We start from the raw sequence: 256,547 nt of genomic DNA, 5'->3' as shown, positions 1-256,547 counted from the left end.
TTGCCTCAAAGGGACTTCCCCTCAGCTAAATGGGTTTGTGTAGCAGAAGCTTTCCTGAGTATCTCTTGGCTTGGAGGCTGGACAGTTTACTGAGGCTACTATGTACCCACATTGCCAAGACATTGCCTGCGCAGGCCCAAAGGAAAAGGAATGCAGCACTGTGCTGCTTCTGTTGTGGTTTTCTGGAACCAAGAATTCAGCAGATGGGAAACAGGGAGGTTTAGCAATTTGTTTATATGGAAAAAAAACGCTTTTACACTGGGACAAGTGATAAAATGCTGAGTCAGAGATTGGGAAGCTGTGGAGAAGTCAGAGTATCTGTCCTGCATAGGGGTTAAATTGTTGCCCCAAATTATTGGAGAGGTTTATCTACTCCCCTTTAAAAAGACTACAGATTTTTATGGCAAAACCCTTGAGAAAAATGTGGAAGTTTACACAGGGAAGGGTCTGAGTCCTTTCTTAGTTAACCTGTGTCAAAGGCGAATTACTGTGGCACACACCCAGCTTTGCAAGGGGCCAGAATTGTTCTGGCCAAGTTGTCCCACGTGGTGCTACCTGCACCCACCAGCAGTGAGACGTGGCTCTTGATGTAACCAAGAAGAGGCAGAGGCAGGACCTGGTCTTACCTGAAAATCCAGTCTCTCAGAAGCAATGAAGAAGAGCTGTACCACATTAAGAAAAAAAAATCATTTAGTAATTTGCATCCTGATTTTATAGTCCCATTGGAAAGTTGTCTGCAAATAATTTGAGAGCTGTGGGTTGTTCAGCAATGGAAAGGAAACAAAAAAAAATCTTGAAGGCACTGCATCCAGAGCAGAGGAAGAAGTTCCCAGGAGTACTTGATGAATATTCCTGTTCAGTCCTTTCCCTCAAGGGAAACAAATGAGAAACAGTGGAAAATGTTTATAAGCATGTTGCATGCCCCTCTGTGTCAGATCTGGGTTGTTAGAAAAAACAATCAAGAAAGACAACAACCACATTCAGTTTAACTCAGCATGAACAGATGAGCCTTTACTGCCTTAGATGTCTGCCAATACTGGGGGCGGGGGGAGGGAGAGAGTGAGAAAGAAAGGAAAAAAAGAAGGAAGAAAGAAAGAAAACATTGCTTAAGAAAGGAAGAATCTTGTATGACAAAACAAGGGTGATCAGCATATGTAGGCAATTTGACAGACTTGAAAAATACACAGAAAAGGGCAAAGCATTAGTGCTGTTTCCACACTTAGAATGAAGCCCCGTCCTGATGGAGAATCCTCTAGCTAATGCAGTTCTTAAACAACAGCTGACATCAGCTGGACTACAGAGACATCCTATGCTGGAGAATTGTAACTTGGGGCTTCATTCTGGGCCAGGGAGCTGCTCTTTCTCTAACAAGTGTAGGCAGGAGCGTGTTTCTAGTGGCATCAACTAGAGCTCTGCTTTGACCAGAAAAATAGACTATAGTAACATATCTTTTGCAGATTGTAGCCAGAGGAAAATACACGCAGCTGACAAATAAACAGTTCATTCTCTTTTCTGTCGTAAGTATTTATTAGAGAGACAAAGCATTGTGTACACGCAACACGGTCAGTCAGTTTTGAGAAATGCTATTTTTCTTACAAGCCCGAAAGTGTTCAGAGAACTGTGTTAGTACTCTTACACCCTTTGTACACACGTGACATTTCCTGCTGTTGCAATGTAACAGCAGTATCAGGAAATATTGAGAACACTGAGAAAGGTGGTCTCCTACATTACCTCAAAACTCATGAGAATTTCTATGCTAAAAAGGTGAGAAGGCAAAAAGTTGATAAACTTGAAAATTGTGATGACAGAACAAGTTATTTTTCCAAAGAAAGTGTTACCAATAATTTAGACACAGAATGTATTGAAAGATACATGGCTACCCGCCTCCTTCTCACTCCCTGCTCCCTCTCCAGCCACCAAACAGCTAGGGCTGCATCCTAGGACTCAACCAGGAACTCAGAGAAGGGTCACGCACAGCACCACACTAGACAGGATATTTCTTTAGTTTCCTTGTCTCCAGACTCTCTTATTCCCCTACTGATCAGCAATGTGGGAAGTGGGAGGGGAGAAGTCAGTATTGCAGCAATAAAAATACATCAGGCATCAACTAACCACTGATCATGGTATAAAGCCAGTAACAAGAGAGGTACTTAATGCAATAGACTGGCAAGTGCTTTTACCAAGAACCACGCTAGGTATCTGAGAAGGAAGCTAAAAATGATGAAGATCTGTTTGATGGCACATGTGGAAGGATGCTCTTTCCTCTTATAGTGCAGCACTGCACTAGAGAACTGTCCACCCTGCAGGGAGCTGCTGCTCTGGTGCACAGGAGAATTCCAAGAACACCATCTGAAGGGCAGTTCTTATTAACACAGCAGAGCCCACAAAATCAGACTTCTGTGCTTTTTTCCCTTGCATTATTTTGATGTGCAGCCACACACAAAACTACTCAATTTAAAACTAAAATAGATTATCTCCTTTATGTTAACCATACAAGTTTTAAGAGTGAGAGTTTTTCCTTATGCTTGCTTGTAAAACTAACCCTTCAATTTTCAGGGTTTGTTTCCTCTACCAGCTTGATGCCTTTTCTTCAAGTTAAAGGGAATCACTGGGACCTTTGAAATATTTTCTCCATTAGGAGGAAGAGAGTCTTTACCCAAAACAAGTGTTTTTATAGATTTCCAGTCTTAACAAGGGTACTACTCTGAAAGCTAATTTTTAAATCAGCACCTTTAATTTTTTTGCTGCCTCCAGGTATCTCAGCAAACATTATGTGCTAGAAACAGAGGCATGTGGTCCAAGAGCATGAGAGCCTCTGCCTCAGTTAGCCCATGGGGAGGACAAGGAACAAAGCCATTTACATAACCAGTTCAACTCAGAGAAAACAGAAGGAACCCAGATTTTCCCCTCTTCATGCAATAAGTCCTATACTGTTTGAAAACAATGAATCAACTAAGTTACCTTAAGTTACCTAAGTTAACTCATAATGTTCTCTCTCAAAATATGGATTTTAATACATCATTGACCTGTGGTGTGCTGGATGTTACATGTTAAAGTCATTCATAGCTTAATGGGCACAGACAGCTGTGTACAGAACACAGTAGAAACACCACCAGTGGTGCTACTTTTTGTTCATATCAGTAATGTGCTCTTACATGGAACTACTGTTACTGTTTCCAGACACCTTTCTCTCTGTCAGGATGTAGCAGGAGTTGGAGACATCCTAAGATGTTCCTTACAGATCATCACAAGGTTTGAAAAGTTCTTAGTTTCCAGCCATGCAGAAAACACAGGGAATATTTACTCTATCAAAAGATAAATTAGACATATAACTGAAATAAAGTAAGTGATTCAGGTACTTCTGCCAAATAACGTATCTACTTTGTCTTGTACACTTGGTGATTTGAATGGAATGATCGTCCAGAAAACGTCATAGATTCAGTGGATTTTATGCATTTATATGAATCATCCACAGCTGCAGATTAGTTAGTATTAAAAATATAACGTAAGAATTGTTATGGTTTGGGAGGACAGGTCAGATTGCTGAATAAGGTGATTTATAATAGGCTGTTCCAAAAATATCCATTCCAGTATGTCCCTTTGAGATATCTGAAGCATTTCTTGGTCAGAGTGGAAACAGTGATCTGATCCAACACAGTACATTCTGTGACCCTAGATTTTTATTCATACTGCCAAACAATTGCATTGTTTGTATTTGCTCAAAAAAATCAATCATAATGTAAAGCTACTCCATAAAAACCCGTCCTTCATATATTGTCTTGAAAACATCTTTTGCCTCAGATAATACAGTATTTGGCAAATAAAGTAATATTGGAAATACTTTTTTTTTTAATTTATACCTCACATTTATCTTAACAAGTCTAGGTAATTTGTGCTTTAAATTACCTGATCTGAAGTTTTCTTTATCTGAGCCATACTTAGGGCTTATAGAACATTCAAGGTTTCTTTTAATCCAGTCTCATTTACAACCATAATATTAGCATTTCTCAATTCCTGTATTCACTTAACAGTCAGCCGCATTTTTTATTTAGACCAAATAATGTATAAAATAATTTTGTTACAAGCACAAAATACATTTTCCTCCTGAGTTCAAGGCTGGTTGTAATAGACCAGTTTTGACAGATGTGAAATTAAGAATGAATGTAACATTGCAGGTGGGGGGAGAAGGTCTTTTCTAGAAATATCTCCATGTAAATATATTTCTTGCCTCAGCAGGGAATTTACTTTAAAACCAATAACGACTGGAAAAGTAATTAATACAAACTCCTGATGCTGATTATGCTAATATCACACCTTTTTAAAAAACTTTTTCCCCTGTAGAAATAGCCTTTTGGAGGCCTGATGGGAAAAAGCCCTCAACTGTGTATCTTAATAGACAAGATTTGGGCATCAGGCACAGCTTTGCTTTCACTAAGTAAAGAGCTGTTCACCTGCTGTACTTGTTTGGCACCTCCACGGCTAGGGTAGTTAACACCTGGCAAGATTAGCAGTGCTGTAAAATATGATGTCTTTCTCCCCAGGCCAACAGAGGTGTATTTAATGAAGGCTTGCTGGTCACTGGTGAACTATCTCAAGGAAGCTAACCTAAACCCACTGAAAGAGGCTCAGAATTGCTGAGCTAATAATTTTGGTAGCAAATTTTAAAAGCACATCCAACTTTGATTTGCATACATGATTCTTGCACTCTGTAGTCATAATAAATTCCTGTGTTAGACAAATGACACTTTTTTCCCCTCTTTACTAGCTTCTTTTTATTACTACCTTTTGTTGAGGTGTCATTGAACTACTGTTTTTAAAAACAGCTTTTTGGAAAGATGTGTTTAAACCCAGTAGGTCCTAGGAACTAAGTTTCTGTAGAAGCAAGATGTGGACAGTCAGCTGAGGACTGGCTGCTTTTGCCTGTGACAAACAATACCACTGGTGAGTTCTCCCATGTTAGTCATCATTTTCCCTCTGAACACCAGGAAAAAGTTTTTCACTGTAAGGGTGACTAAGAACTGGCACAGGTTGATCAGGGAGGCTAGGGAGTCTCCATCCTTCGAGATATTCAAAAGCTATCTGGACATGGACCTCAGCAACTGTCCCCTGGTGGCCCTCCTTGGGCAGAGAGATTGGCCAGATGACCTCCAAAGATTCCTTTCAGCATCAACCAGGCTGTGATTCTGTGAAATACAATGCATAGGTTTGAATCTTCTCCCAACCTATTTAAATGTTTTTGGTTACAAGACCAAAATAGGACTCAGCTGTCTCATGAGACCATGCTTCCCATCCAGCCTGGAAAGGCAGAAAGGACTTTTCTCAGGCTCTGTTGGTACTTTTGCTTCTCAGTTAAAACAAGAAAGTACATGACTGATAATAAAAAATCAAAATGAAAAATAAAGATAAACATTAGTGCATCAATGCTAATATATACAGATTTGTGTCTTAACAAAGCAGGCCTTTCTTTCCAGTTCTGAACTGCCTGAGCTGTGAAGACACAGTGCTTTCCTTGAGAAAAGCAATGAAGCAGATGGCATCATGTGTAGGTTTTTGAGGGTCTTATGAGGTCTATGATTTGCACTCAACAAAGTAGAATACATTTGTATATTACCACGGGATTTGTAAATGTAACCTGTATACAGGAATAAACAATCAAATAAGAAAAACTGTTGAGCTGATGAAGGTTAATAACAGAATAAAATCTCTTACATTAATTTCATAACAATTGTAAACTTTAAGAATAGTTTGAACATTTTACAGTAGAAAGACTGATTACTTTAGCACATGAGTATGTTAAAAATAGTGCCAAACAAGGGGGGATTTAATTCATAAGCAGTAAATAGGATGACCATCTTTTCATGTACAGATTTGTTTGGGAAAAAACTACTTGTTTTCCTTATTCTATATATACAGCTTTCATGAAGCAAAATTTTAATTGGAATTTATGACCTAACATTTCCTTATTTTTCTTTATTTTGCTTAATCAGATTATGATGTGAGCAAGTATAAAATTCTTCCCTGGATAAGATATCACAGAAGTCATAAAGATATTTTCTGGCTCCATTAATATTCTAGAGTGAAGTGACGTCAACTAAATTCCATTTTTATTTGGGCTGTGTGATAAACTATGAGATAAGGTCTCAGTAGGAAACATGGAAAAACTTTATATTCACCTCCACGTACAGACTTTTACTCATTGATTAACCAGTCAGCACTGGTTGCTGTTTCTGTAAAACCCAGTAGCAGCATGAATGTTATTTAAACATGTTGGGTTTTGAGAAAATGGCTGAGATACTCAGCCATAGCTTTTTCAATAGATCATGTTTGTGATTCACAACTGTCCTTTTGAAAAAGGCAATGCAAAATCCTCCACAAACTAAACAGAAGAAATCTTATCCCATGTCTCCTCTGTGTTCTCCCCTCCCCAGATATCAACTACAGGTTACATACAGAAGCAACATCACATTGTGCAGGGAATTGTTTCCCAGGGAACCCCTCTTTCCATAGGCAGTAAGTGTACCTACTAAAGTAACATATTAGGAAAGTGCTGTATTTTCAATTATGAAGCACACAGTTATTCTTTGTGGCATTTTAATAGATACTAGTGATATGCTGTGCTTGCTTCATACTGGTGATATTTTAGATGCAACACCTAAGAAAAAGAGCAATAGAAATACTTATCACGCTTCCTAAACCATGTATCGTGGTCTTTGCTCAAAGACCTCAAGCTGCGATGAAGCAGAAAGGCACACAGGTAGCAAATGGACTAATTTCCTGAAATTGCCACAATACCCAAAGAAAGAAGAGCATGGGCTGTTCGTCCTAAACCACCCATGCCACAGGCATGCCTGCACTGCAGCCCCTGTAGTAGGCAGGCAGGCAACTGTCCCAGCTCATCTTCAATGCTCCTCAGATACCTCTGGCCATCCAGCCCAGTTAAATGCTCATTGGCTGTGAATTGCCCACACTCCCCCTTTTCTCTGAGAAATTATTTGCTCAATATGACTGAGCTGAATGTGTTGTTTTCACAACTCTGTGAGAATCAGTATTTGACTAGGAGGATGAAAGGGGGAAGTAACCTTTTCTGACCCATTGGTGGTTAGAAGTACCCCTGAACCTCAATCAGTGATTGTTAGAGAAGCCTATCTACAGGAAGCCAAAACAGGTTTGATTTTGTTCACTCTTAAGCCAGTGAAATAGTTTGTTTTTCCCATCAATTTCAGAATTTGAGAGCAGTTTAGGAGACTGCTGAATAAACTGGCAAGCGTGGGAGCCAGAGCCACTGCTGAAGTTTAATCATATTCACATGAGAATTCACTGGAACCTGGTGACTTGCCACCATACATCTGCTTGTTTATTTTATTTATCTTTTTCCAGATTCAGAGGTTTGTCATAGATTAATAAAAGTTACATAGTTCCTACTTTGTACTCTAACTCAGTTCATAAATTACTGTATATGCCAATAAAAAAGCTTATGCCTATTTCCTTTCCTTCCTTGAGATGGTCCTGAAAACCCATCTGTTCTGGGAAGTACTCCACCTGTGAGCAGATGCCTCCCTGGCTTGTGCTTTATTTGCTTGTGTGGCTTAAATTGGAAATTCTTTGGGCAGCAGGTCTGCTAACCACTTAGTATGATTCCTTTATTGGAGATGTCTGTGTTAACACTAACAGCACTACTAGTACTGTCTTGTTCTGTGTCAGAGAGAAGATAGCCATACGCTGTAAAACTGCCAAATAGCCTGCTCCATCACGCTTCTTGTAATGTGACTATCCAGAAATCAAATGACAGCAATCATGCTCCTGTAATGACAGTGGTGAACAGCAGTCATGACACCAGTGGTGGTAATGACAGTATCTGAGATTATTTTTTTTTCTGCAACAGAAAGCAGTAGCAATTAATTTGGCAGTTTCTTATTGAGCAGTTTCTGTTTAAGTTATCCCAACAGCTTACTTAAGCAGAGTAATGGTGTGATTGCACTGCTTTGCTTAACATATGAGGTAGCTTAGTAATTAGAAATCAGGGAAAAAAGTCACAAGGGAGTAAGTCCTGTGCTTGTTGAAGTGAAAGAAATAACCCTGCCAGTTTTAATGGAGGCAGATAAAGCCTGTGGAATGCAACCTCCAACTTTGAAACAAATTAATTAATAATAGGCATTCAACTGTTCCTTCTCAGACCTGCATACTTTTTATACATCAGAAATATTTTCAGCAACATGACAGGGAAAAATGTCAAGCCTTTTACTTTGATTGTAATGTAATTTTTTGGACATCGATAGCATTTGTTATCAAAATCTGTATGATTTTCCAGTGGTTTGGTTCTGGCTTTGATCATGGCATCATCTAATAAAACATTGTACCTTCTTTGACTGGGTTTCCTATAGCACATAGGAAAAGGAACAGCCAACCAGAGATGGCCAGAGAGTCTTAATGGAGAAAATATCCAAAGTTTAAATCAAATAATGGATTAAATGTAACATATTAAACAATGGAGAAATACTGTATCAAAGTGTGAAGCAGATTCCTGTGGGACTTATCCAAAGCATATATTCTGTTTGTAGAAGTGGGTAAAGAACATAGCTGTTTACAAGACAGATCAGCAGTATTACTCCAGTGATCTAATCAGATTTCCCATTAGATAAGGCAAACAATTTCACTCTGTGATAACTACATTAAATCCTTAATTACAGAGTGACACTGCAGACAATTCAATGTAATTGAAAAACACCTTGCAGCAGCAAGACACTTCACTGTTGACAGCAACTGAAGAAGCTGTAACAGTCACTTACTGTTGTATAAACCTGCTAAGAATATTACTTGATTCCCAACAAGCTATTTGACATTTGGATGGTAACAGTCTGCTTTGGACAACAGGTCATTTCCTCTGCAAGGGAAAGGGACAGTTATGCATCACATTCTTGTAATAAGTTGTAAACTGGAAGGGTTATAACTGCTTTACAGATTGCAGACTAACTAGAATATCTTTTGATTAATCCTGACATGTTCCATCCATGGATCATGTTGCTGACAGTATAGCGGTACTACTTGAGAAACACACTTTGCTACAACAATACACATGTTCTTCTGTCTTAGTCAAGGCTTGTCTGGGGAAGGTACAAGCTTATTCCCCTTGTGCTACTTGTAGACATAAACTTTCTCTGCTTATCTTTTTAACCATGAAAACCTAGTGTCTTCAGAAGCAGTAGCAGACCAGGCTCAGTGTCATGTTGATCTCCCCCTTTCAAGACTTCCTGGAGTGCTGCCCACTAGAACTGGGGTTTGGGCTGCCAAGCAGCCCCTCTTGCAGCCTCCAGCCCAGACTACTATCTGTGTTCCCCAGTAGGTAGGTGCTGTTTTAGAAATATTGGGTATACATAGTCACAGCTTCACACACTTCCCTGTCAGCCTTCTTGATCCCAGCAAGAACAATCTTCTGAGCATGCATATTGTGTGGCATCCTAATTTCTCCCACACCTCATTTCTTCTGCACACATCTCCCCCACCTCTTTCTACAGTGCCACATAAGACAAAAGTGCTGTGGGGATTTTGCATAGGCTATGCATCCCATGGGAGCACCTGCTGTTCTGCTTGTGGAGCTTCAGTGCACACCATGCAGAAATTCCTGTGCAGATTATTCCTATAATTTATGGTACAAATATCATTCTTACACACTCAGGAACCCATGGGGGGAAAAATAATCTCACCTCAGGCACCCAAGCACTGCAGAATGAAATTAATCACTGCTTTGAAAATTTCCATCCTTCTCTCTTGTAAAGAGCTGCACCACCAACATGACTAAAAGATTCACTCCCTGTAACACAACAGGCAGTTTCGGTGAGCTAAAGGGAGAGCTGCCACAAGAGCAGTGGTGAAGCAGATGGAAGTCTGCCACCTCCTATAAAGACAGGAGCTGGGACAGAGAAGGAGGCAGCCATGCCGGGACTCTGCAGAGGACCAGGAGGACCAGCAGCACCTGGGAACATCTGTGCATGGCCATGGTGCTTGCAGCCACCTATCTAATGTTCCAGAGGTCTCTGCATTAGATAAAACTACAGAATCACTACCTTTATAAAGCAGCTGTTTTTTCAGGGACCGTGGTAGCTAATTATGCTGTGCTTTGACTTTGAACTGGATTTTTAAGGAGCACATTTAGAAACACAGAAGTTCATACCTTACCACAAACCAGAGGTGTCCCTCAATTTAGCTTGAAGTCCCTCTGTGTTCAGGTAACCAGACTACATGAGTACTATTCCAGAAATGTTGTCTCCAAATGGATTAATACTTTCAATTTATCTAAAACTATGTTACTCTAACAGTAGCGCAGCCCTTGCTGATAAGTAGCATCTGATGATTGGGAAAATAGTCTATTGCTTTTCCAGAGGACATTAAATTATGCTTATATTGAGAGTAAAAGTGGATTTTTCTTCCACTTATTTCCCAGCTATGTTTACTTTCTGTGTTAGGAAAATGATGCTCTCCTCTCTGCCAAAGCTTTGCTCTGCCAGCAAAGCTGCTGCTCTCCTTTGTGACATTCAGTATCCTTCATATTAATATCTGACAATCATGACATTTATTGGAAAATGTGTTAGACAAAATATTTCAGGAACACTATGCTCTGTATCAACCAGTAAACTTACTCTTTACCCATTATACTTGCTAAGCATTTGGGAAATGTAATATGGCATTGGATACTTTTGAAATTTTTATTCAAGACTGGGGAAGGGAAGAAATATAAGCTCTGAGTATCTTAAAGCTGCCTTTATTTTCATAAATATTTTCTGTTTTTCCAAGGTGGGTAAGTTTCTTCTGATAGGCCAGATTGCCTTCTAGGTAATCCCATGCACCTGTGTAAAGAAGGCTGTAAAGGCCATCTCATTCAAACATGTACTCTTCATAGTCATCTTGCATGCAGCTTAGGACCCCACAAGAATAAATGAAGAAGAAAAACAGCCCAGAGTTGTTTCCTTGGACACCAAAATACTGTGATTTATAAGCTGTATCATTAAAAGTATGGTAATTTTAGCCTCTTTCCACCCCTTTCACATGCTTCTCCAAATTACAAGCCTGAGATTATTTGTTTATCTCCATGAGTAGGAGTGAAATGCCACTCTAATTGAAAAAGCATCAGTCTGAGATGAGTTCATTTTGTTTATACTGGTAAGCAGAGGGAAAAAGACATTTATTGAAGGTTCTGTCCTCTGATGTAACGTATAACTTCCCTTTACTTCACTGGGAGTGCCATGAGCATATCAAACAGGAAAATCTGACCTTTGCTTTTTTGAAGAATCAGTCTCAAAATTCTTTGGTTTTCCTTGTATACACGTCATCCCCTGGACAGTCTGTGCAATACTGTAAAATGATAGAGTTTTACACATCTGAAAACAGGATTTAAGGCTGCACATGCACATCATTATGAGAACCTCCCACCTAATAACAACTAATTTTGTATCTGGAAAAAGAAAATGCATGAAAATACAGAGAAACATTTCCCACATCCTTCAAACAGTTTAGCAGAGAAATAGGTTTTTAAACTTGATTTGAACTTTGCCTGGGTTTTGAAGAGAGCAGCTCTTTGCCTGCAAGGTCTGAGTTGGGGAATCTCTTGCTGACAAAATGCATCTGGAATAAAACTCTCTCTGTACTAGGGAGGACATAGCATGGCTACCATTAAGATTCTGGCTAATTATACAATCATATATCTCTTAGATGCAGGCAACTCTCATACTGAGGCAAGGTACAAGTATACAAGTACAAGATGGGTCCAAGCCTTTAATCAGATCACTGGCAGCAATCACTCCAGCCTGTCTAGTGCCTTTTCAATTTTCTTAATTTATTTGCATCTGTCTAGCTACTGTATTTGTCCTATGTGAGGCCTAGGCATTCAGAAATAAAGGGTTTTTTCCCTTGTCATGTTAATTTGAACTTAATAATACCTGCCAAGTGGTGGAGGTGTGAAACAGTAGGCTGAAATCATCCTGGCTTCTCTGCAGTTGAGGCGTTGTGGGATGGATGCACTATGCCATCGATAGCAAGGACAAAGATGCACTGCCTCTGCTTTTATTTTTCCCTACCTATAGGTACCTATACTTCTTTTTCTTTCTGTTTCCCAGTCTCTTCTTCCACCTCCATTTTCACTTTCTCTAATACTATTTTATCTCTTATTTATTTGCCTAACATTCCCTGTCAATTTCCCTTTTGTTTATAACACATTTCTGTCTAATATTTTGGCCAGTACTATAAAATGTGGGTTCATAATGCAATAGGATAAAACTGACACCCAGACAAATGGCTACTTTCATTCTATTTTAAGTAACAACTCAAGAAAAACTCTTCCATTTTCAAATTCTTTCTTTGAGAAAATAAAGCAGCAATAAAAGATAAAACGTGTACACATTTTAAAAAATGTTTAAGAGAGTTGCTTGTTAAAAGATTTGTTGTATGTGGAGTGAGCTTTTAAGATGGTCTTAGGGCTGGATTTCCTTGAGTCTTTCAAGTATGACTAGCAGATAGGTGATGGGAGCATATGACAGAGAATTGGGCTTCTTATGGAATTGAATAGGAAGGTGGTCTGAGCTCACTTCTTGAGGCACTTTGAAGGGTCAGAGGACTTGAATGGCTGCCTTAAGTTAGACTATTAATGAACAGAGGATGTGTCCTATCTTGCTTCCCAAAAGATTATCCAGACAATTTGTGCAGATGAGGACTTGGCAAAAGTAAGCTTGCTAGGAAGAAGACTGTTGAGAAGGTTCGGCTAAGAGTCTTTTTTGGTGGTTCTGACACTGCATGTAGCTACACCGCAAAAGTGCTGATTTGTTCTTTAGTATTTCCTTTAAAAAGTGACAGTGTATTTAGCCTGAAGAGAAACTGAAGTTCTGCAAGAACAGCTGATGCATCTAGTAAGTTCTTGACATGTTTCCTGATTGCAATGTATGCTCTGTCACTTTTGCATTCTGATAGAGACAATATGGGGATGATGCTGTTTCTGACCTTTCTAACTATACGCACATGACATTTGTATACTCTGAGTGCTCACACAAAGGCTGCTTCTTGAAAACTTGGCTACTGATGTAAAATTGTTTAGAAAGAACAGTTGTAAGGATTATTCTTCTTCCTTAGTTGTGCAGCCTAAGACTTAGTAGCTATGATTCAATTTTAAAAATTTTGCCCAAAGCTAAAGACTGTAGCACTGTTTGCATACCTTCTTAGGGCTTTCTCAATGCTAAATCCATACGTATGTACCACTTCAGGTTTGTGTATATGGTCTTTTCCTAACCTAACTGTAAAAAGAGTCTCAACATACACACGTCCCTTCTCATGTGGAATTCTCTTGACCTCTTTCTTCTTAATTCCAATGATCAGAAATCTTGGGAATTAATGAGGACACGGGTTTAGTAATGGGATATAATTTCTTTCTAGCTCAGTAGTTCAAATCCATTCCTAAATAAGTAATAGCTTTTGATTACTACATGAATGGATGTTAGTTGTACTTACTCTGATCCTTCCTGTAAAGATGCTATATGACAGACTCCTACTCCTAAACTTGTTCAGTTTAAATGATCAATTCATTACTCACAATACTTTTATCCCCCAGGGTGATATCACTGAGGCAGAGGCATAGTGGTACACGGTGGTCTGACTCTCTCTTTAACACATCATTTTTTCCTGAATAAATAAAAAGTTGTACTTCTGACTGTGTAAAGCGAGCAGGTACATTCAGTTCTATACATCAAATAATAACAATTTTGGCCCATCATTTTTCTGAAATTGTATCAAATGGAAACTTACTGAGTGCTTAAATTGCAATCTTGTAACCTTCAAAGATTTATTTGATGACTAAATATGTCTCACAGAAGAGGATTGTGAAATGGAAGAAAATGCATTTATAGATCATAATAATCAGTGCTCTTATTTCTGTATTCAAAACTTACAGCTGTGATAAATTCCTTAATAAGGCTTTATGTTGGATTTTGCATTTGAGTCTCTGGTTTGCCAAAGATACATAAAAACTCGTGCAAGGTGCTCGGCTACTAATCAAAAAAAAAATCTAGGTCAAATTGATCCTAGCTTATATTTGCTACATTTATATTATGGTTTTGGTAGCTTCACAGAACTCCATTTCCTTGTGGGTCTGATCCTACCAAAATGATTAACGATTTTTCCCTCAGTTTCAACAGTAGCAGGACCAAATCCTTAGTGGCCTGAAAAAGTCCACCAGGAGAATAATAAACTCTTCAATCTTCCCAAATCTTTCTTTCTTTAAAAAAAAAAAAAAATTCTTTTTGTTTTGCCATAAATGCTGTGGCACATAACATTGATCCAGTTCCACTCCCTTAGACATTTGCTGAAAAACTTGGAAGATACTGTTTTCGTTGGGCCAGACTCTCCAAGAATTTGTCAGTGTGCCAAATGCGAACTGTCACCAAAACATTCTATCCACCAAACAAATTGTTGACTCAAAACATGTCAGATTGCACTGTGAGCATAATAAAGTAATGTTTTTATTTGACATGGTGATGCAATTCGAACACAGTTAAGAGAAGTTTACAAATTATAATAGTAATTTCACAATCACTGTGAAAGTGAAATCACAGAATCACAGAATCATTCAGGTTGGAAAAGACCCTTGGGATCATTGAGTCCAACCATCAGCCCTACTCTACAAAGTTCTCCCCTACACCATATCCCCCAGCATCTCATCTAAACGACCCTTAAACACACCCAGGGATGGTGACTCCACCCCCTCCCTGGGCAGCCTGTTCCACTGTCTGACCATAAATAACTAATAACAAGGTCAAAGAAACAAGGCAAAGCACTTAAGCCATTGCTTACTTCAGCAATTGCTTTTGAAAAAACAAAATGCTCATAAATAAAAGTTTATGACAATGTTCTGACTCTGGGTATTTTTTTTACCTTCAGTTGAGTGTTTAGAGTAAGGTTTTATTGACTTCCTGTGCTAAAGGACTATCATAAAAATATTTAAGGAATGACTATATTTAATCAGATAAACTTCCTAAGCATGTTTTTTGGGGGGGATACTAACAGATTAAATATTTACCACTTATATCCACAGTGGGAAGAATTGCAGGTACTTCATGATAACAAATATGGTTCATATAACTTCTTTTTGACATTTTCATTTGTCATGGGAATGCATATCATCTTATTGACTGCCAGACATGAAACCATCATAGCAACAGGGGCATTGCTATCTTAAGAAACATAAATTGAAATGATAATTTGGAATAGTCTGAAAATACATTAAAAGAAATTGATGCTCTGAAATACACTGAAGCAAATTTGTAGATGACAAACAACACTAAATTCCTGTTGCATTTGTCACTACAGAACTGAGAGTAAAATGTCTCATCCCTTCCCTGAAAAGGTCAGACTTAGTATTAAATGGCTAGTAACTTAAAGGTAAGTAAATGTGAAATTTCAGTCTATGGGAACACTGATGGAAAAGAAGTACACTAACTTATAACTTCATAAAAAAACCCCACCAACTCCATGTCCTGTTTTTCATTGCCTGGCAAGCAGCTTTCAGCTATCACACTGATTTTCGTTTATAGACTTAAAGATTGGGTTTAAATAATCATTTTTCCTGTAGATTTCACATGGGACACTTGAGTATACAATTCATCGATTAGATCCACACAATAGGAAAGCATCTGTTATTAAACATGTTAACTGCTCTGTCTAATGTTTTTAATTATTTCGAGGTTAAGCAAGTCAAAATTTCTCTACAGCTCTGGGAACACAATCAACAATGCTGAAGAACCTAACATAGTGTTAAGTACATCCCAAAAGGCTAAATGATCAGTTTGGATGCATTGTCCCATTGGAATGAACACCAAAACCCCCTCCAAAAAATTGTGAGATCTTTTTATATATATATAATACTACAGATTTAGCAACCCTATGTATGGAAAGCTGCACACTGTTGAACTTCAGGTCATGATGTTTCAAGTAATAAAGCACTGCAGTTTCTCTTTGCCTTTGGGAAGAACAGGTGTGCTGCGTCATTGCAACTTGACTTTGCATTTGTCCAGGCAAGGAAGTTCTCTGTTTGCATGAATTCCAGCTCTTATGCGGTGCCTGACATTTAGCAGCAGGAACTTTAAGATAAATTTTGTCAGTCTTTTCTTAAGTGGAAGCTGGCAAACTTTTTTTTAATAGTAAAAGTAATAAGCATTTTGTCTTCTGATTATTAATATCACTTTAAGTGAGAAAGTGAAATACTGACAGGAAGTGTTTCTAAGTGCAACATTCAAAGAAGGGAGTCACCTTAAAAAGTCCCTGGCTAGTTCCCATTTTGCTGTTGATCGCTGCTCCACCCAGAAAATCAACATGGTTTATGAAGTTTAAATAAAACAAATAAACTTGGCACACCTTTAACCTACTGGAGAATAGAACATGTGTGTTTCATAGAAGAACAGGCAAACATTGTAGGAATCCATAACACGTAGCTTTGAGAGACTGTATTTCTACAAAACAAAACCTAAATATCTGGTAACTATTTACAGTTAAAAATAGCATGCAAGGAATAACTGAGGAGCACATACGAATCAACTGAAAAAAATATCAAACATTAAGGATAGAAAAAAGAATGAAAACGGGAATAATTTCAAAAACTGAAATATTGATGATAAATACAGAAAAACCCAGAGATGTAAATTTTTCAAGGTTTTATGTACACCTTTGAAGTCTTCCTACTGAGAATTAATTCCTCACTGCTCTGTATGTGGGAGTGGGAGTGTGGTTTTGTTTCAAAGACTTGACTTCTGTTTGCAACAACTATGAAGATTAATCCATTTTCTGTTTCATAAAAGCAGTTGCAATTCAAGAGAGAAACTTCAAGACTCTATAGGCACCTGTGATGAGAAACTCAACATTATTTCAGACTCACTGAACACAGGTAATATATTCTCTGTGGTTTATCCAAGCAAGTGATATAGCTATGAAATCTGTACTGAGATATCAGCTAGAATTCAAGTGTGCTTCTTCCCCGCCTTGTCCACTGCAGGAATCTGATTTCACCCCACTGGAAAAAGAATATCTTTGGGACTACTCATGTACAAAAGCTCTTGCAAATTCAGGTTTTAGCAATGTACTAGCAGCTCAGTAGCAAAGTTTGCATTGATCTTGATTGTGCAAGATTACTATAATTAACAATATTGGCTACTGGACCATAATGACAATTGTATTCCTCCTGGACTATTGTAAATATTGTTTGAAATATTCCTGCAGTCTCATGAATGGTGTTAGAGCCTACCTCTCTGTGAGAAGCCCACAGCAAGTTAGTGGGGCTGTATAAACATGGGAAATCAATCGTACAGATGAGGATCGAAGGTCATCATATGTTTGTATGAAGCAGAAAACAGCTCTTTTATTGCTAACAGAACTCAGTAACAGTCACTTTGATAGGAAAGAATTTCTGGAGCAAAATAACCTTGTCCTGAGGTATGTATGGACACCTCAGTTCTCATTTGGCTGAGTCTATGCATGTACTTACAGGAAATACTGAATAGAAAGGCAAAAACCTTACCAAAAAGGCATTAACTACTATAACCAAGCCAGTAATAAGTGAGAGAGCTCTGTTATTTTAGTTCTGTGTAGCATAAGAAAGTCAGATACCCCAAACTTTTATAGGTGAAAGAAACAGAGTTTTTGTTCCTTACAGATTTTCTTAAAAATTTTTTGTCTCCTACAGCCATGGCAGCTCTTTTCTCCTGATAGTATAATTCACGTCAATTTATTCATTTTAATGCATGAAGAAAAACTCAAATGAAGTTTGGAAAGCAAGAGCACTAAAAGAATGTGATCCTATCATATTTTTTTTCTCCCATCTCTGCAATAAATGGAGCATGTACTGGTTCCTTAACAGTCAGGTGTTTTAGGTGAAGCGCATCCAGCTTTTACAGACATGCAGACCTATTCTCCATCAAATTTTCTTGGTGTCTTCTTCAAATTCATCTTCAGTTTTAGGCTACAAACCAATGAATTGCAGTCGTTAGTGCAATAAATACCCACAAAGGTAAATAAATTGGAACCCTTCTCCACATTTCAATGCAATCAAAAAACAGCTACCTGTTTTTTCTCTTAAATTTGTTCCTAAATAGCATTTGAATCCCAATATACAGTGATAACACAGGGAAGGTCAGTAGAAATGTTGAGTCAGAAATGACACCATTATCTACAGCAAAACTAGTGGGTTAAAGAAAAAATTTTCTTCTAACATAATCCTATATAGCAGTGTTTTCAGCAGATACCCCAATCAGAAGTACAATAAACACTAGCAAATATGTCATATCTGCAATTCAGGAATGTAGAGTCAAAACTTTATAGTTCTTTCATGACCTCTGCATAGGGACACCTCTTCATCAGCACAGTGTCTCATTACCTTTGACAGTCTCCTGTTCAGACATCAAGATCTGAATGCAGAGAGCTCACTGAGGGACAGCACATTTGCAAAAACTTCTGAAGCATCATAATAGATGTGTTGCTTCTCTGTTATTAAAGGTTTTCCAGATACACATTGTCACTGGATGGAGTCACAAGAAGATTCTGACAGTCCAAAAGAAATTCTCATGAATATGTTGGATTTTGAAGGTGAGGAGGAAAAGGAATTCTGAATGTCTTACAAATTTCTGTTCTGTGCACTCCTGCTTTTGTTTGTCCTCTGGTATGCTTATTATTTTGTTCTTTCTTTCGTGACTGGAAACAATTGCTAACATTTTTTTAGCATTTTCCACTAATAGAAAATTCACAGTAGTGTATGCTTACTTATGCCAGACTCAGAAGCAGCAGTTTGTTAACTACAGAATGTTTGCTTAACTGGTCATACAGCCTAATGCAGCATCTCATGCAGCATTAGAAAGTCACAGTCTGCCTAATTATCACCATTTAGAGATAGTGCTGAAAGACATTGCTTTTGGAGCCCTAGCTGTGCAACTATGTTAGTATCACCCTTTGCCTGGGCTAATTAAGTTGCTAATGCAACTCTACTGTATCTGGTACCAGAGTTCTGTTCAGTATATTTGGCACTGTGACGTACAGACAGGCCATAGGATCTAGCCTTAGCACAAGAATAGTACGTACCAGCATTTGCTTTTCAATGGGATGATTTGATACTATAGCAAAAAGAGAAATACGTTGGAACTTTGCTCCTGTGCAGTTATAAGGGAATGTGTATGGAAAAAATCCCACAAAGGAGGTTTCCCAGTGTTTAGAGCTTCTGTTTAGCTAGGGAATAAAACCATGTTTTCTTGACCTGTTACTAACTACTCATGACCCACACTTTGAAAAGATTTCTGAAGTGAGTGCAATAAAACTTGCATGTAACTGTCTGCACATGCAAAAATCAGATGCAACTTCTTGTTTTGAGATACTAAGATATCACACTGATACATGAACAGTGCACTTCTGGATACTCTTAGAAACCCAATTTTCTCCTCCCCAGTGATGTATGTGAGCATATCTACACACCCATGTGCAAAGCACTTCAAAAGCAGGATTTTATCAGTAATGGCACCAAACCCCATTGAAAATGCACAGCACCTCATGGTTATATTCCCTGATATGAATCCTGAATACGTGTTTCTCTAAAGATGAGATACTGTTCAAAAGGAAAACCATAAAACAGCACTATAACAGAATAAATCATTCATTATCAGAGGGGACTGAATCCCAAGCAGGGGAAAAGGCATTCCTCTATATGGAAGGTGTTGCACTGGCATTAGATTTCCCTGAAAGATAATCTTGCTCTGCCAGACAATGAACTGGGAGTTTTATACTCTATTATCAAAGAAACCTGAGGCATGCACTCAGATCAGAATGTACTTTCATACACTGTCTCAAAGAGAAGGCATAGCTTTGAGAAGGAGAAAGCCATAAAAGCCAGCAGAAGTCTGCAGCGTGCATGCTAAGGCTAGTACCTGCATTTTCATTTGTTTTATGTAATTATTGCTTTTGTAGAATTTAAAGATATATTTGTGTTCAAATGGAATTTTAATTTTCCAGGTTGCTTCAGATATGAAGCAGAATTCTTATACTCAATAACACAATTTATTGTAAATTAATGAGTGTATCATGAACAGTGAACATGTAAAATATTTATAAATGCAATCTCACTTTAAATCTGATGCTTCTTTAAAAGGATTAGTTCAAATCATCCTTTTATCTAAAATGACAAGTCTATGGTCATTGCAATGTTATTTTTAAAAGCATGAAATGAAGTCTAGTCAATAAAAAAGTTCAGACAACATTTACTCTAACATTTTACTAATTTCTTCCCCTCCTCTGAAGATTTTGCATCAGTTAGCATCTATATCCTCTCAGCAGTAAAATCCATAGGAAAAGAAAATTGTTTTAGAATTACTCCATGACTGTTCTTCCTAGGGATTAGATCACTTCAGATACATGTCCTAAACTGGGAAACAGAGTCAACGTCATCTAGTTTTTGATAGCTAGGAGAGCTCAACACTGCTCGATTTTCAGTTGAATGTGTGGCAAAACTTAATCTCATTTAGTAACTGCCAGAACTTTGTATGCTTTCTGGTTGTCAGTGCTGGCATTTTAACTCACCCAGGTGCTTTCTCCTTCTCACTTTTAGAAATTTTTTTGCAAGTTTTTACAACCTCTTTTCTCTTACATGCAATTTCCCCTGTGGACCTGGCTTAGTCTATGTAATCGTCTTCAAAAAAACAGGAAATAGTGGCAACACTCAGACTGGAAATCCTGTCTACACATTGTCAGCACCATATACGCATGCTCTGCAGCCTCACAGTTACAACACCAACCAAAGAAACCCAGCTTATCATAGAACTGTTATTAACTAGGACAAATGCAAGGATGTGTGGGTGGCTAAGAGGATGCAGTAATGGATGAGGAATCCAGAAAGACGGAGTTTATTTGTAAACTTGGCTGGACTGCAGAAGTGATTCAGAGAGGAGACAGTTCCCCATATTTCATTGGTTTCAGAAGAGTGCACCTGTTCTGTTCAGAATAATATCAACAGTACAAAGACTGTTGTTTTGTTGTAAGGAAGGGATCAAGATGACTGATTTGCCAATTTGTAGACAAATGTCATCTGAATTACTGTGGCTCATGTCAGTAACAGTATGAAGAGCTCTCTGATTTCTAGAGCATAGCTGAGAGACTAGTTCTGCTCAGTTATCTCCATTGCTGGTGGAGCAACAAAAAAAAAAAAAAAAAAAAAAAGGAGGGAAATGAGCAAGCAGTTCTTAGATACCAAAGACTTAACGCTCTTCTGAAAGCAGTCATCAGAAATCCAGGTAATCCCTATTGAAAAAGATCTGGATTCTTAAAAGCATTCAGGGCCCTTTTATAAGGCCCTCTCTCCTGCCCTTGTTTTCAGCAAACAAGGTTCAGACTTAGTGCTGACATGCTGATATGCCATAGCTCACATTAGCTTGACAGTATGTAAGAATATAAGAAGTTTATGATATCTGCCATTACTAGACAGAAAGGAGAAATGTCCCTTGAATATTCAGACAAATATATGAGAGCAATATATATGAGAGCAATATATTTTAATTTCCTATAAAGTGTATCTTTAATGAGCATGCTTAATAATATTTTAAGATATATCCTTTTTTTTTATTTTCATAAGCTGATCAAATCAGTATAACTGGAAAACAGGTAGGTTTTTTTTAATATAACCTTGCATGGTTGGAATCATGGTGGGAGAGGAACATAGGAGAGGAAAGAAAATTGCTTACTTTAATTAAGAGAATAGAACTCTTTGTAGTTCTATACATTTCTAGAAAAAAAAAATCTTCAGATTAACATATCACAGAGTTATCAGTCTTGAAATGGCATGCTGAGTTTTAACTCCTGCATAAGTCATGATCTAGAGGAAGGCTCTTGACGCAAAAGGCTTTGTTACCCATTGCTAATCAGAAGACTCTAAGTTGCTCCTTACTGCATTTTCAGATTTCTAGAAATCCTTTCTTAGTTTTTTTCTTTTCTTATTTTTTTCCTTGAATGCTGAGGAAAGTAAATCTTCCTGTGTGTAACTTTCCTTCAAAAACTGATCCATGGTTACTAGATGTGTAAAATCAAATGTACAGGTGAAATTACTAATGTAGGCCTAAAATACTATCTGTGCATGATGTTGGACTGTACCCTGAACTTACACAGTTAGTAGCTCAGATCAGCACTGGCTCATGGATTTCTAGACAAAAAAAAAATTACTTTGATCATCTGATCTCACTCATCTGATCTCACTCCTCTGTTAGAGACAACTGGAACTCATATAAGTATTCTGCAGTGACTGGGCACTCTATATTGCCATCTTTATGCAAATGTTTTGGCAATGTGAAGATGCAATAAAAACGTTGTGGTTTGAGCCCAGAGTGCAACTGAGCACCACGCAGCCGCTCACTCGCTCCTTCCTTCTCAGGACTGGGAAGGAAAAAATAAAGCAAAAGGCTCAGGGAATCAAGATAAAGACAGGGAGGGGTGTCTCACTCACTATGGTCATGGGCAAAAGACAGACTTGTTAGGGGAAGAAAAAGAACATCACTTTAATTCAAACACCAACAAAACAACACTTAACAGACAGAGTGGGACAGTGAGAAGCATTACCACATCTTAAAAACACCTTCTCCCCACCTCTGCCCTCTTCCTTGGGCTCAGCTGTGATCCCGTTATCTCTACCTCGTGCCCCAAGCAGTGCAGGGGCAACGAATGGCAGGTTTTTGGTCAGTCCAATGCTCTTTCCTCCTGGTGTGGTGGGGCAGAAGCACTCCTCTGCATTTTCTTCTCCTGCTCCATGAGACCCCTTTCACAGAAGACAGTCCTCCATGAACTTTCTCTGATGTGAACCCTTCCCATGGGCTGCGGTGTTTCCCAAGCTGCTGTGTCATGGGTCCCCCCCGCATGTTGCAGTCCTCCCAGCACCAGACTACAACAGCGGGTGCTTCTTCTTCCCTCAGAGTCCCGGTCTTCTTCAGGTACAGCCACCTGCTCTGGTGTGGGGTTCTCCACAGGCCACAGGTGGGCATCTGCTCCACTGGTGACCTCCATAGTGCCAGAGGAGAGAGCCTTGCTGTCTCACCATGGCATACAGGAGGATTTCTGCTTCAGCGCATCTCCCCCACTTCCTTCCACTGACCTCAGTATTTGTATAGGTGTCCTTCTCATAACTCTTCCTCACAGTCCCCACCCCCTCTCAGGTTCCCCTTCTTAAATACGCTATCACAGAGGCATAGCCACCATCAGTAATTGGCTCGGCCTTGGCCAGAGGTGGGTGTGACTGGGAGCCGGGGGAGTTTTGAGAAGCTTCTCACAGGGGACCACCACTGCAGTCCCCTCCCCTGCTACCAAAAACCCCCACCACACAAACTCAGCATGCTGCAACTACTGATGGTTCCAGCAAAATTCATCCTGGACGTGTGCATCACTGGCTCTCCCAGTAGCATAAACTTGTTCTGGCACATAATTATGCTTCTCCCCACACAGTCAAGAATGTAAGCTGCTGAGGAAGGAAAGGTAAAATATTCATCACTGTAAAGCTAATTCATATAAACAATCTGAAGGAGTCTGAACCAGCGAGGTGAGCTTATACCAGATCATCACTCTGCCACAGTGCTTTTAATCTAAAACTATGAGTCTTGAAACTGACTTTAGTGTATTGTCGATACATGTTTTCAGTCACCCATTTATAAAACTAAATAATAGTACTTCTCTCATCTCAGATATTTTGTGGAAGAAATACATGGGCTGTAAGATGTTTTAATATTCTGAAGCCATGAACATAAATATCTTCTACATAAACAGCACCATCAATCCCATCAAAGTGTGATTATATGAGTAAGAAAAATGTTTGGACTACCACTTATGGCTCCAGATTTTCTGCAGTTATCTCATATGATGTAAGCAGCATAAAGTGTTAGCATGGAATTCAGTGCAGGGCAGTCTACCAAAATGATAGACAATTGCAGAAAATTAGATTGTAAGGAGCAATCTACTACCACAGCTAGTGGCGACTCTTATCAGGCTGGTTGTCACATATCTGCGCAGGATGATGCTGTCAGACCCCAGAGCACTTAGCTACCACCCTGGCAGTGTGAGGAGAAGAAAATGGTCCTTGAGATTCATAACTTGTCATTTACTGACAGTTTTCTTGCATCATATAGCACTGTTACTGAGTGCACGTGTGAGTGGAAAAAAACATTCAGGTCCCTGTTTGGTTCAACAGAAAGAAGAAAGAAGGAAGAAACTCTCTCCTACTTTAGGATGCTTTTTTTTCAGGAAGAGGAATCAGAGTTCTGTCTGCTCTTCTTCTTGAGCCTGGGACTTGGCATTGCCTGTTTGCTGCATATAACCAGTGTCAGTGACACTGCAGTTCTTAAAACCAGTATCTGCAGTTCTTAAAGCTTCCTTTTCAAGAGTTCTGTAAGACAGTTCAGTCTTGCTGTTTGAGGTGAAACTTAACGTGCAGTCCACATTAAAGATCTGAGAGGAAATTCTGAGAAGCCCTGATGGTATTAGATTATTCTCCGTCATCTTCCAAATACTAATATCACCATGAGCTAGTTAATGCTGCAGATTTTGAATACATTATAAGAAAGTGTCATCCACTCTAAGGCTTCAGAGCTGAGTCAGATGGCACATCTGACTGTGGTGTATATGAGCCTCTGCACTACTGGTGTGAAAAACAGAAATTGAAGCATCAGGGAGTGAGACCAGAATCTCCCTTGCAGCTCTGACCTGAGGGAAGCCATCGTCATTTAAGTGGTGTGACTATTGCAGATCGATCTGAGAAAACACTATGTAGTCACTCTGCTATCATTTGTTATAAATACCATTGCAGATAAGAAACTGCATGAAGTAAGGACCTTGAATAAAATGGAACAAAATGGAAGTAGCACATTGAAATGCTATGTGATTTCTTTTCTTTAACATGTACCCACATACAATAGTTTCTTCTGCACTTGGAATTCAACGTGCATGAGTCAGTGCATCTGATATCAGTAATTACAGCTATAAATGCACAGCTATTACGCACTCATCTTGTGTAGCATGGGAGTAGTCTATTCTACCAGGAATAAAAAGGTCCTGAGCAGATGCTAAAGGTTTGTAGCCATTCTCAAGGAGTGAGCAGGCATGGCCACCTGTGCAGCCCTGGGCCGCTGTGGTGGTGCAATTCTCACCCCTCCCCGCCCCTCCTTGTTGGGTTGCTTGGTGCTAGGTGTGATTCCACCCACATCCCCCGAGCTATCCGATTGCTCTGAAACAGTTAAAATGGCCCATCATCTCCTAAAGGCCTGGCACACCTGTGCCTGGGATGTGGTCAAATGGGAACAATAACAGAGCTGCACATTCATCAAGTTCTTGTGCAACTGCTGGAAGGCACCAGAAGGTATCTGACAAAAGTCAGTTATCTTGGACCCCATAAATGGCGACCACCAGGGAGACCCTTTGAGCTCTCCTGGATCGCAGCGGGCCTGTGACCAGCACCTCCCCTGAGCTGGGACGCCTCTCAGGTACCAAACCCTTCAGGTGTCGTCTGCTGCCAGAGCTGACGGAAGGCCAGGGCGAAGTCCACCCGCTCGAGTCTCAATTATCGCCCGTTGAGGAATGCCAAGGCATTGTGAGTATTTGCTCTAAACTCGAGAGGGAAATTTTTCTTTGAGGTAGCTTCTCTTTCACCCATTCTTTCTCTGTTTATTGGTGTGTGGGTACGTATACTTCATTCTACTGCATCCAGATACTTTTGTTTCTGCGTGTTTTGTGTATGCGCATGCATATAAATATAAATTAAGGTACCATTAAGTTAGTGTGAATCTTGTCATTTTAGAATCTGTAAATAAGTCGCTTTTCTTTCTTTCAACATTTCTGAATTATTTTGTAATGATAAATTGCTGTTAGTTATTAATAAATCTAGATTTCCTGCTAAACCATCACCATGTTAATACTTTCATCCGTGACAGCTGCACAGCAGGGGTACAGCCGCAGCACTCCACTCCATGAGAGCTCAGGCCGCTGCAAAAGAGACCTTCCCTTGAACGCAACAGTGTTGCAGGCGAGGTCCTCCCAATCCCTTATTTTCTTCAGTGGCAAATTTTTGCGCATTTGTTCTCCCAGGTTCCTTTCCTTATCCATTCATCTACGCCGATTTATAGCCTTCCTCACTGCCCTCCTCCTCAATACCTCCCTGAGGCCTGCAAAACTTAAACATGGAAAGCACGTGACCTTGGGGGAAGTAACAACATGGGATTTTTGGCCTTCTCAGCATGGATGGGGGCCCAGGCGGATGCTGCAGTGACAGTTCTTGTGTGGTCCCACTCAGGGTGTACGTGTCTCCTGCTGCCCAGACCAAAAGCAGTTTTATGTGAGAAGCAGTACTCGGAGCCCACACGTGATGAATGAGTGCAATCCTGGAGAAACCAAACGAGAGGCAAGGAAGCATGTGTGCACCAGACATTGACCCTTCGGTCCAGGCCGAGGGGCTCGGTCCCGAACGGCTGTCTGGCTGCGGAGGCCGAGTGCCTCCTGTCAAAACCGCGTCCAAGGTGCTGTCACGCCTCTGTGCGACACCTCGGCCTCGCACATCACACAAAGCAGCACGCAGCCCTTCATGACCCCTTGCGGCCGTGTCTCCCGGGAACCCGGGACCTCCAGCCACCAGGCGCGCACCCTCCCTGGGTCGCCGCGGCGCCCCAAAAAACCTCCTGTGCCCAGAGTGCCCACAAGCACAGCGCAAGAGCCGGCAAACGACGAGGGGAGGTGGCCGGGGCCACGGGGGCGACGTCCCGCGGGCGGGGCAGACAGGAGGCGCCGGGCGCACGCCGGGCGGCCCCCGCCGCCTCGGCCCGCGGGGCGGGCGGGAGGAGTCGGCCCGCGGGCGGGGCCTGGGCCGCGGCCCGCCGCGCCGCGCCGCGCCGCCTCACGCCGCCACACACCGGCGCTGGAGGTGAGGGAGCCGAGGCGCTGTCGTCCGGGCGGGGTGGGGGCAGCAGCCTGATCCCCCACTCCGGCCTCGGGGGGTTCGGCAGGGCGCGGGAGCGGGGGGAGGCCTCGCTGGAGGCCGTCGCGGGCTGGCCGCGGGCACCCGCCGGGCGCGGCGCGTCCATCCGTACGTGCAGCGCCTCCGTTCTTTCTTGCCTTGTTTTTTCCCCGCTGTGGGGTGGGCGGTCTCGCCGCGGGGCGTGAGGGGGCTTCGGCGCGCGCTGTCCGGTTTTTTTCTTTTATGGTTTTATTTTTAGGTCTGTTTAGTCCTCCGCAGGGAGCAGGTCTGTGGGGGAGGGCGGGCGATGGGCGCGCCGGGCCGGGCCCGGCTGGTCCCTGTCCCCGCTGGGGAGCCCCACCTGCACCCGAGGCCGTGCCGGCTGCAGCTTGAAGGACTGGCGGAAAACGGGTCTCATTTCTGGGCTTTTTGTGTGTGTTTGGGTTTGGGGGTTTTGGGGTTTTTTGGGGGGGAGGTGGGGGGGGTGGGCGGTGTCGGTGAACTTCCACGGACTTTTAAGTCTCTTGACTGTGGGATTGTAGCTTTTTAAGGAAAAAAAAACCCCAAAACCCACAAAACCCAACAGCGTCTGAGGGAGTTGTGAGGGGTAGGTTCCTGCGTGCGTTCGGCGCTGGCTATTCCAGGATTAAACTCTGCTGTGACTGAACGAGTTTACTGAGGTGCGCTGAGCACATCCCCGTGGAGGTCCGGCGGGGCGCCCCAGGGCCGCTCCGCAACGCCGCTCAGCGAGCAGGGGCGGGCAGAGACCGTTCTGACCCAGATTGCTGGTTTTACTGAATAGCGGCCGGCAGCAGGAAACTCTTTAAATAGTAAACTTTCTTCTTAGTACCATAAAGTGGCTTTCCTAAATGAGCAATGTTTCCAATACACTGCTTAGGTGATCAGAGGTTGGTTGTTTTGGGGGCTTTTTCCCCTCCTTTTCTTTTTAATGCTACTTCTTTAAAATGGAGCTTTAAGAAGACTTTGTGCGGATGCTATGTTAATTCTCACAAAGGGAATGTAAATATACTTGTTTCATGTTGCCTCTGAAAGGATACTGCTTGAGGTGAAGAAACAGTGGTTTTGTTCCATCTATTTTGTTAGAGTTACGTATTTATGTAAATGTTTTGAGCTAACATTTGGATGATGTAAGTTGGAGGAGGGCTCAGATCAAAATTAAAACCACAGAAGCTCTTAAGATGAACCGAACGTAAGGAGCATTGACTGTTTGGAAATTAGTGAATGTATATTGTAGCACCCACTGGGTTTTTTATGTCTCAAATTTATAGGATGTTTATCCCTTAGTTTATTAGAGATGCTTTTTAATGAAGTTCATTAAGTGGTCTCTCAAAATTCTTTGATCTTTAAAGCAGAGAATACGTAGGTGAATTGCTAATGTAGTTGTTACTATGAATCTTCCAGAACCTAAAAAAATGAAGTAATTCTTAATTTGTCACATCTCTTCCTCCACCCAGCTACTGTCTCCCATCCTTAATGTACTTTTTTGCCTTGTAGCCATTTCAAAATTGATTCATGAAAACCAAAACTGAACACCAGTATTTAAGTCTTGTTTTTTAAAAGTTTGTTTCTGTTAATTAATAGAGAGAAAAATAAAACATGATTGTAAAAATGTTCCTCTTCAGTTTTTTTATTTTATTGTATTCATCTCTTTCCTGGATTCTTCCACTCCCCCGGTTAGATAAAACAGGGAGTGGAAAATCATATTCTAAGTTTAGGCATCGATCCTTAAACAATTAAAAACAGCAGGAGGTTTCTTTCATTGAGTTCAGCTGGTGCTAGTTTAGGGCTGTTTATAATCTTCTGTTAGGTATTTAGGTCTTCTTGATATCAGGAGAATTGAAACACGTGCCTAAAAATAAGCATAAGCTTAGATGGTTTGCTGTAATAGTGTGTGTTTGTGGAATGGTGGGGTTTTTTTTTTTTCACTTTTGTTTCTTATCTAGACTGTAGGTAGCTAAGGTATTTCTTTCTTGCTTTTGACACCAGCAGAATGGGTTAGAAACTATAAAAAGTGCTTTCACTGTGGCTTTCATAACGTTGGCCATATAGTGTTGAAAAGGTACTTGCTAATTCTTGGAGCTGCATGTGTACAGTGTCTGCTCTGTGTGTTTATGGTCCCTGTAACCAAGACACATTAAGTGTGTTGGTGTTCTCAGCTACTTTAGGCTAGGAGCTGGCAACAGCCTTTCCTTAGGACCTCGGCAGCTCTTTGTCAGGTGCTCCCTCCCTTTCTCCCCTCAGCTCCCCTTTGGTTTTAAGCTGGTGCAGCTTCTGTGCAAATTTTCAGCACCCTGCAGGATACGGTGCTGTGCTAACAGTTGCTGAAAGCCTGCCTAAATGGTTGTCTTACACAATGCTTGCAGAATGTATACTTGTTGGTGTTGCAGTGTGGTTACTTTGGTTCCTGCTGGTAATTACATGGTGCTATAGTTGAGATTTATGTACTGTGGAAGCTAGGAACCAAAGTTCATTCATCAGGTGAAATAAAATGTGTACTTAGAAGCATATGAATGCGTAGTTTGGTATGTGTTGTAATGTTCAAAACCCCGTGTTGCTTAGAACTGAATAGAAAACTCTGCACAAGTTAAATGCAATTAAATGCTTTTCTAAATGAAGTCTTACTGATAGTCCTAGGCAAGAATTGGGAAGATGGTCCTCATGTCTTCCTTGCCATGCAGTGTTAGGTACAGCTTGGATCATTCTTCATCTTTTAGGTGTAATTTGTGTTTGAATCCATTTTGTACTCTACCTGCATGTTGTGGGCCCACACCACTGATACTCTGAATTTTATTTTCCCTAAATAGATCAAGCATCTGACTTGTCGTCGCAGATTCCTGCTGTGGTTAGGAGGTCATGCACCTTGTCTTATTCTTCATGTTTGTACAGTCCAGAAAGAGCCTTTTCTCCTTCTGTGTGGGGAAGAAACTTCAAGCCCTCCCTCAGTAAGCTGAAAATCCATCTTCTACTTTCCCTCTTCATTCTTCAGTTGTGAACTAGAAAGCCATACCAACCTGTTGCAAGGTACAATATCTACCATTTTACTGTTATTTCCTCCTGGCTGTGAAACTAGCTGTTTTGTGATCAGCAGAGTAGGGGGGAAGTTGTAGGTGTTGCAGGTGCCTTACATATTTTTGCCATTGTCCAGATATGCTTGTGTTTTGTATTTTGAAATATGGGATTTTTAAAAACTAAAAGTAATAGTAAGCTAGCATTAGTTTCTTCAGTATGTCACAGCTATGATCTGTGTCATAGTCAAGAAGTTAATTGTAAAATTTTGTCTGGTGCTGTGTACATGCATAGCTATAGGATACTTCTGTCTAGTAAAGCAGGTGCTAGATGATGGCCATTTTATTAACTGTGTTAATTTTTATTGGTAGCTCTTTTAGATCGAGGTTCATGTCTTGTGTGACTGCATGTCACCCAGCCAGCCCCCTGTGTTTGGTACCCTTTGTTTTTTTATGTGATCCTGCTTAGAGCAGCATTTAAAATTCTATAGCTAGTGATACACCTTTTAAAATGTCTCTTTGAGGCCAGGGAATGCCCGTGTTACTCTGGAGCTGAGACAGAGACTGAAAGAGTCATCCAGTGCTGTGTAAGAAGTGCATGTCTGCAGGTCATGGTCCAGTGTTAGTAAGATGATTTTTATCCTCTTATTGAAGACCAGTTCAGTGTGAATCATAAAACTGGTACAAAAAGTACCAAAAATGTGGAATCAGGTTCTGCTTGGTTCATTTTTGTCTCTGTACAAACTTACTGAGTTGGCAATTTTCTGGCACATGAAGATGTAAATTGGAAAGCCTACCTTGGTGTCCTTTGACTAGAGCTGCTAATTTATGATCAGAATTATATTAAGTATAATGAACACAAATACAAAGATGGTTTGATTACACAAATACTTAAAAAATTGAATACCATTCAGTAGTAGAAATATGGGTGTAATTTACAAATGCAGTTATTAAATCTTGTTCACAACTCCAGAAACCTAGCTGTGCCATTTGAACTGAAGCAAACTGCTAGCAGGTGAATAGGATGTTGCCTTCAGCACCAAAGCTGACTTTAAAATGCTACAACTGTTATGGCAGTTTGCCACTTTTTTGACTCTGGTTGCACAACTGTTGGTGAGGTTTTGTGATAATATCAGATCACTGAACTGATCTGGGTTAAAAATATCTTTGCAAGAGCAAAAGAAATTGGTGTGGAGGGCAGCTATTTTTCAACTGGTATCTTTAACTGGTACAATTTGCTGGTACAATTTGCTTTGGGGGTGTGTAAACAGCAGTGGAGAGGTGGAAGAGAAGTGGAATTAGTAGAGTGAGACCTGTTAGCTTCTTTTGCTCTTGAGAAAGTGGTATGTGAGATTGTTGTCAGTGTTCATGTCATCTAGGCAAGAGAGAGAAACTTGTTGCTTGGTTGCAACAGCTGCTGCCCCCACCATGTCCCCAGTCTGCATCATGGTCTAAATCTCACTTTCTGTCCCCATCAGGGCTTTTCCTGGTGTTGCCGCGACCTGCAGCGTAGCAAAGCCTGTGGTCTCGGTCTGTTTTGTACCCAGAACTTCCCGTTCCTTTCTATCTGGGAAAGTAATTTGCTTTTTTCTCCTGCTGAGTTTGTTTTCATGAGAAGTTCTTGGCCTGGGTACTAGTGTGAGTCAGCTAAATGTGAGAGGATATATCCGTGCAGCTAAATGATAGCTTAATTGTAGGAGGGGTATGGCTGGCACACTGCAGGTCTCAACATAGCTAGCCCCAGCAGCAGCAGCTGGGGGAGCAGGGAGGTAGCAAGGGTGGCAAGCTGATGGGAGCCCCAGGTCTATACTGGGGGTGATAGCCTGTGCTGGCCTCTGACCTGTTGTAGATTGCTGCTCTTGCTGACTGGTGTGTGTAGAAAGGTTTCCCAGTGCTGGAATGGCTCTCCTATTTACTTACACAAACTTCTATGAAGTCTCCTGCCATTAGTCACAAGATCATGAGAGCCAATAAGTGTTTCCTCTTGGATTTGTTACAAACTTGTTTCTTCCCCAAATCTCTGGTTGAGTTTTTTTCAGTTCATGAAGAGGATTAACTGCATGAGATAGCATGTCTCAGACTGTGGCTTGCTCATTACTGATGATTTTTGAGGCAACAGTAGAGTCACAGACTGTGTGTCAAATGGTCTTAATTTTTTTTTTTAGCTTACTGAAGGTTTCTGCTGTTCTCTGAGTGATTTGGAGTTTGTAATCTGTTGGTTTACCAACTTTGGGAAGTGTGTTTATTTGCTTTTTTGCCCCAGCAAACTCAGCTGTTGGTAAACCATCCTAAGCACTCAAGATCCAGAGAAATGGAGAGCAGCCAAGTTGTTATTTGGGTAATGTCAAAATCCATTGCAGCCACCTCTGCTGCCTATCTCAAATTAGAAGATTAATTAAAGTGTTTCTTTTCGATCAAGGTAGTAGCCTTCATGGTTATGTACCTTCCCTAACCTGAGATATAAAGTTGTAGGTTTATTAAAAAGGAGTTTAAACATTCATGGACTTCCTGTTATGACTCTATATGAAAATCTTCCAAGGACGATTGAACTAAATGAAAAGATTCTGGGATTCCCTGGATACTGCTAAAATAACTTTCTGCCTTGAAAGGTTCTGCACCTGTTCTTTCCCTTGGTACCTAATTAAAGTCTTAGTTTTAATGTGTCATGAGTCAAGGCTTTTTTGCCTGAGAGTAATGCAGTATTTGTATGAGACCATGTCCAGGTTTAAAGTGTGACAGGTAGCACTACACAACTTGACGGTGTTTCCTCCTCAGTAACAAGATGTGCGTGTGCAGTGGTATGTGCTTGGCTTGTCTGACAATTGTTGATAACAGTAGGACAGGGACTTTTTTTTAACCTCCGGACAAGAACCAAAACCACCTCAAGTAAGAACACTGAACTTTATTTTCAATTGTGCTGAGTAAAGTTTTTTGGATCACTTCATTATTCAAAGTTACTTTAGTGTCAAGTTTGACATGCTCCAGTAAGGGATGTGTCAGATGTGACCTTTGACTAAAGACCTTTGTCTTTAGTGTGTGCTTCTCTTGTTCTGATGTCTTACAGATTTGAGAGGGCTTGTGTGCTAATTTGTTTGAATATACTAATGTTTTTGTATGCATAATTCTAAAAAAACTATTGCTAAGGCAATAAATAATCCTGTTCAGACCTTTTTCTTCAGTGTGTCTACTGACCATGTTAGGAGAGGTTTATCTGAGGATAGAGGGGTGAAAATTTACTTTCTTGACTGATGGAGAGGTTGCCATGCAAGTGTAGACTTTTTGCTTATGAGTCCACGTAAAGATATCTGCACTTTTACCCTCTTTATAGTGCAAAGCATGATCAGCAGATCCACACCTGCAGGCGCTGATTAGGATCTCCTCAGTTTTTCTTTGTGGTATGTTTATGTCAGTCTATTCAGAGAGCAGAGGGGGTGGTCCTGATTTGTGGGGTGTGGAGACTGCCCTTTACCCAGCCCACCCAGCTCCTGGACACCAGGCTGCAGAGAGATAAAGCAGTATTTCTGTGGCTCTGAGTGGTCTTGTGTAAGACCCCTCAGAGCTCTGGGTAAGTACTCTGGAAAGAAAAAGGCACGTGTGACTTACCTTGCACAGAGGAGCACACCCATAAGGCAAGCTTGCGTACCTAGGTTCTGCCAAAACTGGTGTCTGCTTGATTTTGATTGATGTGGAAGTCAGTATGGATAGTTGTATAAGGTATATTGTAGTGCATGAAGGCAGGCACACACAGAAGCCTTTGAGGCACTGATACTTTAGTCCTTTATTCCCCACTCAACATTGCACATGCTTTAAGGAAAAGAAACTCTCACATTCAGAGTGGTAGTGGAAGGTCCTAGGAGAGAAGAGAGATGTCTCACCAAGTTCAGTCACTTTGTTCACCATGGAAACAAAGGAAGTATTATGAAGAGGGTTTTGGCTAGGAAACAGAAAACCTTTTGATGGGAGTCCACAGCTTCTGGTTTTGTTTTTAATACAAACATGATGATGTAACAAGTCATCTTGTTAAATAATGATACTTGTATGTTTCATGTTATCAGGTTTGGATTACACTGTAAACCTTTTGCCAGCTATTCACAGTTCACTATAGTAGGACACTAAAGCATTGCAAATGGAAAGAACATTATAATGTATTTCTGAGTGGTAATAGAAATCTAAATTGGAACCTTTGCTTTGAGGCTTTGCCAGTCTTTACAGTAGAAATAGTTTGAAAGTACTGGGAATGTGGATGAGTAAGGATCATAGTCTTTCATGATCACCTTTTTCCTCTGATTGTTAGAATTCTGATGAAATGTGTGGTGGTGATCCCATACAGAGATGTGGTACTGCTGGGGCTACTTTAATTTTCAGTCATGGCAATATGGTGACTGTTAGCATATGCAGAAGGCAGAGTTAACATTTTCAAAGAGGCAATTTGACATCTGATTTCTAGCCAGAAAAACATGTAGAATATTATTGCTTGGTGTGCAAATAATGGAATTCAAGTATGAGATACTAAAAGTACCTACAACTAAAACGCCTGTGTAATTTTAAGATACCTTTTAAAATTCTGTTGTAACTTGATGAAACAATGAATTTAGGAAAAGTTTTAGTGGTACTGATTCTGAGAAGGAAGAGTTTCAGACCCCTTCAATAATCCATAGTAATTCAGAAGAACTTCTTAAATGGCAATGTGAATGGCAAATTTCTTGTTTCATTTAGGAATGAATGAAGGTAGGAATTTAGGTAGGAATATCTGCTAAATGTTCGCTGTTAACATTTCATTTGTTTGGGTTTGTTTTAAATACAGTTTTTCAGAGCCAGGACTAAAGAATGAGTAACTTATAACTACAAATACTTAGGTTAAGATGGTTCCTGTACTGCTTCACATCTGAAATGCATTCTTAAGGGTGTTTTATTCAAAATCTTATGCTTCAGCATTTGAAAAAAGAAACTCCAGCAGTAGGAGGAGCATCCTACCTGTTAGCCCTCAAAACTTCAATTAATTCTTGAAGTATTGTAAACTGTCATCTTTGCTCTGTCCCAAGCGCTCTGCCTGGAATTACGTAGAACATGGGCAACTAATTTTGACCTGTCTGTGGAGAAGTATCTTAAGTGTCTGCATATGTTAAACAGCAGACTAACAACAGTACTGTAGTGTTAATGCAAAATAGCCAAGAAATATACCAGTGCCTAGCTAGACGGGGTATTTTGTAAGGCTGTCCCATGCCTTTGTTTAGTGTTTACAAGGTTGCGTATCTTTCTTTAGGTTACTGTCATGCTAGAGAACATACCAGTTTTTGTTGTGTGTTGGTGTGACTTTTGTCATGTGCTTTGCATATGCTTACACTGGAGTCTGAAGTATTAATGCCAACAGACAGAGACCCCACCTAGGACTGTATATTATTTGACTAGCTGTTTGTAGCAGAATAGCAAAACCAGAGGTTCTGAGAAGTGAATTTTGACAAGTCTTTTAAATGTTTGAACCTACCCAGCTTCTTTCTGGTTCATGTGCGTTGTCACACAGGTGACAGGAGCTCTACAGGGTGGAAGATGCATCTTAAGATTGACGTGTCAAGTGGACTGTCAGAGAGCAGTACCCTCTTTACCTTAGTTTCTCCAGAGGAGAAGTTGTGTAAGGATCCTTACAGTAGTTGTGTACTGCAGAACTCATTTTTGAACCTGCTCAAGAAATATCACTGTAGTTTAAGTGCATTTGTGATCAGACTGTGACTTTGTTGCAGCCCTAAAGCAGTTGTGCTGCATCATAGGAGTATCCTGTATACCTCATATTTTTGGTGTTTGAATTTATTTACCTGTGATGTAAGAATGATAATTTTTTAACAGCTGTTTTACTTTATGTGGAGGTCAATCGTTAACTAGTAAGCAGCTATGAACATCTGCACAATTACTGAGTGAAGTTACCTTTAGCACTCGCCTTGACTCCTCCCAGTTTGTGCATACACATTGCAGAAACTACCTGTCATTCAGAATTGCCCTTCGCATCATATCACTTGAATCGTAGTTCCAGGTTTGGTATGAAGTGACGATCTGTAGCCACAGACTATTGAAACCTAATCAAGACCCTTTCGTGTGGTCCCACTGTTCGTGTTCCCTTTGTTAGTTTGCTACACAGGCTTCTCACCCACAGTATCTCCCTCTGACACATGTAGGAGCTAAAGTGGTGTGATCTGAGTCTGGGTATTCTTTGGGTGAGCATGGGAAGCCTGTGCTAGGGATAGGTCTATGCCCTGATGCGGATTGAAAGGGGGATTCTACTTGGCCACAGCTTCTCCATACTTGCTCACATTTCTTTTATGTGGGCAAAGACTGCTCTGGCCCTTACTAGCAGTATTCCCAGCAGCAGCCTTGCTGGTGCCCTAATTCAGCCCTGTGGCACAGTGGTCTGTGCCAGATGTGCCCCAGGACACAGCTGGCAGTGGGGTGACATCAATGCAGTGTTGATGCAGATGACTGGTAGTGAGGAGATGTGCATCTGGGTGTATTAGCATAAAGAACTGATGCACGTACATAATCTCTGGGCTGGTTTGGGTCTATGTTTAACCTATAAACAAACTGTGAAAATCACCTGTATTTGAAGGACTTCCCTGATCTCTTTGGTCGAGATGTGATATTACACAACAAAGTGTAGCTTTGCATGTGTCATTCTTCTCGCATCAGGTTGTGTTTGAGTAATTAAAAGTTCTGTCTGGAAAAAAAAAAAAGGCTAATGAACAAACATTTTTATTAAATTAAGGAATTTAGTGAGAATTGTAGTAATAAAAAAAAGCATCTAATTGTGTATAAAAAAATACACTAATTGTGTATGGGAAGTTAAGTAACTTCATTATTTTCAGTAAAAACACATATTGCCAGGTCATAATGTAACTTTGGTTGCACATTTGCCTTTTAAAAGGGAGATAGTGTAGACTGATGTTTTGGGGTTTTTTTTGACTTGCCCTGAGGCAGACTACCAAAACACTGGAGTGGTTTATTTCAGAAGTATACACCACAGCAATTATGATAAAATCTCTTTTAAATTTTTTCCATGTATGGCATTGTCACATCTCTTACTTGAGCTGCATCTTACCTGTTTATGACTGCATCCCTATGTGAGGCTGACTTTGTGATCAGAGAGGCCTTGGAAGTCAGTGGAAGACAGTAGTGTTCATAGCTCTTTGCAAAACTCAGGCAGTTTTAAAAGATGCTGTGCTTGCTTGATTTCCACTTGCTTGGGAGGGGCTCAAGGAAGAGCTTAAATCTAAAATCATCACATTCAGTTTATTTTAATCTGAAATGTTCTGGTCTATTAATATGTTGTTCTTACAGATGACATAGAACTTTGAGTTGAATTTGTGCAGCTAACAAATGCAATCTGAAATTCCCTCAATCTTCTAACCTATTTGCCCGTACAAGTGATCTATCTTTTCAGTGTCCGGTATATGTCTGATTCAATGTGCAATATCAGGATATCATCATTAGTGACAGCATCATTATCTATAGCAAATGTGAAAGCCCACAAGTACGTTGTTTGTTTGGAAAGGTTAAACTGGAGGTTAAAATGCCAGTGGCAATTTCAGCTGGAGCTACATGTGTAATTGTGGTAGGAAGTAATTTATAAGTTGCTTCAGGTTTTGGGTTTTTTTTTTGGTCACAGCATGACATTAGTAGAAGAATTTAGTTTTGCTTTGCTATACCTGCAAATGATGATAAAGTGCATGATGAGAAGTGTGGCTCATAAAATTTGAGTTAAAAACAAAAAATGCCTTAGGATATTTTTGCTGGGTGCTATTGAGCAATGTCTTGATTTCTACATAGACCTTCAAAGCAGAAAGAATTTAACTTGAAACTTCAGGTCTAATTACAGGCACGATAAGTTTCCTTCAGGATTTTAACTTGTTGACATGTAAACATTTTTCTCAGTGTTTGCAACACTAATACTGTGCTAAAACATCACAAATTATATGAAAGTTGCTAGAAATATATCGTTTTTTATCAAGGAGTCTGAGGGGGTAAGTAAGTAGGCATAGTGAAAAATGAGTGTGGTGGTTTGACCTTGGCTAAGTGCCAGGTACCCACCAAGTTGCTCTATCACTTCCCCCCCCTTCCCCTTTTTTGTCTCAACAGGGCAAAGAAGGGAAAGAAAATAAGATAAGGAAAAAAAAAAAAACCCTTGTGGGTAAAACAACAGCAGTTTTAATATAAGCAAAGAGAAGCAAAGGTCCACGTGCGGAAGCAAAAAAAAGAAAACAGATTTATTCTCTACTTCCCACTAACAGGCAATGTCGGGCCTTCTCAGGAAGCAGGGCTCCAATACGCGTAGTGGTTGCCTCGGAGGACCAAGGGTGACCCACCCCCTTCCTCCTTTCTCCCAGCTTTATACTGAGCAGATGTCATATGGTCTGGAATATCCCTTTGGTCAGTTCGGGTCAGCTGTCCTGGTTGTGTCCCCTCCCAAGATCTTGCCCACCCCGTCCCACTGTGGGGGGGGAAATGTCAGAAAGAGCCTTGGTGCTGTGTAAGCACTACTCAGCAGTAGCCACAACACCAGTGTGCTATCAACACCCTGCCAGCTCCCAACATAAAACACAGCACCATGAGGGCTGCTACAGGCAAAACCAATTCTGGCTCAGCCAGACCCGGTACAATGAGACTTAATTTTTCCATTTGCAGTAATCTCTAGGGATCTTAGTGATGAACATCTGACTGGAATTTAGTACCTGCTTGGGTTAAAATTTTGTTGCAGTAACAACCACATTAAATACTTTGGTGTTTGCTTGCAGTGCTCATTTAGTGTTGTTTATCTTATGTTTTTATGCAGAATACATTTGAAACAGTGGGGACTATTACATTTAGAGGCAGCAAAGCTGAGACTGAAAATGTTGGGAGCAAACAATTTTTGACTTAGGTATTTTGGTGATTTCTGCTAATTGAAGAGAGGCAGCTGTTGACGCAGGGAGATGGAGGATCAGAGTCTTTCTGTGGGACGTCAGAAATACTCGGTATAAATATCAATTCTGTGAATTTGTTGGTTCTGTCTATCAGTTGTAAATGATATTTAGAAAGTGCTTTGCAAACTCTGAGAAATACTATATAGTATGTATCTACAAAGTGAGAATGGTAGTAAGTCAGTAATATACTGGAGGGTGGGATTTGTGGGAGCACCTCCAAACTTGGAAGGGGGAGAAATAAAATTCTTTGTTTTTCTTAATTTCTATGAGACTTGCTGGATACTGTGTCTCCACCATTAAAACTAAATGTAAAGTTACAAATGCAAATTTTGTAGAGCACACCTGATGCAACTTTGCATTTTATTGAAGAGTTAAAGCTAGCTGGTATGTGGAACTGAGTAGTTCAGCAAGCTGGAGCTGATTCTTGTAACCTCAGTTCTGGTAGTGTGTATTTGTTGTATGAGGCACTGAAGGTGAAGGCATTTCCTGAAGTTCAGTATATAAGGCCTGGACTAAATAAGTTTTTACTTATTAAAAACTTGCACTTTTTGGCAAGTTCAACTCAATACTCTACAATAAACTGTCACTTAAAGCATGGGGTATAAAGCGAAAATCAGGGCTCACCCCATGAGAGCTGTTGAATCCCTGCAGTTTCTTCTGGCAGAAGTGAGGGATGCAAAGGTTCAGCCATTTATGTGAGAGACTCTTAAGCACTAAGCAAAAAAGTTGTGACACTTAAGCACTAGGCAAAAAAGTTGTAAGAGCTGTACCTTTAAGGACTAACTGAAAAAAGAAGTAATACAGTGTTCTGGGAAGGGGTAACATCTTCTGATGAGGGCTGCTGTCTACGTTGTGTGTTTCCTGTGGTTTGTCACTGTATCGCAGTAGAGTGGTGCGCTCTGCCTGTTACCTCTCTGTACACGTGGTGAGCAAATGCAGACTGTGAACCTCCTTGTGATGTACAGGGTTTCTAAGAAGGTCCAGCAGCACATGGAATTGGATTTGACACTGTGAAGCACCTGTGTTTAATGGAACTTGACAATTTGTTTCATATCATATATTCTATTAGATGACGTTTTATTTGTGTCTATAAAGTATTGGAATATATTCCACTCTACCATACATGTTCTCTTGACCCATGGCATTGTATGCATGTAACTGAGAATGAGACCTGGCATTCACTGAATAATTAGCAAAGCCAGCAGTGATGTTGGGAAGTTATAAGGTCATTCTTGATGCTTCCATCTGTTCATTTACATTATCTTCAAGAGAATAGGGCTCTCTGCAGCGATAGCAAACATTTCAGTGAACTAAACCCTCAGACAGTTAACTAGCGTTTCAGGTGTGTGCAATGGCTTATAAATGTAGAGAGAGAAAAATAATACCATTTGCTCCAGTTTTAACTTGGAGCTGATAGCAGATAAGAGGTGGGTGACAACAGTAACAGAGCCAATTTGCAAGTAATATTACTTGGCTAGATAGCCTGGAAATGGTATGTGTGAGATTATTTTGTCTCCACTATGTTGCATTCTGCTGAGTTAGCACCAAAGGTGGTTAATAAGGTCGGCTTTAAAAATCTGTGTACAAGAGCAAAATGTATCCCCAGCTATCTGGGTTTCACTGGGAAGGAAAATTCCTATTCCTGCTCAGCCAGGCTTTGATTGACTTAGACGTGGTCCGGTCCATGACACGTGGTTGGCACTGCAGCTCCTGTACCTCCTATTGACAAGGAATTTTTTCTTTCTGTGTAGCAATACAGCCTAAGAATGCCAGTAATTGACAGCAAGTTCAGCTGAACAAGGGCTTAAGCAAATACAACACAAAGTAATTTGTCTGTGTAGCTGCTGTAATAAAGATACAGGGATTTGAGAGCCAGGAGTCTCTCAGATCTGATACTGTGTGCAGTGCCACACAATAAAATTGTAAATGATTTTGAATACAGTGGAAAACTGAGTTAAAACCAATTCCTTTTTATGAAAATCCTGTTGACATGCATCCATAGGTCCTGAGGGAACTGACAGATGAAGTGGTTAAGGCACTATCCATGATATTTGAGAAGTTGTGGCATCTGGTGAAGTTCCCGCTGACTGGAAAAGGGGAAACATAACCCCCATTTTTAAAAAAGGAAAAAAAGAAGACCCAGGGAACTATGGGCCAGTCAGTCTCACCTCTGTGCTGAGCAAGACACATGGAGCAGATCCTTCTTGAAACTATGCTAGGGCACATGGAAAAAAAAGAGGTGATTGGTGACAGTCAGTGTGGTTTCACTGAGGGCAAATAGTGCCTGACAGGTTTGGTGGCCTTCTATGATGGGGTTACAGTGTTGGTGGATAAGGGAAGAGCAACTGATGTAATCTACCTGGACTTGTGCAAAGCATTTCACACTGTCTCACATGACATCCTCGTCTCTAAGTTGGAGAGACATGGATTTGATGGATGAACCAGAAAGCCAACCGTATGCTGGGCTGCATCAAGAGAAGCATGACCAGCAGGTCGATGGAGGTGATTCTGCCCCTCTACTCCGCTCTTGTGAGACCCCACCTGGAGTAGTGTGTCCCGCTGTGGGGCCCCCAATGTAAGAAGGACATGGACCTGCTCGAACAGGGACTCTTTATCCTGTGTAGGAGATATATCCTGTATAGGGAGTATAGTGATAGGACAAGGGGTGATGGCTTTAAACTGAAAGAGGGTAGATTTAGGTTAGATGTAAGGAAGAAATTCCTCTGTGTGAGCGTGGTGAGACACTGGCACAGGTTGCCCAGACAAGCTGTGGCTGCCCCCTCCCTGGAAGGGTTCAAGGGCAGGTTGGACGGGGCTTTGAGCAACCTGGTCTAGTGGAAGGTGTCCCTGCCCATGGCAGGGGGTTTTGCAGCGAGATGGTCTTTGAAGTCCTTTCCAACGCAAACCATTATATGAAAAGTTATAGCCTTTCACCATCAGCTATAGTATTGGAGAGGTGACCTGTTATTCACCGATTCATAGTTCATATTATGTAATAATTTTAATATATAGTCATATTTGCTTTGATATTCTTTATATTTCAGATATTGTAAGAACATATCTTCTCATATGTAAGAATATATCTTCATTAGTAGTAAAAAAAGTTAGTTTCCTAACATTTGAGATACTACTTTCCGGTAAAAATCTTTTTAGTATAAAAGTGTTATATGGGAACAAATTACTTTTCCATTTCACAGTTGTGGTGTTATGTCCTGTTGAGAATATTTTGCAATTTGTCACTGTACAAATTATTTGTATTTTATAACCCTTTATCTGTGTGTGTATATATATGTACAGTATACATATGTATAACATCTTCATAATACAGCAAAATTCTATATGTAATATAGAATGTATATAGTACATATACATATATAAATTGTATATGCATGTATAAAAACATTCTTCACCTTACTTCTGAAGGGCCTTTCTGGACTCAAGTAGTGTTTACACTTTGTGTATATCCTTTCACCCTGATAGGCCTACCTGTGGCTTAAATATGTTCTTTTACAGATACAAAAAAAATATGCTCTTTTCCCCTGTTTTCCAAAGTCTGCTCTAAATAGCGGCATTCTTACATTCACGCTTGTTTCTAGTAAAATGGAAGTGATGACAGTAAGTTTGTGAATACCTACGGTGTATTTTTTTCTGTCTTGAATTACACTATAGAGGGGGGAAAAGGGCTGCTAAGGAGGTAATTTCAAGCCACATTTCCTTTGAAAATGTAGGAATGATTAAGGAGGCTTTTTTTTCCCCAGTCCCTGTAAGAACTTGAACACATCTTTTATGATTTCATAGTTTTGAATGTAGAAACTTCACAGTTTGCTTAGGCTATAGGTGTCTGTACTGTCATCCACATGGGTGACTGTCTCTTGCTACTTGTCACGCTGCTAGAAGGAAATCTAGAAGATGTTTTATAAGGTGCATAGGGCCTCAAAGTTTTAGCTGAAGAGAGCTTCTTTTAAGCAAGTTAAAATTCTTACATACTTCTTGTGCAACTCAGATACTGGAATTGAAAAATACTGTTTCAGGTCACACTGTTGAAGCATTGATAGAGCTCTGCTGTGCAGGCATGAAACTGATAAGCATTCTCAGGTGTTTTTAGCTATCAAGCAAAGTGGGCAAAGCTGTACCGCAGGTGCTTGCAAACTCTGATGTTTAAGCTTGTTGTTGCTTGGCCAAAAGTGTTTATTAGCGGAAAAAAGAATTAAGATGGAAAGTGTTTCCTAGGTCTCTTGCTAGTGAAGTGTGAGAAAGTGTAGCGTACCCCTTTATAACATTTGAAAAGGTGCAGAATTATGCTTCCTGCTACCTTTAGTCAGTGGGCAGGAGAATAGCTAGCAACTTGTTTCCTCCTGATGTTTGGTGAAAATTTGTTTTTCACAACAGAAAGGAAAGCTACAGCCTGTCAGGAAGTTCAGTCTGGTTTCCTTTTTGGATGGTGAAAATTTACAAGGCATTTATGTCCTGCATCAAATCCAGCTTGCTTTACAATCTGTGACTTTCTGAAGTGGTACACTTCTAGTTCATGAGTTGAATGGATATTTGGGGGTGGGTGGGTGTGGGGGTGTTTATAGGGTCTTCTTGCCCCTCTCTGTCCTTCTGTCAAGGAAGCTGAACAGGTGATATGCTTGCCTGATGTTCTGCTGGCTGGTCTGCAAATTCTATTTGGAGAAGACTTACAGCTTATCCTTGCCATCTACCTGTGAAGTTAGACAATGTATCAGTTTAATGAAAAACTGAAGCAAACTTTAAGGATGGGGAGAATGGTGACCTGGAATAACAAACTGGTTTATTTTCAGTAAAGCCTTCTTTGATCTCACTTGTCTTCAACCCTTCCCCTCCTCTTCTAACCCCCAGTGCAGACAGACTGCAGATACTTACCTGGTAATAACATGTAGGATTCTGGCAGTGAGCAGTGACCAACAAAATCAGGAAAGGATTCTCGTTCCTTTATGGTGTTTCAGGAAGCATGTTCAGCTCCTGAAATCATTGAAAAAAATGCAGTTAAAGCTTCAAAATATGCTGTTTTCATACAGGATTGTAAGAAACTGAGCTGCTTTTGACAGTTTAAATATGCCTTCTATGTGCTTATTGCTGGCCTCTCTTGTAAAAAGTGATGCAGGTTAGTCCTGTCTGGACCTACAGCATATTGCAAATGCAGCCTCCAGGACCTTGTATTTTTTCAGCTGTTCGGAACAGTATTTCTTAAATCAAGGACTTTGTTTTGAGTCTGTGCTACAAGCAGATTCAAAAACTGTTTCAACGAAAAATAATGTTAAAAATTTTTTTCATCTGAGGTAGCTCCTGCTTTCTTTCTCAAGGCACTTCCTTAAATACCATTCATCAGAGATGAAGTGCCTGTTGTAGTGTTGTGTGCAGTTGGTAACTCATGTAAATCATTTGACAACAAAGAGTTTTAGCAGTGGAACATCTTAGAGAAGAGAGACTGTCAGGCTGAGGATGGTGGATGAAAAGAGCTTCATTTTCTAGTATGTTGCTGGACCACATTTTTTTCTCTGGCTCTTCTGCACTGTAACAGGATGCATCCACAAGTCCCCTGCCTGCTTTTTATCTAGCAAGGTGATCTTCTGGAGTGATGGACCTGCCTCTCCAGTCTTGTGTTTTTCTTCATATTTTCCTTAGTTTCTTGAGATTTGCATGACATACTTGTTTGGGATGACATTTACAGAGATCTCTGTAGCCCGGCTCCTGTGTTAGATGTAAAATAGATTAGGCTTTCACTATTTATGCTCTAAACTGGGGAAGAAGAGGGGCACTCTATATATGAGAATAAATGCTAGTTTTATTTATATATACATAAATATATAGTAAAAGTAACTTTTACAAAGAATAATGAGGTCTGAATTTTGGCAGCCTAGAAGATACTGAATTGATATTACTTTATTGTGTTCTTAATAACTAATGAAACAAATCTGCGATGTGCATTTACCAACAAAGTGATATATTATGGAGTGAAAAATAACAGAAGCCTATGGAAGGTTCACAACTTCAGACTTGACATCTTTCTTTTCTTTCAATGGGCATCTTGATGAAATGTAAATATTCTACTGTTGTTCTAGGCAGCCTATAACTAGCCACTACATGGTACTGTAACGGTGCTTTTTTTTTGTAAAGGAAACTCAAGGACTACTTTTATGTTTAGGCCTGATTCTCCCAGAACACCTCTGTTAGTGTCCCTCTTACCCCTTTCTGTGAATGTAAACATTTTTTTGCCATAAACTTGCTGTAACCATCCCTTCTTCTGGACTGGAACAAAATTTTCAGGTGAATGTTTTCAGGTGAATGGATTACAGCTCATTCCAAGTTCTAAATGAATCTTAATGTATCTAAATCTAAAGGAATCTTAAAATTACCCTTTTAAGGGTGACTGACCTGTTCCTGATCATAGGCAGTTACTTTGATATAAGTATGTTCAAATAAAATCAGATTGAATATACATGTTTAGCAATATGTGTTCTGAAGTACAACCTAAGTGGATTGATCTCTCTGGAGACTACAGGGACATAGCAGCATCTCCTAAAATTTTAGTTGCTGATGGTTATGCCCCATCAAATAGATGTTAGAAACAAGGACAACAATTGAACAGTGAAGCAATCTTCAACTACCTGGCTCACTTTTGATTGATTTTAAGTTCATGACTGTTACAAAATCCCCTTGAAATGGGAAAGCAGATAAATTGAACCCTGTATATGCTGCAAGATTTTTCCACTAATCAAAAGATAATATATTAACATGCATTAGATCTTTTATGGACCATTAGCACTTAATATAAATAGACAAATAAAACTTCTCTGCAGCATTTATCTCAGACTTTGTAACTTGAAAGGTAGTGTGCTACCCTCTTCATTGCTGCTCTTGTCTATGGCATGAGAAGTGGTAACCCAGCTGAAACTTGTATCATAAGAATTGTTGAAGCAGAAATGGAAATCTGAAAAATCAGAATAAGAAGGGAAAACTGATAAGGCAATTGTTCTCAAACATACCAATAGAGTCAACAAATACACATACAGTAGGGGGAAAAAAAAGGTTTCTGATAATTTTTGAAGACATTCCATATTATACAAATGTTTACAAGAGTCTGAGGGACTGAAATGACAATTTTTCTGAAGTCCCACTGCAGAACAGGGTGATTAAATCAGCTGCCCTCCATGAATTCAATGATTTTGGGTTGTTCAGAATGCACTCTAATTTTGGCAGTCCAGTTTCTTCCAAAGCAAAGTCAAAACAGGCAACAGCAACAATAATGGCACTTACAAAATAACAGCTGATCCTTGCAGTAATGTGGCTTGTATATAATTTCCGTTTTTTGGAGGTGAGGAATAAGGAAAGTGACAGGAATGTTATGATGGGCTTCTGCAAAGGAAATAAGGATGTCAGAGACTCTGTACTTCCATGATTAGACATATCTTTTTGTCCTGCGGGCTCCAGGTTCTTGGCTATCCAACTGAAATACAAACTCTCTTCCCGTAAGAGATGGACCCATTTCTTATCTGAAGATGCAATTGTTGATGGTGTAATATGTGAAAATTTTTCATTAAAGGGAAGTTTCACCTGTAAGCCTGTCTTTATACTACAAGTAATAAAAGCATTGAAGTAGACCTTTTAGACCAGTCTGGACTGTGTAATTTCAGGAGTGGGTGGTTTCCTTTTCATTGTTTCCTTAGGATTAGTTTTGCTGTTCCTGTTCTATGTGGATACTTCTGCAGCTATTGCAGTAAAGGTGAGGTTTTCGTTCAGTTTGTCATAGGTACTTCTACTTTCCTTTTTTTAAACAGGGCCTGGTTCTGCAAGCAGCTAGCATTGGAGTAATTTTACTAAGGCCATAGTGATGCAGGAAGTAAAGAAGACACATTTCTTCAGAAACAATATTGCTGCTTTCATTTTTGAGCCACCTCTTGTGATATTTAGACTTGTTCCTAATTATTTTATAAAATACACCTCAAGGGAGTGGATGTTGACTGTTCATCATTCACTTAGTCAGTCTTGGCGTTATCATTGCATTTTTGCAAATATTACAGGCCCATGGAAACAATGATGCATGTTGCCAAGTGCTAGGAGGAAACTATATTAGGAAAAGTGTGCAGTGACAAAGTTAGTGTGTAAGAATGTAGTGGTGAAGCTTGTTCGTACAGGATCACACATACTGCAGCATATGGTCAAAATGACATTGATTTAATGAGCTGCAAAGGCAGTTCTTGGACTCATATCTCAAATTTAACATTGATAAAATGGTGTGTTCTGCAAAAAGCTTACTCGGAGTGTATTTGTGGATGACTTCATCTTCAAAAATATTAACGAATTTAATTTAACACAGTGTTGGAAGAAAAATCATGATGTATTTTTTTCCCTTGTTATCAAATACGTGTTTTCCTGGTAAGAAATATATAACATCAGACTGCAAAATGGGCAAGGCAGATGTGTTTCAAGTTATCCTGAGAACATTAGTATAGTTCAGTGGTGAAATTTGGAGATTCTGTGGTAAAGCCTCTCTGTTACCAAAAAACATACTACAGAAGTAACTTCACTCATTTGAGCCTTTTCTGATTTATTGTGACTGCGCTTCTCATCCCTGTGAGGCTAATTTTGGCCTCATAACAGAGGTAGGACAGGAGCTAAACAGTTTGCAAGAACAGTGTAACACAGAACTTTTGCAAAATAAGTACAGGTTCACATCTTCCTCCTTTGACTGCTTCCATTAGCTCAGAGGTTCCTTTTGTAACCATCAAATCATCCCACACAGAGAATATGCAAGGAAAAACTCTTTTCTGCATTGAATGTTACTTTCTGCTACAGAATATTGTGCACCTAGACTTCCAATTCTGTTTGCATGGCAAAACACCATTTGGAGAGTCATCACCCATGTGGATAGTAATGCAACCTTGGAGCTTGACAAGGTTTTAAAATACACTTTACCAGCATCTCCTACTAAAGATCAGTGTATTTGAAATAGCTGTGCAGGAGGATGTTTCCCAATATCGGCAGCAGGTACTGCAAGAAATAGAAGTAGTGTTTAATATCTTGCTGAATTCTTCAGTATATTTGTTTGCTTTTGTAAAGATTTCATCTGGTTATTAAGCTATAGAACTGAAGTGTTATCTTCTTTTGCTCTGATTATCTGGTACCAGAATTATTTTATACCATTGCTTTTGTTTTAGCCAAAATTACGCACATGGGTAATAGTTTAGATTGATCCATGTGCAAGTATTGCTGTACTTTATGTATTCCTGTCAGAGATGCATCAAAATATGCAGTGGCTGAAAGATATGTATATATGGTGACTGTTTGTTTGCTTTTTCCTTAATTAAAGAAGTGACAGCAGAAAAGGATATAAAGTGATTGTCTTCAAGCTAGTGATATTCCACTGCCTACTGAAAGAAGATCAGGAGTCTTGATAGTTAGTAGAGGTGAAGAGTTAACAAAGACTCCAGACTTTTCGAGAGAGGTGTGTAGAACTCTGATTTTTCTTTGTTTTGGCTGTCTAAAACTGCAACTGTTTTTCATAACAGCACTGTGTCCATCATGTGGTGTAACTAAAAATCCTGTTTAAGAGTTTGGGATCACAATGTTATGCACTGATGTGCACTGTTAAGAGTAATAAAAATCACACTTTACACAGGTACACCAGCTGCAGGTTGGTACCAAGTAGAGGAAAAATGAAAAAAAGTACGCATGTTATGTGTGTATATGTGTGTGTATATATATATAATTTTTCACAGAATGTGAAGGCTAAATTTCTGTCTGTGGTTTGTGATCCATCTAATAATAGTTCATGATAAATATCTGACAGTGATGAAGCCATGGCAGGACAATCCTTTTTTTTCACAGTAGCTTGATATAAGCAACTGTGATTTACTGTAGCAAGCTGCTGACCTGTAACAGGCTTCTGCACGAGCCAGTTTTGGTTTGTTTGCACAGGCCCCCCTACTGTGGTCCTTTGCAGATACATCCCTTCAAGATTTTCTGTAGCACAGGAGCCAGTTAACAATGGTTGCCTCTGCAGCTAAGCTCTGATGCACTTTTGGTTTGGCTGGTTGGTTGGTTTTCATCTGTCTCCTTGATCTTGACCATGGATTGATGCCATTTTGCATAGGTAGTAGTCACCTGTCAACAGCCAAATGTGACAGGACTGAATATCTCAAACCCTTTCTGTGAGATAATGTATATATCTGTGCTTTGCAGTGAACTGACCTTTCTGTATGTTGGCACAAAAATACCTGTATTGTCCTAGGAATAAAAATCAGATTTGTTTTCTTTGCTTTCTTCCCTACAACGTAACTTTATACTACCAGCTGTTTAACTTCTTAAAATGGTTTTTTTCCCCCCTCCCCTGAGTATCCTTTTGACTATTCAAAGTTAATGGCACTGAATGCCTCTTTGTAACAGACCAAAGCAGAAAGCCTTTCCTATCCATGTATTTCCTATTAACATGTATTTCCCTTCTACTTTGGCTCCCTTGCTCTTCATCCACTATTGCTTTCTATTCCTCCTTTCCTCCTAGTTCAACTGTGCACAATCTCAAACTGAGTCTCTCCTTTCCCTTCTTGCCTGTTTTTCTCTTTTTCCTTTGTTCCCCCACACAAATTGTACCTTTGCTGTCTGTCTACGTGTGAAAGTCTTCAAAGTCAATGTGATGTCTGTAGGAAATTTTCTACTTGCTAATTCTAAACTTGTAAATAGAACAATGACAGGGTAGGTCATTGATTTAAAAGCCTTGTGATCAAAAGAAGGAACCTGGAGAAAAGGGAGTGAGTTACTCCAACTTTATATAAACAATGCACGTCTGTTTAATGTTAAAAAGACTGATAGGAGGGGATCATCCTACCCCAAGAGGCACCACAAGATGGATGATTGAGAAGAAAATTGCAGTAATGGAGGAAAAGATAAAGGCAGCAGGGAGGGGGGAGACTGTGACCAGTGGCTCAATTTAAGACCAAGACGTGCCCCCCCCCGCCCTTCTGAGTGTTCAGAAGAATTAAAAGACACTGTAACTTTAAATCGAGACGAGGACATGTTGTTAACCGATGAGGTACAAAGTGATAAGAAACTAACCAGTTGTTGAAAATATGTATTCATGTAATCTGAAGTGTATAACTACATGGAAGTTCTTTTGTGTGGTGTGCTAGCTTTGTGGAATTACAACCTAGCAGCCCACTCTGTACAAACATGGATTAAATAAATACCTCTGCTCTGTGTCTGTAATGCTGTATTGCACACCGGGTAAACAATCCCACTTGAGGGAAAGTATGCTTTCAGCTAGTTTTCTTCCTGGTGTGAGGACATAAACACAGCAAAGGAAAAGAGCAGGGTAAAGGCTAGCCCAGACAGATGGAGTTGCAATAGCCTTGGCTGCTTTCTGAGCAAAGGGTGCAGTCATACAGCTGTGAAATACCCCTACAGCTTCCTCTTCCATCTGCCCACCCTGGTACCTGTCAGCTCTTGGAAGCTGTATTTGTTATGCAGAGTACCCATGCTACCTTAAACTTCGTTGTATGGAAGGAGATCCTTCCAAACCTGTGCAGAGCTCTGGCTGAGTTTGAGACCTGCTGAGCCCATTGATGCAAGAGGTTGTTCAGAAACAGTTGTGCCAGCACAGGCAAATTGTTTGGTAGAGCCAGCAATCAACGGTTATTTAATTAGAAAACATCATTATTACTTTCATGATTGGGAAAAACTCCCAAGTGAAGCATCTTCCAAAAAGCATTGCAGGACTTCTGCTTTACCCCTGTGAGGGGAGAGTGGTTTGTCATCATCTCCTGGGTTAAGGCTGTGTGTGTTTGTCTGTCATGGCTTCACTTAACGTCACCCTAGCAACTCCTTCATCCTTCTGAGTGAAAATGCATGCTCAGATCTGTATGTCCAAACCAGTGCTTTGTGCTGAAAGCCATTTGCTTTGAAGGCAGATGTGAATAGTGTCCAGTTTTTCTGGCTTTTATGCCAGACCAGTGTTAGTCACTGCTAGTTAACAGCAACTTTCTTTAATGTGGTACAGGACCTTCAGTTCGGCCTTGTGAGGCATCTTACAGTGTCTAGCCTTCCTCTCTGTTGCTCTTGCATGTACATACACTAACTTGCACACACACACCAACACACCAGTCAGAGCAGTTCAGTAAAGATTTCTAGCTGATCTCCTAATCCACTACATTAATGGCCTTCTCTTACAAGCATTTGGATGATAGGGTGCTCTGCAAGAAAATCATTCACACCACCACCATCACAATTTTTGTGACCTTCTGCTGCACCTGCTCCTCAATGAAGGGGCCATCTCTCTGTCCTGTGGCCATCATTGCTGCTAGGATGGTGAGGCACTGAAGGTAGTCTGGCTGACTCCTGTTTGTCTATTTTCTTACCCTTTATTTGCCAGTCCTTAGTAACTAGTGCAGGGCTGCAGTTCAGTGCTTTTATAATAGAATTGTATTGCAAGCAAAACTGAAGACCAGTCTCTTTATTTGCTATAAAGTAAAAGCATAGCTAACTAGTCCAAAATATTAATGAGTATCCTTTTCTCTTACCTAGCTAAATGTTAGGCTGCTTATTCCTGGGAGCAACACACAAAACTGAGCGTTTCAGGGGATAGTGAGTGCACACTGCTAACAGCAACTGTTGAAAGGCAATTTTCTATTTTAAACATTATGTGCCATTCAGCCTGCTGGCTTATGTCACCTTGGACTAAAAAAATAGCAACCCAGTAACCAGTAAAATCATAGGCTGAAAGAGGTGCTTAATTTATTTATTCAGACATTCCAGCTAATTAATGCTGGGTAAGGTATATCAGAAAGTGGAGTATCGCATCATACACTTTAAATCATAAGAACACTCTGTTTCCTTGAGAACATATTGACAGAATTGGTTTTTTTTTCACTTTAGTTTATGGAAACTATATAGTGTTCGTAGCCAGTGACTGTATTTTATCTTGTTGGAATTCTGTTCTCTTTCTAGTTAATGATTCATAAAACAGTATGCATTAGGCAAAAAGTGTGATTAATGTGTTGGGTTTTTTTTTTTTTTTCCTGAGAGCTATATTTTTACCTTTTGAAAACCACAGTGTGAGCCATTTACTGACTTTGATAATACTGCGTGCCTTTTCTGAGTTGTAATGATGCTTCTAATCCAGTTATAATGATGCATTGAGAGGTTTAGATAGTGTTTCAGAGGGCTTCTGTATGAAGGAAGGAGACTCTTGCTCAGCCCTCTCAAGAATTCAGAGATGTCTTTCATTTGTGGGAAAACTCACACTCATTTTCCTTGGAAGAGTTAACAGGTTCTGGTCTGTTCTCTTTAAAATTCAGTGGTGTCAGGCTCTGTATGGTTCTGCTACAGAGTGCTCACCCACTGCTTACCCTTGTTGCTGATGGAGAACTGTCTCCTTTTTGTTTCAAGTCCCATTCTTATTGTGTTCACTATCTTTTTTTTTTCAATCGAAAGGGCTAATTTATGTGCAGATGTATCCTTTGCTTATAGTGATATCTTAAGATTTTGAGTTTTCCTGTAATATTTCCGGCTAGGTTACTTTAAAAAAAAAAAAAAAAGCTAGCCAGAGAACTTCCTGGGGAGGAAGACTGTGGTGGTGCTTAAATATTGTTTATGAACTCGCATTTTTATATAGAAATGTTCATATTGGTGCAATTAATGTCGAGTATAAACCACATCTAAAAAATAATGGGAGTGTTTCGGAACTGACAAAAATATTTAATAATGACTTCATTTTACTTTCTTGCTGCTAAAAATGTTCAGGGATAGGTTTTTCAGTTTGGTTTGGCAAGTGAAAGACTGTTGGAAAACAGTTCGCTTATATCATTTGGCTGTAAATAACTGCTTGAAAGTGTTTATTTGAAAAGCTTTGTATCACCATTTAAAAGTTCTGTGGCTAGGTTTCCATACCTTAAAACAGCTGTACTTATTTCTTCCCAAGATATAACTCATGTTCCTTCATGTCAGTAGGATAGGTATGTATGCTGATACGGTTTTGTTTCTTAAAGTGCACTACAAGTATATTCATGATTTCAAATGAGTGCCAAGTTCAGCATCCTGTCAGGCTGCTGTCAGGCAAAATAGTAGTTGATTGCTCATTTTGGTCTGCCCATTGAAGATTGACTTGCAGAACAGAAGTATAAGGGGCAGTAGCAACCTTTGCATTTAAGCAGCCACATGTTCAGTGAATGGAGTAACTTTTTAAAAATACTAGCAGTTGTTTTGGAGCACTTAGTGGTGCAGTTCTACTCTAGGGGCTGTAAAATGGCTGTCCCAGTTTGATGACAACTAGACAGCAACTATGACAAATAGCAGCTATTTCCTTACATGCAGTTCTTTCATTAACTGGTTTCAGAATTCCATTTCATTGTATTACTCTTGCTTTTTGAACTACTCTTGTCTGATGCTGCTTCTGAAATTATTTTTTTTCTCCCTTGAAGCTTTCTCTGTAGTTTAAAAAGAAACACATAAGAAAGCTCATTTAAACCAGCTTTTGTGCTTTTAGGGCATTTCATAAAATGGGATAATAATGTCCCTTTGTATAGCTTTGCAAGTGATTTGGGAAAGGTGTCTGAGGAACTTTTGCTGTATAGGAAAGCTCTTAAGCTGATCAAAGGAATTTTAGTAATGTAGGAATTGTTCTGTGCTGAGAGTGGTACAAGGGAGTTTTTTAAAAATAATTTTCAAGACTAAAGTGAGCTTTCTGTTAAATTCTAACTAAAATTAAGTTGGAGGGGTCCAAGGAAAACTTCTACTAATTGCAGGTTTAACTTTCCTGAAGGAAAATAGTGCAGTTTTTTTTAATTAGTCATAGCAGATTTTATTACTCAGTACAGTAATTTAAAGTGTTACTCATCTGAATTTAGACAACTTTAAAATTTGGTGCTTACATCAGTCTTCTGTATACATTTTTGAGTGAACTTATTTTTCATACAAGCTAGACACCTGAAAAACAAGTTACTACTTAAATACACGTTTGGGAACCTAACCTTACCTGTGTGTTACTGTAGATATTTTCCCCCAAGCTAATCTTGAGTTTACTTCTGGTGTTGCTGCCCAGCCCATGGGGCACTGCTGCTAACACTTCTTTCCATCTGTCTCTCAGTTTTGCTTCCTGGTTTTGTCACAAGTGGACTTGCAACTCTGAGATTATGTGAAAATATGTGAGTGATTGAAACAGCTGAGACAGTTGATCTCTCATTCAACATGGGCCAAAGGTCTGACATCACCTTCCTCATCCCCTTCCAGGTTTCTTCATTATGATTAATATTCTTTGGTAGGTTACTTTTTTGTTAGTTTAATTGTCTAGATAAGTTCTCCTGGGGGCTGAGGAGCACTGGCACCATAATAAGGATGCTAGCGAATGTGTTCTTGGAAGGCAGGACCATAGCAGCACCAGCTTGGATCAACTGGAAGAGTTGCATATAGACAGCCTGGGTGGTACATAGTGATACTGTGGAAACCAGGAGGAATCATGACAGGGTATCCAGACCTTTCCCTTCCTTCAAGCCAGTACCAACTACATTTAAAACAGTTGTCTAATCTATAAAAAAAATTCCATTACCTATCACATCCTCCAGGTAGTCTGTTACACTCTTCAACTATCTTTTTGCAGATGTATGTAAGGGCCCTCAAATGGAGACAAAGATGGAATTTTAAAGCTTGAATTTCTTAGATAACCTGGCTGCTGAAAAGCTTAACTTAGCTAGCATTCAGTAAAAGGTGTATGTAGACAATTTATGCTTGCAGAACCCAGGGTAAGAAAGCATAGATAACTTGGAAGATCATGATAATCCACTCCAGCATTGAGCACAGTGTTTGCACATCATATCCTACTGCAGACTTTGTTGTGATTGATTACATGCTAATATGCTAATAGGCTGAATAATTCCCAGTGCTGTTGCACTTACAAGTTGTGTGTGGGGAACTGATGAACAAATTATGCCATCTGTTTTAGTGCATGTGAATGATTTTAACCCCAGCTTTTGTGTGTTGTCCACTCAACAATCTTTTTTGGAATGTTCTTCTAAGCAAATATTTCTATTATCTTCCTTCATTATGTGCTCCTGTTGTAAAGTTATGTTTGCATAGCAATTTGAGTTGGTGAAGAAAAACATGGTATGACTGACCTTTTGTTGAGGTGGAAAAAGATAGATGAGTGGAGAAAAGATAAAGGTCTCAAACTGGAGCATTACAGCTGTTGTGAAGTTCTTGTTTCATATACATTTCTCATCATAGTAATTTGTTCAAAAGCTTTTCTGCTTTTGAATCTTGTGTGTTCACTCTATGCTTTTTATACTTAGCCTTATCCATTTGTCCTATTTTCCATTTTTTTGTATGATTCATTCTGAGTTTCAGATCACTAAAGTTGTTGGTTTGACCAGATTCTTCTTTCACATATATTCCCCACCCAGCAAGGTAGGATTGTTTGCACCTCTGCTTCTGTCATTCCTTTAGAAAATGAGTAACACTTCCACTGACCTCCTTTTCCCCTTGTATGAGACTTTGTTCCCTTTGGATTTTATCTACCAATTACACGAGTGAGGCAGCTTGCATCATTTTCCTTCCAAAAATAATGACCACTGTGTTACGTGATCCCTGTCATTCAGTGTTGCACGTACTGTCAAAGGCAAATGTAGAAGAATTTTCCCTCTGATTGTGCTTCCTGCTTTCTTAGTCAGCCATTTGTCCCAACATGCTGCAGTATTTTGTTGGACAGCATGCATTATGTGGTGGTATCTCAAAGTGCAGTGTGTGGTATGTGTTAGTAACATTAGGACCATTGCCGTATTGAAGTTGCCAAAGTAAAGGAGCAAAGCTCTGATTCTGGACTCTGCAATGTCTTCTACCTGTGTCCTTCACTGTGATACTACCATAACTTCTTTTTCTTTCTATTGCATACAGTTGTGTACAGTGTCCAGATGTTTCCTTCTCTCGCTTGTTTCAAAGAAAACCCCATCTTGACAATTTTTACTCACTTGTAACTCCAGTTGGCATTATAGAAAGATTGATAGTCTTCCAAAAGCTGCTGTTGTTGGCACATGAAATCTCAATTATGAAAACAGTAGCAGTTGGGAAGTCTTCTCTGGCTGTGTACAAATACACCTTTCTACCTTGTATGCTTTCAGTCTGTTAGAAAATAATGAGAAATTAATGAGGTCATTTCACTTTGTAAAAGGAGGGCCTGTTAGCAGTTTCTGCAAAATACACAATGTGATGTCAGTAATGTCTGGGATTAAATGTTTGTTCTTTCTGATTGCTGGTCTGGGATCAGTGATTTGGAAAAGTCTCAGTTCTTAATGCATGAAGACCATCTACTATGCGGTAGAAAGTTTGCTCTGGTTTTACGGTTGGTGTTTGGAAAGACATAAGAGATCCTTCAGTGCATCTGGGAAGAGCAGAAGACAAAGCAGTTGACAGTACAGGTTAAATAGGCTAATAAGCAGTAGAGGAGTAAAATAGATTTAGGACTCTCAGAATGAAACTCTGAATTTGGTAATTCATGGAGGGGAAAAAAAACCAAACCGCCTCTTCCTAGAGGGCTTTCAAGTTACCTTGAAATACAGAAGTTGGAGCACAGTATACTATGTTTACAAGGACTTCTGGACTTTGATTCCTTTAATAAATTTGCAGTTTATTTCCATTGTTGTAAGCAAGTTTCCATCTGAAAAATCATAGCAGATTATTTTCGAAACAAAGAATGTGATTTGTTACAGAAAATAAAATATGTACCTATAGCCTGTGCTATTGTTGTGGCTGTTTCTGTGACTGGATATTACAGCTGTAGGGTAGTCTGTTTCACCTCAGAGAAAAGGTTAATGCATTAGGAGTACCACTTTAAATGGAGGAGGGCAGGACTCTTCTAAGTTGTCAAATCTCCCAGGTAATCAAACTGTATTCTGAATATTTGTAAACTTTGGTGGTGGTATTTGCTGAAGTTCTACCTTCTTATTTGTTTTCGTTTTCTGGAAGGTAAAGGATGTACTGACACTTACTGCAGTAAATCAAAGCATTACGTTATAAACACATATAGTTTATAATATAAATAACACTGATAAATCACATTTCAAATTCAGCCTGCAAAGAAAAAAATTGGTATTCCTATTACCACTTCTTAAAAAAAAATTTCAAATACTGTGCTGTATTCCTGGAAACAGGGGGTCACTCTAGAAATCAAACAGTATCAGAATCTTGGCATTGTATTTGTGTTAGTTACTGAGAGCCCAAAAGATACGGCAGAGCACGGTAACTAATGTGTGTTATTATGCTAGGTAAATAAAGGTGGTGTGAACAGCCGAGATGATTTTGACTAGGTGACCAGTCTGAACAGTAGTTTTGTGATGCTTTTTGCTGACTGCTTTCTCTGTAGCCTTTGCGCTGTTCTGATGTTATCATGAAGACAATGAAAAGGAGGAGATGTTTTTCTGTTTTACTTTAGATGTGAATTTCATCACTTGTACTACTTGTAACCTCCATCTCCCTGTTATTTTTGAGGCAAAAAAATCCTCAGATTTATAGACTAATCAGGGCTTGAAACTGGACGACTTGAGCAGGGTTTTTGTAGCAACAATTTCTTTTTTTTTTCTAGACATAACAGGCTATACAATTTCTGCTCTGTGTTTATTTAGCTTGGTGCAGCTGTTCACTCTGAAATTGTTCACCCTAGCATTAAGTAGCAAGACCAGCCTCTTCCAGTTTTCACTGATGCAATAACAGTACTATCACAAGTTTCACCAAAAAGGTTTGACTTTCAATCACTCTTAAAACCTCCATAACCAGTTGGTGGCAGTGGGAACTTGCCGAGGTAACAGACCTAACCATTGTTTTTTACTTCACTCTTTTCCCCCTCTCCTTTACAATTCATACGTTCATGTTTTTCTTCTGCCAGAGAGGCAGAAAAGATAGGTTTTTTTAAATTATTTTTTTTTAGCAGGATAATTCAGTGGTTTCTATGATGCGATAAAAAGCTTGCTCTGCTGTCACAGTTGGTGTCTGGAAAGACGTAAGAGATCGTCAGGTGTTTCTGGGAAGAGTAGAAGTCACAGCAGTTGACAGTAGAGGTTAAATAGGCTCCCAGGTATTACAGGAATCAGATATATTAAAGACTCTGAGACTGAAGTTCTGACTTTGAAAACTCATGGAGGAAAAAAGATTTTTTTCATATTTGAAGCTTTTCCAGAACATCTAATGATTGTCCAGTGCATTGCAATATGAAAACACTGACTTCATTCTCAGGGTATATTGGTTTAAAAATATATAGGGTTTTTACTCCTTGGATGTTTCAGGTATGGGGACGTACAGGTATGTTTGGTCTTAGATGGCTACGTGACTTCTGCTATAAAGAAGTGAGTCCATTCCACAGACTAGTGTCTGGGATGCTATTAAAAGAAAAAGGAAAAAAGCAAAGATGAGGAGTAAAAAAGAAAAATAAATAGCCAAACTGTGTATGTATTTTTGTATAACTGAGTTGCCACATATAATACCTCAATTTTTACTTGAGGGCTATGTAGCTGTCTGGACACTCATATACAAAGAATGTTCACTGACATTAAAAGACGTATGGTTTTTGTATTGCCTCGTTTCTTACTCTGTGCACTACACCAAAATATGTTTCCTTTCACCTGTTTACATCTGCTTATTGGCACACTGCATAGCAATGCTTGCAGGTTCTTAAACACAACTCTGCATTGTCTGGTCACCTCAGAATGAAGGAAATTAAATGATGAAAATTATAGTCAACAGTGTTTTAAAGTGTAAAGAAAAGCTCTGTAAAGAAGCTAAAATGTAATAAAAACAATATAGGTCATGCTTTTTACCTGATGTTAACAATTCATCTGCCTCCTGAGCATTCTGAAACTAGTGCAACACAAAAAAACCTCTGACGTCCCTTCCTCAGTTCCGGTTCCCAGGGACACCCAGAAGCATACTGATATTTTTAACTTGATTTCCTATGGAAACAAGATGTATGTATGCAATTTGTATGTGTGTGAGAGGGTGTTTTGTGGGTCCCAAGCCCCTTTGCAAATAATCTTATAAATAATCCTACTGTTCAAATTCTACTGGAGGAGGACAGGGAAAGCTACTGTCAGTTTTGGTTGACCTGATTTTGTCAACTAAATTAGACAATGGTCCAGAGTACCAGCTAGTTTAATGGAAAAATAGACGGGATGATATGTAATTGGGAAAACTGGTGCTGATGTACATATTTTATTAGGTGGCAGAGAATCCAGACAGAACAGAGACTTTAAATGCATCATCTGCAAGAGAAGTTTGTTCAGTGCCTAAAACAGTGTGAGCTCCAGTCTTAACTCTCCTAATTCTTGGGATGATCATATTAGTGCCTTTTGATCTTGGAGCTACTCCCATACCTCCCAAAAATACTGTGAATGGTTTTGGGGCACTCAGAGCAGGGGGTGGGGATTACAAGAGGACAGACAAGTACTTAGAGACTAGTTTTTCATTAATGAATATATGTTGATAGATTTCTTCTGCTGTGGAGCATTTTTGATTTGCATGTTTTTCCCCTTCCAGCATCACTGCGTAATGAAGATTTCCAGTTTCACACTGGAGCTGAAATCTGGCAGTGTATGACTCCGTTCCCCCAGTGGTTTGGTGGAAGCATGTTGCTGTATAGATCTGCATGTCCTTTTAGTGAACTGAGGAACTGGCTTGTTCAGCTAGTTTCACAACTATCACAAAGAAAAGTATGACTGGGCAAATCTTACCAGTAGAAGTGAGTTTTTCAGTAAATGAAATGGCTGTGATTTTCATAGTTGTTTTAAAAGATGCTGCTTTAAAGTTGTAACAGGAGTGGCAAGGACCACCAAGGAGTTTAACTTAATGACTCTTCTTAAGTGGATACACTATGAATGCTGTTTATAGAATTAGAAATGTCTGGCAACATCTTTACATGTTGTGCTGACAAACTGCCATTGTTAAGAGTGCAATCTTGTGTTGAAAACTTCCAGTTACTTAAGACAGATCAAATGATTATTTTGATCATCTCCATTTTTTATCTGGTGCTGACTTAATATCCTTGGTACAAATTTAATATGAGATTATGTGTGCTTTTCTGAGGAGTCAGCTTGCCCATTCTGGGCATTTTGTGTCTTCCTAGAGGAAAAGAACTGTTTAAGGATTAGAAAGTGACTATCTCTAATAAATAGGTTATCTGAAATGCATGGAAGTATGAGAACCAAATTTCTGGATTAATTCCAAAATTGTGTATTCCATCCCAATGCATTCTCTCATTTAAAAAAAAAAATCCTGAAAATCCAGTTGTGTGTTTCAGACTTTGAAAGATGAAAAATGTGCACCAAACAGTCTGTTTTCTTTGTATATTATTGGTCTTAAATAGTCATGATTGCTTCTTGTATTCTTTAACTTCTAGTATTCTCCCTGTGCCCACTGGAAAATTTTAAGTGTCATTTCATTTTGCTTTTTGTTTGTTTTCTAGTCCTTATATTTAAAATGGTAGATTATGCCAGTGGAAAAGATAGCAATACATTTTCTTTCAAATGAGGTTTCTCTTTCTGAATGTACTAGCCATTGTAGAAGCCTGCCAGCAGTACACCTGTAGAGATGTCAGTCACAAAAGCTAGGAAGAAAAAAAGTAAATTTTAGCTATCAGCCAGGACAAGGCAGCAGCTGTGGTAAGAAGCTGCATGGCTTCTATTTGGAATGTAATTCCTAAATAACATGTTTCATCAGTGCTTTTAAAAAATGATTTATTTAAGAAAATGATATAAAGATGCTAAGAAATGCATTCTTCAAACAAATATTTTTTTCTTGATAATGGGAAGAAGGTGGAACTAATTTTTAATTGGATAAATTAATGCATAAGGCCTGTATGACAGGATTTGTCATGGATGTTGGTTTTCATTGAAGTTGGTGGGAATTCTAAAGTTCACTTGAAATAGAGCTGAAAGGCCTTTCAAGTGTTAGTTCCTGTGAGCTAGATCTAAGCAATCAAGGTTGTATAAGAACAGATAGCTTGCTTATAATCTGGCAAAATGAATGCCTTATGCTGTCAATAGAAAGTGAATTTCTGCTGTATAAGGAAAATGCAATTCAAGAACAAAAAAGAGAAGTTGTGCAGGAAGGTTGCATTTGCTGTCTATCACCTCAGTTCTCAAAACTCAGGTCTCACGTTGTGGGCAGGGCAGTGCTGATGTAGTGGGCTTCTGGCTAGGCAGAGAAAGTAAAAAGGTGCCCCTGTAGCATTTAGAGGAAAATACACTTTTTCCCCAGAATCATGGAAATTGCAGTTTGTGTTCATTAAGAAGCATATGATTCAAGAATTACAGTGTGAGAAACTAAAACACAGTTTTTTCATTTAAAGATTGAACCATATATTGAGTAACTGTGATTCTTTGAAGTCTACATTTAGGACAAGGAGATGTTCTGAGCAGAAAGTTGGAATTGAAGGCGGTAAACTTGTGTCTCAGGAACTGAACATGTCATGATAGTTTTTGCTGCGAATAAGACACATGACCAAAATGCTGACTCTTCAAGAGCATTGGGAAAAATGCTCTTTAAATTTGTACTGGGCTTTGATTCTCTTTTTTGTCATCAGGCAGGATATGTGGTGTGTAAGAAGCTAAACAGGAGGTCTTTATAGCCAAGTCTTTTACTGAATATCTACAGTATTTTTCAGACTAAATGTTTTCTTCTTTTATGCCACTTCCCACACCCCCTCTTACTTTATTGTGAGCCTGTCCTTTGTCAGATATATGCAGAAATCCAGTGCTTTAGTTACAGCAGTTTCCTGCTATTGTAATAAATAAATAAATAGCTGTAGCTTAGCCTGGCAGTGGGTCCAAGACTGTAAGTTGTGATCTGTCATTGCACTGTTAAACCTCAGCAGAACTGAGACAGTAGCTCTTGCTATGCCCGACATAAAGCATGTGAGAAGGCACCTTGTGCCATTTCAGTAGCTGCAGATCAGGGAGAAAATACACAAAGTAATACTTGCTTTGCAAAAAATTATTAGCATGGAATAGGAAACGCTTCTCACAGCAAAGCTCTTGAAAGATGTCTAACACAGTCCCAGTTAATTTAGAGCTATGTGCTGTTTCTCAAAAGATGAGGAACTGAAATAATTCTATTCTAGATGCCTCTAGGAATGAAATAAACTTGGATAGGTAGGAAAAATTTACATTCTTCATAGTGTATGAGTTTTTGTACTTGGTAGTTACTGAACTTAGAATCTTGTCTGTTTTCCTATCCTTGGCAGTATTACAGGGATGTATTTTCACATGAATGGAGTGTTCTTGAGTAATTTGTCTGACCATGCTGGGAACAAACAGTCTTTTCTTTCATGTCTGGCATGAACATTTTCTTCAGCTAACTTCTTACTGAAAAAAAGTTCCCATGTTGCATTCATATTTGGCTTTTGCTGAGTATGTATGCTTATATTTCAGGAAGTTTTGGGAGTAGTAGAACATCTTATTATATCGATAGTCTTGGGGGTATGTGAACAACAATTTGGGGTTTTTTGGTGGGTTTACCCAGGAATCAGTTGATTAAGCAGTCTTTCTCCTACTAGTGATTAAAATGACATTTCTTTCTCTACAAAAGCTGTTTTAACAGAAGTTCTCGATGTCTGTGTTCGTGTACTCATAGGATTGATTACAAGCATGAATCAGTATTAATTAATATTAAATGTGTGAATATAGGCAAGCTAGATAAACTACACTCAGTTTTAAAAGCTGTCAAAACTGAGTTGCTGCCTTTAAGTAGGGGTTTGATGTGTAGGATGATGCTAATGCACATCCAAGTAAAGAAATTATTGATTAAGATACATTAATTACATGAAGGCTACAGTGAATAACGTAGCTAGCTGCAGTAGGAAAATACTAGTATGTAACATTAGAAGAGTTTTGTAAGGAGGCATTGTTTTATTCTCAGAAAATCCAGCTATTTGTTGTCCCTTTTTTTTTTTTTTTTTTTGTCTCAAGTGCAGTTAATGGTCTGCTTCTCTGAAGAGGAGGAAAATACTCTCTTGAAGCCTTTTGTGAAAAGGTTTCTTAGTGGTGTGATGTATACTTCTCAGATTATTGGAAAATTAAGTTCAGTGAATGAGGCCTGGGAAGAGTTGTGCTTTTTTAAATCAATTTTTAGTTATGTACAAGGTGCTGTTTTACCTGATTAAAGACAAATGAAATTTTTTTTTGTTGTGGGGTGGTTGAGAAATTGAATTGGAGAATAGCTTTACTGATATGGCTTAAAACACGTGGAAGATGGGAGAGAGAACTGGTTCCAAAGAAGTATCAAATAATATCTGATTATGTAATATTTTCTCATAAGTTTAGTCAAACAATTTTAACTATGAAATAGCTCATGTCAAGACAACTACTTGCAGAAATTATGTTGATAGTGACTGTCATTATGGAAAACTTCCAAAATCAGTTTATTGGTTATCTGCAACTATTCGGTGTACAGTCCTCCAAACCATCACTCCTGTTGCTTATCTTTTTGGCTTCGGTGGAATTAAAATATGGGCTATCCCAAGTGAGCGGAGATTATAAGGTTTAGATAATTTTTAAAGTCCTTATGGAAGAGAGCATGTAATTACATTAACACTCCAGACCATGTATATCTGCTGCTTTACATAAATGTTTTACTGTAGGGTTGTTTGTGCCATAGTAGTGAAATATATAGGGCAAAGGGAAGTCAGACTGCACGGATTCTATCCTGTGTAATACTGCTAGTTTCTGTGTACATTAAGTGACCCAAGTTATTTGAAATTATTCTTGAAAAGCATCACTTGTATCTGGATTCTTGCTTGGACTGAAGAATAGTAGAAAAAGGAAAGCTAAAGCTATTCTGCGAGATACAAATTTGTAATGGCATAGTGATAACGGATTTTTCTTTTAATAGGTTCTGGAAAACATTAACCACACCAATGAATGGCTTGATCTTCACTCTCAGCTCCAGATGACTTGCCTTGTTGTTTGTAAGGGTATGTATACTTCCATTGTAAAAGCATTGGCAAAATCTAAAATGATTTTAGAACATGTCCTTGTAGCGTTTTGTTTTATTCACTTTGGCAGCCACACTTAGATTGTCTGTACCCAAGTGATCTCTAACTTAGTGGTTTATTCTTTAGCATTGCTTTACAGCCATGATAAAATGCAGTGTCAAATACCTCCTTGCTCATTTGAGGAGATACAGTGTGTCAATGCAACCAAAGGCCTTGGCCCTCTGCGACATGCCACTGAACATCTGGCTCACAAGCTTCATAGTTTTGCCCATCACTGTACCTTTCAAGATCATCTCATGCAGTCTGCTGAGGAGCAGGATTTCACTGCAAGGTCTTCCTGAAGACCTGCATACTGGTGTGGAGAAGAAGAAATAGAGGGTCATGTAGAATCTGTTATATGCTGGACATATACCTTGGGCAGTGCTGTCCTCTTAGTCTGCCTGGAAAATCGTTCTAGGAATATCCTACACCACCAAGTGATCTTGGTGACTTGCTGTCCTCTAAAAAGTTTGAATATAGCAAAAAATGGATAATGTATGATATTTTCTGAACATTTACTTTTCTAAAGCAACTACTTTGTTTCTAACTTAAGCTTCTGCTGTTAGATGTCGTTTGTTACTGAAAATGGAGAGGTTACTGCTGGAAAGCCAAATGAAGAGAAAACGTATAAAAAGGTAAATAAGACTTAACACCTTTTCACTGCATGTTTTTCCTTTCGTATTAGTAATTCAGACCTACTGTGCATGAAACGTATCTCAGAACTGACTAAATACAAGAATAAGCAAAACATGTTCCATGGATTTTTTGAAAGTACTTCATTCCTTCTGTGAAATCGTAACACATTTCTACCCACTGCAGAGCTGACCAGTTGAAAGCTTGTTCAGTACAGCTTTAAAGTATACATTCTTGCTGAATTGATGGAAATTCTTTGCTGTTAGCAACAGATACACCTCTGGGCATAAACACATCAGAAATTTAGTATGGTAAGTTCCCAAATGCTTTGAATGCTTATGTGATGTGTCTGGACTACAGAGCTACCCTACCACCTCCTCAGTGCTTTGTCAAACAGTAGACTTTTTGTTTGGTTTTTTTTTTAAAAAAAGCAATGTTGTTTAAGAGAGATACACTTAATGCAGGAGCATTAGCCGCGTAGGGCTATTTAGATGTTGTAACAGCAGCTGATACTGGTTTTGGTTTTGTTTTTCTGACACTGATTGTCTGGGACCAGCATTATTTAGGTCCACCTAGTACTGTTGATATCTAAGGGGAGCTATAAGTGCACATTTTTCTCTACATATTAACACAACCAAAGTGTTAGCTGCCAGATTTGATCATTTTCTTGATAGATCACCCGAAAGAAGTGATTTTTTTTCTAAATTTCTGTAATTTGGCACAGAGATCCACATGCTCCTACAGTATATATCATGGCTTAAGGTTTTAAATTTCTGAGTGTTGCCTACAGCACTGCTGGTGAAGTCAAGGAGGGTAATAAGCTGCTATTTCTTTTCCTGCCCCTTTTGTTGACAGATACATTTTCAGTATCTGGGTGGCCTTAACATTCCAGATAATTTTCTCAGAAATGAAAGGAAATAATAGTTGAGAAAATGCTTTTTTTTTTTTTTAGATATAGTTCATGTTCAGTTTCCCAGTTTATGACTTTAAAATATTGAAGTCTGAATTGTTCTTGACATTTAGTATGAGAAAGAAAGAAAAACTCCATGCCTGAGGTGGACACTTGCAGTTTTATATTGCTAGACTAGACAAGAGAAATTCTGGTAGTCCCACCACAGGTAAGTTTCCCTTCCCCCCTGTCATCCTACATGTTCTTCTGTGTTCCTGTTCAACTCTGAATTCACAATATTCCAGAGGAAGCCTTGTAAAGACTTTTCACCATGGCACAAATTCTTCTGTGAATTTACTGGATGTACTTCTCTGACAAAACCTAGGATTCACAGCCACGTTACGCTGGGAGATCATAGTGACTATCATCTCGAATTCAATCACCAATTGTCTGTACTTGTATCTTCGACATTTTAATTCAGTTTCTTATACTTACACCCTCAGTTGTTCTTTCTTCAAGATCCTGTGTTACATATGCCCCGTAGTTTAGTGTTATCACCAAATATCATTATGCTCCTGTTTTTTGTGATAATGTTAATAAAAAAATTAATAAATTTTGATGACACAATTTACCATGCAGCGCTTACCGGTAACATGTCTTTGCCTGATGCTTTCACTTTTAACAGTGTATCTCTCCCCTTAAGCCAAATTCCTTACAAAACTTGCACTTTCTGTTAATTCTCACCTTCTTCAGGTATTCCATGTAATATTGTTTCATATTTTTTACAGAATTCCAAAGGAATTGACTGCATATGTCTAGAAAGTTGGTTAAAGGATGTGCCTGACAGAACCTGTGTTTGACAGAGGCATTTCATGCTATTTACCATTTAATTATGTATTTTTAGGTAACTTTCACGAGGAGATCTTGTTCTGTTGAGGTCTTGTTTACAGTTAAGACCCTCCTGTCTTTTATCACCTACATCAATTTTCTTCACTCTTTTGTACAAGTATCACATTTACAGTTCTCCAGTCATGCACTGTTGCACTTGGTTTATTTGGCTGGAAAATACTTGCAGTTCTGTCCTGTGACTTCCTGTGCCACTTCCTTCACAGATCTGGGCTGTGGAAGAGCATGTTTCCTCAGCTGGTACTTTTTCAGCTGCTTGGGCAGTTCCTCTTCCCATCTACCGCTGTCATTGATCACAGTCGAAACACTTCGGAGGCAAGATATTCATGTAGTTCAGAAGTCAGGCTGTGCTAGCTAACCCATTCTCATTGCTCAAAGGCTTCACTTCCACTTTTTTTTTTTTAAAAAAAACCCCACATAATAAAGTTGAAGAAGCTTGTGCTGTTCAGCCTAGAAAAGCAAAGGACAATACCTTGGCTTGAATTGTGCCAATTCTGATTTTTACTCTGCTCTGCTTTGACCTCTAATGTATAGCACAAAGGCAGCTGTATAACTGCTGTTAAGATGGGACTAAGTTTATGAAGGGCTGTGTGCATGACACCTATGATACTGGTGTGTAACTTTGACCTGGAATATTCTTACCAGTGATGTGCTCCCCTGAAAAGATCCAGTAGCCAAAGAAATTTTGTCATGAGTGGGCATGGAAAGTTTCAATGGAGCAATGGTATATCTGGAAGCCGAATGAGTAACTAGCACGTACTTCAGATACACAGACATTAGAAAAGTTTCGTAATGTCAATTTTTATGTGGGTAATTCAAGGGATTTCTACTGATAATTCTGGGAGATAATAATCCTGAAATATGATGACAGATTCAGTCTCAACCCCACCCCAGGTAAAAGGTCACCCTTGCAAAGCAGAGAGATTAGTGAAGGAGGAGTTAATGCCATCCTGCCATCATCTCCTGTTGCGGGTTCCACATGAGGACTTGGTAGTAGTAACTCTGTTATGGGCTGTGTGCTTTGGTCTTAACTTTAAAGTCTTACATGGGCTCTTCTCACAAAGCAAAATGCCAGTGTGCCTCTTTATCCTCGCCCAGCAATTGCAAACGGGCTTGGTGATTCAGGATCTGCAATCACTTTGTGGGAAAAAGCACATCATACTCAGATGCATGCTGGAATGTCTATAACACCCAAAATAAAACGAAACCTCTAGGAATAACAGATGCATTGATACTGCCCTGCTGAAAGATTACATTTTCCTTTCATGGGGTAGGGCGTGAGGGGGAACAATCCTCAATCTGATCTAAAAATAAAAATAGCCTTTTGTTTTAAACAATTTTGCATTTTGCTTAATTATGTCTTGCATCCATTCATCTTTAATAGCATGCAAAGATTATGTCTGTGAGGCTTTAGTCATATATATGAATGTAAATTACATACAAACGGGAAAAGTGGTGCATGGAAAACATCTACTTTGTGATGTAAAATCCAATGACCCATAAGCGAAAATTAATTAAATGTCTTGGCTTTAGAGGCATTTTCCATGTGCCAGATCCAATGAGAAATAAACCTAACTAATCAACATATATTAAGCAATGTTTTAGATGCTTGATCTGGAAATGTAAATATCCCTTATTGAGAACTGTGAATTATCTCATAAGAGAAACCTTAGAGAAAATAGTTGCAAATACTTGATTTTTTTTTTTTAATCAATCTGGTTTATGCAAGTGTAAAAAATCAGTATTTTTGTCTTGGAGGTAAGGGTGGTTTTTATCTAGTGTAAATGAAACTGCTTACCCTAGCCAATACAATCTGTCCCATTGATATAGAGATGAATGATAGCTTACTAAAACCCATTTCCATCAGAAGACAAATTATTTTCTAATGTCTGTTTGAAGAAACACAGTCTTCCTCTGGGGCATGCAGAAAACCTCAACATTATTTTCCTTGTCGTTCACTCCTCCTTACTTCTGAAGACTGGAGCTGGTGATGTAGATACTACTTTGAGTAGGAGCTGAACTGGGCTAAGTAATGTGGAAGGGACATACAGCTGCAGTTGCACCTAGTGACATGCGACTCAGTTGCTGCAGCAGATGGAGAATGAGTGGGAACTAAAGACTCCTTAATCCACTCCCTCTTCTGTTTTTCCCACTTCGTTCTGTAATTCTGCCTTTTGCATGCTGTTCATACTGTCAGGGTGTGCACTGTTGAGGGTGATGTTCTCATCTAGGGCAGCCTCATCTCTGAGGACTAGTTAGCTGAGATAAATTAGTTTCTAGCTCTGTGCTAAGAACAACTTCTGAATTGACACTGGTGAAAATGGGCGATCCTCAAAATGTGCTTGTCTTTTCTCTGTGTGTATGCATCAAGTGTATTTTAGCCAGCTGTAACTCTTAAGCATAGTTTGGCCTTGGGAGAATTCCCAAAGGTATTGCTTATCTATTCATCCTGGGGGAAAAAGGAATCTTGTTCATAATGGAAAAATTTATTTCTGACCTCTAATATCTTTGCTGTACAGTAGCAATATGTTCTAAATGTGTCCTGAATCTATGTAGATTAGTTATAAGAGCTATTCATACATTAAAAACATCTGAAGCAGTGACTGTTTTTCACTGTTTTTAAGTTCACCTCAGTCAGGTAAAAATTAACTTTCTCCAGGAGAGCATCTCTGACTTCATCCAGGATAAAGCTTTCCAGAATAGTAAGGGGTCTGTAGGCCTATCAGTTGCATTTCTGAGACACTAGATTCTTCTAATGTTTTCTTTATGATTTCGTTCAACTCAGCTAAAATAGAGGTAGGCAACATCTTTATTTGAATTAGTTAAATCTGCATTTCTTCAATTTCCTACAATAGTCAAGTTTTGGCCCACTTCCCTGGCAGAAGAAAATCTGACTTGCCAGCTGCATGAATGTAAACAGCTTGGAGATCCAAGAAAATGTCTTACATTACTAAAACCTTGTGTGAGGCCTTGCACGAGCATTGCTGCAACATCCTTTCAGACTCTGAAATGCATAACTAGACCAAGGCAGTGGCACGGTTTTTATTATGAATCATGCTTCTTCATTCAGCTCTGATTTTTAAATTTTTTTTAGCTTTTAGTTTTTCTGCCACTGTAATTTGACATAAATGCTCTTCTGGCTTTTAATTGTCTAATATTATTTAGTCAAAGTCCTTGAGAGATGATGGAATACAACTTTGTGTTTGTTTTTTTTTTCTTTTGAAAACCACAACCTTCTCTTGCATACCATCTCTTTAAAATGGTGTTACTTAAAATGGGTCTGTTGGGCTGTTCAGTTGCAGTCATTTGCTGCAGAGTTATAATTTCTGGAACTCCTCCTGGTTTTTCTCTGTATCTGTAAATTTCAAGAAGTTACTAAGTTTACAGTGTGAATATTACCTAAAAAAATTGAGTTGCTTTAATCAAAGAACTTGTTTAATGGAAGAGAAACTTCACAGATATATGTACAGTCACCAGACTGTGGCTTCTCTTGGATATCCATCACAGTCTTGTCACTGAAATCTGGAGTATGCAATAGCCACTTTTTTCGTTTCCTCCTGGTATTTTGCAGACTTTGTTGTGAGAAGCTGCTGACACACATGCAGTTTTTGCATTGTGATGTAATCAATCACACAGTAGTCCCTAAATCTGCTTCCTGACAAAACAGATTTCAGTAGCATCCTGATGCTTAGTACTAGGATGATGACAAGAGTAGGACACAGATCTGTCAAAGCACATTAAGTATGTAGAAGAAAATCACACCAGAATACAAAGCAGATATATATATTGCAATTGTGGAAACCTGCTACTAGATTATCAAAATTTCTACTTGTAATCTGAAGGCTGGCACACGTGTATACGATTAGACTTTGTGTCTCATTATTACATATCTCGCGTCTCTTCTCTGGATATTACAAGCGCTTTACATAACCTGTTCAAAACTGGGTATCATAAGTGTGAGTCACTTTGCCCAGCAGCAAAGGGAATTTGCCTGAATAAAGGAAACTAGGTACCTATTGTTAGAGCTTGCAAACATGTATGAGCAGCGTTGCTGCATCACTTTTGGCATTGGCTTATGCCCTGCGTCTGATATTTGCACATAGAGTACTTATTCTTGCAGACATTGAAACTTTGCTGCTGGAGTTTTTGCTGCACTGGGACCTGTGTTTTCAATGGCAGACTTTTGAGCACTTTGTACATCTGCAAAGATACTAAAATTACTGTCTTTAGTGGTTTTGCCTGGATCAATGGCTACTACCAAATTTACAGGTCTCAAATTCTTTTTCTTGGAAAGATAGAGAGAAGAACCGAAGCCCTTGGATTCATGGCTACTCATGAAACTTAGTCATAAATGTTTTGAAATGGAGGAAAAATGAATTGAAAGCCATGGAGTCACCTGAATCCAATTTTGGAAAATTAAGGGAGATAAGATTCAGCTTAGGTCAGAAAATCATTTTGATAGCAGTTGAGCTGGAAGAATCTAATGTGTAGATATAACTGTTTCCTGGGAGAGCATCTCAACAATCTTGTTAAAATTATTGAAAGAACTACAAGAAATCTATTTTCACCAACTGCGAACAGTAATTATATAAAGAGGAAAAAAAATAATGCAATATTATCAGTTGCATTTGTTTAATGATCTAGCATTGATGCTAGCATTCAGCATAGAATGCCAGGAAAAGATAAGGTCTACTGTTTATATTTTAATAGCACAGCTGTTGGTATATATCATTTAGAAAGCACAGCCAACGCTATATAGAGCAGCATGTAGTGCTGCATTAGTTTCTACTGAGGCATCGCTCTAGAGTGCAAAGAAAAAGAATGACAAAAGAACATGGCATAGACTAGTATAATTTCAGCTTTCGGAAAGGAGATACACCCTGAATATATCTACTCTTTCCTGCAGACCTTTATTTTCCTGGGTCTATCAGACCATTTCTAATTACATCTGCATTGTACAAATAAATACCTATCTGTCTTTCTCATTATTTTGAGTTGTAGATTGCCTTATTATAAGAAAAACATTGGGTAGAGTTTTCGTCTGGAGGTGACAGCTGCTTCTTGCAAAGCAGACTAGTGGCACTAAGGTAATTTTGTTCTGTAGGAAGAAAGAACAACTTAGTAATATCCGTTCACCGCCTCAGACCCATCCCCCACCAACCTAGCAGCAAGATCCAGAAGTGAGGATGATGGGTAGAAGTCCAGCCTCATGAAGAGTGGCCTGCAGCAGCTGGGCAAATATTTGATTGTGAGAAAGCCAGTGTGAACTGAAGGAAGAGTGAAGGAGTACTGTGGCTGTGACCCATGGTTACAGGCTGTGGAGAAACAGTAAGACTAGTTCAGACCATGGGATTTTTAGTAATTTTATGGCCCTGTTTGTGATTTAATGTAAAAGGAAATTGGTAGCTCAGATGTGGCAGCTGCAGACAACATGTTGAGATGGGGGTAGCCACCTCCAGAAGCTTCAACAGAAGCAGCTGCAAGAAGTGTTGTTTCAATGGGACTGTAAGCTCAGCAGTCACTCAAAGGTGAGAGTGCACTAGTGCAGAAGCAGTGGACTAGGCAATAGCCACACACATCTTGAATCTAATTACAACTTCCTAATGTTCAAAGACAGCTCTCTTTAAATGTTGTTTGAAGAAGACATACTGGTTTTTCATCAGGCACTCTGCTGAGGTAGTTTGTCTTAAGGGTTTACACAATCTATGGACGCTTAGTACCTTTTCAGGAGTCTGGAAAAGATAAACTCTGTTTGCATGGGAGTGATAGTGTGCGTGGATGCCTGGTACTTTGCCTAACCAGTATAACTAAGGAACAAATGCTTACTTGTAATAGAAAATTCACATCTGGCCTAATTTATGTGGCTTGAATAATTCTGACCAAGTGAGACCCTGTGGATTTCTTTTTTTTTATCTTTGCTGAGAATGCTGCCTGCAGAAAGGCATCTATCATTAAGACCCACCAAGCAACAGAGTGGGCTGGTGAGGGAGATGGGAGAAGTCTTCTCCACAGACAGTAGTAAAAAGAAATGAACTTATGGTAGCAATGTTGTGGGAAGCATGGTTCTGTTAATCAGTGGTGACTTCTGCTCATATGCCTTTTTTTCCTCATCTCTTACACAGAACTGTGGTAACTGGGTATCTCTACAATTTCATTAGTCAGATTTTAAAACCTGTTTGAATGTCAGTAGTTCAGAGGGTGGAAGAAAGCAAACATCATCTTGCCTTCCAGAGTGATAAAGAGGTGGAGTTGCTTAGGCAGAGTTAATTTTTTTTCATTGCTTTATAGCACCTGCAATACGGCAGCTGTCTTCTGGAAGAGTCACCATCTTTGCCTCAGAATGTTCATAGGCCAAACTTCAGCTGTGATAAAATTAGTTATAAAAAGTGAGAACGGATAAACAAGGACAAAGTTTACATCCACACAGTCCTAAAGGACATCCCTAGGATGTCTACTTTTAAAGAAGGCAAAAATGTTAGAGTTGTATTTTTCATGAGCTGCTTGTGGGGAATGCATAAAATTTAGCAAAGAACAATTGAGACTTAGAAGAATGGGAAAATGACTTTGTGAATGAGAGTAGAGGGGAACTTCTATTAAATTAATGAAGCCTGCATCCCGCTTAGTTCCTCTCTGCTCATGGTTTGTTAAATGATTTGTTTTCTGTCATTAATAGCACCATACATATGTGAGAAAATACAAGAAACCTTGTTTAAAAGAATAAACCTGTTTACCATATCTGAAGTCTTTGTGCACTGTGTACTCGGAACCTGTCCTTTACCGTTGCATCAGTGGTTAGTTAGGTTTGCCAGCCATTTGCAACTTTCACACTCTAATGGAAGTAATGATTTGGCAATGTATAATATACTTTCTGGAACTATAGTACTTATATTTCTGTCATCCCTGGATTTTTTTTCCATTTTTTTTAAAGGATAGACTTTTCCAATTCTTTCAGTAACCTTGTCCCTAACTTGCACAGTTGTTAAATAGCTTCAGTTGGTTTATTACCTGAATGTAAACTGCCTTTACATACATTATGCGTGTTTGATTAACACCTTTATTTTATGAAAATAATGAATCTAAATTTTACAGAACAAGCCTGAAAGCAATTATCTGCAGGAAGAGCAATGTTAAAATCCTACTTAGTACATTTGTGGGATCATGCACAAACTTAGTATCTCATTTGAAAGGATTTAAATCCTCATTTATTTTGCTAATCTGAAAAAGGATTTCAGCTTGGGGTGATGTAGAGCAAGTGGAAGACCTGTCTGTAGAGAACAGTAGTTCATGAGACAGCACATCTCGTGCTAAAATTTATCGGTGATGCAGATATTCTATATACCTGTGTTCTGTATTGTATTCTGTTTACATCCTGTAACCTGTTGTTATGCTTTATGACTCTGCATATAATTTTTCATCTCTACAGACCTTTTAGTAACACTGTGTGACAAATACAGAGAAAATATATAGTTACTTACAAAAAGGGGCAAAGGTATGTTTCATCTGAATGAAGACAATTTAAACTTTTATATACAGGGATAAAACTGTGGAGAGAGTTTTTGCCTCAACAGTTCAGAAACTGTGGGACTTCGGCTGGAGCACTTTATCCCCAGTACATCTCTTCCTGAAATGCATCTCTGTTTCCATTTAACAGGCAGCTGGTGGGAGGTGGAAGAGAAATGGCCCTACCTACTTTGGAATACTGGCACTCTGGGGCAGTAGTACAGGGAATGGGCAATTTCTCAGTTTGCATGTGTGCAGGAATTACAATTCAGATTTTACTTAATTATACAGTTTCATGCTTTCCTTCTCAGTATCTATTTAAGATACAGTTTAACCTGAATTTGTGTCAAAGTCTTGATTTTCTCTCCTGAACTAACTTCTGTTGAAAACCTAGAGTGAGGAGAAACTCTACTTGATTCTTCTTGTGGATTGAAGAGAAGTCCAGGGGTCCCACTACAAAGACAAGAGTGTGCTGGCCGTGTGGCACAAAGCACTGAGCTAGCATAAATTCAGTGTTCATTGAGATGTGTTCAGGAGGTGATGACACATTAATTTTGAGGAGGAAGGCTTTTTGCTAGTTCAGACTTCGCTTGTCCTCCTGCAGCCAGTAGAAAGACAAGCATAAGCCCTATGCAATTTGGTTTATGCTATGAGGGCTTGATATTTTTTTTTTATTCATCTGGGTGGCTGACAGTGCTTATGTGAATCAGGGAACTCATTTTGCTGAAAACTTTTATCAGATCTTTTGTAACTGGTTGGCTGGTCACAGAGAAATGGTTGCTGGCACAGTGGAAGGAGTATCAGTGCATAGATTTGGAGGTCTGGAGAGGAAAGAGCAGGTCTGTCCTTTTCAACAGCAGCATCAGAAGTGAAGATCATCGTAAGTCAGTAAGACCTTGGTTGTGCGAGAGAGATGAGGTTGTGTGCCTACATTCAAGCTCATGCTGTTACATGTTTCCAAGGAGGACAGATCCTGGCCTGGCACATTAGGATCCACAGTATCAGAGCCAATAAAACGTAGTTCAGTCTGAAATTGGCAATATTTTTTAATGGATTTCTGTCTTCGTTGTCAGTACAAAAAACACCAAAGCACCTGTGCAGTAGACAGTAATACCCTAATCAGCAAAAGGAGGATGGTAACACTTTTGCTTTGTTTTGTCCCTGTAAGGCAAGGAATACAAATTTGCATTTGTAGATTCCAATAAATATATTTTTGTAGTAATACAATGGATGAATCCATTGGAGTGTTGATCTACTCGACGGTAGGGAGGCTCTGCAGAGGGATTTGGACAGGCTGGAGCGATGGGCTAAGGCCAACTGTAGGAGTTTCAATAAGGCCCAATGCCGGGTGCTGCACTTGGGCCACAACAACCCCCAGCAGCGCTACAGGCTTGGGGAGGAGTGGCTGGAGAGCTGCCAGTCAGAGAGGGACCTGAGGGTGTTGATTGACAGCCGGCTGAACATGAGCCAGCAGTGTGCCCAGGTGGCCAAGAAGGCCAGTGGTATCCTGGCTTGTATCAGCAGTAGCGTGGCCAGCAGGGACAGGGAAGTGATCTTACCCCTGTACTCGGCACTGGTGAGGCCACACCTCGATGACTGTGTTCAGTTTTGGGCACCTCACTACAAAAAGGACATTGAATTACTCGAGCGTGTCCAGAGAAAGGCAACGAAGCTGGTGAAGGGTCTGGAGCACAGGTCGTACGAGGAGCAGCTGAGGGAACTGGGGTTGTTTAGTCTGGAGAAGACGAGGCTGAGGGGAGACCTCATCGCCCTCTACAGCTACCTGAAAGGAGGTTGCAGAGAGCTGGGGATGAGTCTCTTTAACCAAGTAGTAAGCGATAGGACAAGAGGGAATGGCCTCAAATTGCGCCAGGGAAGGTTTAGACTGGATATTAGGAAGTATTTCTTTACAGCACGGGTTGTTAGGCGTTGGAATGGGCTGCCCAGGGAGGTGGTGGAGTCCCCATCCCTGGAGGTGTTTAAGAGTAGGGTCAACATAGCGCTTAGAGATACGTGTAGGTGTAGTTGGGAACTGTCAATGTTAGGTTAATGGTTGGACTGGATGATCTTCAAGGTCTTTTCCAACCTAGATGATTCTGTGATTCTGTGAATCAAGAACATTTCCCCTGAGGCTTGAGGAGCAGCTTTTTTAATTCTTCCTTGGATTCTGTTCTTAATCACAAAATAATAATAATGAAGTTAGACCAAGACTAGTGTTTGCATTGACACAAATTCCAAGGTTTGTTTTGTTTTCATTTTAAGGCTTGTGAAAAACAAAAACTTGTCATTTGCTAAGGGGATATTGGGTGACCAGCCTTTGTTGGGGTTAATTTATAACGGTAGCTCCAAATGATTGATTTTGGGCCAGCAGTTGCCTTCAGCATTCTGTAACTGCTATCAATTTGTTTTAAAACAGTTGTTAAAGTATCCTGAATGATTTCATAACATTGCATTTCTGTTAAACCCATTGCTGTGATTGATGCAGAAAGGATGGGTGATTACTAATGGCACTCTTGAATAGGAGTGGAAATTAGCAAGAAGGTAACCTTGTAGGTAAGATCTGCACCATACTAGTAGAAGGCCTTACATTTTGCCCTCCAGAGACTCTCGGTCTTCTTTCAAATTTGCAGAAATCCTACAGAAATTGTTTATGAGCTTGAAAGGTGACAAAGCTCTCCTCTTGAAATCATATTGCCACGTTACCTGCCTTGGGTTTTTTGTTTGGTTGGTTGGTTTTTTTTTTTGAATGGCCTATTCTTTCTTATTAATTAAATACAACACTGTGCTATCTGCTGCTCTTTGAGACATAGTTCCTTGCTGTGACAGTGAACAAGATGGGCATCCAGCTATGAAGCAGAAACTCTATTTGTACGTGTGGTGGTTTGATCAAAGTTACATAATTACTGCTTTTGTTGGGCATTAATCATTCATGAATAGAGGCCTTTTCAAGGAAAGAAAAATGTGAATCTTTGACACAAAGCCAAATCTTTTTAATAGTCAAAGTAGCAGTCTAAGCATGGTGGTGGTGTTTATTCCCACCGAACTGTCTGTTCTAAACTGTTATGCAAGCGCAAGTTCTGCTTGGTGTGCAGTCTTAATTATTTAGGAGTTACACATCTCTGTCTTCTTTTCTAAAAATAAGCAGTCAGTCTAGCGTGTACTGTTCCGAGAAGTATAACAAGAGTAGTTTTGTTTACTTGAACCCTTTCTTATGTAATTCCCACTCCTGAAATGTTTTTGTTCAAGTGCTGAAGTATTCTGACCATGAAACTTCTGGTGTTCTTTGCTTCTGCTGATAGAGTCTCTTGCTTCTTTGGTGGATGGGAAGTAACACCTGAAAACAGACACCAAAATTGTATCTTCAAACTGGTGAAAATACACCAGGCCGAGGAAAGACGTTCCCTTCCTGATAGCCTTCTTTCCCTTCCCAATGGTTTTCTTTATTCATTCCTTCCATTTTTCTTAAGAATTCCTTTGTTGACTGATTTCTTATTTTGATTCAGTTCTGCCATTGTTTTATCCATCCAGCAGGATTGTCTAGTCAGCATGAGAAAGTTTCAGAGATGGTCTCAAATTATGTATATACAGTATCCATCACAATTTGGCACTGTCCTTTTGAACCCTTCTCTCCCCTGCAAGTCCTGTTCATTGAATTTAAGTAATTTCACTATATATGTATAGATTTTTATATAGAGATTTTTCTTTCCTCATCACTTCCATTCCTCTCTGGATTCCCCCCAGTTAATGCACCTCTTGCATTGACCATTAAGCAGAACTTAATAAATACGTTTGTATCCAGAATCTGCATTGAAACATTAGCCTGCATTGTGATGTCTTGGCATGCACGTACAATTGCCTGGAATTTGTGACTGTTTTTCTAGAAGATAATGCATGTAGTTTCAAACTCTTGAAGAGTTTGAATGTCCAGTTAGATTGGAAATGTTTTAAGAGCATCCTGATGGATGGCTGTAGGCTGTTTTGTAATGACAGGCAGGGAAGAATAGGAGAAGGAGTTGCACTCTATGTTAAGGAGAACCTTGAATGTATAGAATTCAGCTGCGGAGATTGTGGAAGCCCTATCGAATGCCTCTGGGTCAAGATCAGAGGGCCTGTCTCCAAGGGAGACCTTACGGTAGGCATCTGCTAGCAACCTCCAAACCAGGACAGTAAGGCCAATGAAGCAATATTTGGGTCACTTAGGCAAGCTTTGGGTCAACAGAACCTGGTTCTTATGGGTGACTTCAACTACCCAGACATTCAATGGAAGAACAATGCAGCAGCTCACATGTCACCCGTCAAGTTCCTGGAATGCGTAGAGGACTGCTTCCTCATACAAATGTTAGATGTGCCAACCAGGAATGAGGCACTACTGAACTTGCTACTCACAAACCAAGAAAACCTGCCTTGTAATATCTCAGTTAGTGATAGCCTTGGCTGTGGTGATCACAATATTGTGGCGTTTGGGATCCTGCTGAGCATGCTGAAGGTTAGTACTAAGACAAAGCTTTTAGATTTTAGAAGAGCAAACTTCAGCTCACTCAGAGCTCAACTGGGAGGGATTCCGTGGGAAGCTTCCTTGGAGGATAAAGGAACTAGCGAGTGCTGGAAGTTCTTCAAGAATGCTCTCCTGGAAGCAAAAAACAGGTCATCCCCTTGTAAAGGTAAGGGAAGCAGGCGGAGCAAGAGACCCCCTTAGCTTAAGTGTGAGCTTCTCAGTCTGCTCAAAACAAAAACAGAAGCGTAGCAGAGATGGAAAAGCAGACAAACACCTGTCGAGAACTACAAAGGCATTGCCAGGGCATGCAGAGTTGCTTTCTAGCAAAAGCTCAGCTTAAATTGAAATTGGCCAGAGATGTCCAAAACTACAAGAATCTTCAGGTACATAAACAAGAAATAGAAACAGAAAGAAAATACTGGCCCACTGTTAAGCAGGAGAGGTGAATTAGTCACCAGCAATGCTGAAAAGGCAGTGGTTGTCAACACTTCGTTCAGCTCTATCTTTACCAGCACTGTTGGACCCAGACCTTGGGAGCAAAATTACAGGTTGATGCAAACACGAACTCACTGTCAGTGAAGAGTTGGTATATGAACTATTACAGGAGCTTGACCCATACAATCAGTGGACAATATGCACCTGAGGGTGTTAAGAGAGGTGGCAGACCTCATTGCAAGACTGCTCTCCATAATCTTTAAGAAGTCGTGGGGATCTAGGGACATCCCAGAAGACTGAAAAGAAGGCTAATGTCATCCCCAACTACAAGAAGGGCTTAAAGGAGGATCCAGTAAATTATAGGCCCATCAGTCTTACTTCAATACCTGGGAAGGTTATGGAATGATTCCTCCTGGGGACTGTCACAAGTCAAATGAAGCACGTGATTGGGAAAAGCCAGCATGGGTTCACCAAGGGCAAATTATGATTGACAAACATGATCTCCTTCTATGACAAAGTAACCTCCTTGATTGGTGGGTGAGTGGTGGACATTGTCTGCCTGGATTTCTCCAAAGATTTCGATATGGTTTCCCACAGCTGCCTCCTAGAGAAACTGATGTTATGGTCTAGACAAGTGGTCTGTGTGGTGGGTTGGAAACTGGCTGACAGGCTGCACCCAGAGGGTGGTGGGAAATAGCTTCCTTTCAAACTGGTAACCTGTCACAAGTGGGGTCCCCCAGGGATCGATACCAGGCACAAGGCTGTTTAATATCTTTGTAAGCGATCTGGATGATGGGATCAGGTGTACCCTGATGAATTTTGCCAATGATACCAAACTGAGTGCGGAAGTGAACAGTTTGGAAGGGAGAAATGCACTGCAGGAACACCTGGATAGGCTGGAAGAGTGGGCTGACAAGAACCTTATGAAGTTCAGTAAGGACAAGCGTGAGGTCTTGCACCTTGGAAAACATAATCCAGGAGTGCAGCACAGGCTGGGATCTACCTGGCTGGGGAGCAGCTCTGTGGAAAGTGACCTGGGCATACTGGTGGACAACAAGCTCAATATGAGTGAACAGTGTGCTGCAGCAGCAAAGCAAGGCAACAGGATGCTGGGTTGCATCAACCAGAGCATCACCAGCAGAGATAAAGAAGTCGTTACCCCCTCTACTCAGTGCTTGTCAGGCCACACCTAGAATACTGTGTTCAGTTTTGATCCCCACTGTTCAGAAAAAGGTGTGGACAGGCTGGAGAGGGTCCAGAGAAGGGTCACAAAGATGATTGGAGGACTGGGAAGCCTGCTGTATGAGGAAAAGCTGAGAGAACTGGGTTTGTTCAGCCTTGAGAAAAGAAAGCTTAGGGGAGACCTTATCACCGTGTTCCTGTTTTTAAAGGGTGGCTACAGAACTGGTGAGTCCCTTTATACAAGGAGTCACATGGAAAAGACAAGGATTAAAGGGTACAAATTACTCCTGGGGTGATTCCGATTGGACACAAGGAAAATTTTTCACAATGAGAACAATCAGCTGTTGGAATAAACTCCTCAGGGAAGTGGTGGATTCCCCAACGCTGGATAATTTTAAGATTCATCTGGACAGGGTGCTGGACCATCATGTCTAGACCATGCTTTTGCCATGAAAGGTTGGACCAGATGATCCTCAAGGTCCCTTCCAACCTGGTACTCTATGATTCTGTGATGAGTTAGAATCCAATGTCTAAATTATTTGGGCAATTTGAAAAGTCTTAGTCTGTACAACCAGAGAATTGTTTTTTCTACCTTTTGCTACAACATAGTGTTTCTTTTAAATCTTTTAATTGAAAAGCAGATGTCTCTCTGAGGTCTAGGAGGTAAAGATGACATGGTGTTATTATGAAAATGGTTAAGAGTTTAGCATATAATGTTACTGATAAAGAACACAAATCTATTTTTAGCAAACTCATGCTTGCATTCTTACATTCTACGCAGACTGCATCCTCAGCTATTAAAGGCGCTATCCAGCTGGGAATAGGATACACAGTAGGAAACCTTACATCTAAACCGGACAGAGACGTTCTTATGCAAGATTTCTATGTAGTGGAAAGTGTCTTCCTACCGAGGTAAGGACAAGCCTATTTAATTTATTTTCAATATAATTTCATAATGAAACTCTTAACTAGATATTTTAAACAAGGATTGTTCTCCAATTTTAATGAAATGGGGTTAGAGTAAATTTAATGTATGATAACTTGAAAATTATTCTGTCTTGATGTTGTCATTGAAAATGAAGGTAGGGAAAAAACTGGGAATATCACACTTCAGCTGAAGATTTCAGACTTATCACTTCTAGAGAAGGAAAGTAAGTGTGACACTTTGAATTAAAGGATCTGTTAATTACAATTGGAAGTGATTTGTGGATCTGTATGCAATGAAGTATTATGTTCAACATTCACATTTGTTTAGCTTCAGTTTAGTTTCTTAAAACTGAGAATAATACTTGTTGCTTTGTTGAAGTGTTATCAAAGCTTATGAAAATTCAAGTCCCGCAGTGTAAAGAGTAATACAAGAGTTTACACCACACTTTAAAATTCTAGCCAGGACTTTAACCTGGGATGAGGCTCAGCTTGTAGTAGCTGACTACACTGTGCACCACTACTGCTTTGCATTTGGCCACCTCAGCTTGTGTCACTGCCAAGTTGATGGTATAGAATTTGTAATAATACAGTTATGCCAATGAGACAAATCAAGCTCCTATGCATTTTGGGGGTTCAGAAGCTGAAGTACAGTGCCATGTAACTTTTCCAAGTTACGTATGCTAGGAATGGACAAAGAAGGTTTAGGAAAAATATATTTCAAAACCAGGATGACTTGCTGTGTTCAGTGTTGCTGGGTTCTTAGAATTGCTAAGTACCAGTAGTGTCCCTCATTTCCGTAAAGGTATGCTATGTATGCAGCATACCATGAATTTGGGAATGCTTTCTATGAGTTTTTTCGAAGTTTTGTTCATGTGCAGTTTGAATGCTACTTCATAAAATGTTTCTAATAATTTACAATCCTTAAAAATTACTGATGCCACTAAAACAAAGTTAAATTGACAGTGTACAAAGTAATTGCAGGCACTTTAAAGTTGATCTCTTCTCATGTAAGTTTGCTTGATTTAATTCCTGTTTTCCTCTGAACTGAGATATCCTTTAACAAGAAGAAAATTTATTTCTCATGTGAAACAAAGATTTCACATTACATTCTTTAGTTCCTAGTAATTGAGGATATTCATATCCTTGTTCTGGTGTTAACTGTAAGGTTTGTGCACAGTTCTGTAGTCATTCTCTTGTAGATTAGGTAAAGATAGAGAAGTTAACTATGTCCGTGTGTTTTCATATGCTGTAATCACAGAATTTTGTTTGTTTAAAAAAGTCTAAATTACAGCTGATAAATTTCCATATCAGGTAACAAAGTTTTTATTTGTCTGGAAAATGGAGTGAGAAGGAGTCAGCCATCATATTTGTGAAATGTGTGACTGTGACAGTGATACAGGCTTCTGTAGTTTGTTTGACTGTGATACCAGCTTTGCTGTTCATGGAAATTAAATGAAACATACATGCTAAAACTGTTTTATTACATAGCACAGTTTTGGGAAAAAATCTAATCTCTATCTTTTTTAACATAGTTTTACAGGAACAAGTAAAATAAAATGGTTTGTAGTCCATAGCATTGCATATATCTTCTCTCCTGTGAAATTTACATGCATGTATACTCAGAAATGAGATTTCCCTGGTTTGTGTTAGTTTTAAGGGAGAGCTGGGAGAGATCCCCGCTGGCTTAAAAAGAAAACAAAGGCAGAAGGAATAGCCTGTTTGCTGTAACATAAAATTTGTTATAAAAACTTTAGTAGTACCTTTCCGGACAGTTTTCTATGAATAAATAAATAAATCGTATGAGAAAAAATATACAAATAAAAGCAATGGCCAGAGCAGCATAGCTTTTTTTTTTTTTCTTTTTCTTTTTCTTTTTTTTTTGCATAGCTATGTAGTAAGCAGGAGTATAATATAGTGAGTCATCTTGACTGTAACAAAGAGTCTCTCTATAAAGAGCACTTGCTGATAGCATTCTCTGTGAAACTGAAAATTGGCTATCCATAGCAATCTCTTAAAACCATGAGACTTGGTTTCTTATGGTAATGCACAGAAATGTCAAATTTCATGTCCTTCATCTGTCTCAGTGTAACATGCACATTCATTTGTCTAAAATGGTTTCAATCCAAAGTGGTATTAGTTGGCATAAATTGTAATAATTTAAGATTACACATAGTGATACAGGCTTCTTGCTCGTTGAGGGTGTTGGGATGTTGAGTCTTTCATGGTGGCATTATGTGGATCACTCCTGAGTCATAGGTAGCTTCGTTACCCTGGGCAGAGGCAAAAAGCTAAGGTTGCATCTTCTTTCCAGATAGGGCTGTGCTCCCAAGGTGCACCTCAGGTGCTACACCTCAGGTGCTCTTCCCTTTTTCCTAGGGCAGTACCTACATGCAAAGGCAGTATTGTTAAAAGTCATTACTTTAATGACTTTTTTTTGTCCCCTTTGAATTGGTCCGGGTTGAAAACAATTAGTTGAAATTAGTTACACAAGCAGGTCCAGTGGACTGACCTCTACTGGAAGCACCCCAGAGCAAGCCAAGTTTAAATAAGCTTTTTACCAGATGTCTGCAGCTGGAGGAGAAACTGACGGTGCAGTAAGTGTGGTGCTGAAAGCAGGAGCTTGCTGAGCAAGGAGCAGCATTTTTCCACTTGCTTTTGGTATGTGTAATTCACCTGCAACTCCGAGCAGGCTATTAGCTGAACTTCCCCTCATTGTGGCCAGTGCACAGCAACCTGCCTCTTAACAAGCTGTCCTGTCCACCGTCCACCTGTGTTTTCCCTGCATCCACCTCACCTCCTCTGGGTCTGGCAGCAGGGTGAGAGGACAGCCGTTTTGCAGAGTCATAGGCACACCCTGCTTTGACAGCAACAGGAGCACTGTTATGGTGTCAGTGCTGAAATAGACCTGAGCTAGTAGAAATGCAATGAAACAGCAGCCTGCACAACAGCAAGCAAAATAGTGTTATCTGTGCCCTATTACTGTTAGGGGAAAATAGTCAGCAGTTGTTTATAAATTTTATCAGTTGCAGAAGATAAATAGTTTCTGCATATCTCTCAGCCCCTGAAGTAAACCTCAGCACCACCTATACCTCAGCTTTGGTAATCATAGCAAAATACTTTCAGCAGTCTTCAGAATTCATGAAGGAGGGAAAAAAAAGTGGTCAGTTCAGACCTGAACGTAACTGCCCTGCTTACTCCCTGCGAACTCCCTGTGGGAGCTACTGATGTAAACCGGGAGTAACTCCATGGACTGCAGGTTATGCCTGATCCAGAGTTACTTTGTAACTGGCTTAGAGTTTAGCCCAGATTCATTTAGGTGTTTATTTCAGGACATGACTTTGAATTACAGGTACCTCTGCACAGTAGGTGGATTTGAATTGCAAAGGTGCTTGCTTTCATTTGTACATTGTAGTGGTGGAGAGGATGGAAAAGTGCCTTTGTCACTTTCTGCTTCAAATTGTAGCATCCCTTTTATCCCTTCTCTTCATATTGCCCAGGAGTTTATAACATGCTGCTTTTGGGAACTGTGAGGCTAGGAGCTAGGGGCTACTATGAAGGAATTAATTGAGAACCACAGTCCAGATTGAGTTTAAATGACACTATGCAAATATGCTCCTTAGACTGAGAAACAAATGCAGTCTGCAGTGACACAGTTGATTCTGAAGATACAATTTCTGAAGTCTCCACCTAGCTCCCTGAATAGGGTGAAACCACAGGGGGAACTACTCCAAGTAACCTCTCTTCTGGCTTTTAAACACTGCTTTGAAAATCCAGCAGCAGAGTTGCTTACCTGGTGCTGGTACTGTTGAAGCAGTGGTGGGAAGTTTGTGCATCGTGCTGTGCTCTCTATGCTCTGTCCTATGACTCAGCTGTGTGGGGCATATTGTCCCCTTCCTGTGTTATGCTCTGTGCCCCTGACTTCCTTGTTGGAACCAGTTCATTCCTTGCTGGTATATTTTGTCTCCAAATTGGTCATTTGTGCAGTGTGGCTACACCAAAGATTTGACAGCTGTTTGATTCAGGTGTGGAGCTGACTCCAAGCAATGTGGCCATGGTTAGAAAGGCTCAAGCTAATAAGCCAAGCTAATAAGCCTAGCTGTGTCAGGCAGTGGTGGCCCAAGCTGGCTGCTGGGCCATGGGACCATGCAGCCGCCTGTGAGTTAGCGATGTGGGCAGCTTGCTAAGCTCTTCCAGAGACACGTACTAAGTAGGCACATTTTCTATGGTGATGCTTGACAAGCCAAACAGAAGCAGCTCCATTCTGTCAGCTGACTTTGGCTGGTCAGAAATGCAGAACTTTTGGAGCAAGGCAGTATATTCAGGCTCCATGTCCTTTTTGTTTTCTTAGATGGAGGCTGCTGCTAAGCACAGCTGTGAGCCTGACCCTTTTGCAGCAATTGTTAATCAGTCTTGTGTGCCTCCCTTGCTAATACGCTTTATTTTCAGGGTCTAGACCCTGCATATTGAGAACACTTGCTATGGTTTCTAATTTAACTTGTAAGTCAGTTAGATGCTGACCTGTATGCACCCTGCAGCTACAGTCATCTGTACAGTGAACCGGCTCAATTACAAATTGCTTTCTTGTGATGCTAATGAAAGATTATTCAGTGCTTTCTGCTATTTAATGTCAAAAGCTTAATATTGTATTATGATAGTATTTGGATGACAGCCCAAGTAGTCAGAAGTACTAAGAAAAGTAAAATCCTGTACGTATTTTCACCAGTCTGGGTTTTACCCTACATCTAAAACTGAAGTGTATTGTTTTCTGGTATGTGTTTGATAACTGATTTAGAAAAATTATGAAAACTGACACTTGCCCTTGGAAATATCTTTGTACCAAACCTGTGTTGTAGGTTACCTGATTGGCTAAGTAGTGTCTTTGTAATTAAAGAAGTATAGAATGCTCTGCAGGATCAGTGTGAATAGTAGTCAAATGTTCACAGTAAGGCTTAGTTGTCGTATAACTTATACCACTGTATTTGTTTCCAGTTGGTTAGTTTCACAAGACAGATAAGAAAATGGCCTGAAAGCTTTGATAAAGCGCTGCTGCTCTTCTTTGGTGCTTCGGTTGCAGAGATGCACAGGATAACCCAAGTTCTGACATACTTTTTATGGGTTGTTGTGGTGGTTTAGTCCCTGACGGGGTCTGAGACCACGCGGCCGCTGCCCCTCCCCCACAAAGGGAGTGAGATACAAACCCCGGGGCTGAGATAAGGAGAAGTTTAATGCAACAGTGCAACGGCAACACAACAAACAACAACAATAACAATAACAGTAATAACAATGAACAGAGCAAGATATGTACCGATACAGCAGTGAGAGCAGAGAGATGGCATAACACACGCGTTCACCGATTCTCCTGCGCTCCCACACTTGGGTGCCAGGAGGTGACGTCAGCATGGTATGGAATAACCCGGCTAGAGCTTCTCCCCCACTGCTGGGGAAACAACCCTATCCTGGCTGAACCAGGACAGTTGTGAAGAGAGTGATAGCACAGGAGGAAGTAGTTTCTCTTTGCAAAACAAATAGTATTCAAAAAGGGGATACTGTGGCAACAAAAGCAAAAACATGGTTGTTATGAATTAATGATTAATGGTCTTAGCTACTTCTGGCACTGTGAAATTCTTGGTAAACCTGTGATAACCTAGATACTTGTGCGATCATGTAGACAAACTATTTTTAAAGTACTCTGAGATCCCTTGCTTTAATAGCATCTCCAGTTGGTTGTGAAATAGTCATATCATCATAATTATAAGAAAATGTCTATGTATTCATATTCAGCTGTTCCATAGATATGATTGGCTTGACTTGTTTTGAAGATATTTACTCTTGACAGTTGTATTTCAAAGTTGCCTTGAAGGGGACTGATTAGGATAGCATATAGTAACCAAAAGTATAGGAGAACATACAGTGAGAAACAAGGGCCACTGAATTTTATCCCACAGTATGAAAAAACCAAACACACACCTGTTTGTACAGGTAGCCATGATACCTACTTCCACAATGTAGGAAAAAATTGATTTCCTGAAATGGTATATAGGAAATGAATACACCAAAGTCCTACCGCATCTGTCAGTATGTATTTATTGGATACAGGTTGTAGACTTTAAACACATTTTGATGTATTGTAAAAGAACAGCTTTATCCAAAAGCAGTGAAACTGAGATTGGATACTCTTGGTTTTTAATACTGGGAGCATTTAATTTTAGAAGTTTTGTTTTGATTTTAAGATTTTAAAAAGAGTTGCTTTCACATGAGACAACTGAGGTGTTCCTGCTCTTCACTCTTATTATAGTAGAGTATGTTCTACATACAAGATGGGTATACATGGGCCCATGACTGCAGCATGATTATTTCTTTTGTTAACGGCTGCATCGGAGCCTATTAACATTGCTCTGCGATGAAGGCTTGCTACCAAGAGATTCAGCTAGCTTTCTCTGCCCCTTCAGATAGGTGTGCTATCTCCTGAGTACATCCTACCAGAGTGAGACCATAGTAAAGAAAAGCTGCCAAGAAACATATCTGGGTGTCTTGTTTAGCAAAATTTTTGCAAGACATGGGGTTAGTTTTAGTTCATTTTTAGTTTGATATTGCACCACTTACACTTCAAATCAACCCTCAGTATTTACTAAGAGACAGGTTAAGATGCACATACTGTCATTTCTAGGTGTGTTTGATTTAAAACAAAATTCTAAAATTGAAGTACTAAAGCAAACTTGCACAATAAACTTAATCTCTCTTTTTTTAATCTACCTACCAATCTTTTGCTTTTGTGTGGTCTTACAGCTAAGGTTATGTCCTGGTTTCAGCTGGAATAAAGTTCATTTTCTTCCTAGTAGGTGGTATATTGCTGTGTTTTCGATTTAGGGTGAGAATGATGTTTATAACACACTGATGTTTTAGTTGTTGCTAAACAGTATTTATAGTAAGTGAAGGACTTTTCAGTTTCTCGTACTGCCCTGCCAGCAGAGGTTGGGAGTGCACAAGAAGCTGGGAGGGGCCACAGCAAGGGCAGCTGACCCAAACAAGCCAAAGGGATATTCCACACCATATGGCATCATGCTCAATATATAATCAGGGGGGGATTTGGCTGGGGGACACCGAGGTTCAGGGATTGGCTGAGCACTGGTCAGCGGGTGGTGAGCAATTGTATTGTGCATCATTGTTTTGTGTATTCTATTATTATTATGGCTGCTCTCTCAATCCCCGTTGCCACCGTCCATGTCCACCACACTGCCCAGCCTCCTGCTCCTGTGCACACAGCCCAACTGCCAAGACTAACAGTAGACTCTTATGGCCTGAATGAAGCCACACCGCCGCTGAGTGCTGCCGTGCCGGACATGCTAGAACTTCAGTATGATTTGGAGTCAAAGGCAGCCAAGTGGTATGCCACAATTGATACGGCTAATGCTTTTTTCTCAATCCTATTGGCAGCAGAGTGCTGACCACAGTTTGCTTTTACTTGGAATTGACTGCCCCAGGGGTGGAAACATAGCCCCACACTGGGTGCCAAAAAGGACCCAAAAAGGTCATGGTTTAACTCCAGCTGGCAATTAAGCACCACACAGCTGGTCACTCACTCCACCCCTGTAGCTGGATGAGGGGGAGAACTGGAAAGAGAAAGTAAAACTTGTGAGTTGAGATAAAGACATTTTAATAGAATAGAAAAGGAAGGGAAAATAATGATAATAATGTTTAACAGAAATGGTAGGTTATGATAAAAAGCTCTGCAGACCTGTAGTAAAAGGGATTTTTAAAGATGATTTTACAAAAAATAAAGAAACTTCTCTGCATAGTGAAGTTGACTCATATCTGTAATAAAGTAAGCTCATGTGCTCTAAATAAAGGGAATTGCTCTCTGTGTAGATGCTGTTCCAAAATAATTGCTCTGTTTTGCAATTATTCTGGAATAAATCTCCACTTACTGTCCACCTGCAGACCCAGTATTGGTCATTTTACTCCATATGCACTTATGAAATGGCTTAGACCCATGGTATTATCATAGCAAACCTCCTATCTTAATTTCAGCCTGATGAAGTTCCAACAACTTACATGTTCTGGTATAGTAAAGTCATGTAATCTCTTTATTGTCACACTTTTACAAAAGGAGCTTTTGAGTTATGGCTGCAGGAAGCAAATTTATAAAGATATTTATGTACTGGAAAGGAGGACTTTTTTATAAAGTTTAGGTGATTAATCTTCCCTGAAAATGATGTGGCGCTTCAGCAGAGAACACTCTGTTGTAAGATGCAGACAAGAACGGAACAATTAAATGCATTTACAAGAATGCCCCCTGGTTCCCAGCGTAGCTATGTGTTACCCCTGTGGCAGCCTCGTATTGCACACAAAGTTCAGTGAGACGCATCCAGCTATGTAGAACTTAATGTCAGACAAGACTGGCAGTGTTCTGAGCAGCTGGAAGACCTTGTAAGAAGAAGCATTAGCCAGTCTTAACTGTAAAGTATCCTACTTATTCAGCCTAGTATCCTACTTATTTCCATCTTTTACTATATAGTGGAACAATAAAATTCATGTGGATTTGATTTTCGTATCTCGGGGTTGTGATACGGTAGACTATAAGGCGATCAGATGAGTTCATTAGGGCTGGGCAGCAGGGTTTTTTTCCCTCCTTTTGTCTCCTATTCGAGAGTCTAAAGTATACACATTTCTGGGATCTGAGAAACCTTGTTCACCAGCTCACGCTGTTTAATTAGCAGGAGTTCAGTTCTGTTGAGTTTTGGCGGTATGCATGCAGGGGCAGCTAAGTGGGTTGGGTGGACTTCTGTCATCAAGTTGTTGTTAACGGAAGGAGTCAGCTTTATATGACAAACATTAATTGCACAGGATCAAAGTTCTTAAATAATTTCATGATACTTAATACAGTTTTTGCAGGGATGTTGCTTATAGTTTAATCCTTTTCATATCTGTGTGGATTCCTAGTTTTTTTGCTTTTTTCTTTTTTTTTGCTTTTTTGTATACTTTGGATATTCTTATTGCCAAGCATAGAGGTACATGCTACATTTCTGAATAATTTAGTTAGGGTAAATGAGTAAAACATCGCTGGGAGAGCTGATTTCAGCCACTGTGTCAAGTCTTGGATGTTGTACTCATCTATTTATCAAATTATTTGGAGACTGACCAAACTTTGTCTTAAAGCTGTTCTTGTTTATGCTGAAATCATAGTGTAGAACTTTACTCTTCCACTCAATAGCCTTCTTTTAGTTTACATAATAAATGAATCCACAGGCAGTTTCTATCTTTTCTTTTCTTCTGGCAGCATTTTGCTGCTGACCTTTTCCTTTAGCTTAAATCATGTAGTATTCATCTCAAAACTTATACAACTGCAGCCTAAAAATGCGACAAGATGGCAAATATAAAACAAGGAGAAGAGCTAAGGAGACTACAATGATTTTTTTTTTTTCCCCTTTAAGAAGGACTGTCTTCCAGTCTGTGACCCTAGTAGTCCTTGTCTGTGCCTCTTCTAGTTTGAATCTGTATCTTGCATATAAGTGCATGCCATTTTCCAGAATTCCCCAAAGGGTCTGTACCCTGTGTTCCTGTTTAACCAACTGTGCTTGTAAGCTGGTGCTGGTTTATATTGAGGTGGGGCAAAATACATTAGGTGACAGGGCAGACGAACAGAAAACCACTTTAAGGTCAACAAAGCCAGAGTGGCTTCCCAATTCTGGACTGTACTAGCAAGAAAGAAAGAGATGCCATAACAGCAGTTAGCCTGCAGAAGAGACTAATGCTGAGGATGCAGTTTCATAAATAAGGCAGAGCCAATCAATGTTTGCCGGTATGAAAAAGCATATGCAGCCCTGCTTCCTTCCCACTGCTCTGACCGCACGGTTTTGCCCTCTGTACTGTGCTGTCCTTTGTATCCGTCTGACTCCCTTGCAAACCGGTTCAGCTTGCCAAGGTACTGTGAAGTTGTTTTGCTGCGTTGACTTACAAACTTTTTGCAAGACCTTACGTGAGGTGGGGGTGACCCTTCCTGTGTCAGTAAGCTATTAGACTAGCTTACCTTGGAGGGGTATCAGAAATTGTAGCGTTAGTTTAAACCCAGTCTTTACGCAAATGGATATGGGTGGTGAAAATAGTAATTTCCTTTAAGGCGGAGAAGAGAATTTTGCTGGCAGTACTCTGTCTCTCACAGACATTTCTGTTACACTGATTAATGGTGGTAGGGAGGTTTATCTGCATTTATGACTCTTGTCTCAGAAGGCCAATGGTTGAGTTAGGCAGCTTTACAGTAAAACTAGCTACAAGAAGGAAGTAGCTAAAAATTGCTCAGTTTGGTTTATTTTTGTTTTTGTTTTCAGTGAAGGGAGCAATCTCACCCCTGCTCATCATTATCCTGACTTCAGATTTAAGACGTATGCACCTCTTGCCTTTCGCTACTTCAGAGAACTTTTTGGTATCAAGCCTGATGATTACTTGGTAAGAGCTTGAAGTTTTCCTTTGACCTACAAATTATAATGTATACTAGTTTCATAGTGACAGAATCACTTTAATCGTGTCCAAATGGATAGTAAATTTTGTGTGTAAAGTGGCTTATAACTAGTGAATATTTTTAGTGTTTTATGAAAATTTTAATTCTTCATATTGGAGATGATGCCTATAAAAACCTGCCTTGTTAATTGACTACAGTAATGAGTATTACTGCTCATTCAGGTCATTGTTTCTAGAGAAGTTATTATAATCAGTACTTGTGTAACTTCTACCAATTCAGTTCTAATAAAGTGCTCCTGTGTTATCTGCATTAGTTATTCATTTCATCAAATAAGTGTTCGCAAATGTTTCATCTAGCCTTGAGAAAAGTGGGTGGCAGGCTAAAAGAGAAGCATTTTAGAGGATCAGCTTTGTTCTCTCTATTTTATAGTTTGAAGACTTATTCCTTTTCAGTATTCAACTGTTTACGTGAGGCAAAAAAGTGATGCATTTACTGCCATCATAAAAGCGGGCTTTACTTGGTACGACCACTTTGTGCACTGCCAGGGATGAGGATCCACTATTCTGTAGTTTTGCTTTTGGAAGGGTAGTGTGAAAGCAGAGAGCTGGATTGTTGTCTAGGTATTTGCCTCATGTCCAGTTTGTCTCATGCCAGTACACCCAAAAAATCGGAGTCCCAGTACAAAATAGCAACTTTATATGTCAGAGTTTTATTGTTAACTTCTTTCGAATGAGTTTTAAGATCTTTTTGTTCCATTATGGATAACTGTTTAAAACCAAAAGAATTTGAAAGAGCTTGAATGACTAAAAAATTGATTAAATGATGCTGAACCATTACTTAATGTATTACTTCACGGACTTCTATTATGTTCAAGTGTGTTATAAGGGGTTTTTTTCCTTCTTGGACAATGAGCCTAAAAGCAAACCTTAGCTGGTTTTACTTTTATTTAGGTTGAATGTGGGAGTCTGGTTTTAATTCTTTAGTACTATGCATGGACTAGCCCTCATGACAATAGTTATATATGAAAATAGATAATTCCTTTGAATTATAGATTTCAGTAGCAGGGAAGTGCAGTTGGGTTGGAGTTTTATAAATCATAGAATCATAGAATGGTTTGGGTTGGAAAGGACCTTAAAGATCATCTAGTTCCAACCCCCCTGCCATGGGCAGGGACACCTTCCACAAGGTCAGGTCGCTCAAAGCTCCATCCAACCTGGCCTTTATCTCTTCCAGGGAGGGGGCAGCCACAGCTTCTCTGGGCAAACTGTTCCAGTGCCTCACCACCCTTATAGTGAAGAATTTCTTCCATATATCTAATCTAAGTCTACCCTCTTTCAATTTAAAACCGTTAAACCCCTCATCCTATCACTCCCTGATAAAGAGTCCCTTCCCATCTTTCCCATAGGCCCCCTTTAGGTACTGGAAGGCTGTTATAAGGTCTCCCTGGAGCCTTCTCTTCTCTAGGATTAACAACCCCAACTCTCTCAGCCTGTCTTCATAGGAGAGGTGCTCCAGCCCCCTGATCATCTTCATGGCCTTCCTCTGGACTTGCTCGAGCAGGTCCATGTCTTCCTTATTTTGGGGGCCCCAGAGCTGAACACAGTGCTCCAGGTGGGGTCTCATGGGAAGCAGGGTAGAGGGGGAGAATCACCTCCTTCCACCTGCTGGTTGTGCTTCTTTTGATGCAGCCCAGGATACGGTTGGCTTTCTGGGCTGCAAACGCACATTGCCGGGTCATGTTGAGCTTCTTGTCATTAAGCACCCCCAAGTCCTTCTCCAGAGGGCTGCTTTCAATCCTTTCTCTGCCCAGCCTAATTTGTGCCACTCATCACTGCTCTCCACTCAGACATTGAGCCATTGACCGCAACTCTTTGAGTGCGACCACCCAGACAGTTCCTTATCCTCCGAGTGATCCATCCGTCAAATGCATGTCTCTACAATTTAGAGACAAGGATGTTGTGCAGGACAGTGTCAAATGCTTTGCACAAGTCCAGGTAGATGACATCGGTTGCTCTTCCCTTACCCACCAGTGCTGTAACCCAGTTGTGGAAGGCCACCAGATTTGTCAGGTGCGATTTGCCCTTAGTGAAGCCATGTTGGCTGTCACCAGTCGCCTCCTTGTTTTCCATGTGCCCTAGCATAGTTTTCAGGAGGATCTGCTCTATGATCTCACTGGGCACAGAGTTGAGACTGACAGCTGGTAGAATTAAATTGTCACTGGAAACCTCATGGATTACTGGCATTTCACAGGGAAACTTCTTGAGCATAGAGTACTTAATTGTCAGGGACTTGGGAATTTTCTTACTTTTCAGTTTCAGTTAGGCTTTCAGAAGTGTCCAGTCAAAATTAGCTGTGCTCTTTGTATAGCAGCGCTTGGTGGGTTGACTTTCGTTTTACAGGAATGTACTCAACTGTAAAATGACGAGCACACGGTGTAGGTTAATAACTTGTGCTTATGCTATACTGTTTTATAGACCTTTAATGTTTCGGGTAATTGGTTTCAAATGCTTACAGCAATGACAATTACTCATGAAACTTTATATGTTTTGGCAAGAAAAATGCAGGGGTTGCAGTACAACTGCTGATTTGTTCTGAAGGTCTGTAGCGTTACAGACCAGTATTGCTGTTCTATGTGTAGACAATTGCAACTGACAGTATTAATAGGAAAGGTCTCTTGTATTAATTGGATCTGAGTGAACTGGAGAAGCAGGGAGAGAAAGTTTCATAGCGTGCAAAAGTCTCTTAAAAATTGCAGGCATGGGAAAAGTCTCAGCTGGAGGTGGAAAATGCATTAAGGCAGTGGTTTGAGTCCATAGGACACATGCTTCTTTTGTTCAAGTGCTCACAAAAGGACATTAGATTTTCTTGTATCACTTTTCTTTGCTATCACTACCCACTGAAATCAATGGCAAGACTCCAGTTGAATTTGATGAAAGCTGGTTTCAACAAACTCTTTTTTCTTGTGGAATTGCTCAACTCATCTCAGGCAATGACCTAACAAACCAGATATTTGCTACTGAAACAGTTATTCCTTTTGTTCTGAGAAGACCAGAAGACATACTGCACTGCTAAGAAAAATACCCTGGTGCTTACACTACTCATGGTTCACATCCTGTGTAATTTTGTTTCTTTCAAAGACTGAAGCCTTAAAATATTGGACTGTACAGTAAATCTCCAGGCGTGTAAAATTGATGATATATAACAAAGGAAAACAGTGTGTGAATGAAAGTTTAATGATACTATATTTTAAACAAGCTCTTGAGTTTAATATAAACAGATTTTTCCATGTTTTTGAGCTTAATGTCTCCTCCATTTAGTTCGAATGAAGCATGAAGTGTGAATTTATGGATAAATGTATATTAGCCTCTGTGTGAGATCTGAGTCTACTAGTAAGGAATACTCCTTTGTGTCTTTTTCCTCATTAATGTGATCGTAAGTATTAATGTCTCGCTGTGGAAGAGAAAGCCTGTCTAAGCATCCTGGTGAAGGGCCTGGAGAACAAATCCTATGAGGAGAGATTGAGGGAGCTGGGCCGGTTTGGTTTGAGGAAGAGAAGGCTGAGGGGAGACCTCATCACTCTCTACAACTACCTGAAAGGACATTGTAGAGAGGTTGGTGCTGGTCTCTTCTCACAGGTAATTAGTGACAGAACAAGAGGGAATGGCTTTAAACTGCAACAGGGGAGGTTCAGATTGGACATTAGGAAAAAATTTTTCCCAGAAAGAGTGGTCAGACAGTGAAATAGGCTGCCCAGGGAGGTGGTGGAGTCACCATCCCTGGATGTGTTTAAGGGTGGTTTAGATGAGATGCTGGGGGATATGGTGTAGGGGAGAACTTTGTAGAGTAGGGCTGATGGTTGGACTTGATGATCCCAAGGGTCTTTTCCAACCTGAATGGTTCTATGACTCTCTGATTCTATGAAAATAATGGTCCTCTAAAACCGAATTTTTCCTACTTTACTGGCATTTAGTTTTTAGTTCAATCAGAAAACTACATTAGCAACTATACTGAGATTATTATTCTAATGGTTTCAATCCTAGTATCACAGAAGAGGACTTTCTTATTTTTATATAGTGAAAATCCTCTACTCCCAGTGTGTTTGTCTAACATCTGTCTGTACCTGTTTCATAAATGGCTGTGAAAAGCGAACAGTTGCAGTGAAAATGTCATCTTAAGGCTTTTGACTCAAGAATGTGCAATGCTGATGGTGTGAGAATCAACTCTCTCCACCTCAACCACTTGCTTCACTCCAGGGAAAGTTCAGTTGTTGCAGTGGGACGTAAAGTGGGACTGCCAACTGCTGTTCCACAGTTGTATAGCATGTCCTGGGCAGAGTGGAGTGTAACTGCCCTGCAAACTTCAGCCAAATGACCTTGACCCAGCTTGCTGTACAGTAGTAGAGTTGCTGCAGTTGAAGACCAAAGAATAAGCTCCATGATTCTGTTTGCCTATTTGACTGTGCAGTTCTTTGTATTAAATTTCTGTTTGAGTAACACGTTACTGAAACTTATGGCAGTGAAAAACAATTTTTGTTTCTTCCAGTACTCAATCTGCAGTGAGCCTTTAATTGAATTATCCAACCCAGGTGCCAGTGGGTCCTTATTCTTTGTGACTAGTGATGATGAATTCATCATCAAAACAGTTCAACACAAAGAGGCTGAGTTTCTTCAGAAGCTCTTGCCGGGTTATTACATGGTAAGTAATCAAAGACTTTATTATACCTGTATTTTTCCTGTTTCATGTCACACTTCTGAAGATTCAGTTTCATTTGTTACCTTTTAATCTTTCATTGGCTTTATCCATATTTTTCATAAAATTCTTGACAATTTTTACCTGTCATTCAGCTTTGTACCCCACACCTCCATCAGAAAGAATAGATATAAATTGAGTATATATTTAAGATAATAATTGCTGTTCTTCTAGCATTCAAGATGAAGCTGAATGTCATCTTCTGCTTTGATACCAAACTGCTTCTCATAAGCTAGTAACAAAAAAAGTTTTCTAAATTTCTAATTATTTTTTTTCTCCATTTTTTTCTCCATTTCACTCAGAGTGGATAAAGAAACTAGATCAGTCAGTTTCACTTTTGTTTCTGGATTACTTCTGATTTCCATTTCTCATGTATTAAAACAATGATGTAAAAATATTTTTATCCATATAATTTGTTCAAAACTTAATTTTTAAATGGAGCTTTTTGAGGGCTAATGCTAAGTTGATTGTATTGTCTTATGTGTGTCAGTCATCGGAAAGGGAAACCATTGATCCAAAGTCAGTAGAACTTAATTCTCCTATTTTTTTTTTTAAATAAAAACTACTCAAACATATGAACAGACCTTCTTCTGAGTGGTATGCAGGACTTCAGAGTATTAGAGCTGTGACTGACTTTTTGTTTTCATAAGTAAACACTTGGAAAGTTACCCTCTCACTTGTACTAAAAATGAGGAATATTGTCTTTATTACACAAAAGTAACACGGATTCAATGTTTGTTTAAAAAAAGTTATGTACTGACAGCATCAAAAAGAGCAATGGCGGCAGGTACTTTTTTTGTTGTTTATAATAATAATAATCAGCTCAACATAAGTTTGAGTTATTACAAGTAAATATAAGGCCACTTTGCTTTGTTTTTCAGAACTTTATTCTCACTGCTACCGTATGCAAGGGTTTCCAAAGCATAAAATTTTAATCACTGTGATTATTTCCTATGAAAGTACTTTCTTCCCATAGTAGTAAGTTGTGACTTAGTAATCAGTTAAGACTTGAAGTCGTTTTTCCCCTTCTTGCTTTTTCATGCTAGAAACTGAGGGTAGTTGTATTCAGAAGGAGGATTTTCACTCTCACCTCTCTTACCCCCTCTTAATTTTTTGCCTGTTGTGGAATTTGGATTATTTCATACTCTTCTGTTCTGATGGTCAGTCGTGGCTCTGTTCTGAGCTCACACTCCTGTGGAGACAACTTTGTCATTTGGCGCTAGCCCTCAATGTAAAAAGCCTCATGGAGACAGAGGTTCTGTTTTTCAGAATCCAAGTCAAGGTAATGAGAACTATATTTGACCCAAACTCCTTCCAGCAGGTGGAACGCAAAGGTTGTTCAGGTCAGAATAAAATTTAATCTTTGGAATGCTTCTAGGTCTGGCATAGTCTGCTCTCTCATGGTATGTGAGGAAGTGAAACCCGACATAAATGCAGTTACTGCTCTGTTCTTGGCCTGTATGAATTCCTGGCAAAAAGGCAGTGCTGATGCTAGCCTTCTGAAATACAGACCCACAAAGAAAATCAGCTGGTCAAAGAAACTGTACTGCATAAGAAAACATGCGCAGTTTTATTGATGTTTGTTAATGTCCTTTGGTATTAAAAAACCCACTTTCTTAAGCGTGGAAGTTTATTGAAAATAGACATATATAACAATATCTCTTTTGTTTTAGAATCTGAACCAGAATCCAAGGACTCTTCTACCCAAATTTTATGGACTGTACTGCGTTCAGTCAGGAGGCATTAATATTAGAATTGTTGTAATGAACAACGTTTTACCACGAGCCTTGAAAATGCATTTCACATATGACTTGAAAGGCTCCACATACAAACGGAGAGCATCAAGAAAAGAGAGGGAGAAGTCCAACCCTACATTCAAAGACTTGGATTTCTTGCAAGACATGCATGAAGGGTTGTATTTTGACTCTGAAACACACAGCGCACTAATGAAAACACTACAGCGGGATTGTCGAGTGAGTAAAAATTATTGACAATTTAAACCTCTGTGTGCACATCTGTTCTAGATTTACCTCAGCAAAACAGAGAGTGGGATGTGGCTCTGTATGTTGTTCAATCTTCGTTCCTTTTCCATGCAATTTAATAAAAAAACCCTATGGATGTCACAGCACTGATGAAGCTAGTATTTTAGTTAAGCTGTTGGGATCTGAGATCATAGAATGGAATATCCTGAGTTGGAAGGGATCTAGGAGAGTCATTGAGTCCAAATCCAGACTCCACACAGGGCAATCTAAAAGTTAAACCATATATGTAAGAGTATTGTCCAAATACTTACTGAACACCAGCAGGCTTGGGGCCATCACCACTTACCTGGGGAACTTGTCCCAGTGCTTGACTACCCGCTCACTGAAGAACTTTTTCCTAATACCCAATCCCTGATGCAGCTTTAAGCCATTCGCTCACATCCTATCACCGAGCACCAGAGATCTGCACCACCCTTTCTGCCCTCCTCATGAGGAAGTTGTAGACAGCAGTGAGGTCACCCCTCAGTCTCCTTTCCTCTAAGCTGAACAAACTTGTTGATGTCCTTTGGACACATTCTAATATTTTTATATCCTCCTTATATTGTGAAGCACAGAACTGCATACAATACTTTGAGGCAAGGCCGCACCAATGCTGAGTATAGTAGAACAATCACTTCGTTCAACCACTTGGCTATACTGTGCTTAACACACCCCAGGATACTGTTGGCCATTTTGGCCAGGGGAACACTGCTGACTTGTTGAGCACAACCCCTAGATCTCTTTCTGCAGGACTGTACATCCAGGATTACACTGATACATCTGTGGAAATACAGATTAATATAGGAAAGTAGTCCAGTGAAGGCTTTTTTTATTCTTGTTCTTGCTTTCCATTAATTTGGACATTTTAATTACTTTTTTGCTGAGGCACAATAAATAGTCCTGTCATACCATTGTTACATATGACAAACTGTGTGTAGAGCTGCAAGCTCAGTACTGCTTTGGTAAGTCTACCTCTTTGTAAGTAAACAAGAGCTAGGAAACTGAATGGAGGAGTTGTGTCTAGTGGCAGCAGTCTTATTTCTGGAGCAAAGTAATTTCTTCCTCAGCTGAAAGGTAGTGCTTAATGTCCACATAACCTTTTCAAGGCAGGAGAAGGATATCTGCCATTGTCCTTTGAGAGGACCTTGGTGAATGAAATCAGTGCCTCTTGTGGACAGGGAGAATTGTTGTGAAATGGAATTTTTTCTGTAGCAAAGGTAAGAAAATATAAAGTAGGAAAAAGTGGAGTTATCCAGGTTTCTCAGAGTTTCACAAGATTCACGGGGTTTGTGGAAAGAAAGACTGGCTTTGTCCAGGGGGAATCCTAAGAGTTTTACAATAAAATAGCAGAATGGGTAGACTGAATGCATCACATAGTAGAAGAATCCTGAACATCAGAGTTTGTTGTTCACTGCCACCTGTGGCACAAGATGGAAATCGTTGGTTTTGCACATGAATAGTACTTTTTGTTTAATTATCACAGAAGTCTGCAATGCCTTGTGCTTGGTTTGTAAAGCTGGGTGAAAAGCTGGGTGACCTAATGTTCAGCTGCATATTCAGTGTGAGACATTTATCTAACACCACACATTGTTCTTTCTGTAGCCTGTTGCAGCAAGTGTTTCCTGAGCTTCTGCCATGTGTGTTAATGCAGAATGCATCACTGTGTCACATCTTGGGAACTGGATGCCCCTTTGTGCATCCCCCAACTTGTTGAAGGTTACTTACTCTGTCAAAGCCTGGGGGGGGATCTATTTTAGAATTAGAAAATAATAAACAGAATCTAAAAGAGTGAACTGGACTGAAAAGTAAAAACAAGAATCAATCATTTAATTGTTAAATATGCAAGGGGACTCTTACTGATTCTTTGAAAGTACAGGTAAATTCTTGCAACGTTATTTGAGTGCTGAGCTAAACATCAGGTTTTTCAGTGTGTAATCTTAGATTAACAACTCTAAAGTTACTGTGGAGTTCTTAAAGGCCCAGCTAAATCTTAATATTATTAAAACAAAAGAAAAAAAATATCTTTAAATAGTGTGTGTACATAAATACATACATATACACTTTAGTATGGTGTATGTCTGTATGTGTCTGTAGATATATAGATACACACTGAATGTTATATATATATTAAAAAATTAACTGGAATTGTTTTTCTATTCAGGTAACTTTTAGTCTATTGTAAAACAAAGGGAGCAGACACTGTTATGTTTCACGTAGCTGAATTTACTCAACAAATGAGGTTGAATCTGACTACCTGCCTTGTACTACTACCTTTAGAAAGCATAGAGATACTCCATCCATTTGGAGAAAAGCATGTCAGTTTTGCCACTGCTTTCTTCTGCCCATATGGTATTTGGATGGCTACTTAATGTGAGTGATAAGCGACCGAGATTGTCAGGGCTTCAAAACTTGTCATCTCTTTTTCCTTTTACTCCGAAGTGAGAAAGTTAGTGTAGGCACTGGAGTTAAAAATTCATTAAAGAAAGGAAATTTTTGATCTTCCCAATATTTCAGGACTAAGACATTCTCTTCTGTGTTGCTTAAATTTGGATTGTACTTTCATTGTTCATACCTGCAATCAGAATCAGTAAGCAATGGGGTTTTTTCCTACCTCTTTAATATAAACATTCCCAGCTGGTAGCCCCTCTCCTCCTTAAGCTCCATCACTAAGTATAGAAGTTGCTGGTGATGACAAGGCAGTGGGGACCTGCTATGATCTGTGTCTGTTGTCACTGTATCACCTGCCCCATTCGGCAATGGGCCCACATTTTCCTTGTTCAGCCTTTTACCACTAGTACAGCAGTAGAAGCTCTTCTTTGTGCCCTTGACATCCCTTGCAAGTCTCAACTCTATCCAAGATTTGGCTTCCTTGACAATAATTGTCATCCCTACATGTCCAGACAATGTTTCTCAATTCTTCCTTTGTAGCCTGTCTGTCCTCCCCCATTCTGTGTCTTCTTTGCTTAGCTGAGCTGGCCCATCTCAGATGACACACAGTTCTCTCCCCAAGGAAAGGTAGTGGTGCAGGTACGGCAGTGGTGGACTACTGCTGGAGTATCAGTTCTTGCCTGTCACACCTTCCTGCAGCTCTGATGAGGAGGTGCATGACCTACCTGGTTAGAGGATGGAGCTGAGTGTCTTGTGGCAATCTATTCATCAGCTGGTAGCCACTGCAGATTGTCTGCTTTGGGACAGGTACAGATTGATAGCATTCTTCAGCTCCTGCATCCCCTGCTTATGTTCACACTCAAAGTGACAGGGTCTGAAAGCTCTGCTCACAGATCATTTCACACTTTTGCACCTTAGCTAAACCACGGAGTGTAACATAACAGTGTTCCTAAAGATGTAATATTCCTGAGTTTATCATATATACAATGCGCATAATTGAAAATTTGAACTAGCTTTTCAATTCTAGACTATTGCTGAGACTTATTATAACTATCCTAACTTTGCCAGCAGGCACTATCATAGTTACTGGGGTGGGTGGGGGTGGGGGTGGAGCCAAACGGTACTAAAAATACCAGGCAAACGGTACTAAAAATAAATAATTTAACTTGCCTGAATAGCTTTCCTAAAAATCTTTGCTTTGAAGCCTTATTCACCTCAGAGTGCTTTAATCTGTAAAGCCAGTGGGCCTGTATTTTGTATAATGGTAAGTACAGAGAACGTTGGAAGGTAGTTTCAATAGCTGTGATTTAGTTTTAGTAATCATGCTGTTAGCTACTCTGATCATTGTATAAAATTACGAATTATTAAAGAACAGAGCAGATTCTCCAATTTTCAAATAAAATTAATCTTGTAAATGTTAACAGAAACTGTTCTGCTCACGAATGAGACCAAGAATTAAAAGCTTTATGGCACATAAACAAGTACTAAGTAAAAAAAAAAAGTCAGTAAAGACATTAAAGACAGTTTAAAGTGCATCGGGGGATTTTTTTTTTCTTAAAGGTGCAGAAAATTAAACTGCACATCAAACTTAGCTGCTGTTGTGTTTTGTTATAAACACCTAATCCTGAAGAAATTGTTTCTGTGTTGAGGAATACTTATGTGGGGCAAAAGATAAGCTATGGCACTAAATGATGTATTAGATACAAGTAACATTAGCACAACTTTGTACGAGAAAGGCTAGAAATTAATCAATAGTATTATTCTATTTTTCATAGTTGATATGTAATTGAAGTAAAGCTAGGCATCCATTATTATTTATTTGATCTTTACTGGAGCTCTTAGACAGTTTAATAAATACAGATTACCTCTGTTCTGGGTAGAAAACATGGGAAAGACACCATGCTACAAGGAATTCACAGTCCAAACACACAAGTAACAGAGTATGTCTTTTGATCATCTCATTTTTAAAATTAAGATAGTTTTATAGAGGTACATGTCAAAAATTATTGTAGGAAAGGTACACCAGCACATCTCATCAGAATATGGTCCAGTGGTTTGATTATGAAAACACTCTTAATATCTTCCCTGTAATCCCTTAAAAGTACAGAAGTGGTAAATGTTTATTAAAAATAAAAAAGAAAGGGGTCCCTTTTAAAACTGACACTGTCATGGTTCATACAGAGGTATTAGTCTACTGTTTCTCATCTCGTTACCTAACAAAGCATGTTAATATAACTTTAAACAGGAAACATGAATTTTAGGAGGATAGATAAGCACAGGATTCTGTATTTGTAAATATTTGCTTCACGTGCTCACACAGATACAGTATGGTCTTGAAATGTCAACTAGTCATATGCAGGAATTTGGGGTATTCTATTAAAAATAGCCTGGTTGTCTTTTTCCCTTTCCATCTGCTGTTGAATCCAAGAGAAAACAAAATTGAAAAGAACTAAAAGGAGGAGTACACGTAAATGCAGTTAGCTCTAGTAACTGGACAAACGGAGAAAAAATTTCCAAGTATTGTTCCTCTTGCTCTTTACTTTGCTGTTAATGTCTACATAGTAAGATGTTTACCTACATTCACTCAGATAACCTCTTTTTGTCAGTCAGTGGTCAATTCCCAGTATTTCTCATTCGTCTCGCATAACACTTTTTCATGTATATAAATATCGGAGATGAAAAAACTATCTAAACAAATCAAACAGTATTTATTTATCCTACAATTTGTGATAAAATTCCCCAGCCAAATTGCAAAGACGTAGTGTTCTGAAAACTGAAGTTAAGATGTATTCCCCACCTATTTAAAAAAGTGGGGAAAAAAGTGAGCCACAGTTTAAAAGAGCACTAGTGATCTTCATTTGCTACTTAAGGATGACTCTTTTCTTAATGAAGCATATTTAAGAGCTGGCATATAAACTCAAAACTAGTTTTTTTCAGTTAACTTGGTGACCTTAGGGATCCTGTGACACCTGGCACATATAAAACTATATTAACAAATGTTGTTTTATACAAACAGACAAGGCAACTGACTGTAAAACTAGAGAATTTTATCTGGCAGTAAGTAATTAGATTTTCTGTCTCAATAAGAGTATTTTTTGAGCTGTCAGTTGAAGTGCTGATGACCTACAAGCAGGCAAAGTATGCATGTTACATGATTTCTTGCTGAGGATATCTCTTCCAAATTCATTAAGTTTCTTCTCTCTGTAAGTACATCTATTACTAAGAAGTGAGATTCAAATCGTCTTTACTGTTTCCTTCTTCACCTCTTAAGCCATGTCTTGCTGCAGATGAGGAAACCAAAACCTTTCCTGACAAATTGTTTGACTCGGTGGTGTTCCCTCTGTGGCAGAACACTTAATTTTTAGAGTGTATTTTTGCATTAAAAAATTAGGAGAATGATTACATGCCTCATACGAGTATTGTCAGGATTATTTAGCTAGTATCTTCACACTATCTGGAGGATTAAAGTTTGTGAACTGGTGGTCAGAGTAGGAGTTCATGTCATGGGTTTTTTTTTTCTTTTTCACTGCTTAAATTTTTTTAAGACATGAGGGACAAAATGCATTGCTGCTAAGACTTTTAAGTAAAATTAGAAACCAAACAACAGAATTCAGCTTTTTTTATTATGGGATTTCCCTTCTGATAATTTTAAATGGAAATAGAGTTTATTTAATCCAAAGTTGCACTTTACCAAAATTATTATTTAGTTTGTGCAATACTGTTACGGTTTCTGTTTTGGTTTTGTTTGTTTGGGGTTTTTTTACTTTTTCAGACATTCAGTAGCAATGGTTGGAAATTATCTATCCTGTTGCTGGAAAAGCCAAAAGCATAGTTCTCTACATTTATAAGAATTTCATGCAAGTGTTGAGGAATGTTCTAAACAAAAGTATGTGGTTACCCATTTTTTATTTGTAAATTAACATTAGAACAATTAATATATTGATACCTGTATTGCAAAATATCTGTTACGGAAGCAATGACAATCCAGTTGTAGTCTTGCAGTTTTTAAGAACAATAAAACAATTTCAGGATATTTTTACTAATGCAAATTGAATGGCTTTTTAGAGTCTGCATTTTTCCTTTATTATATTATCAAAGAACACTATGGACTTTTCTAAGGAAATCACATTTTAAAAGTGGCATTAATGGCCTGACTAACAGAGAAGCCTGTAAAGACAAGGAAATCCAAAGTTGAAGGCAGAGAGAGTTGTATCCCTTGAGCTTCAGGTCTGGGTATTATTTTCTCCACTGCTATTTTAGCCAGTTGCCGCAAAAGTTTCAAGCGTTATGGCATGAACACGTATCTGTTTTGTGCTGAAGCAACAGTGACAGAGACCTTGTATGATCAAATTTATTCACTGGATTTTTCAAAACCCTTAGTAGTGGGGGTGGTTTGTTGCTTTTCTTGTCTTTTCTACCGCAGAGGGTCTACACAGATTATTCTTTACCCCAGATAAATTTCAGTGACCCATTCTGCAGTATGTCCTTACAAACAGTAGTGTTGGCACAACTTGAAGGAGTTCTGAACTGCAGCATAGGGCATAAATAATAGATGGCATGGTATGGCATGGAGGTGGAGAATGTGCTAATCTTAGATGATGGGCTTCTTTGTCAGAAATGGTAGTTTGAGCAAAATAGGCAGGAAAGATACTGCAGATCTCTTTTATCTTTATATATTATCACTCCTGTAGTATCAAATGAAACTCTAAATTTCATTTTACTTCTACTTTGAAAATCAGAAACCAGAGTGTAATTTTTAGGAGTGTTAGTTAACAATATGTTTCAAGAATTCTGTTGAGATGGGTAGTGGCTCCACGTATGCTTTTGGAGGGGTTGGTGATTTGTTTTCTTGGGATAGATTGTTTCTAAACCAGACACATCACTAGACATTTGACATTTGTGCACCTGTTTCTAGAAAATGCTTATTTTGCAAGATAGTCCTTTATTTTGTGGTATTTTTATATCTCTCCTTATGTTGGAGAGTAATTACTAATTCAGTGTAAAATCAGTCTTTCTGTTATGTTAGTTTCTATGTCCCTTTTCCAGAATGCGTGTAGGAGAGGAAATGCTTGCTTGCATGGTTATTCTTTTAGTTATTGCATTTCATAAGCTTGTGAAATTATGTATTTTTTGAGTAGTGTTTTCCTTTTATGAAAATGACCTGCTGCCTTGAGCTGTTTTGCATGGTTAGCAATATGAATGCAGATTTCTCTGTCAGACAGTACACAGCTTGGGCTGGCTGCATCTAAAATAAAAATGAAATTCCATGGCAGCAATACTTGCTGTGCTCTATTAGTCACTGGCTGTGATAGTTGAGTGTAACCATGCCTACGATGATTCACAGAATGCTTTGACAGCTGATTAGCTCAGAGAAAAGAAAATCTGATTTCAGGAAGTTATTTTACCATGTTCCAAAACAACGTATTTTGTGATGCCATTTCACTGGGGTTTTCATGTGGTTTGAAAGCAAAATAGTGCTTAAGGCTAGAAGGGGATGAGTGACGCTTGCCATCTGGAAGTTGTTGGAGCAGCTAAAGCCAGCCTTGAAAGCAGTACTTGGTGACCAAGTAACAACATCATATTGACAGAATCTGTGTAGCTTGTGAAATAAACATGAAACGAGATGAACAATTTAATGTCAAGTTAATGCTTACTTGCCATTATGAAATAAAACACTGAATCATGCTGTGTACTAACAAATAAGAATATTCCTGCTGAAATCTCCCAGTGCCATTTTGCTAGAAAGGTGCATTTCAGTGTGGTTACATGAGTAAAGATTGAATTTCTCTCACTTTAACTACAAAAGGAGTGTATTTCTGGGAGTTAATGTCAATTTCTAGTGTTCTCACGTGGATGACATCGGGTGTTTTACAAGGCTTTCTCATTTTGCTCTGAATATAGCCCTTTAAAGCTGTGTTTTGATTGTTTTTTCATTAGATTAGGATCTCATTTTGGCACCTTTGTAGCAAAAACTTGTTGCTCCTTCTCAAAAGCAGTTCAACCTAAATTCATCAAAGCTACTTGCAAGCAACCCTCAACCCAGGAAAAGGCTTATGCTTTTTTCTGTTCTCATAGGATGTTGCATGTTCAGAAATAACTTGTGCTGCATTTTGTAACTTTTCCTTGGCAAACCAGATCAATTTGTGCAACTGTATGTCCAAAATGTTACATACACATTTTAAAATAATCATGATTTGATATTTTAAATATTAACAATGATACATATGTGAGAACCCTTCAGATATATTCAGCTGGAAATCCCACTGACTGAAGTAAAATTTCTGTCTTAGTACAGACTAAAGAGTTTGACATGAAGTAAGTTTTTGTTGAATGCTAATGTTTGAGATTCTTCCTTGTTACTCTGATAAATTGTTTCTTATCATAATTTTCCTTAGAAACAAACAGGAATAAAACATGCTTAGATCTGGTCAAAAGATGTGTATTTGTATAAGGAGTGGCTAGTTTGGTTATCAGATTTCTAAGGGGAGATAATCAGAACTGTATATCAAACCAGTAGGCAGACAGAGGGGCAGATTGTATTACGATATCCCGAAGGCACTTTGTAGACTGGACGATTCTGCCTCTGAGTAAGGGCCATGAATAACGTTCCCCGGGGGCTGAGGGCTAGAGTCCATATGCTATGTGCTGTTGTAAGAATATCTACTGCAGTTAATCCATTGGAATTGCAGGTGTTTCAATTTCATAGTGAACCGGAATACCAAAATGGCTACTTGTTTTTATGATTTTTTCAGTAATCGTAGAACAAAGTCATAAATAGTCAAAGAGATTTTTAGTCCATTGTATAATACAAGTAGTATGGGTTTAAGTGACAGTGGTGAATTGATGCAGTCAGATTAATTTTAGCACATAAGAGGTCCCTGTGGAAGAAGCAGCAGCATATTATACCACAGCCTTCCATGAGGCTACAGCCAGTCCTAGACATAGTTATGTAATTAGTGCAGTTAAATCATAATGAGTCTAATGTAATTTAATTTTAAAGGTGGTAAAGAATAGGTTGATGGCAGAGCTGTCAGCAGTTATGTTTATAACTGTAAAAGAAAAGTGGCAGTGCTTTTTCCAAGCCTGACTAGCTGCTGTAATCAGGCTTTGTATAAACAGTGTTGCTGACTGTACTACTAAGGTAAGTATTTTTATAGAGGATGAACTGCATTAGGAACCTTTTTTTTCAGCCTACTCAGAATCAACTTTCATTATTTGGCGGCAAACATCCACTAATTATAGATTTGTCATTAATACATTATATAGTAATTTTTTTTTTTGCGAGAGTCTGGGTAAAGGGTAGCAATAAGCAAGCAATAAAGAAATTTCTAGAATTTATTTAGCACCAAGTGTCTGTGCCTTTGAACCTGTTAGCTGCACTATTTTTTCAATACGTGATCATAAACCAGGAAGTTATTAGCCACCAACATTCCCCCACAATGTGTAATAAAATTTCATTATCTTGTTGTATAGTAATGTAGAGCGTGCTTTTTTGTTGCGTCCTGAAAACCTGTGTGAGTTCTGTCATCAGAAGGCCATACATTAGCAGCCGTTTTCTTGTTCCATTTGAACTAACCTACCTCTGTGCAGGATTACTCTGAACAAGATCAAACCTCCCATGTCTTCTAAACTCCTGCTTTGTGTCTGGAAGTCAGAATCAGGCTATGCCTTTCTACACTTACATTACAGTGTGTTATGCTTTGTTTCTTCACTTTAAATGCTTACAACAGTGCTAAAATTGAGACACCATGTTCCTCATAGGAGATAAATGCCAGAGATGGAAAAATAATTCAGCTGTAATGTACATTTGGCTTCTACTTAATACAATGAGTACATAAGAAATACAGATGGAGTGGAACAGAGCTTTCCAACCTTTTTGCCTATATACTTGGATATTGGAGTTAAAATTATCTCTGGGGATGTGTTAAGTAGTAGACTCCCTTCTCCTCTTCATACAATTTTGCAGACCTTTCCTGGTGAATACCAACAAACCTTATTTTGGCTTTGCAAAATGTGGCTTAGTGTTCACAAGTCATCTCAGTGTTTTGTGTAAAAATATTTATACTTTTATAGTCTTCATCAAAATGACATACCTGGAGTTACTGCTCTTTATTTGTCATCTCTGCAAAATCACATTTTGTTCTTGTTCATGTACAAAGATGTAATATTGCCTCTTGATTCCATGCCAAAAATTACACTGTTATCTTAGGGCATTCTGTGCCAAAATGTATTATGAAATATTGCTGAGCTGTGTGAGGTTGAGGAGTAACATATCCTTCCTGCTTGCTACCAGTTTTTCTCCCTCCACTTAGCACTGCTGTTATGTAAGATATTTGACACAGCTGCTGTCTGCTAACAGTTTGGTTATACTACTAGGTGTGATTACAGCTTATTTTAGTTCACGTTTACATATTAACTTGAACTGTATTTCCTTTTGATGGCAGTATGCCAGACTTCATAATGCTGTAACTGACTAGAAACTTATGACAGTACATGTGCATGAAAGAAGAAAGAGAACTTGCTTACTGACAGAGGCAAAAATGGTTGGTAGAGCTAGAAGAAATGGCTGGCTGGTTAAGTCATCATGCTTCAGAAATAAAAATGCCTTTGCAGTTTAAATAGGCCCTATTTAGCCTAATAAAGAGAGATGCATGATTTTTGTACTCGAATCCCATCAGCTGTTAATGAAGGGTGGTAGCAAGTGCTTTTTTTGACATTGGAAAGTTCTCCAAGAATACTTTCTCAGTTATAAACAGGAGGTGGAGGGGAGGGAGAGAGTAGTGTAGGCAAAAATTGTCAGAAAAGTCTGGAACATGCATTAGAGGTGACTTTAAAAATGTCTGTAGTTCATAAGTATATGGTGGAACTATTAACTGATTATTTGCTATAAATAAAAAAGGTGCTGACTGGATATATCTTCCTTGACTAAAATATAACATTGGGTTGCATTCCAGCTCTGCATCTTTCTTTCCCACTGGCAACAAAAGCATTGAGCTAATTACATAACTAGCACTTTGACTTATGTGGGGTAGTAAAAGATTTTTAATTATAATTTCACACATTTCCTAATAAGAGAAACTTGTGCTTTGAAGGCCTATTTTTACTTAGGTTTTCAAAATGCTGCTGTGTAATTCATATTGTATGTAGTCTTTTTTTGTTTCAGTACAGCCATTTCTTCTTTGTTGATAGGTCCTAGAAAGTTTTAAGATCATGGATTACAGTTTGCTACTGGGAATCCACATACTGAACAGTAACATGAAGGAAAAAGAGGGAGAGAGTTCCCAGAGTGTATCAGACGCGAAACGTCCTGGAGGGCAGAAAGTTCTCTATTCCACAGCCATGGAGTCCATACAGGGCCCTGGGAAGTCAGGGGACTCCGTCACCACAGGGACAACAAACACGTAAGTGCTATAACCTGCTAGTAAACTATTAAAGCTTGTACATTCTGTTTCTTCAGTCTGTGCCACTTGCTGTTAAGAGGCAAAATATTCAAGAGTACACTGCATTTCAGGATTTGAAAGATTAAGCCTTTTTTTTTTTTTTTCCCAAAAGATGGACCATCAAGATTTGCTGCAGCGCAGGAAATTAAAATGTTGATTAGTAGATTGAACATCTTTAAATATATGATAGCAAATTTGGGGGTGTGGGTTTTGGTTTTATTTTGGTTTTGTTTTTTAACTAAGAGCCTATGTTGATTATACAAGTCACCCAAGAAAGTCCTTGTGGTTCTTATGTATGGAAACCCATTCTGGGCTCCCACATCACTTGAGCTAATGTAGTGCTGCCCAGATCCTGAGCAGTGTCGTACCACTGTTGAAAGCCTACTGCTAAAGTTGAGTCCTTCCTTGGCCCCTTGCACTATCTCCTCACTTGTATTGTCATAACTGGCAGTGTGGCAAACCTCACTGAGGTGGATGAAAATATGCCTAGGTCTTACAAAAAAGACCCCTAGATTAGTCATCCACTGTGGTTCATTGTAAGGCCATCAAACATGAGCATAAGAATGAATACCCAACAGCAATAACTCCTGCATGTACTGGATTGAATTTATAGTCATAGCTTCCAGGAAAAACTGGCAGAATATAGTTTTGTACACCACTTAACACTTCTGAATATCTGACCGGTTAATCGAGCTGGAGTTTATGGTAACGGGTTTTTACACTAATTTAAACTTGACTTGTTATTACATGGTTTCATTTGTGCCTAGAATAATAATAAAACTCCCCCACTTCCCCCAAAAGAAAAGGTTGAGTAGATTGAGGCCATGTTTTGTCAGGGGAAGGGACTACTGTGCTTTAAGTGTCAGAATGGGGAATATACTCTCAACTGTGTCTTCGGTAGCTGTTTCAGGTTTGTATTATTTATTTCTCAAACTGTTAAAAAAGATTTGGAGGTATTGCATGTGTTGCATCTTCAGTCTTCTGGTTTTGTAGTGGGTCTGTCAATGTCAACAGAAGCTGACAAACTGAAAATTGGATTTCGGTTTCTGGTTCTAAAAACAGTGGACCTTTCCTCTACGTGGTGGAGTAGGAGGAGAGGGTCTTAGGATGCGAGCACCTTGTGCTTTAAGGTCATGGCTGAGTAAATACAGTGAACCAAGTGGAGATCTAGGCAGTCAGGCTTCTCAGCTTAATACTTTTTCTGTCACTAATCCATCTGTAAATAAATTTTGGAAAACCACATACTTTAGTGAAAAATATACCGAACAACTTTTCAGACTTGTAGTAATGTGTAGGCTCTCTACAGTTTTGTTACATGTGATCAATAAAGTGACAAAATTCTCCTTTAGCTAGGTAAAACTATTTATTCTTCTTAGGAATAAACTGATGTGTACTTTTTTCCAATTTTCAGATCATCTAAATATTTCCATTTATATCTAAAAGTTATCCTAAAATATTCTTTGTTTACAATGGATATTTGCCACTGGATCCCAGATACTTTAGGTTTGCTATTTAAAACCAGTTGTATGCTAAGAGACACATTTGACTTACTTTGCACTGTGGCATCTAGCTTTACTGTTGTGCCTGTTTCTTTGGGGTTGCACGTGGGTATAGTTCACTTGCTAACTGATGACAGGATATCTTAAAAGGTAATCTAACTATGTTTTTGTTGTTCTCTCAGAATGGGAGGTATTCCAGCTAAAAGCCATAAAGGAGAAAAGCTGCTTCTGTTTATGGGTATTATTGATATTCTTCAGTCTTATAGGTAAGTTGAATTTCAAGTTTTTATTGAATAAGCTATTCTGAAATCACTTACAAATGTGGAAATTTTACAAAGCAGTTCTGATTTTGTTTTTGTATGCTTAGGTTAATGAAGAAGCTGGAACATTCTTGGAAGGCTCTTGTTTATGATGGGGTAAGTAGATTTTACTATTTTTTGAACTGCTGGTATTTTAGCTAATGGAACTTTGTGTTGACCAGGAAAGAGCTAGCTCTGGTATATTTGTAGTCTACCGTCACCACATGGTTTGGACTGTTGCTGAATCTTTTACGTCCATTTCCCAATACATGCTCTGATTTTATTTGTTGAGCTTTCAAAAAGTAACTAAAATGATCTGCTTCTCCTTATAACTTATATAAAACAGTGGCCACTGAGCAGGACATTGATGAATCTGTAACTGTAAAAAGTACACAACATGAAAAAAAGCATTTCAAATGCTAGGAAAATTTTGCAAAATATGACTATATAATTCATAACTCACAATTTCATAAATGAAATACCTAAAGAAAAGTTTTTGAATAATTAAGCTTTAAAAAGGAAAACCTTGTTAAGATTCGTTTGTTTTGAGTGTGCCTGAAATGTGTGATATAGTTTACCTAAGGTGTCCATCTTCTTTCCTGAGAATTTACTTACGATGTACTTATGGCAAATGTGACGAAGATCTTTTTCAATCTTGTAGGACACTGTTTCAGTTCACAGACCAAGTTTTTATGCAGACAGATTTTTAAAGTTTATGAGTACAAGAGTTTTCAAGAAAATTCAAGGTAAGAAAGTTGTGACTTTTACTCTTTTAGATATTTTCATAATCATTACTTTGTAACACTCCTCTCTTGGCAATAAAATAATGTTTTCATCAACATCATGTAGCAGTTACATTGCCAGAAGTTGAGTTTCTTCACTGGAGCTAATGGGATTGTACTCTAATAGTAAAAGTATAGAGAATTATTTGCTATGTATTTTTTGTCACATCAGGGGCATCTGAAGGTAAAGCAGGTTCCCTTATATTTGCATTGATATAAAGCTACATTTCATAATCTAATGATGTGTCCAGTCCTGCAACTGTTATTCGTAAGAATACCCCCATTGATTTTAGTTTATTTAATTTGCAAAAGTAAAGATTGTTTACATACCACCTCCAGCACGTTTGAAAAGACAGGCATTGTTGCCTTTGATGTGGATTTCTTCTGTGCTTTATCAAGGAAAAAAATCAGACGTTGGATATTAATGAAGTCTTTTGTCTGTCACTATTACCTGTTTCTATTTTTCCCCTCCATTTCTCCTTCCTTTTAATTCATTCTCAAGGGTAAGATACATACCACTATTAGTGTGGTGGGTTGACCCTGGCTGGATGCCAGGTGCCCACCAAGCTGCTCTATCACTCTCCCTCCTCAGCTGGACAGGGGAGAGAAAATATAATGAAACGCTTGTGGGTTGAGATAAGGACAGGGAGATCGCTCACCAGTTACCAATCTCGGGCAAAACAGACTCAGCTTAGAGGAATTAGTTTAATTTATTACCAGTCAAATCAGAGTAGGGTAATGAGAAATAAAACCAAATCTTAAGACATCTTTCCACCACCTGTCCCTTCTTCCCAGACTCAACTTCACTCCCAAATTTTCTACCTCATCCCTCCAAGCAGTGCAGGGGGACGGGGAGTGGGAGCTGTGATCTGCTCATCACACATTTGTCTCTGCGACTTCCTCCTCACACTCTTCCTCTGCTCCAGTGTGGGGTCCCTCCCATGGGAAGCAGTCCTCCACCAACTTCTCCAATGTGGGTCCTTTCCATGGGCTGCAGTTCTTCACAAACTGCTCCAGTGTGGGTCCCTTCCACAGGGTGCAGGCTTTCAGAAGTTGCTCCAGTGTTGTGTCCCCCACCACATCACAAGTCCTTCCAGAAAGCCTGCTCCACTGTGGGGTCCTCTGTCCGTGGGTCCACAGGTCCTGTCAGGAGCCTGCTCCAGCGTGGGCTCTCCATAGGTTCACAGCTTCTTTTGTGTGCATCCACCTGCTCTGGCATGGGCTCCTCCACGGACTGCAGTTGGATATCTGCTCCACTGTGGACCTCCACGGGCTGCAGGGGGACAGCCTGCCTCACCATGGTCTTCACCATGAACTGCAGGGGAATCTCTGCTCTGACACCTGAAGCACCTCCTCCCCTCCTTCTTCCCTGACCTCGGTCTGCAGAGTTGTTTCTCTCACATTTCTCAGTCCTCTCTCTGGCTGCTGTTGCACAGCAGTTTTTTCCCTTCTTAAATATGTTATCACAGAGGTACTACCACCATTGCTGATGGGCTCAGCCTTGGCCAGCAGCGGGTCTGTCTTGGAGCTGGCACTGGCTCTATAGTACACAAGGGAAGCTTCTAGCAGTCTCACAGAAGCCTCCTCTGTAGCCCCCACACTAACAAAACCTTGCCACACAAGCCCAATACACAGGGGAAAGAAGAAAAAGCCAAGAGAAGCCCACCATCACTACAGAGGGACATCGCTACCGAGAATTGTCCAAATGGCCCCTGTGAGAAGCTTCTTGAGCTCACCGGGCTTCAAGTCAGACCCGCCTCTGGCCAAGGCCGAGCCAGTCAGCAATGATGGCTGTGCCTCTGACATAACATATTTAAGGGGAACCTGGAAGGAGGAGGGGGGAGATTTGAGGAGGACACCTCTGCAAGTACCGAGGTCAGTGGAAGAAAGGGGGAGGAAGGGTGGGAGGTGTGCTGGTGCAGAGCCCCCTTGTATCCCATGGTGAGATATCAGGACTGCCCCCCCTGCCACTCGTGGAGGTCTACAGTGGAGCAGATGCTGATGTGCAGCCTTTGGAAGACCCCATGCTGGAGCAGGTGGCTGCACCCAAAGGAGGCCGGGACTCCGTGGGAGGAAGAAGCCCCCACTGTTGTAGTTTGGCACTGGGAGGATGGGAACATACAGGGGTGACCCATGCCAGAGCAGCATGGGAAGCACTGCAGGCTGTGGAAGTGACTCATATTGGAGAAAGTTCATGGAGGACTGTCCCCCATGAGAAGGGGACTGCGCTGGAACAGGGGAGGAATGCCAGAAGTTCCACTCCTGAACCAAGGTGGAAGAAGTGGCAGGACTGACTGCACCCCCCCATTCCCTTCCTCCTGCGCTACTGGGGGAAGGAGGTAGAAATATCAGGAGCAAAGCTCAGCCCGGGAAGAAGGGAGGAGTGGGGGGAAGGTCTCAGCCTGTACTAGCCTTTGTTACTCTGCATTTTGTCTGGAGATAATACCACTTTTCTGAAGACCAGTATCCAACTGTTTTTGGAAAGAATCAGATTATTTGGAGTGAGCTTGTGATACACTGACCCTGTCCACGAAAACCAATGTTAGAGACATGTGAGATTCAAACAACATAAGTGGTTAGGTCTAAAAGAGCAAGAAAGAAGAGAGAAAACTGGTAACTAAGAGCAACAAGAAATCAGAAGTGTAGGTGATAAGTACTTTGTGAAATTACTGAATTCGAAGAAAAAAGAATAGGATAGACTGATGAAAGGAAAAAGCTGAGAGTAGCTGAACTAAAAAAAAAAAGCAAGAAATGAGATTTGAAGTAGAGTGAGTCTTTAGAAGAAAAAGAGAGAATTTTAATTAACCCTAATTAATGATTCCTTATATGCATGATAGGTTGTGGCAGCTATTCAGGAAAATAAGACTTTTGGAGAGTCTTATAAATGTTAATAAATTGATGGATAATTCCTCTATGGGTTGGTCATGCTACTGTAAGGAAATTCAATCTGAATCATAGCAAATGCAGAGAAGAAGGGTGATGACTGCTGAGATGCATTCAGTATGTGTGCAGTGAGGAAGGCTGTAGGGAAGACCTGATAAATATACCAGCAAGGCAGAGATGAGTGCTTGGGGTTCACTGTGGCCCAGTCTGCTCTTCAGGGAAAAGCTGTTCTCGTTATCTGAGTAATGAGGTTTTTTCAACAATTACGGCAAGTGGTATAAAACATTATTATAAGACATACAGATCAGCTGATGTAAATAATATGCATCCATACTAACTTACTGCTTTACTGCCAAATTATTTTTTAAATCTGTGGAGATGCTGAAATTGCACTTCTGTTTTTTAGTGAGAGAAGGAATGTTTGTGCTTGGCCTCTAGGAAACAGTGTTTTGTGAGTTTCAAGGCTTTTTATAAAGCAGAGTTCTTGACAAATAAATATAAATTGACTGGCTAGAACTATGTAGTTCATACAGGAACTTATACTCTAAAATGGATCCTAGTTAGCAGTTTGATAATCCTACTCGCGGAACTGTATTTGCTTTGGAGTTGAATGTCAAAATGTGGAATAGACACTTGGCTCAAATACTACAGAAGGAGTATTAAGCATGGGGCATTGTCTCAAACTGATAGAAGGTGTTTTGTAAAAGCCTTTTTGACTGGTGGTCTCTTAACATAATCATTAGTTATCTGGAGTGAGAAACAAGTCTGTGTGGATAGAGACAGAACAAAATACAAATGAAGGACAGAACTAAATGAGGTTTAAGTGAAACAAAAATGACTACCAGTACTGGCGCAAATTAACAACTTAAAGTGGTAAATGTTAAATCCTTAAGAAAAGAATGACTAATATCAAAATAAAAGAATCTGATGTAATATGACAAAATATGAAGCAAAATTCAGCAGAAAGGAGGAAGGAGCCTTCTGAGACTCAGTTCTCTTTAAACCCTAGGATGATTTTGCCAGAGAACTGGTGGGAGCTCTGTTGTCTGAGACAATACCCAAAGGAACTCCTCTGCACTGATAGAGTGTGAGGAGTAGACAATTTGATAGTTCTGTCTCTTGGACAAAATGTCTCATGTAGCCATGTATGTTTCCTGAACATTTGAGTCTTTTTTCAATTCTTTCTAATTCTGACTACTAGATTTATGTCAGCACAAGACACAACCTGTTCTGTATTTGAAAGCTACACCATACAATTAAGGACATCATGCCTAATTTTCTCTCTAATCTTAATTTGTCTGTCTCATTTTTCCAGGTTATTAACCTCTCTTAATATCCCACTGTTACTGATCTGCTTTATATACAAGGCTATTAATCTACTTTTGTATGGATTAAAGGTTCAAATGCATTATCATTCTTTTGTAAAATAAAGACTTGGGAGTGTTTCTGTCTTTAGGAACATTGGTTCTAAACTTCGAGTTAGACATTTTGGTTTAAACTCTTAAGCCTTGTTCTGAATTTGCACTTTTTCCCCTAGTGCACAGAACAAGCCTCCATAAATAACAATAAAAACATAATAAGCAGATTCAGCCTTGGGCAGAGGCTAGCTCGACAGCTATCTACTGTGCTATTTTTTTAACAATATCCTGGAGCTATGCATCTGATTCTCTTCTTCAGTCTTTAGCCAAATGACTTTGATGCCTTTAATTAGAATTTTGTTGTAGAGCACAGTATGAACTATTACAGTGCATCTGAAGTAACCTTTCAGCCAGTGCATGGAGGTCAGCAGCTGGCAACTGAAAAACATGAAATGAACTGGCTAGCATCTTTCTGGAGAAGAACTACAAGTGAGAGTGATGATTCAGTAGTAGTGGCAATGGTCAGATCCGAGAGTTTCATGCAAAATGCCATTGTAAATAGGCAGGCCCTAGTAAGAATTATGAAGGGAATTCTCATACCTGAGTGTATAAGCCATCAACATTTTGGAAATGTTTATTTTACCCAAATAAGATGTTTGACACATGTCACTGAAGTGGAAGTTCTGCAGTAGCACATACATCATTATATACCAGTAGTTCACAGCTCAAGAAAATTATTATAACCTCTCAGAATACTCCAATATTCAATACTTCTCGTTTTTTCTGTATCATTCTGTCTCTGATTACAAGGATTGATACTCAGTAGGAGATTTGTAGTTTAGTAATGTCAGAGTTTTGATGATTTTTTTTTTGTCCTATGAGCAGTAAGAGACTCCAGAAAAAGACAAAAGTACTTCACTCATAGATGAAATAACAATGCCTTTGGCTCTAGTTTTAATATAATATTTGATAAATGGGTTTGTATCTGGATGTGTTCTTCCTCTCTATTCAGACACTCCAGCTTTATAGATGGTTTGCTTTTCTATATGCTGTTAAAGATGTGCAGGGAGATAAGATGACATCATTCAACACCTATGTTCATTTGGTAATGCAGCTTTAAAGTCTTCACCTTCGAAGAAACGATGCAATTCCATCACAGCCCTAAAGGCAGCATCACAAGAAATAGTGTGTGCAGTTAGCCAGGAGTGGAAGGATGAAAAGCATGGCATTCTTGCTGAAGGTCAAAGCTATGCCAGCCTTGATGAAGAAGGTAATGTCTTTCAAATCAACAGCCTAAACAATGTTTTTAAAGGAATTTAGTATAAATTCTAGAAGCCCTATAACTAGAAGGCTTCCAAATCTGGCTGATCTTTCAAAACTTCAGAGGCAGGTTATTCTCATGGAGAGAGTAGTTAATTATATTTGACAAAATGGACCTTCTGGAGCAAGAGGAAGTCAGAATCAAGGTTATAATATGATGTTAATCTTTTGGATTTCAGGGGATCCTAAAAAAATTATCCAGCCCAACTAGCAGATTAAGGCCAGAGCTATTCTTTTCAGTGACTTTTAAACAAATATGTCACATGAAGTGTTTTGAAGGTCAGTTCATTGTTTTCAGGGTGTTTTTGAAGAGAAAAAGGACTTGAAACAGACTTTGCCCATTTCAGAGCTCATCTGCAGCCAGGCTTGAAGGAGAACCAGCTGCCTAATCCCATCTGAAAACTGGGCCTGGGTAGTGTGAGACCAGTCCCAGAATTTGGAAGAATTCATCAGATAGTCATATGACTCTTTAATATTTGACCTTGGGGTTGCTCTGTATTCTGCTGAAGGTACTGACTAGCAGCTGAAATTTGTCCTGTAATGCAAAAGAGTGTGGGTATGGACACATGAATATTCCAATCTCATAAATTCATACATATTAAGAAGCTTCAAGAAGCTGTTTAGAGCACTGTGTGACTCCATACATTTGCATAAAGATTCTTGGATTCAATTTGAAATGAAATTTGTTAATGTTGTTCTTTATTTTTGTGTATGCAGTACTAGGTTCACACCACCGACCAGATCTAGTGCCAAGCACTCCATCTCTGTTTGAAGCGGCTTCCTTGGCAACCACAATTTCTTCTTCTTCCTTGAATGTAGATGAGCATTATCAACGTGATCAACCTATGCTGCATTCTAGCAGGTAAAAGCTGTATATGCAGTAGAGGATTGTCCATTGTTTTGCTAGAAGTCTGACAATGTGTGCAATGGAAGGAGGGTCTGCAAAAGAAAAAGCAGAAGGGGCAAGTTTCTTTGTAAGTCAGTCTTGAGGCTCTCCAGTGAAGGAGTGGTGCCATAAGCCCATAGGATTTGTTATATATACATTTCTTATTATATGAATTATGACTGGGGTCACAAAATAGAAAGCATAAACGCAGCAAAAATGTTACAGTAGACTTTGAATGTTTTGTCATGTTCCAAAATTTAACTGGCCATTAAAAACCTACTTGGGCCTTAGTCTGTGCCATAAACCAAACCACGTTAAGATCGGGGTAGGAAGTACTTGTTGTAACTCTGCTGCAGCCTAAAACAGCTGCAGAAAACTGATGTGCTAGGAAAAGGGATCTACTTTCAAGTTGATCTTTATTCTGAATGTACAGTGCTGAATGGTCTGCTTTAAGTTCTTTCAAAATGACCATTTTCTGAAGTGAATTTCTATGAAATTTTACCCATGGGTGTGATTAAAACCTGTCTAATTTTAACCCAGGAAGGATAAAAACAGGAAAGTCTCAACAAAAGTTGTGCAGATGCTTGTGAACTAGCTTGAATGTGATTTGGGTTGTGTTTGAATATACTTTAGCCATGACTGTCCAACACCATGCCTATGGCAGTAAGTCTTGCTGTGAGATTCTCTGTGTGTGCCTGTACTCCACCTTGTACACCTGAAGTGTGCTGTCTTGTGTTGTCTTGCCTGCTTGCGGATCTCTTTACCATGTGTCGTACTGCAGAATAGCCATTTCTTTGTTTTGTCAAGAAGGGTAACCACTGTAAGCTCTAGTATGTTGAATTTTGTTTGGAATAATTTGGAGTCCTGGAATACACAGTGTCTATATAAATTTGATAAGCTTACTTATGTGCCAAGATGTAGTTCTTTACTTTAAACTGCATCTTGTCCGAAAAGATCAAGTTATTTTAAAAGCAATCTTGAGGCAGTAGGATTTTACCTTCTATTAAAATTTGACCAACTGCATTTTCATAAGAAGTAAAATGACTTGCAGAGTTACTTGATAAAAGTGATTTTTGCAGCTTCCATTTTCATTAGGTTGAAATAAATCTCACTGATATGGCATCTTTCATAGGCCTACTTTTTTGCTATAAAAACTTGGACTGAGATATGGTTTGGAGTGTAACAAAGACAAAGTTTTAATTACAGGACCATCACAAATTGTCCCAAAATGCATCTACACAAGCTTTAGGAAATAAAATTACCATTGATTACACATTAGAGCTCCTTCAATTCAACTTCTGTCAGTCTTGTCCAGTTTGTGACAAAGATATTTATAAGACTTTAGTATTCCATGATCTTTTACCAAGTTTTAGCTTTGCTAGAAATAAGGTTATAAAGTACTGTGGTTTTTTAATTTGCTTTAAGCATCAAATAAAACTACAGAACTACTTTGTATTAGCATCAATCAGCAAAGGAGAACTGTGGAATTGTCTGGATAAAGAGATGAGATTTACTGCAAGTAAAACATTTCAAATACTCTTTAATCTCCATAAATTCATTTTAGAGAAAAGCTATGAGTAAGTCCATGATATTTACCTGTAAAGATATTCCAAAGTAGTTCTAAAATAAATAACTTTTTTAGCAGATTTACACTCTGATTGTATGCTTAGACTTGTTTACTCTCCAGTTCTGTGATTCAGTCAATGAAATAACCTAAAATGTAGTACACGTTGGCAGTTACATGATTACCCTGCACACCCTTATGTTACAAAATCAGATTGGAACTGTAGTGTCTGCAGTCCAGGTTTGCATACTTCCAATCCTTCAGTACAACAGAACATGTTCTCTAACACAGCAGACCTTGCACCAGCATTCATAGATGTGTGGCTCTGTCTATGTCTTGTGTCAAAAAAAAAGACCTTGCCCCATAGCCAAGAGATCCACCATGGGGACTGACCAACTGACATCCTTGCTGGTCTAGATGTATCCTTTTCAGCTAGGTCTTGGAGGCAGTTTTTTCTCCTGACCAAGTATATGTTCATGTCACAATCTCAGTATGGACAATTCAGAAGGATTAGCTTCCCTGTCGTAGCTAGCAGCTTTCTTTTAGGATTTAATAAAGCTGCTAAGCATGCTCAGTATTAAACTAATTTTCCCAAGATGATTCTGGGCACTTGCAGTTTTGTATCCACCTCTGCTTTCTGCATCAGTGCAGGGAGGTCCTTCCTTCTTCAAGGCACTAAATAATATATTCAGCTGAAGCTTTATTTGTGTTTTTTATGGTACATTGGAGAAACATCAGTCCTCCCACAAGAAAAGCTGGCAAAGAAATAAAAACACCAAAAAAACCCATGCTACAATGATGCACTGGGTTGTACATAGCTTAGATTTTTCTCACTGGAGTTCTGCTTTTGAGTATTACAGAATGTTGTCATGCAGGACTCATCACTTTGCCATTACTCTCTAATAAACAGAAAGCCTGGAGCAGTCTTTGAAACAAAGCCTGAATGAATGATTTGCTTACAAATGTGAGCCTGCTTTCAGTCCTGAAATATATAATTGACTATGACATTCTGCTTCACATTATTTAATAGAATTACAGTTTGGCATCTTCTTTGTCAGGCTTTTTCCTCCTTCAAAATATCCTGGCACAAAGAGGAGACTACATGAATTTCCTTGTAACCAGTCAGAAATCTCTGGTTTAGGGTAATAAAGGGAGCTAATCCTGCACGCATAGTAATAATACGGTATCTGTACAGCTCCCTGACTCCTATTAATGCTAATGAGCAGTCTGTTTCCATACCAGTGAGAAGACAGATGCTGTTATTTGCCTCATTAAAAAGAGAGCAGTAATACTTTTGGATACCTTGAAGAACACGGCGTATTTTTAACTTTGGTTTTTTGGAGTTACACTCTGTTTCCATCAACCATGAATGTAATCATTCTCCAAGGAGAGGGAAATGGAATTTTATATGCAGCACCATCTCTTCTTGAGGGTGCTCAGCACTCGTGGTAGAAAGCAAAGAACCGCTGCCCATGTGGTTAAGCAGACAGAGATGACTTGCTGGCTCCTGAAGCTGTATCATGTAAGGAGGGTTTATGTAGACCTGGCTTGGTACAGATTAAAACTAGCATAACTAATTGGTAGATAATGCAGAGTAGCATTGAGGGACTTGTGATTAAAGCAGAAAAGAGAGACTGGGCAGCAGTTATAAACATTAGGAGTGTTTTTCAAGACTGCTAGCTGATTATTTTTCACCAAGTTATTCCTCAGTCCCTAAAGATTTAGAGGAAACTTGAGGTAAAAAGGGGAGGTAAAAAGGAAAAAATGGACAAATGTGACATATGTTATTCAGCAAATGTAGGCCTCCTTGTTTGTCAGAAGACAGCTGGTTTCTGTTCTATGAAGCTGTTTCTCAGTCAAGTAGTTGTTATAAGCAATGTCAAGTATTCATTTAGTAAGAACAGAATTGACAAGTTGTTGCTTCTATTAAAACTTTCAAAGATTTTTCCACTCCTCAAGTAGGTTTATATTTGATGCAGATATTTTAGTATCTAAAAGGTTTTCCACTAGAATATATCTTCAGTTTTGAGTCCAAATACACTTCTTTGAAAGGGCTTATGTCCTTTATGTTAGAGAACGTAATACTCACATACTATATCAAGGATTATTTTTATAGTAGAAGTGATAACATATTTTTTTCCCCCTTCAGGTAAAGTTTTCATAATAAGTACTGATGAATTAAATTAAAGATGACAAATCTGAATGTCCTGAGCAGTATGACTGTTGTCTTAGTTGACATTGGTTTTACAATTGCAAAAGGTGAAGAAGGTTAATGCCTTTACAGGTGCTTCTGGAAACGTTTTAAACAGGTGTTTCAAGATACAACAGAAAGTCTCTTTCCGATGTATCTTTCAGCAGGTTTCATGGCTTCCAGTCACAAACCCAAACAAAATCCCATGATTCATAAAGAGGTACTACACCTCTGTGTCTTTAGAGTACTGTGAAGATACTGTGTATTATATAAGGAGGACTGCTGAATTCTGATGTGTTTGAGCCTAGGAAAATAGTCTATATGATACCTAATTCTTTCTCTTTATGCATTCTGTACCTCCTTTCTGTAAGATGTGTATGTAGTATGAACTTCTGCTTTCTCTTTCCTCTTCTTTCTGCTTTTCTGTATATTTTTCAATTGTTTGTTTGCCTTATGCTTGCATTGCTGGTTTTTCGGTGAAGACCACTTGAAATTTTGGAAGGCTTTGAGGGGTTGTGGGTTTTTTTCCTCTTACACAGTCAAAACTTGCTGAAATGTCCAAACTTTGAACTGAAATATCCTATGACTTGACATGACAGCTTAGAAAATAAAAGTAAAATCTTGTGCTGTTTTTTCAGTGGAAGGGATTTGTAGGTATTAGTTTTCCTGTTGTAAGGAATACTTAATCACACCTTTTGCCAGTCCAGTTTTCTATGTAAACAAACTTTTGCCTGTTAAGTTTAAATGTTCTGTCTATCCACCCATCAGCCTTAGCTTCTGAAGCTTAGATAAACCTGTCTAAATCTGATTCAAAGTGGATTAAATTCATGCAACTTCATGAAAATGAGAAGCTAGGAGGAAAAAGACTTCAGTGCTCTAATGCTAGGAACAGATGCACTGAGACACTGGAGGAATCCCCATGGGAAAGAAAAAAAAATTGACTATGATTGAAGCAACATGTAATTGTGGCTTAAAGAAAAACAAGGCTTTCGTAGTTCTCCTGTGATGGAATTACTTCTGCTTCTTTTTTTCATTTTTAATTAAGAACCAGGATAAAACAGACTGCTTTAACAAGAGGGCAACAGCACACTCATTGTGGCTGATTGTTACTGAATGGGAAAAAGTAGCTAAAAATATTTTTTTTTTTTGCTTGGCTTTTCTTTCTTTTTCAATCTAAAAATCAAGGATGAGAACTCAGTGCACCGTTGAAATTGTACCTCTGTTCTGCTCACGTGTTCTTTCTGATACCCTGTGTATATAGGGATTTCTCTTGTTCTCTCCTGTGCCTCCCCCCACAACCAATTTGTCTTTGCCTTACCAGAAGTCTGCATTAAAACTGGAGATCAATGCAGCTATGATGATGCTGTTGCAGAAATTTGAACTTTTTGCTACCAACTGCTGGCAGCATGTGTGTTGCTGTGAAGAGATTATGAATTTTTTTTTTTACTCCTTTATGCAGAAGTTCCATGTACGTGTCAGTTTCAACTCAGTTATTTATCTTGAAAAAAGGCCATAATTGGTAAATCTCACTGATGTGCTGGTAGGAGCTATGTTTTGTTGTATCTGAAGAGCTTTGTATGCTTTAAGGTGTTCTGGTGTTCTTTTTTTTCTTCCTGTTATAGGATTACAGCTGTAGTAGTTAATAAGGTATCTAAATACTAATGCCTAATATCTAAAAGTGTTCAGGGGTACTTAAATAAACAATTTATGTTTATTCACTTATCCATTATGCTCTGTTGGAACAGCAATACTGTTAACGGAGCAAGAATTTTAGCAGAAAAGCAGATTGAAGAATACTGGTTTAAAGAGTATAACACTACTACCTGCAGTCCTGAAGAAGCATCAGAAAAGCACTGTTGGACAAAAGACTAATATATATTTCGTTTAATCTTGCAGTTTGATATTTTCTTCATTATATAGGCTGGCATTAGAAGAAAACAATACCCTCTAAGTGAACAGAATTCCCCCCTCTCTGGTGGTGTCGAAAGTTAATATTTGGGTTTATTGTAGTTGGTTTATGAAGTGTTTGTAGGAATAGAAGAATCTTTCCTGGCATGTAAATGCTTGTCCTGGACATATATCAAAATATAAAATTTCAGTCTCTGGCTTCAAATGTGAAGTGTAAAGCAAATCTGGATGATGCACCAGTTTCATTAATTTGCTAAGGCATGTCTAAATTTCAATGGTTTAAGCCTCACACATATACATAGTATGATGATCTCTATCTTGTGGATTTCGTAGTCTTAAAAAAGATTAATCTGAAATTTGCTTTTCCTACTTCCTTTCGCTGAAGTCTAGTTTGTAATATGAGTTACTTTCATAGCCAGAGGAATACTGAGTAATCCTGGAATTCAGTATAAATGATTAAGGATTACCAGTCCTTAGTACCAAGTGCTGAGTGGTTAGTCTGAGTACAAGGGATCAGTGAGGCATCTAGATTTCCTGAAAAAGAAATACAGTTCTTTCTTCATTTAAAGTTTTCTGAGCCATTTAAACTTAATCTTTTAGTCATTGAGAGATCAGAGAATGCTTGATAATGTTTGAGTATGGAAAAAATTAATTTAAAGTAGTCTGGTTATAATACTGCTCTACTAATTATTATTTAAGCATGTGAAGCTACTCTTAATATATTATTTTCTTTGTGTAGGTAGATTCAATATTACATACATATAGCAAGTAAGAATTCAGAACAGACATTAACTCCAGAAAAGCAAGGAGAAGCTGACTGATTCTCAGATGTAAGCTAAATCCCCCACTGATATTCTGAGGCTTGTTTATAAAATAAAGGCTAGAAACTCTAAATAAAAATTATTAGTAACTGTAACAGAACTAGAGACTTCATATTTTGCAATAGTGTATTTGTCCTTATTGAAGATTCTGAATAATTTTCAATAATTTAGCTGTGAAGGGTGGCAAGAAAGCAGTAATAATTTTTTAAGAAGACCTAGCAGGAGTATTTCCTTAATGAAAGTTTGTAAAATAGGCAAGTATTCTGTAAAGCGGAGGTTCTGTCCCTGGACCAGATCACTGCCATCCCAAAAGGCAAAGGTCAGTGACCCTGACAGTGGAAGAACGAGCTAATGCACACTAAAGGGCTAGTCCTGTGGACGGAAGTTCTTCAGTTTGCTTTGAGCAAGTGATCCAGTGTGGTGTTTTGTAATTAGCCTTGAGTGACCCTTTAATTTCCCTGTTCCTGCTCCAAGCCTGTAGATACGTCTTGATATGTAAAAGGTAAATAATTTTTTCAGAAAAGTAGCCTGCGTGATTTCATGGGTATGACTATATTTCCTGTTACAAAAATTCATCCCTTCAAAACATCTCTAGAAAGAGTACAACTGCTATGTAACTCAACAGGATATTAAGCATACATAATAATAGAAGAGACAGCAGTAAATAAATACAGCACCCTGTTTACATCTTACCTGTTTAATGTATTTTTTGCACAAAGATACTGTCTAGAAGTTTCTGATAGAAGTTCTGGTGGATAACAAGAGATGTCACCCCCTGCTTTTGAGTCTTTCCTCAATTCTAATGCTATGTAGGTAGGCAGCCTCAAGGCAGAGTGAGAAGACTTTGCTCTGTTTCAAGGTTTTTTTTCACTTCCATGTCTGAGGGACCCTTCTTTTGGTAAAACGTTCACAAGTTGTCTCCACCCATTCAGAAACATAAAAACTCCTGAAAAAATGATGTTCTGTTTGCAGCAGGCCAATGTAGATCTGAGGTTCTGCTGGTATTTGTGATGTTACCTGACCTTACCATCAGGTAACTGGGATTAGCAGTTGTTAGGGAACAGACATTGGTAGCCCTATGGAAGGAATATTAGCTCAAGAATGTGTCCTTCACCAGCAAATATATATATATGACTTTTTTATGGATTTTTTTTTTTAAATCTCACTGTTTTAAGTGTAAAAACAGCACTATATGTCTGAAAGCAGTGAGCCTTCCCATAGTTTGCAGCAAATTGCAGAATCATGGAATACGCAATGTTGCTTCATACTTTGGTTCTCTTTACTGTCTTCCCTTGAGACTTACTACCATATCATAAGCCATTCTGCCGAATTATCATAAACTTCATCAACATCACTTTAAAGAATAAGTTATCATTTTCATGTTTCCTAGTTTTATAGGATCCTTTGCCTCCTTGTGCTGGGTGAACGGAGTGACATAATTAGAAATTGCAGCCTGAACAGTGTGGTGGTTTATTTTTTTTCTTTTTGGTACATTTTAAAAGCAGCCCCTTACGTTGCTGTGAGCTTTCTTGTGAAGATCTCTGTATATGTACTGAAGTAAGAATGCCTCTGTCTGTGCTTACTAAATTAATTAGATCTAATCCCGTTGAGCTGTTGATGCCCTGTTTGTAGCACTTCTTGTTGTAATTTGTTTTAATAGAGTCCTAAAAAGATCATAAATGTTTTCCTTCACAGAAAAAGGAAGTTTTATAAATTATTTAGGCAATTATTCTGGAAACAACTTGGTTGTTGTTAAGTAGAAGGAAAAGCCATATTTCTTAAACTTGAAATTTAAAATTATTGTGCAGTTAAATACATAGATATGCATGTGAAACTCCAGTGGTAATAGAAGTTATTTAATACATAAGCAAATGTTTCCTTGACTGAATTTGTCCCTCAGCATGCTGCTTTTCATATTCCATACTCATCCTTGCAAGTCTAATTTCATTACCTTAATTTTTTCTGGTGAGAAAGATCCAGAGCAGCTTCTCAGATCAGACTTCAAGTGTAGATCCCTCCAAGGGTTCATACATGTTGATGTGTACTTCTCAGTGGCTTTGGCTGTTATTACTCAGTATTTTGTAATCTAGACTGAGTTCCTAAATTCTGATTAGCTTAGACCATCGCTTTTCAACTACATACCTATGTCAGGTCTCATGATTTTAATTGGCACCTGCAAAGGTGTATAAGGTTGTTGACCATCATGAAATTGATGTGCTTACTGTGATGTTTACTGATTCACATGTCATGGTTTGCCATTAGTTTGAGTGTAGTAGCACAGACCCCCTGTCAGACTCCTTCACTTGAAGCAGCACTGATGAGATCAGTCATATCTATTGTTTACTCCAGTCTGTAGTTTTGATGTTTGTCAACAGTGTTAGTGATATATTACAATGGAGTTTTACTATGTTCGACTTTTTTTTTTTTCAGACACACATATAACTTATAAAGATGAAATGCAAGGTTGGGTTTACATTGTAAACATTAGACTAATTAATGCATTTAGTTCAACAGGTCCATAAATACCTGTTGTCCCTGTTCACATTTATACATATGCAGGATAGATTTTCTGCAACAGTTGGTATTGACTTGTACCTTAGAACAATAGCTTTACTGCTCATTTATTCTAAAAAACATTTTTCTGACTAACTTCTATACACAGAGATTTTAAAGATCAAAACTCATGATGCAATGAGCTGATAATTTTTTCAAAAGCTTATATAAGAATTTTCAAACACATTGGACATTGCAAATGTACTGCTATTTAGGGGATAAATATTCTGTGGGATATGCTACAGGAAAGCATATTTGACATCCAAAGTTAGACATCAAAGCCTATTTTTATTATAACCTCACAATGAGGGAGACTGAGTGACTCATTCTAATTTATGGATGTTGTATTTTGGCACTATCTGAAAGAAGCTGATAATTACATTCCTACAAGAGCTGTTCTTCACACTGCAGGAGAAAAAAAAAAAAAAAAACAAACCGAACTAAAACCAAAATACAGCTGAAACTTCTGCTTCAGTCAGTTGTTACTACCTGGCACTGCTTCTGCCATTCTTCAAAGACTGTGCAATGACTTGGAAAGGAGACTGAAGAGTTCTACCTGTCCTGCAGGCTGCCTTGCAAGTAGACACATTATGATGAGGCATTGTTTTTTTTCCATGAAGAAAGCAGAAGTCTTTTATTTTTAAAACTGTTGCTTCAGTTTAGTATAAATAAAATATGAAGGACAGAAATAGTAATTAAAATTTGGGAGGGTTTGAATGAGACTAGTATTTTGATTTTTTTAAAAAATATTATTACTAGTTTATTATTATTATTAATTTAGATAATCCTGCCTGTACCTTGACAAAGAGTAATATTTTTCCTTTATTCCATTGAAACTTATTAGGATCTTACATATATTATCCTTAGATTAAAATGTATAAAAGTTATGCTTTTCTACAAATCTGCAGATAATCAGTCTAATTTAGTTGTTCCTACTGAAGATCTTGTGCCCAACACCACATTTTTCATATTTGTAAGTAGCAATCCCTAACTATTTTAAACTTTTTGAACTACTTTGACTGAGGATTTTCTTGCAAATCATGTCCAAGAGAGCATTTTAGAAGAACTTTGGAAAATGGAAGTTTTATTTTATTTACTACTGAAGAGGAAGAGAACTTCAGCCTGGTTATTGATTAAATGTGTTGAAATGTGCTGATTCAGAAGGTCAATGTATGGCTTTTCTCCTCACTTCAGGATAGGGATAAAATATTTAGTGCTTCTTAAAATAGGAATCCACATTAACACTAAGGATGAGACCTTAAAAAAAAAAGCTTCTTGCTTTTCCCCCTTTTCATATGAAAATTGGAAATCTTATGCATATCTTCATGTAGTTCATAGGCACTTAGCCAGTTGGGATGCATGTTCTTCATGCTGTCATTGCAAGGCAAGTACAACAAACAAAATTATTGTCATATTCTGCCATGAAAATGATTTCTAACTAAGCAGTTGTAACTAAGGTGTTACTGCGTTATTATACATAAGCACTATACTGCAGTTGCAGCAGAGTTCAGCTCCTGGCAAAAGCAGGTGCTGACAGCAGCATGGGCTCCAGATATAAATTAACATGGCAGTGACTTGGAATATCCACTTTCTCCTTTATACACGTTACAGATTAGCTTCCCAAAGTGGACAGTTCATGGTCTTTTACCCTCCAGTTATTGAACCTAAGATTTATGAAAGAAAGCTCTGTCTTGCAACAGTTTCCTTATGCTTCTCCTTTTAATAAACAATTCTTCATGCAGGAGATGAGTCTTCCTTACTTCCACAGTTTATCTCTAATTATTCAGTGTGAAAGTCACACCAGCAAGGAAATTGCTATCTGCAAATAAGTTGTGGATCTTTGATTTTAAGAAAAAGGGTGGACTGGCATCTGTGTTGTTTCATTCTCTTCTTCCATGCCTGATTTTGTTCAAGGGACTTTAGTTGATGCTGGTTTTCTGTATGTAAATTACTCTATCTTTGTACTTTCTTCTGCCCTTTTCTCCATTTTCTTTCTATATGCTAATATATATATTTTATATATTATTTGTTTCTATATATTAAATCTCTTTTTTAAGAATTTCACAACTAAATAACTGAATTGTGACATTTATAGGAGCTTCTTTTGACTTCTCTTAGCATGCTGGGGTTTTTTTCAACCCTCATTTTCTGCCTGACTGTACAGTGTATTTCTGTAACACGCAGGAAAAAGAAAAGAGGCACATTCCAAAGGGGAGATGGCATTGTCTTTTTTCTATGTTATAGGTAAAACCAGTAGTTTAACAACCCTGAGACCAAGTGTTGAATTCATGTTGCTGTTGTTTGCTATCCACAGCAGGCTGTGAAGCAACATAGATTATAATTTAATGAACTAAGAGCAAAAGAAGAACAGTGCCTTCTAATGAAAATATAGAGAAGAGAGGAAGCAAATAAGTGTCACAGTAAGCCAGTGTATTAAACTGAAATAATAGGAGGGCTAAGTCTCAGTCTTCTGATACATGAAGGATATAAAATAATATGCCACTGGTGTGAATTGCAGAATCCTCACCTCATCTTGACTACAGGTTCCAGAGGTTTTCTGGAAGTGAAAGAATTTAAAAATAACAGCAATAAAGGTGGCAGTGATGCGGCCTGATACGTATATGAAAGCATTATCTATTTCAATTTTTTTTGCTTTTAAACCTAACCTGATGCAGGAATGAAAGCAAGGTATACACCACAGCCTACCTGCCTGGCTTTACAGTTAGTAATGCAGAGCACTATTTTCCAGAAGGAAGGGTTGACCTTTTGGGTTTGCATATTTTTATAGCAGTAGTAGCCGCTCACTGCACATTCATCTCGTGTCAGGTGGTTTTCATATAGGGGTCTTTGCACATTCAGTGGCCTGAACTGTACGACAGCAGAGATCAAAATTCTGCAAGCAAAAGTGAGTCTCTCTCCCAGCTCCTCCTCCTTTTCTGCCAAGAGTAGTATTTTTCATGCCAGAGCTTATTTTGTGGATATGATAAAACATAGTCTAACATTTGGCAACAGTCCATTTTTTCCCTTCCCGTCTCCCGTCTGTCCTCCCCGCTTCAGTAAAATGAACCGTTGACAGAAAACTGATGTGACTAAAATGTTGCTCAATGGAATACAAGTAATGGGTGTGAGAAAAATGCTAGTAAGTCAGTGGGAGCTGGGTCACCCTCAGGACAAAATAGTCTTGCTGTTGAAAAGATGCCTAGTACACTATATAATAAAAAGAACATTGTAATGTGGCAAATGTAATGCTGTGCACTTAACTAATATGACATGAGGGTTACTGATGATTCATTATTTTGTTGAGCATTTGAATTAGTTTTCTAGTTTGCATGGTAGCTTTGCCCTTTCTGAAATTATACCCCATCTGAAACATACTTAAACTACAAAGTGCTGCAAAGGGAGGGGGAGATCAGTCATTTCTGGACTTATGGCTGTAACCATGTTTTTGTACCCAGTATAATGCAGAATTGTTTGCTTTTCACCTTGTGTGTAAATAGATAAGAACTTTTAAAATATGTGTCTGCAAAACTGAGAGTTGAGTTTTCAAGACAGCCTGAAGCCTGTTAGTTTCTGGCAGCTAGTGAGGACAGGAGATAAAGGGCACCTAACTCCATTAAAACACCTTTGAGAGTTTCAGCTTTGTGGTTCCAAGTGTGTTTACAAAACAAAACAAGATTCTTGTGCAGATGCATTTGTAGTTTCACATTCTTTCTGCATAGCAGAGAATAAAAAATCCTATCTATGAATGAAATAACCCAGTGCACATGCTCTGTAAATACCACTTACTTGCAGAGCTGTACTAATTATAGTACACTCTTTTCTTCTCCCTCTTTCCCTTCTGAACTGCTGGCTGTAAGTGATCCCACCTCTACATGAGAAAGTCCAGTGCTACTGTGCCTAATTACTGAATCTTCTTTTCCTATTCTTAATTAAGAAGTGGTGCCAAAATTTACACCACGTGTAATGTGGAAGTAACTTAGTTTGAAATTAATTAAATTATCCCACATTTACTGTGACATTTTCATTCTTTAAATAATTATTAAGAGTTCAGGAACAGTATTACTTCCTGATAAAATTTTAGTTAATGCAAAAATAGAAACTATCGTTTGTGTTCATTAGTCAAATGTGACCTGCCAATTATATAGGCATAGTCAACACTTCATATTTGCCCATTTACATTCCCTCTTTTCAAGTATTTGAAGCTTTTATGTTTCAGAGAGAATTGTATTTTAAGATTTTCAGCTATGAGTGAGATCTCTGTAACATACTTTTCATTGACTGTAGTTTCCCTTTTCTTTGTAGTAAAGGGGTACCTTCGAGTTCAACGTTCACTTTAGAAGACAGTGCTATCTATCTGACTTCGGAACAGAGCACACTTGAAATGGAAAATGATAATGCTTCAGTTTTGGATGTATACTTAGTAAGTTGTTAAACTGTTTCTGCTTTTCCCTTGTAGTTCCTTTAACTCAGGCTCAGTAAGTGACTAAAATACATGCTTAACTTCAACATCCAGAGGTTCATTGAGGTATTTTGTATATGAGACGTATGCTTAAGTATTTTGCCAAACCAAATCCTTAAAGAATCTATATGCCTATTAACTATTGTGTTAATAATGAAGTATGCCAAAATGACTTTCAGATTCTCTGTAATGGTAGGGGTTTTTTTCCTATTACTTGTTTTGAGTAAGAGAGGGGGGAAAAAAAGAGAAAAGAAAAATCTTTCCTCTTCATGTTGAATAGTCCACAATGTAGAAATTAAATGTTCTCAGAGAGGAAAGTTCTGCTGAAGGGAGAGGCTGCAGTGGAGAACTCAGACTGCCGGAAGGGCCGGGACCTTTCTCCTGGGGCAGGGACAGGCAGCAGACCTGCCTGGAAAAGGTGTGCCCAGGCAGAGGACCTCCTGCAGCAGGTGGCTGAGCTGTGGGAGGTGGTGGGAAGGCTGCGTAGCATCAGGGAGACTGAGAAGAAGTTAGTCAGCTGGTTCCAAGCGCAGTTTGTAGTGGACCCAACAGCCCACAACCAAAGAGCCAAAAACTCTCCCACCAGTGCACATGGAAGGGAGGAGTGGCAATAACACAGAAGAATGGAAGCTGTCAACAGCAAGAACCAGCAGGAGAAAGACACTTACCCTGAAGCCTAAGGTGCCCCTGCAAAACCACTTCACTGCTCTGCAGACTGAAGAGGAGAAACCTGTCATATCAGGAAAGACGCTGGAGCTGAGTAACGCAGCCTGACCTGCTCCCTGTATAACAACCAGCACAACTAAGAAAAAGGTGATAGTAGTAGGCGACTCTCTTCTGAGAGGTATGGAGGCACCCGTCTGCTGACCTGACGCACTCTAGAGAGGTGTGCTGCTTACCAGGGGCTCATATCAGACTGCCGAGCCTCGTACAGTCCTCTGACTGTTATGTGCTGCTGTTGTTTCACATGGGCACCAGTGATACAGCCAGGAGCCATCTGAGGAGTATCAGGAAGGGTTACAGAGCCCTGGGGAGCAGGGGTAAGGGACTCTGGAGCACAGGTAGTGTTTTCATCAATCCTCCCAGTCAAAGGGAAGGGATTTGAAAGGGCCAGTCAGATCTGGCGAATCAACAAATGGTTACAGGACTGGTGCCACAGCCGGGGGCTAAGCTACTTAGACCATGGGACTCGCTTTGAGAAACCTGGTCTGTTGGGGAGTGGTGGGGTCCAACTGTCAGAGAAAGGGAAGATCATCTTTGGCCATAGGCTTGCCAAGCTGGTGAAGAGGGCTCTAAACAAAAGTTGCTGGGAGAGGGGAACCTCAATCCATCCCACTCCTACCAGCTTGATGCCAATGCCACAATAGATGCCCAGAGCCTGGAGAGGAATCACAGGTCATCAGGACAGCACCTGAAGAGCAGCATAAAGGAGTTACAACAGTAAGTCAGCTTCATCGGAGGCCCAACTTAAGTATCTCTATGTGCAAACACACATAGCATGGGGAATAAACAAGAGGAGCTAGACACGTGCGTATGCCTGCAGGGCTACGATCTTATTGGCATCATGGACAGGTAGTGGGATGAATCCTATGTCTGGAGGGTTGGCATGGAAGGATACAGGCTCTTCAGGAAGGACAGGCAGGGGAGACGAGGAGGGCATGTCACCTTCCCTGTCACTGACCAGCTGGAGTGCATGGAGCTCTGCCTGGGGATGGATGAGGAGCCAACCAAGAGCTTGTGTGTTAGGATTAAAGGGAGGACAGGGACAGGTGACATGATAGTGGGGATCTGCTACAGGCCACGTCACCAGGAAGACCAAGTAGATGAGTCCCTCTGTGGATCGCTAGGAGCAGCCTCACGTTCACAAGCCCTGGTCTTCATGGGGGACTTTGATCACCCCGATATCTGTTGGAGAGACAAGACAGCAGGGCATAAGCAGTCCAGGAGGTTCTTGGAATGCATTGATGATAATAATTTCCTTTTCCAAGTGATAGAGGAGCCAATGAGGAGAGGTGCTATGCTGGACCTTGTTCTCACTAACAAGGAGGGGCTGGTGGGGAATGTGAAGGTCAAGGACAGCCTTGGCTGCAGTGACCATGAAATGGTAGAGTTCAAGATCCTTAGGGCAGCGAGGAGGGCACACAGTAAGCTTACTACCCTGGACTTCAGGAGAGCAGACCTTGGCCTCTTGAGGGATCTGCTTGGCAGAATCCCATGGGATAAAACTCTGGAGGGAAGAGGGGCCCAAGAAAGCGGGTTAATATTCAAGGATCACCTCCTCAGAAGTGATGCATCCCAACAAAATTGACAGGAGGCCTGCATGGATGAACAAGGAGCTCCTGGGCAAACTCAAACACAAAAAAGAAGCCAATGGAGGGTGGAAGCAAGGACAGCCCGGGAGGAATACAGACCAACTGTCCAAGCAGCCAGGGATCAGGTTAGGAAGGCCAAATCCCTGATAGAATTAAATCTGGCCAGGGACATCAAGGGCAACAAGAAATGCTTCTGTAGGTATGTCGGTGACAAAAGAAAGTGTAGGGAAAATGTGGGCCCTCTCTGTAAGGAAACAGGAAACCTGGTTACCTGGGAAATGGAGGAGGCTGAGGTACTCAATGATGTTTTTGCCTCAGTCTTCACTAGCAAGTGCTCCAGCCACACTGCACAAATTGCAGAAGATAAAGGTGGGGACTGGGAGAGTGAAGAACCACCCACTGTAGGAGAAGATCAGGTTCAAGACTTGAAGGTGCACAAGTCCATGGGACCTGATGAGATACATCCACAGGTCCTGAGGGAACTGGCAGATAAAGTGGGCAAGCCACTATCCATCGTATTTGAGAAGTCGTAGCAGTCTGGTGAAGTTCATGCTGACTGGAAAAGGGGAAGCATAACTTCAATTTTTAAAAAGGGGAAAAAAGAAGACCCAGGGAACTACAGGCCAGTCAGTCTCACCTCTGTGCCTGGAAAGATCATTGAGCGGATCCTCCTGGAAACTATGCTAGGGCACATGGAAAATAAGGAGGTGATTGGTGACAGCCAACATGGCTTCACTAAGGGCAAATCGTGCCTGACAGGTTTGGTGGCCTTCTATGTTGGGGTTACAACACTGGTGAATAAGGGAAGAGCAACTGACATCATCTACCTGGACTTGTGTGAAGCATTTGACACTGTCCCACATGACATCGTTGTCTCTAAATTGGAGAGACATGGATTTGATGGCTGGACCACTCAGTGGATAAGGAACTGGCTGCTTGGTTGCACTTAAAGAGCTATGGTCAACAGCTCGATGTCCAAGTGGAGAGCAGTGATGAGTGGTGTTCCTCAGGGGTTGGTGTTGGGACCAGTTTTGTTTAACATCTTTGTTGGTGACATGGACAGTGGGATTGAGTGCACCCTCTGCAAGTTTGCCAACAACACCAAGCTGTGTGGTGTGGTCAACACACTGGAGGGAAGGGATGTGCTATCCAGAGGGACAGGCTTGGGAGGTGGGCCTGTGCAAACGTCATGAAATTCAAGAAGGCTAGGTGTTCAAGAAAACAAAGTTCTGCACATGGGTCGAGGCAATCCCAAGCACAAATACAGGCTGGGGGATGAGTGAATTGAGAGCAGCCCTGCAGAAAAGGACTTGGGGGTATTAGTGGATAAAAAACTGACCATGAGCCAGCAACGTGCACTCACATCCCAGAAGGCCAACTGTGTACTGGGCTGCATCAAGAGAAGTGTGGCCAGCAGGTTGAGGGAGGTGATTCTCCACTTCTACTCCATTCTTGTGAGACCCCACCTAGAGTACTGTGTTCAGCTCTGGGGCCACCAACCTAAGGACATGAACCTGCTTGAACGGGTCCAGCGGAGGGACATGGAGATAATCAGGGAGCTGGAGCACCTCACTTAACAAGGACAGGCTGAGAGAGTTGGGGCTGTTCGGGCTGTAGAAGAGAAGGCTCCGGGGAGACTTTATAGCAGCCTTCCAGTACCTAAAGGGGGCCTATGGGAAAGATGGGGAGGGACTCTTTATCAGGGAGTGTAGTGATAGGACGAGGCGTTTAACGGTTTTAAACTGAAAGAGGGTAGATTCAAATTAGCTATAAGGAAGATGTTCTTCACTGTGAGGGTGGTGAGGCACTGGAACAGGTTGCCCAGAGAAGCTGTGACTGCCCCTTCCCTGGAAGTGTTCAAGGCCAGGTTGGACAGGGCTTTGAGCAACCTGGGCTAGTGGAAAGTGTCCCTGCCCATGGCAGGGGGTTGGAGCTAGATGATCTTTCAGGACCCTTGCAACCATTCTGTAATTCTATTATCAGTGACTTTGAAGCCACTGAAATAGAGCTCAATATGAAATACATTAACTGTTCCCCTTTCTTCTCTGAAGGGTTGTCCAGTTGTGGTAGCTGGAATAGGATTAAAATTGTATCTTTGCTAGTTCCTAGTGAGCAGTTTTTCTGACTGCTGAAAGACTGCTGAAGATACTGAACATGAGCCAGCAGTGTGCCCAGGTGGCCAAGAAGGCCAATGGCATCCTGGCTTGTATCAGCAATAGCATGGCCAGCAGGGACAGGGAAGTGATCTTACCCCTGTACTCAGCACTGGTGAGGCCGCACCTCGATGACTGTGTTCAGTTTTGGGCCCCTCACTACAAAAAGGACATTGAATTACTCGAGCGTGTCCAGAGAAGGGCAACGAAGCTGGTGAAGGGTCTGGAGCACATGTCGTACGAGGAGCGGCTGAGGGAACTGGGGTTGTTTAGTCTGGAGAAGAGGAGGCTGAGGGGAGACCTCATCACCCTCTACAACTGCCTGAAAGGAGGTTGCAGAGAGCTGGGGATGAGCCTCTTTAACCAAGTAATGAGTGATAGGACAAGAGGTAATGGCCTCAAATTGCGCCAGGGAAGGTTTAGACTGGATGTTAGGAAGTATTTCTTTACAGAACGGGTTGTTAGGCGTTGGAATGGGCTGCCCAGGGAGGTGGTGGTGTCCCCATCCCTGGAGGTGTTTAAGAGTTGGGTTGACATAGCGCTGAGGGATATGGTGTAGTTGGGATCTGTCAATGTTAGGTTAATGGTTGGACTAGATGATCTTCAAGGTCCTTTCCAACCTAGATGATTCTGTGAAATTCTGTGAATTAAGCTCAGGTATACATCTTTGGTTGTTTTCATATCACCTGTGTTTTAAAAATTCTCTTGGTATCTACAGCTCACATTAGACAGACATAAAGGCCGTAGGCATCCAACACCAGTTCCAATTGAGTGACATTTTGTGCATTTAACCATTTTAGGCGCTTTTGAAAACCTCAGTGTAAATATAGGAGAGATGTATGTTAAGCTTGGCTTTTTTTCCAAAGGTTTGTTTTCCCACGCCATAAATTAAACAATCCTGATACTATCCTAGTAGTATTTCCTCTCGATTTTCATAAATCAATGTCTGTGACATTTGTGGCAACAATTGTAATAGAGAGGAAGGGTCAGAAAGGAAAGTGTGTTCATTAGGTTGCTAATAAATGTTTCACACAGGTATCATTGTTTCCTTTTTAGATAAAATTCACTGCTTATTTTTCTTATCTCTAGAATTTCGTGATTGTTGTCTTAAGAGATCCAGAATATCATAGAACAGCCAAGGTTGGAAGGGACTTTGAGACATCACCTAATCCAACCTTTTGTGGGAAAGGAAGCTTAGATGAGATTATCTAGCACCCTGTCCCATCTCGGAAACCTTCAGTGATGGGGACTTTACCACAACTCTGTAGAGGTTGTTCCAGTGATTGATTTTTCATCCTGAAAAAAATTTTCTTGTGTTGATATGAAATATGTATGTGTCTGATCTTACGTCGAGATGAAACAATGTTTGTCACATGTTTATGTGTGATCCCCATGCTGTTTCTCTGTAGGCTGTACCACTGTTTGTTTTTGTTTCTTTTTAGCCAGCAGCGCTTGAGTATATACAGTACCCACTTAAAAGCTACTGATTTAATAGTCCAGCATACTTATGCGACTTGTTGTCTATCCTGCCTCCAATGAAACAAGACAGTAGCAAGTACCAGTGGTCAAGTAGATGTAGAATTGACTGTGACCTCAAGTAGCTATTCCTGTACAACTTGTGTTAGTTGGGCTTGTCGCTGATACGATGTTGACATGAATCATATGTTAAGAGGGACTCACAAATCCTGAAATGTTACAGGAAATGGACAAATGAGTAATCACATGCAGCCTAACCTTGCTAGCAGATTGGCTGACTTAGCGAATTGTGTTTTAAACTAACAAACTTGGGGGGGGGGGGGGGGCTAGGATCCAGAGCTGTAACACCTACATATTCATAAGGAAAGGGTGGATGAGCACACCTACTAGAGTAGCGAGGAATGCTCCCGAGCCCTTTACAAAGGCAAGAACCCTAAGTCCAACCACCTCAAGTGCATGTATGCCAGCGGTGGTAGTCTGGACAGCAAAAAGAAGGAACTGAAGCTCTGTGCCCAGTCTGAGAGTTATGATCTGCTTGGAATGGCAGAAACTTAGTGGGAAGACTCACATGACTGGAGGACCACAATGGATGGCTACAAACTCTTTTGGAAAGAGGAAGAAAGGAAGAGGAGGTGGATTTGCACTTTATAAAAAAGGAGAAATTTGAGTGTATGGAGGTAAGCTATGGAGTTTGCAGAAGTTCCATCAAGTTTAGATGTTTAATCACCAAGGAGGATCTTATGTTACGTATCTGTTCCTGAACTTCCAACCAGGATGACAAGGCTGACAAAACCTTAATTTGACTGCTCAAGGAAGTCTTGAGCTAACAGAACCTGCTCCTCATGGGTAACTTTGATTACCCAGACATTGTTGGGAAGACAACACAGTGGTGTACAAGTTGTCCGTGAGATTCCTGGAGTGCATGAGGACTGCTTCCTGCCACAGGTGCTGGACCTACCAACTAGGAACAGCACATTGCTAGATATACTGCTCACAAACTGAAAAGACATACTTGACAACATAAGTACCAGTGATAGCCTTGGATACTGCTGAGCAGACTGATGACCAGTAGTAGGACAAAGGCTCTGGATTTTAGAAGAGCCAGCTTCAGTATGCTTAGAGCCCAGATACAAGGGATTCCATGGGAAGCATGCATGGAGGGCAAAGGAGCTTGTGAATGCTGGGAGTTTTTAAAGAACAGCCTCTGCAAGCACAAGAACAGTCTGTCACCTACAAAGGGAAAGGAATAAGGCAGAACAGGAGACCACCCAGGCTTAACAATGAGCTTTTGGATGTGTTTAAAAGCAAAAAAGAAACATACCAGCTATGGAAAGGTGGCCAAATACCCGTTGTGGACTAGAAGAACCTTGCCAGGGCATGCAGAGATCCAGACAGGAAGGTTAAGGCTCTGCTAGGACGGAAATCGGCCAGAGATGTTAAGAAGAAAGGGTCCTTCAGAAACATGAGCAGTTAAGACAGAAGCACAGGGAACACACAGGCCCATTACTAAACAGGGCAGGGAAACAAGTTACAAATAATGCTGACAAGGCAGAGGTTCTCAATACCTTCTTTGCATCTGTCTCTACTGGTGTAGCTATACCCAGATCACAGAATCAGGTAGCTACGACAATGTACATGTTGACCTGCCAGTAGTGGCCCTCTGCAAGGGCTCAACCCACATAAATCGATGGGTCCTGAGGGAATCCACCCCAGGGTGTTCATGGAAGTGGCTGACATAGTTAGAAGACCACTGTCTATTATCTCTGAAAAGTCGTGGAGATCAGGGGGCATCCCTGATGACTGAAAGAGGGCAGTTCTCATACCCACCTACAAGAATGGACCGAAAGAGGGCCAGGAAACTACAGGGCCATTATCCTTACTTCAATTCCTGGGAAAGTGGTGGAAGAGTCCTCCTAGAAACTAATACAAACCAAATTAAGCAGGTGCTGGATTTTCCCAATCACAGAGTTACCACAGGCAAATTGTGCCAGACTAACCTGATCACCTTCTACTATAAAGTAACTTCTGTCTGCATGGAGAGAGCAGTAGATGTTGCTTACCTGGACTTCAACAAAGCGTTCAACACTGTTTCCTACAGCCTTCTCCTGGAAAAACTGTCAAGATACAGATTGGATGGGTGGTCTGTGAGATGTCAGGGAATTGTCTCACAGGCTGCACTCAGAGAGTGGTGATCAGTGGTTACTCAGCGATTACTCAGGCTGGCAGCCTGTCACAAGCAGGGTCCCCCAGGGATCAGTGCTGGGCCCCATACTGTTCAACATTTTCATAAATGATCTGGACGATGGGACTGAAAGCACCCTCACCGAGTTTGTTGATGACACTAAACTGGCTGGTGAGGTGGACCCATCAGAAGGGAGAGCCATCTTTTAGAAGCCTGGACAGGCTGGAAGAGTGGGCTAGCAAGAACTGCATGAAGTTTAACAAAGACAAGTGCAAAGTCCTGCATCAGGGATGATATAACCAAAGAGCCCAGCACAGGGCAGGATCTGTATGGCTGGGGAGCAGCCTTGCTGAGAGGGACCTGGGGGTCATGGTGAGGATGGAGTCTCTCTCTTCACAAGGGGCAATATGTACAAGTTGCATTGGGAGAGGTTTCAACTTGATATAAGGAAGAACGATTTTTACAGTGAGAACACTCAATCACTGGAACAGCCTCCCTGGGACATAGTAGAGTCCCTATCGCTGGAGTTTTTCAAGATACAATGGGACAGGGTGCTAGATAATCTCATCTAGGCATCCTTTCCCATGAAAGCTTGGACCAGACGGTCTCTAGAGGTCCCTTCCAGCCTGGGCTGTTCTGTGGTTCTCTTGGCCCCACTTAACAGAGAAACCATTTCTTGTTGATAACTTTTGAATTTCATTTATAATATAACAATCTTGGTTATCACTAACACTGCTCAGCACTGTGAAGTGCTTTTTTAAAAAGTTTGAAGTCTATAGGGTGGATGGTGGAATGCTCTGAAAATCTAGGGACAGGCATAGGTAATATCTTCTGTAAAGCTGTCCTTATGAGTTTCGGGTGTGACAGTGATCTCTCTAGTTTCTGCCTTGTAAAACATTCATTACTGTTACATCTGGGAGACTGCTGTAAGTGTATGTGTACTTCACTGATCAATATCAACAGAAAAATAAATAAAACCCAACTCTGGGTGTTACACAAACACCCAGTGTTTATTCCCCTGAGCAAAGGTCTGGAAGAATAAATAGGTCTTAAGTGAAGAGAATCATAGATGTTTTTTGACCTAACAGCACCCTTTCTCTGCACCCTGAAAAACCCAAACTCAAAATTCAAATACCTCAAGTGTCTAGGTATGCAATGGCTGACAGCTTCAATTCAACTGAATGCTGTGGCTAAGCACATATTACTTCTTAAGTGGCAAACTCATCTTGAGAAATTGCTTACCCCTTCCTTCTTGGTCCTGTCCCAACACACAGTATTGATGCCTCCTTACCTATTTTGACATTGCTGTGTGAGCGAGCTGTAACTTAATCACATGTATCCCTGTATGTATGCTGAGGTGTTTGTGGAAGAAAGAGGAATAAGATACTGTTTTGTGCCCCAATCTTTTACTTTCTAAGGCCCCCCAATATCCTTCAGTGGACTCTGAAGCAACAGTTAGCCACTGGTTGGGAAAGTCTGATAGTAAAGGATCAGTGATATGTGTTACCAGTTTGATTTGCTGCTGTTGAGCAGAAAGCAGTTTTATTTTTATAGGAAGATGATTAAATGCAGGCTAGAAGGGAAAGATGCATGTTTTTGAGAACACTAGGAACGGGTCAGTCGTTTCTAATGTACATCTCAAAAATAAAATCAATGATGCTTGCATTAGCTGATGTAAGCCTCAGTTGCAAAGGTTACAAGATACATTTTGACCTTTTAAAAGCACAATAAGAAAATGTAGCTTTAAATGGGATTCACAGATTTTGCTTTAATCCCGTAGTTAATAATCCTTGTCTGTGTTTCTACTGCAAGGCAAGCTGCTGTAGTTTTACCCGCTAGATATTACAATGAAAATATCTTAATTTACTTAATTTCAGTCACTCTGCTAATCCTTTGATGTCTTTGCCTCCTGCTTTGAAATGCTAAACTGCTTGGACAAATTTTAGTCCTCTAGTAAATTAAGACCTATGAATATTTTGATCCCATGAATGAAAAAGACACTGTAGTAAAATGACAGTGTTAACTTACTATAAAAAACAGCTTTAAAATGGCATTTGGCTGAACAGTGTTGTGTACAAATTCAGACAGTCAAGTAAGGTGCCGTGGCTGTAAAAAAAGAAAATTCCTCTTACAGGTAAGAGCATTGGTTTTGAGATGTTACATTAAGGGAACACCATGAAAACTCACACTGTGCAGCTATGTAAAAACTGAGAATTTACCTGTTAACAGCAAGAATTTTTTGTTCCAGGACACAGGTACAGAGACATTTTGAGTTTGCAACTGAAGGGTTGGTCTGAGTCCAGAGTTCTTCAGTTCTGAACAAAGGCCAGGTTCAGCAAACCAGCATTTTGTGCACCTGCCATTCTAAGCAGCACTGTTAGGAACATCCTCAAATCCAAGTTTACTTTAAAATTCCATTGGTTTACTTTCACCTAAATCTTTTAACCCAGATAATAACTTAAGAAGTCTAGCTTTTATGAATAAAATATGACTAACCATGATCTGCACTGAGCAGCAAGTATAAGCCAATCTCAATTATTTCCAAATATTCTAGTACCATACAATGGGAAACAAATACTGAATATTCTGTAAAAATAATTCTAATTTTTAATTAAATATTGCAGAAAAATAGAAACAGATATATAAAATATTTGGAAATTTGAAATGTTTCTCTGCAGAGAATTAAAATATTAAAAGGTTCTTGCTTTTATGAATATGTAATACAGTGATAGATCAGATACTTAGAAGAAAAAGATGCTGTCTGAGATAAACAGAAGGTGTCCTGTACATAAGCCAGTAACAGAGAAGGTAATACTCTTCTATTTAGCACTTTGATGTAGAAATCTACAAAACAACAGAGTAAAACAGTTTCCTTCTTCCTCTGGGAATAAACTTTGTCTCTTTTTAAAATTCCCCTGAAGCCCTGTTTGTTGGTGTCAGTTCAGGCACCATCAGCTGATATATAGGGAGAAAAGCATTAAATGTCAGCGACTGCTGTTGAACACAGAAGTCTACTGTGTTCTGTGGAACTTGATTAGTAGGAAATACAAGCCCAATCCTGTGAAAGTTTCTTAAGAGAGATCAGCAAGTGCAACCAATCCTGAAGACCTTAGTCCAGTGTTACTAAGGTCTGGTACCTAAAGTGAAGGACCTTAAAAGTGATAATTTCACTTAGAAAGTAAGGAGTAACTCGAAGTCACCTTGTTCCTTCTGTTCTGCAGTGAAGTCCCAAATTCTTTGATTGAGCTTTCTGTCCCTGAAAGAGCAACTTTGCAATTATGAACTACCCCACTCTGTTTTCTTAGCCTGAAATGACTTACAAAGGTAGCTGACATTACTTTGTCAAAGCACAATATCAGTAAAATCAGAGTAATAAAGCTTAAGAATTACTTTAATTAGTTCACTGCCAGTAGGCTTGATTTCCTTTACACTTACAGTGGAACAAGAATATGCATGAAATAGCACAGCGGCAAACGTGTCGTGATGCTGTACATCTTAAGTCATCTGGTGGTAAATTTAGGATTTAAATAAATATATTTTGCTTGAAGAATACTCCTGTATATTTAACTATAATAGAAGATTCCTAAGTAGTATAGAAATGGAACGTGGAAATACAACATTGCCTCCTGTTGTTGAAAGAAGGGCTTACAAAATTGGTATATAATTTAGAAGTCACTAACACCGAAGATATGGTTGCAAAGGATTGATAAGGGCTTCAGTAAAATAAAAGAGTGGAATAACAACAGTGATGAACAAGCCCAGCATATTTAGAGTCTGGTTAGTGTAGCTATGATTTGTGTCAGATGAATTGTATAGGTAATATTATTACATTTAGAATTACTTACATTGTGGTTTATGTCCAAATGCCAATTTTATTATAGGATTTTGAAGTCTTAAAACATTGCTGGAGATTAATTTTGTATTTCAGAGCTGCTGTAGATGCATAGATAAGCAGATTTCCAAATACCAGTCTATAAAATGCCTGTTTAGAAACTGTCAGAACTGGCTGGCTCTTCAGTGCTCTTCCCCTTTTCTTCTGTTCTCACTCCCATAGTTCTGTATTAAAGCCTGTCTCTTTGAGCATTTCCTACTTCATATTCAGACCCTTCCGACTGCCAGGTTACTGTCTAACTCCTCATCTTTGTGGTTCCTTTCTGTTACAAATATTTTTACCCCTTCAGCTATTTTCAGTTTAGCACCCTAAGCTCTCTCTTCTAGTATAAACTCTTCTTTTAGAGAAGAAAATTCCCACCTGGCTCTGATAGAATGAAGCATCCCAGTCAGATACAACTTTGGCTAGGGGATTGTACTTCCACCATAACTCCTTGTTTAGGTGTTTGTTTTTCATTCAGAAATGTTTTGCTTCTCAGTCTTTCATAACATTTGATTCAATTCTAATCACATTGCAGTTTTCTTCAGGGTGCTGTTGTGGAGTAATAACAAGTGCAGCTGAAATTAAAGCAGTTCCCAGGCAGGATATGTGTGAAAACAAGCTATAAAAAGTGTACAGTCACACTGTGCTGCATACCTCAAATTTTGATATGTTGCTGTCTTTCTGGATGCTTCAGTTTCTCTGCCTCACCATTTCCTCTGAAGATACCGATGGAAAAACATGGTAGATTGACCTTTAATTCTGGGGCTATGAGAAGGGAATTCAGGCCTCATCACTTACAGACATCCCTTCTTTCTCCTGAGAGCCGAATAATCCTTAAAATGTTATGTGCACATACTGGAACCAATGAAGTGCTTTCCTCAAAGTAGAACCCTGTTTCATTAAGGCTGAAGGGGGCAAACCTACGTGTTTTATGCAGTGAGGTAACTGCTCCTTTCCTCTGTTATCTATTTTATCCCTGTATCCAACCATGCATGGTCTTAAAAAGGAGAGGAAAAAGAGGCTTATGTCTCTGATAAAACTGAAACCTGGTGTGAGGTGAAACAAAAACCAAACACTTGAATGTAGTTTGGCAGAGGTGTTCTTGCAGAAGCAATGTTGTGTAGGAAGCAACGTAACAGCAACGTTTCAGTCACCCTTGCATGAAAATCAGGCACGGGAATTACGTGCTTGATTAGATTAAAAAGGTACAAGGCATTTCAGATTACATTACCTGAGTAAGCCAAGTGCTAAAATGCCAGCCTGTATTGTCGCTAAACTGCACGTTCTCATGCCCAGGGCTTTTAGTGCTCCATATGAGGAAATCAATCAGCTCCAAAACAAATCCATGAAAAGAGAACTGAAGCACAAAAATGCTCTAATACAAAAAGCCTCAAGTAGGCTCAAACATTGTAAATCAATTATGTACCCAGTGTGAGACATCTCAAACATTCATTACAGGAATGCATCCTGTACTGTCGTTTGTCCATTACTTATCATTTCAGACTCAATTGCTATGGCCAAACACAATCTCTATCACTAAATAATGTTTCTTATCAAGAAAAGATTGCATTCAAAGGCAATCAAAGTAACTCAAAAGTTGTGCAGTGGTTACAGAGTTGCTTAGAGGATCATGTGCTGCACCTTGAAATAGATGGGAGTTTTTTTCCAGAATAATTTGCACAGAACTGGACTGTACCTGACACACAGATGAACATCTGAAAATCCCACCTCCTTAAAATGGTATCAGTACCATGAACAGGATTTCTGTGACTGGCTCACACGGTTAGCAGTTGCTATGAGTTTTGGTCAGGTCTGTTTTCTCCAACTCTGCTATGCAAATTTTGCTGATGTTTTTTCCATTGCTGATCCCTCTGAAATGCTTTGGAAGGATCAGAGTAGTCATAATTGCATTACATAATTAGTGGAATAGCATAAAGCTAGCATCAGCAATACTGCTAGTGTCCTTGGAGTGAAAAGTAGCAATAAGGCCAGACGGTCTGAAGTTGTGTTGAGTGACCATTATATCCGTCAAAAACTGACCTGTAGTCATTCAGATCTGAGCTTTCAGCCAGAAACTAGATGGTGCTAGTGAAGATTTTGACTAATTCACCTTGGCTTGGTAAAACATTATTTTGTTTATCTGTACTAGCATTTTTCAACTTTTTTTGCCAAACTTATTCTTAAAAAAAAAATTTAAAATCCTTGTTAGCCTTATGTCATATTCTTTTTAAAATATCACTTTCTTTAATTTTACTCACTTATCTAACAATTTCATTTTACATATTAAATTGTTCTGTGTCCTGTAAGTACATCGTGTTTTACTCCCTTAGCACATTCAGGTGCTAATATGGCAGTAGATTATCGACTTGCATTGCCAGACCACAGCTATCTAGAGGCAGAGAACAGCCTCTGAGAAATCAGCACTGTGCTCAATACTGTCAGTGGTTATGAACACCCTAACACTGGTGCACAATACAGTAACAGCTTTAAAGGTTGCCACAGAATGATATTGAAATATCAAAGTTCAAAGTCTAGTGCTAGAAGTCACAACTAAAATGTTGATTTAAATCAACTGGTTACCTTTTTCTAAGATAAGCTTTACAAATGCCTTCGGAGGTTTTTTGTTGTTGTTCATAATCAAGATTAGATTGTTGTTGAACTAATTAAAGGTTAGTTAAATGCTTGTATCGAAAAGTACAATTTAAAGGTGACCTTAAAAATCTCTTTAATAAATGGGAACTTAGGCCTTCATTATATTTTTTTATAAGGTTTTAGAGTAAGGTCACTACAGATGTCTTTGATCTTGTGTTCTGTTCCGTGTTGGATACATTAGCTGAGATACATTCAATTTACTGCAATATTTTGTTCAGCTGTCAGTTTATCCTTAGTCTGAGTTGTAGTAATAAGGTGTTCAGTAAAGTACAGTTTCTCTTCATCTTTGACTCCACAGAGATGATAAGTGATCAACTATTTGTATTATGTAACCACTGCTTCTGTAGAAGATACTGTAGAAAACTCTTAATTTGTTAACATTATTAAGTAATTTTTTTTTTTTGTGAAATACAATGATTGCTGTGACATTGACTAGAGCATTAGTTGTGCCTAGAAGTGTTTGGATATGTGTGATTTTTCAGCTGGGGAAGGGTATCATGCAGAAGTTAACAGGACTTTTATATGTGATGTATGAAGACTGCCATTTTTCCCATAACACTTTTAAGTAACACTTTAAGTAACAAATTCTGCAAGGTAATAAAAGCTGTTGTGAACTGCTGAGTGCTCTCAGTTTGGGCTGTCTTCTCTGATGTCCAGAGTGTTCAGCATTTTGAAGCATCAACTGGTTCTATTTCATGTAATGAAGTGTACTGCAATGTCTGCAAAACCATAGGGGTTAGCTGTTGTACAAGAAAAGAGACCCAATGCTTTTGATTAGAGGACAAGGTAAGAATAACTGCCAAACTGGGCTGCAGCCTGTTTAGAAGAAGGATGTTACCTGTTTATAGTTCTGTGAAGAAAACAAATAAACACGACTCTTGACTCTGTCATTTCTGTATTTCCAGTAACAAAGAACACACACAGAATAAAACAAGAGAAGTGACCATGGTTAATGAAGAGCACTTTCTGCACTCCTGATTTAAGAAGGAGAAATTGCTGAGCCTAATAGACAAAGAGTAATAATCAACTGAATTTATTCTAAGAAGTGTCAGGATCTTTGAACCACAGAAAGGATTGATGGACTTGGCAAAAATGATGTGAAACATTCCACACACTGCTACTCTGCTATCATCTGCTGTTGCTTGTTGAACTGTGAAGAACTGTGTATTCAGGCTGCTTTCTACTTATATCGCCAATCACATTTTTTGGACTTGAAAGTGATATTTTCTTATCAGCCCTCTAGTGGTTTCATTTGCATGCATTGTGTAACTATGCACAAGCAAAATCTATTATCTGCTTTACCTATTTAAAAATAAGCACAGTGATGAATAAAATCAATTTCATTTGTTTTGACCCTTTGGTTCTAATTACTTAGGTCCACATCAGTGGAAACTGGAATTGATGTCATACAAGGGTTAAGGCAAACCTCTGCACATACTATATGAAAATGAGTCTCTAAAGATATTTTTACTGGTTGGTGAAAAGGAGAAAAAAATGTTATTTATAACAAGGCCTTATGTTGTGTACATATATTGTCTTTGAAATATTTTTGATTTTAGTTTATTTCTTGTAAAAGAAAAATATAATTTATTTAGTAAATACTACTGTAAACTATAGTTTTATTGATGAATAAAATATTTTGTTCTCAAGATTATCACAGCTGTCAACCTGCTTTTGATCTGTACAGGACTTACTGTTCTGCTATTTCTCTGCCTTCATGCGATGGTTTTGAGAGTCATCTGAAGAGATAAGACAAGCACTCTATAACGTGGCATTTGCCTTTATCTTCTACTAGCTCTATAATGAAGAGGGAATCTTGAAATTAGAGGAGAAAAGGTGAAGGAACATACTCAACAGGCATTGCTTCATAAAAACATTTCAGGGCTTTCTGTAATGGCAATCATTTTAAGGTAACTATAGAAACTGTTCTGGTTTCCTTAATGTCCCTGGCAGCAGAGAGATAATCCCAAACACCAGTGACCATCAATCCAAAATTTCATGCTTCGATGCAGTGGTGTATTTAAAAACTACACAGGTGTCACTGCGATACTTTATGAAAGCTATTGGTAATTACATTTCTTCTAGGAGTAAGTGTAGCAAACCTGCTGGATTGGCAAAACAGAATTTGGCACTTTAATTCCTAGAATTATGCTTTGTACCTCTAAAGAATTCTTAATTTAATATTTTGGTGTGGCTTTTTTTTTTTTACTTTGATGTAATCCTATAACTCTGACGAGGAGAGTACTACTCCTTAATTATGCACAGAATAGAGAAATGGAAGGGGTTGGGTTTTTTTTCTCTGAGTATTCAGAGTCTCTGACTTAATTTAGAGCCTGTGTCTCATGATTACCTATTTTCCAGGCTTTAAAATTAGTTTGCTTAATCTCAGCAAGATAACTCTTCTGCAGCATTCCTCTTAGAAATGCAAGAGAGCAATCTGCATTCCCTGTAAGCAAAAACATTTTGTACATCCATGTGAAGTGTCTGCTCCTTCATGCAGTGTATAGCATATTTAGAATGTGCTTCTATGCAAAGTAGGTATTTCTGATTCATCTTATTTGGGGAAAACCATGAAATTTCTTAGTTTAAGCACCAGATTAACCTTCCTAAAGCATATACATGTCACTTTTTTCCCACTTACCTAGCAGACTGTGTCTGAATTGTTTATCCTTAGGAAGACACTTGAGGACACACAACTGCAACAATTCCGTCCAAAACCAGAATGTCTATAGTAAACAATTCAGAGACTGTGACATTCTTTGTGTACAATCCCTTTAACACAGTCATTTATAAATTAAAACAATCATTTAACGCTTGCGAAAGGAGATCTTGTATAGGCTATGGAGCCTACCGGGAAAAACTTCTCTAAAGCAGGTGCACTTACAAGTCTACAAGTCTTTTTTTTTTTTTTTTTTTTTTTTTTGAGCTGTGGGTGACTACGTAGTTCCGCTGAGAGGGAAGAGGGATTATAGCTAAGCAGTGTTAGTGATCAACTTGGAACCGGTTGTTTCTTTCTGTAACACATGAAATGGTATAAAGCTTCAAACATCAAAGAGTACAGGAGCTTGTAAGGATATGTATGTTTAATGCTTAAGTATTTAATTTCTCTTCATCTTGCATTGGTATTTTGCACTGGTAGCACTTAGATGAACATTTAAAGACTCTTAAACATTTCTATAAAGCTGATGACGCGGTGCATATCAAGTGAAAATAAAATATATACAGAGGGCATAATCAACTCCCTGGGGTATTAAAGTAATGTATTGGTCTATTTCTCCAGGTCTAAACAGATGGAACTCACCACAGGGAGTAAAATTTGAAGAATGAGGTCACAGACATGGGCTATCTATGTGCAGTGGTATCTGAATACTCTGGCCCTGCAAGCTGCCCAGAAGGAAAAAAGCACAGGTTGATACCTGCTTAGAGAAAGGTAGGGAATAACTCCAAATTTGTGTATCTGATCTTGTGACTTAATCATATAGCCTTCAGAGAGTGAATTTTGCCTTTAGTGGTAGCCTGCAATAGTTGTCCTCAGTTAAAAAAAAAAAAAACAACAAACTTCATGTCCTTGTAGTAGAATTCAGTGGTTTGAAAATACTAACACCTATCCCAATATCTGTTTTCTTGTGGACTTTGCTTATACTTCAGGTAATTTAATTTCATATAACTCAGTGCTATTTTCCCAAAACCGTAACACTAGACGGTGATAAAAGAACAATCAGTAGTGCAGTCCACCTGTTTTTCATAGAAGCCATTTGCTGCCCCTTTTCCAGTGGTGCATGCATCTGCTTGCACCAATATAGATACCAGCTCTTTCCAGCCTGAAGGCGTGGGGCCTGACCCTTCAGTGATTTTGCATCTGGAACTGCTTCACAGTTATTTTACACCAGCCTAAAAAGATGTTGATACCAAAGTGCTGTGGTATGAACGACATTAACTTAAGGGACAAGAATCAAGATGAAAAACATTAAATCACTGTTAAAATTGCTAACCCCTAACTCAGGCCCTTCTGAAGTTGTGTAAATGATCCTTGCTGGCAGTAGCATCCTGCAAAGTTCATTAACTTGAACATTATTGACAGTTTTTTAAAAGATACAGTAAGTGAGGTTGCTAACACAGAGAAAATATTTAAACTACAGTAATTCATTGATTTGTCATTAACGTAGGAACAAGAGATAAACATTTCCTGTTGAGACTTGCATATGACTTTGGATGATTAGAGAAAAAACACTGTGGAACTACCTGGATAATACTAGAAAATACCTTCTGACACTTTTTATAGGAACGACAAGATATGTAAACAAGCACCATCTTTTACTAGATCAAATGCTACATAACAGGCATTCCTCCACTCTTCAGCACCGCCCCCCCCCCCCCCCCCCCAAGTTATGAAAAAGGAGTTGTTTGCTTTACTAATGTATTCTGCAGTCTGATAAAAGTTGTCTCCCTCCAGGCCTTATCTCAGTATATAGACCATTATAGCTGCAAAAACATACCCAGTTTCTTCCATAAGTGGTAAGAATGTGGGTTGGTCTTCAAGGAACTAGGGGGTATCTTGTATCTGCTTGATGTATAAAAACGTCTCTTTCAAAATGCAACAAGAATCTTACAAGGTCTGAGAGAAGATACCAGTAACAAAGAAACACACACACCTCTGCTGGGAAGAGACAAGAAGCTGACCAAGCTAGATAATACGGTTTGGTAGAGAGAACTCTTAGCTACAACAGACATCAAAGTCTCAGTTGAAATTTGCACAACCAACTTCAATTGTCTGAGCTTTTGCTCCTCATGTAGAAAATAATTTCAGCTTAGAGAAAAAAAAGAAATCTTAGTGAGAAACTCGACAACTTATTTCCTAAAGCATTGCAAAATGCCAGCTGCTTATGGTAAGTGAGAATTTTAGAAATGTAAAAATGCATCACACAGTAACCAGGGGTAAGCTTCTTAATACTTGTATGCTTTTCATATTTATGATTTTACTTGCCACTGTTGCATCTTTCAGTCCTGTCCAATGGAAGGATCTGAAATCAAATTTGTCTGTTTCCACAGAAAATGGTTTTTTTTAAGAAACTTCTTCATCAGAATTATTTATCTCTAATCTCCCTGGTAAGCCTATCTTATTTTTTCAGTTTAAGTAACAATAAAAGATGTCTAGCTGAGACTCTTGACATCCTCACATATTAATAATTAATATGGTATAAATAATACAGTATCACCAGCATTTAAATCACCCAGTAGGAACTTGGCCACTCACCTACATAAATTCCCTTCTCTTTCTTCCCTGCTTTTTGAAACACACCATCAGAAGTTCTATCAAACATATGTCAGGTGTGATAAATGATGTGCTTTACTTTCACTTTACTGGCTCAGGGTAACATTTTACCTACAGGAGGTAATGGATCAGAACACTTGCAGTCACAGAAAATACTGTCCTAGAATGTGTCCCTGAGTGGCTGCTATATTCTGTAATAATGTACCTTTCTGTGGACTAAAGTGTTCACACAACCAAAACAGCCCCTAGACAAAACCAGTGACCGTCGTCTCAAGAGGTCCATATTAGCGGCTTATGTCAGTGCAGTTACCTGGAATTAATTAACCGCAGTTAACAGGAATTGGAATCTCAACCGTTTTTTTGAGTGAGTTGCAGCTATTCCAGTTTTGGGGTGTGAATCCATTGTCCAAGCGGCCTGCTGCAAACTCTGAACCCAAGATACTAGCCCTGGTCCTCGTCCCATTGTTCCCTCTCTGTACTGCCACTGTGTCCTAAAGTTCTTGTCCTAAATTGCCAGGAAAGGGGGAATCCCTCTCTGTTACTGCTTAGGCCTGGAAAAGCTGTAGATACTGTACTTGAAAATTTCGCAGAGGACAGGAGGAACTGTGGAACAGCACAACTACAGGAAGTGGATTCTTACCATGCAGTTTAGGAAATAACTGTGATTACAACACACTGTCAGAGAGTATTTTGCTTTGTAGCTTAGGCTGCTGAAATTAGCTGTCAGCACGTGTGGTGCGTCGGAACGGCCTGTATGTTACAATCGCTAGCCCTTGCAAGGTAGAAGTAAACAACTTTTCTTTACCCTGCCTGGGCTTTTTTTTTTTTTTTTAAGAGGTGAAGGGGGGTGAGTACCGTTGCTTGCAATTTCAGTCCTTCCCAAGCTCCAGCTCCTTGTAAATCTACCCCGGAAGATCGCTTGGCCTGAACGGGGCCCACCGGGGGCGGGGCGAGGCGAGGCGAGGCGAGGGGCTCCTCCGCGCCCTGCCTTCCCCCGGCATCGGCTCTGCGCTCCCGGCGGGCCCGCCGGGCGGGGGGTCAGGTCTCGCCAGCGGCCGCCGGCGGAGGGCGGTAGCGGCGGCCGCCGCGGTGGGCTGGCTCCTCCCCGGCCGCTTCCGTAGCGAGCGGCGGCGGCGACATGTGGAGGCCGGGGGCGGCCGGCGCGGTGCGCGCGGCGCGGCGAGCGGCGGCGGCGCGGCGGCGGAGCGGAGGGCCTGGGGGCGCCTCGCTGGCTGGAACAGCCGCCGCCGGCCGCGGCCGGACGGTGAGCGTGAGGCAGGCGGGGGAGCGGCGAGGCGCGGCCTGCGCCGCCGGGAGGGAGGCGGCGAGCCGGCGGCGCCGGCGCTGCCCAGGGGCGGGCGGGGCGGCCTCGGGCCGGGCTCCCGCTGCGGGCGGCGCCGCGGAGCGGCTGGAGGGGTTTTTTCCGCCGGCCCGTCGCCGGCCCCCGCCAGGCCCGCGGCCGTGAGGCCAGCCAGTGCTCCCGCCGGGCCTCCCCGCCGGCCGGCAGCGGGGCGCGTCCTCCCTTTGTGGCCGGGGGAAGGCCGCTCCGCTCCCCTGCCGCGCCGCCCCGTGCGAGCGGCACTGAGGTCGGCCGAGCGCGGTGCGAGGGCTGAGCCGCGCCCGGGTGGCTGCCGTCTTCGCCGCGGCGCGCCTCGGCCTTCCGCCCGCGGGACACGGGGGAGCGCACGAGTGCTGGGCCGGCGGCCTCTGGTTCCCAGCCCTTGCAAGTACCGCCGCGCTGGGCGGAAGGAGCGGCAGCAGTCAGGGCTGCCCGGCGGGGAACCCAGCCTCTGCTGTACTCTGAAGCTGTTGACTTGTTTGATACCCCGTTCCGATTGCAGAAGATGCGGGCCACCCTCAGCCCTGGGTTTGGTACATGGAGGGGTGATACCAACTCTATGCTAGCATCGTGCTGGCAGCCTCAAGTCATAAATTAGGAGCACACTAACAGGGTTACAGCCTCTCGATACGGCCAGAACCTGAACGTATTTATGGTCTCGTAGCTTTTGACCCTAAGTGAGCATTATGGAAGTGCTAAAGGATGCAGTCAAGAACATGTAGGCATCAGTGTGTATTCTGTCAACCTATATCACTGTGATTGTACAAGGAGTTTGCTGTTCTCTATCCTTTATGTCTGTGTCATGGCTTTGGACTAACAGACCAGTTCACCTGTAAAGCCAGAGGATAGATGTCAGACCGTATGGAGAGACATGGTTTTGTGTTTTGCTGTTGTGTATGCTTGAAGAGAGGCTGTCATGGTTCCTTTTTAAATGTCACTCGCTTTTGCGACTCACTCTGTTAGTTTTCAAAACCTTGTGCAAGTACACAAAAAGCAAATCAAGAATGTTATCTTACCATTCATCCGAAAATACATACCATCATAGCCCAGGTTAAGAAGAAAATGGCAAGCATGCTATCTTTCTTTCTTGGTGGATAGCATAAGTGCTTCTGCTACAGTGTTCGACAAGGGGATCAACTTTATCCCTGTTGATGTATTGCTGCCCCTCAGAGGGGTTGCCCGTTTGCTCCCTTGTCTTTTATTGCCAGTATGCTGATACAGCTTTCCTGTAATTTTGATTTGTTTTTTAAAGCTTTTTTTAAAACGGAAATTAGAAATCAAACAGCTTCTTTTACAGAAGAGATTTAGAATGTGAAGTGTGATGTTAGCTCTTTTGTAAGTAAGTAGGATTCAGGACTTCATTTTATTTCAGTTGAACATATTCATGGTTTCTAACAGAGGAATACAAGTTGTTGATAAAATGAATTGTGAAAATCTTGGCCTAAGCCAGTTGTCTGAAGTTGCTCGGTAATTCTGTGGTAGAGCAGTAAGAAATAGTTCTTCTCTTTCCTAGTTCACTCTTCTGTGAATAAATCTTTTTTTTATTAGTTTGTATGAGAGAACAATAATATTCTAGATTGCCTCAATCATCAAGGGACTAAAGCTGCATCTTTCCATGTTAGCTCTGTGATACAGAATTATTTTACTGGGGGGGATGGAAAGGACTTCAAGGAGCTATTTAATTTATGTGACAAATACATTATTTATAATTCTTCATGTTTTAGCTTTTAATTCCATTTTATGCTTTCAACAGCAATTACAATATGCTTCAGAGGTGAAGAGCAAGACTGTTCAGTTCATGAATTTAAGAAATGTAGGAACTCTGAATGACACAAGGTAAACTTTATTTTGAAATATTCATATGAAAATATCATCTCTGCATTTAAAAATAATTTCTAGACATGGTAGGACTATCAAATTAATGTAATGTTGATATCATGTAAAGGAAAAGTACAGTTTTAGCAAAAAGCATTTTGGGTGAATTTGGGAAGTCACTTAGGAAGTAATTCATGTACCTAAATGTAGGTGTCTAGCACTGTTTCACATATGTCAGGTTCCATGAAATTTGTGGTCGTGCTGAGAGGGTGTAACACAGTGCCTGTCAGAGACTTCTCCCCTTCTGATTCAGCAGTTGGAGGCCCAACGAAGGACTGTGCAGAAGTCTAAAATGTCTCTTGCCATTAAGTACCTGAACTGCACCCTGAACCAGTTCATGAATCATGTCTAATCCTAAGGCTTTCCATTCTGCATGCCCCTGGGTGTTTCTGTGATGTCCCTCACATGGGTGGCATAGAGTGTATTTCAGTAACTGACTAGCAAGAAACTTTAGAAAAAAAACCCCTGTGTTCTGGATCATCAACTGATACTGAGTCACCGAAGTCTATAATAACTGTTGTATTGCCATACCCATTAGCAAAAACTGAACTTATTTCACTGAATTGTCTGTTGCTGGAGATACTCACCTACACACTCAGTTAAAAGTTGACACTGATACAGATAGAAAAACTTACATGATTTAATTACATTTGGTTAATTAAACTGATCTAGACTTTGTTTCCACTAACTTTTTCTACTTATTTAAAGAGGATAATAGAAGCAGTCTCACAAGTGCTGTAAGTCTTACATAATGGCTGCAAGGGTGCTTTGAGACTCTGAAGAATAAGGTAATGGTATGTTGTGTGAGCTGACACAGGCAGGATGCAGGAACAACCGTAAAACCACAGATGAAATGCAAAGAGCAAATTTATTCTCATTACCTTGTGACCCAGGGGATCTCTGTAGCACCATCCAGCCACAGGCACGCAAGCAGGGACACAGGCACCGCGGAGCTCGGTCCTTGCTAGCCACAAAAAAGAGAAGGGAAAATCTTGAACCTGCTGCTTTCACCTGCATACATTGGGGATTTTTGCAGGTGGTGTTTTCCACTGTGCTTTGATCTTTCCCACAGCAGCGCAGGAATCTCAGGGATGGTCGATAAGGTGCCTCTCAGTCTCTTACAGGCATATGTTATCTAAACGGAGATATTCTACCCATCAAGCACACAAAGCTAAAGAACAATTAGTACGATATATGTGGTTTTTGACACCCCGGCTGCAAGTCGTTTGAGGGTGTTTACAATCCTTGCCAATCTTCTGTTGTATTCCCATATATTTATTAGTTCATAAGCACACTTTAAGTAATATCTAATTACCAGGCTGCATTTGTAATTCCAGTTGAGAAGTCAAATGCAGTACGTAGGCAGGGCATGTGATACTGATGCTTCTAAACTGCTTATAGCTACAGTGAGTTTCTTAAGAGTCAAATAACATGCTTCTAAACAGGAGATGCTAGTCTCTATTCATAGAGTTCAAAACTAAATAATTCTTGCACAGAGGCGTTTTATGAAAATGCCTTATTTTGAAATCTAACTCTGTCCTCTTAGTACACAGGGGTCAGTATATCTAAGGAAAGAAGAACATACTTCTCAGTTAAGAGATCTCTACTACCAAAATTTCAAAAATTTCATTTAGAAGGTGGATTGTTACGTACACTACCTTCAGAAAAATGACTACTTGTTTTATATGATTATTTCATGATTACCATTTCCTCCAAGGTCATGGTCTTGGTATGTTTTTATTATAGGGAAAATACTGTCTTCCATGTTTTTCCTCTTAATTATGGGCTTGTATGTCATTTGTAGCCCTTTAGATGAGACCACTTACGAAAAACTGGCTGAAGAAACACTGGACTCTTTAGCAGATTTCTTTGAGGACCTGACAGATAAGCCTTTTACCCCAGAAGATTATGATGTCTCTTTAGGGGTATGTTTTAAATATTCTATTACCTCTGTAGTTATTGTAGAGGTTTTTTTTCTTTGAAGGAGCACTTTAAATTAGTCACCTTAGTGCCCACACCTAAAATACAATGAGTTTTTACAGCTTTATTGTTAAAATATGCCGGTTTATACTGACTGGAGCAACTATTCTGATAAAAAGTAACACATGCTGTTATATGATTTGAGTATTTAAAATGTTTAGTGTATAGACAAAGACATAATATAGAATAATAAGTGAGCACAGGAGGAGACAGAAACTGCTTTCCAATTTCACAGTGGTCTATAAATTTTTCTAAACATGCATAGACCTCTGACATCAGCAGTCACTTCCATCCCGGTGAATACCAACCAGGACAGGCCTATATGGCATAGTACGTGCACATCACATGTGACTGGTAGAGCAGTTTCTTTGATTGCCCTGAATACCGAGATGCCACATTTGTCTTGAGTGGGTAGGGTATGTTTGTCCTGGCTTCACTGATGACAGCCCGTGGTGCAGAGAAGCAAGAAGAGGATGCAGTGTTTGGATGCAAAAGGGGGAAGGGGGACCACAGCATACACGGGGAGAAGGCTACTGTCATGGGAGACACTGGGTGGCTGCTAGCCTGATAATTGGAGCCTTTAATAGGTCAGCCACTCAAAGTCTTTTACAGGAGCAACAGACTCAGGTTAAAAATGTCTATTATATTTGTATAGGGAATTTATTAGTTTTATATACAATTTCTGAAGTGGTTTGTATGTTACAGCCCTCTACGTGACTTGGAGGAGAGTGCTGTTTCTCCCTATGCTGCCGTCTGCAACACAGGTCTTTCACTACTGCATTTTTTTGAGGTCACATAACTGCTGCTCTGTCTTCATGTCTTACCACAAGGAGGTTGCTTTCTACTGGCCCTGTCAATTAAGGTTTTATGTTCAGGGATGTTGAAGCAGATGGTTTGCAAAAAAAAAAAAAACCAACCAAACCCCAAAACCCTGTAGTTTTTGGACTTGCTCCTGTGCAACTTTGTCATCATAATGTTCATTCTCTATTTCTTATAGCTAGGATAGAAAATAATGTCTTATTAGTAGGAGTCTGTTGTTGCCCTTAGCAAATACTATTTGTTACTTTAATTTATGTAGTCAATGTTACAGTTAATTGTTCATCTGGTGAAAAGCAAATAATTGTTTAACCATAATCACTCAGTATGTTTTAGTGTATCAGCACCTATTAGCCTGATTTAAAGAGTTTAGGACAAAAATTAGCAACAAGATTATAATTTACCTCTTTAGTATCCTTAGACACTTCATCTTACGGCAGTTCTATCTCCACCTTCTGTAGAGTGGATTGTGTTTGACATTGACTCCCTGTGAGGCTCAAAAGGAATTATTTTTACATCCATCGTAATTTTTACCAGTACTCCTTTGTTTCATAGACTGTATGATGACATAATAATGTGTTGTCGTTTCTGTTAAGAACGAAAGGTTAAATAGTCCCGTTTGCCAAAGTTAATTCCAAACAAGGCTAGGGCTATAGCAAGCCACAAGGTGGCGAACGTGATAAAGGTCTGTTATGTCTGTGAACTATTACAAACTATTTAGATCTTCTTGTCCAGGGAAAAAAAAAATCTCTTTCAAAGAATATTCTTGTTACCAGGAGCTAACAAACATTCATCCAGTAGTACAAAACACATACAGTAGTATTTCTTAAAATATGGTAAAAATATCTTGCAATTTAAGTTCTTAAAAACTCAAGTTGTATTTTCTAGTATTTCAAAAGTGTTGCAAAATGTATGAGAAAATGTTTAAACACAGCATTAGAAGTTAACCTTTATTTAATTTGTAATGACAGTAACAACACTCTATAACAGCTGACACACAATGTAAGCAATAGTATAGATTTCTATTAACTCTTTGGAAACCTGTTTACTTACAGTTTTTTGTAGTGTACAGCATAACATCATGCTGAATACTTAATATGGCACTAAAGAGTACGTAGAGTAGTGAAACCTTTATATCGCTATTCAGGCCTAATCCCCCAACCTGCTCTTATTCTGCTGTATTTCTACAGTTCTAAGGCCACTGAGATACAGAAAAGTTTGAATTCTGACAACCAGAGAAGTAGCTTGTTCTTGTCCTTCTTTGCACTAAACCAATATCCAATTAATGTAACTGGCAGGACAACCTGATGGCAATATTAACCAGGGGAGCCTTTTATTTTTATTTTGTTGATCACAGATATAAATCGCTAATCAAGCACAGAAACAGCATGGGAACTAAAGTAAAAAAAATCAGACCTTGAGAGTATTATTTCATGGCTGATGATCCTTGAGATATGTCAGAAACCAATAACAGAGTTGTTTTGTAGGGGAAGGAAACTCTAAACTGCTGCCTGTGCTACAGAGTAAGTTTGCAAGTAGCAGCTACTCATAAATGAAAATATTTTTTCCCCACAGCAAGTGTTTATATATAGCAAATAGCCCTAGCAATGATAGTAGCTCTTGTAGTATCTTCTGACTAAAGCATGAAAAGTAGGATTCCCTGAAAGAACTTTATCATGCTACAGGGCATGAAGTATTTGAGAAACTGTAGATTAAATATGACTAACCTATTACCTGAATCATCAAACTGTACTCTGTAGAGATATCCTTTTTCATTAGCATAATTTAGATTGTCTGTAGGTTAACTCTAGTCCAAGTAGTGTTGTTCCTTCAATGTTAGGAGAGAAATATTTTTGTCAGTTATGTATGCTTTTCAAATGCACTTGTGAAAATATCAGAGAAATATGAATCATGTTGTCAGTAATGAAAGTGAGTAAGAAAGAGAAAATAGATGCTTACTAGGATAATGGTCTAAAGCTGGCATAAGTAAAACAAACCAGACCTCATGGAGTTTAAAAGTGGAATATTTTTGAGGTAGGATTCAGGATCTAGGCACTTCATCAGAATTATTGGAGAAAGAAATGCGTTTATTCGCTGGGGAACTGTGACTTAAGAAAAGTTAGGTAAAATTTCATGGCTCAAGAATCTACTGATGACACACAAAGCTTCTTGACTTTGAACCACACCAGTTCTGCCTTGTTGATGAATAGAAAAAGTTGTTACTGGATGATGTTTTAATCATTGCAAAATGAACTAGCAGTCCTTTCAAGATGACAGGTCAAAGCTCAAGAGTATTATTTAAGTAGTGCCATTGTGAATGGTGTAAACACACTAAATCGAACTCTGACCAGAAGGTTTAAAGTCTAGATCAGACTAAAAGATATGCAGGTTGTCCTAGGTATTAAGATAAGTTTTTGATACCTAATGATCACTCTTCAAAGCTATTTTTGTTTGGGAAATAGTTAGGAGTGTGATACAGATATGTAAGTTACTGTTTATCTGCTGCAGATGATGTAATTCTTGTCAAGTAACAGGATACATATTTTTAATTTCTCATTTTATTTGTGTTTTAAGAGTGGAGTTCTAACAGTTAAATTAGGTGGAGACATGGGAACATATGTAATCAATAAGCAAACACCAAACCGGCAGATTTGGCTGTCATCACCCACTAGGTAAGTTCTGTGTAAATTAGTTATGTAATGTCTGCAGACTGGGTGGAAATGTACTTCCCCTTTTTTATAGCACGGCATGGACTGTGCAATATCCTTTTCATAAGTAACCCTTTTACTTAGTGTATTCTCAAAACATGATATAATCTAAATGTTCGATACTTTGTTACAGAGGTTTGAGGCATGGTGCAGTCTACTGACATACCTAAATTAATCCAGGAAATGTGTAATACAGAATTTTCATAACCTGTTCAAGTCCAAACCCATGTCTACAGGAATATAGCCTACTTACAGGAAAAATAAACAGCCATTATTAAAAAAAAACAAAACCAAAGCTTCTGTTGGAAAAAAAGTGATGATGATGTTATGATCCAAACCTCTCTTTGTATTTAAACAGGGTGGCTCCTTCCCCTTTAAGCGTTTGGGATTTCCTGCTTTATATGTTCATGTACTCTCCCACCGGTTGTTTTTGTCAAGCATCTGCACTTCATGGGAGCCTTGGCTAGCTGTTCCCTCTGCCTTCTCTAATGCTGTGTTTTGATCCATTCTAGGTTTTCTCTTTGGTTTCAGCAGGGAGGGCAGCTAGATATGTGGGAAAATGTAGCTGTCTCCCAAGAAAATTTGTATTCTCTGTCACTACCACAGGGAGAAGACGCAGGGAGTTGGTCAGTGTTACTGGTGAAGGAACCAGCTAACTGGAAAGTATGAGCACACCCAGTAACTATGCAGGTGTACCTCTTGAATGTTGTTCAGAAAGAACGTATTGATACAAAACTGGGTTTTGCAGTAGTAGAATTCTGTAGTAGGGGTTCTGTCAGGGAGAAGACAACGCACAATAGAATTTAAGATTTAATTTAAGAGAAACAATTTTAATGGACATAAAATTTACATAAAGAAAATTCTACTTTTGATTTAGTGTATATATGTACTGGCTGGTGCATAGCATACTAGGTTAGTAATTTTCTTCTACAAACTCCTCCTATCCCAGAATCCTTTTATTAATTAAACAATTTTCTTAACAGGTACATCACTTGCTAAGGCACAGACCTAGCAAGCTAACAAACCTTTTTGTTTAGACAGATGCAGGCTGTGTGTCAGAACTTATTCATTCCAGATATATTTTGCAACAAGCATAATTTCTGAACTTTGATTCTGCTTAAAATGACTATAAGATTTTTGTGTCACTAACACAAAGGTTTCATCAGTTTATGAAAACCAAAGTTCAGAGAATTCCTATCTGTTTAAAGCCAACTCTTAACTGAACTGAGACATACATGCTCCAGAATGTGGAATTGATGAAAAAATGTTAAACTTTTTTTTTTTTTGATTGCTCCAGCAATGAATATAAATACGCAAGGAAAGAGATAAACTTGAAAATTCTTTGATGGTATTTTTCATCATCTGTGATGAAAAATGATTCACCTACAAACATCAAGTTTTGTGCTTCCTTAACTGGTATTATGGTAAACGGGGTATTTCCTGAAATACAATGCTACTTGTTCACTTCCTGACTTTGGAAAAGCAACTCCAGCAAACACTATGTGATCTGAAGTGACATACTTCTTAAGTGCAGTGTTCTAGGAAGTGAAAGAAGCAAGTGTTACTGCCAGTGATCACTTGAATTGGATGTTACATTTTGGAAATTTGTACAGTAAATGTATAATCTTGAGTCTTTAAGAACATATCCCAAGGAAGACAATCTTAAGATGTGGGAGAGAGACATTTTCTTGAATTTTTTTGACTTCTGTTTGCTATCATGCATCTATACACCAAAGTGAACTTAAGCTTGGGTTTGTAAAGCTTTACTTAGTTGACTGTTAAAAAAAGGGTGTGAGAGGGTGCATGTAACCTGCCAGCAGTTTGATTGCAGTAATTTCATGTAGCTCCTTTGACTAAAAAGACTTTTTTAACCTTACACAGCATCTCTTAATACCTTAATGTGGTATTTTAGTTCTTCTCTCTTACTGTTTAAAAATATATGCCGACTTTCCACGAGAAATATGTTTAGCCTATATTGTAGGCATTTTATAGAATTCACAAGATCCTTGCTTAAATTATTAATTTAAATTAAATAACATTTGTACAGTATTTTGGAGATTCAGATAACTGTGGAGGTGTTTCACATGCTAACCATATCACTGATATTTACTATGTAACATTTAAAAACAGTTCAGATAACTTAGGCATTTTTTTCTTTGTCATTGTTGATTAAAGGGCCTGTCTTAGCCTGATTTCATGAATGACTGTCCCATTCTGTCATGGTGCAGGACACTATAAACATACACCTGCGCTGCAAAGACAAAGAAGTGAGAAATGCGTAGTAAAGTAACTGGAGCACGTAATCTCGATTCCAGATAGTTACCATACAGCAAGTGAGATTTCAGCAGAAGTGACTGATTTGTGTTTGCATTTGTGACTTCTTGTAGTTTGGTTAGTAGTTGAAAAGTTCTTCATTTGAATATTGCAAGCAGTTCAGGTTATTCAAGGTTCAGATTAGTGTTTATGTTTGTAGAGAACCTGCAAATTGTTCTTGTGTATACATAGGATAGTCTGTTTTCTAGCAGACCTTGTGCATGGATTGTCTTGAGTTCCAAGGCATTTTGTCCTGTGAGTTCAAGAATAAGACTGATGGTTTGTCTGTTTATCCCAGATTACCATTTCATTGCTTTCTCTTTTCTTAGTTTCTCTAGCTGACGTTAATAGTAGTGAGTGCCTTTCATTCTCCTGTTTCAGATGTGAAGAACTGGGTGCATAGAAAGGTCTGGAATGAAACCTGCGTGTTCACGTTTTTCTTGATACTTATGTAGGCCTGAAAAATCAAGCTAACAACTGTATGATAGCATAGAGGAAAACAGCATTTTAAATATAAATCTCCCACATGCCAAGGCATTTGCTTTCAGCTGGGAAATTCTTTTGTTGCATCTGAGAAGAAAGTGATCTGTGTTCTGCCGTGCTAAGAATATTTGCATGTGACTGCTGCAAGAACTAATCAATAGCATTAATTCAGCGTTATACAAATATCCCTTGTAGTATTTGTGTGCAAGAAAATGATATGGGTGAGGGAAGAAGGGAGTAGGGGAAGAAATTGGGGAAGTCGGTGCCAAAAGCAAGAAGGGAAGGAGCTTCTGTCTGTTGGGAGTGACTGATGTATCTGTCTTACCACCTTTCAGATACATCTGTTGGATGGCTCAGCAGTTCCTGGCAGATCTGGCCTCTTCTGCTCCACTTCCCCAGACTACCCCACCAGTCTTTCTCCATGTTATCTGTTCCTTTTCCGGGGCTCTCTGCGGTACATTATAAATACAGGCTTCCAGCAATTTCCCATGAATAATCTGTATTTACACAGTGTGTTTTGTTTTCTAGTGGGCCCAAGCGCTATGACTGGACTGGACGGAATTGGGTGTATTCTCATGACCGAGTATCCCTTCATGAACTGCTATCAAAAGAATTTTCAACAGCATTAAAAACTAAATTGGATTTCTCCTGCTTAATATATTCTGGGAAAGACGACACTTGATAATATTCTACCTCATGGAAGTTTAAAGACTTTAACCACGCCCTTCCTTGGTTTCTGAAGTACCTGAGCTTAATTCTGTTCTTGTTTTTCTTGATATCGCTATGTTGTGCAACAAAAATGAACGTATTTTTCTCTAGTGCCCAGTCTTTGGGCTTCTGTGCCACTGCTTGCATCTGTGTCCATGTAGTAAAGGTGGTTGAGGTTGCCCTTCCTGTTACTGCATTCCTTACTTTCTTACTGCAGAAGTAAGTAATGAATTCTTACTGTCTGTTGTCTTGTTTGAATGTAAGGACAGATGCTAAACTCTTTTTGGTGAGACATTCAGCCAAACCAAGAAATGCCTGTGAATCCCATTAACCTAAGTTGTGGTACTGTGAACGCATTGCATTAAAATTTGTGGCTACTGCAGGTGAATAACGCATCACAGTCAAATTGAACATCTTCTAAACAAAATGACTGTAGCAGGTAGAAACTTTTCATATTGCGTAATGCATGTAGTAAGAGTTTTTCTCTCAGTATTGCGGAACTTGCTTTTTTTTCCAAATTCTAAATTCTAGTTTCTTACACATTAGGATTTTTTTTGAGCTAAACTTTAAATTACTTAGAGGTCTGTGTGGATGTAAGCATCATAAAAAAATGAAAAGGCTGGTATGTGATGTTTAAGCTGTGCAGCAGCACCTCTGCAAATGCTTCATTCTGTTACTGTGGACTTGTCTTTCTGTTCCCTTTTGTTCTTCAAAGAGTAAAAATATGTAATTTATTGACTTTTTGAGTTGAGCAAAATTAGGATCCTCTCATGGTACCAAAATTTGCACTAATTTTGTTCTGTTGCATTTCTTAAGTAAGAGAACTTAGATTATCTTTTTTCACCATGATAAAAGGTTCCCCTTATTACCGTGCTGATGCAGGAACTTTTGCCTTTTTTGCTTTTTACAACTGAGTATGGTAATTAACGCTGATGAAGCTGTCTCTTTGAGGCTGTTTAAAAAATGAGAATGAAATAAATTATACACTCCGGATCTTAAACCAAAAAGCTTTAAAAGAAATCATGAACTGCAAGAGCAAGTCTTCAACACTTGCACTATTGTATTATTACCACTGGCGATTTTTAATTGCCTGTAAAATGGAAGCACAAAGTTGTTGACTGATTCTTGAGCAAACAGTTATACCATACTATTATAAATTGTTTTATCAATGTATGAAAAGATGTTCAGTGCAAACTGGTGGTATTTCCTCTGCTTGTGGTTAGTTTGGCATGCTTCTCTGGATAGCAAGAATTATTACAGATGTGATTAATTTTGTCATTGAAAAATAATAGCTATATAGTACTGTTGCACAGTATTTGCATTTAAAGTATAACAGTAACCTTTCACTGGAAGCAGCTCTTGGTTAATTGTGCACACTGCGTGTTTTTCAATCAAAATAAAAAATATGACATCTGAAATTTCAGCTGTACTGGATGAGGTAAATACAGTGACTCATGAGTACAAGAGTTAACCATGCTTTTTTTTATACAAAGGAAAGCTAATAATAGAATGTCTTTTTACTGTTTTGAATTTAGAATACTGAAAATAATTTACAGCATATGGAAAACAATAGTATTTTATCTCAATCTCCTACTAGTTCAAATAGCTATTTAAACACATTTGTATAGATGTTAATGACTTGATATTTGAATCAAGGATACTTTTCCTCATTTTTCTTTTGCCTTATCGCATATAGCTTGTGTAATTACTAATCTGATTGACTTTTCAAAAAAAATTTTTCAGTCATTTGCATGCAGCATATTCACTAATATGCATCGGATTCGTATTTGGAGGTTCATTCTCCATTCCCTTAACGTCTCATGCAAATATTTATACCAAAATAAAGTTGCATGTAGAATTCTTTCTTCTACCATGTAAAGGTGTGATTTCAGGCTATGTTGATAAAGCTTAAGACCACAGACACGCATATTGTTTTGAATTATTTGTGTTTATAAAACACTTACTGGAAAGATTCTGTTCAAGATTTGGACAGTTGGGCTGGATTTTGTAAGAGTGCTTCAGCTTTTACATTTGACATGCCTTGCCCTTCATCCATAATGCTACTGCTATTTATGCAAACAATTTCCTGGTTTTAGGTATCTGAGTAACAAATGGATTTAATCTAACTGGTGAAGATAAACAGCGTCAGCAAGTTAGAATGAGTTTTATCTCAGTGTATAAAATGAATCATAGGATGTGACTCATTTTTTGCTCTAATACTTGCATGAAAATGTAAATAAGGGCAAGGACTCCATCAGCCATCATGTTCATACAGTGGAGGCCCAGGACAAGCTCTGATCCTCATGTCAGACTTTGCATATTGCCCCAAGACAAATAACACTTCTGTACTATTTTTTACTTCCATAACTTACATGAATAAGCAGATTGTTCTGTGGTTATGCACCTGACATCACATCAATAGTTCCTTGCTTTACCTCTCCCAAAAGAAATGGCTGAAGGAAAATCCTTTGATACGCACTACGGGCAAGAAGAACCACCGTGTTACTGGCAGTGTTCTCTCCACAAGACAGTTGCTCCAACTTCACTGAAGGAAAATGTACAGAGTACTTTTGAAAGATGAGTATCAGCATTTGTAGTTGCACCAGATGCTCAGGCTCAGCAGAGAAAGTGGGGGGTGTTGGATTTTTTGGGGTATATCAAGAGTTTTCACCAATAGCTAATCACTCTCTGATGATTGTATTTTTCTGCTTCAGGCCTACAGTCTGAAAGTCCTAGCATGTCTAACCTTGCTAAAATTCATTGTTTCCTGTGTGCCAGTGAGTTCTTTGGAAGTTGCGATTGATTCGTGTAGTCAAGTTAAACTTAGAGCAACTTCCCACAGTCTGCATTGGTCACAAAATACTACATCTGTTTGACAGGAGTTACGTGCCTAAATGCTTGTCTGGTGTTTGCTGGTTCATTTTCCTTTCCACTTGTGATAATTCTTAAGAAATGTTACCTTTTCCCTGCAAGACTGTTCCATGTGATAAAATCATCACATCTTGTTTCCTTAAAATTCCCAGTCTTTTAGCAGCTTCAATAAATGGGATAAAGACCTGTCCTGAAGAGGTGGTAGTCAAATAAGAGAAGGCGGATTTGCAGGGAGGTTTGTGTTTGATTACTTTTAGCTTCTGGTTAATGGTTGAACTCTGAGATTGTGTTAACCAGCTCTGGAATGTGTGGGAGTCCTGGGAAGAAGGTGGAGGATTGCCAAAATACGTGGAAGAGTACTCAAAACAGAAAAGGAAGCACAGGAGGGGCAGAGGCAAAGGCTATCAGGAAGAGAATAACTTTGCCCAACGGCTGATGTCGTTGGCAAGGCAAGGAAAGACTAGGGGCAAGCTGCATCATGTTGTGGCACCTTAGGGGATAGTATTTTAAATTTACTGCACACCACTATTTATAATTGTAATCAATCAAACATGTTCCAGTTCATTTTGATACTGAGATTTTTTTTTTTTTTAACTCCTGTTTAAAGATAAGAAAATGTTGTTTGGAGTTATGTCCCCCTCTGTCTTAAATTGTCTTTTATGTAAATTGTACTGTTGGCAGTCATAGAACAAAGACAAGATTCATGACTTCTACCAAAGGAGCCAGAAGAGGCTGTTTTACTGGGGGTAGAATAAACAGAGCTATGAACAAATAAAGTTTTTTAAACAATTACTAATGACAAACGTACTTTGGAGTTCAGGTTAAAGGAAGACAAGTTCAGATAAGGAAACAATAGATGTTTAAAACAAGCCATATAATGTTGCTGCCCTCTACAATTTGCTGAATTGTTTTAAAAATTGTGTCATGGTAATCATGCTAAGTGATCAGTATTACAGTGAGTAATTTTGTAAGCATTGTCAGTTTCCAGATGTAGGCTCTTCTGCTAGCCATCAATGTTCTCTACTGTTCTACTGAAAAAAATTAGGAATACAGTAAATATGTCAGTAGTATTATTCCACAGCATTTTAAAACCATTGACCAAGCACCATAAGGTCACTGTTACAAAAGTAGCTTCAGAAAAAGGAAAACATTTAGAGAACAGATGAAGTTTTTAAACATTAATTAAGGAAATTGACACCTAGCACAGTGTAAACCAAATAATCTGACACATACCTGGAAGTAAAACTAAATTTCCACTCATCGTGCCTTGATTCTGTTTGAATGCAATATTGTATTTCATACTGATTGCTGGGTCTGCCTATGGCTGACAGAAAACGTCAAGTTACTGATTTAGTCCTTTTTATTCCCCCCCCTGGTTTTGCCGTTTGGGACTTTTAGACTGGAGTGGTCACTTGAAGACTACAGTATGCACATGCATGTTAATTATTAACTATCGCTACAAGCAGGCTTTTTCAATACAACGTCTGAATGCAGTTTTGTATTTGCTCTCAATGAAATAGGCTCTTTCAGTGCCTCCTTCCAAAGTCCAGCACCTTCATGAAGAACACTGTTTGCCTTCTTAATCTCTGCATGAGGCATACTGCGCAAACATCAGCTGCACCTAATGAGGAAGAAATCAGTATGAATTAGGAATGCTGTGGAAAGCTAGAATATTTAGCATCTGTTGAAAAATCTTCTGCTCTTTCTCACAGGCAACTCAGAACAAAACAGAAAACTTGCCAGTAGATTTTGTTTCACAGGCCTGGTACCAGGGAAATGTATACTGTTTGATTTTAGAGGGGCTTGCATGGGGTTTAATGTCCAAGAGAGCTGGTAAGGAATTCCTGGTGACATTTAGTGCTCTACAGTGCGGAAGAAATACGACTCCAAAGAATCCTGTCAAGGCTGTTTGGCCTCGCCTTTCTCATTTCGGCTGCAGGACATCACTGATGCCGGAAAGCTGATACCTGTGGAATGCCAGCCTGAAGTGCAGTTCCCTTTTGTCAAGTTAAGGTTTCGGGAACAGCATTGGTGCGACTTGTGGAGTGATGCTGCGTGTTCTGGCCTGGAAATGGAGCTGCTCTGCCCTCTCCTCATCTTGGGTGTTTCAGCTACGCGTGACAGTGTGAACACCCAGCTCCTCAGAGCTGCCGGGTGCCAGAGCACGCCAGTAAAGTGGCGGGAAGTTGGCCGTAGCTCTTCTGTGATAGAAGGCAGGAAAAAAGCAGATTCAGAAGCATACGTGAAGCATTGCACCGTAGTTTTAAAAGCTGTTTCAGAGGTCTTTCAGTTGGAAAAGTTTAGATGGGCAATGATCCCACGTTCGTAACAAAACGTGGACGTAAGCGGAAGAAACACACAAACGCGGTGCTGGGTGACAGCAGCGGCGGCGACCGGACTCCGCCAGCTCCGCCCCGGCCCGCCGGCACCGGCCGCGGGAGCTGCGGCGAACGCCCGCAGGTCGGCTCTCCGCCCCGGTCCCGCCGCGGGGGCTGCGCCTGCGGGGCCGGGGGACGGTGTCGGGGCCCGTCTCCCGAGCGTCGGGACGGGCTGAGACAAGCCGGGGGGGCGAGGCGGCCGGGCCGGCCCCGCCGCGGTGACTCAGCGGCGCGGAGCACCGGGCTGCGACCGGTATTTCCTGTTCCCCCGCCCGTCACCGCGTGTGCGAGAGCGCGAGCGAGCCTGAGCGCGGGAGGGGGGCAGCGGGGCGAGGTCACCCCTCAGCCGGGGCGGGGGGGTCGGCGGCCGCAGGTGGAGCCGTGCCTGCGGAGGGGACGCGTTGTCCGCCGCCCGCCACCTCCGGCCCGGCCGCCCCTGCCCCCCCCCCCCCCCCCCCCCACCTGCGGGCGAGGCCGGCACCTGCGGCGTGAGCCTGCCCGGAGCGGCCCCGCCCCCCCCCGTCGCGGCCGCGCCGCCCCCGCCCGCGCCCCGCAGGAAATCGCCCGACGCGGCGGGAGCGGCCGCAGCCGACCTGCACCCGGTGCCGCCGTCGCAGCGGGGCGGCGGGGCAGGGCTGAGGGCAGGGCGCGCAGTGCCAGCGCCGCGCCGCCTCCCGGGACATCACCTCCCGCTGCCGGACGCCGCTGCCGCCGCACCGGGGCTACTTCCGCGAGCAGGCGAGTATCCCCGCAGGGAGCGGGCTGGGCTGCCCCCGGCTCCGCGCCTCCTCCCCGCCGCTCCCCGCTGCTGGGGCAGGTGCGGCGCTTCGCCGGCCCCGTCCGGCGCCGCTGCTGCCGCTCGCCGCTCCAGGGGCCGCGCTGCGGGAAGAGCTGCGCGACTTCTCACTTTCCCTCCATTGTGTGCTCTGGATTTTCCTCCCCTCCCCCCTACCCCTTCATTCCTCGGGCGCACTTTGCCGCCTTTGTCCGCGGGACCCGGGGCGGGGGCTGCCCTCCCGCCGCGGGGGACACCCACAATCCCCCCCCCCCCGCTCCCTCCGCTGCCGCCGCCGCGCACCTAGGGCGCGGGAGCCGCCGGGCTCGGGTCGGGGATCGGCTTTTCCCTAACGGGATTAAGCGGCTCTCGGTGACTTTTTCCGTGCTAAGTACTTTCCGGGAGAGCTGATACTGCGTGGGAAGTGGGAGAGATGTCACCGATGAATCAGGGTTTTTGTTTAGCCGGGTTTTTTCCCCTCAGGAGGGGCGGGTCCCCCGGCGGGCGCACACCCCAGGCGACGGGGGCTCGAGTTGCCTTTGTTACACGCAGAATTCCTGAAATCTTTATGTTGGCACATCCCGAGTGGATTCCAGCCGTGTCTTGGGCTTTGGCTAAGTGGGTCAGGGGAAGTTTCAAGTTAACAGTGAACTGTAAAACAAAGGAACAGGCAGTTCCAGGAGCCAAACGCCTGATTGCCCTCTTGAAGTGCCTTGGCATCGGCCTTGTTTTCGCTGCTGGAGCCCCAGGTACGTTAGATTTGCATCGTGGATGTCAAGGTTGATCTACCAGTGGCATGCACATGCTTTATTAGAGAACTCTGCCCTTACTTTCCCCCTACGTGAAATCTGTTTCCTCTGCGTGTTTTTCCAGGATGAAAAAGTACACGCTGTCTGAACATACTTGTGTAAGAGTTGTATACTCATCTTTCAGATTGGTTTTCTGAAAACTTCCGTAACTCCAGTGTTGCTTTCTAATAATGACTCACTTAAAACACGTGAAATCTCTGAATAACCTGCTTCCCTAGCTTCAATTTATAAACTGGTGTCGAATCCAGCAGTTAGGATGGTATTTGAAAGCTCTCAGCACCACATCTGTGCTTCAGCAGAGGCCACCAAAGGTCTGCTTTGTTTCAACCTTTGGATGTAATGATCAAGGTGGGACGGTTTGAAACTTATTAAAATGATTTACCTTTTCTTTTACTCAGCAAGGTTTTGTTCTAAAGGTTTAGGATTGTGATTCAGCTGTGGTTCAAAGAAAGGAAAAGAAAAACAAACATGTGCTATGACTGATAAAATTGCTTCTTTTGTTTCTAAAGCATTCATAGTCTAAAGATCCATCTATAAACTCTTCCAAGCAGTGACCCTTGTTAGGATCCATGAGGTCTGCATGGCAAGAATAAGGTACTGGAAAGCGTGGGAAGTTTGCTTGCATAAATTGGTATTCATTGATAGATCATCAGGCTGTTTGAGGAGACTTGGAAACGCTTTGCATGTAGTAAGCGTGTGTGTGCCATTTTGACACGGTCAGTAAGATTTATAACTAGTATAATAAATTATAAGATTTATAATTAGTATCACCTAGTGCTTGTGAGGACTTTCATCAGGCTTCTGTGGAAGCTTTCTGCATGTATTTGACTTTTAGGTAAGTGTACTGTTACAATTGCTTCCAGACTGTTACATTCAAACATCATCTTATACCCTAAACATTGCATTCAGGTAATGATAGTGACTCCTCCCCTTTGCAAAAGGGAATCACTCTGGATTAGAGAAACTGCAACTAACTTTAATTACATTCTGCATGCCCTGTATCACAGTATCAGTAACTGCTACTGTGCTCAGTGCTACTACACTGGGTTTTTGTGACTAAAGATGAGTATTGGGAATTATGCAGTGGGTTTAGGATGATCCCAATACTTTGCATGAACTATAATCTCAATAGAGCTCTTCAGAGTGAGGCATCAAAGTAATTAAGTGTCCGATACTTTCTTGCTTGCTTAATCCCCCCTTTTCTGGTTCAGTGTCTTCTAAGGACAACCAGGAAATCTTCCTTAGTGATTGAAAAAATGTTTAGGCACTGACACAGTTCACAAAATGGGACGTTTCGTACTTCTATAAAATCTAGATGCCTAAAAGCATCAGAAAGTTCCTGGATCATGGTAATCCTCAACTGGGGAATGGCCTAATATTCCAGAACTACTTCAAAGCCGCATTTAAGAGCAAATCTAGATGGTGGCATTTGTGTGTGTGTTTAAACAGTTACCAATGTTGTCTGTCTCCAGAACTTCCTTGTAGGGTAAAGGAAATCTCTTGTTACAAGACTGTTCTCTTTTAATTGCTGGAATAATAGTATTTACATTCTCAAGACGGTGTAACTTTTGTCATGCCTTGGCTGCATCAGTTTCATCCTGTTGTAGTAATCCTGGAACCAGTCATTCTAATAACAGGGGAAAGAAAGCACTGACATGGTGTAACAGCTATGGCTTGTTGAGGTTAGAGACTTCCCTGGCTGGTTGATTTTCAAACGGGTATGAAAATACTCATTGTTGGGAAAAATGAATTTATTAAATCTCAATATCAGCCGCATAAGGCCTGTGAACCTCCATTCCAAATTGCAGCGAATTTCTGTGAACTTTAGAAGACTCCTCAAAAAATAAGGCAATCTATGTGTAAAACAAATGTTTATGGCAATAACGATATAGGGCATAACTTTTAGGCCTGTCTTCTAATATATATGGATCTTGCCATAGTGAATAATGCAAATGGCGTGTTACCTACAAAGGTTGCAGTACCAAAGTGGGTATGACTTTTGGTTTTGCATGACCATGCTGACATGTACACACCAGTGCATGTCAGCTTTCACAGCTAAGGGTTTGGTTTCAGTCCTACAACCAAGTACTCTTAAGTTGTTTGGGAATCCTCACAGAAGTACTCGGGTTTAATTTCTACACAGACTTTTCTCCCAGATGCTTTTGTCAAAATAGAGCTGTTCAACCACCGGGTGCTTTCCTCGATTATCTGAACCTATCCTCTTCCTCAGAGCAGCACTGTGTTAAATCCTTGTGTCTGTTCCCTTGTAAAGTGTGCTTGCTTCGTGTCTTCAGAGTCTTTGGAGCCTTCTGTTGCCCTTTGGTGGTCTTTTACCAGTACCTGAAGATGTAAATTATCATTTAGAACTTGTTGCAAGAATTCATTTATTTTATCAAACAAAGCTTGCATTTAACAGTAGAGGTCTGAGGTTGTTTTTAACTTAAATATTGCATAATTAACACGGGTACTGACTGCAGTATGGGAATGAAACAGCTTCATGCATCAGTAAAGACCACTCCAGGTCATTTCACAGCTTCAGCTATTAATGTTTGGGTTGTTTTTTAGTTGCGTTGTTACTGTTGCTTTTTGCTTTCTTTTAAATCAGGTGATTGCTTTTTGAAAGTGCACACTGCTGAGGAGTGTTGTAGATTTCTGTTTCAAATGAGAATGCAGACTGTGGCAACTCCTTTCTGTCCAGCATTAGATGACCCTTGCAGTTGTGAACATGTTTAGGATGTTTATGATCCAAGCCTAGAAATGACAGAGTGAGCTGTGGGAGCTCTGGGCTGGTATCTTGTACAGCATCTACCCTGGTGTGTATTCATCAGCTGCAGGCTTTGTTTTTAGGAAACATGAGCTACCCAAGTCTTCCTGAATTTAGGTCAGCATTGTCATTGTGTATTTGAGTGTTGGAACCTCAGATAACCATGATTCCTAATCTAGGAAGAAAATGAAACTCATTAGTGCTGTATTTTCACATGTATAAGTGAAAATGACAAACAAAAATACTGTGTGAGGCAATAGTAGGGCCAGTAAGTACTGTGCAAGGAAAAATGCAAATCCCCTTTTGTTATGATTTTTCCCAGTGCCTGCTCCCTTTCCATGCTTTTGTCTTTGCTTCTGTTTTGCACCAGAAATCCAGAACTGCTTTTGAGAAATTTATTCTTATTTCTTAAAGGTATGCAAATTATCTTGGGTGTGGTCTATATACATGTGAAATGCCAGATTTAGGATGTCTAGTTAAGTGTGGGTATGTTTTCATTAAGATAGGCATGAGTTCAGATATTTTGGACCACTTTAGATTTTTACTCAGATTGGCTCAATAATACCTCTCCCAAAAGCTTTCTGTTGTCATTACTCTGGCATATCAAACTAATTCTTTAATATCAGCCTGCATTGTATTGATAAACTGAGCCTGAACTCAACAATGTTCAGCTTCGTCTAAACCAACATTTCACATATTTGTTCAAGCTATTTATTATTTGCTTTGTTAGCTTGTTTTTCTTTTTTTGTTTTGGGTTTTTTTAAGAGACATTACAGAAAACCCATAAATCTCTCTTGCACATCACTGTTAACAGCAAGGCTGTCTGCAGTCCGGCTTGCTCTCTCTCTATTCTTACATCTGCTTCATCATCTAGTTCTGCTTAATAGCCAGCAGATTTGACTGCTGGTGTCTCTAGCCTCCTTAGCACAACTTTGTAAGCTGATTCTGAGAATCTCCAGGAACATATGGACTGTTCAGGCAAGGGATGATCTCTAAGGAGGGGCCAAAAGCAGCTGCAATCCATGAAGCTGTGCAAAAGTTTCCTGGTCCTCCTCTTTCCATGAAACCATTCCCGTCCCCAGTCTGATCCTTGATGCTCTTTACCTCAAGATTGTTTCAAGAGATCAAGCTTTTACATATAGGTTGATTGTTTTTCAAGCTATTTCTAGCTATATGGCCCAAACAAAACACATGTATATTCTGGAAGTTAACTATTGTCTGTCGTAGTTATTCTTGTCACCCGAGAAAAAGCATGTAGGAAAAGACCTTCGTTTCAAAAGGATTTTGTCTCTTTCAAAAGGTGGAAAGTAATTTGTGGCTACGTTGGGCAATGGTTGTCTCCCTTGTAGTTGGGTCTGAAGTGACTGAAGATGTGGTCATGCTTCTGTCATCAGTTTACATGAAGTATGCTCTACATTTAATTAAGGGAGTATGACTGTTTTCATCTGTCAAGGATTAGAGCAAAAGGAAGCTTTCGCTTTGATCTCATAAGTGCTTCTTTAATGCAGAAAACAGCTGCTGTCATTCTTTCCCCATTCCCAGAAATGCCTTATTTTCCAAACCATCCACTGCCATTGAGTGTACAGTTTTTACAGTGTGAATGAAAATAAGCAAACTTCAGAACTGCTTTTGCAAAAGTCATCTGTAGAATTTTAGCTGGATTGAAATCACTGACCCATGACTGAAACATTGGTGTTTTTTTTTTCCTGTTTCAGCTAAGGAAGCACAGAAAAAAAAGAGTAGGGAACTTTGGACAGATGAAGAAAAGCTGACAGTTTTCATGGAGTCCTCTTTCCCTATAGCCAGTGTAGCTTGGTAAGGCTATGATAAGTGCTCCAAGCCTTTGGGTATGTTGCCACAATATGCTATATCAATTTGATAGAAATGCATGTTACTAGATTTCTTCTATTTTGTAAACTGATTAGTAATTAATGTGAGAGATCCATAGGGAGAGGGTTAGCAGAGAATGCAAATACAGTGAATAAACAATTAATCTTTTTAGCTGAACTGTGAGGTGGTTTCTTACTGTTAATCTTTTTGGATTTGGCTGAAGAACATAAGTTCCTGAAGTTGACACAAATATTTTTCTTAACAGATTAATTCTTAGCTTATGTTTGTTCACTTGTGTGTTCCCACTTAGGAAAATTGCAGTGTGTTCTTTCCAATAAAACTTGGTGTTTGTTCTTCCTGAAAAAAAATACAAAGCCAGGAGAAGGGAAGTGGATGATAACTCCCCAACAGGAAACAATAGATGAAGGTATGTTTTAGACCTTTTGTTTGCTCTGCAAAAGCCATCCTTCACTAACAATGGATGTACTAGCAGCTTGGAATTTCTGTTTTCAAATAAAGTTGATAAAGTGTGAGTCAGTCTTAGTCCCTCTGGATACCCGGAGATTTCATGAACCATTTAGCCAAAAGCAGTACTTCGGACTAACTTGTACTTACTGTGTGAGCTTGGCTTCTCTGTGTACAAGGCTATTTGTGGGGCACCTGTTCCAGTCAGAATTAACTGGATTTGCCCAAAGAGACAAAAGATGGACCAGAGCTGCATGAAATGCTTTTTAGACTTTGCATAGGACTCTGGCTTTGAAAAGTACTTTGGGGTAGTTTTTGTAAGAACTATTTCTTAGATCTATAAGGGGAAAATTTAGACTTTAAAAAGTGTTTTGAGGAGGGGGACACACAGAAAAGTACCAAAACTTCATAGAAGAAATTGTAGTGATACTGATGTTGCTAACAAACTTTGACTTTGAGAAAAGACTGGATTTTATCAAAATGTTTCTGCATTTAAATAAAATTGAATATTGTTGTGGACTGCTACAGTCAGAAGGTTCTTAAATACTGAAATACTCAAAAAACTGCCCATTTTTGCCTTGTTTTTTCCTGGTCAGTATAACCTTTGCAGTAGAGTTGCCAAAGCTATCAGAAGTTAGGATGCATGTAGGCTTAATGATGTTAGCTGTGCTTGCAGACTTCTAGTAGTATTTTGCTTTCCTAAGATTCTGTTGTGGTCTGAGCTCAGAGGACATCTGAGCGCCACACAGCCACTCACTTCCCCCTTCCCCCCCCAGCTCTGGGAAGGAAGAAGGTAAAAGGCTTGGGAATCGAGATAAGGACAGGGAGGGATGATCTCATCCATTAAGGCACAGGCAAAAGACAGGCTTGTTAGGGGAAGAAAAAAAGAACATAAATTTAATACAGACAATAACAACAACAACATGTGACAGACAGAGTAGGACCATGAGAAGCATTACCATATCTTGAAAACACCTTTCCCCATCCCTCCCTTCTTCCCCGGGCTCAGCTCTGCTCACAGTTTTTCTACCTCCTCCCTCCCAAGCAGTGCAGGGGGCAGGAAATGGGGCGTGCAGTCAGCCCTGCCTCTTTCTTCCACCTCAGGGAGGGGGCTGGAACTTCTGGCATTCCTCCCCTGTTCCAGCGCAGTCCCCCTCTCACAGGAGACAGTCCTCCACAAACCAACTCCAACATGAGTCACTCCCGCAGGCGTGTGGGTCACCCCGATGTGTTGCAATCCTCCCAGCACTGAACTACAACACTGGGGGCTTTGTCCCACAGGGTCCCGGCCGCCTTCGGGTGCAGTCACCTGTCCCGGCGTGGGGCCCCTCACAGGCCGCAAATCAGCATCTGCTCCACAGCAGACCCCCATGGGTGGCACGGGAGCGGCCCTGCCATCTCACCACGGGATACAGGGGAGTCTCTGCTCCAGTGCACTCCCCCCTTCCTCCTCCATTTTCCCACTGACTTCCATGTTCGCAGAGGTGTCCTCCTCACAACTTCGACTCCTCCTCCCATGTTCCCCTTCTTATATACGTTATCGCAGAGTCGCAGCCGTCGCTAACTGGCTTGACCTTGGTGCAAAGGCGGGTCTGACTTGGAGCTGGGGGAGCTTTGAGAAGCTTCTCACAGGGGACCACCGCTGTAGCCCCTTCCTCTGCTACCAAAAAACCCTGCCATTCACTCAAACCGAGACAGCTTCTTAATACTCTGTATACAGATGTTTGAAGTTGTAGTTAAGTGCTTTTTTTGCTGGACCTGGAGAAGTAATTATTGGCTTAATTTCATTTCTGTTTTTAATATATTAATTAATTATCTTAATGCATCACAAATTTTCAGACTGCATATTGCTTACATATGAGCATGCAACTAGGTAGGTGAAAACTAAATATTTTCCTCTGACAGATGTTTGTAGTGGTACTACCTGAATCTAAAAGATGCTTGATTTTATTTTGCTCTTCCAAGATGAATTCCATGGATTACTGTTTAGTAATAACTTGAGATAGTTCAGTGTATGCATGTGTTAACATAAACTACAAATGTGAATGAATATTAAACACCAAATAAAGGTAACACAGGATTGTAAGTAATGTAGGACCTGGCAATGGTTATAAAAATCTTGTTGTTAAGAGTGGGATATTTTACAGTATAAGAAATGAAAACTAGCGGTTTTCATCTTAGCATCTAAATAAGTAGCATGCAATAAAAAGTCACCCCAACAGAAATATAGACATGTCTAATAATACTACAGAATAACTAATATGTGCGGTTTACAGAGGGGTTTGTGGCTGAAGTCCAGTCTTCCTATCCCATCTGTTCTTTTTACATTTTTATCTATATTACTGCGTAAGTACATAATACTGATCTATTATATAATTATATATAAAACATTCATATCTTACTTAGTATCTAGGTAGCATTACAACAACATTTCCTTAGTCTTTTTGCAATCAAGTACATCTTTCTTAATACTGCAATTTGTCAGTACTGCAGCATTTTGAAAATGTCACCGTTGCTTCAACATGTGTATCTGTCTCCACCTTTGTGTTAGTACCTGAGGTGTTTGGCACACATAGCTACTTACCTCATGGCTAGAACAATTTTGACGTGCAAAGTGGCTTATGGCATTGTGTGAGGCACATTTGAATGACTAGTGGATATCATAATGGCAGTCTCTAGCTTTCTTAATTCTGTACAAGCCACGTAAGGAAATATTTCCCCATGCCTCTTCTGAACATATCAGATAAATCCCTTGTAACACTTCCAATGCACAGAGCTTTCTGGGGCTGAGGAGGAAATTTGAAGCAAAAGCTATTTTTGTCAGTCACAGTGTCTAAAACAGTCTCAAGTTTTCTGTGCAGATTTCTCCTATTCCCTGGATGGATTTGACAGAGAAGTTACCTAGTGCTCCATTAGTACTTGAAAGATTATAGACAGCAGAGATTTAGCAAAGGATTAGTCAACTGTAGAGTGTGCATTATCCGTCCAGGCTTAGAACCATGATTGTCTCTTCAATCGTTTTCATTAGTGTCTTATTCAAAGATCGAATTATGTAACAATGACGTTCCTGGGGAATCTGGTAGGAGTTTTGCTTTGTTTTTTCTCTTCTGCTAACTCTCCAAGCCTGGGAGAGGGGGGAAGAAGCATTATTTTTACGCTTCAAACTCACAGCATGTTTTAAAAAACAGCAGTTCAGATAAGTGAAGAAGCATGACTTCAGTTGCAGCATGTGCATTTGAATGATAACTTAGTGTGGTGGAACTCTTGAGAGAGGCAGGATGCGGTACAAGAAATACATAACTATTTTAGAAGCAGCAATAGGTATTACTCCCCTTAACAAGAGGGAGCTGCTTCCTGAGGGTAGACATGCAAATTTGTGGCAACATCCAGGGTAAGTGTTAAAAAGCAGTCAGTGAGTAACTATGGGAAAACCTGTGCTTACCTTGTTCATGCCATTTTAAAACTTGTTATCAGAAAAGAGGAGAATCGTTCATAAAACAGGTAACTTTTTTTGTACCTTCTAAATGGTGTGTCTTCTGCAGGTGTGGTTAAACTTTGTGGTTTCATTAGAAATTTCTTTATACTTCTTGTCCTTGGCTAGCAGAATAAGTAGGAGAAGGTATTATTTCTAAATCAGGAGTTTGCTGAAGAACAGAAAGGATAAACAGGTGTATACTCATCAGAATGAAAATTAAATGGTTGTTTTGTGTTTATTGCCTGATGTGTGCATGTGTGCATTCCCCCTCCCTCCCATTTAATAATGTACCTATTTTAATTTTATTCATGAGAGAACTAGCATCTTCCGAAAGTGGAAAAGAAAAATACTTTCCTCGGTGTGTGCAGCTTTCCTTCTCTGCTAGGAAGAGAGAAAATACACTGATGCCAACAGTTTCCAGCCTCTTATTAACACAAGTATTCTTCAATTTGGTCCTAGGTTTCTGATATCGTGTTAATGAGTGCTTGTAGGGCTTTTTGCTAAAAATCTGCCCATTAAAAGGGGTTCTTATCACAATGTATTTGGATACAGGACAGTGGAGTGTCCTAGACTGTGACTTCCTTTGATTGTTTCATCTAAGTTACCTACAGGCCAATCCAGTTTGAATTTTGCAGCCACTCTTTACATGTCGATAAAACGGTATGTGATTGCTCTTGATACTTTGAGGAGCTGCATTGGAAAGTAATGGTACATTCTTGCAGAATTCCTCTTTGTTTTCAAGCAGATTTGTTTGGCCACAGCTTGAAACAAGCCATCTAAAACCGAAACTTGCTAACTAATCCATTATTTTTTGTTTTGTAACTGTGACTGCTTGGCTTTCATCTACTACTGACTGTTAGTATCAAAGTGCAAAAGACACTACCCTGCTAATACTTGTTTTTCTTTCCAGCATTCTTAATAGGGCATCGCCCTCCTTTCAGGGAGAGGTTTAGTTAATGCGATTGTTGTACACACTTGGAATTCCAAACTGGTTAAGATGTATTTGGATTATGTTTGGATTTGCCATTCCAACAGTTTCACAAAAGCAGAAAAGCTGTTGTCATTGGACTGTAATAGGGATCCCTTTTATGTTTTGATTAAAACTCTCAGGGAACTAAAGGTTGATAACCAACAATTGTGACAAAGTAAACTGAGTTGAAGAAAAGAGCACTGTTCTTTTTGTAGCTGGAGACTGCTTATTCTAGACAATGAAATAAGAAAAATTTAATAACTCACGTTGCTAACATCAGCTTAGCACTCAGCTTCTAGAGGTACTCTGTCTTATTCATATAAAAATGGTGTTTTAAAAATGTGTGTGTGTAGGGGGGGGGAAAAACCTACTATGAGACGGTTTCCAAAACCTAATACTGTATGTAGGATATAGAGGTCCTCATCAGTCATCTCCTCACTGCACAAATTCAGGTGCACGCTTAACTCAAATACTTCCTTTATTTCTCTTAATCATCTCCTAAAATAAAAAATAACATTAGAGTGTGATGCCAGCTTCAGTGCCATCAGTTGAAAGCTGTGAAAATCCTGATTAAAAACCCAAACTAAGGCACAAAAGAAAGCAGAAAATGCAAGTACATTATTTTGCTAAGGTATTAATTTACATTTACATATCAAAGGCATTGTAAAGTATGTTCTTCTACCTCCATTTTTGCTTGGAATAGTGATGTGATTTCTGTGACAGATCAATTTTTACAACTTTTGGCATCTTCATGCAGAGGCAAAGTGATGACAGCAGTGGTAGTTTGGGTTTAGCTTGCTTGTGAACTAAGAATAAAAAAACCCACATATACATTGTAGAGGGAAAAAAAAAACCCAAAACAAACCCAAACCTGTTACAGGTATGGGTAAGATACTCTTCTAGGGAAGTCTGGCTATATTCTTCTTTGAAGATGGAGCACTTAGTAATGATGCTCTTTGAGAAGAACTAAGATGATCAAGATGTGTGGTGGTTTTCTTTTAAAAACAAAACAAAACCCACCAACAAACCCTAACCACTGGCTTCTCTTTCTATTTCTGTCAAAAGTTCCTCCTTCATCTTAGCTAAACCGTACATTTTTTGTTTTCCTACACAGGATAATCAAGGGCTAGGATAAGGGGTGGGAGGGAGGAGGAGCTCTCTGACAAAGATGCTGAGTCAAAGCTAACATACAGCTTGTGCAGAAGAGGGCTAGCTGAGGCCTGATGAGCAGAAGGAGTAGAAAATTACATCGGGAATTGTTTCTTTTCTATCATTAGGCAACAGGAGTTGTTAAGGTACCGATATAAATCACTGGAGTGCATGTATCTGATTGTTCTTACTGAGATTATGCTCAAGATGTGATGCTTTTACTATCTTAGTGTTGTACAGTTTGTGCAAACTAAGCTATCAGACTAAGACTAAATTAAAACAAAAAAAACCAAATGCCTTGTGGAGAGGACCAGTGCAACGAAGGGGGAATATGAGCATGCTTCCTGTCTATACCCTGTTTTGTTTGCAAAAATGCATTGTTGCCTTGTGTGCAGGCTTGCGTGGATGCCTGATGAGGGACAGTACTTGAATTGAAGTTTGCAGTGTTGCTGCAAGTGTAAATATTGCCCAGTATCTCCTTTATTCAAGCACTGTTTCCACTTGATTGCCAGGGAAGCTAAAGCATGCCAACTAACCAAGGAAATAAATTTTACATTCTCTTTAGGACTTCGGTGTCCCAGGCTCCACAGTCACTCTTTTGTGATTACCCATAACTTAAATGAAACTTTGTTTTTCAGGGAGCAAGCTACTGCACTGCCATCTCCTTGTGAGTGGGACTGGGAGCACAGCTGTACATCAAGCCCAAAGCATCTCACAGCAAGCAGACAGAAGCACTCAAAAATCATCATTCCTTACAAGGTACTAGTCAAGTTTGCATTAGTTAGAACTGGCCATTAGTTTAAAACAATGGATTCTTGTCATGGTCATTTTGAACTATGCTTTTAAAAGGTTTTAAGAAACTGTACTTAATGGAATAATAGGTTGAAATTGGAACTAGTTCTTTTGGATTCCTCAAGCAACTTACAATGAGCATTTGCTGAAAGCTTGATGATGTACAACAGGCCTGCAGAAGAGGAAAGACTTCTGCAATGAACTCAGTGTTCTGCTAAAGTTATGCAAATAATAATGCACAAGCCTGTACAAGTTCATCTCTTAGCTAAACACGGGTAAAGAATGGATTTAATATATGGTGGTGTCTTCAGCAAATATAAATATTTAGCATGAATCTGGGGATAAATAAATTACTTTAAGCATGGAGAGTAATATTAATGGCAATTGCTTAGTGACTCACTAGAGTCCTGGGAAACAGAATAGCCACACGTAGGGAGACTTGTTTTGCTGCATATTTTCTTACAATACATCATAAAGGTAAATATAATCTTTTTGGCATCTTAACCTTGCTTTTGAAACCCTTTCTCAAGTGCTTCCAGAGAGAATATCCTTTTATGTGTTGATCAAACAGGCTTGGCAGGTGACAATTTAGGAGAACAAAAGGTTTTTATGCTGGTGTGTTGCAGAACTCTGACATCTTTCATTCTTGAGAGATTAATAACTATTGCTGCTTTAGTAATTTACTTGCAAATGTGGATATCAGTTGTCCTGTCTTTCTAATTTATTATATACTTAACCAAAGCTACTCATCCATTAGTTTAATGTTCTGGGAGTGAGGGGAGAGGATGCTAGTTAATAAGACTCTAAAGACGTGATAGAAAAGATAAAAAAAAGAAAAAAAGGTGGCATTATATAAAATAACGAGCAAGCCCTGTTCACTTAGGGCACTGTGCAGGGGAAGATGTGATATGAGAAAATCAGTGAAGCATAGCTAGGCAGAAATGTCCCAGCTGAGGTCTCCAGCAGACCCTAGCATTTTCCTCAAAATAAAAAACTTTCAAGGATATGGTATGGTGTGGATACTTGCAAGCCCAACTCTTAGTGAAAGAAACTCCAGAACCATGTATCCACTTGAGAAAGATGCCTCAGAAGCTGTGTCTAGCCACCTTGCCTGTGGGCTCCCAGGAGTTGTGGAACTGGCAAGTAAATGACTGGGGTGGCTGTGTCCATCTGCTTTCTCTCTGATGACTGTTCTCACTATTCTGCCTTGGACTCTCACCAGCTCATTTCAGTTCTTCCTGAAAAACAGCACCCAGAAGTGAGCTTAATACTCTAGCTGAGACCTTGCTGTTAGTGAATAGGGCTGCAGAACTGTTTTGTTTCTTAATGAGCTCCTCGGCAGAAGGTTTGCCAGTATAAATAGGATGGGGAGGGGCAGAGCTTTGAAGCATAGGTTTAGTGCTCTAAAGGACTAACTTGTCTGGAAAACTGCTCTCTGGAGCTTTGTTTTTTAAATTCACCTCTGTATCAGAAAAGAATTAACAAAGTTTTGTGTATGTTACATCTTGTGCATTCTGCATATTCTTTTGCTTGTTCTTGATAAGTATAATGATCTCCATGAGAATGGGATCTTTTTCTTTACCGTGTTGTCTTAATTTATTTGAACCGTAACAGGTGATTACCATGGTAAAGTCTTTGATGTTGTAGGGCTTGACTTCTAGTGAGGGAAAGCAGATAAATTGCTGAAAGCAGAGGATTGTTTCACAGCCTTGCAAGGAGTAATCAAGAAGCATGGAGAAGAGAGGAAGGAAATAAGATGTGAGCAAAATGAATGTTCAAACAGAATGTGCTCAATGTGGTGCCTTCTGTTTAAAATGAACAAGCTGGGGGTGGGGAAGAGATTTCTTTTCAAGTGTGGATACGCACTTCTTTATGGTGTTTGAGGAGAAAAACAGTTCACAGTTGTGTGGTTTTGTCTGTTTAAACTACTTTGTTATTTCATTCTGTAGAATCAACAGTACTAGCTTTTGTAGCCTCTTAAATTAATAGAGGTCAAACTGCTTATGCCAAGGAAAGTGACTTTAATTTGCCTAGTCTGTAGAGGGGGGTGTGTGGTGTGTGTGTGTGTTCAGGTAGAGTCACTGTTAAGTCCCTGTTTCACTCTTTAGCAATAAGTCACACTATTTCGTTTGCTTGCCATAGTACTGTAATTTTCAAGACACTGCAGTGTAGTTTAAAATCTTGCACAGATGAAAATGTGTTTAGAATAAATACTGTTTTTTTCATTCTTCCCACTATCATTTTTTATTGACTATTATCAAACACCTCTGCATATTCTCATGCTGCTTTTCATCTGTGAAATGTGCTATACATCTATATTTTCTAATTTGCATATTCTTTGCAAGGATGTAGCAACAAACAAAACAAGCAGTCTTCTGCTGTTTTTAGCAGAGTAAACCTGTGATGTGAGATCTAGCAGAACTGATGAGTAATATTTCAAACCTGTTGAGAAAAATACACTATATTACTGTATACTGTTAATATCTAGTGCTGTTCCTAGTTGTTCAGCATAAACAGCGTTTGTAACAGTAAATTTTTCTTTTTTTCATTTTTTGGAAACTTGAAATTGAGTTTATAATTGACTTAGAACAGTGCTGCTTCTTGCTTTAAATCAGTATCTACATGTTTTAAATTTTGTTGATTTAAAGTATCTAGGTAAATCTGTATGTCTTAAAATAAAAAATCCTTACCGTGAGAACATCAAAATAGGTGGCCAGGTGAGCCACAGAGGATTTTGTACTGTTGATTATCCTGGAAGAAGTATGTATGAAGTGTGGGATGCTGTTTATGTTGGGCTCTGTGTTTCTTCCAGGGACATCTGGTGCTTTCTAAAATAACAGCCTTAGAGTTGCTGCTTTGAAAGCTGGAAGGTGTGTATACCTGTGCAACCTTACACTAGATCCGAGGTGGACAATGTACAAGACCCTGCAAGCTGTATGCCAAAATCTTTATGCTGCATAATCACAAGCTGTACTTTGGAAGTGGAGACAAGGGGCAGGCTAATGAACATGTCATTCTGCTTTAAGCTGACATTTGAGTCATGCTGTAACCCAGGAATGGTAGGCTAATTTGGGTGGAAGGGGACCTCAGGAAGTTTCTAACCCAGCCTCTTGCCCAAAATAGGGTCAGCTGTGAGATCAGAACAGGTTGCTTGGAGCTTTACCCAGCTGAGCTTTGAAAACCTCCAAGGACAGAGATGGTACAGCCTCTCTGTGCCCTGGGTCCATGGCTTGGCTGCCCTCATGGGGAAAAATTTTTCTTCTTATATCCATCTGAACCTCTCTTGTTTGAACTTTTGCCCATCGTCTCCTATCCTGCCACAACACACCACGTGCTGTTAAGAACTCCTCAGCCTCCTCCCATCAGTACCAATGGGCTGCTGTTAGGTGTCCTGAAGCCATCTTTCCTCCAGGTTGAATAAGCCCAACTGCCATAGCCTCCTCTTCAAGGGCCAGTGCTTCAGCCCCCACCATCTTGGTGGCCCTCCGTTGGATTCACTTCTACATGTGATAAGAAGTGCCGAGATAGTATTCATGGCTTCTCTTCTCCAGTCCCCCCAAGATAAAGTTTATTGTGCCATACATATGACTTAACCCCAGTCTAGAGCTGCATATTTGAACCATATGTAGCTCCTTAGCAGTTTGAAAGTCAGAGGTCAGCTACCTACACATCCTCTAATCCTGAAGGTTGAATCTGCTGCGGCCCAGCTTACTCTATATAAAGTAGTTGACATAATTGGATTTATGAATCATTTACGTAGGACTGGGCTGACTGATTTGTGTGATTTTGCAGGCTGATGACAAAGAGCAGCCTAAAGAGATTGCCTGGAAGGAAAAGGGGAAAGGCTGTTTGGCAGCATGGTATTTTTAGAAACTTCTACAGTACCTTTCATCACAGGATCATGAACACCTGCTTAAAACCAAAAGCAAAACTGACATCTCTGTTCAGACAGTTCAACAACTGGGCTAGCAGCCTACATTCCCAGTATCTCTTGCTGAAATCAGTTCCCAGTTCTTTTAAGGAGGTTGCCTGTTTGTCATGATGTCTAGCAGCACCACTAAGTGTTGAACATTTGAAAAAAAAAAAAAGAAGGACTGATTGTCAGAGGGGCCAGTTAAAAGGCTTGATGGTGGTGGGGAGGAGGTGGAGAGAACCTGAATCACAACACGGTAACTGCTCTTGATTGCTGCAGACAAGTTGTTGAATAGCCTTACTTGGTTGGCAGGAGTAACTGTGAGAGACAGTTGCTTGTTTTAAATTTGCATCCTGTAGTGTAGTGTTAAATGGGTGTTCCCTGTGCTGATGCTGGAAGCAGCACAACTGCTTCATTCATAGTGGCATTAGATAATTTATGGAATACAGCCTAGGTTTTGCATGACTCAAGCTATGGCAAGTGATCTCTTTAAATTAGTGCTACACAGACTGTAGATTCAGTATGATTGTAGGCAAAGAATGTGTGCCTTGATTACTTAAACTGAAAATCTCAATGGGAAATGTGGTCACTAGAAGTTATTTGCATGTTTCTCATAGAGTTAATAGACCAATTAATCTTTCCATGGAAGTTAATTTTAAAATCTCTACACACCTACATAAGATTTCATGAAATCCCCTGCACATGATACTGCTTTTTACAGTTATTGCACATGCAGAATAGCTAGTCCTAAGCACTGCAGAGGACAGAGCTGCATGTTTATAGCCCAATTTGTGTAATTTTGACATGGTGTTGGTACCCAGCCTTTACTCTTCATGATGCACTATCCCTTCCAGGACTGACTACAACTGTACCTGCACCTCCTGTTTCAAAGGGAGACAATGAGTGACAGGTGTGTGCAGCCATGCCTCCAAATGCTCTAAAGTGCACAGAGACCTGCATAGACAGAACAGACCATGTTGCTGGGTGTCCTGCCCCTCTTCTGCTTGTGCTGTTGTCCGAGGTCAGTTTTGGCTAGGTTGTAGTATTTTGTATAGTCAGTTGTGATCCACAATGCCTGCATTATCTTGTGACATTTAAGAGAAGCTGAGTCAGGAGGAGAAGTTATATCTAATCATACACTTAAAGATGTGCTTCTTTGAGCTGCAGTTTATGGGCTTGGTTTTGTTTTCCTTTGGCGTACAAGGGAAGAGAATGGGGATGCTGTCCTCCCATGGTTAGGTGAACTGGGTGTTTTGAGTACCTGTTCTCCCTTTTCCTGCCACAGGTAGCAGGAACTTGGGGTGCTGGAGGAGTTCCTGCAGGTCTTGGCACTGGTTACACTGCTGTCTTGTATCCTTCCATTTGTGGTTTAGGTGGCATCATCGTCCCCTTGAAAGGCCTACCTGTCTATCCACCCTGGTAGGATAGCTCAGTCAAAAGGCAGGAAGGTCTGAAAGTCTGTTCTGTGCAGTCGAATTGCAAGGTAAGTAACTTGTAAATTATTACATTGATAGTTACATCAGTCCATGCAAACAGTATGGGCATCTGGGCACTTGGCCAAGCTGTAGTGTGAGTATGAGCACTAGAGGTCACTTACTAGCCTGCAGATGTGAGCAGTACAGGGTGATTTATCTGCCCATTGTGGCAGAGTAGCTGTTTGGTTTGAGAAAAGAAATAAAGCAGGACAAGATATGTGTCCTCTGTACTCTTACAAGTGAGAAACTTTATGGACAAACGTGGGAAGTATATTGATAAGCCCAAATGGATTGTTTTCCATCTGTTCTTGCAGGAAACTGAATGGAGACAAACTGATAGGCCATTCCTAGGTGATGATTTGTGGTAACGGATTGAAAACCAGCCTATTTTGCTTGCATAACTGTGGTCAGTTCCTGCATCTGTGTTGCACTTACCTTGGGTTAGCTAAGTGTGTAAACCTTGGTTGCCCCCCCTACAGCTCAGGGAAGTATAGCCTGATAACCGCCCTATTAGTGGTAACACCTTGTGGCTTTGGTAAAGTCACAAAACATGCCAAAAGGAGTCTTTAGGCCAAGCCCCAGCTTTTGTCTGGAACAAGAAGTAATCCTCCTTGGCCTGGGACAGGATGGGCAGATGCTTACATTGCTCTGACTGGCACTGCTTGCACTCCCCAACAGGCTGTGTTTTAGCTCTGCATCTTCTGCCAGAGTCTGTATGGAGGGAGGCGGCTTTCAGGAGGCTGGTGCTCTGCTTTGTGCTGTCACAAACTTGATATATGTGTTAAGAATCTGCAGTCACGGGAATCTAGTGGCTTGTCCTTTCCCTGTCCCACCTCATGTCTGCCAACTGCTTCCTTTGAAAAGGTATATTGCTATCTGGCTAAAAACAAATATTGACCTTGCATCTAAAACTACATAGTCGTCTGCAGCAAAATCTTACCATATCCTATGAAAGTGAAAGCTAGCTCATGTTGTTTTCGTCATGTTTTGACATTTCAAGGAGGTAAGTATTGGACAGTGGCTTTCTTTGCTGATGCCGTGGCATAATGTCCTATGCCGAGGTTGCCAGCCAGTGGTAGCTCTTTGGAAAGTTGCCTCCAGGTTGCAGAGATGTGCAGAAGAGCTCAGTGGTGTGGAGAGTGGCAGCTGTTTTGCCTTGCCCTGCTGCATCTTGTGGAGAAATTCTTGATGCCAGATGATATCAGAGAACCCCATGTGAGGAGCCTGGACCCTCGCCCATTTTTTCAAGTGGTCTTTACTTTGGTTGTATACCAGACTGCTAGTGTTGCAACAAAAGTTGGATGGTATCACTCACTTGTAAAACTGAGAGGAGCAACCAGATAAAAGAAGAGCAAAGTTCACACTTTGGCATTTTTCTGCCTTTTTCTCTGCAAATCTGAGGGTAGGCCATACAAAGTAACATGCTGTTTGCATTCTTTTTTTAAAGTGTTGTCTTAAGAAAGCTATTCCCTTATAGTTTGTCCTCGTTCTTAATTTGTTCCTTCAAGAGTTGATTCAAGTATTGACTCATCCACCTGAAATAATATAACTCCAGGAAGACAGTAGCACTGGGAAGGAAATATTTTATTTATAAATGTGTGGTTGAACTTCTGCCCGTCTTCTCCTTCTTAGTGCTCTTAGTGACCAGACATTTCTACAAGCTCCTGAGAACGTTACCTTGAGAACATGCTTTTTTAAAATATATAATTACAGCCTCAGCACCAAGCAATCCAGAATTAGTAGCAGCAGCGTTGACTTTAAGACCAATGTGGAAGGGCTGTTAGGTGGTGGGAAGGAAACCTGGCCGAGGCCACGGACTTGGGGAAACCATCAGGTGTGGGGGGGCTTTCAAATCCGTGTCCTCCTAAAACCACACAAACAGAAAAGATAGAAATGATGGTGCATTTCTGTCTGACAAAACCAGGCTGTGGATGCTGTGCAGAAGCCTCGTGTCAGCAATGCTGCCCGGGCTTGGACCACAGGCCTCGTGTCTCCCATTTACCCTGTGACAGGCGTCAGCTACTGGCCACTGCCAAGGGCAAGAATACAAGAAATATTTTTGTAAATGGAGAATAACAATTCTTTTCTTCCCGGGGAGAATGACAATGTTTCTTCTCCTCCCCGGGGCGTTAGCAGGCGCGATTGGCTGGCGGCGGCGGGCAGCCGGGCCCCGGCAGTTACAAAGTCGCTCTGTGGCGGGCTCCTCAGTGCCGGCTTTGTCCCCGGCGGGCTCCGGCCGCCCGCGCCGCTCCCGCCGGCCAGAGGCCTGACCGGCTTCCTCCGGCCCTTCCCGGGCCGCGGGGTGGAGGCGGGGGCGAAGCATGCCCCAGGCTGGCGGGTTGGACCGCTAGCGCCCGGGGCCACGGGCGGCGGCGGCCGGCGGCGCGGCAGGGCCGGCGATGTTACTATGGGAGCGACGCAGGGCTCCGCCGGGAGCGAACCACGGGAGCCCGCGGGGGGGGCGGAGCAGGTCGGTAGCCTCCCCGTCGCCCACCGTGCTCCTCCTCCTGCCGGGCTCGCCCGCCGGCGCCCCCCGCCCCGGCCGTGGTAGTGTCCCCGCGGGGCGGGGGCTGCGCGGTGGGCGGTGTGCGGAGGGGGCCGGCGAGGGGTGCGGAGGTGGGAGCGTGTGAGGGGCGTGTGCATGTGTGTAACGCTGACTGACAGCTGTTAACGTGCGTTTCAAACCCGCTTATTACGCGGGTACCTGTGGCGGCAGTGCTTCCGAGCCGGGCCCGGACCACCGGCCCTTCAGGAGGGGAAGTCGCTCGTAGGAGGGGGGAGGACCCGGTTAGTGCGGCTTCGGGCTTGCTTCGTTCTTCCCCACCGCCTCGGGCCGGCGGGCTGACACTGCCGGAGCCGAAGGATGGTGGAAATCCCGTGGCTTTTTCACTTAAATCGGAGCGGGGAACTTCCGAGCGGCGGGCTGGAGCAGAGGGGCGTTCAGCTCTGCGGTGCGTGGACTTCCCTGTCTGTAACGCTGGCCTGTTTCTTACGTATTCAACGCCGGAACGCAAAACATAATTTTAGATTTTAAATACTGGTTGTGCTCAGGATGCAGGTCAGTGTTTTAACAGAAAATACTCCTGTTTCTGTGGAGAAACAAACTCCCAAGTTAAAAAAAACCTTTTCTCCTTCGCCCTCCCCCTCCCCTTTTTTTTTTTTTTTTAATTTTAAAGACTGTTGAGTTTTTATGAGAAAACGTGTTTTCCTTCACCTATTGCTGAACTGCAGTAATCAACATAGCTACAAAGCACCCAGCATCTCTGAGGACTGGAGAGGCATGGTGCTCATGCCAGCATGCAGGAAACTGAAATGATCTGTAGTCATCTCCCTTACTCCCACTAAAACGTGGATGGAAGCCGTAAACAGAATTTACTTGTGCCTCATAGTTTGTGGCTTGTAGAATAAGTAGTACTGTATCCTTTTTGTGTACAGAGTCTGTGTGTGTTAGCCAATTTCCCATATTGCACATGGTGTGGCTATTTATTAGCCATAGTTACGTGATTATTTTCAGAGCGTGTGTTTTTGGATTGTTTTTTGTTTGGTTGGTTTGGGGTTTTTTGTGGGTTTTTAATCACAGAGGTTGTACAGTTGAGCTGGGTAACCATCCCATTCTTACTCTACCCTTCTGTTAGCTTCATCATCTGCTGTACTTGTCTGTTTCGTCTCTTCTGAATCCCTGTTGTAAGTTCTTTGACACAGATCCCATTGTATTTGACACTTCCATGCTGCAGTACATTTAGTAAGTAGGTGTAATAATTTGCTGATGGTTCTGGTGAAAGAAATGTAAATATCCATCACAGTGTGTTGGTGACTTGCCTTGCAGTGTTCTCTTGGGGATGAGGTTTAAATGTGTTGACCTGAGATGGATGGAAAGCCTGACTCTGCACTGAGCTGTAACAGTTACAGAGCTTGTATTTAGAGATGCATACTGTACATGGCTATTGCTTAAATACTTCCTTTAAACAAAATCATAGTGGGTATGGAATGGTTCCTGAAATAAGAGACCTTGCAGTGTATTTCAACAAGTGGTATACTGGTAGACTGTGCTGTTGGTCTCCTCCCATTTGTCTCAAATAGCACCATTTTTTGGGCCTGCTTTCATCAATATTGGTGAAATCCTTGCCCTTTGGAAGTTAATGACAACACTTATTTTGGCTTGATAGTGTAGGTTGTTAGTTCTGTACTGCAAACTGTTCTAGGATCTGCCTTTCATGTGAAAAAATAGGAATTATATGGTTTGGGTGCAACTTCTTTTTGTTTCACATCTGTGAGTCCATGCAGTATGGAAGTAGTCTGTGCTGGCTGTGAGTTCAGTGGCAGCTTCTCTGTCAGCAAAAAGGAAACTTCGGCTGATCTTTCCTTCTGCCTGTTGTTTGAGACTGTGAAAAAGCTCATGTTTCTTATGTGTACTGAACTTAAGTATGGACAAATTGTCAGTGTGGTTCCTGCAATGGTTATATTCATTATATTACAGTTGTTAATAAGACCACAATTCTGTTTCTTTTATAAAGACACAGTTTGTTCATTATTTTGTAGAAGACGACAGAAAAATAATATGGAGAGGTACTACAGCTACGATTTCTAGTTTCCTCTTTATTTTTCTTAATGAAACTGTGCAAACAATATAAAATTTATGACTATACTAGGAATTCTGTATTTCACAGCTTGCAGTTGTTAGAACTATAAGACAAATGAGGATTCAGCTGACATTGGAAAGATTTTTGGAGTCCTTTGTGTAACCAAGAAAGTGGTAAATTGCAGTATTTTCTTAGGAAGGAATCTTTCTTGAATGACCTGAACTGTATATGGTTTATGAGCCAAATAGTATAGTGTAATTCATGACTCTGTTAAAATTGCAAATGAACTTAAAATCACTTTGTATTTTAAAAATGTGTCTGGAGTGTATTTCTTACTATCAGAGTCAAACTCTCGCCACGAATTTTGTGATCTGTGCTGGTAAGACAGACATGTACTGGAAATACCAGCCTTAAGGCAAAATTACATTCCTGAAGGCATCTTAGCTGGAATGTACCATGGAAACTAATATATGCATGCAATTATTCTTGATGCTGTGTAAGAATAAAACATCATCTAACTTACTAAACAGCAGAAGTGCGTTCATGAACCCTTCAGACATCTCTATCCAGTAACTTAAAAATAGAATAAAGATGAAAACTCTCCCTTCAAGGATTATGGTGGTAGCAGTTAACTAAGCAGACAGATGATTGTCAGCAGGTTTCCAGGTGTTTGTTGTGCCCTATTAAATAATCATAGAGCAATATCTTTTTACATATTCTGCTGCTGGAGTCTCTGAATGTGATTAACAGTACTGCAGTAGCATTTCCCAACTGAATTTTGGATAACTGATTCTTGTTAAAAAAACACTATCAAAAAAGAAAAAACACTTGCAAAAAACCCATCTGTGATCTAACGGCTTCGTTATACAAACAGAAGATATGATACACCTATTCATTATTTATTTATTTATTACTTAATAATGTATGTACTCAGCCTGCCATATTTTTCCCTTGCACATTCATCCCTATCCTATGATGTGAAAGCATTTTGGACGCTCACCCCTTGTGATTCTTAGTCAGTATGAGCTTTTCAGAGATAATGCAAGGTGTCCAGCTAGACTCTTAATTCCAGGCTCCACAAACAAAGCTGTGAGAGGCAAATTGTTGGCCTTTGACTGAACTGAGCAGCTTGCAGCCAGGGTCAGCGCTTGGCACTGGTTGTTTGTCTTTCTATGTTCCAGCACTGCAAAAATCTGCTGGATGATGTGGGTTTCTTCTATTGGCCAGGGATGAGGATTCTTCTGTCCAGTCAGTGTTTAAGAAGCTTTCTGAAGAGTTGCAGAACAGGATGAAAAACAATTTACATTTTTAAGTACTTTGTTTTCCTAAGTAATTTTTATTCCAGAAATGAAAAGTGGCCAATGGTTATGGTTATTCTGTTCATAGAGTTAAGTCGATACATTTTCAATGCAATTGAAGTGACAGTAACATAGCTGATTGGTAGCATGCCTGTGCATGCTCCTTAGATGTTGCTATCAGAACTCCTGTTTCTGTGTAGAATTGTACTTGCATTGTTTTGTCTGTGGACTACGTATTAATTACAGTTTAGCTGTAAATTTTTATTTTCTAGCAGCAAAGTTTCCTGAAAGTCTTGCAGTCTATTGTCAAGGTAGGGATGTTGTTCCTGAACAAGTACTTTGGCAGGAATTGATGATTCTGTGAATTCCCTTTATGTTGCTGACAGTTGACAAATACTTGCATATGCATAGTATGATGTGTTACACTAGGTCAGGTTGCAGAAACTCTGGGGTGAGACTTTTAAAGTCATAGTGTTAATTGCAGATGGATGCTTGCTGGCATTTCCAGTAGCTGCTATGCATTCAGTTGCCCTTTGGCAATTATGCTTCCCTAGCTGTTTGTGCCCACTGCACCTAAAAGGTTTAAGGATACGTTAAGATGGGGGAAAAAGGTGGGGAGATCTTCAGTCATCTGCCTCAGACACACTCGTCAAGCTATTGGTAAAATGTGAAAAACCCCATACCAGAGTACTGCTGGTACATTAGTCTTTGCTGTCCCTTCAGCGTATGTGAAACATGTATAAACTAGTCTGGCATATGGGGATGCCCTCAGTATGTTTTGTGATTTTCTCTGTAGCTTTTTGTCTAACAGGTTATTATGATGCCTTCTTAATTTTAACGTTGCTGTGGTGTTAAACTATAGAATTTCATTTGTTAAATTTCATTCATTAACTCTCTGCCTCTTGTAATAATTTGACTTAATCTTTTCCAAGCTTTCTTTTCCTGCTTTACCTTATAGAAGCCAGTAAATATGTTCCTAATGTCTTCTGCAGCAATAAGGATGGACTAAAACTCTTGGATCATGATGTTTTGAAAAGGGATTAAATTTTTCTTACCTTTTTTGTAAAGCTTGTTTGTCTATGGGCAAGTACATAACTTATTTTTCTTTCAGATGGCTAAAAAGCAGAACACTTGGTCATGCTTTGCTTCTGCTTTGTGTGTCTGAAGGTCCTTGAAGTGTATAATGCCTTTTTATGTGACTCAGACCACAAGAAGAAAACTCTCTGTTCTGAACCTCAGTGGAGAATGAATTTTCAGTTGATACCAAAGTGGGCTTTGCTCTGGGTGGTAACTTAATGGAAGCACTTCTAAACCTTAATGATTGTGAGATGTTTAATTTCCATTTAGCCACATATGCAAAAGGATTCTCTCAGTTTTCTTTCCCAGTTCTTTTCAAAGCCTCATGTGGTTTATGAAAGTGACTAATAGTTGCAAAAGCAGGAATAAAATTTGTTCTGTCGCTCACTGATCTTGTTCTGGTAAGCTTATTCTTTGTGTACTTCAGTTTGCAGTTCAGTGGAAATGGCACTGTTTCATAGGGATGTGTCAGTTTGGTTTCATTTACTGGTTGGAGCAAAGCCTGAAGTTCCTTAAATTGACATTACATACATGTGAAATGCTGATTTGGTAGAAAGATTGCATCAAGGGTTCTAGTTTCAAATTGGTCTGCTGGCATCCTTTCAAGTGAAGCAGGAACACCTGTAGATAAACTCAGATTAGTGCTTTGGGAATGAATCAGCCAAGTGAAAGTTACTATCCTGATACTAAAGAAAAGGGCTAGCTGTCTTCACCCGTCCACCTCCTGTGTTGATTTACTGGTTATTGGTTGACTGATGTCATCAGCACTGTTGGCAGGCATAATTTCTACACAAGTTGGGGAGTGTTTGAAATGTTCTTTATAACAACATGTTCTGATGTCCAGCTTCACATACAACCTTGCAAACGGATTGAGGAGAAGGAATGAAAAATACTTCAATTTTACCACTCTGATCTGCCCTTCTGTTGTTTTCTTACTTCAAAGTGCTTTATCAGTGTCATCAGATGCATGGTGAATTTCAGTGTAACACAACTTTATATAGGACAATAGGTTGCTGGTGACACTGTCCCAGAAAAATTCAGAGCTGTGGGGAACATTCACACTTACTGTTTGAAAAAGCAATTATAGCCCTTTGGAGGCCCCGAGGAGGAAACTTTGCTGTGAGCTAAGGGATTATGAGTATGTTTTACTGAGGCAGGTGCAGCTGGCTTAATCGACTCTCTTATGGTGATTGAGAGGTTGGCAGGGGCTTAGTGATTTTTTTTGTGAGTGTTTGCTTGCTTGCTTGTTTCCTCTTCCAAATGTACTGGAGGAGTATCGGTATAAGACTTATGGACCTAAATCCTTCAAATGCAATTGCCAGATTTGCATTTACATTCATGCATTGCATTGTATGGATAACAGAAAAATTACTGAACTCCCTTTTGCAACAGATTTTGCTTTCATTTTAGATACATGCAAGATGCTTTAAAGTTTAGGGATGAACTTCAGCAATGCTTTCTGGCATGACTGTGTAGGCTGTTGAGACATCTTGAGAGGGAGAGGTGAGTTGCGTAAGACTTTGAAGGCAGGAGTATGGTGGTAGAAGGAAAGGAACGTGGAGAGGTATGACCAGTGTGTTTAGAAAACAGCTAAGGGTTGACTAATAGATCAAGCTGTTTGTTGTGGCATATATCTGAATGATGCTGAACATATGACTTCAAGTTCAGAACAACTTAATTTTATAGAGATTTGATATCTTTTGAACTGTCCATTTTTAACTTGCTTTTTAACAGAAAATTGAATTAGGTTCTTAGTGTTATGGACGTTTAAATGCATTTGAAGCTTTTATTTATTTACTTTGTGTATCAGTGACCTTCTGTTTGACGTTCACATTTTGTGAGGTTTGTGATATGGCATTGATAGTTATATGAAATGCATTATATTGTGTGAATTTTATGGGGTTTTAGTCTTAGATGTGGTCAAATGTAGTATTAAAATTTTTTCATTATACAGAATCATATTCAGAATTATTTCCATCAGCCAAGAGAAGAAAGCTAAAGTGACGATATGTAATCTTACTGCCACAGGAATGCTGGAACAAAAGTAAAATGCTTCCAGGAATACTGCATATCGTTCTTCTATTAATAGAGTTAGAACAAAGGATACTAGAAACCTTAACAGGGAAAGAAAATCTGGTTTGGTTTGGGACTAAGCTCAGAAACTAACAATTGTACCATTGTTTGAATTGTCTTGCATTATGACTGGATGGTTAAATATAAATGCTGACTTGATTGGATTCTATCCCAGCAATGAATTGGCCTTTAAAAACCGGTTACAGGAAACAGTAGGCAGGTACCCAGCTTGTTTTTCTCTGATTCAGGAGCTGTAGTTGTTGAATAATGAAGTTTATGCAATCAGAGAGTCTGTAAGGACCATGCAATAGCAGAAATGCAGTATCTCACCAGTAGTCGCTTGATGCTAGAGTTGGTTGCTTCTATTGCTTGGTTTGCTGTTTTGAATGTGGGTGCAGGTAGCCGAAGCATTCAAAAACAGTAGCAGTAGAAGGTGTATCCCCAGAGTCGAATAAAATTGTAATTAGTGCTTTGGACCATGCAATGCATATGGTGCTTTGTTTTTTGCTTTCAGTTTTTTATTTTAAGATGTTAAAAAGAGTAAAAGCCATGCTTTGGCTGCAGAGAATAACTGATTTTGAAATGAGACACTTAAGGAGTGGCAGCTGCACTTACATTTTTTCACAGTTAATTTTTTTTTAATTAGTTTATCTAGCATAATGAAATTGATTATGCATACCTAGTGAGTTTAATTTACCTCCCCATCAATTCCTGATACTGCAAGTGCATCAGAACAAACTTTTTTTCATAATGCTAAGAAAAAGGTGGTCCTCTGATTCTCAGACTTCGTTTGCATGGGCATTTTAAGGAGCAGAAGGTGCAGAAACAGTGTGACTGGAAGGAAATGTATGAGGTTTCACAGCTAAAGTGAATGAGGATGGTTAAGTCAGAGGTAACACTTAAAGCTGCTGTCAGTTAGGTGAACTGAAAGTTTAGTGTCCCTCCAGTAGGGTTACCTTCTTCTAGTGTGTACAATAAACTTATCGCCACCTTAGTCTGTGTGGCAAGGCAAAAGTCTAGGAAAACCGTTCAGAAAACAAAACAGCAAATAAACTCTCTTCACTTTCCACTGTGTATGTACGTATGGTACATACACAAGTATAATTGCTCTGTCAGTCTTTTACCTAGATTAATTTTGATCTTCAACCGAAGTTGCTTGGCTTCCAGGTTTTATCTCCTGAAGCCTTGCTGTGTTTTTGAAAGAGGGGTGGTGGAGAAATCTATTGCAAGTTTGGGCACATGCCATGCCCCAAGAGGTGAGGTTTGTTCTTTTCTTTAGAACCTCTTCAACACCTTTGGGAGAGTAAATTATCGTTTCCAAGGCTCCTCTGCTGGTCTGGTGCTCCAAACAGCTGGCTTTCCTCTGTGAAGCCACGTGTGAAAAGGAAGAAACCTTTGATGAAAAAAATGTTAGTACCCAGAGTGTTATTTCTCAAGAGGCAGAATTGTTTTCTAAAAAATAAAATAATTTAAAATATTTTGAGGGGACGGGGAAATGGGAACTGTTTTCTTCTCCAAAATGGCAATTTCGTATTGAAGCTGTTCCCTCATGAATTTTGAACAATTGGTTGCTTCCTGTTGGGGGAAGCACTGGAACAATTGCAGCATAATTTCACCAGGGTAATGACAGAACTGTTGTTGGGCAAAAGATAGTGAAGGGAACTTGCTCCTCAAATAGATCTAAGCTATATTTTTATGAGTTTTAGGTTTTCAGTAGGTAAGACCTGTGTATCTTGCAGCTGTGTTTTGGGTACAATCAGTTTCTTTTTTTTCCTTCCCATCTTGAATAGGCTTTTGTTCAGTTTGTAATGGGATATTGTACTGGTTTTTGATGATGCATGTCTATGCATCTACGCTCAGTAAAATGCAGCTGTAACAAGTGTAAACTACTTTCTTTGTGTCTTCCACCTCATCCCAGAAAAGTTTAGAAGTTTTGCATCTATACTTTTAGTTTGTGTAACATGTGAAGGTTGTAACTTGATACTGAGTTTCATGTTCTGAATTTGTTACACTCTGCTGGGTAAATACCACTTTTTGCCCTTCTCGCCATTCTGCCCTTTCTGCCCCAGATAATGGTCCTGCTCCCAGTAGTTCACAGTTCAAGTGGCTGCTTTTGCATTTATCCCCTTCCAGTAGCTGGAGGGGGAACAGGCAGTTGTAAAAAAGATAGTTGTTCAATAAGCATCATAGTTTTAAAAAGGCACCACACAATCCTAAGTAATTTCTGGGTACTGGATTGAAATGATTAACCGTTGCTCTTGCTGACAGAGATCACAGTACTGTGAAATACCAGGGAATGAATTTTAGAAAATTCCAGTGTGTGTGTGTGTGTATTGCTTGACTTTTCTGGTGTAATGAGAAATTAGGCCTTTATGTCAGCAAAATCAGGACCTTAAAGGAGTCACTTTTTGAAAGTGTAAACTTCTTATGTTCACCTTAAAAGTAGCCTGGAAGAAGAAGCTTCACTCCAAAAATGTAACTATAATTCTTCTTTTATTGTTAGTGCTAAAATGTAGCATTTCTAACTTTAGGTGCAACTGTCATGTAGTATTGGTTCAAAATCTCATTTAGAATTTTTCAGCTACCCGTTTCCATAGTGTTTTGGTGTGACTGATGAGTAATATCTTTGGAGTACCAGATGTTTCTTTGTTTTTAGAACATAAGACTGCTTGGGGAATATGTTTATTTCCTTTGTATAAACAGTGTAATCTTGAAATAAATGTGGTGGAAAGTCACTTAATAAAGCTGGAATTGAAAAACAAAAGTTTGTCTGATCATAGGATATGTGCTTGAGATTAAAGAAACAAAGCAAAAAACACCTGACACCTTGTTTTAACATCACATTTCCTGTCATTTTTAGTCTGAAACGAAGGTTTTGAAATAGGATTTTGGCCTAACAAAATGTTAAGCCTTTCTCAGAATTTTTTAACATAGAAATTATATTTATGAAAATCACTCAAATGCCAACCTGTTTGAGAAATAAATAAATGAAGATACTGCGTAATGTTGAGTCATTCCTCGTCAGAGCGATAATACTATGCTGTGTGCCAAAGCAATAACCTGAAGTTGTACTTCTAAAACTGGAAAGAAGTGCTGTATTTACCATCTTGTTTCTGGGACAGGGAAGCAGTGTGTGCCAGCAGCATTGCAGCACCACCTAGTGTCTGTCTCTCTGGGTTAGTTGTGAGTTGTGCACCTTGAATCTCCCTGCTGAGCTTTGCTGGCTTTAATGGATTGTCTGCGTTGTGCAGAAACAATTTGTCCAAAACTTGGTGGGTTTATTCTGGAATATGAGGTTTCCTGCTTGTTTTGCTGGTTTGCTCTAGACTTCTAAATGTCCTGCAAATTCTGCAGGAGATGGAAATGCAGCTCCTGGTGCTTGTATGCCTTTTTAATATGCAGCATGAGGTGGAAGAAGCATGATTGCTTTCTATTCATCTATGCTACAGGGACAGATAAAGTTAGTGTGTGTATATACGTGTATATAAAAATATCTTTCAATATATCATAATATATTTATTTATCAGATTATATCCTAGTATTACATTAATACCTGCAAAGCCTTCATAAATGTGTATTCTAGAATATAGGCAAACAGACAAGACACACAGCCTGTTAATTGATATCAAGATATGTTAGGGTAGAGTATATGAGTGAGGGTAGTAATCTGTCATTTTATCAAAGGTGGATTAAAAAGCAGCAGATAATATATTTTTTTCATAAGTCTTAAGTACCCATAAAGCCACTTACGAACTTTCATTTTTCCTGTCTTTTTCATTGAAAGTTTTTTCTGTGTTGCTTTTATTTCCCTACTCCTGGCTGGATGGCCGGGCCCAAAGAGTTGTGGTGAATGGAGTTAAATCCCGTTGGCAGCCGGTCACAAGTGGTGTCCCCCAGGGCTTACTATTGAAGCCAGTTCAGTTTAATCTCTTTATCAATGATCTGGATGAGGGGACTGAGTGCACCCTCAGTAAGTTTGCAGATGACACCAAGTTGGGTGGGAGTGTTGATCTGCTCGAGGGTAGGGAGGCTCTGCAGAGAGACCTGGACAGGCTGGAGCTATGGGCTGAGGCCAACTGTAGGAGTTACAATAAGGCCCAATGCCGGGTGCTGCACTTGGGCCACAACAACCCCCAGCAGCGCTACAGGCTTGGGGAGGAGTGGCTGGAGAGCTGCCAGTCAGAGAGGGACCTGAGGGTGTTGATTGACAGCCAGCTGGACATGAGCCAGCAGTGTGCCCAGGTGGCCAAGAAGGCCAATGCCATCCTGGCCTGTATCAGAAAGAGTGTGGCCAGCAGGGACAGGGAAGTGATCTTACCCCTGGACTCGGCACTGGTGAGGCCACACCTCGATTACTTTGTTCAGTTTTGGACCCTCGCTACGAGAAAGACACTGAGGCGCTGGAGCACATCCAGAGAAGAGCAACAAGGCTGGTGAAGGGTCTAGAGAACAGGTCCTGTGAGGAGCAGCTGAAGGATTGTTTGGTTGTTCAGTCTGGAGAAAAGGAGGCTCAGGGGAGACCTTATTGCTCTCCACAGCTACTGGAAGGAGGTTGTAGCGTGGTGGGTGTCAGTCTCTTCGCCCAAGTACCAAGTGATAGTCCTGCTTGCTGAAATTCTTCAATATAATTGGTAAATGTTTGGCTTTAAATGTAGTGGAAACACAGTTTTCCTAGGCAGTATCTTACTGCCATGGACAGATAAATATTTCCCTGAAAAACAGTTGATTTTTTTTTCCCCCAAAAGAGACTAGGGTATGCATTAATCAGATATTTATATGTACAGCTTCCCCAGTTTTATTTAGGTGTTTCTTTAATATGCAGTTGAAACAATAAAACTACTCAGAGATTATGTGTTTTACTCAGTAATCCAGTAAAAGGATGCCTAATGCCACATTCTTTACTGGCTTCTTTTCAGTGTCCAGGTTACTTGTTATTCACTTTATTTTTTTGGAATTGCAGAATAATTGAATATTTACAAAACTCAAATCCCATGCATCTATCTTGATGTGTTTTTTCCTGTGCTCGGGCAAATTTTTATAAAAATTATTTCAGTTGGGGATGCTTTTTCATCACTGTGAACCATTCAAGAATGCTAGTACAGGAACTGCTATTATGGACAGATTTTGTGATATAATAGTCGATTGTTTCTAAGTCTAGGATTTCATCTACAGCTTTTGTAGTCAGCCTTGGCAGCCCAAAAAAGGGACCATGGAGTGGGCACTGAGGCTGAGTTAGGTGTGCCAGAGGTCTTGGCAGTGGAATGTGCCATTAGGAGGTCTTCTGAGATACCTCTAGAAGACTGGGGAAGACTGGGGAAATATCCTTCATTACGTTTAAGCATTGTTTGTCATTGATGTGGTGTGAGCTGGATTGTTCTATTTTGCATTAGAAAGCACACAACTTATCAAAGCTTCAGATCAGCAGAGATCTTCCGTGTGTAATTTTTTCCCATCTCCTTTGGCTTGTTTTTTAAACAATTTTTGTGCATTAGAAAATCCGGGGCATTACGCTGTGGATGTTAGTAACAGGGCTACAGTGTAAATGAGACCTAAATGTGTTTGTTGATTAATATTCTCAATAGTCTGGTGAACAGTGCTGTTGCCCTTCATCTCCTCAGTTTGGCATAGAACTGGATTCTAGTTCAGTTTGCAGTCTGCAAGGCATTTGGAGTGTCACAGTGCAACAAGAGGTAGAAGTGAATGCAAATTCTGCCACCCTGGAATTTTTCCCCATCTGTTAGCTGGCTAAAACTCCCACAGTGGGAGAAGGTTGACCCGTATTTTCCTATTACAGGGTCTGGTTTTATGTTTGACAGAAATGGAGGAAATCTGTGTTTGCTTCCTTGCACAACACGTTTCAGTGGATAGGCCACTTGAAGTCAAGAAACCTGAATTATGCTCGTGGCTTTGCAGATGGCAGCTTTGGCACTGGGTATTTTTTAAGAAGGAGTAGTTTTGCTAGCTGAAAGCAAAATTAGTGAAAGAGTGCTGAGCACAGTGTCAAGTAATGACCGTGGGTGGTGTTGTTATGCTGGATTCAAACTGTTCCTGAAAGAAGTAAAACAAAAAAAATGTAATTGTTGTCTAGTAAACGAAGTAAAGATTGGTCTTTGAATGCCTGTAATAGGCATGTTGTATTTATGTGGCATTTGCCAATGCTGTTGTAGATAGTATTTACAAATTACAGCAAGTGAATTGTGTAACTTTCAAGTGGAATATGATTAAGAAAGGTTTTTGACATCGTGACTTCTTTTGCATTAAAACCAGTTCTGTTTGTGTTTCTGTGTAATGACATTCAACTTTCCAAATCTATGAAGAACAAATGATTAGAAATGTTATGCTTGGTTTGTATTTTCTTTAAATAGGTCTTTTTAGACAGCCCTTAGATTGCTGCTTCTAAATGCATTTTGGAGAAAAATGTTTCTCACACAAAGTCTAATAATACATGATGAATGTGCTTCTTACGAGCAAAATACCTTTGCTCTGTTAGCAAGGTATTTGTTTGTGTCAGGTAATTTGGGAGGAAGCAAAGGCTATATGGTAACTGATAATTCTCCATTGGAGGGAAGGGGAAGAAAGGATTGTCTCCACAGCTCATTTCTACATTAATTTTTTTTTCTCCTTCAGATATTGTATTCCAGTGCAGAAGTATACTTGTACAGTATGTGACTTTTTTTAAAAAAAATACTTCCTGCATCCTGTTAATATAACCTTCTTGATGTTAACAACCATCTTGATTTTATTCGAATGTGAAAGTGGAACTGATGACTTCTTGACATGAAGTTATCCCTTATGTGTGTTTCTACTTCATGACCTGAGGAGGAAAAAAAAAAAAAAAAAGGAGTTTCTGCCTTTTTGCATGTTACTCCTAGTGGATATCTTTTGCAAACCATTTTTTATCACTTCTCTTCCTTTCATCTGAGCCATTCATCGTTCTGGGAACCTGTTTCATCAGGATGATCTGTTGCTCTTCTGGGGGTTGCTATATTGGTGCAGGAGCCTAGACAAAAATTAGGAAATGCTTCTCTGAATTAGAGTATTTATTGGTAGAAAACAAGGTACCTCCTTTGTTGTAAGATGTTGGCTGTATTGTAAAAGATCCATGGGTGAATAGTTTTTCTCATTCTTCTAGACCCTAATCAAAGATCTGCCGTACCATATGCAGATACTTCATGAAAACAGTTCAGTCAAAGCCTTCTTACTTCAAAGTTGCTTGAAAATCCTTCCTTACTGCAGGGGAAAGACCTAGTAAAGGTTCTGTTCCTGTTCAGTCATTTCTCACTATGTTAATTAAGCATACTTGGTAAGCTCTGAATATGCAGCTGATGTTACGCAGTCATCTTTGATAGCCCAGTAGGCTGAAAAAGAGGAGGTGTGGTCCTTCACACCACACACTGTTGTACAGATTGCTTTTCATTTCACTCAACCTCCGCTGTCTATTGAGGGGATCTCTTGGGGATCCTCCAAAAATTGAAACAGATCAGCATCTTTGAATGCCTGTAGATCTAGGGCCATCCAATTTTGCCTGTCGTAATTGCCTTTATGCAGGCAGGTGACATGAGAGGGCAGTTTCTGAATCTTCTGATAATGTATCTGGTTTTTGAGACCAGGTATGCTGCCAACATCTTGATGCAGCTCTGGAGCCCCTCCACTTGACTGCTTATATCAGTGGCTAGGAGAGCCTCTGTTCCCATCCTTTACAGGTGGGTGGCTTTCAGTTAACCTTGAAGTTCTTGGTCATCTTCAGTGTAGGAGTCTGTCTTTAGGGAGAACCTGGACACAGCTTTCAAGGTTTCTATGCTTAAGTCCATGGTGGCAGATGAAGGAGGCAGGGTGGGGCATAGGGAGGGACCTCTTTTTTGTGTCACTTCCATAACAAAGCCAAGACAACCATTTCAGGTTTCCCTTCTGTTTGCTTACACAGACTTGTCTAGATTATGTGTGTGGAAACACCCTTTTTCTTCGCTGGCTAGAGAGTAAGACATCAAAACAAACAGTGCTAGGTGTAAGACTTCTAGTTAGGTTTTCTGCTGGGGGGACCATGCCAAGGTAAGGCAGCCCTTTCTTCACCTGGGTGAGTGGAGAGATGCTGCCTTCTGCTGTAAGGCTTTGTGGTGACATTCTGAGGTTGCTCTGTTGAGTTTTCTGGGAACTCTGCTTTTCTTTTCACAGTCCCAGTTTACAGAACAGATCATCATGCTTAGTTTTCAATTTATTTTTCCCCACATGATTCATTATTATTGTCTGGATAGACTCCCGTAAAGAACCAAGGTGTGTGTGTGTCTCATTGAAGTTGAGCTTGCTTTCAAAAAGAGTTTCAGTTTTAAAATGTCTGTGGATAATAGATGCCAAATAGACATGAAATGTGAAAGGCTTGTAATTGCATTTGTAATCTTGTGCTGGGACTGAAGTTAGGCTTTTAGTTTCCCCTTTGTTTAAAAACCATATATTTTCTATCTCACTTTAAAAAATTGGATAGAGGAATTCCTATCCCAGATAAGTTGCTTTCCTCAAAAATGAAATATCAAAATGCGTAAGTCTTCATCTTTCTGTTAGCTTATCAGTCCCTTCACAGTTCCTGTTCTGACTATGCAAGAAAACTTGTAGTAGCATTCCTAGAATTCCTGATTATATTTTTAAAATTTTTTTCAGGTTCCTTTTAAATTTTGGCAGAGTCAACCCATCTGTCTTTCTCATTTTCCTTTAGAGAAAAGACACTACAGCTCATCGACAATGTTTTGTCATTTTTGTTCTCCATGTCATAACAGTCTTTTTTCAGTGACACTTCTCTATTTGGGGTGCTGTTGAAGCTTTGTCAGGGCAAGAAGAAGGAAAGCAGGAGAGCTAAGGCTAGAAAGGTCTCAAATACATCCTTATATTTGTTTCTCCTTCCTGCTGTTTTTGTAAAAATAAATAAATAAATTTTAAAGACAATTTTAGAAGCTGTCAGTGAGAGTGTTCAGAGGAATGAGGGTTTTTTAAGAAATGTTGACAGAGATTCTAAACTCTGACCAAACTCTAATGACAGTCTTAAACTACTTATGTCCAATGTGTACTCTGGAAGTGGGAAGCTCCGGTCAGAGGCTGGTATCAGTGTGCTTTTCCTGGACCCTCTCAGTGCAGGCTGAATGGTGTTCACCCTCAGCAGCTCAGCGCTGAAGGTGCAAGCTTCATTCTACTTCATCCTCAACCTAGGATGAAGTTTCATCCTAGTTCTGGCTGGTGCAGAGATGGGGTCACAGTCAAAACACAGGATGTTAGATTCAGTCTTGATTTTAAGTGAGAAACATAAAAAAGCCCAAAAACACCACACCCCCAACCCCCCAAAAAACCCCAACCCTCCACATTTTCTGCTGCTGTTCTTCAGCAGTTAAAATTGTTTCACTAATGAAAAATTTACAGATGGCTGTTTTGGTTAGCATTGTGTACTGAATTTGGCATGTGTTCCTATCTGTTCGCTGTCTGTGAAACTGTATAAAGTCCAGGAGAAAAGTTTGCTTAAGGCTTAAATTTCACAGCATTCATGCAGCATAGATGGAGCTGATAGCTTGACCTATTTTTCAATAAAGTCATCTGTTTGGCTGTATGATTAGCTTATGATTCTTACAAATACCTTACTAAATGTTTGAGGGCAGAGGGAGTATCTTATTTGCGACTGTTTGATTGCTGGAGCCAAATCCACAGTTCTGCATGTGTTTATATGTAACTTTACACATGCAGTTGAAGGGATTGCTCACATGTATACAGCTGCTGCTGCATAAGGACTTCCTGGATTCAGCAGTTAAATTGTCAAGATTTGATAGAGGCTGCTAAACCACAGTGTTACTCAAGATAATGGAGTCAAGTGGTAATTTTTACTATAAGATATTATAGTCAGAATGTGAATCTTCAAATAATCTGCATTGTGCTGCTTAAGCCTTTTTTCTTTAAAGTTCCAAGTAGGTTCCTGGTGGAGTGAACACATATGTGCTTGGAAGAATAACTTGCTACATACTGATCTGTTTCAGACAATTTTTTAAAAAAAAAGTAAGATTACAGTACTGCTTTTTTCTGGTATCTATTAAAGTGAGGATTAAACTCCTGTTAGATTTCACTGCTGTGGTTTTGCTGTGTTTCTGTGTGAAACTGACGGCAGGATTTGTTCGAGTATGTAGGCCACTATTGTATTAGAATTACATAACAGTGTTGAGTGGTGGAAACAGATGAAAAGACGGGGATGTACGGCGTCCGCTCACAGATTATATCCTGCAACAATGAAGACAGCTCAAGCTCTGCAGAGAATGTGGTCACATGCAGTCAAAAAGTTGGGGATTTTGAAAGGGCACGTGAGTTGCTTTTTTTTACATCTTGCTCCAAGCTTTTTCTTCCACACCCTCTCCTCCCCCCATATATCCCTCCCCTTTCCAACTGACTTTTATAGCCAGATAACTGTTGTGGCAGGTCTTCTGGTTTTGTTCTTCTTTCAGTGTGAATGAAGTTGTCTTCAGTGATCTCTCAGTAACAAGTAATTGCATGAATCTCTGATGACTCTGAGTGAGAGTTGGAACAGCTGCCTGTTCGTACCACACAGAGGATTTTAGCACTTTGACCAGTTTCCTGCCAAAGATTCTGTTAAGCAGTCTATTTTCGTTATGTAGAAAGCACCTTTCATTTTGGTATATGAGCATTAGGCAGACTTAAGCAAAACCTGACTACAGTGTTCTAGTTAGAAATGAACTGACTTTAGTCACTAATTAATTTAGACTAGCTAATTACAGTAATTTGCATTTGCTGCAGGTAGCCTGCTATCTGTGTGAAACCTGGGTAAACTTGCAAAACAGTTACTGTTAGTAGCTGGACATGGGATTCTTAATCACTCTGCCCTCATTTCTCTCTCCAGTGTTTTGGTGTGCAATCTTGTAGTGAAATTGAGATCCTATAAAGGGATGCACAGGCTGCTCAGGATCCGTTTGTGTTTCCTTACAGATGGAGTATGAAGAAATTGGCAAGGTGATGGAGGCTTTTTGTAACCCATCACCTGATGCGTTCAGAGGAGAGTCATATTATTAGATGTGGAATACAGCAATTTTGCAATTATAGTGGAGACTTCAATCTTAGCTTTGACCAAGTCCTCAACTGATGACTTTTTGTAGTCTCTCCCTCCCTCTCAGTCTTCTCCATGAATTTGTCAGTATGGGTTAGCATCATGGCAATGGCAAGCAGCAGTACATTTTATAATGTTAAAGAGATTATTGCTTAGAGATTTGTGGGCGTGCAGATGTGTTTTGTGCCTTTTGAGCTTCCAAGGTGACCATTCAGTTCTAAGGACTGTTCTACAGAGCCTGCATAGTTTTATCACTATGGCAGAACTAGTCCTGTTGTCCTGGTAATTATGTTGCACAAAATCAGCTTTGCGAGTATGTATTTTCCTTCACTAATATAGCATACATCAAATGGGAGACAGTTTCCCAAGGAGCAGTTTCTAAAAATGTATTACTTTAACAAATACTTGTGAATTTAGAAGTGAATTACTTAATTAGTTTTTGTTTAATGTTCAGTCACAGTTCCAAGATAAAAATAAACTCTCAAAATTTACACAGGAAGTACCTGAGAGAGCCACTGATACTATGAGGAACTTTTTCTAGGCACAGATGAGATGATACTATAGGCTCAACATCTTGCAAAACCTTAATTGTAGTGTCTGTATGCAGCAATTTCTCTTCCATTCTTATCACTTATTTTTGTGACCAGGTATCAGAAGACAAATAGAGCAAAATAAATTTAACCCTGTTAGTTTACAGTGCTTTATTACACAGTGCATCTCTGATTGTGTACAAGGTTTTACTTGTGCCACTACTCATGGGAGGCCTAGTTTTCTGGAAGGAAATTTCTTTAAGCTTATGTATTTCACACAAAGATCTTTACTGTGCTTTCCTCAGTCCTTTTTCTGCAGTGTTGGACTGGATAAGCAGGCCTTCCTTTAGTAGGTAGTGTATTGAAAGAGCTGGTGTTAAGAGTTTCAGGAAGAGTAAGGCAACTATGTTACTCTTTGTCCACAGAGATTGTAAGCTCTAGTCGATTGCATCCTGCCTGCCTTGCTATTTTGCCTGCGTAGAGCTGGACTCAGTATTCTAGGCTGGGAGGTAGCGTTGGCAAGAACTGCGTACTGTGCAAACTGAATTTAAGTGATGTTCTTGTTACATGTGTAAGTTGTTGAGGTTTTATACAGTGAGAAGGATGGAAAAGACTTTTTCATCTCCCCCGCATTTACAAAATTTGAAGCCACCTGCTTGTCCTTCAAATTTTACCCTCATTTGATACCGTCTTTCATTTCTAAAACTTTCTTCTGTGAAGTCAACTGGAATTTAAATTACACTGAGGCCCTTCTTTAGCACAGACTGGTTTTCTGGGAAGCTTAAAAATATAATATAGAAAAGCAGGTCAGTGGTGGTGTAGCCAAGGGTCAGTAGTAGGTGAACTATTTACACATTTTTATAGCGTCAGTAGTAGGTGAACTATTTACACATTTTTATAGCGTCAGTAGTAGGTGAACTATTTACACATTTTTATAGGGTCAGTAGTAGGTGAACTATTTACACATTTTTATACATGCCAGACAAGCAAGCTTAGTCACAGAATCACAGAATCATCTAGGTTGGAAAGGACCTTGAAGATCATCTAGTCCAACTGTTAACCTAGCATTGGCAGTTTCCAACTACACCATATCCCTCAGCGCTATGTCAACCCGCCTCTTGAACACCTCCAGGGATGGGGACTCCACCACCTCCCTGGGCAGCCCATTCCAACGCCTAACAACCCGTTCTGTAAAGAAATACTTCCTAATATCCAGTCTAAACCTTCCCTGGCGCAACTTGAGGCCATTCCCTCTTGTCTTATCACTCATTACTTGGTTAAAGAGGCTCATCCCCAGCTCTCTGCACCCTCCTTTCAGGTAGTTGTAGAGGGCAATGAGGTCTCCCCTCAGTCAATTCTATTTACGGCAGCATCACAGCAGCTCAGAAAAAGTGCTTCGTTAAGGAGAAGTTTTTTACTTATGGAAGGTTCTCTGTGTGAGGTATATGTAGTGAGACAGTTCAGTGTCAGCTAGTTTGAAGGGTTAGACGTGACAGCTGGTTAAATGGGAATATCAGAGAAAATAATTTTACCATGTGCTTCAGCAGAGTAGTTCACTGACCCAAGTCAAATGTGTTTTAATACTGACAGTTATAAATGCCACTCGTTCTTGTCGGATCTTGATGAGTAGAAATTTAGAAATATTTACTTGTATTATTTTTAATATGTCATCCTCTCCTACAGCTATTTAAATTATATTTTTAATTAGACCCAAAAGATTCTGGAAACTGGAGAGCATTGTTCACTTTCTGGGAGAACAGTAGAAACTTTAACACTGTTCAGTGTTGTAAAATTCCTGGTAAGAATGCTGAATGTTTTGTGTATTCCCTCAGGAACTCTGAGCAAAACTTAAAATGTTAAGTTTCTTTTTCAGTACAGTGAATGTGCAATGGAAAATATAAATCTAGTTCCTCTTCAGGGTGCTCAGAATCTACTGGAAGAATACATCATGGGGTTCTTAGCATTTGAGAAACAGCATCCATAGCTTGCTAAACAGCTGTGTACTGCCAGAAGACTTTTACTCTGGAAATACAGGGAATGCTTTAAAGTACAGGCATACCCTTCTTGTGTCGCTTCCCTGTTTTGGAGTTTAGTTGCCAGTAATCCCTTTAATGCCTTTAAAAAGACTGTTAAGTCAAAACTGAGTTTCAGTCTGAACTTCAGTTTTCTGAACAAACTCTTAGCTTCCCCAAGAAGGAAGACCACTTTTAGCAGTAAAACCAAATAAACCTGTGGCTTGAGTATGTGTGTGCACGTACTCATGCAATGCCTGGATTTTTCTTCTGCAATGGATGCTCTGAAATGTTTGTAGTGCGTCAAATATCATGGCTTACTTTTCTCCTCATTTTATGGAGGAGGCACTGAAGTGCCTGGCTGTGTACTATATGATGCATCACTGCTGGGTGATTAGTGTGCGTTATATTTTAAGCTGTGATGCTAGAAGGATTTCAGGTTATATCGTGTAAGGTAAACTGATCAGTTCAGGATCAGTTTTAACTGGAAATGTGGAAAAAAAAAAAAATGTTTCTGGGAAGTGTCACAGAAATGGACATACCAGTGCTATATAGTCATACACTGTGTTTTCCTGTAAAATTTAATTTCTTGAGGGGAACCTAAATACTCAGTTACGTAATTTGTAGTGGACAAAACATGGACAAGAAGCAAAAGATCTGAAGGTTAGTTTATTTTGAAAACCTCAGTTTCAACTGCTAATCTTGTTGTTGCATACTGTAATGGAGAGGTCTTCCTTAAGTATTTTGTGTGTTATTTGAATCAGGGCTGTATAATGCTACTGTGATCCAAATTAAATGCCTTTGCTGAGTGAGACTTTTCCAGAAAATCAAAATGAGCTGTTAAATTGGTGAGATGTGAAGGGATTCTACCACTCTGGACCTATTAATATTTTTTGCCCTTTTAAAGAAAAAATCCTCATTAGTTGAAATACATACATTTCATACTAACTCTACCAAATTATTAGGATACATATATTATTTTTACACCTGTGTTTTAATGCAGTGTTTCACATTTTAATTTAGATAGTTGTATGCTTTGTGTTTTACTAATTGGTTTCTGTGTGCAACAGGCCCCAGGCATGGAAGAGCTGATATGGGAACAGTACACTGTGACCTTACAAAAGGTGAGTGAGTGCCTGTTATGTTTTTAGTTTCCAAATATTCAAGCACTGGTTTAGTCTAAATATGCTTTACAATAGATGTTGTTAGCATATCTGAGTCTAGAACAGGATGAATTTGTTTTCCAAATCAGTTATGTTTTTAATTTTAATTGCTAGTTACTCATACAATAACATAACTCTTTAATGTTAAGAGTAAATTAAATTAACAATTTAAGTGCTATATTTGCTACTCTTTGGTCTTTGTAACGACAGTATAATATACCACATGCCAGCCACATAGCTAAATTCATTGTTGAATAACCTTAAAAAGAAAGCAGATGGTTCTATCAAGCAGTTGTGGTGAATGTCCAAGCTTTATAATAATCACTGATCATGATTTCACTGATTTTTTTTTTTTAATATACTTTAATATCTACCAGTGCAGAATCTAGTGGAAAATTACTGTCCTCAAAATTTGTAAAATACATGGACTATAGATGTCACTTTTAACAATTCTTCTAAGAAAAGAGGAAGTATCTCATTATGTAGAGTCCTTTTGAGTTAAAGAAGGTAGACTGCTTGTTTCTGAGTTTTCTAATGGCTAAGCTGCCGCACCATGGTGCAGGATGTGTGCATTGGCGGCAGTGGTAGTCTTCCCAGCTGTTCTGATGGTCTGGGTTCAGTGAGCAGCCTGTACTGTGCTGCTTACTTTTTTTTTTTATATGTTCTGCAATGAACTCAGTTTGATGACCTAAGGTAAAATAGCAATCTCTCCTACACAGCCTGTTTTATGCGTTGAATTGTTGAGAAAGGATTGTTTTTCAGGTTAGAGGTAGACAGGAGAAACACTGCAGAAGCAGACCTTAGTTCCTGTAATTTCCAACTTTTCAGATCTTGAATATCATGTAAATGAGCATTACTTCTTTGCCTCAGAGAGGGGCTTATACTACTGAAGTAGCAAAGGGCTATTAGACTTGCTGCATCAGCCACGACCAATGAATTTTATCATTATTTTGAATTTGTATTGTTTTGGCTTGAAGCATCAAACTGCTTCCTGTAAGACTAAGGTGTAGCAAGTAAAGTGCTGTTAAAAACAAAAAAGCATTGCTTTTTTTCTCCTCAAAGAAATAACCACTTGATATTAGTGGAGCAGGATTAGTGGAGCTGGCATGTAATGAATTACACATTCTGAGTGTGAGTTGTGGAAAAGCACTACTTTAATTTGGTGTATTACTTTGCCACTATGTTAAAACATTTTGTTTAAATGTAGCATAATTTGTATTTTATAGTGATAGGAGGTGTGTGTTAAATAGGTGATAAAGTTAAACCTGCGTGTTTAACAAAATGGGGGTTTTTTTTTGCATACCTTCTTGTCTGCAGTTCAGTTATGCTAACAGTTCTCAGGTCTAGTGTTATAGACATGCTTCCTTCACACCCTATTATTTCTCTGATTTTATGAATGTCATCTTAGGGCTTTTATGTATCTGCTATTTCTATGATGACAGGTTTGACATAAATTACATATTTAAAGTAGTTGATTGTGAGAGAGGATAACATAGAGAATTCACAAGTTCACTGCTTGCTTTTTGTAATCAGCCATGATCTTGTTTAGTTTGATTGAGGAGTAAGTAGTTATTACAAACTAGATAGAAATCATAATGAAGATGAGATCCTGGAAAAGATGTTCCAGTTTCCCAAGCATCACTAACAAAGTAGATTTATCTAACGATAAGTTTGATATGAATAACTAGTGGGACGGTGGAGCAAAATACAGAGTAAGTTCATGAGTCATTTGCTTAATTACTAACCATTAAAAGGTTGTAGACTGAGGTTTTGGAACACAGAACGTGTCATCTTGTTATATGGATTTGTAAACCCATTCCTTTTTAAAGAGGTGTATTTCTGCAATTCTTTACACGCAACTGTCATATTTTAAATAATATCTAGGTAGAGTGCCATCACAGGAACATTCATGTTACTCTTCTTTCTATCAAAATTCCTAAGGATGAAATTGAGTTTTGTTGTATTTGTTTTCATTGTAAAGGATTCAAAACGAGGATTTGGGATTGCAGTTTCTGGTGGCAGAGATAACCCTCATTTTGAAAATGGTGAAACATCGATAGTCATTTCAGATGTTCTTCCAGGTGGCCCAGCAGATGGATTACTTCAGTAAGCAATTTCTTATTTTTCTTGTCTGGCATATTTTGAGGGGCATGGCTGTAGAATACGTAAAACCTTCAGACAGGCTTTGTTGAAATCCTGGTGATCTAATCAACTCAAGATTTGATGCCCTCTTGAGAACCTAGGTGTCTGTTTTACATTAGGAAAAAAACCAAACAAAAGTAACAAAAACAAACTCCACCTGGAAGCGGTTTTATTTGCTATTTTGTAAGAAATTACATTTCAGTGGTGTTGAAAAGCTTTTATAGTTAAGTATGTTTCTCTTAAGACTGCATTTCTTTTAAAGAAGCAGTAGAAATACTTAGTATCTTAAAACATTCTCCCTGTTCTTCCTCCAGGAAACACATTTAGTGATCAATCATTAGTTTTCAAGAGAATGGCTTAAGTCAGCCCAAAGAAGGGTCTTCACTCCTAAGATTTCTGTAGTCCCTCTGGTAACATCATCCTTGTTGAGGCAGCATCTATCATGGACAAGTAATTTTAAATCTGTAGACCGAGATAAACAGTTTCTAGCCCACTGCTGATGAGTTTTTTGTTCTTTGACCTGAAATACCTTATGGGGACTAGACAGTTTGGAAGAATGACGAAGTTGGGCGGTAACAGTAATTCAAAAGAGTAGACTCTGGTTATTTTGCCAAACATTAATTTTTGGTGAGGTAATGAAAAAGCTTACATGGGAGTAGTTATTGAAGAACTGGATAAAGGGATTATTGCGAAGCAGGGAACAAACGATTCTCAACATAAACGCACAAAATCTTCATTTTATAGCACTGATGTCTTCTAAGCACCATTGTCATCCATCCTGTTCCATAATCACCTGTGATTTGGGGATAAAATCATCTCCACAAATTATGTAAGATCCTAGGTAAATTGATGATGACAAGGCAATACCAAGTAATTTGGGCACATTCAGACAAAACATGGTCTGAACAAAACTGAATGCAAAGCTGTTGCTCCAACAAACAAGGAATATAGGCCTAACCTTCAGAGCGTGGGGGAATTACAATCCTTTTTAGGGTATAGTGAACATGAATAGATGGGAGCTTTTGATGTAGTGTTACAGCATTAAGTTTGATACTGTCTTTGGATGTACAGATTGTGAAGAGAGCTATTTTAATTCTCACATAAATCTTGGATGAAACTGATACTGGAATATGGCATGCTGTTCTGGCACACTCATTCAATAAAATGGATTGGAAGGGTATGAAAAGACCTACAAAAATCATTCAGAAGTTAGAGAAAGTGCCTTACAAAGAGAGGCTTAAACTATGTAATCTTAATTAAAAAGAAGATTGTGATGTGACTTTATTACAGTTAAGAAAAGATACTGGGTACTAAAGATTTCTTTTGTCTAGCAGAAAACAACATGGTAACCAGTAATTGGTTGAGCTAATGCTCTGACTGTGAGGTTAGTAACTGAGTAGTCACCAGAATAAACTAATATAAGGAGTTGTAAATTATTTTTTTTAATCTCCTGCACTTTTTGCACTGAAATGCCTTTCTGGAAGATATGTTTTTCAATTAATCATGTGTTATTGGGCTGTCTCCTGAGGATGACTGAGTTAAGTCTTAATGGTCTATTTGACATGCAGGAGGTCTGTATAGATAAATTAGTAATCTCTTTTGGCCTGTGTTTTAGGACAGGGAGGACTTTGTGTGTTATAGTTTGGTTGGGTCATCTTTCTTCAGAGTGGATGGGACCTGAATACCAGTCTTTCAGAAGAGTGTACTAGAGCAGTACTTGGCAAAATTTGTCTGAATACTGCTATGGCTGCAGCAATTTGAAGCTCCCTTGAAATTCTTATGTTGATGTGAAAAAAATGTAGCACTTGGTGTGAAAGACTAGAAGTCCTGAAAGAACTGGGGAAAAAAAAAAAGAAGTTTTAATGGTCATCACAAATACTCTTTTAAAAAAAAAAATCTTTGACATTATGGTAAGGTACTTAAGCTGGACATAGCATGTGTGCAAAGATTTGCAGTATCCAAAGTCTAATTTTTAAACATACTGAAAGCTGCTTCTAGTATTCAGGTATTGTAATGTTTGTATAACAGTTTTTAAGCAAAACTTCCTGTTAAAGTGAATGAAATCCATAGGTTCCTCCTGGAAAAAAAAAAAAAAAAACCAAACAAAAAAAACCAACACAAAAAAGAAATTTTGTTGTGGTGTTTTCATGAAGACTCCTCTTAAATTCTTTTTTTTCTTTTTTTTTTTTCCCTCCCCCCTCTTCCAGAGAAAATGACCGGGTGGTCATAGTTAATGGAACCCCAATGGAAAATGTTCCACATTCTTTTGCAGTCCAACAGCTTAGGAAAAGTGGAAAAGTGGCCACCATTGTAAGTAAATTACAAATGTATTCATCTACAGTGGTACCTGTGTAACCAGACAAGGTTTTGGTTTCCTTCTATGAAGTGTACTATAAACGCATAAAGCAAGGCAAGCCTTTGCCCAACAGAATGTACAAAGTAAATAAAACAAAGACAAGATATAGTTTCTACAGGTGAGACAAATGGAAATTAAACAACAGTGTCACAAATGTACTCTGTTGAAAAAACAGGAATAAAATATATGTCCTCCATCTTTACTTTTACCGAATAATGAGTAGTAGTCAGAAAAAATTAAAGTTATGTGAGGCAAATGATGTCCTGCATACACAGACCTTGTCTAAGAATTTGCTGTCCAGCTTGCCTTTCATTAGTTGAGAGAGGAATCTCCAACTCTGTTGTGGGGGCTTGTCACATCTTTTTAGAAGTCATCTACGTAAAGAAAAAAATATTTCTTATTCACTCTTCCAGAGGTAAAAGAATGTGGTTGCTCATCTGATTTTTTTTAAAAAAAATTCTCCTAGTGTTTGTGATTCTCCCAATTATTAACTATTGCTTCTGAACATCTAAATAATCTAATCTACTGGTTGTTCTAGAAGCAGAACATTTTTCTACACACCACACCCCCACCCCCCCACCCCCCTTTAAAGTGTGAAGAATATTAATCTGTTGAATGTCACATTCTGACCATTGGAGGGGGTTTCTTTGTTTCATATTGCACTGAACAGGTAGTGAAAAGACCAAGGAAAGTGCAGGCTGCTGCATTGAAGAGAAGCCCCTCCCTTGACTACGAGGACAGAGCTTTAGATGTACTGGATGACCATGCAGAATTTGATGGCAAAAGTGCTCGAAGTGGCTATAGTGACAGAAGCTGGCATAGTGGTAATGGAGGGCGCAGCCAAAGCTGGGGAAACAGCCTGGATCAGAGCTATAGAGATGAACAAGACAGAGGGCGTAACCAAAGCAGAGACCGTGATCAGGAATTCACCTACAGCCGTGATCGAAGTCGTGGTAGGAGCATTGACAGGAGCTTGGATCGAGACTATAGAAGAGATCGGAGCAGGGGAAGGAGCATTGACAGGGATGGTGGGTATGAAAGGAACTACAGAGGAGACTACAGCCCACCCAGTTATAGGCATGGATCTCAACCTGATCCTAGATACGGGAGGGAAGTGAGGAGTCGAAGTCGGGACAGGCTTCGTTCCCGAAGTCCTTCACCTGAAATGCACCATCAACATGAGTACCTAGGACCACAGGATCAGAATGGACCGATCAGTGTTCTCTTAACAAAAGGCAGACATAATGAAGGTAGGTATAGTAGGGGAGGAAAGGAATTGCCTTTTAATACAGCATGTAATTTTGGTGGGGAATGGAGAGAAGCTGAACATTCTTTGCTTTTACAGGTTAAATGTTGAGCTCTTCTAACTGGTCGCTTAAGCTGTTTTAATTCTTCCTGTCTGGTTTGGGGTGCTTTTTTCCCCCAGCACCTTGAACTTTACCTTTGAACAAAAAACTGTTCACCCACGTCATTTCAGTCTTTTCAAGCCACTGTGTCCTTTGGTTTTCCATTTTCCCTGCCCTGTTCTTCTGGTTCTGGTGGGAAACATGGATCTGATCATGATTCAGATTATACGTGGCACATCTGCAAAAGGGTCAGCTACAAAGGGTGAAGTGTAGACGCTGCCTTTAATAGTGCATTTACTTCTTCCCTTGAGTATAATTAAATTAGTTCCAAAGATTGTTTGGTTCTGAATAGTTCAGAATGTAGTTAAAGAATACTGAAATGGCAACAGCTGAAACAGCCTTTCCTTGCTGTGTATTGGAGTGTATAAATGAAAGACGAAAGCTTGATCTTTCACGTGCTGTGAAATAAACACTCTTGTGCTATGAAACATATCTGAGATTAGGTGGTGCATTCATTTCTGATTGGTTTGTTTGTGATGACTTTGAGTTGGTTTTTTTCCCCAGTGTGCCCTGTTGTCATTTGTAAGAATTTTCTGATCATGTAAGCTTTGTGTGCAGGAGCTAACCTCTTTATTGACTCTGGCAAGGATCCCTTTCTCTCCTTCCTCTTTTTCCCCTGCATATAATGTTTCCACTTGTAAAGATAATGCAGATAGCTATACAAATGGGAAGAAATTTGAGGTGTCTTTGTTAAGTTTTATATGTAGCTAGTAACTCCATAATAATTTCTGCCATGCATATGGATACTCTGCAGACTCACTCAAATGTGGTGATTTTTTTAAAGCACATAAACCATGCACATCCTAGAACAACAGAAAAGGAAAGAAGCTGTTCAGACTGTTGCCTTTCTTTTCAAGTAGCAAATATACTGATCCAACTAACCTGGCTCAAAGGGGAAAAAAAGGGAAGGGAAAAGAAGAAAAAAAATCTTCTGCCTGAAACAACTGAGACACTGGTGTACAGATAGAACAGGGTCAGCATGCAGAAACTGGTAAAAAACCAGCTCTTCTGCAGTGCTTTTTGACCCTTTTCCCTTTCTACAGCATGCAAAATACGATACAGAAAGAGGATCTAGTCCAGCATGTTGATAAGCACCTCTAGAATGAAGGCATTATTTTGCTGTTTAAGATGCAGACTAATCATCCATCTGTGATTGTTTCTGGAATGCTGTTTGTTCTTACTCTGGTGACAGCACAGAAATAGAATCATAGAATGGTTTGGGTTGGAAGGGACCTTAAAGATCATCTAGTTCCAACCCCCCTGCCATGGGCAGGGACACCTTCCACTAGATCAGGTTGCTCAAAGCCCCATCCAACCTGGCCTTGAACACTTCCAGGAGGGCGCAGCCACAACTTCTCTGGGCAACCTGTGCCAGGGCCTCACCACCCTCACACTGAAGAACTTCTTCTTTATAACTAATCTAAATCTACCCTCTTTCAGTTTAAAACTGTTACCCCTCATCCTATCACTATACTCCCTGATGAAGAGTCCCTCCCCATCTTTCCTGTGGGCCCCCTTTAAGTACTGGAAGGCCGCTATAAGGTCTCCCTGGAGCCTTCTCTGGGCTGAACAACCCCAACTCTCTCAGCCTGTCCTCATAAGGGAGGTGCTCCAGTCCCCTGATCATCTTCTTGGCCCTCCTCTGGACCAGCTCCAACAGGTCCATGTCATTCTTATGTTGGGGGCCCCAGAGCTGGATGCAGTACTCCAGGTGGGGTCTCATGAGAGCGGAGTAGAGGGGGAGAATCACCTCCCTCAACCTGCTGGCCACTCTTCTCTTGATGCAGCCCAGGATATGGCTGGCTTTCTGGGCTGTGAGCTCATATTGCTGGCTCATAGCCAGATTTCCATCCACCAGTACCCCCAGGTCCTTCTCCGCAGGGCTGCTCTCAATCCACTCATCCCCCAGCCTGTATTTGTGCTTGGGATTGCCTTGACCTATGTGCAGGACCCTGCACTTGGCCTTGTTGAACTTCATGAGGTTTGCACAGGCCCACCTCCCAAGCCTGTCAAGGTCCTTCTCGATGGCACATCCCTTCCCTCCAGTGTGTTGACCACACCACACACCTTGGAGTTGTCGGCAAACTTGCTGAGATTGCACTCAATCCCACTGTCCATGTCACCAACAAAGATGTTAAACAGTGCCAATCCCAACACCAACCCCTGAGTAACGTCACTCGTCACTGCTCTCCACTTGCACATCAAGCTGTTGACCACAGGTCTTTGAGTGCGACCAACCAGGCAATTCCTGATCCACCGAGTGGTCCAGCCATCAAATCCACATCTCTCCAATATAGAGACAAGGATGTTGTGCAGGACAGTGTCAAAAGGTTTGCACAAGTCCAGATAGATGACATCAGTTGCTCGTCCCTTATTCACCCATGCTGTAACCCTGTCATAGAAGGCCACCAAACCTGTCAGGCACGATTTGCCCTTAGTGAAGCCATGTTGGCTGTCACCAATCACCTCCTTATTTTCCATGTGCCCTAGCATAGTTTCCAGGAGGATCCGCTCAATGATCTTTCCAGGCACAGAGGTGAGACTGACTGGCCTGTAGTTCCCTGGGTCTTCTTTTTTCCCCTTTTTAAAAAAGGAAATTACGTTTCCGCTTTTCCAGTCAGCATGACCTTCACTGGACTGCCACGAGTTCTCAAATACAATGGATAGTGGCTTACCCACTTCATCTGCCAGTTCCCTCAGGGCCTGTGGATGCATCTCATCAGGTCCCATGGACTTGTGCACCTTCAGGTCTCGAATCTGATTTTCTCCTACAGTGGGTGGTTTTTCATTCTTCCAGTCCCCACCTTTGCCTTCTGCAACTTGGGTGGTGTGGCTGGAGCACTTGCTGGTGAAGACTGAGGCAAAAACATCATTGAGTACCTCAGCCTTCTCCATATCCCAGGTAACCAGGTCTCCTGTTTCCTTACAGAGAGGGCCCGCATTTTCCCTAGTCTTCCTTTTGTCACCGACATACCTACAGAAGCATTTCTTGTTGCCCTTGATGTCACTGGCCAGATTTAATTCTATCAGGGATTTGGCCTTCCTAACCTGATCCCTGGCTGCTTGGATGTTTGTCTGTATTCCTCCCGGGCTGTCCTTGCTTCCACCCTCCATTGGCTTCTTTTTTGTGTTTGAGTTTGCCCAGGAGCTCCTTGTTCATCCATGCAGGCCTTCTGGCGATTTTACCTGACTTCCTCTTTGTTGGGATGCATCACTTCTGAGGAGGTGATCCTTGAATATTAACCAGCTTTCTTGGGCCCCTCTTCCCTCCAGGGTTTTATCCCATGGGATTCTGCCAAGCAGATCCCTCAAGAGGCCAAAGTCTGCTCTCCTGCAGTCCAGGGTAGTGAGCTTCCTGTGCGTTCTCCTCACTGACCTAGGGATCTTGAACTCCACCATTTCATGGTCACTGCAGCCAAGGCTGCCCTTGACCTTCACACTCTTCACCAGCCCCTCCTTGTTGGTGAGAAGAAGGTCCAGCATAGTGCTTCTCCTTGTTCGCTCCTCTATCACTTGGAGAAGGAAGTTATCATCAGCGCATTCTAGGAACCTCCTGGATTGCTTGTGCCCTGCTGTGTTGTCCCTCCAACAGCTATCAGGGTGGTTGAAGTCCCCCATGAGGACCAGGGCTTGTGAACATGACCATGTTCCTATCTGTCCATAGAGGTACTCATCTACTTGGTCTTCCTGGTGACGTCGCCTGTAGCAGATCCCCACTATCATGTCACCTGTCCCTGTTCTCCCTTTAATCCTGACCCACAAGCTCTCGGTTGGCTCCTCATCCATCCCCAGGCAGAGCTCCATGCACTCCAGCTGGTCAGTGACATGGAGGGTGACACCCCCTCCTCGTCTCCCCTGCCTGTCCTTCCTAAAGAGCCTGTATTCTTCTGTCCCAATGCTCCAGACATAGGATTGATCCCACCACATCTCCATGATGCCAGTAAGATTGTAGCCCTGTGGGCATGCACACATCTTTATCTCCTCTTGTTTATTTCCCATGCTAAGTATGGTTGAATTTAAGTTGGGCCCCTGATGAGGCTGACTTACAGGATAGTTAGCCTAGGGTTAAGTTGGTTTACTTTGTCTGTGTGTTTTTTTCTTTTCTCATGGTGTAATGGGGTATGCTGGATCTATACTGTGTAGTTTTAAAAAAATACATCCTTGCTCATCTAAGATACAGTGGATTATTTCCCTGATTCCAGAATATGGACTCCGGCTTGGAAGTCAGATCTTCATAAAAGAAATGACCCGTACTGGCCTAGCAACCAAAGATGGCAACCTTCATGAAGGGGATATCATTCTCAAGGTCTGTTCTGGTTATACTGCTAGCAGTTTAGCAGGCACTTGTTACAGTGGTTAGTCTGGAGTAAGTCATGTTATAGCCAAGTTCACTATTAAACTTGAGCAGAATATGGACTTGGTTGTTAACCTGTAGTATTGTTTTTGCCTTTTTATGTCCAGATCAATGGTACAGTGACAGAGAATATGTCTTTAGCTGATGCCCGAAAATTGATTGAGAAGTCACGGGGGAAGCTCCAGCTGGTTGTCCTCAGGGACAGAAAGCAGACACTGCTCAACATTCCTTCCCTGAATGACAGTGACTCAGAAATGGATGGTGAGGTTTAATGTCGATGAAAGTTCTGGACTCTGTGCAGGGACAGAATGCAGCTTATAGTGTTTTGCTTTAGTAGAGTGGTAAGAGGTTTTTTAAAAAAAAAAAAAAAATTCCAAACACAACAAACCTAAGTAATAGCCAATTAAGGATGAGGTCCACTTCCTTTAGGTGAAAGAAGAATTTTGTAGTAATCATATAATTACATTTTAGGCAGGGGCAGAGATAGAAGAAGCAATGTTGTTCTGGCAAAATCAGTCTTACTTCTCAGAACAAGCAAGTCAGTTGCTTTAATAAAAGACTTCAGTTTTAAAATAAGTGGATTGGACTGATCTCTTTCTGAGGTCATTAACACTCATGACAGCATTCAACAGGAGAGAAAAAATGTTAGGACGAGATGAAATCTAAGTCCACCTGGACAACTGTTTTTTATTGCCAGTATCTATTCTGTACAAATGATCTCTCACAATGTATGAGATGTATCACTCAACATAATCTTGCTTTGGGAAGGGCTCAGGATGTTTCGGGGAGCAGGATGTTACGTTATTTAGTGCAAGATGTTTGTTTCTCTGATGTCAGAATACTGCATGCAGCTTTTTCTAGGTTTTACTGTGAAGACCAAGAACAGTTCAAGTCTGAGAGCTACTCTGTTTCTTTCATTGCTGAAAAGCAATGATGTGAGGACTGTTAATGTGAAGGTGGTCTTCTGTTTGGGAACGTCCATGAGACCTCAAATAAAAGGCTGCTAACACTAGTTAATGAGTCTATGGTATGCTCAAAGTAGTTGTGTGGTGTGAGTGTGTTTCCTAAAGGTTGTGTAAAACCTGCCTAAAGTATTTTCAGGGGGATGGAGGTGTGGATGCACTAAAAGGCATACAGCACTTTTTGAACCCTAGTCAAAACTGACTTCAAATGGAAGTAGGCTTAAAGGTTCAGCACATTTTATATGTGAAAGTTTTGTAAATAAATGTGGTGATCAGACATGCAGATAATTTAAATCCTGCAATTATAGCTTTGCTGGTCTCTTTACAGACATTTCTGAAATAGAGTCAAACAGATCATTCTCCCCTCAAGATGACAGATTACATCATTCTGATCTAGATTCACATTCATCCAATGAAAAGCTGAAAGAGAAACCAAAGTAAGACATGGTCATTTCTAGTCCATTTTTCTAATGCTAGTTAAAGAAAATCTTAAAATACCTGGCATTCTTATCTGATTTCACTACTTTTTTTTTCTTTTTCTTTCTTTTAGTGCAAAAGATGATCCATCTAGTAGGATGTCCAGGATGGGAGCAATGCCTACACCATTCAAATCAACCGGTGACATTGCTACTTCTGCTGTTACAGTTGTAGACACAAACAAAGAACTGAAGTACCAAGATGACCCAGCAGGTCAGAGTTTGAAGTTTTTGGTTGCTTTTTTTTTTCCCTGACCACAGAATATCTAATCCCCCAATCATGTTGACATATCTAGTATACTCTTCATGTCAATCCCATCCTGACACGCCAGGAAGACGTCTGTCTTTCCTTTGAGGTGCAGAGAGAGAAGTAACTGAGATTATTTGAAAGTAGTTGCTTATTAGAATTGTGACCTCAGAAAGCAAGTACTCTTCTAGAGCATCTACTGTAGCCTATTGCCCTAAGCAGCCAAAGTCTGATCTGACTTGCCTGAAAGAGTTGTGTATCCCTCCCTTGACTCGAATTTTTCAAGAATTGTGGGGGGGGGGGGAAAAGGATGTAAATCAATTCTAGTCAAAAAGGTGCCTGATATTTAAACCTGTATTAATCTTTGTCATGGAGGAGTTTGATTGCTATCTGACAGCTAAAAATTGCTGCCATTTGTAACTTTTTTAATAGCTCAGTAACTTCTGTTGCTTTTTTACATGTAGTGTCTCAACCAAAAGCAGTTACAAGAACAATTCTTAAACCCAGCCCTGAGGATGAAGCAATATATGGGTAAGGCAGCACTTGGTGTGTTCTTTTGCACTCAGTGTTCTTGCAGTGACCTGTACCTGGTTCTCAGTTGCATGGGTTTTGGGGTTTTTTGCCCATTTGCAGTGATACTCCCTTTATAGCTTAATGACAGGAAGAGATGACACAGCTTCTAACTGACCATATTTGAGTTAAGCTTAGTTTTGGAAGTATCTTCCTGGAAGGTATAGACTTGCCTCCTACCTGGAAGCACCCTGTGTTTCTGGGCTTGCATGGGAACATACACAATGGTATATTTTTATATTTTTATTCTGCTCTATTTGGCACTTTGAGATAGTGTTTGAAGTACTGTGTCCATTTTGGGGCTCCCCAGGACAAGAAAGGCATTGACACACTGGAGCGAGTCTAGGGAGTTGGTGGGTGCAGCATAAGACACATGAGAAAAGACCAAGAAAACCGGTTTTGTTAAACCTGAAGAAGAGAGGACTGAAGGGACATCTTATTGCTATCTGCAGTGACCTAATGGGTAGAGAGTACAGAGAAAACTGAGGGGTGATAGGACAAAAAGCAAGGGACACAAGCAAGAGCACAGGAAATTCTGTTTTGATACAAAGAACAAAAGTTTTTATTATGAGGGTGTTTAACCGCTGGAACAGTTTTCTCTTCTAGGTTGTGGTATCTCTACCACCGCAGATACTCAAAAACATAACTGGTCAAGGCCCTGATCAACCTGTTTTGAGCAGAGGGCCATTCTAACCTGTGCAATTCTATGGAAATGTATTTTACACTTCCTCTGTTATTTTATATGTATACAAAAGATAATCCTGCCCTTCCCCACAATATTAAGATACAAAGAAAATGTCCTCTAATTTGTTAATAAGCTTGTTGCAAGACAAGCTGGAAACATCTTACAGAAATTTATGTCTTTTCTTCAAATACAAACCTGTGCAGTCCATATTGCAGTTCTAGTCTCTGCTTAGATATGAACAAAATACTGCTTCCAGAGTTTATTTTTGTGGGGATTTTTTGGATTATTTTTGTAAGTAATCAAATGAAACCTGGTACTGTTGATTCTTTAACAATTAAGTTACTAAAAGTTGCAAACTGTATTAATAGGAAGTCAGCTTATATGTTTTTTTTGGAGAGTTTTCAAATATGGAAAGGGAGAGAAGCACTGAGATTGTAAAGAGAAGCCTAAAAATAAGCTTTTGAATACATTCTGTAGCTTGGAGTGTTTTCTCAGATGGATTCTTTTCTCAGGTCTTTTCTGGGTTGGACCCTGCATATTTTGTCATTGATGTGCAAATTAATCAAGTTATTGTTTTGGTGAAGGGGTATTTATAATACAGGCTTAGGGTATTACTGAGAAAGGCTGGCAGATAAGTACTGTCCTCTGTGTTGGAAGGTCACTCAGGCATACAGCTTTTCTGACAGCAGAAAAGCTGAACCTGGTCCACTAAGCTCTCCCACTGCAATATGAAAGGACTGATTGTTAACATACTAGTAGAGTATTTTTGGAAATATTTCTCAGTACAAGAAAACTTGGAAGACTTCTGTCTAACAAACATGTTAAACTGCAAAGAAAATAGGTATATATTTAATTCATATGACAGTTCTCAAGCATACAGAGGAAAAAACAAGGAGTATGATTACCTATAACTCAGGCTGTTTACACAAAAAACCCAACTGCTCATCTGAGAGAGGATCCTGTAGATAGGAAACTATTTTGGGACTTCAAGAACAGGGAGTTGTTTTCCTGCTCTGTCAACTCTGTGTATGCCACTTAGTCACACTTCCTAGTTCAGTTTCTACTCTGAAAAATGTGAATTCTCTACTTCTTTCCTACACTGAAGAGTCACCTGGGTAAATATAGCCTATATAGTGAAAGAAAGGGGCTAAGAATATTATTAGTACAATTTTGTTGAAAGGGTTGCAATTTTTTTCTCTTGACAACCTGTTATTATCACATGCCTAACATCTGGCCTACTTCATTTTTCTGCATGTAAATCTTGTAGTCCTAACACGAAAATGGTGAGATTCAAGAAAGGGGACAGCGTGGGTCTACGACTGGCTGGTGGAAATGATGTAGGGATATTTATTGCTGGAATTCAAGAAGGCACCTCAGCTGATCAGGAGGGACTGCAGGAGGGAGATCAGATTCTTAAGGTATGTGTAAAAGCATGTGCCCATGAAATGCAAATTACTTTTGTATTTTTTTGTTTGCTGCTCAGTGGAAATATGGAAGAACTTATGATCTTAGGAAGTCAAATTATTGCTTTGGAAGTGTGTATGTGTGGTGGAGGATCTTACTGAAATTGGGTTTTAGAAGGACAGTTGTATATCGAGCTTTAGTTTGTTTAAGATTCTGTGGAAGTGGTAGGTAGGAGAAATATTAATCAAGAAAAATGCCTGAAGATGGAAGAATAAATTTTCTGTACAATGCTTCTTCCTAGTCTTGGAAGGGAAAAAAATTGAGGCCAGCATATTTTTCTTCTTTCATCTTTCTCCAGTTTTCTTGGGTAACAGTAATCTATTTTTCCAGTTTCTGAATTATATCATCTATGCCATTTTGTCCTCTTACATTCTCCTTTTTTTCTGAAAACTCAAATAGGAGGCTAATGTAATTTTTTTCTCTTCTGCCTCTTTTCTCTTGTGATAGTCTTGATTTTCAAGGCCTTTTGGAGCCTGTTAAAGTAGAAGAAACAATCTAGCAGTGCATATCCAGGACCTTGTTATTTCAGAAAGATTGCTGTTAAGGGCTGGAAAAAAATATTTCTTGTGGCAACAGACATCCATATTGACTTTAATAAGTAGAATAAGGGAAGAGAATATTTAAGATTTTTTAGATTAAACAAAAATCTTTGGTTATTCCTTTTATCGTTGATTTTTCAGGTATTGTTTTTTTTGTTTTGTTTTGGGTTTTTTTGTACACAGGTAAATACTCAAGACTTCAGAGGCATTGTTCGGGAAGATGCTGTTTTATATCTCTTAGAAATTCCCAAAGGTGAAACAGTGACAATTTTGGCTCAAAGCAAATATGAAGGTAGGTACTTTGAACAAAATGTGTGTATATCCATGAAGCTTTTAAGCTCTGTTTTGTCAGTGAAACCACAAATAATCTCTTGTGCTTATACTTGGTAGCATTTTAGTTACCTTTCTTTTCAGTAGTTTAGAAGATAGAAAGGGTCATACAGATGTGCATATGTGATGTGTTTTTCAGAGCACTTCTCCACCTTTTTCCTTATTAGCAAATAGTATCTCTTCTTAATCCTGAAGAGTGGCAATATACTTCTTGTTCCTTCTGCTTTTCTGTCTGTATCAGCTGGCCCAAGACCTGCTGTTAGCATTCCTGTTCTGCTGTGCCTTGGCAGTCATAAAGAATTCAGTCAGCTAGCAGCCAGTGGACAGTTTTATTAATGAACAGTTAAGAAGCAAGCAAAGCCTCTTGCTTTCCTGTTGGAGACACAGCTTGCTGTAATATTCAGTACTGTAGCTGCTTTTTGCTTTGGGAAGGTGCAAGTACCTCCTTCCCTCAGAGCTGTAAGGGCTGTACATGTACAAGTATAGAACACCCTTGATAATGTGTGTGTAGGGCAATGGATGTGAAGGTTGGGTTTTTGCATCTTTTCGAGTGGAGGGGAAGAATTTCAAAACTATTATCTAGAATGACAGCTTAATCTTTCTTTCCAGTGTAAAAAATTATAAACTAAAGGGGAGTTCCTGTTTTAGTCTACAGAGATATTATGGCCTGTGGCAGAGGAGATTCATTCTTCATCAGGAGCCACTTTGAGTGTGAAAAAGAGTCACCACAGAGCTTAGCATTCACCAGAGGGGAGATCTTTAGGGTAGTTGATACACTGTATGATGGCAAACTGGGAAACTGGCTGGCTGTGAGAATTGGAAATGAACTGGAAAAGGGCCTCATTCCAAATAAGAGCAGGTAAGTTGGCTTCCTGTCTTTCTGCCTATTGTTACAAATAAGATTTTGTATTTTTCCAAATGATTTTTCCTTCCTATATCATACCTTTCTTCCTTTTTTTTTTTCCCCTTACAAGAATAATAAATTGTTTTGTCTTTACTTTCACAACAATTGTGCGCAGAAAACTGTAGATTTTAGAACCATTATGTGAGGGGAGGATAAGAGAGGATGGTGTTACCTACATACTTGATCAGGTATTTGCAACATAGACCTAGAGCTACTGTCACCAATCAACCAAGCTTTGACCACTAGCTGCTTCAGTTCCTCTTCTAGAAAATGGGTGGAGAGTCCTGTTTTTGCCTTTTTTGTGTCTTTTCCCCCTTCTTGTCCCCCTATTCACCCTGTCCCTAACCGAATCAAACAAAACCACTACACATTAGGAAGCTCATGATTAATCTTTTAAATGAAGTACAGTGCTTGAATTTCTTTTGTATATCCTTACAGAAAACACTTCAAGAATTTACTCCATTTATTCCATATTTCTTGGTAGCTGTAGTCCTTATTTTTGTGTGAAATACTGAGTGAATCACAGCAATGTTTTTTGTTTAAATATGCTTTCCTAGTCAAAATTCATGTGAGGTAATAATAAGTGTTCAAATGTGTGCAATGAGTAAAAGTATTAAAATTCATCAGCAAAAGAATCAGGGTATTTTTAGAGTGTAGCTTTTAAGTTCTTGAGTGTGGTTGTGATTTTAAGATGGAGGAAAAAAGCTCACAGCTGTGTTGTACAGAAGTTCCTGAAATGAGCTGCTTATGTGACTCCCTTGCCTCTTTCCTGGTTTACTACATTCTCTCCTCTCTGTTAATTGATCTGACCAAACCAGCTTTTGCTTCTATGCTGGAGTGACTTAGCTTATAAGGTTTAATGGAGAAGAGAATAGTGAGAGTAATTTCTTAGGCCTCTCTTTGGTTCTAAGTTGCACTCTCTCACCACCTCCTTGCAGTTGCATTCTTTTATTTATGCTTGTGTGAGTTACCAGTTTCTGACCTGAGAACTCATTTCTGCCCAGCAGTCTTGTAGCTGTGGTGAGTTGGAGCATCATTCTGACATTGTGTTTGCTCCAAGGCAGAAGAACCTGGACTCCTCTGTTCTTACCTCCACTCATGGCTCTCTGACAAATTACCTGTTGCAAATTCAAAATCCATTGTTCTTCAGTGAAAGCACCTTTACCCTCTGACTAGTTTTGTACAAATGAGCTCTGTGCTTTCTCTGTCAGAGCTGAGCAGATGGCCAGCGTTCAGAATGCCCAAAAAGATGGCTCAAGCGATAGGGCAGACTTCTGGAGAACACGTGGCCAGCGATCTGGGGTGAAGAAAAATCTGAGGAAGAGTCGTGAAGATCTGACAGCTATTGTATCTGTGAGCACAAAATTCCCAGCTTATGAGCGAGTTCAGTTGCGTGAGGGTAAGTGAGACTGCTCTGAGCCAGCTGCCCATGTATTGCTGGCTGGTTTAACATCCAAATGTTTGGTCAGCTAAGTAAGTAATTTCTAACAACTTGGGTTCAATGTTAAATTTGAGCAACAGGAAGGGATGATATTTTTCTCAGAATGCAAATTTCTGGATGCTATTAAGTACTCTAAGACAAAAAGCTTTTTATGTTTTTAAACAGCTGCTGTTCTCTTCTGCCTCCAAATTACAAGGTTTAAAATGAAAAAAGGAAGAAACAAGCAGGGTTTTCTTGTTTTCTCAGCTTCCCTTTGGCTAGCTCTGAAAGTACATTCAATATGCCTGAGATCAATCACAGTCTTTAGCTTACTCATAAATAGCACTTTAACATTACCTTGAGAGCAAATAAAACCTGAGTATTTTCAGCAGATTGTCCAAATGTAATCCAGGTTAATGTGGTCAGCCATTTCCGTGACTCTAAACTAGATATATTACTAGTCATGTTGAGCAAGTCAAGATCATTTTCTGGGTATTCACACATGACAGTGTTGTGGAGCAAAACAAATAGTAAAAAGTACTTTAAAGGAGCTCCCAGATGTCCAGATGGAGACTGAGCAATAGAATGGTATTCCCCCATTAACTTATGAAGACCATATTTGCACTTGCTTTAACATAAACGTAACAGAATTTTGTATTTCTTTGCTTCATCAAGCTGCCCTACATCTGGTTTAGCATTTGTATCTTTATTCACACAAAATCCTCTGCGTCAAGGTTCAAGCTATTTTGCTGGATGGAAAGATTACTGAAGATCTGCTGTATGTTTTCAGAATGTAGAATCCTCTCAATACATCTTCATTAGAAGGAATAAGGAAGCTGTTAAAATCAAAACAATCTCTTTTGCTTTCTCAACTGTTAAAAATAGCTTTCTGTATGCGTTGCACAGACTTCTGAGAAATAAAATTTTTTAAATATATTTTTTTAATATCTTCAACTTACTCATAAGGTTGGATAGTAATTGAGGATCTTGTCTGTGCCACTTCACTTATATATAAAATCAGTCTTACCAGACTTACCATTTCTCCAAATATTTTTTTTTCAGCTGGTTTTAAGAGACCTGTGGTGATATTTGGCCCTCTTGCAGATGTCGCTATGGAGAAGTTGTCAAATGATTTGCCTCACCTGTACCAGACAGCAAGTAAGTTGTCCTCCTAGGTTCCTTATCATTCTTAACTGAGAGAATGAATAACTTAATAATCACAGCTGCCTGGCCACTCTAGATAAGCTAAAATGTTGTCTTTGCAGAGACAGAACCCAGAGATGCAGGTTCAGAAAAGTCAACTGGGGTAGTGCGCTTGAACACTGTGAGGCAAATCATTGAGCAGGTAGAGTATTTCTCTGTGAAAATTGCTTACACTCAAAAGCATGTTGTTTGATTTGTTTGCTCCTAAAACTTTCAGCATCCTCAAATCTTTATTGCATCTATTTCTGCAATAAGCAGACTTGGCTTAATGATAGGGCTGTTTTGAGATTGTTCAACAATTTTTATAATTTTGATAGCTGTCCTCCAAGTGGAAGGGTGAACCTGATGTTAGAAATTAAATTATTCTTTCTTAGTCCCTTCTAAATTTGAATGGAGGGACATCTGTGTTTTACTGTATGCTTTCTGAATTTGCCGTAAAGGCTTTACTTGTCATGCAGTGGTCTACTTGCTCTTACTGTCATCAGAAACTTAGTTTTGGATTGCTTCAGAGTTTCTACTATTAAACTGAACAGGAAGTGACTATGATGGCTAAGTGGCATCTGCTGAGACTGCATTGACTTTCTATAATAGCATTTAGAGATCAAGTAGATAGGTGGTAATCAAGAAGCCTAAAAAACTTAGGCAAAAAGAATGTACTCTGAAGCATATTGCCCTAAGCCAAATAAAATCAGTGTCAGAGGGGTTAGAATGTCACACAGAAGTCTGTTCAGAGCTCAGGCCTCACTGAAGCACACATTTGAAAATCCCATTCATCTTTCCACTAGAAGTAGCTAAGAAGGAATATATTAAATCGAAAAAGTGAGACTTACTCAGCTAGTAAGTGTAGATAAAAGCTCACAGATAGCACCCAGAATAGTTGTGGTAAAGGAAGCTGTGTTAGGAGCAGGTAGAGAGAAAAGCTAGTTAACTTTCACTACCTATTAAAAACAAACAAAAAAAGGTGGAATAAGTGCCTTTTACTTAACATGAGAGTTAGTTAACATAAGAATGTGGACATTCAGGCAAAAGCTGTTCAGGAAAATTGAGCTGAAAGAAAAAGGCTGCCTGCTGTGGCTCGTGAATGTGATATAAATGTGGGAAAAAATCCAACAAGTTGTGGTCTTTTTTGGGCAAAAATATTCTGGTTTTCCTAGCATACCATGTTCTAACCACCTCCTTTTGTTCCCCACAAGCAGTGCACTGACTGCACTTTGTTATTAACAGGATAAACATGCTCTGTTGGATGTGACTCCTAAAGCGGTGGACCTGCTAAATTATACCCAGTGGTTTCCAATTGTGGTGTTCTTTAACCCAGACAGTAAGCAGGGTGTGAAAACCATGAGACAAAGGCTATGTTCCACATCTAACAAGAGCTCGAGAAAACTTTATGAGCAAGCAAACAAACTGAAGAAAACTTGTTCCCACCTCTTTACAGGTAAGGTAGAATATGTGTCTTACCTGCTTACCAAGAGATTAGTGGATGTGACTGTGAGTCACATGTGTGAGTCTTGAGATATCCACTCATACTCCATGTATTAACTCATGGAGGCAGGAGCTAAAAGGGTGTGAAGGTATGTTCGTGACAATCCCTTCCTTGACTTTTTTTTAAAGTTCCTTGTTCTGCCAAATTCTAATATAAAAGAGGTTGTGAATTGGCATACTGTCATTAAAAGATAAGTGATTTAATAAGCTTGGGGAATGGACAAACAATAAAATAAAAATACAATGCTTCTGTCCATGATCTAAATGAAATGGCTGGTTTACATTCTCACATAACTAAGACAAAAAGCGTTAAACAGCAAGGACTGGATAAAGGATCGCATTGCATTTGCTGTGTATATATACTTTTTCCTTCGATTTTTACAGCCACCATCAATTTGAATTCAGCCAATGATAGCTGGTATGGTAGTCTGAAAGATACAATTCAGCAACAGCAAGGAGAAGCAGTATGGGTATCAGAAGGAAAGGTAAGCAGCCAGTCTGTACTGTACTAAGCTATACAGATGTCTCAAGGTACCTCTTGCCAGTAAAAATTGTTCAAAATTTTGTTTGCCAGTGCTGGATAAGTTAGACAAGTAGTCAGTTGATGTCTTGGTAACAAAAAATTACTTCTTATTGTTCTTTTTGAACAGATACTTTGGAGCTTTCATCACTAATACTGTGGCTAGGAGAGAACGGTGAGGAGGGATAAACTTTTACAGGACTTTATGGTTCTGCATTAGAGTTTCTTTCAGTTCTGCAAAGTCATTCTTAAGGAGTTGTTTGGAATGATGTTGAGACCTAACTAAACTCTAATTCTTATATATTTAATCTTTTTTCCTTAATTCTTACTGACTTTTCTCTAGATGGACGGCATGGAAGACGATGCAGATGATCGTATGTCTTACCTTACTGCAATGGGTGCTGACTATTTGAGTTGTGACAGTCGGCTGATCAGTGACCTGGAGGACACAGATGGAGAAGGAGGTGCATACACTGACAATGAACTTGATGAGCCCTTGGACGAACCAAAGATTTCATCTGTTAGCCGGTCCTCTGAACCTGTGCATCATGAGGAGGTGAGATGGTTGGATTTTCAACAAAACTGTACTTTGGACCTTTTGAAAGCCCTGTATGTATGCCTTAAAAATGAGAGCTTTTTTAAACTGCACCTTCATCTTACCTCTAATAGTGTTTTAGATCTACGTTGTGTAGAGCAAAAATAATAATGGCTCTGCTTTTCTGCCTAACTGTAGGTTTCCTGATGATGTCTCTTCACCTTGAACTTTGCAGTTATATCTGCAGTGATTGTGGTCAGGTTGCTGACAGTCATTTGGCTCCTGGTTACTGTTCCCAAAACAGTAAAGAAAGAGAAAAAATGATTCAGTTACTGGATACTGCAGTGATTTTATCTCTTATTTTCTTTCATAGAGTTTAAAAAAATTTAGTCCCGAACCAAGGACTCAGTTGAGAAAAGCTGGTAGCAGGGAGATCCTTAGAGAACCAAGTCCACCTCCAGCATTCAAGCCTGAACCACCTAAGGTAAACTTGTAGAAAACAAATCTGAATACAGAGTTCCTCTTTCTGGAGAACTCTCCAGGGTGGCATATTAAGAAGAGTAGTAGGAATGATCAGAACCTAGAAAACATTGTAAGTGTGGAGAGAAGGAATGATTGGAAGGTGTTTCAGGATCAAGCAGAGCAAAAACTTAAAGGATAACAGTTCTCTTCAAATATGTGTGATCTCTATATGGAATAAGACATTAGACTCTTTTTGTGTCTGGTAACAAATCTAAAGGCACTTTTTTATCTCAGCAAGAACAAATGTAAGCTAATCATTAGGAAAAGCATATCTGATGGCCATTATTGTGAAGCACAAAACCAGAATCTACAACCTCTGAAATCAGTCTCCATCACTAGAAATTGATGTTAATTGTATATTCAAACCTTGCTCAGGAATGATGTAAGGAAAAAAAATTATGATGTTTGGAACCCAAATTCTATTTTAGCAGTGTGTGATTTCCCCTGACCCCAAAGTCAGTCCTTTATGAGGATGGGTGCCCTCACATACTGCACGTATTCAAAATATATTCAAGTATGCCTTGACAATGGAGATTGGGCAGAGTAGGACATGTGTAAGGATAAAGATGGAAGAGAAAACAGACTTGGGTTCTGTGCTCTTCTAGACTCTAGGTAGTGATATTCTACATTAGGTGGTACTGACAAAATCATTTGGGAGGCCAGTTTTCTCTGTACTGTACTCTAACACACATTGTAGTTCTGATAGGCCTTAACAAATGGAACAAACAAGTCTAAACATGCTAGTCTTCTGTAGGTTGATGTGTAGTGTATGAGCATCTGGCCAAAATGTTGCAGCAGTTCAAATACTTCTCCAGTGTTACTTCGAATGAATATTGACACTGTTAAATATGTAGGCAAAATGATTAATTTCAGATTAAAGCTTTCATTTGAAATGAAAATTATGAAGTTGCTGATGTAAACTTTGTTTGTGTGTTTTATACTTCCAGGGAAAGTTACAAAACAAAGAGGATCTACATGACTTTCTCAAGAACTATGACTCCAAATCAAGTAATATTGCTGTCAGCAGTGAGACTTCAACCATATCAGCTAAAGCAGCACCACCACCTGTTTCGGTGAAACCTGCCTTTGGGCGTCCCATCCTGAGAAACTCTCAGCCAGCAGTCCCACCTGCAGAGGAGGAGGAGGAGTCAAAGTTGGAAGAGGAAGGAAGTGAACAAGAAAATACTCCAAAATCTGTATTGAGGAAAGTAAAAATATTTGAGGAGATGGATCATAAGGCAAGGATGCAAAGAATGCAAGAGCTACAAGAGGCCCAGAATGCCAGGGTATGAAGAGATGCATTCTCCCCTTGCTGTGCTTTCCAGCATATAGAACAGCCTGCATCCTGAAAGTTAAAATCATTGCATTGTGTTGTTTCTGGAGGGAGAAGTCTGGGAAACCACACATCCAAACGTACCATTGTGTGTATTTGGGTGTAAAAAGAGGACATATTTTAAGACTTCATATTGTAACCATAGAAAGCTGACTTCTAATAATCCTGTTGCTTTTGGCAATCCATTGCTTTCATGTGCACTTTGAATTACTATTCTATCAAAAGATTATGTAATTGTAGGAATATGAACAAGATCCATTATCAGTTTGTGCTTTAATTGTTTGAGATGTAGCTGTGACCTGCTAGATCTTCAGTCTAGGATCCCTAATGGATAGACTTGAACAGTTATTTTCTCCTGCTTTCTTTTAAAGCTTGAAATAGCCCAGAAGCACCCAGATATTTATGCTGTCCCTGTCAAAACACAGAAGTCAGAACAGAACTGGCCCCAGCCTGTGAGGTAAGGTGTATACAGTTTAAAGCATTCTATCTTGATTGTTTACTTCACCAGCAGGAGGAAGACTGATCCTGCCAGTTATTTGTACAAATAATCCTGCCTTAGGGTATTGCTTTGTTATTGTGCCTCAAAGATTACTGTAAAGGTGGGGCAAAATTTCAGTGAACTCTTCTTGGTTTTCAGGATATTTTTTTCTTTTAGTTCATTCATAGTGTTTGGGTTACCTAGGAAGAAACACTATTCTTTTGCTGAAGTATTTGCAGAGCCAGTTTTTTGCCCCTGTCAGTATTACTCAGAAGCTTTTCTGCATTCATGTCCTCTTATGTCCATTACTCCTGTGCTAGATACTTGATGACTGTTAGTCTATTCTAACAAGTAGTTGCTGTTTTAATTACTTAATGACACTTAAATGCTTATTCAGTTACAGATGTATTGTGTGAGTAGGGAAACTGAGGATGAAACTTGCCTGAGGTCACCCATCAAGTCTCATGAAAATAGTAGTCTTTCATTAAAACTCAGTGAGTTCTGGACTGGTTGACCATTGTGTTATCTTGCCCTACACACTGTATATTTCTATCTCTATACTTCTGCACACTTTTTAAGGATAAGAGCCCTAGTGAGAGCCTTGAGTGAGGAGAGAAGGCTATCAATTTAAGAAACATCACAAAAGAAGTCTTCAGACTTTGAGACAGGAAACTGAGGATGCAAAAGAAGCAGGCATAGAAATAATCTGGTGCAAAAACAATTGAGGAAAATGTCAACTGGAGTAGCATTAATGATTGAAAACCTCTCTGCTCAGGGACTAAAGTGCTGTAAAGCCTCTTGATGTGGGTGGATGTGTGTTTAATAATCTTAAATTCAGCATTCTTCCAGGCAGGTTGAGTAGATCAAATCTGAACATCAGACTCCAGCTTGGTGGAAATAAGATGCCTCTCAGATAGGCTTACCATGGCCATGCAATTGTTTATGGGCTAGAAGGGGTTTCATTTGCTCCATGTGCCTTTCTAAACTGTACGTGGCCATAAAGCCAATACTAAGTGTAATTATTTTTCAGCTTTTCAGAATGGAAGTAAACTTTATCTCTCTGTCTTACTATGTTAGCTCCAGACCTCCAGAACCCCAGAAACCTCCTATTAGACCTCACCTAGAGAACCGTGGCAGTTACGGCAGCGATGCAGAGGAGGAGGAGGAATACCGGCGTCAGCTATCAGACCACTCTAAGAAGGGGTATTATGGACAGCCATCCAGATACAGAGACACAGAATTGTAGGCTTGCTAGTATGTGCGTGTGTAATGTTCTTTTGAGGTTTCTTCCTTCACAGGAAAAGTGGCGCAGTAGTTAGCCTTGAAAAGCTCTGTTTTTATTGGGGGTGTTGTTAGAGGGTACACTACTCAATTCAGACATATCTATACACTCGAACTGGAAGAGTTCATTTTTGGGGATATTATTTTGTTAGCATCTAAGAAAAGAAATCACTATTGCCTGAATGCTGTTGCCTGTTTTATAAGGACCAAATCTTGAAAGTTTGTGTTAATTCTTGGTATTTTCCTATTAACATAAAACCCTTTTTTCCCTTTTATTAATGCTGCCTTTTTGGACTGTTCTGCTGTGTTATGAAAGTATGATCCCAGAGATAAACTTCTTAATGCAATAGAACTAAATTTGAAAGTGTATTTGAAGAACAGTAAGTGCCTTTAACAAGAAGCATCTTAAACTGTTTCGACATTAATACTTGGTGAAAAGCCATAATACACTAAAAGGGGATTGACTGTTTTACCTATCTTTATTTTTTATCAGTTTCATGGTAACAATTTTCCTTGCATGTTATTATTCTAAGTTCATAGATGAGTATGCAATATTTCATAAATACTGACTGTACATAATAAGGGTGCAGTTGACTGGGTTGTTGGAAAAGAGGAGGATGTGCTTAAACAGACAAAATGATGTAGAAATTCCATCATGTATTAAAATTTAAAATAATAAAGGATGTATTCTAGACAAACTTTGTCTATCTTATTTTTCTTTTGAACAGTACTAGTTTTCTAGAGTTTCTGACTTTCAAGAGTACACTTACAGCAGCACACTGTTCAGGTCAGAGTCTCATCTTCTGCTGTTCAGGTAACGAGAAACATCACTGTTGATGTTGGTTCCCAGTGTTCTGAGCATTGTTTTGAAATTTGTTGTGGTTTAAAAGAAAACTGATGCAGAACTATGGACTTCCTGCAAAAACTTACCTTTTATCGTATTAACTTCTGCCTCCCCATTCCTGCTCTTTATCCTTAATTCTGCTATATAGAAGAAAAATCCTTGAAGGGGTTGATTTTTGCTGATGTGATAGAAAAGATGGTTTTCTAATGCTCTCTTGAAATGAAAAAGGTGGAATTTTCTTGTTAGAGCAAAAGAATAGATGCATCTCAGATGAGGAAACCTGTGCTGCTCACCATAAATTAGAATCATAGAACAGAATCATTTAGGTTGGAAAAGACCCTTAAGATCATCAGGTCCAACCGTTAACCTAACACTGCCAAGTGCACCACTAAACCACGTCCCTAAGTGCCACACCTACAGGGCTTTTAAATATCTCCAGGGATGGTGACACAACCACTTCCCTGGGCAGCCTGTTCCAGTGCTCAACAACCCTTTCAGTGAAGAAACTGTTCCTCAAATCCCATCTAAACCTCCCCGGGCACAACTTGAGGCTGTTTCCTCTCGTCCTGTCACTTGGTACTTGGGAGAAGAGGCCAACACCTGCCACACTACAACCTCCTTCCAGGTAGCTGTGGAGAGCGATAAGGTCTCCCCTGAGCCTCCTTTTCTCCAGACTGAACAACCAAACAATCCTTCAGCTGCTCCTCACAGGACCTGTTCTCTAGACCCTTCACCAGCCTCGTTGCTCTTCTCTGGATGTGCTCCAGCACCTCAGTGTCTTTCTCATAGCGAGGGCCCCAAACTGAACACAGTATTCGAGGTGCGGCCTCACCAGTGCCGAGTACAGGGGGACAATCACTTCCCCAGTCCTGCTGGCCACACTATTTCTATACAGACCAGGATGCTCTTGGCCTTCTTGGCCACCTGGGCACACTGCCAGCTCATGTCCAGCTGGCTGTTGACCAACACCCCCAGGTCCTTTGGGCAGCTTTCCAATCAGTTCCCCAAGCTTATAGCATCGTATGGGGTTGTTGTGACACATGTGCAGGACCCAGCACTCAGCCTTGTTGAACCTTATACAATGGGCCTTGGCCCATTGATCCAGCCAGTCCAGATCCCTCTGTTAGAGCCATTCTACGACCAAGCAGATCAACGCTCTGGCACAACTTGGTGTCGTATGCAAACTTGGGGTGCACTTGATGCCCTTGTCCAGATCATTGATAAAGATGTTAAAGATATCAATATAAAAATTGATATATAGAATAGAGGTATACTATATAAAATATATATCAGAATAAAATATATAAAAATATTGTTAACTATATTACTTTAATTAAGCCTTCTTTACATTCAGCTGGGGAGAATTTGTTAGCATTAAAACTTCTTCTGTTCCAGTTATATGTTTTTAGATGTGGGTTCATCTGTGTTTCAGTACCACAACTCTTATCTTTGAAATGATTAAGTACTGCCTATATTAGAATGTAGTTTATAGTTTGATTGTGTAATAAGAAAGCTAAAATATGCATGATGATCATCAGTTCTTCAGTGTAATTTTCCCCACCACAACCCAAGATCCTTGACTCATTCATTTCATGGACAGTTCTTATTTAGGGGGTAATTATTCTGTGGGTTTTTTTCTCCTTGGTATTCAGTTTGTAGATGCCCTCCCTTTATCCCGGTAAACAAATAGTATTAAAAATTACATGTTTGTTTTTATAATTTCAAACAAAATCCTCGGTGCACCCAAATATCCCTGTTTCTGGATATCTAGAGGGAAGCATCTGTTGAAACACAGTGCTTCCCAATAAAGCTGCTGTGCCTTAATATCTGCTTGCTCCTGAGTAGCTCTGCAAACATCAGGAAATACACTTTCAGAGCAGCCCTGCAGTGTAGGTGACACAAAACTAAGTGTTGATGTGCAGCTCATCTGTTTGCTTTCTTTGGTGCAGGAGCGAGAGAAAATAATTTGGGATTGCATCTTTTTTTTTTTCTTCTTCCCCTACAGAGGAGTGGTCTGGAGGATTAGTAGTAGAGGGGTGGATGGATTCAAAGTTGATGAGGGAAGAAATCAGAAGCAAAGACAGTAATGTCTCCCAACCGGTTCCTGAGTCTGTAAACAATTCTAGGACTGTGGCTTTATTTTTCTCAACCAAATTTTTAGCAACAGATGTTGGTTCCCTCACTTCAGAAGACTTTTAAGGTGTCATGTAATGCAGAAAAAGTACTACTCCTTCACAGTCTTAACAAAAGAGTTTAAAGGGAGCAATATTCAGCTTTCACTCTCATTGAAGTATCAGGGTATCTGAACTCTGTAAGAATGCTTTGGTATTCTGTAGGATGCTGAAAGTCTATGCAATGTTGCTAATACATCCTCCTTTCCCTCTCAGTCCCACTGGAAACAGATCTCAGCATCCACAGAACAGACTTTGGTCTTGGAATGACCAGCTTTCTCTCTTCCCCCATATAATGCTGAAGACAAAATAGGTCTTTTTTTATTGTTCTATTTTTTTAGCTTTTGTTCTAGTTAGCAGTTACAATTTGTCACTTGCATACATGGATTTTTCATCAAACAAGTTGTTGTATTGGTTTTGGTTTTAGTTTTGTCACGAGTCTAACCACATGCACTTTTTCTAGGCATGTGTCAGCAGCATTCTATCTGTGGATTGATACTCTTAGTGGCCTCAGAAAATTATCACTTTTTAAAAATATAAAGAGAATCACAGAATCATCTAGGTTGGAAAAAACCTTGAAGATCATCTAGTCCAACCATTAGTCAAGTGACACTTGTCCAGCTCCTCAGCACCAGCTGGGTGAGAATGAGCTGACAAGAGGGTGATGGGCTCTTGTCCTCTCTCCCCTCTCAGAGAGGAGGGAGGCCTGTGCCCGGGAACGTTCTCCGACTGGAACAGGGACAGGGCTGCTGGTGAAGCCACCTTTGGTGGGGCACACTGGCCCCCTCCCCAGTGGGCCCCGCCCATGGGCAGCTCAGCCCTGCCCCACTGCAAGGGCTCCCTCAGCACCAGGCTCCCCGTGCCAAGGTCCTGGCAGGGCAGTGGCCGCCCGAGGAGCGTTTCCCGCAGCTCCCGAGCAGGACGGCGGGCGGTGGGAATGGCGAGACGCATCTTGGTGACGTGCTGAAGGTCAGACGAGTCCCCGGCTGGGAGCGGGAGGCGGCCTTCCCCTTCGCGCACAGACTCTCCTCGCTGAGATGAAAGACTGTATTCTAGCTGTGTGATCTCCACCAGATCACTGTAAAGATTCCAAATTTTTCTATAGCTCCTCAGATACAACTCATTTACGTGGGCTAGACAAACAGATTAAGAAATCATAAATAATCTGAACTCACTATAGCAGTGGACTTCCAAAGGCCTCTGCTGTCTCAGAGATACTTTTCAAGACAGTGGAATGTTTATTTAAATTGGATTTTATTTTTAATAACTGCTCATACTATTTTGCAGACAAAATTAAGACACTTAAAACTCCCTTGGGCTTCTTGCATCACTTAAAAAAGAGGCATGTGGGGGTTTAGTATTAAAAAGAAAATAGTTTATCTGATGTGACACTATTACAGGAAAACAAAAACTAAGTTTGTCCTATATCAATTTGACATGTTTGGTGTAACTCATCATTAAAAAGCTAAAATAGCTGGTTGACCTGGTTTTGGCCAGGATAGAGTTAACTTTCCTGGGCCTGAGAGGGAGCCCAGCTAGAGGGCCGGGCCAATCGATCATTGGAGCATTCTGTACCATGTGACACCATGCTCAGTCTATAGGCGGACGTGGGCTCTCTCTCACGCGCCATCTTCAGTTTATGGGTCAGTGTGGCGGGATTTTCTGGTGTGGTCAGACTGCTGCTGTGGGGGGACGGGCTGTGTACCGGTCACTGTGCTCGGTAAGCCACTGCTGCATTTTACCCATTTTAGACTCACTATTGTTACTGTTGGTTTTGTTACTAGTAGTAAATTTTTTTTATTCAATGTACGAATTTCTTCTTTTGTCCCTTCCTATTTCACTGGGGGGGGGGGGGGGGGGGGGAAGTAAACAACTGGCCACGTGGTGATTGGCTACTGGCTGAGTTCAAACCACAACACTGGTGCAACCACATAGGCACCTGCAACACTTAACTCCTGATTACCAGCCAGAGATCAAAGGCTCGTCATGCTTATGCTGCCTTAGAAGGTTCAGATGCCAAGTTAAGAGACATCACAGCAGGTAGTGTTGATTTATTTTTCTGGTACAGTGGGTCAGTAGATAACATAGTCCCAAACTCCACAAAACTGTACAAAAGAAGGAAGGAGAAACCTTAGTAAGGAATAAATTATGCCCTTTATGATTCTTACTTTTGATAAGAGCTTGCTCTGTTTCCTGATAGTCAAACACATCACACTTTATCCCTTCCAAAAGCTTTATAGTAGCTTCAGATATGCATTCTGATGAATTACATCTGATATGAATGTTAATTTCATAATGTCTAGACTGCATCTCAAGAACTTAAAAACAATCTTTTATTTTGTTCAAATGTGTGCATGGCACTAACTGAGGAAAGCCGTATGTATCTCATCTTAAGAGCGTACAAGGCTTCTCTAGAAATTGCCTTGAGATCACTCACTGTGGATGCTTACAAAACTTCAAGGTATATGTATCCCAGTTAAAATAGCTTGCTCTATGCAAAGCACATTGCAAGATTATGGGCTGTGCTTTTTAAAGGCATGCTCAAATAATGAAAATCCTAAAAAATTATTACTAATGAAAATCCTAAAAAGATATTACTTGGTTACAGCTTTTAATTTGGAGGGTTATGAGAGCAGTTATCTTGTCTCTGGTTTCTGGATTCAAGACAGTGTCAGCTGAAAATGAAGGTCCCTTATGATATGCCTACAAGACCCAATAAAATGCTCCAATAGGAACAGAACCTATTACATGGAACTAAATAGTGGGTGAAACAGTAGCTTATGGGGACCTGATGATTCTTGATGCATTTCAGCACCATTTTAACCATGACCTATCCCTAGTCTGGTCCCATGAACCGAATGTCCATTAGCAGCTGTAGCATTGTCTTTGCATGATTTAGTTTCATCTGAAAGGAAACCCAGTTCATGCATTCTGAGATGCCTCTGTGACTCCAGCTGAGGACAGGAACCTAGAAAGATGTTTCACTGGGGGCACATCCATTTCTTTTGTCCCCATTGTTGGCACTCTTCAGTGATCCCGGAGAATCAATGAGATTCTCATTTGGTTATTCAGTGAGCTAGACTTCAAGGAGCCTGCATGCAGTTTCTTAAGACTGAGGGAACAGGTACATATTCATAGAGAGAGTGTTCCAGTGTATCTTGGGGTTAAGAACATGTATGTATGGAGGACATAATTTTAGTAAATAGGGGTTTACATGCAAGACACCATTCAGAATATGAATTTGATACGACTGCGGAACTTTTCAGATTTAACCCATAGTGCTTAATTTGCATTTTACTAGATGCAATAGCAGAGGCAGTGTTGCTTGTAAAAACCCCTAGGATATTTTCCACGTTTTGCAAAGGCTGGATAGTTACTCTGAGAGTTTTAACCCGGTTCTAATGATGAGCAGCTTTAATGGTCACTTGCTTTTGTATGGTTCGGCTAATAAATTGTCCAAGTCTGACTAACTTATTCCAGACAACTCCAAGATTTATGCTATTCAGGGTTGCTCCTGCTGTTTCTACTGATCCCAAAACAGTTCCAAGGTCCCTGACCTACTTCAGGGTACCAGTGAGTTTGATTTTTCCCAAGCACGTAAAATTGAATTTGCCTACAGAGAGCACCGTTGCTGTATTTTAGCTGTTTCTTTCATGGTTGCATGGCTGTTTAATGGTTACCTAAGTTCAGGATAAGAATACAAATGTTGTGGGGAATTGTTTTCCCATTCCTGAATGAGAGAGTTTACTAACTGTGAGCTTCGTAAGTCTCTGTCAGGCACTTGGGGCTGGGACCTGGTGCTGGGGAAAAGCCATAAGGGGGACTTGCTGCTCTCTGCGCATCTGCTGAGATTCTTGTGCTGGTCTCTCCCGAGCACTGCTGTGCCCAGAGGAGACATCTCAGAGGACGTGCAGGGCGGTGTCATCCCATCTTGAGGCTTGCTCAGTGTGTTCTGGCCCAACAGCTCGGCTCCACCGCATCCTGCGCCGGACTGTGCCGGAGCTGTGGGAGAGGGGGCGGGTCGTGGGCACGGATCTGGCATGCGTGTTTTCTGTGGGTGGCTGAGTCGAGCCTGACCTGCTCCCCTGTGCTTTATCTCCAAGGGAGTGGGTGAGGAAGAAGAGGACACTCTGCTCGGGACATTCAGCTACGACATAGAGAGCAAGGCGACCCAGACCTTCATTCTGCAGGTACGGGAAGTGTGTGTGGGCAAGAGGCCAGGGCAGAAAGGCAGGCTTGCCAGCAAGTCAGTGGCAGAAGGAGTGTGGACGGTCCCTCCCGGGGCAGGGGCCCAACCCTGGCCGAGAGAGACATGGCAGGGTTTGGAGGGCTGAGCAGCACCCAGCAAGGGCAGCAAAAGTAGAGTGAGACCCAGGTCGGTCGGCCAGTCAGTCCCACAGCCATGCAAATCCCCAGAGCTCCCCACCTACGCCTGCTGCTGCTTCTGGCAGAGCCAGCCACGGCCTCGCCACCCCACGTGCGCTGCGCAGTGCCCTGAAACGCAAGTGCTGGGGGGCGACAGCCAACAGGCAGCACCACAGGGATGCCCCACACCCAGCTGCAGGGTGGCCAGCATCCCCAGGGCCTGGGCTCTGCAGGGGAGGCAGCTGGAGGAGCTGCTGGGTGCTGCCACAGCCCATGCGCAGGTGCGCTCCCCGGCCACTCTGCCAGCACAGAGGCCGCAGCGAAGGAAGGGAAGGGGTGGTGGGACAGGGAGCAAGCCCCAGCCGGGCAGACGGCGGCAGGGGGGACACCCAGCACTTTGCCCCAGCAACAGGACCTTCCCCAGGCCCCATTTCCCCCCAGACCCAGCAAGCCTCAGGTTTCCACAGCGGGCCGGCCCACTCTCTGAGGCCGGGCATTTGCTCTGCAGAGGCGCAGGGGTCCTGGGTGGGAGAAGGGAAGGAGAGAGAAGCTGTTCCCTCGGCCCGGGCGGGAGCTGCGCCTGCCAGAGCACAGCCCAGGCTGGCAGAGGAAGACACGCGGGGCCTCCTGCCGCTCCTTACGCACCGCGAGTGACATGTCTTTTTGCTGTGTTTTCTTTGCAGAACGAGCTTCGCAGAGCCTTTCAGTTTATCAGACTTCTCATACAGAGCAACTGGGGGAAGTCAGGCTCCACCTGCATTTATTGAGTGCAGGTTCATGGGAGGATAGTGGAATGAATGCCATCGGCCAGGCATGAGGAGACCTTCCAACATGCCGCCCTGAGGAATTCCTCGCACAACCCGGAAGAAACGCCTCTGGTTGGTTCAGAGGCACAACAAGCTGCTCAGATTGGTTGTGTCTGGCGTGGTGGGCCGGCTTTGTCCGTTGCCGGAGCGGCTGGATCCTATTTCACTGGGAAGTGGGGAGGGGGCAGGTGAACGGCTGGCCATGTGGCAATTGACTGCCGGCTGAGTTCAAACCACACAGTTTTTTTGGCTCCCATTGTGGGGCACTGAAGTTTTTGAGATAACAACAAAACTGGTAATAATGTTGATTGCTTGGCTCCTTAAGATTTTATCACCTCATTTGCAATATGTATTTCCCATGCTATTGCTCACAGTCCGTGAGAGTTGGGTTAAGATTTTGTTTCTGCTCTACTATGTGATTCTCACCTATGATAGGGTGCAGTCATCAGCTCTGGGGCTATTTACAATAGTGTTTGAGAAATTCGGGAATTTCAAATATCCTTGGAATGTTGACATTAACATGGTCGCCTTGTTGTTAGGAGCTAGTGTGTTCCTGCATGTGGTTCAGGTTTTGTTCAGGATTAAACAACTATTTAAGAGTATCACTTGGAAATGTACCCCAAGGTTGGGGAATTATGAGTGGCTGGGGGTGTGCAGTAGCATGGGTAAGCACCTAGAACAGTGGGCACCTCCAGTGTATTGGAACTTCACTCCTGAACAGGTGCAGAATCCTGAAGAACTAGTGAAATATTTGGAAAAAGTGTGTTGTCAACCAGGTAATTCCAGAGAGGCACAGCTCACTGCAACATGCTGGGGCATAGCCCACGCCTACCGAGTGCTATTAAACACTGTTCAGCACCCTCAAGAGGAAGAGAAGGGCTCTGCACCTGGTAACCAAGTAACAGAAACTGCAACCACTACAACCCCGAGGACGGGCGCTGCAGCTGAACCAGAGAACCAACCCATGATGGTGTCAGTTGCTCCCATACAGAAGAAGAAATACACAAGAAAATCCCCTTGCAGTGTACAGGATGATGATTAACCAGGCCCATCACAAGAACAGGCGGAGGAGGCAGAGCTGGTGATAGTCACCTGATCCTTATCCCTGAGTGAGTTGCGAGACATGTGGAAAGATTTCAGCTGCCATCCAGATGAGCAACTTGTTACCTGGCTTCTCCAGTGCTGGGATAGCAGGGCCAGTGGTGTGGAACTAGAGGGTAGGGAAGCCAGGCGGTTGGGATCCCTGTCTAGGGAAGTGGGCATTGACAAAGTCATTGGAAAGAAGAAACAAAAATCTCAGTCTCTGGAGGTGCCTTCTGTCAAGTGTGAGGGAGAGGTATCCCTTCAAGGAAGATTTTGTATGTCATCCAAGTAAGTGGACCACTATGGAGAGAGGTATTCAATACTTGAGGGAGCTAGCTGTGCGGGAGGCAGTTTACTATGACCCAGATAATGCACAGCTACCCACAAATCTAGATGAAGTCCCATGCACCCAGCCCATGTGGAGGAAGTTTTTACGGAGCACACCATCACCATATGCCAATTCATTAGTAGTAATGGACTGGAGAGACAAAGAGGGACCAACAGTGGATGAACTGGCTCGCAAACTATGACAATATGAAAAAAGTGTCTCTTCCTCCCTCGTCGCGGCTGTGGAGAAATTATCTCAAGAATTCCAGCAATTTAAAGAGGACATGTCCTACTCCCCACCTTCATGGACTAGAATCTTGGCTATCAGGAACAATAATTTCCCTACTTGAGAGAACCGGTACACACCATGGGGGAAGCTGTGGCATCACTTGTGTGACTGTGGAGAAGACATGAAGAAATGGGATGGAAAACCTACCTACCTCCTACAAGAGTGGGTATGTGAGTTGGAAGGAAAAACAAGTACAAACCATGGTTCTTTTAAGAGAAAGGCTGCTCCGGTTTTGATTCGCGGAAAAAAGACTCTACAACTCAAACAGAGTTATAAAGCAGGTATGTTTTACTCTGGCCAGGGTGCAAGGGGATTTCTCCACAAAGCTTGCACACCAACAGCACTTTTTACCAAAAATTTATAGAGTGTGGATATAGATATTCATTGGATTACATAACACAAACATACATATGCATGAGTAAGGCTGGGTTAGCTCTAGAGGCTGGTGTCAGCAGTTTATGTTCTCTTTGCACCTGCGCATTGCCTCCTGGTGGTTGTCTTCGGGAGGAAGGCTCGTAGTCTTTCTCACCTTGTTTTTTCCCCTGGAGCATGCGCAGATTCTCTTAGCCAATTTCTTGAACAACAAAAATGTCTTTCAGCCAGTTTACTCATCCTATCTTATTTAAGGGAACCAATGAAGCTTCTACAATCCGTATATGTCTATCTTTACTCATTACTGAGGCCCAACTAGTTAGACTACACCTGTTCCTCAAGGACAAAAACATGATATTTTGCTGAACACTGCAGTTCTTGGTAGATTTTCACAGTAAACTGCTTTGTTTTGATGAACACAGCAGTCCTTGGTAAAATTCCACAGAATAGTCTGGGCAAGCAGGATTCTTAGCAATATTCAAAAACACTATAAGTAATACTATAACTTGCTATAAGTAAGTAAGTAAGTTGCTAAGCAGTTTTCTATAAGTAAATAAGTAAATAAGTCTTAAAACAAGTAATCATTTCTCTGTATCAGTTTTAGTAATCAAATGCCCAAATAGAGCAGAAGGGTCAACTTTGCTCATGATCCTATGAGAAGAACTTCTGATTAGTATTCACAAGAAGTGAGTGATCAAGATGAGGCTGAAACCCTTGCACACCACACTAACCCATTTGTCATTAGTGGGTATTATGACCAACATTAGAGGGGCCCTGCCTCCAGCCAGGCGGAGGACAGGGACAACCAAGTTTACTGGCCCATATGGATTTGATGGCCTGGCACATCTGACCCCCAGCAGTATAAGGCTCTAGTGGACACTGGTGCTCAATGCACCCTAATGCCATCAGATTTTAAAGGGGCAGAACCTGTTTGTATTTCAGGAGTGACAAGGGGATCTCAGCAGTTGACTGTATTGGAGGCCAAGGTGAGCCTAAGTGGAAAAGAGTGGGAAAAAGACCCCATTGTCACTGACCCAGACGCTCCATGTATTCTTGGTATAGATTATCTCAGAAGAGGGTATTTTAAGGACCCAAAATGGTATCTGTGGGCTTTTGGTATCGTTGTCTTGGAAACAGAAGAAATTAAACAGCTGTCTGTGTTACCTGGTCTCTCAGAGGATCCTTCTGTTGTGGGATTGCTGAGGGTTGAAGAACAACGGGTGCCAATTGCCACTATAACAGTGCATCAACAGCAATATCGCACCAATCGAGACTCTGTAATCCCTATCCATAAACTGATTTGTCATCTAGAAAGCCAAGGAGTCATCAGCAAGACATGCTCCCCCTTTAACAGCCTCATATGGCCAGTGTGAAAGTTTAATGGAGAGTGGAGATTGACAGTGGACTATCGTGGCCTGAATGAAGTCATGCCACCGCTGAGTGCTGCCGTGCCAGTCATGTTAGAACTTCAGTATGAACGAGCTAGAACCAGTATGAGTTGAAGGCAGCCAAGTGGTACGCCACGATTGATATTGCCAATGCATTTTTCTCCATCCCTCTGGCAGCAGAACACAGGACACAGTTTGCTTTTACCTGGAGGGGTGTCCAGTACACCTGGAATTGACTGCCCCAGGGGTGGAAACACAGCCCCACCATTTGCCATACACTGATCCAGACTGCACTGGAACAGGGTGAAGCCCCAGAACATTTACAGTACATTGATGACATCATTATATGGGGTAATAGAGCAGAAGAAGTTTTTGAGAAAGGGGAGAAAATAATCCAAATTCTTCTGAGAGCCAGTTTTGCCATAAAGCGTGTAAGGGGGACCTGCACAAGAGATCCAGTTTTCAGGAGTAAAATGGCAAGATGGACATCGTCAGATTCCAGTGGAGGTGATTAATAAAATAGCAGCTATGTCCCCACCAACTAACAGAAAGGAAACACAAGCTTTCTTGGGTGTTGTGGGTTTCTGGAGACTGCACATTCCAAATTACAGTCAGATTGTAAGTCCTCTCTATCAAGTGACCCAGAAAAAGAATGGTTTTGTATGGGGACCAGAGCAGCAACAGGCTTTTGAACAAATTACACAGGAAATAGTTCATGCAGTAGCTCTCGGGTCAGTTCAGAGAGGACAAGTTGTTAAAAATGTGCTCTACACTGCAGCTGGGAGTCTCTGGCAGAGAGCACCAGGGGAGACTTGGGGTCGACCCCTGGGGTTTTGGAGTCGGGGATATAGAGGATCAGAGGACCTCTATACTCCAACTGAAAAGGAGATACTGGCAGCATATGAAGGGGTCCGAGCTGCTGTTACCAACCACCTTGAGGTGGGGAAAACAGATGAAGCTTCTTTAAACAGTGTGATGAAGCTTCTGATCACTGCCCCTGGTTCTCCTGGGATCTTTGACAACTGCTGCAAGGGAAACACGAGAGGACATGAGCCATCCAAGAGATTTCTCAGTGGTGTCAGGGATAAGAGACAAATGCTGGATAGAGCAGCCTGGGGTCATGTAGTCCTGGATCTGCTGCTCACTAACAAGGAAGAGGTGGTCAGAGCAGTGATAATCAATAGCAACCTTGACTGTAGGGAGCCTGAAATAGAGGTGTTTAGGATCCTGTGGGGATAGTGGAAAACAAGTAGTTGACTAGAGATGCAGAACCTCAGGCAAGCAGTGTTAGGCTTGCTCAGAAAACTTTTCAGGTGGGGTCCCATGAGAGGCAGCTCTGAAAGGCAAAGCAGCTCAGGAAAGTTAGCAGGCTTTTAAGGATGACATCCTCTAGGCACAGTCCATCCTGATGCTTAGGAAAACAACAAGATACATTAAGAGATCAGTCTGGCTAAGCAGAGGCCTCATGGCAGAGCTCCACTTCAAAAAGGCACTGAAGGAAGCAGGGACAGGCTACAAAGAGGGAATTCTCACTGCTTGAGAATACAGGGGTAATATCAGTAAAACCATAGCTCAGCTGGAGACTTGCAGTGCATGTCAAGGGCAACAAGAAGAGTGTCTCTGACCACGTTAGTAATAAAAGGGTGAACAAGGAAAAATGTGGTCCCACTGCTGAAAGGGGTGGGTGTCTTAGTGATAGTAGACACAGGCAGGGCTGAGCTACCCTGACCTCTGTGCTCAGTGAAAGTGTTCAAGGGGAAGGAGAAGGACCAGTGGTGGATGAGGGTTATGTCAGGAATCACTTGTGAGAACTTAACCCACACAAGTTAGGTTGGGAGAGATTTCCAAAGACCAGAGAAGTACAGTTAATCATACCCACCTTCAAAAAAGGCAAAAAAGATGATTCAGAGAACTACAGGCCAGCCAGCCTCACATTGACCACAGGTAAAATCATGGATTGAGTCCTCTTGAAGCATATTTCTACATACATAGAGGAGTAGAAGCAGATTGAGAATAGTCAGCATGAATTTACCACAGGTGAATAATGCTTGCACGACATGATGGAGGGAGAGCAGTGGATATTATTTATCCTGACTTTAGCAGGGCTGTCAACACTGCCAAATAATACAATGTCTTGTATCTAAATTAGGATGTTATAGTCTGGATGACCAGACAACCAGACAGGTGAAAAACTGATTGGATGAAAGAGGCTTACAGGGTAGCAGTCAATGAGTTGTATTTACCTGGGGACCAGTAACAAGTACAGGCCACCAGGCTCTATACTGAGACCTGTCCTGTTTAACATCTGTGAGTGAACTGTAATGGGGAAAGAGGTGTGTGGACATTGCAGATGACACCAAGCAGAGGGACCAGTTGATGCATGCAAGAGCAGGGCCTGGGGCAGTGTGAGCAGGGCCTAGGGCAGAAAGCTGGGGCAGGCAGGACTGATGTCTTATGCTCAGCACTCATCAGGCCTCATCTAGGCACCACATCCCATCGGGGGACCTGGACAGAAGAGACATCAAGCAACCAGAGCGCATCGAAGGAGGCCACTGGGATGACAGGCCTGCATCACTCGCCCTGCAAGAAGGGGGCTGAAGGGTGGGGGATGGTTCAGCCTGGAGCAGAGGTGACTTTGGGGCTCCTAACAGCACCCTACCACCTATGGGGCAGGGATTGAGGGGCAGGGATGGACTCTTCACAATGGTACCTGACAGGAGGGCAAGAGACAGCAACATCAGCTGAAACTAGAGACACTCAGGCTGAACATAAGGAGAAATCTTCCTGCCATGAGGACTGGCAGGCAGTAGAGCAGGTTGTTCAATCTGAGAGTTTTTCAAGGGGTGATTAGACAAAACCTTGAGAAACCTGGTTTGATCAGCACCAGCATCTAACTCTGCTTTGAGAAGGTGGTAGAAAGACAACCTTCCGAAGGACCTTTCCAACCTGAATTACGCTATGATCCTATGACTATACAGAGTAAGCAGCTCATCAACACAACACAGAAAAGGTTTAACAATTCATCAACTTCAGTAATTTCTCTCCAAAACCCGATAAGACAACTGCTAATTGTTCATCCTCTCTACCTCTCTACCCTACTATTTCACTTCTCATCAGTATTCAGATAAAACCACAGATTCTTGGGCAAATCCTGAGAATGGAGGTGTGAACTTAAGCTTCCATGATTACATTGAAGACAATGGGTCAGCTGTCCCTGCTGCATTCCGTCCCAGCTTCTTGTGCACTCCCAGCCTCCAATGGCAGGGTAGTATGAGAAGCTGAAAAATTCTTGACTTAGTATAAACACTGCTTAGTAACAACTGAAACATCAGTGGTTTATGAACATTATTTTCCTTCTAAATCCAAAACACAGCACTGAACCAGCTACTAGGAAGAAAATGAGCTCTGTCCGAGCCAAAACTAGGACACACGTTCTTTATGGAATCACTCCCTCTCCTGTCATTTCTAGCTTAAGGGTCTCCTCTACCTGGTTGGCCAGACTGTTGGAAAAGACTCCATAGTTGGGAAAACAGCACAAATACTACAGTTGACTTAGTTTCATTTGAAGGTATCTTAAGCTTCTGCATTCAAAGATCATCTTGCGCCATGCATTTACATTCATACTTTGTCGCCTTTAGCTGCCACAGAGCCTCATATAAGTTACTAAAACTTCAGTAACACACTTGGAGCTGAAATTATTTGCTACAGGAGCTTAATCTCCAAAATTCTCACAAAGGCAGTTAATAGGAAATTTGAAAGCAGAACAAATCCTTAAGATGAAATGACATATACAGAAAGCTTGCAGATGTTGAAGCTTTTAGGCAGGTGTGCCCAGATACATGTGACAATACATGGAAACAAAATAACAGCAACAGCAACAACACCACAGTAATATTCCTGTTTTGGAAAAAGGAAATGCAGAAAAGAAAGAATGAAAATGCATGGGCACATGTTTGGCAACATCCTCCCCATTCATTGATGCATTTGGAAATACGTTTCCTGGCCAAAATTATAATGAAGAGAAGGTAGAGAAGTAACAGCAACTGAAGAGTTGTCTGAGTTAAAGAATAATGCAAATCTGAGGTCTTAATTTTCCATAGTCAGTGAGTCCAGAACTCCTCTGGAATTCTCTGTCATTGCTACCAATAAAACCAGAACATTTTAGGGAAAGAACATTACACACAATGAGCTTCTCTTATAAAAGTATCCATGATTATCTGCAAACACGAATTGAGAAAGCAAAGTATACTAAACATTCTGTTAGGTTTAAACAAACAGGGAGATGATTCGGTTTCTTCTGAAAAATAAATATTGCTGTCCTATAACCACGTCACACATTCAGAAAGGAGATATGCATTTTTACCATGCGGTCACATCGCACCTCAATCCCTTTGTAAGGTTCTCACAAAATGCAACATTTTTCTCAGAGAAATGTGAAAGGCAGGACTGAGGAACAGAAGTTAACATTTCTAGATTTCTTTCCCACTTCTCTCACAAAGCTTGTAAAATACTTTCATCTCTTAGAATACCCTAGATTGTTTAACTGCATTCTGAAAAAGATATTTCAGCTGAACTGTTATTATGAGATATCTGTGCTTTAAGTTTGTTGCAAGAACGTGTAGTCTAACAGGTTGGTAGCAGCCAGCAGCTTAAAACAACAGCAAAAAGGGGGACCTAGCGGCAGCTTTGTAACAGGCATCACCCAAGGAACAGGCTGAGTCATCACATATGCCACCTTGGCTAGGAGCTGGACACACGCCATGCCAATTCTTTATTGCACGACACTTCTCCTAGGCTGCCACATCACCTGGCTAGCTGCAAGGGCTGGGAGGACCCTGGTAAACATCCTCCACAGTTGTGATTATGTCTTCCTCCATCCAGACTGTTCTTTCATCTGTTCGTGAATTGTAGGTTCACACAACAATGGAGAGTGATCTCCTGTTTGGGTGGGGGAAATATATTCCAGCAAATAATATATTTTCAAAAAGAAATGCAAAGTTTGCCTCAAAAGACATTTACACAAAGACAAAGTATCACTGTGCTTTTTCTGAAAAACCAATGAAGTTTCCACTTAATAAACTGTCAGCTCAAGGAAGAGTTAAAGTCTATTTCTAAGTTTTAGCCTGTGAATCTTTTTTTCAGGTGGAAGAAGTGGTATGCTTCAACCAAAAATGTGCTTTTAGTTCATCTACAAAACTAGTCATTGAAAAAAAAGAAAATAAATCTGCATGGATTTTGTTTTGTTATTCCTTGATATAATAGCATAATTGGAGTCATCTCATGCCTGTGATTTCCTAGTCAAGTAATGCAGGAAATAATTACTCTACAAATACAAACTCTGAGTCTCCAGTTTCTTTGCTGGTAGTTCCCTGACAGGGAAAAGAAAATAATGCATTTACCAATAGCCCAAGATCGTACGGTAGTGTCAGATTGTTTTACTTTGCCAGGATGACAGCCTTTTTTAACCAGGTCATTATTCAGCGCAATGTCTCCATCTTTTGAGATTTTCATATTTAATTCATTTGCTATAACTATTAAACATAGTTTGAATATTGTTCTACATTGACTCTTGCAGAAGATGTTGTATCTTGGTAGATGGGGCAAAATTCAGTAATTGGAGTTGTTTAGTCTTGGATAGTGAAAACTTAAGAGATGCACTGGGGCTTTACACACTGAGGAGAGCTGTCAGAGAGTTTGCAGGTTAGAAGGCACAACTGCTTCTGCTAAAAAGGAAGTAACAAGTGATAGGACAAGAGGTAATGGCCTCAAATTGCACCAGTGAAGGTTTAGACTGGATATCAGAACGGGCTGTTAGGTGTTGGAATGGGCTGTCCAGGGAGGTGGTGGAGTCCCCATCCCTGGAGGTGTTCAAGAGGTGGGTTGACATAGCGCTGAGGGATATGGTGTAGTTGGGATCTGTCAGTGCTAGGTTAATGGTTGGACTAGGTGATCTTCAAGGTCTTTTCCAACCTAGATGATTCTGTGATTCTGGGATATTATATTCAGCAGCAGCTGCTTGCAAATCTTCCTCTATTGCAGGGTGAGGATTGCTCAAAGAGTTTTATGCAGCTGAAATTTCTAAGGTCCTCTATTCACTACCTGTGCACAGACCGAGTCCAGTTAAATACCAAGTACATAGGATATAATTGCTCTACTTTGACAAACTTTATGAAACTGGAAAACAGCTTAGAAATCTCTATATACTGCACTATTTTTTTTCCCGATTTGGTCTATCAATTTATAACCACAGAAGTTGAAATTGAAGGGAAGACCTTTGCTACCTTTGACCTCTTCATAATTTAAGCTATATTATATTTTGGCCACACACAGAGCAGTTCAAAAAACAGCAGGAAAAAGATGATGGTAAAATTTTTACTGTGGAAGAAGCAGCACAGCAGTAGTGTGCTTGGAGACGACTACCTGAACAACAGATCATCAATAGAAAATGACAAATCTATACTATCAATAGAAAAAGACAAATAAATACCACTCTCACAAGACAGTTGTCATAAATGGAACTGAAACAATCTTCTTGATATAATCCTATACCCTTTAAATGAATAATCTCAAACTCAAAAATTATGAGCTACAGGTCAATTCTTCTGAACAAGTATGAGCTATACTTACAAAAACACTCTCTCTCTTTAAAATATACATCAGTCAACAATGACAAGCAGGACTGCATGAACTCTTGCAAAGAACCAAGGGAAGGAAGAGCAGAGACCTGCTGCTTCTCTCCATACTGTCTTCAAGCAAAAGTATACTGTGTGAAATCTGTTGTGTGTAAGATAATCACTTTATAGTGAAAATTTAACACCCATTTCAAGGAATGCATGGCCAAATGGCCACAGCTGCCTCTGTTCAATCCCCAAAACAGCAATTGTAAACATTTTAAATTTATTCGTTTTAAAGAGTCTTATATGCAGACAAAGAAGCTTTAGTTTTGAAGAAAACAAACATTTACTATTGAATTACTTCAAAAAGTTTTGCGAAGTGTTATATAGAGTTTTTAATGGGTAAAGGTCTCAGTTACAAAGGTCTTGTCAGATGTCACTTTTGCCTTTCTGCAGTGAAGGAACACAATCAGAGTGTTATAAAATTATTTTCCATTCCCGGAGACATGCTTATTAACCTTGAGCAACTTACCTTTCAACTAAAAAGTGTCAGACAACTTTTATAGGCTACACATGTACTATGCTTGAACTTAACAGTGTAAATCTTGTAGAGCACTACCCTCCTGTTTACAGATATATTTTAAAGTTCATCTCTCCTGCTTCGGTATAGTCTCAGAAGGACACTCCTTCAGACCCTCTGTCTTGAATCTAAGAGTATCTCTCTACACACCTACTCTTCTGAGACTCCCAGTAAATGTTGAACTAGAAATTACCTTGGGGACCATGTCTCACAATGTCTGTCCTCCTTGATTATTTTCACATCTAGATTTTCTGAACATCATTTCTTTGCATTGGACCTCCGCTGCACAGACTTCATATTTTACACTCTACAGTTTCATGTTGTTCTTACTCTGTTTACCACAGTTGCCTTGATCACCATTCACTTCTACCTG

The 256,547-nt window shown here is 40.2% G+C and overlaps 3 protein-coding genes across 13 annotated transcripts; all 3 read left to right on the top strand.

Moving 5' to 3' along the window:
- Window positions 1-26,865: 26,865 nt before the first annotated feature.
- On the top strand, window positions 26,866-148,804 carry PIP5K1B (phosphatidylinositol-4-phosphate 5-kinase type 1 beta). 7 transcript variants are annotated; one of them, XM_074856331.1, is made up of 16 exons: window positions 26,866-26,938; window positions 29,797-29,934; window positions 63,816-63,897; window positions 64,524-64,592; window positions 80,779-80,909; window positions 91,250-91,367; window positions 95,923-96,075; window positions 97,803-98,102; window positions 109,728-109,939; window positions 111,660-111,743; window positions 111,845-111,893; window positions 112,438-112,522; window positions 117,914-118,069; window positions 118,837-118,981; window positions 132,345-132,462; window positions 148,056-148,804. In XM_074856331.1, the coding sequence occupies exons 4-16, from the start codon at window positions 64,524-64,526 to the stop codon at window positions 148,056-148,058; spliced, it is 1,623 nt and encodes a 540-aa protein (XP_074712432.1). In that variant the 5' UTR covers window positions 26,866-26,938; window positions 29,797-29,934; window positions 63,816-63,897; the 3' UTR covers window positions 148,059-148,804. The 7 variants fall into 7 exon arrangements, with proteins under 7 accessions (XP_074712432.1, XP_074712428.1, XP_074712431.1 ...); XM_074856327.1 differs by having other exon boundaries at window positions 29,797-30,013; XM_074856330.1 differs by having other exon boundaries at window positions 29,797-30,013; window positions 64,511-64,592.
- A 4,727-nt stretch (window positions 148,805-153,531) lies between these two features.
- Window positions 153,532-166,062, top strand: FXN (frataxin). Its single transcript, XM_074857159.1, has 5 exons — window positions 153,532-153,686; window positions 155,515-155,597; window positions 157,441-157,561; window positions 161,007-161,104; window positions 164,465-166,062. The coding sequence occupies exons 1-5, from the start codon at window positions 153,561-153,563 to the stop codon at window positions 164,616-164,618; spliced, it is 582 nt and encodes a 193-aa protein (XP_074713260.1). The 5' UTR covers window positions 153,532-153,560; the 3' UTR covers window positions 164,619-166,062.
- A 3,972-nt stretch (window positions 166,063-170,034) lies between these two features.
- On the top strand, window positions 170,035-238,033 carry TJP2 (tight junction protein 2). Of its 5 annotated transcripts, none has more exons than XM_074857153.1 (24): window positions 170,035-170,631; window positions 182,769-182,889; window positions 212,034-212,087; window positions 214,108-214,232; window positions 216,476-216,578; window positions 217,295-217,874; window positions 222,233-222,336; window positions 222,492-222,645; window positions 223,675-223,783; window positions 223,897-224,036; window positions 224,534-224,600; window positions 226,592-226,742; window positions 227,511-227,619; window positions 228,306-228,516; window positions 229,773-229,960; window positions 231,044-231,139; window positions 231,247-231,326; window positions 232,409-232,619; window positions 233,051-233,151; window positions 233,530-233,742; window positions 234,095-234,205; window positions 235,191-235,529; window positions 235,948-236,033; window positions 237,132-238,033. In XM_074857153.1, exons 3-24 carry the CDS (start codon window positions 212,043-212,045, stop codon window positions 237,298-237,300), a joined length of 3,492 nt encoding a protein of 1,163 aa, XP_074713254.1. In that variant the 5' UTR covers window positions 170,035-170,631; window positions 182,769-182,889; window positions 212,034-212,042; the 3' UTR covers window positions 237,301-238,033. The 5 variants fall into 5 exon arrangements, with proteins under 5 accessions (XP_074713254.1, XP_074713256.1, XP_074713259.1 ...); XM_074857155.1 differs by having other exon boundaries at window positions 170,035-170,635; window positions 182,773-182,889; XM_074857158.1 differs by lacking the exon at window positions 170,035-170,631 and adding an exon at window positions 176,382-176,498.
- The last annotated feature ends 18,514 nt before the right edge of the window (window positions 238,034-256,547 follow it).

This window comes from Strix uralensis, chromosome Z (assembly GCF_047716275.1).
Source record: "Strix uralensis isolate ZFMK-TIS-50842 chromosome Z, bStrUra1, whole genome shotgun sequence".
Lineage (NCBI taxonomy): Eukaryota > Metazoa > Chordata > Aves > Strigiformes > Strigidae > Strix > Strix uralensis.
This window is presented reverse-complemented; position numbering and strand designations above follow the sequence as displayed.

Excerpts from the sequence above, each read along its gene's own strand:
- PIP5K1B (XM_074856331.1), top strand. The coding sequence starts at position 64,524 with ATGTCGTTTGTTACTGAAAATGGAGAGGTTACTGCTGGAAAGCCAAAT. Across the intron at positions 80,910-91,249 it reads GAAAGTGTCTTCCTACCGAG|TGAAGGGAGCAATCTCACCC; the intron begins GTAAGGACAAGC and ends TTTTGTTTTCAG. Across the intron at positions 118,070-118,836 it reads TGCCAGCCTTGATGAAGAAG|TACTAGGTTCACACCACCGA; the intron begins GTAATGTCTTTC and ends TTGTGTATGCAG.
- FXN (XM_074857159.1), top strand. The coding sequence starts at position 153,561 with ATGTGGAGGCCGGGGGCGGCCGGCGCGGTGCGCGCGGCGCGGCGAGCG. Across the intron at positions 157,562-161,006 it reads ATTATGATGTCTCTTTAGGG|AGTGGAGTTCTAACAGTTAA; the intron begins GTATGTTTTAAA and ends TTGTGTTTTAAG. Across the intron at positions 161,105-164,464 it reads TGGCTGTCATCACCCACTAG|TGGGCCCAAGCGCTATGACT; the intron begins GTAAGTTCTGTG and ends TTTGTTTTCTAG.
- TJP2 (XM_074857156.1), top strand. The coding sequence starts at position 207,592 with ATGAAGACAGCTCAAGCTCTGCAGAGAATGTGGTCACATGCAGTCAAA. Across the intron at positions 223,784-223,896 it reads AAGCTGAAAGAGAAACCAAA|TGCAAAAGATGATCCATCTA; the intron begins GTAAGACATGGT and ends TCTTTCTTTTAG. Across the intron at positions 233,152-233,529 it reads TATGGGTATCAGAAGGAAAG|ATGGACGGCATGGAAGACGA; the intron begins GTAAGCAGCCAG and ends ACTTTTCTCTAG.